Source organism: Cetorhinus maximus, chromosome 31, assembly GCF_964194155.1.
Source record: "Cetorhinus maximus chromosome 31, sCetMax3.hap1.1, whole genome shotgun sequence".
NCBI lineage: Eukaryota > Metazoa > Chordata > Chondrichthyes > Lamniformes > Cetorhinidae > Cetorhinus > Cetorhinus maximus.
Genome location: NC_135909.1, coordinates 19,221,686 through 19,510,043, shown reverse-complemented (window position 1 = coordinate 19,510,043; position 288,358 = coordinate 19,221,686). Strand labels below are relative to the sequence as shown.

Below are 288,358 nucleotides of genomic sequence, written 5' to 3'. Positions count from 1 at the left end.
GCCTCTGAACAAGGCCGACATGGATCAGCCACTCAGCACATCTGCATGAAGGTTGTTGCGAATGCTTCAGCCTTATCTGTGGCACTGATGTGCTGGGCTCCTCAAACTTTGACGTTGGGGCTATTTGTGAAACCTCCATTCATGACTGGATGTGGCAGGACTGCACAGTTAGATCTGACCCGTTGGTTGTGGAATTGCTCAACTCGGACTATCACTTGCTGCTTATGTTTTTTGGCACGAAACTAGTCTTGTTTTGTGACTTCAGCAGGTTGACACCTCCGTTTTAGTTATGCCTGGTGCTCTTCCTGGAATGCCCTCTTCATTAAACCAGGGTTGATCCCCTGACTTGATGGTAATGGTAGAGTGGAGAATATGCCGGGCCATGAGGTTACAGATTGCGGCTAAGTACAATTCTGCAGCTGATGACCCACAGCACCTCATGGATGACAAGACTAGAGGTGTTAGATCTGTTTGAAATATATGCCAATTAGCACGGTGGCAGTTCCACACAACACAATGGAGTGTATCCTCGATGTAAAGATGTGTCTTCATCTCCATAGGCACTGTTCGGTGTTCACTCCTCCCGCTCCTGCCATGGATAGATACATCTGCCACAGGCAGGTTGTCGAGGATGAGTTCAAAATTGATTTTCTCCTCACCATCTGCTGCAGACACGGTCTGCGGTGGTGCTACAAGGATATTTTTGGTGATGGACCCACCCAGCTTGCATTCTGTGCCCTTGCCATCCTCAGTGCGTCCTCCAAGTGGTGTTCAACTTGGAGGAGTACTGCTTCATGAGCTGAAGAGTGGATAGTGGACGTCAGCACGTATTACTCTGTAGAGGGTTCCCTTGAACAAGGTTGACCTGATGCCATGAGACTGGAATCGATTTTGAGGACTCCCAGGGCAACGGTTATACCTGCTGGTGATCTGTCCTTTCAGTGGTGGTGGTATCTGGGAGATTGTCAGGAATGTTCCCATGAGTATGACTATGTGAGGCAATTGCTTGACTAGTGCCAAAACGTTAGTAAGGATTGACAGGGATTCCAGTTGATACTAAGTGGCCTATTCGGTTTTATTCCTTTAATGGAACTGAGTGGATTGCTGCCATTTTAAAATCAAGCACATTGTTGTTGCTCTGTTTGAAATCTATCCCATTTAGCACAGTGTCAGTGCCACACAACACAATGGAGTTTAGGTACCAGAGCAGGTTTCACCATTTCTTGTGGTGGGATTCGAAACCCTGGAATATTACTCTGGATCAGCAGCACTACCACATCATCACTGCTGATCACACGCCAATTGTACCACTGATAGATTTAGAGAGAGTCCAAGACTCACATATGCTAACAGCTGCTGACAGATGCAAATGGAATACCACACACACAGACACACACACGTGACTGAAAAGCAATAAATGAATCCCACAATTTCATACAGTACTAGAGAATTATAGATACAGAATTAATCCCACTGACAGATAGAGAATTAATCCTATACTCACAAACAGCACGAGGAACTGAAAGACACATATGGTTCCCACACTGACATAGCATCACAGACATAGAATGCAATTGACTGAACTAGAGTGAATATCAATTCACTCACAGTACGAGAGATTTATATATAAATCCTAGTGACAGATCCGAAAGCCTGTCAAACTCATACACAGCTCCAGAGAATAACAGATGCAGACTGATTGCTGCACTCCCATGCAATACCAGAGATTTCAGATTCAGAATGATTTCCACATTCACATGCAATAGCACAGGCTGATAATGAGTCAAACACACATTCAATCTAACATGGGGTAGTTAAATATTTTTAAGGCAGGGGTAGATAGATGCTTGATAAGCAATGGGGTGAAAGGTTATCGACGGTAGACTGGAATTTGGAGTTGAGGCTAAAATCAGATCAGCCATTATCTTCTTGAATATCGAGCAGGTTTGAGGGACTGAGTGGTCTCTTCATGCTCCCAATTTGTATGTTCACAAACATCACTTTTAAGAGATTCAGAACGAGTCGCAAATTCACTTACAATCCCAGAAGATGACTGATAGAACAAATCCCTTGCAGGAGAGAGTTCATGGTCTGAAGTTGCTGAACTCAATGTTATATCTGGAAGGCTGTAAAGTGCCTAATTGGAAGTTGAGGTACTGTTCCTCCAGTTTGTTTTGGGTTTCACTGGAACATTGCAGCAGGCCAAGGATGGACATATAGGCATGATAGCAGGATGGGATGTTAAAATGGCAAGCAACAGGAAGGTCTGGGTCATGCGTGCGGACAGACTGAAGGTGCTCCACAAAGCTGTGACCCAGCCTACGTTTGGTCTCTCCAATGTAGAGGAGACTGTATTGGGAGCAGCGAACGCAGTTGCCCAAATTGAAGGAAGTGCAAGTGAAGCGCTCCTTCATCTGAAAGGATTGTTTGGGCCCGTGGATGGTGAGGAGGGAGGAGGAAAATGGGCAGGTGTTGCACCTTCTGCGCTTGCATGAGAAGGTGCAGTGGGAGGAGACTGAGGTTTTGGGGGTGATGGAGGAATGAACCAGGTTGTCCCGGAGGGAAAGGTCCCCACAGAATTCTGACAGTGGGGTGAGGGGAAGATGTGTTTGGTTGTGGCATCATGCTGGAGTCAGCAGAAATGGCAGAGAATGATCCTTACTAAGCAATCCTGATTGGGCTGAGAATTACACTTGCAGTGTGAACTAGAAGGGCAGAGTTTTAAAAATAAGGCATCTCCCATTCAAGATGGAGATGAGGAGGAATTTCTTCACTCAGATGATTGTTAGTTTTTGGAATTCCCTTTCCCTGAGAGCAGCAGAGGCTGGATCATTGAATATGTTCCAGACTGAAATAGACAGATTTTACAAGCAAATCAAGGAATGAGGGAGATAGGCTGGAAAGTGGACTTAAGGCCATAATCAGGTCAGCCATGGTCTTATTTAGTGGCAGAGTAGACTCGAGGGGCTAAAAGGCCTCCTCTTGCTCCTATCTCTAATGTTCTTATGCCTATAAGCTCTTCCCCATTCTGGTTCCTTTTTCTTTGCGCGTTTGGTATTAATCTAATTTTTCTCTTGTTTTTGCTTTTGGATGGCAGCTGTTCATCATTCCTCCATTCACACTCCTTTAGACTCATCTCTGGTTTTTGTTACTTGTTCCTTTACCATTCCCTGTAGCCTTGCAGCGCCAATTCTTTTGCCATTGAATCTCTCCTGCCCTCTACCCTGCAGACTGAACCACAAGACAAAAGGTTTTTACTAAATTCACTAAGGAGTAGCGAAGGAGAATTAATTAATAATCTGACAGTAAATGAGCATCTAAAAATCTCACAATATGTTAGAGGCAGGCATTCAGTTCGAGGAGAATGGTCACACACATGCCACAATTTTCACCGTAAGCAAGTCCGATAAGGAGGGAATGAGCAATAAACTGAACTCGTTAAAATTTGATCGGTGATTAACAGATAAAACAAGACAGGAAACAATCAGACACTCAAAGAATTATTTAGCACAATATGTAGAATGCAAGCCCGAGGGAATGAAACTTCACGTTCTTGGTTCATGATGATTTGGGGGACAGAATTCCGTGTTTTGAGTCAGCGATGAAGAAGGAACCTGTCCAAATATTGATTAACTGTGTCTTTGACGTGATGCTATCTCCGCTATGCTGATGCTCTCGACGGGACATATCGGAGGGAGGACACTGTTGTCCAAATTAGCATGGTGAATTACTACAGGGTGTCCGAGAGATCGGACATACTGCAGCTTATACGTATAAACTTCATTTTTTACATTTTTTTTCATTTAAGGTAATAGCTTTTGCTCTTCAGGCAATAATAGCGTGTTAGAGAACAAGAGAAGGCGAGTGGGACCATCATGCCTGTGTCAGCTCTTTGGGAGAAATGGGATGAGAGAAAATCTAGGCTTGTGTGTGTTTGCCGCATTTACAGCTTGTGTTGTTGTGTGAATAAAAAACATGACAGAAATTTGTTGCAGACCGAAGTGGTTACTGGAAGCGAGAAGCCGATTAAAATTCCTGTGTACGGTAAAGAAATATCAAATATATTTGTGGGAGAGGCTAAATGTTTCTTTCTGCTTTTAGTGAAAACATAAATAGCAGAGAATGGTTTCGATCGATCGACCTCTGGGTTATGGGCCCAGCACGCTTCCGCTGCGCCACTCTGTTACTCGTTGGTAGTTTCCTTCTACGTCTTGTTGCGTTTGAGCAACGTTCATTCTTGTTTTGTTGTTCAACAAGAGCACATGTATTCGGCGGTTCCCCCTGGCGACTCAATTCCACTTTGCAACACTCCCAAGAATGTAACAGACAGAGGACGACACAGAAGAGCAGTAAGAGACTGTCCGCACACACGACGATAGGAAGGCAAAGGAGCATGTAGTGAAGTGCTTTCCCGTTTTTAAAAAATATCTTCCCTGCTGTGCAACTTTGCTGTCTGCTTGGAACTGTGTTCACTGTGGAGTTCGAATCCCACCACGGCGGATGGTGGGACTTGAATTCAATAAAATATCTGGAATTAAAATTCTAATGATGACCATGAAACCATTGTCGATTGTCGTAAGTATCAATCTGGTTCATTAATGTCTTCTAGGGAAGGAAATCTGCCGCCCTTAACTTATCTGGCCTACATTTGACTCCAGACCCACAGCAATGTGTTTGACTCTTAAATGCCTTCAGAACAAGGGTAATTAAGGATGGGCAATAAATGCTGGCCGAGCCAGCGATGTCCACGTCCCATGGACAAATGGAAGAAAAGAACTCTGCTCTCTGCTATAGAACTGTACTCTCTGCTGCAGTTCTGTCCTGTCTGATTGGAACTGTGCTCTCTGCTGTGGAACTGTTGAGAGATATTCTCTGTTGTGTAAAATACTTTCCTGTCGTGCAAATCTGTTCCAGGCTGTATAAATACGATCCCTCTTGTACTTTTTTCTTCTCCATTCTGTAAAATGTGACCTGATCAGAAGGCGTCCCCTGTTGTCTGAATATATTACCTGTTGATCTTTGAAGACGTTTTCTTCCTGGTCTCATAATGTCCCCCAGTCGTGTTAAGATGCCTCGTGTTATGTTTAGAATTTCCCATTTCCTATGTGAAAATCGTGATATGCCACAACTGGACAGTTGTCAAATCTAAATTGCATCAATTAGCCTCTGGTCGTGAATGTGATTGTGGGATACATACCATATCCATCAAACTCTGTTACTGTATGTGAGCGAGATTTGTTCTGTATCTGTCAGTCACAGGTAGTGCCTCTGAGTGTAGGATTCATTCTGTATCTCAGTCTGTGGAACAGATTGTGGGGTAAAGGCAAAATACTGCAGATGCTCGAAATCTGAAACAAAAACAAAAAATGCTGGCCTGATAGCATTTGCGGAGAGAAAGACAGGATTAACGTTTCGAGTCTGTATGACTGTTCTTCAGAGCTGAAGCAGAGTCAGACTGACTCATAATGTTAACTCTGTCTTTCTCTCCACAGATGCTGTCTAGCCTAGTGACTCTTCCCAGTTGTTTTTTTGTTGTTGTTTTTGGACAGTTTGTGAGAGTGGGATTCCTTCTTTATGGATCAATGTCTGGTACTGTATGTGAGGGTGGGCTTAATTCTGTATCAGTCAGTGGTACAAAACGTCAATGGGGGAATCATTCTGTATTTATCAATTCTCATTACTGTTAGGGAAAATGGGATTAATTCTGTTTCTGAATGTTTCTGGTATTCTATGTGAGCTTTGGCAGCATTATTCAGCACTCAGTTTCCCATACTTTGTGGGAGTTTGGAATTAATTCCATTTTAGTGAGTGGTATTGTGTGGAAAGTATGATTCATTCTGTGTTGCTCAGTCGCCCATATCAATGGACTGGTCAGGTGCGCAGAAAAGTGGCAACGGGAATTCTACCTGGGGAAGTGTGAGGTGATGCACTTAGGGAGGTCAAACAACGCAAAGAGAAACAAACTACACTGTTAATGGGAGAATGTTCAGAGTTGTAGAGGAAGTGATGGAGTTAAACTAAATGTCCACAGACCCTTGAAGATACCAGTATAGGTCGATAAGTTTGTTCAGAGGGCATGTGGAATCATTTCCTTTATTAGCTGACTATAGAACATAAGAGTGGGGGGGAGGGCGGGTAATGCTGGAACTGTATAAATCATGAGGCCACAACTTGAGTACCATGTGCCTTCAGGTCATCTTAGTATAGAAAGGATGTAAATGCTCTGGAGAGAATACAGAGAAGATCTATTGTGATGTTGCCAGCACTGGAAAAATGCAGCAATGAGGATATGTCAGGTCGGCTGCAGTAGTTCTCCTTGGAACAGAGGAGGCTGAAAGGAGATTTGATTGAAATGTACATAATTGTGAGGGGCCTGAATAGAGCAAATGGGCAGGGCCTATTTACTTTCGCAAAGAGGTCAGTGACCATGGCGTATAGATTTAAAGTGATTTGAAGAAAGATTAGAGAGAAGCTGAGGATGTATTTTTCACTCAGAGGTTAGCCAGAGTCTGGAACTCACTGTCTGAACTGGTATCAGGGGCAGATTTTCTCAACTGATTGAAAAGGTGCCTGCATATGATCCTCAAGTGCCATAACCTGCAAGAGTATGGACCAAGTGCAGGAAAGTGGGAGAATCATAAGATAAAAAAGTAAAGATGCTGTGTGTGAACGTATTTTATTTCTCGCAGCAGCAAATCGCTGTGATCCGGAATGTGTTACCTGAAAGACTGGTTCAATCAGATTCAAAAGTAAATTTTAAAAGGGAATTGAACAAATACAGAAATGAAGATATTTTCAGTGCAAGCAGAGGAGTTGGACTGATTCGCTCCAAATGAAGTGGCACAGATGCTGAGTCGAAATGTCAACGACTGCACTAATTTTATTCCAGAAATGGTGAACAATATAACCCAGAATTCCACGCGTCATGGAATACGCCCTATCTCCATCAGAAGGGTCTCACTGCGCAGCTGCGGGAAGGCCCAGCCAGCGGAGAACGCCTGCTGCGCGGAGCATGCGCGGTGCGGCACCAGGAAGCTGAATGTGGGTGATCGTCGCCTCATTAACACCGACTCTCAGCGCCGCCGCCGCGGGGACGGGGAGCGGGTCGTCGCCGTGAAGCCGATGGTGCAGCGCCTCCCCCATCCTCACCGCCGCGTCCCGGATTCTCCCGTTTGTACCGAGTCTTTGATGCGGTAACAGAGAGGGTTGGGGAGGGTGATGCTGTTCATGTGCTTTACATGGATTTCCAAAAGGCATTTGATAAAGTCTCACACAACAGACTTGTCAACAAAGTTACAGCTCATGGAATAAAAGGGACAGAGCAACATGGATATGGGATTGGCTGAGTGACAGGAAACAGAGGGTAGTGGTGAATGGTTGTTTTTCAGGCTGGAGGAAGATTTAAAGCGGAATTCGCAGGGGTCGGTGTGAGGACCCCTGCTCTTCCTGATCCAAATTAATGGCCTAGACCTTGGTGTGCATTTCAAAATTTACAGACTTCATGAAAGTTGGAGGTATTGTGAACAGTGAGGAAGATAGTGTTAAACTTTAACTGGATATAAGTGTAAGAACAGAAAATGCTGGAAAAACTCAGTTCTGACATCATAATCTGTGGAGTGAGAAACAGAGTTAACTTTTCTATTCTGTATGACCCTTCTTCAGAGCTAAAGATATAGACAGGATATATGCAGGTTGGTGGAATGGATAGACAAGTGGCAGTGGTAAAAGTTTGGGATCAGAATGCCTTGGGGCCAGCCCTGGGGAGCATACCCACTCTGTGCCTGGTAAAATCAATGCATTGGATACAGCGGTTTCTCGGGCACCGAATTGTGGGAGTTGCAGCCACCATGAGTAGATGTCAGTAAGTGTTTTATTACAGGCTGATTGCCAGTGACCTGAAATGTTAACTCTGTTTCTCTCACCGCAGATGCTGCCTACCTGCTGCATATTTGCAGAATTTTCTGCCTTTATTTAAGACTCCCAGCAGCCACATGATTTTGACAGTGAATTATTGCAGGTGTTTCTCACAAAACCAAGGCCAGAAACAGAAACTGACAAATGAGGCGTCCTTTTGCATCAGGGTGGATGTTGGTCATGGAAGTCGGTCTCTCGCTTTCTGTGAAGGTATGTTCTTGTTGGCTGACTTTCAACTGGAGTGTAGATGGAGGAGTAGTTGATGTGTTTAACCTTGAGTACTTTTGAGACCAGTAGAGCCTATCTATTTCTGATAAAAGGACACAAGCAAAAATCATTAGCTGTTTCCTGTACTTTAAGAGACTGACAGAAAGTAAATTCCACACTCTGATTTGGTGACAGAGAGTGACAGACAGAGTTAATTCCACTCAGAATCACATACTGTAAGAGAGATTGAAAGGTAGTTCATTCATAGATTCATAGAACGGTCACAGTCCAGGAGGTGGCCATTCAGCCTGTCATGTCTGTGCTGGTTATATTCAGCTTCTGCCACTTCACCACCTTTTCCTGTAGCTCTGCACATTTTTCCTTTTCAGTTAATCCAAATCTCTTTTGAAGACATTGTTTGAACCTGCCTCCATCACACTACATAAGAACATAAGAAATAGGAGCAAGAGTTAGCCATTTGTCCACCCTAGCCTTCGATGCCATTCAATAAGATTATGGATGATCTGATTGTGGCCTTTGTTATTCACAATAAGAGGTTGTGGTGGAAGAATTAATTCAGGCTGGTCTTTTTGTTCAAGCTGGTTTATTTTCAAGACAGCTCCTCAGTGCTACAGACTTCCAAGTAGCTTCCCCACAAAGTGTTTCAGCTGTATCTTTTTATTCTGTTTAGGTGGGATAATCAATACCCATCACCTGTTTAACTAACAATAACAAGGCTTTTGTCATTCAAAAATCTATCTAATTCAGCTTTGAATATATTCAATGACCCTGCATCCACTGCTGTCTGTGGTAGAGAATTTCAAAGATTAAAGATCCTTTGAGAGAAGAAATTTCTCCTCATCTTTGTCTTAAGAAGGAGACCCATCATTTTGAAACAGTGCCCCCCCCTCCCCTTGTTCTAGATTCCCCCATAAGGGGAAACTTCCTCTCAGCATCCTTCCCCTCAGAACATTTTAAGATCTAATAAGATTACCTCTCATTCTTCTAAACTTAAATGACTATTGGCCCAAACTGCTCAATGTTTCCTCAAGGGATAACCCCTCATCCCAGGAATAAGCCCAGTGAACCTTCTCTGAGCTACTTTTGTTTTGGAAAATTATACTTTATTCATAAAATATCTGAAAGAACATTACAAAATATTTCCAAATGGCCATCACAAAAAGTGTAATCATATTGAACTTTTCCACATGGATCACGAGGAGCAATTAATACCAGCAATGAACATTACAGTATTTTCAATATGGTCATCACAGACTTTCAGACAGTACAATGGTATTGGAGTTATCGATATACAACATGTTGCACTTTGAAGTGCTTCAATATAATTGAGACACATGTAGCTTTCACTATATACATTCCTTGTGAGTCATACAGCCGAGGGGTCTATACAATTCCCAGCCCCTCGGTGCACTATGGCAGAAAGGTCATAGACAGCGACCATTCCCCATTGCGCCTTTGTGGCGGCTGCCCCATGCTTTAGTGCGTCCCTCAGCACGTAGTCCTGGACCTTGGAATGTGCCAGTCTGCAACACTCGGTCGGGGACAACTCTTTGCGCTGGAAGATCAACAAATTTCGGGCAGACCAAAGGGCATCTTTTACCAAGTTGATGATCCTCCAGCTGCAGTTGATGTTTGTCTTGGTGTGTGTCCCTGGGAACAGCCCATAGAGCAGAGTCCTGTGTCACAGAGCTGCTCGGGATGAACCTCGACAAAAACCGCTGCATCTCTCCCCAGACGTTCCACAAAGGCACATTTGACAAGGAGGTGAACAATGGCCTCTTCCCCACTACAGCCACCTCAAGGGCAGCGTGCGGAAGGGGTGAGACTCCTGGTGTGTAGGAAGAATCTGATAGGGAGGGCCTTTCTCACCACCAGTCAAACTACGTCTTGGTGCTTGTTGGAATGTTCTGGTGATGAGGCATTCTGCCAAATGACTTTGACAGCCTGATCGATGAACCACCCGACAGGATCCACCATCTCCTTTTCCCCGCAAGGCCTCTAGGACATTACGTGCTGACCACTGTCTGAAGGACTTGTGGTCAAAAGTATTTCTCTGCATAAATTCTTCCACAAGGGGCAGGTGGTACCGCACGGTCCAACTACTTGGAGCGTTCCGCAGCAGTGTGGCCAGACCCATCCTTCGCAACACCGGGGATAGGTAGAACCTCAGCACGTAGTGACACCTGGTGTTTGTGAATCGGGGGTCTACGCACAGTTTGATGCAGCCACACACAAAGGTGGCCATCAGAATGATGGTGATGTTGGGCATATGTCCCTCCTTCAACAAGATGACCAAAGCTGTACACAGTGTTCGAGCTGTACTCTCACCAATGCCCTGTACAGTTGCAGCAAGGCATCTCTGCTTTCATTCTCCATCGTCTTTGCAATAAAGACCAACATTCCATTTGCATTCCTAATTACTTGCTCGAGCTACATGTTAACTTTTTGTGATTCATGTCCAGGATCTGTCTGAACCACGGTATTTTGCAATCTCTTCACATTTATATAATGATCTGCTTTTCTATTTTTCCCACCAAAGTGGAAATCCTCACATTTTCTGCCAGTATAGTCCACATCCCACATTTTTCCCACTGACTTAACATATCTATATTGTTTTGTAGATTCTGTGTCCTCCTCACAACTTCCTTTCCCACCTATCTATGTACTGTCAGCAACTTTGTCTAGCCTGTCCTTTCATCCGAGTCATTAATATAAATTGTAAATAGCTGAGAACCCAGCACTGATCCCTGTGACACTCTGCTAGTTGCAGTTTGTTAACCTGAAAGTGACCCACTTCCATAGAGTAACAGAGACTGACAGACAGAGAGTTAATTACACACACATTATGATAGATTGACAGAGAGTGAATTTCCACACACTCAGAATAACTGTGATTGACAGAGTATTTATTCTGCACTCACACACAGTTACAGAGATTGACAGAATGTTCATGCCAAACTGACACATAGTAACGGAGACAAAAAGATCTCGAGTTAATTCCACACTCTCATACAGTAACAGAGACCAACAGATACAGAAATAATTCCACACACACATAAAGTAACGGAGACTGATGGAGAGTTAATTGTGCACTCACATACAGTAACAGAGATGGAGGGAGAGTTAATTCCACACTCGCATGCACTAATAGAGGCTGACACATACAGAATTAATTCCACACTCAGACAGACTAATGGTCAATGACAGGTCGAAAGTTACTGTATTTCCACCCTGAAACACAGTAACAGAGATTGACGGATAGAGAGTTAATCATGCACTCATGTACAGATGACACATACTGGGGATTAGTTATTTCCACATTCACATACAGTAGGAGAGATGAAGAGATATAAAGTTAATTCCACCCACTCGTACAATAACAGTTACCTGGTTCACACTTGAAGAATTCATCTGACGTGCGTCATACGGCCTCTTCATTGTTTCATGATATTTTCTATCTTCCTCATCATCCAAGGAGCCCTGGCTTTGGTTCCTCCCCATTTCCCCCTTATTGGAATGTACCGACTCTGTACCTGACACATCTCCTCCTGAAAGATCACCCATTGTTCTGTTACAGTTTTTCCTGTCAGTCTCTAGTTCCATTTTACCCTGGCTAAATCCCCTCTCCTCCCATTGAAGTTCGCTCCCTTCCAATCACTCTTACCCAAGGGTTCACCCACAGACACTTGGTTCACGTGGCCAACCTTGGCCCACCTCATTCCCCAGCACCAGATCCAGCAATGCCTCCTTCCTAACTGGACTGAGAACATTCTGGTCGAGGAAGTTCTCCTGAACACATTTCATCAATCTCCAGACATCACCACTCTATAGTTCTTATCACTTTTAAAAATAAGGGGTCGCCCATTTAAGACAGAGATGAGGAATTTTTTTTCCCAATCGGAAGCTTTTGTGTCTTTGAAACTCTCTTCCTCAAAGGATGCTCGAAGCAGAGACTGAATATTTTTCAGGCAGAGATAGATTCTTGATAATCAAGGGGGTCAAAGCTTATCAGGGATAGGCACGGATGTGGAGTTGAGGTTCCAATCAGATCAGCCATGACCTTATTGAATGGTGGAGCAGGCTCGAGGGGAGGAGTGGCCCTACTCCTCCTAATTTATATCTTCCTATGTTCTTATACATCTGTGATTTCCCTGCAGATGTGCTCCTCTATCTCCCCCTCTCTCACCTTTTTGGAGGCCAATTGAATATCCCCGTGAGTGTGATCATCCTCTTATTATTCCTCAGCTCCAAGAAATGAATTCTGCCCTTGTCCTTTTGAGGATATTGTCTCTTACCAAGATTACAGTGACTTCCTTAATTAGTACTGCCATCCCATCTCCCTTTTCCCTTCTCTATCTTTTCTGAACACTTTGCATCAGTGAAAATTAAGCACCCAGTCCTCACCATTTTTAAACCACGTTTTCGTCATTGCCACGACATCATATTCCCACACGGCTATTTGTGCTTCTAGATCGTCAACATTATTCACCACACTTTATGTGATAACACACATGTCCTTGTATCTCTCTTAGATTCCTTCTTCATCTACTCCTATCTTGTATGTTCCCACTTCTTCCACAGTTATTCCTCAGTTCTGCTTCTATATACTGATACCCACCCCGTGCCTATTTAGTTCAAACCCTCCCGAATCACACAAGTGACCCTCCCCATGAGGAAATTGGTCCCAGTCCTATTAAGGTGCAACCTGTTCCTTTTGAATAGTTGTTTCCTGCCCCTGAACTGGTCCCAATGTTCCAAGAATCTGAATCCCTCCCTCTTGCACCAGCCTCAAACCACATATCGATTCTCCCCATCTTCACATTTCTACTCTCACTAGCACGTGGCACTGGCAGTAATCCCGAGATTACTCCCTTTGAGGTCCTACTTTTTAACTACCTCCCCAGCTGCTGGAATTCTGACTGAGGGACCTCAATACCTGTCCTCCCTGTGTCATTGATACTGACGTGTACCACAACCTCTGGCTCACTCCCTTCCCCCTACAGAATATTCTGTACCCTCCCCGTGATGTCCTTTACCCTGGCACCAAGGAGACAACACACCATGTGGGACTCTCAATGACGGTGACAGAAATGCCTGTCTGTCCCCCTGACTATGAAATCTCCAATAATGGCTGCATTTCTACTCTTTGCTGTTCCCTCCTGTGCAGTTTCTTGCCCATTGATACCATGGTCTGGACTGCACTCCTTCAGGGTGTCACCATTCCCAGCAGTCTCCAGTGCTGAATACCGGTTTGACAGTGGCACATACCTGAAGACTCCTGCACTTTCTGCCTCTTCCTACTCTTCCGGATGGCCACCCATCTACTATCCTGAGCTCTCTCTCTCTCCCTTTGAGGTGTTCAGATCCTGGAATGTACGATCCAGCGATCTCTCATCCTCCCTGATGCTCCACAGTGACTCCATCTGCCCCTCAAGCTCGGAAATCCTGAGCTCGAGCTCAAGCAGCTGGAGACACTTCCTGCTCATCTGGCCCCCAAGACACATGAAGTGACCTGAGGTTCCCACATGGGGCAGGAACTGCAAACAACAGGTCTCAGCTGCCCATCCAATATCTAAAACAAACCTCTATTCCCTCCTTTAGAATCCAGTTTGTACCTTGTTTAAATTGTTATTTATATTAAATACCTCAAGACCTGTTCTGCACTAATACTCTTATAATTGCCCTGATCGAAATGTTTAATTTTCCAGCTCCTCGTTTAATCAATGCCTCATTTTGAGAAATCTGCACAAACCAACCAGCTCCCTTCTTTCCCCTGATATCATGCTTTGACTATTTATTATAAACATGGCTGGTTTGCTCCAACCCCTCCCTCACAGCTCTTTATCCCCCCCACCGCTCTCACTCTTCTCTCCTTCTCTCTCTCACTGCTGCTCTCGGGCTGCTCTACCGCTGCTCTTTATCCACCCTCCAGCCTCACTCAGCTCTCACCCTCAATCTCGGCTCCTCCACAGTCCCAAGTTTCTGACTGTTTAGGAAATTCTCTGATCTTTCTTTGCTCCAAGATGGGTGACCTCACACTTCCCCATGTTGACCACCATCGGCCACAGTTTTGTTCACTCACTGAATCTGTCAATGAGCCTTTGAAACTTGCTGCTCCCACCTACACTACTAACCATGTCACCTAACCTAGCGTCATCAGCAAACTTGGATATAGGCTGGAAGTATTTCAAATGTAAGAGCTCTGGGAATGCAAACACAACAGCCAGCTGACGTGACAGAGAATCAGTTCAGTATCAATCTCTCCACGCTGAAAAACAGCCATTCACCACTACTTTCTCCTTTCTATCCCTTATTCAATTTTGCATCCATGTTGCCCCTGCCCCTTTAGTCCCATCTGCTTGAATTTTACTAACAAGTCTTTTTCAAACCCCTTTGGAAATCCTGACAAACACCATCAACCTCACCACCCTGGGCAATGTTCTTTGAAACTTCATCAAAGAACTTCATTAAGTATTTGCCATGGTTTTCTGTTAACCAGTCTGTGCTGGTTGTCATTTATCAACCCATGTTCTACCAAGTGACAATCAATTTTGTCCTGGATTATTGTGTCTCAATGTTTCCCCACCACCAACATTAGACTAACTGGTCTGTTGTTCCTAGCTTTATCCCTCTCCATTATAAACATGGATGTAACATTAACAACCTGCAGTTCTCCGGCTTCACTCCCATATCCAAGGAGGTTTGAAAGATTGTGGCTCGAGCTTCCTCTATTTTCCCCCTTCCTTCCCTCAGGAATCCAGGATGTATCCCATCCAGGTTATGTGACGTTTCTACTGTGAATGCTGTCAACCTTGTGATGGCCTCCTCTTTATCTATTTTCATCCTATCCAGTTTCTCCACCAGCTCCTCCTTTACTGTGAGATTAGCAGCATCCGCTTGTTTCGTGATGACAGATGAACTGTTCTCATTTAGTACCTCAGCCCTCTGCCTCCACAGGATCTCCTAATCAGCTGACCTTTTCAGTAACTGTCTATACATTGGTAAAAGACTTCTGTTTTTGGTTAGGTTACCTTCTAATCTTTTCTCATACACTCTCTTGGCTGACCTAATTTCCTTTTTCAGCTCCCCTCTGTGCTTTCTATACTCTGCTTGGTTCTCTAATGTATTATGAATCTGACAATTATCATCATGCTTCTTTGCAGTTCCCACAGAGCACAGGATGTGTAGGCAACAGCTCTCAGCTGTCCCAACACTTCACTGAAATATGCCATTTAATTAAAGTTCTTGTTATTTCGAATGTTCCTCTCTTTCTCTCTTCTACTTTTGAAGTTGTCTCTCGGTTTCAATTACACATCAGCTCCTTCCCCGTCTGCACCTAATACCCACTCTCCACAAAATCCACATTTTAAACTCTTCACTCTGCAATTCACTCTCTCTGTGTTTGAGCTTGCAGGTCACTCTGGGACTTTTTGTAAAATAATTGTTCTACTTTATTTATTCGAAAACAGTTTGTTTTTGAATTATCAATTCATTTGCACTGTAATTCCAGTTCATCGGAATTCAATGTTACAATAAATTGGAACTCAAGAAAATCTAGAGATGACTTACTTGTTCCGCAATGACGTGTCTATTCCACTTAGTTCATTAAACCCTGTTCTAAACAGAAAGCTTAATCCAGATAATATCTCAACCTGAAGAACTGATGATGCACAGAACTCTCGGCTTTTGACAGGAGTTATTCCACTTTTGATTTTAACTTGTTCGCTGGTGTCGATTTACTTGGATTCTTCACCTGATTTCCCTGCTGTCCAATGAAGTTCTCCCAGCAGAGTTCTCAATAATAATTTGATTTTTCCTCACAGGATTTCAATCTTGATGGTTTTTGAACTGTTTTATTAAAGGATTTAGTTTTGTAACTAGCTCCCTAGCTCTCCTCATGATCAGACAGGAAGTTTAACTGCTGCATTTTCAAGCAGCTGACAGCTTAATTTGAAAAATCATTGTGACAGGATTTTGGGTTTGAATCCAGTCACAAATCTGGTTGTGATGCCTTGTGCCTCCAGCTGTCATGTGACCTGCCAGGGGATGACATCATGATTGCCCCAGTCATGTAGCTGTTGATTGGTCGATTTCTTAAACACTTTCACTGGGACTGACCTGGTCACAGTCGCCTTTGGAACACAAAGGTGTTTTTTTTCAAATCCCACACTGGAATTTGTGTGCAACAAAGAAGACTGATACTCTAGTACAGCTCTGAGGGAGGGCTCCACTATTCGAGGTGCTATCCTTCAGAAGACCCATTAAAACGAAGCTCCCTCCAGCCTCTCATTTTGTTGTAAGTGATTCCATGGTGCTCTGCCGAAGACACGAGCAGTGGCGTTATTCTCTGATAGAAAGTGTCTGTTCCTTTTCCCTGGATGAGTTTCGGTTTTGCACAAATAAAACATGAAATTTGACTGAAAACTCAACTCAGGTGGGACTCAAAATCACAACCAATGCATTAGTAATAAAGGATAGAGGGTTGAATTGATCAGAGTGTGTGATGGACTAATGCTTTCTGTATTAAGTACCGATTTCATTGAGATAATATTAGAGAGAGGGAAACAGCTGGATTTTAATTCCACTCCTATGGCTACTATTCCCAAAAACACCATGGAATTGGGTCAACAGGCAGATGTTCCTGCATTAAAATACCCAAATACTGATCAAAAGATTCACAACTGGTAAAATCTGGGAAATGCATCTTGGATAGGATACTGCAACATTTACTGGGAGCTGCGCTGTGTGTAGGATTCTAGTTCTGAACTGGAGATTTTCAATATTGAGAGAATAATGGCATCAACAAATTTGGACAGGGCTGCACCTCGTTTCAGTTCTCTCCAATAACTATTGAGCACAGATCCAGAGTTAACCCTAGAATCATAACCCACATCAAAGATTGAGAACGATAAAATAAACCCCACATTCACACAGAAAATCGGACAGGGTGAACTACTGAACAAATCCAACATGTTACCAGGCACTGACAAACTGCACAATACACACACAGCACCAGAGTCTGACAGATACAGAATGAAGCCCATTACTCACAGCACCAGCGACTGACCAGTACAGAATAAATCACCCACTCACTACAGTAACGGAGACAGACAAATGCAGAATGAATCCCACATCACACACAGTGCAGCTGACCAGTAGATACAGAATACATCTGAGACCGTTTGACATTCAGAAGTTGAGAATGAATCAGACTTTCACATAGTGCCAAACACTGAGACACAGAGGAATCATAAGCACATGTTCAGAATCAAAGTCTGATAGAGACAGAATGAATCCCACAGTCATTAATGAAAATGAAAATAGCAGAAGATGGTTTCAATCCATCGAGCTCTGGGTTATGGGCCCAGCACGCTTCCGCTGAGCCACTCTGCTAGATGGGGAGGTAGTGCCACAGTGTTATTGTCACTGGACGAGTATTCTAGAGACCCAGGAGACCCAGTTTCGAATTCCACCATGGCAGATTGTGAAATTTGAAATCAAAACTCTGATTGTCGATTGTCGTCAAACACCATGCAAAACCTGCCTCTTTTACATGATCCGACTGGTAACTCCAGGTCCCTGACCCACAGTAACATGGTTGTTTCTTAAATACCCCCTGAACAAGGGCAATTAGGGATGGACAAAGTTGTGCACAGCATCAGGGATTGAGTGTTACAAAATGTATCGAACACTCGCACAGATTACCAGACCCTGACAGACAAAATGAATCCCACTCTCACATACAGCATCACAGACTAACAGATGCAAAATATGTTTCAAAGATTCCCAGATATTGAGAATGACTCCCACATTCCTGTTCAACACTTGACACTGACAGATACAGACTGAATTCCACACTCACATTGAGCAGCAGATGTTGGAATGTCCAAAATTCATCCCACCTTCAAACACAGAACCAGGCTCTGACAGTGAATGAGAAGTGCACAATCAGATAGTACCACAGACTGAACGATCTAGAATCGATACCACATTAACTTACAGTGCCAGAGAGTGACAAACACAGGATGAATCTCATTTACAGACATTTACAGGGACTAACAGGTATAGAATCAATCCAACACTCTCATACTGTGGTCAAGAATGACAGATACAGCATTTGTCCCAAACTGGTATATCATAGAAACAAGGATCAAGAGTAGGCCATTCGGCCCTTTGAGCCTGCTCCACCATTCAATATGATCATGGCTGATCCTCTATCTCAACGCCATATTCCCTCTTTCTCTCCAGACCCCGTGATGCCCCAAATATCCAAAAATGTACCAATTTCTTTCTTGAAAGTGCTCTGTGACCCGGCCTCCCCAGCCTTCTGTGGTAGAGAATTCCACAGGCTCACCACTCTCTCAGTGAAGACGAGACCATGAAGAAGCACTGAAACATCTTTATGGGATATGTGGAACATTCCTTGTTCCAGTCCTACTCAGGCCCCCTCCCGCAACTCTTCCTTCGGTACACCGTTGACCATTTCGGTGCTGCTTCATGCTCTCACCTGGACCTGGAAAAAAATGATACAATTTTGCTTCCAATTTCCACCCCTCCATCACCTTCATGGTCCATCTCTGACACTTCCCTTCCTTGACCTCTCTGTCTCATTTTCTGGTGATAGACTGTACATCAATATTCAATACAATCCACTGGATCTCCCTTATCTTTTCTCCAAAAACTTCAGTAGATTAGTTAAGCATCATTTCCCTTCCATAAACCCATGCTGACTATTAATGCTTTCCAAGTGTTCAGTTACCATGTCTTTTATAATAGACTCTAGAATTTGCCCTACTACTGATGTTAGGCTAACTGGCCTGTAGTTTTGTTTTTTCTCTCCCTCCTTGTTTAAATAGCGGGGTTACAATTGCCACCCACAAATCTGTAGGAATTGCTCCCGAGTCGAGAGATTTTCGATGCTGACCACCAATGCATCCAGTATATCCAGGGCCACTTCCTTTAGTAGCCTGGGATGTAGATCATCAAATCCTGGGGATTTTTCAGCCTTTAACCCCGTTAATTTCTTGACCACAACTTTTTTAACTAATACTAGTTTTCTTCAATTCCTCCCTCTTGCTAGACCCTTGGTTCCCTAACATTTCTGGAAAATTATTTAGACCATAAGACCATAAGACATAGGAGCAGAAATTGGGCCATTCGTCCCATCGAGTCTGCTCTGCCATTCAATCATGGATGATAAGTTTCTCAACTCCATTCTCCCGCCTTCTCCCCGTAACCTTTGATCCCCTTACCAATCAAAAACCTATCTATCTCGGTCTTAAATACACTCAATGACCTGGCCTCCACAGCCTTCTGTGGCAATGAATTCCATAGATTCACCACTCTCTGGCTAAAGAAGTTTCTCCTCATCTCTGTTCTAAAAGGTCTTCCCTTGTCCTGTTTTGTGAAGACAGAACTAAATATGTGTTCAATTCTCCTGCCATTTCTTTGTTCCCCATTATAATTTCCCCCATTTCTGACTGTAAGGAACCTACATTTGTGTTTGCTAATCTTTTTCTCTTCACATATTTATAGAAGCCTTTACAGTCAGTTTTTATGTTCCTTGTAAGTTTAATCTCATACTCCATTTTCCCCTTCTTGACAAATCTTTTTGTCCACTTTTGCTGGATCCTAAACTGCTCCAAATCTTCAGGCTTGCTCTCTTTTCCTGCAGTTTAATATGTCTCCTCTTTGGATCTAATACTATCCCTAATTTCTTTTGTAAGCCATGGTTGGGCCACCTTTCCTATTTTATTTTTGTGCCAGACAGGAATGAATAATTGTTGTAATTCATGCATACATTCCTTAAATATTAGACATTGCCTATCCACTGGTCAACCTTTTAAGTACGGTTCCCCAGTCCATCATTGCCAACTCACGCCTCAGACCCTCTTAGCTCCTTTATTTTAGGTTCAGGACCTTCGTTTTCAATTCAACTTCTTCACTATCCATCCTAATGAACAATTCCATTATTTTATGGTCGCTCTTCCCCAAGGGAATTAATTCTTTCTCATTGTATGGCACCCAGTCTATGATAGCCTGCTCTCTAGTTGGTTCCTCAATGTCTTGGTCCATAAAACCATCAGGTACACACTCCAGGAAATCCTCCTCCACAGCATTATTGCTGTGTGGTTTGTCTAATCTGTATGTAGATTAAAGTCACCCACAATTACAGTTGTATCCTTATTGCATGCATCTCTAATTTCCTGCTTAATGCCTTCCCTTACATCTCCATTAATGTTTGGAGGCCTATAGACAACCCCCACCAACGTTTTCTGCCCCTTGTTGTTTCTTATCTCCAGCCAAACAGATTCCACACCATGATTTTCTGAGCCAATATCCTTCCTCACTATTGCATTGATTTCCTCCATTACTAACAATGCCACCCCACCTTCTTTCCCTATTGATCTGCCCTTCCTAAATATTCAATACCCCTGGATGTTCAGTTTGCATCCTTGATCACCCTGTAGACATGTCTTCATAATTGCAACTATATCATAACCGTTTATATCTATTTGCACCGTGAATTCATCTACCTTATTGCAAATGTTCCACACATTAAGATATGATGCCTTTCAACTTTTCTTTAACTTTGTAACCACCTTCGCTTTATTTTGCACTCTGACCCCATTTGTTTTTCACACTTTTTTTTCTGTCTTTCACTTTTGCTTCTTACTTTTCTGTCTTTTGTTTCTATCCTTGTTTCCCCCTCCTCTGTCTCCCTACTCAGGTTCCCACCCCCCTGCCATTCTAGTTCAAACCCTCCCCAACCGCACTAGCAAACACTTTCCTCCACCACCACCCCACCCCAACTCCTCCACTCCCATCACCCCCCCACCTCCAACACCTCCACGCCCACAACCCCAACCTCTCCACCGCTGAGGACATTGGTTTCGGTCCTCCCCAGATGCAACCTGTCCTGTTTGTACTGGTCCCATTTTCCCCAGAACCGGTCCCAATGTCCCAGGAATCTGAATCCCTCCCCCCAACACCATTTCTTCAGCCACGTATCTATCTGATATATCCTGTTATTTCTACTCTCGCTAGCACGTGACACTGGTAATGATCCTGAGATTACTACCTTTGATGTCCTACTTTTTAGTTCACATCCTAACTCCCTATATTCAGCTTGTAGGAACTCATTGTTTTATTTTTTACCAATGTTATTGGTACCAATATGCAACATGACCACTGGCTGTTCACACCGCCCTCCGCCCCCCCTTCAGAATTCCCTGCAGCTCTCTGGGACATCCTTGACCGTGGTACCAGGGAGGCAACATACCATCCTGGAGTCTATTTTGTGGGCCACAGAAACCCCTGTCTGTTCCCCTTACTATTGAATCCCCTATCACTATAGCCCGGCCACTCTTCTTCCTCCCCTCTTTTGCAGCAGAGCCACCAGTGATGCCATGGACTTCTGCTGCTTTCCCCTGAGACGTTGCCTCCCCCAGCAGTATCCAAAACGGTATATATGTTAGAGAGGGGGACGGCCACAGGGAACTCCTGTACTACTTGCCTCTCTCTACTCTGCCTGGTGGTCACCCATTCCCTTTCTGCCTGTTCAGTCTTTACCTGCAGTGTTACCGCCTCACTGAATGTGCTGTCCCCGATAATCTCAGCATCACAGATGCTCCAAGGTGAATCCACCCGCAGCTCCAGCTCCGAAATGCGGTTAGCCAGTAGCTGCAGCTGGACGCACTTCCTGCACACATGCTCACCAGGGTCACTGGAAGTGTCCATGAATTCCCACATAGCACAGGAGGAGCATATCGCGGGTGTGAGCTCTGCTGCCTTCTGTTCCCTTTAATTTAAGCTTGTTAGTTACTCCCTTTTAAAGAATACTAATTACACTAGGGTCCTTATTCCACGCCTACTACAGTCCAAAGTTCTCACAATATTTTGTTTAAACTGTGACTGCAGCAGTTTAATTAATAGAATAAGTAGAAGTACTTACCTGACCTACTTACTGCGTCATAGTTTGAATTGTGATGTTACTTTGAACTCCACCGCCTGGAGGCCCTGAGGGTCCGCCTCTCCTCTCCGGACTTGGCGTCTGTCAGAGGGAGAGAATGAAACAAAACCAAAAATACCTGGAAAAACTCAGCAAGTCTGGCAGCATCTGCGGAGAGGAACACAGTTAACGTTTCGAGTCTGAATGACCCTTCAACAGAACTATGTAAAAATAGAAGATAGGTGAAATATAAGCTGGTTTAAGGGGGTGGGGGGGCGGGGGGAGGGACACAAGTAGAGCCAGTGATAGGTGGAGATAACCAAAAGATGTCACAGACAAAAGGACAAAGAGGTGTTGAAGGTGGTGATATTATCTAAGGAATGTGCTAATTAAGGGGAGAAAGCAGGATGAGCAAGGTACAGATATCCCTAGTGGGGGTGGGGTGGGGTGAAGGAATCGAAAAAGGCTAAAAGGTAGAGATAAAACAATGGATGGAAATACATTTAAAAATAATGGAAATAGGTGGGAAATGAAAAATCTATATAAATTATTGGGAAAAAAGGGGGGGATCGGAAAGGGAGTGGGAATGGAGGAGAAAGTTCATGATCTAAAATAGTTGAACTCAATATTTAGTCCGGAAGGCTGTAAAGTGCATAGTCGGAAGATGAGGTGCTGTTCCTCCAGTTTGCATTGAGCTTCACTGGAACAATGCAGCAAGCCAAGGACGGACATGTGGGCGTGAAAGCCAGGTGGAGTGTTGAAATGGCAAGCGACAGGGAGGTCTGGATAATGCTTGCGGACAGACCAAAGGTGTTCTGCAATGCAGTCACCCAGTCTCCGTTTGGTCTCTCCAATGTTGAGGAAACCGCATTGGGAGCAACGAATGCAGTATACTAAATTGAGGGAAGTGCAAGTGAAATGCTGCTTCACTTGAAAGGAGTGTTTGGGTCCTTGGACGGTGAGGAGAGGGGAAGTGAAGGGGCAGGTGTTGCACCTTCTGCGGTTGCATGGGAAGGTGCCGTGGGAGGGGGTTGAAGCGTTGGGGGTGATGGAGGAGTGGACCAGGGTGTCCCGGAGCGAACGATCCCTGCGGAAAGCCGCCGGGGGGGCTGGTGAAGGGAAGATGTGTTTGGTGGTGGCATCATGCTGGAGTTGGCGGAAATGGCAGAGGATGATTCTTTGAATGCAGAGGCTGGTGGGGTGATAAGTGAGGACAAGGGGGTCCCTATCATAGTTCTGGGAGGGAGAGGAAGGTGTGAGGGCAGATGCGCGGGAGATGGGCCGGACACGGCTGAGGGCCCTGTCAACCACCGTGGGTGGAAAACCTCGATTAAGGAAGAAGGAAGACATGTCAGAGGAACTGTTTTTGAAAGTGGCATCATCAGAACAGATGCGACAGAAGCGAAGGAACTGAGAGAATAGGATGGAATCCTTACAGGAAGCGGGGTGTGAGGAGCTGTAGGTGAGGTAGCTGTGGGAGTCGGTAGGCTTCTAATGGATATTGATGGACAGTCTATCACCAGAAATTGAGACAGAGAGGTCAAGGAAGGGAAGGGAAGTGTCAGAGATGGACCATGTGAAAATGATGGAGGGGTGGGAATTGGAAGCAAAATTAATAAATTTTCCAGGTCCAGATGAGAGCATGAAGCAGCAACGAAGTGATCATTGATGTACCGGAGAAAGAGTTGTGGGAGGGGGCCGGAGTGGGACTGGAACAAAGAATGTTCCACATACCCCATAAAGAGACAGGCATAGCTGGGGTCCACGTGGGTACCCATAGCCACACCTTTTATTTGGAGGATGTGAGAGGAGCTTAAGGAGAAATTGTTCAGTGTGAGAACAAGTTCAGCCAGACAGAGGAGAGCAGTGGTGGATGGGGATTGTTCAGGCTTCTGTTCGAGGAAGAAGCAGAGAGCCATCAGACCATCCTGGTGTTGGATGGAGATGTAGAGGGATTGGACGTCCATGGTGAAGAGGAGGCGGTTGGGGCCAGGGAACTGGTAATTGTTGATATGATGTAGGGTGTCAGCGGAATCATGGATGTAGGTGGGAAGGGACTGGACAAGGGGAGAGAGAATGGAGTCAAGATAGCAAGAAATGAGTTCCGTGGGGCAGGAACAGGCTGACATGATAAGTCTGCCGGGACAGTCCTGTTTGTGGATTTTGGGTAGGAGGTAGAAGCGGGCCGTCTGAGTTTGGGATACTATCAGGTTGGAAGCTGTGGAAGGAAGATCTCCAGAGGAGTTGAGGTCAGTAACAGTCCTGGAAACACTGGCTTGATGTTCAGTGGTGGGGTCATAGTCCAAGGGTGGTAGGAGGAAGTGTCTTTGAGTTGATGCTCAGCCTCTGCGAGGTAGAGGTCAGTGCACCAGACAACAACAGCACCACCCTTGTCAGCGGGTTTAATGACAATGTCAGAGTTGGACCTGAGAGAACGAAGTGCAGAAAGTTCAGAGAGAGATAGGTTAGAGTGGGTGAGAGGAGCAGAGAAATTGAGACAACTAATGTCACGCCAACAGTTCTCAATCAAAAGATCAGGAGAAGCTAAGAATCCAGAGGGAGGGGTCCAGGTGGAGGGAGAATATTGGAGGCAGGTAAAAGGATCCATTGAATGGGGAGAGGACTCCTGCCCAAAGAAGTGAGCACGGAGACAGAGGTGGCGGTAGAAGAGTTCAGCATCGTGCCGAGCCTGAGATTCATTGAGATGTGGGCGTAAGGGTCTGAAACTAAGTCCTTTGCTGAGCACTGAACGTTCAGCGACGGAGAGGGGAAGGTCAGGGGTATGGTGAATACACGGCCGGGGCTGCCATTGGAAGACGGGATGGTGACAGAGGGACAGGCAAGGTTTGAGGGTCCTGGATGGGTGTTGGTGTCAATGAGTTGTTGGAGCTTGCGTTCCTTTGCACCTGAAAGAAAGAGACAAAGTTTCTTGTTGAGGCGTCGGATGAGATGAAGAATAAAATGAAACTGGGGATATGCGCAGCTTAGAAAAAGAGTGCGGTGGTGCTGCTGGAGGGAGAGGTCGAGTGTGTTCATACGGCGGCACATCGCACTGAGTGTAGATCTCAGAATGCGATGAGAACAGCAGTCCGACGAGCGTTGTATGTCCTGGAGATTCCTTTAATCCTGGGTGGGTTTGAAACATAAGGGATGGAACTTCAGTTGAAATCCACATGGGGTAAGTCGGAGACGGAGACAGTCACTGAGGAAGGAAATATGGCTGTGGAAGCGAGTTTTGGTAAACACCTTGTCAAACACCAGGAGAGAAATGGAAAACAATGAAGGTGAACAAGGCAAGAGAGAGATACGAAAATCCTGTCGGAGAGAAGAGCAAAACTTCTTCAAGGTAGGCATTCCTTGAAGAGAAGTGGCAGTCAATTAAACACTAAGATAAAAGCAAAAAACTGCGGATGCTGGAAATCCAAAACAAATATGTGGAAAATCTCAGCAAGTCTGGCAGCATCTGCGGAGAGGAGCACAGTTAACGTTTAGAGTCTGAATGACCCTTTAACAGAACTAAGTAAAAATAGAAGAGAGATGAAATATAAGCTGGTTTAAGGGGCGGGGTAGGACAAGTAGAGCCCGTGATAGGTGGAGATAACAAAAAGATATCACAGACAAAAGGGCAAGGAGTTGTTGAAGGTGGTGATATTATCTAAGGAATGTGCTAATTAAGGGTAGAAAGCAGGACAAGCAAGGTACAGATAGCCCTAGTGGGGCTGGGGTGAAGGAATCGATAAAGGCTAAAAGGTAGAGATAAAACAATGGATGGAAATATATTTAATAATAATGGAAATAGGTGGGAAAAGAAAAATCTATATAAATTATTGGGGAAAAAAGGGGGGGATCGGAAAGGGGGTGGGGATGGAGGAGAGAGTTCATGATCCAAAATTGTTGAACTCAATATTCAGTTCGGAAGGCTGTAAAGTGCCTAGTCGGAAGATGAGGTGCTGAATGAAAGCCCCACTTACTCACATGCACAGCTAACTGACAGATGCAGAATGAGTCTCAAACACTATCACAGTCAGACACAGAACGACATCAGCAATCACTTTCAGTCCCAGAGACTTGCCAGAATGCACAGAATGAATCCCACACTCTCTCACTGTAGCACGGCCTTACAAACAGTGAATGAATCCCAAACTCATTCACAGTATCAGAGTGAGTAAATCCCAGACTCGCACACATTATCAGGGGCTCTCTGTTACAGATGGCATCCCGCTTTCCCGTATAGTCTCTCTCTGTGGAGAACGGACCCTCGCAAAACAATCAGGCGACATTCCCCGATGTATAGTAAAACATTGAGGAACTGGGGCTGGAGAGAGTCTTTGTAAAATGGATTTCCTGATCAAAGTAAATGGGCTGATGACGGGGTGGGAGGAGGAGTGGGGGCGAGAAATCACAATCTGGTTGGCCTGTTTCCATATCCAATCCTGAAATTATATACTTAGAGGCTGGTTTAGCCTTTAAACTGTCCATTCAGAGTCATCTTTTCCCAATCCTTCATTAGCATAGATCTGGGAGACTGTCTATTTAATCGGCGCTCGGAAGGGGTTTGGTTTATTTGTGTCTGAAACTGAAGATGGTTGATGAGAAGAAACCAGCTCCCAAGAAGGGAGACAAGAATGCCTTAAAGAAACCGGTAGCAAAGGGCGGCAAGAAGCGGCGAAAGTCGAGGAAGTAGAGTTACTCCTGACCATTTTCTGAACAGATTCACCAGTCAGAGTTACAAGGACTATTAATACAATCTGCTCGACAATCCGCCCTTTTAGTCTCTGTGAGGAACCGCCCCGAACAGTAATTGGCTGCAGCCTTACGCCCAGGCAGTTGCGTCCACAATCGAACCAATGAATTAATCCCTGGCAACTCAGGTCGTCATTGGTCGAGTTTTTTTAAATTGTCTATTTAAAAATTCCGTCTTTTTCTGCAGCCGTTTCCCGTCTCGACAATAGACTTCGTTCTTCCCTTTTTTGAAAATTATAAACACCATTTTTCACTATCACTCACTATGTCCTAACCCCAATGAAATTCCAGTTCATGTAACCTGTCCCGGCAATTTGTAAACCCCGCATCATCCTGGTGAATCTGCTCATTTTTGGACAGAAACACCAGTCTGTTGTTTGAACTGTGTAAAATCAGTGCTGAATTTCCCAGGCAATAACTGAATTGTTAATATAATAATAATTGAGCATTGCTCCATACAGCACAACCAACCTTTAAAATCGCCGCTCGCTTAGAGGGCTGGAATGGGTAATAAAATAGAAACGGTGCTGGGGACATCAGACCCCTTCCCATTGCCCTCATTCTCGGCTGTTCATTCCGATAAAGAGCGGGAACGGGAGCGGCTCGAAGCTCCCTCTGTTCCCGGTCTGAGCCTTGACGGACATCCGTGCGAATATTGGGATTAGGAGCAGGAGGAGGCCGCTCAGCCCATCGAGCCTGTTCCGCCATTCAGTGAGATCATGGCTGATCTGATTGTAACCTCAACTTCACTGACGGATTGAACGGCTGATGTCAGAGGAACCGCCGGATCCTGTCATTACTATCCGACTCATTATTCATCCAGAACAAAACCTTTCGACAACATGAAGCAGTGGAGAGTCAGTGTCAGTGCAGAATGTGCTATCCGGGTAAATAAACAACGAGTAAACTGAGAATCTCATTACATTCCCCGTCAGAACAAATCAGGCACTAACATTCCCGATCACAGCCCATCCCAGCTCCCGCTCCCAGGTCTCTGCTCTCTCTGTGAGGTGGTGGGTGGCTCTTAAAAGAGCCTTTGTTGTGTGTTTGGTGGAAAGGGTCGAGTTGTTTAGCCGCCAAATCCATAGAGAGTTCGGCCCTGGCGTTTCAGAGCGTACACCACATCCATGGCAGTGACCGTCTTGCGCTTGGCGTGTTCAGTGTAGGTGACCGCATCCCTGATCACATTCTCCAGGAAAACCTTCAGCACCCCGCGAGTCTCCTCATAGATCAAACCCGAGATCCGCTTCACACCGCCACGGCGAGCCAGGCGGCGGATTGCTGGTTTGGTGATGCCCTGGATATTATCACGAAGCACTTTGCGGTGCCGCTTTGCTCCGCCTTTCCCCAGTCCTTTGCCTCCTTTCCCTCTGCCAGACATGATGATTCTTCACTCAGATCTCTGCTAAATATGAGAGACGAGCTGTTTCGGTTCCTCTTTTATAGAGCCCGCCCCGACCTGACTGAGAAACGGGCATAGAGTGAGAGGCGGGACGGGGAGGAGACTGAGTGACAGACAGAACAGAGGAATGTCTATAATAATCCAACTCCGCCTCCTCCCTGCCAGAAACGACTTTGTTTTTAAATTATCGACAATGGAAGTTAACACAGCGCTCGGCACAAAGTTTATAGATTGGAGCTTCAAATTAAACGGATCTAAAAACCCGCAGCTTTTAAATAAAGAGCTTTACAATTAAAATTCTGTAATATTCCCGCCCAAGTACATACACTATACCGTGTCAAATCCGCCTGTTTCCACTTCACTCCCAGCTTCTGTTCTATCCCCACACACCTCCCCTCCAGGCGGGTTGAGCAGTTTACCGACACCGCACTCCAGCTGAATTACACAAACTCATGTGTTGGGCTTTGAGTTGTAACGCGGGGTTTCTCCACCCGGGTAACTGTCTTACACACTCTCACCCTGAATCTGTGAAAAGGAAACGAGCAGAAACTGACAGAGCAGCTGCACAAATCCCCAGTTACAATGGGGCACGGACACCGCTCTGTTTTATTGCAGAGTGAGAGAGGGGCTGGGTATAGTGCATGTCAGTGACATACCGGGAATTTTCAATTTAATATAAATCATTTCAGTGTGAAACCTGCTCCCAGGGACGGGACAGGGACATTTGATTCGGGGATCAGCTCTTTCCTGAGAGACGTGGGCGGCTCTGAGAAGAGCCTTTGTGTTCAGAGGTTTACAATTTGCTCGGCTGGTTTCATTTCTTTCCTGGCGCTGCTTTCTTAGCCTTTGCTGCTTTCACTTTGGGCTTGGCCTTCGATTTATCCACTCTTTTTAAAGCCTTTCCGCCCGTGAGCTTCTTGACGGGAGATTTTTTCTTCAGCGCTGCTTTCTTCACCGCCTTTTTTGGAGTTGCCGCCTTCTTGCTGCTTGTTTTCTTGACTGTTGCTTTCTTCGCTGGGGATTTCTTGGCTGCTACTTTCCTGGCTGGAGATTTCTTAGCTGCTGGTTTCTTTGTTTTCACCTTCTTGGCCGCTGGTTTCTTCACTAAAGATTTCTTGGCTGTTGGTTTCTTCTCCTTCTTTCCCACTTTCCCCTGGGATTCCTTCTTAGGGATTTTGAAGGAGCCGGAGGCGCCCTGTCCCTTTACCTGCACCAGGGAGCCGCTCTCCACCTTCCTCCTGATACTTAGCCTGATCTGGGAGCCGAGCTTCCCCACATCGACACCGCTGCCAGACAAAGCTTTCTTTATCGCGGCCAGGGACATCCCCTTGCGATCGCTGCAACCCGCCACAATCTTGAGGATCTGTTCGCCTAACTTGGGACCGGCTGCCTTCGATCGGGAAGCCGCCTTCTTCTCCTTGGGAGGTTTGACTTGAGCGGCAGCGGCTGGAGCAGCCGTTTCGGCGGCTGCAGTATCAGTCATATCCGAGACTGTGTGGAAAATCTCTCTGACAGTCAGAACTGGATCAGAAATGAAACCAGTGGTGGCGGCTCAGAGTAACTTAAAGACAGAGAGCGGACGGGGCAGAGACAACCTGCTGTCAGCTCCCGGCTCCTCCAGCCTCTCTGTGTTTCTCTCTCCTCATAAACTCCCCAATTCCACTTCAAATTGGACATTTCAGGTTCCCACACTCGCTTCCTTCTGTTAACAAAATCCGAATGTTTGTTGTCGAGAAAGTTCCATCCGAATTAAAGGCAGCAATTTCGATTTAAACCCGTTTCTTTGCTGCTTTGAACGCGCCCTCTCAGCCGATCGCTGACTTCTTCTCTGTGTTTCCACTGAAATCTTGAAATTAACGAAATATTTCCCTTAAATTCTCTCTTCAGGGCTGAGCAGGGGAGCATCGCGATCCTATGACAGGGAAATCTTGTGATTTTACACAAGAGGGACTTGGAAATCTGGCGCTGAGGCCGGACACACAAACACAGTGACATTAGTCTAACCCGCCCGCCCCTTTAACACACTCTCGCTGATACAATGTTCACATCTACACATTGACAGGACAAACTGTGTCTCACATTTACAGCTCCCAGGACAGGCTTTCCTCTCCTCTCGGCCTGTGCTGTGGATTCTCGGGGATTAGTTGTAGTTTCCCAGCTCAGTAACTGTTAAACCCTCTGAGACCGGAGCTGCTCACAGTGTCTGTTCCCCAGATTCAGGAGACTGCAGCAAATCACAGGGTTGATCCGTAACTGGTTTAAATTATTGTCTTGTTCACAAGCAGACTTATTTTTGATCATTTGAAGATACAGATTGTGTGCACTCAGCCACTAAACAACATTGTCCCTCCTTCATATGGAATTCAATAGAGAGGGGCTGGAGGGATAGACAGAGACAGAGTGAGTGAGGGCGGTGAGACTCAGGCGACCAGACAATACATCCATCAGTTGCAGAAATCCCTGTAAATTATGGCTCCATCCATAAAATTTCCCCTGGAGAGGCAGAAGCTGCAACCTCAGTTCTCACTGATACTGTAGCAGAGACACATTATTAATCCCACACTCAGGAACAGTGCTGTGGTTTGACAGAAGAGATAGGGAGAGGAGGCATAAACTTAATGGTCCAGTTCTAAAAAGTGTGTAGGGTCAGAGGGCCCGAAAATCTTTAGATCTTTTAGGTGACAGTAGATTTTGAGAGAGTAGTTAGGAAAGCAGATGGGATCCTTGATTTCATCAACAGAGGTGCTGAGCATAAAAGCAGGAACGTTATGTTTAACCTTTATAAAGCTTTGTTTAGGCTGCAACTAGAATAATGCGCCTATTTCTGGTCACCACACTTTTGGAAGGATGTGAGGGTCTTTGAGACGGTGCAAAGGAGATTTACTAGAATAGTTACAGGCATGAGGGGTTATAGCTGCAAGGTTGGTTGGAGAATCTGAAGCTGCTCTACTTGAAGAAAACGAAATTGAGGGGAGGTCTGAGAGAGTTGTGCAAGATTATAATAGGTTTAGATCAGGTAAACAAAGGAAAGCTGTTGCCATGAACTTAGGGTAGAAGGATTAATGGACACAGATTTAAAATTTAAGACAAGATGTGCAGGGGGAATGTGTGCAAGAACTTTGTTACTCTCCGGGTAATGACTTGGATCTTGATCCCTATGGGCATTGTGGAAACGGAGATTTCAAACGGAAATTGCGTGGGCGCCTATGGGGAATAAAGTTGCAGGGATAGAGCAGGAGAGTAGGATAACTGGATTATTCTACAGACAGGTAGTATGGACTGGATGGGCCGAATGACCTCCTTCTGAACAGTAATGTCTCCATGACTCTGTGACTGTATGGCTCGATGACAGTGTCAGTGAGTGAGAAACAATGGCCCATGTTTAACCCTCTCTTCCCTGTTGTACTCCCTGCAGCTCAGGGCCGTTGGATATTACTCCCAGTGAGTGTTTCACTTGGATTAAATGAATCTGGAGAGTTACTGTCTGATATTAACTCATTCACGGTCCCAGCAAACACCCCGATTCCCGGCTTCCTCCAGTGATTCTGCAGGATTGCTTTGTGAAGACGGGCCCCTGAACACCAAACAGTCTGCAAAGAAAGATCCCAGAATGAGTTTCTTGCGGGGGCAAGTCCCAGTTCTCATCGTTTCCTCCTCATAAGCTCCAGATCTTTTGCTGAATCTCGGATAAAAGTGACTTGGAGAACATTTCCAAACAAAATAGTTTCATGCAATGTTGTAGATTTCTGTGCATGCGTCATTCCAATCCCCCACCAGAGTTGAACTGGGGTGGGGCGTGAGGACCGGGGGGAGGTGGGGATGCGGTGAGCAGAAGAGCGCATGCGCGCTGCTCTCCCCCTGTTCGACCTGGAAAGGAAGAGCCGCCATTGGAGGGACCACAGTCCCGGGGGAAGGGAACAAACAGCAGCCTCCTAGGAGGATGGAGACAGAATGGCAAGAAGTTCTTATTAGCGATTTTCCAGTCCTCTGGGAATCCTCCCCGACTCCAAAGATTCCTGAAAGATCACCACTAATGTCCCCACTATCTCTTCAGCTATCTCCTTCAGAACTCTGGGGTGTAATCCATCTGCTCCAGGTGATTTATCCACCTCCAGACCTTTCAGTTTTCCTAGCACCTTCTCCTTGATAATAGCCACCATACTCACCTCTGCCCCCGGACTCTCTTTAACTTTGGGGATGTTACTCGTGTGTTCCACCGTGAAGACTGACGCAAAGTACCCATTCAGTTCCTCTGCCATTTCTTTGTTCCCCACTACTACTTCTCCAGCGTCATTTTCCAGCGGCCCAATGTCCACTTTTGCCTCTCTCTTACCCTTTATATATCTAAAAAAGCTCTTGCAATCTTCTTTTATATTACTGTCTAGTTTACCCTCATATTTAATCTTCTCCCTCCTTATTTCTTTTTTACTTGTCCTCTTTTGGTCTTTGTATGCTTCCCAAACCCCTGGCTTCCCACTGCTCTTCGCCGCATTGTATGCTTTCTCTTTAGCTTTTATGGTGTACCTGACTTCCCTTGTCAGCCATGGTTGCCTTGTCCTCCCTTTAGTATGCTTCTTCTTCCTAGGGATGAATTTTTGCTGTGTCTCCCAAATTACTCCCAGAAACTCCTGCCATTGCTGTTCCACTGGCTTTCCTGCTAGGCTCATCTCCCAGTCAATTCTGGCCAGCTCCTCACTCATGCCTCTGTAGTTTCCTTTATTCAACTGTAATACCGTTATATCTGATTCCAGCTTTTTCCTCTCAAATTACAGGGTAAATTCTGTCATATGATGGTCACTTCCTCCTAAGGATTCCTTCACCTTAAGCTCCCTTATCAAATCTGCCTCATACATCACTAAATCTAGAATTGCCTGTTCCCTAGTGGGCTCCACCAAAAGCTGCTCCAAAAAGCCATCTCGTAGACATTCCACAAATTCCTTTTCTTGCTATCCACTACCAACCTGATTTTCCCAGTCTACCTGCATATTGAAACCCCCGATGATCACTGTAACCTTGCCTTTCTTACACGCCTTTTCTATCTCCTGGTGTATCTTGTGCCCCATATCCTGCCTAGTGTTCGGAGTCCTGTACATAACTCCCATTACGTTTTTTTTTAACCTTTGTGGTTCCTCAACTCTACCCACACAGATTCTACATCATCTGACCCTACGTCGTTTCTTGCTGTAGATTTAATTTAATTTCTTACTAACAAAGCAACCCCACCCCGTCTGCCAACCTGCCTATCTTTTCGATAAGATGTATGCCCTTGGATATTTAGCTCCCAGTCCTGATCCCCTTGAAGCTATGTCTCCGTGATGCCCACCACATCATACCTGTCAATTTCAAACTGTGCCACAAGCTCATTTACCTTATTTCGTATACTGCGTGCATTCAGATACAACACATTCAGTCCTGTATTTCCCATCCCCCTTCTCATTGTCGTCCCTTTATCTGATGTGCTTGAAGTTAGATTCCTAACCCTTTCCAAACAATCTGCCCTATTTTGTGTTCTGGAGACTTTAATTGCCTCTCCTGGGCTTTCCTTTCTTTTCAGTTTTTTCATAATTTTCCATGAAGTTGAAGGCACCCCCCACACGCTAACCTGTTGCTTTGTTTACCGTTAGTCAGACTTCTTGGAGCTTTACCCTTCCCTTCCCCCCCACTTTCTAGTATAAAGTCCTGTTGACCACCCTATTTACCCTTTTCGCTAGAACATTTGTCCCAGGTCGGTTCAGGTGGAGAGCGTCCCAAAGGTACAGATCCCTCCTGTTCCAATGCTGATGCCAGTGCCCCACAAAATGGAACCCCTCTTTCCCACACCACTCCTTTAGTCACGTGTTTACTTCCCTTATTCTCGCGCCCCTATGCCAATTTGCACGTGGCTTGGGTAGAAATCCAGAGATTATAACCCTTGAGGACCCGTTCTTTAATTTAGTTCCTAGTTCCTGATAATCCCCAAACAGGTCCTCTTTCCTAGTCTTACCTATACTATTTGTCCCGACGTGGACCACAACAACTGGATCCTCCTATTCCATCTCCAATATCCTTTCAAGCCGGTCAGAGATGTCCCTCACCCTGGCACTGGGCAGGCAACATACCATGCGCGACTCTCGATCCTGCATACAAAGGATGCTATCAATTCCCCTAATTATAGAATCCCCTACAACTACCACTTGTCTTTTTGCTCCCCCCATTTGAATGGCCTCCTGTGCCACGGTGCCGTGGTCAGCTGCCTCATCCTCCCTACAGCCCTGTTCCTCATCCACACAGGGAGCAAGTACCTCGTACCTAATGGACAAGGTCAAGAGCTGAGGCTCCTCTGTTCCTGAACGCAGGATCCCTCTACCTACCTCACTTGCAGTCACACCCTGCTGACTGTGACCACTGACCGAATTTGAGGTACTTAATCCCGCGGGTGTGACCACCTCCTGAAACAAAGCGTCCAGGTAACTCTCCACCTCCTGGATGTGCTGCAGCGTCCTGAGCTCGGACTCCAGCTCATCAATTCTGAGCCGGAGTTCCTCCAGCAACCAACTTGCTGCAGATGTGGTCACTGTGGCTCGCAATGGGATCTGCCAGCTCCCACATGATACAGCTACAGAACATCACCTTCCAGCAATCTCGAATTAGTTAATTAATTTATTAATTAACTTTGCAGTTTTTTTTTCAAATTTGGTGCAGATTTCCTACCAACCAATCAGGTTGCAGCTTTCCTGTGACATCACTTTTTCAGTTTTGGCTTCAGTTACTCTGTGCCCCGAGTTTACCGCTCCGGTGCTCCTCACTCCGAGTCTGCTCCCTAGAGCAGGGGGCAGGGGGCAGGGGGCACAGTTACATAACAGAAAGCACAGTTACTCAACAGAGAACACAGTAACATAACAGAGAACACAATTACACAACAGAGAGCATAGTTAAACAACAGGGGCCACAGTTACACAATAGGGGCACAGTTACACAACAGAGAGCGCAGTTACATGACAGAGGGCACAGTTACACAGCAGAGAGCACAGTTCCGCAACAGAGGGCATAGTTACACAACAGAGAGCACAGTTCCACAACAGAGAGCACGGATACACAACGGGGTGCATAGTTACACAACGGTGTACAAAGTTACACAAGGGGTGCATAGTTACACAACGCAAAGCACCGTTACACAACAGGAGTCATATTTACAAACAGGGGACATCTCTGTGCAGCAAGCAACAGCTTTACATAAGTGATCAGACTCTCCATCTCAGTGTCTTGCTAATTTGCTCGGCATCTTTCTCTGTCACCTTGTGTATCCTGACAGTCTCTTGCTGCCTTTCTGTCTGTGTTTCTCTGTCTGTTTCTGGTGTGACACAGTGGAAATATGTAGCTAAGTTAATCCTCCCAACAGATGTATTCTAGCCCAAAAAGCACAAAGCAAGTGATTACTTATTTCCCTAACACACAACACTGATATTCAGCACCCAATAATTTTATGAAGCAGAGTGGCCCAGCGGAAGCATGATCGGCCCATAACCCAGAGGTCGATGGATCGAAACCATCCTCTGCTATTTATGGTCTAACTTAAAGAGACATTGGGTGCTACGACAAGCTTCTCTTATTTATCTTTACGGTTTACAGCATTGGATTTCCGTTTCCCATAAACACTTAAAACTGCAAAAACCTCTCAAATTCCTTTTATTCACACCGGGACACTAGCGGCAAATGTTGCAAACACACACCAGCAGAGACTTTCTGTCAGCCCATTTCTCGCGAAGAGCTGGCACCGTCTGAATGTTTTTCTCTCGTTAAATATCACTCCAAAATTATCTGAATCGGAAATTTCTGAGATGGAAACAATATAGTGAAGTTATATTTATTAGTACGTCTGATCTATATGATACCCTGCAGTAATTCATCATTCTAATTTGGACAACAGCTTCCTCACGGTGACATGTAGCATCGAAAAGAAATGAAGTGCCATCATTGTGAAGACAGCATCATGTCAAAGACAGTTAATCATTATTAGGACAGATAACGACATTCCTGCTTAATTACAGGTTTTAAACGTGGAATTCAGTTCCATAATCACCGTGAACAGAGAAAGTGAAGTTTCCTTCCTTCGGCCTTGCATCAGATACATAATGCACTAAAAACTCCTTTGAGTGTCTCTGATTGTTTCCTTTTGCCTGTTAGTAGCTGTTTGGAAGTTAATGCATTCAGCTTCCTGCTCATTCTGCCCTTATTTTCCTTAACTAAGGTGAAAGTTGTCACATTTCTGTGACGTTTCTTTGCCTCTAACGCATTGTGGTCACTCATTGTTAGATGCTAATTTACTGTCAGAAGATTAATTAAGTCTCTCTAATTACTTATTATTGAATCTAGTATAATCCTTTCTCTTGTGATTTCCAAATCAGGGTGGAGGCAGAAGAGATTAAATGACCAAACAGTTGATGGTGCAAGGTTCAGATAAATGGGAAAGTAACAAAACCAAAGATGTGTTTAAAATAGGTGTGAATGATAATGAACAACTGCCATGCAAAATCAAGAGAAAGATCTGAACTAAAGCAAAACATTCAATATAAATGATATACAATGGGGATTGCGATTACCCCCTCAAATTGCTATACTCAGTATTGAGGTTGGAAGGGTTTAAAGTGCTCAATTGAAAGATGAGATAGCGTTCCTAGAGCTTACATTGAGATTAATAAGAACACTGCAGGATACCGAGGACAAGATGAAACTTAAAATGACAGGTGTTCGGAAACTCGGTGTCATGCTTGCAGAGTGAACAGATCTTCCACAAAGCAATCACTCAATCTTTCCAATGTAGAGCAGATCACATTGTGAGCAGTGAATACGGGGTAGTAAATTGAAGGAAGTGCACTTAAAACACTGTTTCACCTGGAATAATTGTTTTGGTGAGGAGAGCTAATATCCCATACCAACACTACTAATTTACCTTCCTTTTTTCCTCAACTGATTTTCTCTCCTCTCTGCGACTGACAGGGCCCCCAACCATTTTTGTTCCTTTTCGCGACCGCTGCTCCCACCAAATCCCTCTATCCCAGGATTCCGATAGTCTTCCCCTTGTCTTCACCCTCCTCCCCACCACCCTCCACATTGAACAGATCTTCCTTTGTCATTTATTTAGAAGGTAGCGAGTTGCTGTGACCTCGAATGCTCTGCCGCAAAGGATGGTGGAAGCAGATTCAATATAAACTTTCAAAAGTGAAACGAACAACTACAGAAGGGAAAAAAATTAGGGCTATTCAAAAGAATAAGGGGAGTGGGGCTCACTTGTTACAAAAGACGTTGCACAAAAAGGTTGAGCACAAATGCTTGCCACAGCGTTGAAGTTTATAGCGAAATGGCGGACATCGCTTCCCAGAATGCGCTGGGTGATATAAAACGGGCTATCTCTACCAGAGAGCCCGCACTGCGCAGGCGCAGAAACAGGCACGTCCTCCACCGGAAATCGATTCTGTGCCGAGCATGCGCGGTACAGCAACAGGGAGCTGCTCGTAATCGAGTTTAGCCTCAGAAACACCGAGTTTCAGCGGCTCTCAGAGCCCGAATCAGAGACACCGGTTCTGGCGGACGTGCGGAGATGGACTAGGTGGACGGCACCGTGAAGCCGATGGTGCAGCGCCTCCCCCATCCCAGCCGCCGCTTCCCGGTTTCTTCTCCCGTTTGCACCGAGTCTTTGATGCGGTAACAGAGAGGGTTGGGGAGGGTGATGCTGTTCATGTGGTTTACATGGATTTCCAAAAGGCATTTGATAAAGTCTCACACAACAGACTTGTCAACAAAGTTACAGCTCATGGAATAAAAGGGACAGAGCAACATGGATGTGGAATTGGCTGAGTGACAGGAAACAGAGGGTAGTGGTGAATGGTTGTTTTTCAGACTGGAGGAAGCTTTATAGTGGAGTTACCCAGGGGTTGGACCCTGCTCTTATATGTTATATGTTAATGACCTAGACCTGGGTGTACGGGACACCGTTTCAAAATTTGTGGATGAAACTTCGAGGTATTGTGAACTGTGAGGACGATAGTGTTAAACTTCTAAAGGACATAGGCAGGTTGGTGCAATAGGCAGGCAAGTAGCAATGGTATAAGTTCGACCTCAGAATGCCCGGGGAAGTCAGTGCATTTGATAGAGCGGTTTCTGGGATGCAGGGAATTGTGGGATCTACAGCCACCATGAGCAGATGTTAGTAAGTGTTTTATTGCAGGCTGAATGTCAGTGAACCGAAATGTGAACTATTTTTCTTTCTCCACAGATGCTGCCTATGGTGCTGTGTATTTTCAGCATTTTCTCTCTTTATTTCAGATTTCAGTATCCACATGATTTTGTCAGTGAATTATTGCTGGTGTCGCTCACAAAACCGAGGCCGGAAACACAAACTGAGAAATGAACAACTCTTGGAATCAGAATAGATGTTGGACGTGGAAGTCGTTCCTCGCTTACTTTGAAGGTATATTCCTGTTGGCTGACTTTGAAATGGAGAGTAGAGAGAGGAGAAGCTGATGTGTTTAACCACGAGCACTTTTGAGAACAGTAGGGCCCAACCATTTCTGATCAAATGTTATTTACTGTTTCCTGTACAGTAACAGAGACTGACGGGGAGTAAATTTCACATTCATGTACATTAGTAGAGAGTGACAGACAGAGTTAATTCCATCCACACTCATATACTGTAAGAATGATTGACAGAGAGTTAATTCATTGAATCATAGCATGATTACAGCACAGAAGGAGGCCTTTCTGCCCATTATGTCTATGCTGGCCTTCTGAAGGAGCAGTTCATCTCTTGCCACTTCACCACCTTTTCCACATAACCCTGCACATTTATCCTTTTTTGATAATAATCCAATTCCCTCTTCAATGTTTTGATTGACCCTGCCTCCCCAAATTCCCAGGCACTTTTCCTAGCCACTCGCTGCATGAACAAGGTTTTTCCTCATGCTGTCATTGGTTATTTTGCCAATTACCTTAAATCTGCGCCCGCTCTTTCTCCACCTTTCCACCAATGGGGGAAAAATGTCTTCCTGTCTACCCTGTCCACGCTCACAGCAACAGAGACTGACTGACAAAAATTTAATTCCACATACATGCAGTAATTCAGATTGTTAGACTCTTTATTCACACTCGCATACAGAAACAGACATTGACAGGAAGATAATTCCACAATCTCACACAGCAACCAAAACTAACAGAAATTTAATTTCACACTCACTCACAGTCACTGATTCTGACAGAGAGTGAATACCACACTCGGCATAACTGAGACTGACAGGTACAGAATTAATTCCACATTCATGTACAGTAACAGGTTGACATGTAAGATGTGAATTCCACACCCACAGAAAGCACCAGAGACTAAACGATTGAGATTTAATTGCTCACTCCATAACAGAGACTGAGAGTTAATGTCGCACTCATATACAGTAACACAGATTGACAGATGGTGAGTGTGAAATTAACTTTCTTGAAGTAACAGAGCCTGAAAGAGTTATTTCCATGGTCCGATACAGTAACTGTAACTGACATAGTTAATTCTATATTCACCTACAGTAACAGGTTATAATACAGAGTTAATTTCACACTCACCTACAGTAACTGTCACGATTGGATAGAAAGCTAAATCCGCACTTACACACGTGACAGAGATTGATAGATTGAAAGTTAATTCACAGTCACAATAACAGACTGACCAATGGAGGGTTAATTTCACACTCTCAGAAACAGAGGCTGAGAATTTATTTGTTTATCCCTCACTCACATACAGTAACATAGACAGACTAATATGAGAGTGTTGAATTAACTCTCTTAGTTTCTGTCAGTCTCTGTTATTGTAGGTTAATTCCTCACTGAAACATTAATGGAAATTGACAGGTCCTTAATTCCACTCACATATATCCTAACAAAGACTGGGAAAGAGAATTCCACACTCACAGTAACTGAGACTGACCAATAGAGAGTTAATTCCACACACTCATACAGTAACAGAGACTGACGTAAGGAGTTAATTCCACACTCAGATACAGTAACAGAGACTGACCGATAGAGTTAATTCCACACTGACAGCAACAGATGCTCACAAATTGTTTGTTTATTCCACACACATACATAACAGAGACTGACCGATAGAGAGTTAATTCCACACTCACATACAGTAACAGAAATTGACATAAGGAGTTAATTCCACATTCTCATACAGCAAGAGGCTGACAGAGTGAATTCCACAATCATTTACAGTAAAGGTTGTTCAAAAGTTAGTTCCACTCTCATAACCGGAACAGAGACTGACAGAGATTTAAATTACACACTCACGTATAATAACTGATGAATCAGTGCTCCTACATGTTGAACATCACTTGGAGGAAGGGATGAGGGTGGCAAGGGTGCAGAATGTTCTCTGGGTGGGGTACTTCAATGTCCATCACCAAGAATGGCTCGGTAGCACCACTACTGACCGAGCTGGCTGAGTCCTAACTGACATAGCTGCTAGACTGGGTCTGTGGCAGGTGGTGAGGGAACCAAGAAGTGGGAAAAACATACTTGACCTCATCCTTACCAACCTGCCTGCTGCAGATGCATCTGTCCATGACAGTATTGGTAGGAGTGACCAATGCACAGCCATTGAGGAGATGAAGTCCGGCCTTCACATTGAGGATACCCTCCATCGTGTTGTGTGGCACTACACCATGCTAAACGGGATAGATTTCAAACAGATCTATCAACTCAAGACTGAGGATGCTTCAGCAGCAGTAAAATTGTACTCAAACACAATCTGTAACCTCGTGGCCTGGCATATCCCCCACTCTACCATTACCATCAAGCCAGGGGATCAACCCTGGTTCAATGAAGAGTGCAGGAGGGCATGCCAGGAGCAGCACCAGACATACGTAAAAATGAGGTGTCAACCTGGTGAAGCTATAAAACAGGACTACTTGGATGCCAAACAGCATAATCGGCAAGTGGTAGAGAGCACTAAGCGATCCCACAACCAACGGATCAGATTTAAGCTCTGCAGTCCTGCCACATCCAATCGTGAATGATGGTGGACAATCAAACAGCTCAGTGGAGGAGGTGGCTCCACAAATATCCCCATCCTCAATAATGGAGGAGTCCAGCACAGCAGTGCAAAAGATAAGGCTGATGCATTCGCAACAATCTTCAGCCAGAAGTGCCAAGTGGATGATCTTTCTGGGCCACCTCCACAGATGACAGTCTTCAGCCAACTCGATTCACTCCATTGATATCAAGAAACAGCTGAAGGCACTGGATACTGCAGAGGCTATGGACTCTGACAACGTTCCAGCAATGGTACTGAAGACTTGTGCTCCAGAACTTGCTGCGCCCCTGGCCAAACTGTTCCAGCACAGCTACAACACTGGTATCTACCCAGGTATGTGGAAAATTGCCCAGGTATGTCCTGTACACAAAAAGCAGGACGAATCCAACCCAGCCAATTACCGCCCCATCAGTCTACTCTCCATCATCAGTAAAGTAATGGAAGGGGTCATCAACAGTGCTATCAAGCGGCACTTGTTTAGCAATAACCTGCTCGCTGGTGCCCAGTTTGGGTTCCGCCAGGGCCACTCAGGTCTTGACCTCATTACTGCCTTGGTTCAAACATGGACAAAAGAGCTGAACTCCTGAGGTGAAGTGAGAGTTACTGTCCTTGACATGAAGGCAGCATTTGACCGAGTGTGGCACCAAGGAGCCCGAGCAAAACTGGAGTCAGTGGGAATCGGGGGGGAAACTCTCCGCTGGCTGGAGTCATACCTAGCACAAAGGAAGATGGTTGTGGTTGTTGGAGGTCAGTCATCTCATCTCAAGGACATGACAGTAGGGGTTCCTCAGGGTAGTGTCCTAGGCCCAACCATCTTCAGCTGCTTCATCAATGACCTTCCTTTCATCATAAGGTCATAAGTGGGGATGTTCGCTGATAATTCCACAATGTTCAGCACCATTCGCGAGTCGCGACATTGAGGCAGTCCATGTCCAAATGCAGCAAGACCTGGACAGTACCCAGGCTTGGGCTGACATGTGGCGAGTAAAATGTGCGTCACACAAGTGTCAGGCAGTGACTATCTCCAATAAGAGAGAATCCTACCATTGGCCCTAGATTTTCAATGGCATTACCATCACTGAATCCCCTACTATCAACATCCTGGGAATTACCATTGACCAGAAACGGAACTGGACTGGCCATATAAATACTGTTGCTACAAGAGCAGGTCAGAGGCTAGGAATCATAGAACCATAGAAAAGTTACAGCACAGAAGGAGGCCAGTTATCCCATCTTGTCCATGCCAGCCCGAGGACACCCAGGTGCACTTTCTCACCCCACCTTCCTGCACCCGGCCCATAGCCCTGCAGCTTACAGCACTTAAGGTGCAGATCCAGGTACTTTTTAAAAGAGTTTAGAGTTTCTGCCTCTACCACCAACTTGGGCAGCGAATTTCAGACACCCACTACCCTCTGCGTAAAAAAGTTCTTCCTCATGTTCCCCCTACATCTTCTGTCACTTATCTTGAATCTATGTCCCGTGGTTCTCGATTTCTCCACCAAGGGAAACAATTTTATCCTGTCCACTCTATCTGTTCCCCTCATAATTTTGTACACCTCAATCAAGTCACCTCTCAGCCTTCTTTGTTCTAAGGAAAAAACCCCACCCTATCCTATCTCTCCTCGTAGCTACACTTTTCTAACCCTGGCAACATTCTTGTAAACCTCCTCTGGACTCTCTTCAGAGCTATTACGTCCTCCTTGTAATGTGGTGACCAGAACTGCACACAACACTCCAGTTGTGGCCTCACCAGTGTTTTATACAATTCCAAAATTATATCCTTACTTTTATATTCTATACCTCTGCCAATGAAGAAGAGCATTCCATATGCCTTTTTTACAACCTTGTCTACTTGAACTGCTGCCTTCAGGGACCTGTGTACTTGTACGCCAAGATTTCTCACTTCATCGACCCCTCTTAGTATATTCCCATTTATTGTGTAATCCCTGCAACTGTTTGACCTCCCTAAATGTATGACCTCACACTTCTCTATGTTAAAATCCATGTGCTACTTTAGCACCCACTCCACCAACCCATCTATATCATTTTGGAGATTATGGCTATCCTCTACACTATCCACTACTCAGCCAATCTTTGTGTCATCTGCAAATTTCCCAATCGTGCCCCCCACATTCACGTCCATATCGTTAATATATAATACAAACAGCAAGGGTCCCAACACCGAGCCCTGTGGAACACCACTTGAGACAACTTTCCATTCACAAGGGCATCCATCGACCATTACCCTTTGTTTCCTGTTACAAAGCCAACCTTTTATCCAGTTTGCCACATTACGCTGAATCCCATGGGCTTTTGCTTTCCTGACCAATCTGCCATGTGGGACCTTGTCAAATGCCTTGCTAAAATCCATGTACACAACATCCACTGCACCACCTTCATCAACCCTTCTTGTCACTTCCTCAAAGATTTCAATCAAATTTGTGAGGCAAAACCTTCCTTTAACAAATCCATGCTGACCATCCCTGACTAGTCCATGCCTTTCCACATGACAGTTAATCATATATTTCAGGATTGAATCCTATCTCTCAGGATGTGACGAGTAACTCGCCTCCTGACTCCCCAAAGCCTGTCCACCACCTACAAGGCACAAGTCAGGAGTGTGATGGAATACTCCCCACTTGTCTGGATGAGTGCAGCTCCTACAACAGTAAAGAAGCTGGACACCGTCCAGGACAAAGCAGTCCACTTGATTGGCACCACATCCACAAGTATTCACTCCCTTCACCACTGACGCACAGTAGCAGTAGTGTATACCATCTACAAGATACACTGGAGGAATTCACCAAGGGTCCTTAGACAACACCTTCCAAACCCATGACCACTACCACCTAGAAGGACAAGGGCAGCAGATAGGTGGGAACAGCACCACCTGGAAGTTCCCCTCCAAGTCACTCACCATACTGAAATATATTGTTCCTTCACTGTCGCTGGGTCAAAATCCTGAAACTCCCTTCCTAACAGCACTGTGGGTGTACTTACACCACATGGACTGCAGCATTTCAGGAAGGCAGCTCACCACCACCTTCTTAAGGGCAATTAGGGATGGGCAATAAATGCTGGCCGAGCCAGCGAAGCCCACATCCTATGAATGAATAAAAAAGAAATTGATCAACAGAGGATCCATTCCATACTCACATGCAGTATCAGACTGAGTTAATTCCTGAAATACAGCAACAGAGACTGACAGACAGAGGGTCAATTCCACACTGACAAATTAAAAATATAAGAAAGAGAAGCAGGAGGAGGCCATTCAGCCCATCGGGCCAGCTTTGCCATTCAATAAGACCATGGCTGATCTGATTGTGGCCTCAAACCCACTGTCCCACCTGCCCTATAACCCTTGACTCTCCTGTAGATGAAAAACCTGTCGAACTCAGCATGAATATATGCAATGAATCAGCCTCCACTACTCTCTGAGGTGGTGAATTACAAGGGTGAAGGACCCTCTGAGAGAAGAAATTCCTTCTCATCTCCATCATAAATGGGAGCTGTTTATTTTTAAACTGTGTCCACTTGCTCTAGTTTCCCCACAAATGGAAACATCCCTCTCAACATCTACCCTGTCAAACCCCCGTCAGAATCTTATATGTTTCAACAGGATCTCTCATTCTTTGAATCTTCAATGGGGATCGGGCTTTCCTGCTGAAACATTCCCCATAAGACAGCTCCTTCATCCCAGGAATCAGTCTGGTCAAACTTCCCTGAACTATCCCCAATGCAATTATATCCCTCTTTAAATACAGAGACTCCAACATAACACAGGACTCTCGGTGTAGTCTCACCAATGCTGTGTCGCTGTAGCAAGACTTTCCTACTTTTATACTCCCCCACCCCCCCTTGGAATAAAGGCCAACATTTCATTTGCCTTCCTAATTACTCGCTGCAGCTGCACATTAACTTCTTGTGATTCATGTACAAGGAGATCTTGATCCCTCTGTACTGCAACATTCTGCAGTCTCTCTCCACAGTATTGAAGGAGGCCATTCGGCCTATCAAGTCAGCACTGGCTGTCTGAAAGAGCATTCTGCCTCGTCCCATTCTCCTCCCTTTTCCCCGTAACCTTGCACGTTCTTTTCTTTCAGGTAACAATTCAATTTCCTTTTGAATATCTCGAACAAACCTGCCTCCACCACCCTTTCAGGAAGTTTGTTCCAGACTCCAACCACCCTCTGGGTGAAAAAACTTTTCCTCACATCACATCTACTCTTTTGGCCAATTATTTTGAATCTGTGCCCTCTAGTTCTTGATGTTCTCTTGAGTGGGAACAGGTTCTTATTTTTCACCCTCTCCATACCCCGCAGGATCTTGAACATCTCTATCAAGTCTCCTCTCAGCCTCTTTTCCAGGGAAAAGATCCCAATCTCTCCAACCTGTCCTCATAGCTACAGTTTTTTATGCCTGGAATCATTGTTGTGAATCTCCGCTGTACTCTCTCCAGTTCCTTCACATGCTTCACTAAGTATGGCACCCAGAACTGGACACAGTACTCCAGATGAAGCCAAAAGAGTGTCTTATACAAGTTCAGCATGACCTCCTTACTCTTACACTCAGCGCCCTTATTAATAAAGCTTAAGATACTATATGCTTTAATACCTGCTCTCTCAACATGCCCCACCATCTTCAATGACCTATGTACATATACACTGAGGTCCCTCTGTTCCTGCACATCCTTTAGAGGCTATCCCTTTATTTTGTACTGTCACACCATATATTTCCTGTCAAAATGAATCACCTCACACTTTTGTGCATTGAACTTCAGCTGCCACTTGCCTGCCCAATCCACCAACATGTCTATGTCCCTTTGAAGCTCAAGACTATCCCGATCGCAATTGACACCATTTCCAATCTTTGTATCACCTGCAAATTTTGAGATCATACCCTGCGCACCACAGTCTAGGTCATTCATATATATCATTTGAATAATGTTTTGTTTTTCTGTTCTTCCCATCAAATTTTCCCACATTGTATTCCATCTGCCAAATGTTTGTCCACTGATTTAACCTTTCTATATCCTCTTGCAGACTCTTTGTGTCCCCCTCACAACCTGCTTTCCCACCTATCTATATATTGTCTGAAAATTCGGTGAAGCTCCCTCCATTCATCTGAGTCATTAATTTAGATTGTAAATAGCTGAGAACCCAGCACTGATACCTGTGACACTCTACTAGCTGCAGTTTGATCACTCGAAAGTGACCCACTTCCATAGAGTAACAGAGACTGATGGACGGAGAGTTAATTACACTCACATTATTATTGACAGAGAGTGAATTCCACGCTCATACAGCAACGTATTGTTAATGCCACACTAAAATATGAAGCATAGAGAATGAATTCACTCTCAGACAAAGTAACAGAGATGGGCAGAGATAGAATTAATTCCACACTCTCGTCCAATAACAGTGACCTGGTTCACACTTGAAGAATTCATCTGACATGCATCATGCTTCATTATTTCATTATATGTTCTATTTTCCTCATCATTCATGGAGCCCTGGCTTTGGTTCCCCTCCCTTTCTGTATTCTGTATTCCTTTTCGATTCCTTCTTCATCTACTCCTATCTTATATGGTCCTACTTTCTTCTCTAGCCATTCCTCTTTTCCACTTACGTATACTGGCACCCAGTCTCCTGCCAGTTTAGTTCAAACCCTCCCCAACCACATGAGAGACCCTCCCCATGAGGACATTGGTCCCAGTCTTGTTAAGGTGCAACCTGTTCCATTTGAATAGGTGCCTTCTGTCCCAGAACTGGTCCCGATGTCCCAAGAATCTGAATCCTTCCCCCCTCCATCGAACTCAAGCCACATTTGATGCTCCCTATCTTCACATTTCTGTTCTCACTAGCACGTGGCACTGGCAGTAATTCAGAGATTACTCCCTTCGAGGTCCCACTTTTTAACTACCTCCCTCGCTGCTGCAATTCTGGTGAGGGACCTCAATACTTGTCCTCCCTGTGTCATTGATACTGATGTGTACCACAACCTCTGGCTCACTCCCTTACCCCTGCAGAATATTCTGTACCCTCCCCGTGATGTCCTTTACCCTGGCCCCAAGGAGACAGCACACCATGTGGGACTCACGGTGAAGGTTACAGAAATGCCTGTCTGTCCCCCTGACTGTGAAATCTCCTATAACATCTGCATTTCTACTCTTTGCTGTTCCCTCCTGTGCAGTTTCTTGCTCATTGATGCCATGGTCTGGACTGCACTCCTTCAGGGTGTCCCCATTCCCAGCAGTCTCCAATGTTGAATACCGGTTTGACAGTGGCACACACCCCGAAGACTCCTGCATTTCTTGCCTCTTCCTACTCTTCCGGATTATCACTCATCTATTATCTTGAACTCTCTCTTTCCTTCTCGTGTGTTCCCTTCCTGTAACGTACGATCCAGGAAGCTGTCATCCTCCCTGATTCTCCACAGTGACTCCAGTTGCCCCTCAAGCTCGGAAATCCTGAGCTCGAGCTCAAGCAGCTGGAGACACTTCCTGCACATGTGGCCCCCAAGACAAATGAAGTGTCCTGAAGTTCCCACATGGGTCAGGAACTGCAAACAACAGGTCTCAGCTGCCCATCCACGATCTAAAACAAACCTCTATTCCCTCTTTTAGAATCCAGTTTGTACCTGGTTTAAACTATTAATTTTATGTAATGCCTCTTGACCTGCTCTGCACTAATACTCTTATTACACTTATACTTACTGTTGTACTTACCCTGATTGAAATGTTTAATTTTCCAGCTCCTAGTTTAAATCAAAGCCCTAATTTAGAGAAATCTGCACAAACCAACCAGCTCCCTTCTTTCCCCTGATATCATGCTTTGACTATTTATTATAAACATGGCCGGTTTGCTCCAACCCCTCCCTCACAGCTCTTTATCCCCCCCGCACCGTCGTCGCTGTCACTCTTCTCTTCTCTCTTTCTCTCTCTCGCTACTGTTCTGCCGCTGCTTTTTAACCATCGTCCAGTCTCACTCAGGCTCGTCCACAGTCCCAAGTTTCTGACTGTTTAGGAAATTCTCTGATCTTTCTTTGCTCCAAGATGGGTGACCTCACACTTCCCCATGTTGACCACCATCGGCCACAGTTTTGTTCACTCACTAAATCTGTCAATGAGCCTTTGAAACTTGCTGCTCCCACCTACACTACTAACCATGTCACCCAACCTAGTGTCATCAGCAAACTTGTATATAGGCTGGAAGTTATTAGAATTTAAAATAAAACTTCAGGGAATGGGAACAGAACAGCCGGCTGACCTGACAGAGCATCAGATCTGTCTCAACCACTCTGAAAAACAACCGCTCGCCACCACTTTATCCTTTCTGTCCCTTATTCAATTTTGTATCCATGCTGCCACTGTCCTTTAATCCCATTTGCTTGAATTTCACTGACAAGTCTATTATGTGGGAGTTTTTCAAATGCCTTTGGAAGAGTGGAAACATATCATTAACCTTACTACCCTACTCTGAAACTTTGCCAAGAAATGTATTAAATATTTTTGGAGAGGATTTAAACTAGATTGGCAGAGGGATGGGAACCAGAGGGCGGATTCAGGTCGGACAAATTCAGAGCAGGGAGCGGGAGACAGAAAATTAGCGGGTGACCCTGAAAGACAGAAGAAGCAAAGGTTAAAATGTTTAAACACAGGAATTTGGCAAAGTTAAAAGGTATTTATTTCAATGCAAGGAGTAAAGCAAAGAAAGCCGATGAGCTGAGGGCACAGATGGACACGTGGTAGCATGATGATATTGCTATGACCGAAACTTGGGTTAAAGAGGTGCAAAAATGGCAGCTCAACATCCCTGGATAAAGGGATTTCAGGCAGGATATAGAGGGGGCTGAAAAAGTGGGGGAGCAGCATTATTTGTCGAAGAATCAATTACAGCTGTGAGGAGGGATGATATATCAAATGGTTCATCAAATGCGGCTAGATAGTTTGAGCTCAGAAATAAAAAGGCAGCAGCCGCACTACTCAGAGTGTACGAGAGAACCCCAAACAGTGAGAGGGAGATAGAAGAGTAAATGTGGATGCAAATTTCTGAGTACAAAAACGTTGGGGGAAAAATAGTTTGGTACTTCAATTACTCTAATATCAACTGGAGTACGAACAGTATAATAGGCACAGAATTCTTGAACTGCATTCAGGGGAACTTTTTTGGCCAGCACGTAAGCCCAATGAGAGGGAGTGAAATTCTAGATTTAGTCTCAGGAAATGAAGCTGGCCAAGTGGATGAAGGTGCAGTGGGTGATCATTTTGGAGATAGTGACCATAATACAGTGGGATTTAATATAATTATGGAAAGGACAATGATAGAACAGGAGTGAAAGTTCTAAATTGGGGAAGACAAATTTTATGAAGCTAAGAGTTGACCTGGCCAAAGTGGACTGGTTGCAGCTACTTGAAGGGAATCAGTGTGACAGACCAGTGGGAGGCATTCAAGAGCGGGATTCTACGGGAACGATGTATACATGTCCCCACAAAGAAAAAGGGCAGTACTGCCAAATCTAGAGCCCCCTGGTTATCTAGGAGTATACAAGGTCAGTTAAAGCAGAAGACATACCCTTGTGTTTCAAAACCAAGTACGACTAAGTCAGCCCCAGTGAACGTGTTTAAGAAATCGCCCAATCCACAGCTACATGACTGGGGCAATTATGAGGTCATCCCCTGGCATATCACGTGAGAGCTGGAGGTGCAGGGGAGACAGTGGTGTAGTGGTATTGTCACTGGACTGGTAATCCAGAGACTCAGGGTAATGTTCTCGGGAGTGGGGTTCGAATCCCACCATAGCAAATGGTAGAATTTAAATTCAGTAAATATCTGGAATTAAAGCCATTGAACCAATGAAACTATTGCCGATTGTCATAAAAACGAATGTTCTTTAGGGAAGGAAATCTGCTGTCCTCACCTGGTCTGGCCTACATGTGATTTCAGACCCACAGAAACGTGGTTTACTCTTTTAAAAAACAGTGCCCTCTGAACAAGGGGTTGGGCAAAAAATGCTGCCCTAGCCAGCGATGCCCACATTCCAGGAACGAATAAAAAAAACCCACAAGGTATCACCACCAGATTTGTGACTGGATTCAAACCCCAACATCCTGTCACAATGACTTTTCAAGTAAAGCTGTCGGCTGCTTGAAAACACATCAGTTAAACTTTCTGCTTAACCACGAGGAAAACTCGGGAGACGTCTATTCAGAAAATAATTCAAAAACCTTGGAGATTGAAATCCTGTGAGGAAAAGTCAAGTTATTATTGAAAGCTCTGCTCAGAGAGCTTCATTGGACAGCAGAGGAATCAGGTGAAGAATCCAGGTAAATCGACAACAGCGAACAAGTCAACATCGAAACTGGATCAACTCCTGTGAAGGTCAATGAGTAAAAGCTGAGAGCTCTGTGCATCATCAGTTCATCAAGTAGAGATACAGCATTCTGTTTCGAATGTATTGATTAGGATTTACTGAACTGAATGGAGTCGACCGTCATTGCAGAACAAGAAATCATTTCGAGATTTGTTTTTTAAACTTCCAGTTTGTTCAGATATTGACATCAAATCAATTAAAATAACAGGGCAAATTAATTGTTAATTTAAAAACAAACCTGAATTGTGAATAATGAAATTGGAACAATTAAATTACAAACAAGAACTCGAGTGGCCTGCGAGCTCAAATAGAGAAAGTGAATTGCAGAGTGAAGAGTTTAAAATGTGGATTTGTTGAGTGTGGGGATTAGGTGCAGACGGGGAAGGAGCTACTGTGTAATTTAAACTAAACGACAACAGCAGAAGTACAAAAGGGAAGGAGTGAAACACTCTAAATGACGAGAAGTTTAGTTAAACAGACAACTCATTTCAGTGAAATGTTGGGACAGCTGAGAGCTGTTGCCTACATATCCTGTGCTCAGTGGGAACTCCAAATCAGGCTGATGATAAATGTCAGATCCATAATACATTGGAAAACCAAGCAGAATACAGAAAGTACAGAGGAGAGCTGGAAAGGGAAATTAGATCAGCAGAGGAAGTCTATGAGAAAAGATCAGCAGTTAACGCAAGCAAAAACCCTGCAGACCTTTACCAACAAATGGAGAGTCACTGAAAGGGTGGCTGATTTGGAGATCCTATGGAGGCAGAGGGCATAGCTGAGGTACTAAATGAGAATGTTACATCTGCTATCACAAAACAAGCGAATGCTGCTAATGTCACAGTGATGGAGGAGCTGGTGGAGAATTTGGATAGGATGAAAATAGATAAAGAGGAAGCAATTACAAGGTTGGCAACCCTTACAGTAGAAAATTCACCCAATTCAGATGGGATACATCCTGGATTTCTGAGGGAAGGAAGGGTGAAAATAGCAGGGACTTGATCCACAATCTTTCAATTCTCCTTGGACATGGGAGTGAAGCCAGTGAACTGCAGGTTGCTAATGTTACATCTGTGTTTATAATGTATAGGAATAAACCCAGTAACTACAGACCAGTTAATCTAATGGTCGTGGTGGGGAAATGTTGAGAGGCAATAATCTGGGACAAGATCCATTGTCACTTGGTAGAACATGGGTTGATAAATTACAACCAGCACAGATTGGTTATCAAAATATCAGGACTGAAATAGAACCACAGGAAAGGTACAGCATAGAAAGAGGCCATTCAGCCCAATGTGTCTGTGCTGACCAAAAAAGAAAAAACAATTAAAAACCTGCTCATTAAAATCCCACCTTCCAGCACCCGGTCCATATCCTTGCAGGTTCCAGTGCTTTAGGTGCAGATCCAATTGCCTTTAAAATGAGTTGAGGGTTTCTGCCTCCACCACCAAACGCGGCATCAAATTCCAAGCACCCACCACCCTGTGGGTGAAGATGTTTTGCCTCACGTCCACTTCTGCCAATCACCTTAAACCTGTGCCCTCTGGTAATTAACCACTGTGCTCAGGGAAAAAGGACATCCCTGCCTACTCTATCTTGGCCCCTCATAGTCTTGTACACTTCAATCAGGTCACCATCAGCCTCCTCAGTTCTAAGAAAAACAACCCCATAGATGCAATTTTCAAGTCCTGGCAATATTCTTGTAAATCTCCTCTGCACTCTTTCCAGGGTAATAATGTCCTCCCTGTAATGTGGTGATGAGACCTGTACACAAAATTCCAGCTGTGGCTGAACCAGTGTTTTATACAGTTCCATCATGACGTCCCTGCTTTTGTGTTCTAAACCTTGTCCAATAAAGGAAAGCATTCCATATGCTTTCTTTACCACCTCATCCACCTGTCCTGCCACCTTCAGGAACCTGTGGATATGCACAAGGTATCTAACTTCCTCTACCCCTCCCAATAACCTATTTATTGTGTAGTTCCCTAGCTTTGTTTGCCTTCCCCAAATGCATTACTTCACACTTCTATGGATTGAATTCCTTCTGCCATTTTTGCGTCCACTCAACCAAACCATTGATATAATTCTGGAGACAAAAGCTATCCTTTTCACTATCAACTACAGGGCCAATTTTTGTGTCAAACTCCCCAAAGCCATCTACAAGGCACAAGTCAGGAGTGTGAAGGAATATTCTGCACTTGCCTGGATGAGTGCAGCTCCAACAACTCCCAAGAAACTTGGCACCATCCAGTATAAAGCAGCCCGCTTGATTGGCACTCATTCCACAAACATTCATTCCCTCCACCACTGATGAACAGTGGCAGCAGTACGTACCATCTACAAGGTGCACTACAGAAATTCACCAAGGCTCCTTAGGCAGCACCTTTCAACCCACAACCACTAACACCTAGAAGGACAAGGGCAGTAGGTGCATGGGACGCCATCAACTGGAAGTTCCCCTCCAGGCCTCTCACCATCCTGACTTGGAAATATATCGCTGTTCCTTCAATGTCGCCAGGTCAAAATCCTGCAACTCACTCCCGAACAGCACTTTGGGTGTACCTATACCAGAGGGACTGCAGTGGTTCAAGAAGGCAGATCACCACCACCTTCTCAAGGGCAATTAAGGATAGACAATAAATGCTGGCTTAGCTAGCGACACCCACATCCCAAGAATGAATAAAGAAAGGATAATATTCTAAGGTTGCATATCGCCATTGTCACATTGCAACACCGCCTTGTGCTATTCCCCAAATGTTCTGGAATGGCAGCCCAAATCCCCAGACCATTATCCTCCCTTCAGCCAACATTCTGTCCCTTGATTAAGTCCATCCTGAGAAGAGGTACTCGGCATTCCGAGTTCCTCTGCAGACATCCGGTTGCTGCTAATGGACCAAAAGGCATAAAACCTGAAAGAAACCCTCTGGCGCAGCCCTCTAGGCATATCTCCATTAGACCATGCAGACAGTACCTGCTTCATAGATAACAATGGCGGGAAGTATAAGCAATTTCAGTGTAGGCATTCTATGGAAATAGAGGATTCAAGATAAAACAGAATTAAAAATAATGAACAGACCCTCAGGGAGGAGGACTCAAGTCAAAGTGGAAAAATCCCATGGATTTTTAGACGAAAGCTTTAATCACTGGACAATGGAAGCTGAAATCACCCCCCTTTTATACAGAGCAAAAATGTTCCTACACTGTTTCACTTTTGTTCAAGTTGTTTATAGTCAAATGAAGAAAATAAACTGTTGGAGGGAATTTCCTTCATTGATGGAAACACCAACAACCGCCAGTTGTCAATCACTCAGCCCCATCAGACCCACACACACTGACGGGAGCTTCCTGCATCCAGCACTGACCCTGTCGCACTCACCAGCTGCTCACCCAGACCCCACTCTCACAAACACTGAACATGGCGACCCAACCCAGACTCGTCCCCTCCACACTGACAGATACAACACGGTCACACTCTGCTTCAGTGAGATGAATGTCGCCAGCGGTTTCTTTTGAAGAAATTGTGGCTGATTGAGGCACTTTGAAATTCCTGATTATTTGTAATGAATCAGTCACAAACCCCTTGGGATTTTCGTGGAGTGATACCTAATATCCCTCTTTGTGAAAGGCTATTGAAGATAAATGATAATCTCTTTCGGTGAAGCAGGTTGTGAGGAGAATTCCTTGAAATGTTTACGTGCTTTCACGTTAACAACATGTAAACAATTGACACTTTTATTCACAAATAAAGTTAAACCAAATGTCCGCCCCGATGTTAGCCCAGAATATTCAGCATTTTAAACGGAGTGGGAAACAGTTTAAACACACATCTTCAGTGAGTTCTCGGAAAACAGGATTTAGCAACTGATTGTTGCAGCGTTCATGCAGTCACCTGTTTTTATCTCTTCCTCTTATGAAGTTTGAATCCTCTCGCTGACCCAGTGATTTTTTTTCTTGTTCTGTTCTCTTGTTCTTCCAAAATCTCGATGTCAGTGTCCTGAGCCTCTACTATTAAATAGAAAAGCGCCCATCTCTTCCAATAGAAACGATCGAGGGAGTTTCTCAGTGTGAGTGGCCAATTTCCACAAATCTCTTCTTTAGTCAAAGAAACAAAACTCTCTTTGCATTGAAAGAGTAGAAGATAATCTATTGCACAAAGATGGACAATTTGAACCAGCAATTCGGAAGTCCTCACCCGAACCAAGCCATATTTTGCACAGGTCAGCTCAAAAGCTTGGGAATTAAATAAGGCTCCGCTGGGATTTGAACCCAGGATCTCCTGTTTACTGGACAGGCGCTTTAACCAACTAAGCCACAGAGCCAAGATTGAGTCATAAATACTTTAATCACGGATCCAAACTTCAGGAGTTCCTGGAAAACAGGATTTAGTCATTGTTTTTTCCAGTATTTATACAGTCACCTGCTTTAATCTCTCTTCCTCTTATTCCCCGGGATGATGTTTGAATTCTGTCACTGACCCAGTGATTTTTTCACTTGGTCTTCCAAAATCTCGATGTCAGTGTTCAGTTGTGAAATAGAATTGTACCCATCTCTTCCGGTATCAAGACTCTCTCAGTGTGAGTGGCCTCTTCCCCCAAATGTCTTCCTCAGTCGCAGAAACAAAACTCTGTTCTTGTGTTAAAATCTTTGCAGCTGTTCAACGATACAGGGAGAGACTATTTTAAACTACAATTCTAGAACAAAGACAGATTTCGCCCTGTTATGACGGAAGTGCGTAATCGCACAGATCAGTTTCAACGAAATAAGGCGCTGCTGGGATGATGAACCCAGGAGCTCCTCTCCACAAGGCAAGTGCTTTATCAGCTAAACCAGTGAGACTAATGATGCTCAGTTGAGCACATGGAAATACTGGAAATAATTCGCAGATCTGGCAGTATCTGTGAAACGAGGAATAGTTTACATTTTAGACAGCGACCCTTCACCAGAACGACCTGAAACGTGAATCTGTTTCTCTCTCCACAGATGCTGTCAGATCTGCTGAATATTTCCAGCGTTTTCTGTCTTTGTTTCAGATTTCCAGCATCCGCAGTATTTTGCTTTTGGACCAAAGGACAATGTGTTGCCTTTCCTGCACTGAGGGTTATTGCAGGTCTCTCTGGCTGTGATTATCATTGATTATCCATCTCTGGGCTCTTTATGATTCCGTGAGTTTGCCATAATTTGGGAGTGAGCGCCAGACAAAAAGACGTAATTAGCTGATTTCTCTGTAAACTTTTCGAATCTCTGCCTTTTCCGGACCTATAACAAATTCATAAATGAGGGAATCACACACATCACTCCCTGAAACTCCCCCGCCAAACATTGAGCGGTTTATCGTGAGGTGGTTCCATTTACTGTATTCAGACACACACCTGGTATCAAAGTAGCCGTGTTCGGGATGTGACTCACACACACAGTTTTATGCTTGGATGTCGGATATGCTGCGATATGAGGTGATGCTCTTTCCATAGAAACATAGAAAATAAGAGCAGGTGTCGGCCATTCGGCCCTTCTAAAAAGCAGGTCTACAGACCAATGAAGGCTGAGCTTTCATAAAAAACGCCATGAACTGAAGAACAGATGTTGGGTGGAAAGAGCTCAGGAAATACAACAACTCACCAGCAGTCAGGCATGTGAGGATTCTTCAGTGCAGTCAAGACCATTTACAGCTCAAGCACAAAAGTACCTACCCCACTGAGAACTCAGAATGTAGTGGTGCTTATTAAGCCCAGTGGAAGTAGCACTCGCTGGAAGGAACATGTCCAGGCTCCCCTCAACTGAGACTCAGTCCTCGACATGAGTGCCCACGACCACATTCCACAGCATGCTACCCACCACCAGCTCAGCACAATCCCAGCCCGACATATGGTTGGAAAGGCCATCCGACAGCTAAGAACCATCAAGGCCAGTGGCGCAGATGGAACCCCACCAAAACAGTGAAATACGGTGGAGAAATACTCTTAAAACAAATACATTACCACATCTCCCTCATCTGGAGGGAGGAGAGCATGTCAGGGGATCTCTGAGATGCCGCAATTGTGACCGCCTCCAAAAAAGGAGACCAGACTGACTGTGGTAACTATAGAGGGGTATCTCTGCCGTCTGCCACAGGGACGGTCGCTGCAAGAGTCCTCCTCAATTGCCCTCTCTCCATGCCTGAATAACTCCTACCAGAGTCACAATGCGGATCTTGTCCATCATGCGGCACTGTGGAAATGATCTTCACAGGAAGACAAGACCAAGGAAATGCAAAGAACAGCAGCAACCTCTATTCATGGCCTTTTTTGACCCCACAAAGGCCTTCAACTCTATCAACCGGGAGGGGCTGTGGAGCATCCTCCTCAAATTTGGCTGCCCACAGAAATTAGTCACCATCCTCCACCTGCTGCAGGATGACATGGAGGCCGTGATCCTTACCAAGGGATCTGCTGCAGACCCACACTAGGGAAAACTGGGGTCAAGCAAGTCTGTGTCATCGCACCAATGCTCTTTTCAACTTTCCTCGCTGCAACACCCCCAACCCATGTAAGATTTTGGGGGTTTGGGGGCCACAGATACCAGAATAGACAGTCAACTAGTCAGAAGTAATCTTAAGATAGTTTATTAAGAAGGAACTGTTTAGGTATGATATGTTAAGTAATTGGACAGAAAAAGCTCTATAATAGCCTGTGATAGCAGCATTCTGCCTTCTAGTCAAAGCGTTAGGGAACTCTTCCCTCAATATCTCCATCTTCCTCCTCCTCCTCTGGTCCATCTGAAGAAGGCAGCAACCCAATCAGCACCTCACCAGCACCGTTTATGGGGGGGCTAGTAGCTTACCACTTGTCCGTCGTCTATCTAACTATTTTGACCAATGGATACAGGACAGGTAATCAAAACGTTAGGATGGATAACACCCCACCCCATCCCCACCTCACCCCACCCCGTGCATCACCCTGCTCAAGGTCAGCTTTTTAGTTTACATCTTGCTGAGGGTCATATCCTGTCCCTTTCTAAGCGCTCACATAGATAAACGGATGTACCAGATGCCATTCTATCAGCCTAGGAATGTCAACATGGCAGCCTGAAGACTGTCTGGAGGTTAAATTGTTTAAAAATTCTCCTTCCAGTGCGAGAATCAAGGCTGTTTTGCGATTCCCATAAAATGCAGAAAATACCCGCTTATTAAAGACCCCAATGTCTTTCACCCACCTCCATGAAGCTGCGCACCAGAGTGGGGCTACCCTATAGGACGAGTGGGAAACTACTCAACCTGCGTCACCTCCATTTCGGAACCGAGATCACCCCAGCCTCTGTCAGCGAGCTGCAGTCCGCTGATGATGCTTGTGTATGCGCATACTCACAGGCTGATATCCAAACTATCACTAACACGTTCAAGGAGGCGTATGAAATAATAAGACATGGGCTATGGTCCCAAAAGTTAAAGGTCCTCTACTAGCCTGCTCCCGTTGCAAACGCTGCCTCCCGACTGTCGAGATCCATAGCGAACCATTGGACAATGTGGATCATTTCTCACACCTTGGGAGCCTCGTCTCAGTGAGGGAAGATATCTATAATGAAACGAAACATCGCCTCCAGTTTGCCAGTGCAGCCTTCGGCCGACTGTTTAAAGGAATGTTTGATGACAAGGACCTCAAACCCGGCCCCCAGCTCCTGGTCTACAGCGCTGCAGTGCTACCTGCCTCCTGTATGCATCACAGACATGGACAACGTACAGCAGACACCTTAAATCCCTGGAGAAATATCACCAGCGGCGCCTCCAAAAAATCCTGCTAATTCAATGGCAGGAGAGGTGCCCCAATATCAGTGTCTCCTCTCAGGCCAACATCCCCAGTATCGAGGCACTGGTTATGGTTAATCAGCCACGTTGGCCGGGACACATCATCCACATTCCTGACACAAAACTCCCAAAACAAGCTCTCTACTCCGAGCTTCGTCACGGCAAGCGGTTCCCAGGAGGGTAGAGGAAACGTTTCAGTGGCTCCCTCAAACCCTCCCTGATAAAATACAACATCCCCACTGATTTGTGGGAATCTTTTGCTCGAGACGCCCAAACTGGAGAAGAAGCATCCGCGAAGGTGCCAACCATTTGGAACGTCTCCGACAGGCCCAGGTGGAGGCCAAGCGCAAACAGCGGAAGGAGCGGAGCAAAATCCAAGCATCCAACCCACCCGCCTCCTCAAACACTACCTGCCCCAACCTGTGGCAGAGTGTGCGGAGCCAACATTGGGCTCTTTACTCACCTCAGAACCCACACCCCAGAGTGGAAGAGAGTCATCCTCAGTCAGGAGGCACTGCCTAAGACAGGAGAGTAAATTCTCCTGTGAGTGTCTCTGGGTGATGAGCTAATGGTGCTCGGAGCTCTCAGCTTTTACTCATTGACCTTTAGAAGGGTTGATCCAGCTTTCATGCTGACTTGTCTCTGGTGTCGTTTTACACAAATTCTTCACCCGATTTTCTGCTGCCTAATGAATCTCTCTCAACCGAGTTCTCAGTTATAGCTTGACTTTTTCTCACGGGATTTCAATCGCCATGTTTTTGAATAATTTTGTTAAAGGATTTGCCCACAGCCAACTTCCAGGAGCAGCAATGTGATAAATACGAAGTAATTTGTTTTGAAGTCATGTTAATTGAGGGACAAATGTTGGCTCTGGCTCCCTGGAATAACTCCCCCGCCCCTCTCCAAAATAGTGCATGGTATCTGTTACCTGAGGAGGCAGATGGCACCTTAGTTTGTCATATCATCTAAAAGCTGGCACCCCTAATAGTAAAGAATTCCCACAGTACTGCACTGGAGAGTCAGACTGACTTACTGCTCAGGTTTTGAACACACATCCTCCTGCTATGTAAAAGCAAGAGACCTTTTGACTGAGCCGTAGCTCACAGCAGAGAATAAAGCCGGCAGACAGTGTACTCTGTAAGGAGAGACAGAACTAGATTGCTCATTGGAGGAGTGTTCCTGGGTTTGAGAGCTAGACATTCGTCATTGAAAAAGATGGACTTTTTTTTATCATGGCAGGGAGAGAGAGTGTAGCAGGAATTTCGATTCCCAGTGTTACCTTTGGATTAAGGATTGGATATGATAAGCCGTCAGAGGCCAACAGGATTTAATGATGACAACTTTATCAGTCAGATTCACACATGAAGAAATCAGACATATTCTGTGGTGTGTGAGTATTATTGGTGCCTATATCACATTTCCACTGGCTGGAAGATATTATGTTTTATCATCACAGTCAGGTGATTTAGTAAAGATAGAACCTGGAGTTTTTCAGTGTTCCCAACTCCCTGAGCTTCTAGAAGAGGTAAAATATGTAACGCAATATCCTCTAATACCCCACAGACGGGGAGTAAGGATATATGACAATATCCAGCAATAAAGCACATTAGAAACCAAGACCCTATCTTCCCCTCTCAGAGGGATGTGAACAATCCAGCCAAACTATTGACAACAAGAGAAGAGGAGTTTTACCCAGAGTCCTGGGGTCAATATTAGTCCCTCAAACAGAATCTCTGAAACAGGTTATTCAGTCATTGATCAGGTTGCAGTCTGTGAGATCTTTCTGTGTGCATTCAAACAAAAACCTCACTTAAAAAGCCACGGCCCCTTCCCACCCCACCCCCTCCTGCCATTGGCCGTGAGGTTTTGTGTCTTCTTGAGGTTGCAAAATGTGCTGGAGAAATTCAAGTTCCTCCCCGCTCACGCAATCCCTCCAGTTTCCTCTGTTCCTTCAGCTCTCACCCCCCTCTCCCACGTCCTACTGTCTCCCTCCCATCCTCTACCCCTCTCTCCCTCCCTCCCTCTATTTCATGTTCTTTCCCTCCCTCTCCTCCTCCTTCTCAGCATCTCTCTCCTCCTTCTTTCCTCTCTCTCCACCTCCCTCGCTCTCTCTCTCTTGTTGTGAAAGTCAACTTACCTTGACGTTGAGAGCAGAGGTCTGGAACTTCAAATCCCGACAAGCCTCGCAATTGAGGCAATTGACGCTTTTTCAGTCCTTTAGGCTGAGGACTGGCCCAGCGCCCCTGTGCATAAAGAAAACAAAGGGGCAAAAACCCGGGTCATGTGGCCAGGAGCATCAAAAACATTGGAGATAAAGTGTTCCAGGCAAGTAACAGTGAGAGGGGAAAGGGAGATTACCCCAAAGGAAGAAATATCCCACAGGGAGAGGGACAGGGAGAGATATCATAGGGAGAGGGACAGGGAGAGATCCCAAAGGGAGAGGAGCAGGGAGAGATCCCAAAGGAAGAGGGACAGGGAGAGATTCCATAGGGAGAGGAGCAGGGACAGATCCCGTAAGGTGTGGGGCAGGGAGTGGTCCCAAAGAGAGAGGGGCAGGGAGAGGCCCCAAAGGGAGAGGCCCAAAGGGAGAGAGACAGGGAGAGGTATCAAAGGGAGAGGGACAAGGAGAGGCCCCAAAGGGAGAAGGACACAGAGAGATCCCATAGGAAAAGAGACAGGGAGAGATCCCACAGGGAGAGGCCCCAAATGGGGAGCGGCAGGGAGAGATCCCATAGGGAGAGGAGCAGGGAGAGATCCCAAAGAGAGAGGGTCAGGGAGAGGCCCCAAAGGGAGAGGGGCAGGGAGAGGTATCAAAGGGAGAGGGACAGGGAGAGGCCCCCAAGGGAGTGGGGCACGGAGAGGCCCAAAGGCAGAGGGACACAGAGAGATCGCATAGGAAAAGAGAGAGGGAGAGATCCCAAAGGGAGAGAGGCAGGGAGTGTTCCCATGGGGAGAGGGGCAGGATGAGACCCCAAAGGGAGAGGAGCAGGGAGAGATCCCGTAAGGCGTGAGTCAGGGAGAGGTACCAAAGAGAGAGAGGGGCATGGAGAGGTCCCAAATGGAGAGGGGCAGGGAGAGGTATCAAAGGGAGAGGGACAGAGAGCGGCCCCAAAGGGAGAGGGACACAGAGAGATCCCATAGGAAAAGAGACAGGGAGAGATCCCAAAGGGAGAGGGACAGGGAGAGGCCCCGAATGGGGAGGGGCAGGGAGAGGTTCCATAGGGAGAGGAGCAGGGAGAGATCCCGTTGGGAAAAGGGCAGGTAGTGGTCCCAAAGAGAGAGGGATAGGGAGAGACCCCAAAGGGAGAGGGGCAGGGAGAGGCCCCAAAGGGTGAGGGGCAGGGAGAGACTCCATAGGAGAGGAGCAGGGAGAGATCCCACAGGGAGAGGGGCAGGGAGAGATCCTATAGGAAGAGGAGCAGGGAGAGATCCCAAAGGAAGTGGGGCAGGGAGAGGCCCCAAAGGGAGAGGGACATTGAGAGATCCCAAAGGGAGAGAGGCAGGGAGAGACTCCACAGGGAGAGGAGCAGGGAGAGATCCCTTTGGGAGAGGGACAGGGCGTGGTCCCAAAGGGAGAGGGGCAGAGAGAGGCCCCAAAGGGAAGAGAAGCAGGGAGAGACTCCATAATGAGAGGAGCAGGGAGAGATCCCAGAGGGAGAGGGGCAGGGAGTGATCCCAAAGGGAGAGGGGCAGGGAGAGACTCCATAGGGACAGGGGCAGGGAGAGATCCCAAAGGGAGAGAGGCAGTGAGAGACTCCATAAGGAGAGGAGCAGGGAGAGATCCAGTAGTGAGAGGGGCAGGAAGTGGTCCCAAAGGGAGAGGTGCAGGGAGAGGCCCCAAAGGGAGAGGGGCAGGGAGAGGCCCCAAAGGGAGAGGGGCAGGGAGAGGCCCCAAAGGAAGAGGGGCAGGGAGAAGCCCCAAAGGGAGAGGGACATTGAGAGATCCCAAAGGGAGAGAGGCAGGGAGAGACTCCACAGGGAGAGGAGCAGGGAGAGATCCCTTTGGGAGAGGGACAGGGCGTGGTCCCAAAGGGAGAGGGGCAGAGAGAGGCCCCAAAGGGAAGAGAAGCAGGGAGAGACTCCATAAGGAGAGGAGCAGGGAGAGATCCCAGAGGGAGAGGGGCAGGGAGTGATCCCAAAGGGAGAGGGGCAGGGAGAGACTCCATAGGGACAGGGGCAGGGAGAGATCCCAAAGGGAGAGAGGCAGTGAGAGACTCCATAAGGAGAGGAGCAGGGAGAGATCCAGTAGTGAGAGGGGCAGGAAGTGGTCCCAAAGGGAGAGGTGCAGGGAGAGGCCCCAAAGGGAGAGGGGCAGGGAGAGGCCCCAAAGGGAGAGGGGCAGGGAGAGGCCCCAAAGGAAGAGGGGCAGGGAGAAGCCCCAAAGGGAGAGGGGCAGGGAGAGGCCCCAAAGGGTGAGGGGCAGGGAGAGACTCCATAGGAGAGGAGCAGGGAGAGATCCCATAGGGAGAGGGGCAGGGAGAGATCCTATAGGAAGAGGAGCAGGGAGAGATCCCAAAGGAAGTGGGGCAGGGAGAGGCCCCAAAGAGAGAGGGGCAGGGAGAAGCCCCAAAGGGAGAGGGGCAGGGAGAGGCCACAAAGGGAGAGGGGCACAGAGAGATCCAATAGGGAGAGGGTTAGGGAAATATCCCATAGGGATATCCCAAAAGGAAAGAGGCAGGAAGAGATCCCAAAGGGAGATGGGACAGGGTGAGCTATGAAATGGAGACTCCCAGACAGGGAGAGGAAGAGGCCGCAGTTAAATTGAAAAAGGTCTGCCATCAGTGAAGAGGGCTCAAGAGAAGGCCTGAATTTCCAAGAAGGCAGTGGAAGTTTGCTGACTCCAAGCTTCGGGCCTTTGGGGCGAAGGTTCCCCTTTGGAGCAGTGGAGTTCTGTTCACTGCGGCTGAAGCTGTGCTGGGGAGATGCTTCTTGAGAGCAGATTCGGTAGATCAGTAAACAGAATCTCGGGAGACCAAATTGAAAACCGGAAAGTTTCGCAATCATTTCATCCCTCCGAGTTGGTGTAAGATCTTCGAAGGTGAAGGCTGGAATCCCTCGTGAGAGAGGCAGAGTTTCAGTGAGATTGATTGACTCACAGTTTTTCCTCATGTCTGAGTGGGTTGTTGTGAAATCCATGGATTCTGTCTTGGTCGCCATTTATTTTGTATTGTGCATTCAACCTCAATTTGGCTGTTATTTCACGTGTACCTCACATTAATCCTGAATGGACGACAAATATCCCCGTGGAATCCTGTGGCTTTATTCACTGAGCAAGTGTCATGAATCACACACTTTATTCACATTAATAAAAAAACCTTATTGATCCCTAGCCTGATCTGACCAAAAACTTGTTGGGGGAGGGGTTGTCCGGACAAGGATCATGACTGTCTCTGATTCGTTTTCCTGGGATCTGTCTTCTCCCCAGGTTCCCACTGACCCCGGGCTCGGGGACTCTCAGGCCGGGCCGGGCTCTTTAACCGGCTCCATTCACTTTGGCAATCTCCACCTATCACTGGCCCTCTATCCAGCTCCACTTGCACCGCACCTCCCCCCCCCCCCCCCCCCCCGCCTTAAACCAGCTTATATTTCACCTCTCTTCTATTTTTCCTTAGTTCTGTTGAAGAGTCGTATGCATTCGAAACGTTAACTGTGTTCCTCTCCGCAGATGCTGTCAGACCTGCTGAGTTTTTCCAGGTATTTTTATTTTTGTTTTTGCACAGGAAAAGTGATTTCATTTCCACAAAAACATCCGCTCCCTCTAAAATCCCCAAACAGAAATTCAGACTCACCATTAATGTGAAGAGGGGGTGTCGGACTGCGGTTTCCGCTCCTGCTGTTTAATGCAGATTTCATAACTGTGCACAGTGAGCAGAAAGAAATTGCTGTTGTTTGTAAACATTTCTTACTGAACTCACTGTCATTCTGCTTTAACAGGACGAGTTTGAATCTCCTGATGTATTGGAAAAGTAAAGTTGGGTGATTATAGTTTACATAATAAAAGATGAATATAATGTTGTTAACACTGCGGTCTAACCAACTGAACTCAGCGGCTGTGTAGACGGAGGCGGCTGGGGTTAATGGACAGATTTTGTTTTACTTCTCATACTGGGTAACAGAGCAATTGCAAAAAGAATGGCCACACCACGTTGCTCCGACATAAAACTGTGCAGACTAAAAGCTAAGCGGGTGATTCGGAAGCCGGGGAAGAGGACTTTAATCCATCGAAATTGCAATTGAAATTAACCTGTTCGCCAACATCCCCACACAATGATTACAGATATAAAAGCCCGCCACTTGAGCAGTAAAGCTTTTTGAGCCTGATGTGATTTGAACACGCAACCTTCTGATCTGGAGTCAGACGCGTTACCGTTGCGCCACAAGCCCATCCGTTAAATAAGGTATTTTACTGCTCCTAGATTCGCTTCTTTACACCTTGATTATACACAGGGGATTGGAATTTTGCTTAATCCCCATTTTCCCTCCGTTCTGTCAGGTCAGTGATTAATTTAAACTGTTTTCTAGGCTGTCTGCTGTTTAAGTATTTCCCAGACATTACTTATACTTTTTGCTTCTAACTTCTGCTTGATACAAAGTGCCCCAGAATATATGAAGGACAAATGCAGAACTCCGCCAACTCCGAGTGACCTCGAAACAGCAACCTTGAATTTAATCGCTGAATCCACAAACCAATACCGACGCTCACACTGCTGCTGCATTGAGCTTGTGTCAGAAACCCTGAACTCGGGTGTCACTGAGTGACGGCGACGTTTGAGGCCAATGCCGCGCACGCGCATGGATGCGCGTCCGCCATCTTTATTGGGGGCAATGTGCAACAAGGCGCATGCGCAGTCATCGCTGACCCTGGATTACAAAATTCACGCTTTTCACAACCACTCCATCCGCAGCTCAGCACAAACCTCACAGACAGGGCTAGAAAGAGCAAATGGGACCCACTCTGTTCCCCCATTCTCACCCCACCACCCAATTAAAATGACATGGTGGCGCCTTTTTAAAAAATATATCAAAGGATGAAATGTCGAAAGTAATTTCTGGCAGGAGAGAGAAAGTGGGAGAGTCAGGGAAATAACCGCGGCCCCAGTGCCGGCCCGCCGCGAGGCTCAGGAAGCACGGAATTGTTTGAAGTTTCCGGCCAACAGTTTCATTAGTTCAGAAAGATGTGAAAGATATTTTCCGTGTGAAATATTTCCAGACCATGTCCCACATGATTCTCGTCAGCATGAAAATTCACCGCGGAAATAGCGAAAGATACACACATTTGATCAGGTCATGATTTACATCACTCACACCTTAAACATGAGGTCCCTGGTGAAATCACGATGACTTGGAATTTCTCCGAAAATGTCAGTTGACCTCAGGGACTGGCAGAATTGCATTACCCACGTGATTGGCGAAGCGCAACCACAGGCCCAGCTGGCGAGTGGCGCAAACTGATATCACTGCTTCTGATCTTCGCCAGAACAGAGTTAGATGTAACATTGTTTAGCAAACAAATCGAGAGATGTAACAAACTTATTTATTCCAAAATTCATTCCATTCCGCTTTAATACTGGGTGGCTTTAATTCTTATTCCACATTCCATTCTGGGAATTGCAACACTCTTTATTAAAATATGCTTTTTATGTCATTTCATGTGTTAATTCCTAAGAGCCCTTTAATGTTTGGAAGAACAATCAGAACCTTCAGCTGCCAAGTAAGAACGTGGTTTTCAGGGAGTTCCACCAGATTTCCGTTTAAAAGGATCATGACAGGACTCAAGCCTGCAATCTTCTGAGACCTTAATCAACACCGAAGTCAGATATAGTCATACTCATGGAATGATACCTGACAGATCATGTCGCGGAGGTGGCGGCACAGTGTCAACGTCCATCACCAAAAGTGGCTCGGAACGACCAGCACAGGGCGAGCTGGCCGAGTCCAAAAGGGCATCATGTTGACATTCACCATACAAGTATAGTCTATCTACAGGCCCCCATTTATCCATTCAACATGTTGCCCCTTAAAATAACTCTAGTAAATGGGTTAAACATAATTTCCCTTTCACAAAACCATGCTGACTCTTCCCGATTACCTTCAAAGAGCGTATTTAATAGTATTGGCAGGAGTGACTACCACACAGTCCTTGTGGAGACAAAGTCCCATCTTCACATTGAGGATGTGCTTCATTGTGCTAGGTGGCACTAACACCGTGCTAAATGGGATCAATTTTGAACAGATGTAGCAACTCAAAATTGGGCATCATCAAGGCGCTGTGGGCCAACAGCAGTGGCAGAATTGTACTAGAACACAATTTGAAATTTCATGGCTCAGCATACCCACCCCCCACCACTACCACCACTCCCCCCCACCCCACCCCACCGACTCTGCCATTGCCATCAAGCCAGGGGATCAAACTTAGTTCAATAAAGAGTGAGGAGGGCAAGCCAGGAGCAGTACCAAGCATACCTAAAAATGAGGTGTCAACCTGGTGAAGCTATAATACAGAGCTACCTGGTGCCAAACAGCAAAGGCAGCAAGTGATAGGCAGAACTAAGCGGTTCCACAACCAACAGATCAGATCCATGCCCTGCAGTCCTGCCATATGCAGTCATGAATAGTGGTGGACAATTAAACAACTCACTGGAGGAGGAGGCACCACAAATATCCCCATCCTCAATGCTAGAGGAGCCCAGCATATCATTGCAAACGACAATACAGACGCATTCACAAAAATCATCAACCAGACTGCCAAGAGGATGATCCATCTCGACCACCTTCTGAGGGCCCCAGCAACACAGATGCCAGTTCTTAGTCAATTTGATTCACTTCACATAATATCAGGAAATGGCTGAAAGCACTGGACACTGCAAATGCAATGGCCCCTAAAGACATTCTGGAAATAGTACTGAAAATTTGTGTTCCAGAACTTGATGTGCCCCTAGCCAAGCTGTTCATGTACAGCTACAACACTGGCATCTACCCAGATACATGGAACATTTCTAAGGTATGTACTGCACACATAAAGCAGGACAAATCCAACCCGGCCAATTAACACCCCATCAATCCATTCTCCATCACCAATAAAGTAATGGAAGAGGTCATCAACAGTGCGATCAAGCGGCACTTGCTTAGCAATAATCTACTCACTGATGGCATGCCTGGGTTCTGCCAGGGACACCGAGCTTCTGATATCATTATAGCTTTGGTTCAAAAATGGACAAAAGAGCTGAACTCCAGAGGTAAGGAGAGATTGACTGCCCTTTGCATCAAGGTCACATTTGAGTGAGTGTGACATCAAGGATCCCTAGCAAAGCTGGAGGCAATGGGAATCAGGGGGAAATCTCTCCACTGGTTGCAGTCTAATCTAGCACAAAGGAAGATGATTGTGGTTATTGGAGGCCAATCCTCTCAGTTCCAGGACATCACTGCAGGACTTCGTCAGGGCAGTGGCCTAGTCCAACCATCTTCAGCTGCTTCATCCATGATGTTTCTCCCACCATAAGGTCAGTAGTGGGCATGTTCGCTGATGATTGCACAATGTTCAGCACCATTTATGACACTTCACTTCACTTACTCCTTTTCCTGTTTAAATATCTGTAGAAACTCTTGCTATCCATTTATACATTTCTAGCTAGATTGCTCTCATTCCCTAATTTCTATCTTCTGATTAACCTATTAGTAATTCTCTGCCTTCACTATATTTCGGACCAAACTTCTGGCCTGCCATTCATTTAAAAAAAGAGCGTGAACAGCAGCGAGACTTCATTTTAAAAAGAGCGCGCAGAGTGGGGAGACTTCATTTTAAAAATAGCAGAGAGCGGGGAGACTTCATCGAAAAAAGAGCATGTAGAGTGGAGAGAGTTCGTTTAAAATAGAGCAAGGATACTTCATTTAAAAAAAAACAAGGAGAGTTCCTTTAAAAAGAGCACGGAGAGCAGGGAGACTTCATTTTGAAAAGAGCAGAGAACAGGGATACTTCATCGAAAAAAGAGCACCTAGAGTGGAGTGAGTTAATCTTAAATAGAGCAAGGCTACTTCATTTTTTTTTAAAAAAAGGAAGGAGACTTAATTTAAAAAGAGTGTGTACAGCAGGGAGATCCATTTTAATAAGAGAGCGAAGAGCAGGGAGAGTTCATGTAAAAAAGAGCAGGGAGACTCCATTTTAAAAAGAGCGGAGGGAGGGATTTCATTTTTCAAACAACGCGGAGGTTTCATTTTAAAAAGAGCGATTATACTTAATGAAAAGAGCAGGTAGGCTTAATTATAAAAGGAACAGGGAGACATAGTTATAAAAAGAGCAGGGAGACATCATTTAAAAAAGAGTTCTGAGAGTCAGGAGACTAAATGTTTTTAAAGCGCATTGAGGGGGAGACTTCATTTTAAAAAGCCCGGGGAAACTTTGTTTCAAAAAGAGGGCAGAGAGCAGCTGGTGTTCATTTTAAAAAGGGCGCTGAAAGCGCAATGACTAAATTTTTATAAGAACGCGAAGAGCGGAAAGACATAATTTTAAACAGAGCGCACAGAGTGGGAGACTTCATTTCAAAAAGAGCGCACAGAGCGGGGAGACTTCATTTCAAAAAGAGCGCACAGAGCGGGGAGACTTCATTTCAAAAAGAGCGCACAGAGCGGGGAGACTTCATTTCAAAAAGAGCGCACAGTGCGGGGAAACTTCATTTCAAAAGGAGCGCACAGAGCAGGGAGACTTCATTTCAAAAAGAGCGGTTGGAGATCATTTCAAAAAGAGTGTAAGGAGCGGGATACTTGATTAAAAAGAGCGCACAGAGCGGGGAGACTTCATTTCAAAAAGAACGCACAGAGCGGGGAGACTTCATTAAAAAGAGCGCACAGAGCGGGGAGACTTCATTTCAAAAAGATCGCACAGAGCGGGGAGAGGTCATTTCAAAAAGAGTGTAAGGAGTGAGTTACTTCATTAAAAAGAGCGCACAGAGCGGGGAGACTTCATTTCAAAAAGAGCGCACAGAGCGGGGAGAGGTCATTTCAAAAAGAGTGTAAGGAGTGGGTTACTTCATTAAAAAGAGCGCACAGAGCGGGGAGACTTCCTGTGAGACCAGCGGCTGTGTGACGTCATGAACCACAACCGAACGCGAGTGCAGGGAAAGCAGCTGATTGATGAGTAGGATTAGTGAGTTTCTAGTCTTTAAAATATAAGTAAGGTCTTTAGTTTGTGTTTAGGTCTCTCATCCTTTTTTCTCTTAAAAATACATTGTTCAGCATGAGATCTGTACTTGTGTAAAAAAATTACAATAAAGTGTAAAGAGCGGGGGATTCTTGAAGTGTAAAGGGCAGAGATACTAGAATAATTAATTAATAAATTGAATAGAATATAATAGTGATGACAGGGTGGTTGGTGTGTTGCTGCTGCAGCATATGGAACCTGCTGGACACCAAGGTGATCCAGAGCAAACACATCTGTAGTAAGTGCTTACAGATTGACGAACTTTGGATCTGAGCTGAGGAGCTGGTGTCCGAGCTGCAGACATTGTGCTACATCAGGGAGGGGGAAAGTTACCTGGACACTTTGCCCCAGGAGGTGGTCACACCCCTCAGATTAGGTAATTCAAATTTGGTCTGTGATCAGGGACAAGAGGGTGTGACTGTTGGTGAGGCAGGTATGGGGACCCAGGAGGTGGCATTCAAGGAGCCTCGGCCCCTGCAATTGTACAACAGTAATGAGGTTCTTGCAAACTGTGTGGATGAGAGCAGGGACTGCAGGGGGGTATGAGTGAACTGACCACGGCACTGTTGTACAGGGAGCCATTCAGGTGGGGGCAGGAAATAGGAACGTATTAGTGATAGGGGACAGTATAATCACAGGGATATATAGTGTTCTTTGCAGCCATGAGCATGAGTCACAAAGACCCGGTACCAGGGTTAAGGACATCTCCTCAGGGCTGAAGAGGGACTTGGAATGGGAGGGGAGGGATCGAGTTGTTGTTGTCCACGTTAGTACCAATGTCACTGAAAGGATTAGAAAGAAGTTTCTGCTGAAACAGTTTGAACAGTTAGGAGTGCAATTTTTTAAAAAAAAGGAACCTCCCAAGTAATAATTTTTTAATTACTACCTGAGCCTTGGGCAAACTGGCATAGGGTAATTATTGTCAATGAGTTAAATCTGTGGCTCAAAGGTTGGTGTGAAAGGAATGGGTTTCAGTTCATGGGACACTGGCACCAGTATTGCGTAGAAGGGCTGTGGGTCCGGTGGGAGGAGCTTCACTTGAATCATTCTGGGACCAATGTCCTGGCAGAACGAATAACTAGGGCTGCATAGAGGAGTTGAGGAGTTTATACTAAATAGAGGGGGGGCGTAGGGTGATGAGGGTTCGAGAATGTATAGGCTTACAAAGCAAAAGGATATGGCAAAATTGCAGGGCAGCTATTAAGGTAATAATTCCCAGAGTGTGACAGGAATAGACAGAGTCAACAAACATAAAAAAAACAGCAAGACATAGGGTCAAAGGGGGAAAAATGGTAAAAAGACAAATCAATGCCTCTTTACTTAAATGCATGTAGTATTCAGAACATGACATATGAATTAACGGCACAAATAGAGGTTAATAGGCATGATCTTATAGCCATTACGAAGACATGGTTACAAGGAGATCAACGCTGGGAACTAAATATCCAAGTGTATGTGACTTGTCGAAAGGACAGGCAGGAAGGAAAGGGTGGTGGGGTAGCTTTGTTAGTGCGAGATAGAATAAGTACAATGGCAAGAAAGGATCTTGGATCAGAAGTAGAATCCATTTGGTTGGATGTAAGATATAACAAGGGGAAGAAGACGCTGGTGGGAGTAGTCTATAGGCCCCGAACAGTAGCTATACCGTAGTACAGAGAATAAATCAGCAGACAATGAGGTCATGTAAAAAAAAGGCTGTACATTAATCTTGGGTGATTTTAATCTTCATGGAGATTGGGAAAATCAAATTGGCCAAGGTAGCCACGAGCATGAAGTCATAGACTATATTCGGGAAAGTTTCCTAGAACAATATTTTGATGATCCAACCAAAAATCCAGCTGTTTTAGACCTGGTAATGTGTAGTGAGGCAGATCTAATAAATGGTCTCAGAGTAAAAGATCCCCTAGGAAGCAGTGGCCATAACATGGTAGAATTTAGCAATCAGTTTGAGAGTGAGAAACTTGGGTCAGAAACAACTGCGCTTAACTTAAATAAGGCTAATTACAAAGGAATGAGGGCAGATTTAGCTGGATAGGACTGGGAAAGGAGTTTACCAGGAAAGACAGTTGAGGAACAATGGCAGACATTTAAGATAATAGTGTCTGGCTCACAACAAAGATATATCCCAGTGAGGAAAAAGGATTCTTGGAAGGGGATAAACCAACTATGGTTAATCAAGGAAGTTAACAATAGCATCAAATTGAAAGAAAAGAAATATAACGTGGCAAAGATTAGTGGTAAGCAAGAGGATTGGGAAAGCTTTAAAAATCAACAAATGATGATCAATAAAGAGGAGGAAATAAACTTTGAGGGTACACTAGCGAGTAATATCAAAACAGACAGTAAGAGCTTCATTTAATATACAAAAAGGAAGAGAGAGGTCAAAGTGAACAAAGGCCCCTGAGAGAATGAGGCTGGGGTAATAATAATGGGGAACCAGGAAATGGCAGACGAGTTGAATAAATACTTTGTATCAGTCTTCACAGTAGAAGACACTAATAGCATTCCAAAAATACTAAATAATCAAGGATCAAAAAAGGCGGGGGTGGGGGGTGGAATAAATACAATAACTATTAATAGAGGAAAAGTACTAGACATTAAAGGAAGTTGCTACAGAGACAGTGGATCCACTGGAAATAATCTTCCAAGAATCCTTAGACTCTGGAAATGTCCCAGAGTACTGGAAAAGTGCCAATGCAAGTCTCTGATTCAAAAAGGGAGGGAGACAAAAACAGGTAACTATAGGTCAGTTAGCTAAACAACTGTCACTGGGAAAATGTTAGAGTCTATTATAAAGGATGTAATAGCAGAGCATTTAGAAATGAACAATATAATCACACATGTCAGCATGGCTTCATGAATGGGAAATCATGCCTGACAGATTCATTAGATTTTTTTGATAACAAGCAGGATAGATGAAGGCGAACCAGTATATGTAATATATTTGAATTTCCAAATGACATTTGATAAGGTACCGCATGTGAGGCCAGATGTAGATAGGTTGATTCCCCTGGCTGGTGGGTCCAGAACCAAAGGGAACAGTGTCAGAATAAAGGCCAGGCTATTTAAGACTGAGGTGAGGCGGAATTTCTTCACTCAGAGGGAGGTGAATCTTTGAAATTCTCTACCCAGGAGGTCTGAAAGCCCGGATCTGTCACCTGGAGTTAATGCCTGTGCTCTGACAGATAAATTATACAATTTCGAGTTTCCTCGTATTTTCTGGCCACATTTTCTGCTGAAAGGTGACACTTCATTTGCTGGGCAGTTTAAGGACCCTCTATGAAACTCACTCACTAAACATTCAAATGTGACAGTGTTTATTACATGGGGCTTCCATTTATTCAGACACAGATCTGTTATAACAGTAGATTGGGTTGGGATGTGATTCAGACCCACAGCTTTCTGATCTGAAGTTCGATGTATTCCTGTGTGACATAAGAATTTGCTAACTTTTTCTGCGGAGTGTTGTTCAATGGCATCAAGGGCGGAGATGTGACACCGATCCCTCGGCCACAGTTTTGTTTTTTGCAGTTTCTAGTAAGGGAGAACCAGTTGCAGACATGGGCGACAAAATATGTGAATATCTTTACCTTGTTTTCAGAGAAGGGACTAAAACATTCACCACCATCAGCAGCGCAGGACTTTACCAAATTCTGGATAAAATTGACTGTCCATCAAAGTTCCTCCATCCTTTCATTACAACATGCACTGTACTGTACGGTTTGACAGCACCACTTCCAACAGCTTCAGGGTGAAGAATGGAGTGAAATGAAGAATAGGTTGTTTCCTTGCCCCACTTTGTTTAGTATTTAATTTTCTCATGATCCTGCCCTTTGCCTTCCCTTCAGATTTCCTGCATAACAGGTCAGACAGCAAACGGTTAAACTGTCCCAGTTGAAAGTGAAGGCAAAGATACAGCAGGTCTTGATCAGAGAACTCCTCTATCTGATGATACCACACTCATCGCCAACAGGGATTCTCAGCTACAAAGATTCATGGATTGTACTTCCCATGCCTGTAACTTGTTCTCCCCAGAAAACTTACGGTAGAATGTATAATATGAGGAATAAGTGTCCCATGGTGCAGCACAGGAGCTTCTCTGGGTTCGAGTCCCACTCTCGGACTTAACGGCCTAACAGGTTAATCATCAATCTGTAAATCATTCCAATATGCCTATGGTTGGCAGGAAGAGAAGGAGAGTCTCCTGGTTGGAAATGCTTGGTGCAGAGTTGTGCGCCTCAAGTTCTTGCCACGAGCGCCCTGTTTCAGGGGGAAAACAAGCTAGGCATAGAAACAGATGTAAGCACTTGTTTTGTCTTCCACAGACGCCACTGGGCATGGGAAGAGAAACGAAGGAAGAACAAGTATAAAATGGGGATATCAAGTCAGATAATAATGCAGCTTCAGGCCAATGGCTTCTGATGAAACAATTCATACATTACTTTCGGATGGCAGCTGTTCATCCGTCTGCCATTCACACCATCATCAGACAAATCTTTCATTTCTTTACTTGTCTCTTTACTACTCCCTTTGGCCTTGCACCAGCAACTCGCTTATAATTTAAACTTTCCTGCCCTCCACGCTACTTTAGAAATGATAAGACAACAGATTATACCGGATATTGTAATGAATGACGACCCATAATTAATTAATAATATGACAATGAATGAACAGCTAGCAATAAGTGACCACAAAATGTTAGTGGTAGACATTCAGTTCGAGGTGAAAGGTCACACACATGTCACAGTTTTCACCGTAAGTAAGGCCGATAAGGACGGAATGAGCGGTAAACTGAACACGTTAAATCACAATCAGCTTGCTAAACAAGACAGGGAACAATCGGAGGCTCTCAAAGAAGTATTTAATGCAATATGTAGCTAATACAAGCCCGAAACAAACGAATACAAACGAAACTTCACTTCAACAGTTCATGGTGATTTTTCGGGACGGGATTCCATGTTTTTAACCAGGGATTAAGAAATCATGGTGTTGTCTGTCCAAATAATTATTAACTGCGTCTTTGTGGAAATGTTGTCTCCGTTTTGCTGACGTTCTTGTATTTCTGAATGGTACTTGTCACAGGGAGGACGCTGCTGTTCAAATAAACATGGTGAATTACTGTCAGATCGTATAGATCTGACAATCTCTGACAAATATGTATAAACTGCGCTATACTGTTTCCATCTAAGGGAATAACTTTTGCTTTTCAGATAATCCTCGAGTGCAGGAGAACAAAAGAAGGGCAGCTGCCTACGTCAGGTCTTTTGGAGAAACCGGTTGAGAGAAAGTTGAAAGCCTGAGCTGGTGTGTGTTTGAAGCATTTACAGTTTGCGTCCTTGCGTAAATAAAAACAATTTGAGATGGCAGATTGAAGTGTTGACTGGGCGTAATAAACTGATACAAATATTCTGTCAATAAAAGTGATTGAGTGTTGCATAAAATGCTACCTTTTGGTGTTAATGGGAATACAAATAGTAGAGAATGGTTTTGATCCAGTGATCTACTGGGCTACAGGCCGATCACGACTCAGCTGCACCATTCTGATAGATAAGGGCTCCAGCGTACAGCCCATGAGTGTTTAGTGGTAGCTGGGCAATTTTTTTTGAAGACAGTGAGTTGTGGTGATTCGGAATGCGCTGCCTGAAAGCCTTGAACTGAATGTCGGCCACTAAAACTTTGTGGTCACTTCTTGCTAGATGTTTATTCATTGTCATATTATTCATAGATTGTGGGTCGTTATTCATTACAATATCTGGTATAACCCGCTGTCTTGTTGTTTCAAAAGTAGCGTAGAGGGCAGGAAAGTTTAAATGACAAGCGAGTTGGTGATTCAATTGTACATTTAAAAGGGAATTGGAATACAGAAATGACAATATTTTCAGGCGGATCGGAAACTATCAGTGGAAAGGGACAGGGCCCACACTCTGAGTCGAATGGCCTCTGTCTGAGTTGTTGTTGAATGAAATGGCGGACGGAAATAACCAGAATGCTCAGCGGCTCGGAAAGCGGCCACTCGTCATCGGAAAAGCCACACAGCGCAGGCGCAGAAAAGTCCCGCCCCCCCCCCACCCAGACCACGGAGGTGCCTGTTTGTGTGGAGCATGCGCAACGTGGCTCCTGGAGGCTGAGCCGGGGGTGACCGAGTCTCAGCGGCTCTCAGAGCCCGAATCGGAGCCGCCAGGATCGGCAGACGTGCGGCGAGGGACCTGGGCGGGCGGCACCATGAAGCCGATGGTTGTTGCAGACTGAAGGTCAGTGAGCTGAAACATTGAGCTCAACAATTTCAGACCGTAAACTCCGTTCTTCATTTTGTTTCCTTTGCTTGTTTCGTTTTATTTTTACAGTTCGCAGCTCAGCTGCTCGAGGCACAGGTTTTGTTTCTTTGCTTCTTTTCTTGCCCCATCTCCATTCCCTTTGGCCCTGGAGACTAACTTTTCTGTCACTCAACCTCTCCTGTCTTCCACCGGGTCACAAACCTTCCTTTTGTCCTTGTCCCACACACCCCTGGTTTCCAACCTATTCCATCTCTCACTTTTCCCAGTCCTGGTGAAAGGTCACAGCTGAAACACTAACTCTGTTTTTCTCAGGACACAGATGCTGCCTCATCTGCTGAGTTTTCTTTTCCAACATTTTCTGTTTTAATTTAAGATTTCCATCATCTCTTCCGTATTCTACTTTTTGATGAGCACAGAGCTGAACCCAGTCAGAGTCAACACCTTCAGAAGAGAGAGTGGAGAGATGGTGCCGGAGGGAGGGCTTTGGATTTCAGGGGCATTGGTACCGGTTCTGGGGAAGGTGGGATCTGTACAAACCAGACAGTCTACACCTGACTAGGACTAGGACGAGTGTCCTTTAAGGGAGATTTGCTAGTGTTGTTGGGGAGGTTTTAACTAGGTTGGCGGGGGGATGGGAACCTGAAGGCAGATTCAGGTCGGACAAATTAAGAGCAAAGAGCGGGAGACAGCAAATAAGCGAGCGAATCTGAAAGACAGAAGACGCAAAGGTTAAATGCACAAGGATCTGGCAAAGTTAAAAGGTATTTATTTAAATGCAAGGAAATTAGCAAAAAAGCCAATGAGCTGAGGGACAAGATAGTCACGTGGCAGCATGATATCATTGCTATAATGGAGACTTGACTTAAAGAGGGCAAAAAATGGCAGCGCAACATCCCTGGACATAGAGTTTTCAGGCAGGGTACAGAGGGGCCTAAAAAGCTGTGGTGGGATAGCATTACTGATTAAATAATCAATTACTGCTGTGTGGAGGGATGAAATATAAAATGATTCATCAAATCGTGCTTGCATATGAGGAGGGGAGAGACCTCATCCTGAGTGAGGCACAGACAGAGTGAATGTGGGTATTGGCAATTTGGTGCACAGTGGGAATTCGGTGCAAAGGGGAAGAGGTGTTCTTGCATTTTTTCTTTGCTTTCCAACTTCTTTAATCTTCAGAGAGTGGTCTTGCCCTGCTGCAGCAGTAGAGGCTACAAGGGAGAGGAGTGACTGGTAAGTAATGGGTAAGGTCGGGTAAGTATTTACTACTTTTATCACTTATAGTTTAAGGTCTTTTTGTGGTTTATAGTTTGTATATTCTGTAGTAACGAGGATCAAGAAAGAAGTGCCCTAGAGTAATTGATTTAAAAGGCTTACTTTAAAGGGATAAGTCATGGCAGGAGAGCTCAAAGTCGTGGTGTGCTCCTCGTGCTCCATGTGGGAAACCGGGAACATTTCTAGTGCCCGGGACCAGCATGTGTGCAGGAAGTGTGTCCAGCTGCAGCTCCTGGAAGCTCGGGATTCAGAGCTGGAATGGTGGCTGGGGACTCTGTGTACATCTGCGAGTCTGAGAGCATCGTGGATAGCACGTTTAGAGAGGGGGTCACACCGCAGCTGAAGGGACTTGAGGAAGGAAGGAAATGGGTGACCAACAGGCAGTCCAAGAGAAACAGGCAGGTAGTTCAGGAGTCCCCTGGGGTCTTGCTTGCAAATCGGTATTCCATTTTGGAGGCTGATGAGGGCGCTGGTTCCTCCAGGGAGTGCAGACAGAGCTATGTTTCTGGCACCACAAGCAGCCTGCCTGTACAGGAGGGGAGGAACAGCAAAAGTAACAGCAGATACTATTGTCAAGGGAACAGATAGGCGCTACTGTGGCCGTCAACGTGACTCCAGGATGGTGTGTTGCCTCCCTGGTGCCAGGGTCCGGGATGTCACTGAATGGCTGCAGAGCGTCCTGAAGGGGGAGGGTGATAAGGCAGAGGTCATGGTACATGTTGGTACCAGTGACATAGATAGAAAGAGGGATATGAGGTCTTGCATCAAGAATTCAGGGAGTTAGGCAGTAGACTGAAAAGCAGGACCTCTCGGGTTGTAATCTCTGGATTACTCCCAGTGCCATGTGCTAGCAAGCACAGAAATAGGAGAATAATGCAGATGAATGCGTGGCTTAAGAGTTGGTGCAGGAGGGAGGGTTTTAGATTCCTGGATCGTTGGGAATGTTTCTGGGGAAGGTGGGACCTGTAAAAGCGGGACAGTCTACATCTGAACCTGAGCAGGACTAACATCATTGTTCTGTTGAAGGGTCATGAGTACTTGAAACGTCAACTGTGCTCTTCTCCACCGATGCTACCAGACCTGCTGAGTTTTTCCAGGTATTTGTGTTTTTGTTTTTGTTTTGGATTTCCAGCATCTGCAGTTCTTTGCTTTTATCTAACATCCTTGTGGGCAGGTTTGCTAGTGCTGTTGGGATGAGTTTAAACTAATTTGGCAGGGGAGGGGACACAGAACACTAGCAGAATAGGGACACATCATATTACAGCAAAACAATCAAGTCAGAGGGAATACAGCTGCATTAAGTTTCAGTGGAGTAAGGCAAGTCAGGATGGCCTATACTTTAATGCCAGGAGTGTTATACGTAAAACGGATGAGTTAAGGGTGAGGATTGACACATGGAATTGTGATATAATAGTCATCACGGAGACGTGGTTGAGAGAGGGGCAGGATTTGCAGCTCAACATTTCAGGATATAGAATCTTCAGGTGAGACGGGGAGGGGGTAAAAGAGGCGGAGGCATTGCATTATTAGTTAAGGAGTCAGTTAATGCAGTAAGGAGAGATGATATCTTGGAGGGGACATCAAATGAAGCTTTATGGGCAGAGCTTAGGAATAAAAAAGGGGCAGCCACATTGTTAGGTGTTTATTATAAACCCCCAGATAGTCAGCGGGAAATTGAGGAGCAAATATGTGCACAATTTGCGGAGATGTGTAAAAACAATAACAATAGGATAATTACATTAGGTGATTTCAACTTTCCCAACATTAATTGGGATAGACATAGTGTTAAGTGGAGGGATTTCTTGAAATGTGTACAGGACAACTTTTTAGGTCAATTTGTAGAGGGTCCAACAAGGGACGGTGCATTGCTGGACCAAATTCTGGGGAATGAAGCTGGACAGGTGGCTGAGGTGGTAGCTGGGGAGCATTTTAGTGATAATGATCACAACATGGTACAATTTAAGCTTGTTATGGACAAAAAAATAGACAAGTTGCAGAAGAAAAATGTTTTGGATTGGGGTAGAATGGATTTTAGTAAAACAAGGTGGGTCTGGCCAAGGTAGACTGGGAACAGCTTGTGGGGAAATCTACAGAAGAGCAGTGGGGGGTGTTGAAAAAGGAAATTGGAAGGGTGCAGGCTCAACATGTTCCCTCTAGGGTGACAGGAAGGAGTAACAATCCCAGAGAACCATGGATGACCAGAGATATTCAGGATACGTTGAGAAGGAAAAGAGAGGCTTTTAGCAGGTACAAGGGGGGCAAATCAGCAGAGGATTAGTGAAATACATAAAGTGCAGGGTGGAGCTTAAAGCATTTAGCACGGCAAAGGGGGGATATGAGAGAGCTCTTGCTAGTTAAAGTAGGGAAAATCCCAAGATATTCTATAAGTATATCAATGGGAAGAGGATAACCAGGGAAAGAGTAGGGCCCATTAGGGACCAAGGGGGAAATCTATGGATGGAGCCAGAGGAGATCGGTAGAGTGTTGAACGAATTCTTCACATCCGTCTTCACCCAAGAGAATGAGGATGAAGGTATGGAACTCAGGGAGAGGGACTGCGAGGTTCTTGAGCAAATTGATATAGGGAGTGACAAGGTATTGGAGGTGTTGGCAGGCTTAAAAGTGGACAAATCTCCAGGTCTGGATGATTTGTGTCCCAGACTGCTGAGGGAGGCAAGGGAGGAGATCGCAGGGACTCTGACCCAAATTTTTAATTCCTCTCTGGCCACAGGGGAGGTGCCAGAGGACCGGAGAACAGCTAATATGGTTCCGCTATTTAAGAAGGGTTGTAGAGATAAGCCAGGGAACTGCAGGCCAGTGAGTCTCATGTCAGTAGTAGGGATCCTATTGGAGAAAATTCTGAAGGAGAGAATCTATCTCCACTTGGAGAGGCAAGGTTTGATCAGGGATAGTCAGCATGGCTTTGTCCGAAGGAGGTCATGCCTAACAAATTTGATTGAATTTTTTGAGGAGGTGACCAGGTGTGTAGATGAGGGTAGTGCAGCTGATGTAGTTTATATGGATTTCAGCAAAGCCTTTGACAAGCTCCCACATGGGAGACTTATAAAGAGAGCAAATGCACATGGGATACAGGGTAATTTGATGAGGTGGATTCACAATTGGGTTAGTTGTAGGAGACAGAGGGTGATGACAGAAGGCTGCTTTAGTGAGTGGAAGCCCGTGTCCAGTGACGTACCACAGGGATCTGTGCTGGGTCCCCTATTATTCATCATTTATATAAACGACATAGATGACTATGTGGGGGATAGGATTAGTAAGTTTGCGGATGACACAAAGATTGACCTGGTGGTTAACAGTGAGGTTCAGTGTCTTGGGCTACAGGAAGATATAGACGGGATGGTCAAATGGGCAGATAAGTGGCAGATGGAATTTAACCCGGAAAAGTGTGAGGAAGGAGTAATTTGACAAGGAAGTATTTAATGAATGGCATGACACGAGGACATTCTGAGGAACAAAGGGACCATGGCGTGTGTGTCCATAGATCTCTGAAGGTGGAGGGGCATGTTAATGGGGTGGTGAAAAAGGCATTTGGGACATCAATCGAGGCATAGATTACAAAAGTAGGGAGGTCATGTTGGAGTTGTATAGAACCTTGGTGAGGCCACAGCTGGAGTATTGTGTGCAGTTCTGGTCACCACATTATAGGAAGGATGTGATTGCACTGGAGAGGGTGCAGAGGAGATTCACCAGGATGTTGCCTGGGATGAAACATTTAAGTTATGAAGAGAGGTTAGATAGACTTGGGTTGTTTTCGTTGGAGCAGAGAAGACTGAGGGGTGACCTGATCGAGGTGTGCAAGTTTATGAGGGGCATGGACAGGGTGGATCGGGAGCAGCTGTTCCCCTTTGCTGAAGGATCGGTCACAAGGAGACACAAGTTCAAGGTGAGGGGCAGGAGGTTTAGGGGCGATGTGAGGATTAACTTTTTTACTCAGAGGCTGGTGACGGTCTGGAATGCACTGACTGGGAGGGTGGTGGAGGCGGGTTGCCTCACATCCTTTAAATAATACCTGGATGAGCACTTGGCACGTCATAACATTCAAGGCTATGGGGCAGGTGCTGGTAAATGGGATTAGGTAGGTAGGTCAGGTGTTTCTCACGTGTTGGTGCAGACTCGATTGGATGCAGGGCCTCTTCTGCACTGTGTGATTCTGTGAAATCATGCTATATGTGTTAAGCTCAGAAATAAAAAGGGGGCAGCCACACTACTGGGAATGTACTATAGATCCCCAAAATAGTGAGATGGAGCTAGAAGAGCAAATATGTAGGAACATTTCTGAGTGCAAAAACAGGAAGGTAATAATAGTTGGGGACTTCAACTCCCCGAATATCAGTTAGGATACAAACAGTGTAATACGCACAGAGGACATAAAATTCTTCAACTGCATTGAATAGAACATTTTTAGTTGGCATGTAACAAGACCAGTGAAAGGGAGTGAAATTCTTGATTTAGCCATAGGAAATGAAGCTGGGCGAGTGGATTAAGTCGCAGTGATTGACCATTTTGGCTATAGTGACCATATTACAGTTAGATTTAGCATAATTATGGAAAAGGATGAAGATAGAACAGGAGTAAAAGTTCTAAATTGGGGAAAGACAAATTTTATGAAGCTGAGAGGTGATCTGGAGAGTGTGAACTAGTTACAGATCTTAATGAGCAAGAGAATAACTAAGGAAAGGGTAGGGCCTATCAGAGATGTCTCTGGTAACTTGTGCATTGATGCTGAAGATGTAGGCAAGATTCTAAATGAGTATTTTGTTTCTGTCCTCATGAAGGAGAGGGATGTTCTGGAGGGTTTGACATCCTTGAAGTTGGATAAATCACCAGGGCCAGATGGGTTGTATCCCAGGCTGTTAAAGGAAGCCAGGACAGAAATAGCGAATGCTCTGAGGACAGTTTTCCATTTCTCCCTAGATACATTCGATGTACCAGAGGATTGGAGGTCTGTGAACATTGCACTATTATTTAAAAAGGGCACAAGGGATAGGCCAAATGATTATAGGCCAGTCAGCCTGACTTCAGTGGTTGGAAAATTATTAGAATCAATCCTGAGAGACAGGATAAACTCTCGCTTAGAAAGGATTGGATTAATCAGAGAGAGTCAGCATGCTTTTGTTAGGAGAAGGTCGTGTCATACTAATTTAATCAATGCTTTTGAGGAAGTAACAAGGATGACTGTGGGTAAAGGAAGCATATCGAATGCTTTCTTTTATTGGATGAGGCATTGGATACAAAAGCAGGCATGTAATGCTGGAATTGTATAAAATACTGGTTAGGCCTCAGCTGGCATTTTGTGTACAATTCTGGTCACCACATTACAGGAAGTATACAATTCCTCCAGAGAGCGCACAGAGGAGACTTACAAGAATATTGCCAGGGCTTGAAAATTGCAGCTATGAGGAAAGATTGGATAGACTGGGGTTGTTTTCCTGAGGAGGCTGAGGATGACCTGATTGAGGTGTACAAAATTGAGGAGTTTTTTGTATATTAATTCATGGGATGTGGGCTTTGCTGGCTGGGCCAGCATTTGTTGCCCATCCCCATTTGCCCTCGAGAAGGTGGTGGTGACCTGCCTTCTTGAAACACTGCCATCCATGTGGTGTATGTAGACCCACAGTGCTGTTAGGAAGGGAGTTCCAGGATTTTGACCCAGCGACAGTGAAGGAGTCTAGACAGAGTAGACAGGGATGCTCGGTTTCCCCAAGCAGAGAGGCTAATTACAAGGGGACAGAGTTTTAAGGTGATTGGTTGAAGGATTGGAGGGGACATGAGGAAAGATTTCTTCACCCAGAGGGTGGTGGATGTTTGGAATTTGCTGCCTGGTCTGGTGGTGGAGGCAGAAGCCCTCAGCTCATTTTAAAGGTACCTGGATCTGCACCTAAAGTGCTGTGACCTGCAAGGATCCAGGCAGGGTGCTGGAAGGTGGGATTAGAATGGGCAGCTCGTTTTTTTTCTTTTCGCCCAGCCCAGGCACTAAAGGCTGAGTGGCTTCTTTCTGTGGTGTAACTTTCCTATAGTTCTATTGTTCTATGGAGTCAACACCTTCAGCAGAGGATAGTGGAACCAGTGAGTGTAGAACTGAACCCAGCCAGAGTCAGCACCTTCAGGGGAGGAGAGAAAAGTCGATGAAAAGGAAAATAGCTGGAGTTGGTGCGATGGGTTTGGATTTCTGCACTGGGAGGAGGAAGTGTGTGAGGGACATGGTTTCACAGTTTTGGGGGAACAAGAGAGGAAAGAATGTTCCAGAGAAATTAAATTGTTCTGAATTTCTATCCTGTACTTAATGATTTTTAAACTCCTTTTACAGGGTAGAAGGGGAGCATCTGCAGACAGAACACTCATTCCTCGGAACCTGAATATGATAGGTCTTTGAATGTGGAATGAGAAATATTTGTCTGTTCTCTCTGTGGGAAAAGATTTCATACATCAGTGTGTCTGGAAAAGCACCGAGACACACACACCCCCGCCGAGTGAGAGTGTTCCAGTGCACTGACTGTGGAAGGAGCTTTAACCAGTTACACAGCTTGAAAAAGGATCTCACAATTCACAGTGGGGAGAAACCATACACACGTGTGCATGGACAAGGCTTCATTTGAATGTCCGACCTGGAGAGACACAAGGGCTCCTGCACTGCGGAGAAACCGTGGAAATGTGGGGACTGTGGGAAGGGATTCAGATCTCCATCCCTACTGGAAACTCATCGACGCATTCACACTGGGGAGAGACCGTTCATCTGCTCCGAGTGTGGGAAGGGATTCACTCACTCATCTGCCCTGCTGAAACACCAGCGAAGTCACACTCTGGACCGGCCTTACACCTGTTCCCTGTGTCAGAAAGGATTCACAACGACATCCAATCTATCTGCACACCAGCGAGTTCACACTGGGGAGAGGCCGTTCACCTGCTCCGTGTGTCAGAAAGGTTTCAAAACTACATCCAACCTATTGACACACCAGCGAGTTCACACTGGGGAGAGGCCGTTCATCTGCTCTGGGTGTGGGAAGGGATTCACTCAGTCATCCCAGCTCACTGAACATCAACTTGTCCACACTGACCAGAGACCGTTTCAGTGCCCTGTGTGTGAGAAGAGCTTTAAAAGCACAAAGCAGCTGCTGGAACACCAACACACTCACAGTGGGGAGAGGCCATTCCCCTGCTCCGTGTGTGGGAAAGCATTTCCTCGGTTATTCCATCTGCAGCAACACCAAGTAGTTCACACTGAGCAGAGGCCTTTTCAATGCCCTGACTGTGAGAAGAGCTTTAAAAGCAGCAATAAACTGCGGAAGCACCAACGCATTCACTCAGGAGAGAGGCCGTTCACCTGCTCTGTGTGTGAGAAGACATTTAATTGTTCGTCCAACCTATTGACACACCAGCGAATTCACACTGGGGAAAGGCCATTCATCTGCTCTGTGTGTGGGAAAGGATTCACTCGGCCATCGAACCTCACTGAACATCAACTAGTTCACACTGAGCAGAGACCTTTTCAATGTCCGAACTGTGAGAAGAGCTTTAAAAGCAGCAATGATCTGCGGAAGCACCAACGCACTCACTCTGGGCAGAGGCCGTTCCCCTGCTCTGTGTGTGGGAAGGGATTCACTCGGTCATCCAATCTGCTGCAACATCAGCGAGTTCACATGTGACTGCAGGGGTTGGATTCTGCTGTCAGTGCTGCTGTTAATCACATCCAGGACTGAACCATGTTCATTCTGACAGAGTTTAATTGTCCTGTTGTTAATAACCCCTATAACTGGCCTGGAGTTTAATATTTTGAGAGTGATTCAATAATTAATCCAGTTTTAAATACATCACATTGGGTCCTTAATTTCTCCAAGTTAAGTGGAGACTAATTGATGTCCCATTACTGACTGTTCTATATTTGGGTCTTTCCCCCTTTATAACTCGATTATTTCAGTTATCATCCCTTCAATTACTCTCAGGGAAAAGTCTCAGCTCCCCATACCTTCCAGAGTGCCTGTCCTAGCCTTGGTATTCAGGAAAGGTATCAGTAATATTCCCGGGAGCACTGAACACAAACTCCAGTCTGTGAATCACATTCAGCTACTGGACAGAGTGTGTGTCCTACAGCATCTCTCTCTCCTTCAATGTGTGAATAAAGCATCACACCTATAAACCTGGTTTCAATTTAAATTCACTCAGGGAATGTATTTAACAAGAACCTTTCAGTCGATGAGACTCTGAAGCTACTGCCATTATAAATCTGTAGCAATTTATTTCAATCATTTCATGTATAATATTGAATTGGGATTTATTTTGTGGCAATCTTTAGATGTCTGGATCAATCAGTGTTTCTGTTGCAAACGATTCAGCCTTTTCCGAGCACTCAGAATGAGGTGATGGTGATATCACAAAAAGAGATCAGTGGAGCTTGAAGTCAGCACCTGACTCTCACCAGGTTGAGTCTGATTTCCTTCCAATCTGATTAATGTTGTTCTTAATTGCCATCAGCTTCACGGACCCAGATTGGAAATGACTGGAGGCATTACAAACATAGCAGCTCATAAATTAGGAGCAGGAATCGGCCATTCGGCCCCTCCAGCCTGCTTCCCCCATTCAATAAGATTATGGCTGATGTTATTCTGGCCTCAACTCCCACTTTCCTCCCTGCCTCCTATACCCTTTAGCTCCTTTGTCAATGAAGAATCTATCTAACTTTGCCATAAAATGTTCAATGGCTCTGCCTCCAGCTTAACTCCAGGGAGAGCCAGAGAAAGGCATCTAAAAACAGGACACGTCTGCTGTATGGTCAAGAGAGCAGGGTGGTGTGTTAAAATGGCAAGCGACAGGGAGGTCTGGGTCATTCTTGCGGACAGACCAAAGATGTTCTGCAAAGCGGTCGCCCAGTCAGCGTTTGGTCTCTTCCCCCCGCTCCCCACTTCTCTTCACCCACCCCCCAACCTTAAACCAGCTTATATTTCACCCATCTCCTATTTTTAATAAATAACCAGGCATTTAAAAGTGCCGTGCCTTCAGAACAGAAGAACCTTATCTGCTCCCTGGAAACCTGATTCCAGCTACTAAGCTCACATGTTTACGTAACCTCCGGCAATTCCACTGTGGAAGCCATTGCAGCTGCCAAGACAATTCTATAACTTAAAAACCTTCATTTCAGACAGCACAACATCTCGACTTCAAAATATATCAGGCCTGCACTGAGTATGGACTAAAATGATCCAATTTTATAAGTACTGTTCTATCTTCATTTGTATCTAATCCACATGAGTATGTGTTAGCAACTTTATCTATTCTTCAGTAAATTCCAGAGCAATAGAGTAAAATAAACTAATCATTTATTTTTTCAAGGAAAAAGGCTTTTTCGCTGGCTTATTTACAATTGAATTTCTCACTCCATGGGTAAGGAAATATACACAACATACAAATATATTGTTCATGGGCGACTTCAGGGAAACACCTTTAAAGCATCCGTGACATTATTAATAAAATCTATAGACATTCCACTGTCAACTACCTCCCCTTTACTAATCCATGTTGGCTTTCTCTGAACAGCTGAAAAACTTCGAGGTGTTCAGACTCCCTATTCTTCATAGTGACTTCTCGGAATTTCCTGACAACAGGGCTTAGTCGAACTGGCCGACAATTCCCTGGTTTCCCTCTGACTCCTTTCTTAAATGTTGGAATGACAGGCAATATTTTTCAATCTGAGGGAATGGTCCCCAAGTGGAGAGAAGTTTGAACACTTCTGTTCTCAACTCCTTCCTTTAATTCCCTGCAATGAAACAATCTCCTCTTGGAGTTTTGTTACTCGTTAGTGCCATTAGTTTCTTCCTTACTATTATCTTGCTTATGTGAACTTTGTTGAGTCCTCCTTCCTGATTCAATAATAGATTACTTGGAATACATGAAATGCTGACTCTTCCTGTATTGCAAATACTGAAACAATGTCTGAAACTTCCTTATTTTCATTGACAACAGCACCGCTAACAGTTTTCAATTGGCCCACATGCTCTGATCATTCTCCTTCTCCTAATATAATTGTAAAAGTTTATGTGTCGATTTTGAAATCTATTACATTTTTATCGTACTGCGTTTTTGGAGTTTGTTATCTGCTTTGCCCCCATTTCCTGCTCTTTGTATCTTTCCTATTCACCAGGATCTCTCCTTTCTTTGCAGTTATGTATGCAGAGTTTCACATTGTTTCTTGCCTCCTTCCTTGTCCATGGCTGTCTTTTTAGGCAAATAGATCTCTCGAAGGTTAATGGTAGAAGCTGGCTCTGCACCATGTTAAACTATTTGTGAACAGTTCCTCCTCACCATTTGTCTTTTTCCTCATGAACAGATTTGCCCAGTTTACTGTGGACAATCTCTGTCTCATTCCCATTGAATTCAGCCTCACTGAAAATGAGAAACTTACTAGCTGTTTCATGCTTCTTCCTTTCAAGCATTGAGTTGAACTCGATCATATGATCACCACTGGCTTAGTGCTCATGCACTCTCATGGTGAGGTGGTGGAATAGTGGTAATGTCACTGGGCTAGTAATCCAGAGTCCAGTCTAATTCCCTGGGGCCATGGGTTCATATCCCCCATGGCAGCTGGTGGAATTTAAATTCATTTAATTAAATCAGGATTTTTAAAAAGTAGAGTGACCATGGATCGATTGTTGTAAAAACCCATCTGGTTCACTCATACCCATTAGGGAAGGAAATCTGCCGGGCCTGGCCTGGCCTACACCTGACTGTAGACCAACAGCGATGTTGTTGACTCCTAGCAAGCCACTCAGTTGATCAAACTGTTAAAAAGCAGAAAAAGGAATGAAACTGGATCGACCACCCGGCATCGAACCTAGGTACCGGAAATTATACCCAGCCTAAACCCTCAAAAGGCCTCCTTACTAACATCTGGGGGCTTGTGCCAAAGTTGGGAGAGATGTCCCACAGGCTAGTCAAGGCACAGCCTGACATTGTCATGCTCATGGAATTATACATTACAGACAGTGTCCCAGACACCGTCATCACCATCCCTGGGTATGTCCTGTCACCAGTGGTGGTGCCTCTGTGCTATGCAGGTGGGAGGGAGTCGCCCTGGGAGTCCTTAACTTCCACTCGGGAGCCCATGAAGTCTCTTGGCATTAGGCCAAACATGAGCAAGCAAACCACCTGATGGTTACCACTTGTGGCACCTGGCACCCCCACCACCAATCCACAACAACCCCATCCCCTCAGCTGATGACTCTGTACTCCTCCATGTTGAACACCATTTGGAGGAAGAATGCAACTGTGCTAAATGGGCTAGATTTTGAACAGATATAGCACCTCAAAACTGGGCTGAGGTGTAGTGGGCCATCAGCAGCAGCAGCATTGTACTCAACCACAAACCATCACCTCATGGCTTGGCACAGTCTCCACCGTACCATTATCATCAAGTTAGGGGATCAATGCTGGAACAATGAAGAGTGCAGGGGGGCCATGCCCAGAGCAGCGTCAGGCATACCTAAAAATGACGTGTTAACCTGGTGAAGCTATAATACAGGACTACTTGCATGCCCAGCAGCATTAGCAGCAAGTGAGAGAGCTAAGCGATCCCACAACCAATGGATCAGATGTAAGCTCTGCAGTCCTGACACGTCGATGCATGAATGCTGGCTGGCAAATAAAAAACTCTCAGGAGGAGCCGGTTCCACAAATATCCCCATCGCCAATGATGGGGGAACCCAGCACGAGTGCGAAAATAAAGCTGAAGCATTTGCAACAGCCAGAAGTTCCAGGTGGATGATTTATCTCAGCCTCCTCCTATGATCCTCAGCATCTCAGAAGCCAATCTTCAGCCAATCTGATTCACTCCAGGTGATATCAATAAACAGCTGAAGGCACTAGATACTGCAAAGTCTATTGGCCCTGACAACATACCGGCAATAGCACTGAAGGCTTGTGCTCCTGAATTGGCTGCACCCTTAGTCAAACTGTTCCAGTAATAACAAGGCTTTGTCTCCCAGTGTGATGTCCGGTAGAGGCAAAAGCGGTAAAGGTCTTGGCAAAGGTGGTGTTAAAAGGCACCGGAAAGTCCTCCGAGATAATATCCAGGGAATCACTAAACCCACCATTCATCACCTCTCTCAATGTGAAGGTGTTAAACACATCTCCAGCCTCATATATGAGGAAACTCAGAGTTCTCAAGGTTTCCTTGGAAAATATCATCTGGGACTCAGTCAACTACAAAGAACATGCTAAACAAAAGACATTTACAGCTACATCACTGGCATCGATCCAGCAATGTGGAAATTGCCCAGGTTATGTCCTGGTCCAGAAAAAGCAGGAAAAATCCAATCCGGCCAATTATCACCCCCTCAGTCTATTCTCGATCATCAGTAAAGTGATGGAAGGGGTCATGGACAGTGCTATCAAGTGGCACTTACACAGCATTAATCTGCTCAGTTTGGGTTCTGCGAGGGTGTCTCAGCTCCTGACCTCATTACAGCATTGGTCCAAACATGGACAAAAGAGCTGAACTCCAGGGGTGAGGTGACAGTGACTGCACTTGACACCAAGGCTACATTAGATCGAATGTGACATCAAGGAGCCCTATCACAACTGATGCCAATGGGAATCAAGGTAAAATAACTGTCCACTGTTTGGTGCCATACCCAGCATAAAAGAAGATGGTTGTGGTTGTTGGAGAACATCTCATCCCCAGGACATTGTTGCTGCAGTTCCACAGGATAGTGTTCTAGGCCCAACCATCTTCAGCTGCTTCATCAATGGCCAATGACCTTCCCTCTTTGATTAGGTCAGAAGTGGGATATTCGCTGCTGATTGCACAATGTTCAGCACCATTCGTGACTCCTCAGGCACCTAAACAGTCCATGTCCACATGCAGCAAGGCTTGGGCAAGATTCAGGCTTGGGCTGACAAGTGGCAAGTGACAGTCACACCACACAAGTGCCAGACAATGACTATCTCCAACAAGAGAGAATCTAACCATCTCCCCATGACAGTCAATGACATTACGCTTGCTGAATCCCTGACTATCAACATCTTGGGGGTGTTACCATTGACTAGAAACTGAACTGGATGAGCCATATAAATAATATGGTGACAAAAGCAAGTCAGAGACTTGGAATTCTGTGGCGGGTAACTCACCTCCTGACTCCCCAAAGCCTGTCTACCATTGACAAGGCACAAGTCAGGAGCATGATGAAATATTGTCCACTTGCCTGGATGAGTACAGCTTGACACGATCCAGAACAAAGCCCACTTGTTTGGCACTCCATCCACCACTTTCAACATTCACTTTCTCCACCACCATCCCCAGTGGCAGCAGTGTACCATCTACAAGATTCCCCGCAGCAACTCTCAAAAGGCTCTTTCACCAGCAACTTAAAAACCCGCCACCTCTACCACCTAGAAGGACAGGAGCAGCAAATGCATGGTAACACCACAACCTGCAAGTTCCCCTCCAAACCACACACCATCCTCACCTGGAATTATATCACCCTTCCTTCACTGTCGCTGGGTCAAAACCACAAACTCCCTTCCAAAGAGCACTGTGGGTGTACCTACACCACATGAGCTGCAGCAGTTCATGAAGGCAGCTCACCATCACCTTCTCAAGGGCAATTAGATAGGGACAACAAATGATGGTCTAGCCAGCGATACCCACATCCCATGAATGAATTCAAGAAGCCCTTTAGGCTGTTACCTAACTCTGGTCCATTCATCATTGTTAGGTCTAATATAATCACCCACTCTTGCTGTTTCTCTGACAGGAATCTATCCCAGACACACTGCAGAATCTCCCCACATTTCTGACAAGTGTTATTCTTATCCCAATATACATGGAAGTTAAAATCCCCCAATGAAACCAGTCTTCCTTTGCTACATGCTTGTCTAATCTCAGCATGTTTACAAACTGCCACTTCCAGGCTACTACCAGGAGACATATACACAACTTCAACTGAAGTGTTAAAAATGTTCCATTTCTTAATTCTATCCATAAAGCTTCCACTCCTTGCTGATCTCAGCACATATCCTCTCTTATGGTGGAACCAATTTCATCTGCAACAGTTAAGGTTACTCTTCTCCCTCTACCATTTTCCCTATCTCCCTGTAGACCTAATTATCTGGCATATTTATTTCCCAGTCCTGATGGTCATGGAACCTGGTCTCTATAGAGGCAACCACGTCATATCCTTCAAGTTGTATCTGTGTCTGCAATTCATTCAGTTTGTTCCTCAGACTCTGTGCGTTTGTATAAAGAATGTTTGTTTGAGCCATTACCCCTATCCTGTCCTTCTGCTCGAACGTTTTACCAACACATTTCCTATCCAACTTCGTGTGATATATCTGCCCGCTGAAGCTGGCTGGTGAGTCCAAAACTAGGACACACACTCACACAATAGGTTTCAGCTACTTTGGACATTTTTTTCACTCCGAGTATTTTGGATCTTTGGAATTGTCTCCCCCAGAGAGCTAGGGGTGCTCAGCTACTGTCTGTATTCAAACTGAAATCAATAAGATGTTTGGATAATAAGAGACCTGGAGATAGAGTGGGGAGGTGCACTTCATTGAGTTAAGGTAATGGATCCGCTGTACTGTATTCAATGGTGGAACAGCAGGGAAGGGCTGAGTGGCTGACCCCTGCTCCGAGTTCTAATGTTCTTATGCTCATCTCTCTGCAATGTGCTTTGTTCTGGGCATTTCTAAAACTTGTTTTCCTTTTCTTTGACAACCGTCTCTGTAACTGAATCTGTTTGGTCAACTTGCAAATTGATCTTAAATATTTGAATAATTTGCAAGCCATTGCTGCTGATGTGCTGGGTGTATTTCCATACAGCTCACAAACCACTCAGGGGAGGCTAATTTGCAGCCTTGTTAAAGAACATAAAAAAGGCCATTTAGCAAATTAATGGAAGGGCATTAGAGGAAAATAGCTAAACAAAGTTATGAAATGAATACAATTTATAGGTGATTAATCATGTGAGATTAAACTATAGCAAATGATCTAGGAGGAAAAGGTAGGAAAGGGGAAAAGGGAATGGAATATTTACAGTGTGTTCAGGACTTACCCAGTAGATAGGAAGTCCAGCAAGGCAGTGGTGATGGGTCTGGTCATTGAGGAATAAACCAGATCAATCATCGAACAGAACATCCAGTTTTGAGTAAACGATTGAGAAAAATGTAAAGAAGAAAAGCCAAAAATAGTAAATTACAATAAAATAGTTCCAGAGGGTTGGGAATATAACTTATGAAGATAAACCTGAACAGAATATTGATGAACAAAGAGATAGAACAGCAGTGATCAAACAACAACAGGAGAAATATCTTCTTCTAGAACAGGAACCAATTATCCAATAGTGAAATTCCTTGGATAAATAAAGGGATCAGGGCAAAACTGAAATTAAAGTAAAAGGCCTGTGCTGAAGGACGTTGACAATAAAGGAGAGGATGATAAATGGACAAATCAAGAGGTGAGGCAGCTGGTCAAAGAAAAGCTCCAGGATTAAGTTATGAAGGAATATAAAAGCAAATAGGAAAATATCCGATGGGCACAGAAACAACAAAGGGCAAAAGAGAATATGGAAAGAGTCTCAGAAGGATGCACAAGAAAAAAGCTCAGATAATGAGAGGGTTTAGGAAGAAATATTGGATTGTTACTTGGCCTCAGTTTTTAACCAGGTAAACTGACCACGTGGACTAATGTCATTCCAAGTAGATTTCAAGACATCTAGCAAAGAAAGGAGGGAAGAGCAGTGAAACATGGAAATGGTAAATCATTGGAACTAGATGAATTACATCCATGTATGCTAAAACAGAAAAGGAAGACTCCACTGAGACAGATGAATTCAGATCTAAACCTCACACCTCAAGGTGCTTAGGATGGGGTGCAGGGCACAGTTTCTCCAGACTAATACTGAAGTTTAAAGGACTAAATGATGAGAATTGATTGTGTGAATTAGTGTTGTACTCACTTTAACTAGAACAGATTAAGAGATAATATTTGGAAATGTTTGAGCTGATTATAGGATTAAATAGGATAGAGAGAAACTAATTCTTCAGGTGGGTGAATCCTGAAGACGGTATTCCCCAAACATTAGAGTGAGGCCCCTCATCTCTGCCACTGCTATATCTCCCTTTCTGATTGTTTCAGTCCCAATTCATTCTCCATCACTGTTTCTGCACCTCTCGCTCTGCCCTTTCTCTACAGCCATCTCACTTTCTCGGTCTCTCCCCCTTCTCTCTGCTTCAATTATCATTTTCTCCTCTCTTCCACATTCTTCATTTTTGCCTTCTCTGCCACTATCTCCTTTCTACCTCCTGTCTTTCCATACCTCGTTCACTGTGTCTCATTCTTTCTTCTCTTGCTAAGAATCTATCTTCCTCTCTCTCAGTTACATTTATTTTCTTCTTCACACTCTGTAATCCTCTGTCTTCACTTTGTCTTGTTTTATTTCACTCTGTTCCTTGCCCCCCCGACCTCTCTCTGTCACTCTCTCTCTCTTCCCATGTCAACCTTATAAATTGTCAAAATTGCTCATGCATCTGGTCAGTTTCCACATGAACCCACCCTGTGCTCCAAGCACATTATATGTGATGAGCTCAGCTTCTCCATTCCCTGTTTTTATTGAGCTGGACTGGATGTTCCAGGCTCCGTCAGTGGCTTCAAGAACTGCAACATTTTGCTAAAATCCAGAGGAACATTTGCATTTGATTCCAATGTTTGCTGCACCTTCTGCCTCCCCATCTCCTAGATTCAATTCATGACATCATCACTAGGCGATATAACCACCAGCTTATGTACATGTGCTGCCAGGGGATTGTAAAACAGCAGGACACAGTCTTATATTGTGGGTCAGCCATTATGGACTAAGATTAAGATCAATTTCTTCACTGAAAGGGTTGTGAATCTTTGGCATTTCTTATCCCAGGCATTGAATATATTCAAGAGATAATTTGACAGATGTTTGGATACCAAGGTGATAAAGGGATATGGGGGAAGGTCAGGAAGGTGGAGATAAGGTAAAATGTTGGCCATTATCATACTGAGTGGCAGCACAGGCTCTGGAGTAGTCTACTCCTGCTCTGATTTCTGATGTTATCTTCATGTCCACATGCCTGTGATGTGTTTTGCTTGGTATATCTGATTAACCTTGTTTTTTTTTTTCTTTATTTTTGTCTGGCTATCTCTATAACTGAAATAGTTCATTCAGTTTACAAACTCATCGGAAACATTTGAATAGCTGGCAGGGAGTTGATCCTGATCTGTGGAGCTTATCTCCATACAGTACACAGGGTGAAGCACAAGGAAGAGTGAAGACCATCCAGGTTCAATAACACAAAAAATACTATTCTACAGGATAGATAATATTGGAAAGGCATTGGAGGGAAATATTTAAACAAAGCTATGGAATGAGTAAAATTCAGAGCATAAAAATCATGGGAGATTTCAAAGCAAGTGTTTTGTCAGGAAGATGTCGGGAAAGTTGAAAACTGGAATTGGGTAGTTACCCTGCGTTCAGGCTGCATTTCTTCCCCAGAACCTCGGAAGCCCAACAAGAGATGAATCACTGCTGCATCTAGGAGTTTAACATGAAGCAGAACAGATAAGAACATTAAAGTTTCAGTGAAAATCGAGGCAATACTATCCACAACCGAATAAAATTTATCCAATAATTGAAGAACATTCTAGTAAGGAAAGGCAGAAATGTAATATATAGAAAAAGCTTAATATTAGGAGATGGGAATACAACTTGGAAAGATAAATTGGAAAGAATATTACTGGACAAAGAGATAGAACAGCAGTGGGAATTATTTCAAATGGAGAGCAGTGGACTTCAGGAGAAATAAATTGCATGAAAAAGATACAGCGCAGCCACTATTAAAACACATATTCTTCTTGAGCTTTCTGCTTGCAGGCAGACTGGCCCACAACATTACAATCTCCATTATGGGAAGGGTAAAGAGGCAGCTCCTGAATATACCCCAGCTGGAGCGGGGATTGAATCCTGTGTTGTTGACAACAACCTGTTTCACACCAGCTTTCCAGCCAACTGAGTCCCCATGGAACACTAGTTGCTGTGGCTGCCTGCATTTTTACATGTATTATGGCACAGTGATGGTAAATGCTGAGCTGCTCCAATCTCAGAAACTTGAAACCCTGCCACAGCTGTTCTTGCAATTTGTATTTTTTATTTCGAGATGCGTGCCTTGAATTCAGTAGTAATAAGACAACTGAGTCTTAGAGGGTTTTTACCAAACAAAATTAAACATTTATTAATAAAATAAACAATTGTAAGCACATACATAGGACTAAAAATTACGACTATAATAACTCCTCGAATCCCTAATTAATCTAGCTCACAGTTACACCTCCGGTAAGGCAACAGTAAAACAACATAGATTTCAACAGACCCAGGCAAAGCAGACAATACCCTGGACAGCAATATTTAAAATGGATTCTCTTAGCTTCAGTTCCTGGAGACAGCAGCTTGGTACACAGAGGCTGGAGGCTTTTCACACTTGTTAGACCTTAGAATCCTTCTTCTCACATATGACTTCATCTGTTTTATACAGGTTTCTCGCATTTTAACGTAAATCCCATTGTTCCAATATGTCATTGCAACTTTTTCCATAATATAAATTTTCCATAGTACTCCCATTATCAGTAATCTTTGGGAAATATGAACACACTGTTTGGCTTAACCTCTGTTGGCTCAGTGTAGCATCTTACAGTCTCTTTGAAATTCACGACTTTGGTTTCTCTAAAAATGCAAATGTTCTTCACACCTCACATTCTAAAACTTCAGCCATATTTATGTACTTAGCATTTCAAACCTAATTTCCCTTCGGGTACATCAGAGCACCCAGACCAGCTGTCTATAATTCAATTCAGCGGCATCTGTAACAGCTGCTTCCATGATACAGATCACTGCCTCCTCCAGAGGGCTCAGGTGATGCAGGCGTGCATGTCCTCCTCTGGTTCTGCTCTGCTCCCTGTGGTTATGGATCACATTGTCCTGTGAAAGACCAAATAGAGAATGTCAGTGAGTGTGCTGAGTGTTTGAGTGATGTGGGTATCACAGTTGGAGGAGGTGGAGTTGTGTGAAGTCTGTGTGAGCTGTGTGCGAGGTTGGCAGCATTTCTGAGTGTTTGAGGTGGAGCATCTGAATGTTAGACCCAAGTCCTGACTGCCCGGGATTGCAAATGGGTGAGTGATGGGAATGTGGTGTATGAAGCAGTGTGAGAGGTGGCTGCTGTGGTGTGTAGGGAATGTCACGTGAAGATGTGGCAAACAGTCAGGATGATACCAATCAACTACAACAGGACAGAGATAGACTAGTAGAATGGGCAGGCAAGTGGGAGATGGAATTTAATACAGAGAAGTTTGAGGTGATGCAGTTTGGAAGAAGGAATGGGGGAGGAAATCAGTTCAAAATAGTATGCAAGGTCATAGGGATGTGGGGGTTTATGTACATGGGTCTTTGAAGGTGGCAGGAGGTTTTGAGAATAATTAGCAAAACATTTGGAACTTTGGGCTTCATAGATAGAGGTATTGAGTACAAAAACAGGGAAGTTATGATGAACATTTATAAAGCCCTGGTTAGGCCACAATTAGACTATTGCTTCCAGTTTTGGTCACTATGCTTTAGGAATGAAGTGAGGGTCCCCGAGAGGGTTCAGAGGAGATTTCCCGGAATGGTTCCAGGGATAAGGGATTTCAGCTGGAAGGTTAGGTTGGAGAAGCTGGAGGTTGGAGCTGGGGTTGTTCTCCTTGCTGAGAGGGAGATTGAGAGTAGGTTTGATAGAAGTGGACAAGATTATGACAGTGTCAGATACGGTAGACAAGAAAACCTGTTCCCATCAGCAAATCGTACAAGAACTCAGGTACACAGATTTACAGATTATGGGGGCGGGGAGGGGGGGTTGTAGAGTTTGGAGGAGGGAGAAATGAAGCACATTTTATTTTTGACTCAGCAAGTGGTGATGACCTGGAAGTCACTGCCTTCGAGGTTAGTAAAAGCAGAGATAAACAATGGTTTCAAAAGGAACTTGTTTGAACACTTGGGGGAATTAAACATGCAGGGATATGGTCATCGAGCAGGTCAATGGGACTGGCTGGATTGCCCTACACAGAGCTGGCTTGGACTCTTCTGTGCTCTATGACATCATCATTCCTGACTAAAGGGAGGGAATTGAGCTTCAGGTGACCCTGCTGTCAGCTCATTGGGGTTAGACTCTGGGAACTGACCACCATAATTGCCGTCTGATGGTGTTGCTTTAGGGTCTCCGGCACAGAACACCCCCACCCCACACTTCCCCATACACTGCAGAGAAGTGGGCTCTCTCTTCCATCCAAGCCCTGGACTGTTGCCTTTAGAGCTGCATCCAAGAACCTGGGATCCCTTTCTCTTCCGTGTTGCTCTATTTCGAGTGCTTTGTTTTACAGGCAATTTTTGCAAATCGGCAGCAGCTTCCTTACAATGAGTGCAGTTCCCCTTTAAGAGGGGCAGGCTCGCTGGAACAGTAGCCATGCAAAACTGCTTTTCCCCCCTTTCAGGTATTCAGCAAGCTAACCTCACAGTGAGCTCTTGCCTGAAGGCTACACTCATGAAAATGAGTATAGAGGAAGAAGGGCAACACCTTTTACCCGTAATAAGTTCAGTGAGTGACTCACTCTGTGTGTGTGTGTGTGTGCGTGTGTGTGATTATAAAAACAGCAAACTCTTCGAGATTAGATACAGAACATTTCTACTCCAGCATCCTGATACTGTCTGTGAGGAACTCCATGGAAGATAATGAAAACTCTCTTCCTGCTGATTCAATTTCTGCTCCTGACTCAGCCAAGTCCGACTGCAGGGAATGGGTTTCTCCATCCTGATAGTAAACACCGGCACATTTCCCCAATCCCTTCACAGCCAGTGTTCAGACAGGATTCTTTTCAAACTACATTACTCTCTTGGAATTTCACAGTTTAATTGTTTGAACATCACAATATAATTGGTTGAATTGTTATTTATGAAAGACTGAAGAATTTAATGTAAACCAGTTGCACAGGTAAATTCCCTGAATGATTAGTCACTATCTGAGCGGCTGGAGGGGATGGTGGGTGTTGAGGGCTGATCCAAATAGACCAGCAAGAAAAGGGCAGTGCCGAGTTGGTGGATCACAGCCGGATGAGTTACTCAGTTGGGAGACTCTGTAATTGGCCTCAGTACCCAGGAAGCACAGAGGAGTAACTCCCAGTTGCTGCTCCCCATCGCTGCTACCTGCTGCAGTGTGAGAGTGCAGATTGTGTGTGAGGACAGAGTCGGCAGTTCCCTCAGTCCCTTTCCTCCACACGCACTGTCCAGTCTAACAGGTGAAGAATGAGGAATTCAGAATGATACTGGAGGTGTCTGTGGGATCAATCCCCAGGCATGAGTCAGCTTTTCATAATGAGGGCAAGGAGTGAGAGTAAGAGGGTTTAAGACAGGTTTATTTAAATTGATTAATACTGCAGCTTTCACACAGATTGGGTTGTGAGAACACAGATTGTGTTGATAAGAGAAGTGGTTTATTTATCCATTGTCACTCTGCCTCAGTTGGGAGTTGAGTGAACAAATTGTGGGTTGATGTCCTACTCCAGTAGATCCAGACCATCACTGGGGGAGTGCTGCACTGTTGGAGGTGTCATGTTTTGGATGAAAAGTTAAACTGAGACCCTGTCTACCTGTTAATGCCAAAGGTTATATCTGGTACATTATTTGAAGAGCTGGCAGTTCTCCCCGTGTCTTGGAACAACATCACTCTCTCAACCAACATGACCAGAAACTCCTCACCCCGTCAAATCTCATTCACTCTTTGTGCGACTTTGCTGAAAGCTGATTGGCTGCAATGTTTCCTATAAAACAGTATCAGTACTTCAGAAGCAATCGCCAGTCTGTGAAACTCTTTGGACTCTTCTCATGACAGGAAAGGTTTGATATAAATGTCCGATCTTTCATTTCATTCTCTCTGGTCTGAGATTGTGGGTCTGGTGGGGTCCAATCTGAGAAAAATCCCTTGGACTGCCCTTCAGGACAGAGAATGAGTCTGTACAGGTCGAGGGGAGGGAGGGATGTGTGGGTTTTAATTGAAAATAAAAGAGGTGAGGTTGATGTGTGATCCAGAGTCATTCCAGTAATACTGATAGAGTCAGCTTCATGTTTTCACATTGATCTCCCTCCCTCTGTGTACAGAACAATCACTCAATTCATTCTTCATTTTGGATTTTAGTGTACAGGCGGGCTTGCTTTGTGAATGGAGGAGAAACTGTTCAAAAGGCCTGTGAGGAAACTGGGGAATTTCTCTTTAGAGAACCTGACCAGTCAATATGTTGCGTTCGAATACAGTGAAAGATCTGGTGATGGATTCCCAGCAGCCCGAGCTCTCCAAGTTCTTACTGCATGAAATCTTCGTTTCTGGGAAACAGGCTGTTTGATTGTTTCAGTCCAGTGAGCACTGACCCTGTGTTACTGCTGTCTGAATAATGGGCTGTGCTCTGAAATAAAACTTACTGCTCTGATCACAGCTTCATATCCGTGTCTTGTTTCTCTTTAGGATCAGTGTGTCCCAGGACAAGGTGTTTAGGGATGAATGAGGCTGGGAGAAGATGTGGGAATTGCAAGGAATGGGAAGTGGGGAATCACTCCAGAGAATCTCTGAAAGTTCAGAATAACCCAATAAAGAAGGGACTGAGAGAAGACAGGGGTCTTAGGTTGTTAGCACTCTGACCATTCACGGAGCAAGCTACCTCACAAATATCAGAGGTGGGAGAAGGAGCGAAGGCTATGGAAGGCGTTTAAGGGGACGAGGAAAGTGGGTCGGGAATTGGTTCATGGGGTGGGGAAGGGTTTCAAAGGGAGGATTGGTGGCTAAGGGGGCAGAGAAGGGGTTTGGAAGAGGAATGTTTTCGAACGTACGAACATATGAAGATAGGAATTCGGAGCAGGAGTCGGTCAATCAGGCCCTCGAGCCTGCTCTGCCATTTGATAAGATCATGATCGATCTGATCACGGCCTCAACTCCACATTCCGCCTGTCCCCATAACCTTTCACTCCCTTGTTAGTCAGGGAAAAAAAATCACCCTGGCTGCTGCAATTTCAATAAGATGGACATTGTTGCAGATTGAAGGAGCATCTCCTTCACTCCCATTGAGGGAGCAGGAGAATTCAACGGGAATTGCTCACTTTTCATGGCTTCCTGGGAATTGACCAAGTTTCGCTGGAAGCAGCAGTGAGACAGGGACTGGAATCCTCGGCCCTCAGATTACAAAGCTGATCCTTTCCCAATGGGTCAGAGGCTGGGGAAAGGGCTTTACCAGGTGGGGAAGAGTTTCAGTGGGTGGGGAAGGAGATCAGGAGGAGGAGACGAGGGTGCAGTGTTGATGGGAGGGGGGCTGGGGCTCGTTCAGTGGTGCAGGGCTGTAGACGGGTTTCAGAGGGTGCGGCCATCATATACAAAATGGGCTGAGTGGCCTTTTCAGTGTTTTCTGTGACTCCTTTCTATGTTTCTATGAAAAAAGCAAAATATTGCATGTATATATTTTCCTTCACAAACTCAGAACATCTCAATGAGCTTTACAGACAATGAATTCCTTTTAAAGTGTAGTCACTGCTGTGGGAAATACAGAAACTACATTTCACTGATGCCAATTAAAACAGCAACTGGTCTGTGTAAAGCCAGAGGGCGAGAGAGGAGGAACTCGGGGGAGAGGAAGGGGGAAACAAATGGAGGGAATGGGATCCAGGTAGGGGAAGGAGGAAAGCAAGATACAGGCAGAGTGGTTTCGGGAGGGAATTCGAGAGCTTAGGGCCCAGGAGCTGAAGGCACAGCCACCAATGGTGGAGTGATTAAAATCAGGGATGTCCTGAAATTAGTGGAGCTCAGATTTCTCAGCGCATTGTCGGCCTGGAGGAGATTCCAGAGATAGGGAGAGGTGAGGTCATGAAGGGATTTGAAAACAAGGGTGAGAATTTTATCATTGAGACCAGGAGTCGGTGTAGGTTAACGTGCACAGGGGTGATGGGTGGCCGCCATTTGGAGTGAACTCAGATCCAGGAAGCAGAGTTTTGGATGAGCTTCACTCTCTGGAGGGTGAAAAATGGGAGGTTGGCCGGGAGTGTGTTTGAATGGTCAAATCTAGAGGGAACAAAAGCATGGACGAGGGTTTGCGCAGTGGATGAAGGCTTCAGGGCCGGTTAATTGAGGCATGGTGACATGGGAAGGTTGTGGCATAGTGGTGTTGGTAATTATTGGTAATTAACTAGATTGGTAATCCAGAGACCCAGGGTAATGCCCTGGGGATGCTGGGTTCAAATCCCACCACAGCAGATGGTGGAATCTGAATACAATATATTTTCAAAAATCTAATGATGACCATGAAACCATTGTCGATTGTTGTAAAAACCCATCTGGTTCACTAATTCCCTTTAGGGAAGGAAATCTGCCGTCCTTACCTGGTCTGGCCTACATGTGAGCCTCAAGGGCAATTAGGGTGGACAATAAATGCTGGCCTAGCCAGCGACACTCACATTAAAATAAAATGTGCAATGTTACAGACCTGGGAATAGATGATCTCGGTGAAGGAACTGGTATGTGGTCAGAAGCTCATTTCAGGGTGAAGTGAGGTGCCGAGGTTATGAGAGTTTGTTCAGTCTCAGACAGTGACCAGGGAGAGGGATAGAGTCAGTGACTGGGAATGGAATTTGTAGTGTGGTCTTTGGTCTTCTGAATATTTAGTTGGGGGAATTTTCTGCTTATCCAGTACTGCATGTTGGATAAGAAGTCTGATCATTTAATGACAGTGGAGGGGTTGTGAGAGGTGATGGTGAAGTGGAGCTGGGTGTTATCAGCATACATGTGGTAACTAACACTGTGTTTTCAGATAATGTCACCAAGGGGCAGCATATAGATGAGAAATAGGAGGAGCCAAGGATAGATCCCTGGGGGATTCCAGAGGTAACAAGAGCAGGAGTGGGAAGAGAAGCCATTGTAGGTGATACTCTGGAAAGATTAGAATGAGAGCAGGCGAGTGCAGCCTGACCCAGCTGATCAATCCCTCCTCATCCTTCTCAACCTTTGACACTGTTGACTTCACCATCCTCCTCCAATGCCTTTCCACTGTCAGGTCAGTGTTCACAGCAGATGAAGATGATAATGTACCTGATATTCCAGAAAAACCAATGATGATTCAAGGACTAGGGGTCAGTAAAGTTAACGAGTGTAGTGAAGACGTGAGTTCTTGATCACCTGTATCTTGGGAGGCAGCACATCCACCTCAATATGTGTGGTGAGTGTGACAGAATAGGGACATTCTGCTCAGTCAGGAACACCCAGACTAACTGTAAGAGAGAAGCTGTAACTCAAACCAAAGAATGAGGGATATCCACTCAGAGTAATCTGAGCCTGAGAGAGAGTACAGGGAAATCCAAGCCCTGTATGTGCTGAATGAGCTACTTTCACCAGCTGTGGTGCAGAGACACACAGGCACACAGTCTCTATTCCCAGCCTGCGCTCAGTGAGGTGCTCTCACCCAGGCACTGAAACCCACACATGGAGCACAGGAAGATCCCAGTCTCTGTACTGAGTGGTCTGACTCCAGGGGTTTGATGAATTACAGCAACATCTCCACTGGTGAGGCTGGTGAACTGCAGCATGACATGTTTACATAGGAAGCTACCATTGGAAACCCTGAGCAGAGAATTCCAAAGATTCACAGTGATGAAATTTCCCCTCATCTCAGTAGTAAATGATCATTATCTGAGACAGTGCTCGTGTTTTAGATTCCCCAATCAGCAGAAACAATCTCCCAGTTTTTACCGCATCAAGCCCCATTCAGAATCTTGTAAGTTTCAATGAGATCGCCTCTCATTCTTCCAAACACTATAGAGAGAATAAAAAGCCCAATTTGATCAGCGTCTCATCGTAGGCCAATCACCACATCCCAGGGACCACTTTAGTGAAACTTTGCTTCGGTTTTAAAATTCACTCCCAATTCAGTTTGATAGTTTCACATAGAAGGAACAGTCTGTAATGGGCAGGTAGGAAGACCCATTCACAACATTCTGTAATGGGACCCAGTCCAATTCAATCATTGTAAAGATAACACATCACAGATTAGAGATTGGTGCCTGGTGACAGGAGCAGCCGAGGGAGTGAATCCAGAGTCCAGGCTTCTGGTGTAAGAAGTTAGAAAGTGACATTAAAGTTTCTGCACTCCAGCGGTTTAAGGTTAATGAATTAACATTTCTCAATAAGTAAACACACTGGAAAAGGAGAAGGCTGACACATTCCCTTTAAATCCACTCTAACTGAGTGGGAGGAGGTGGAACATTAACAGGTGAGGCCAAGAAATTGGACAAAGGGTCAGGGACCAATGTTTAGTTTACATCACAAATACTGAATAAAGAAACAGACATTCCGCTGGGAGAGAAACTGCATTTTGGAGAAACATGTGATCGAATTGGAAAACATTGGAAAATTGACCTACAATCCTCCAGCAAGATATTTATCATTAACTCAATATGGGAAAAGATGGTGCAGCTTTTTCAGGGAGATTGTGGGTGGCTCTTAAAAGAGCCGTTGCGTTTTGAATGCTTTTCAGTCCATTGTGGGGCTTTACTTGGAGCTGGTGTACTTGGTGACCGCCTTTGTCCCTTCCGACACGGCGTGCTTGGCCAGTTCCCCGGGCAGCAGCAGGCGCACGGCGGTCTGGATCTCCCGGGAGCTGATGGTGCTGCGCTTGTTGTAATGGGCCAGGCGGGAAGCCTCACCCGCGATGCGCCCGAAAATATCGCTCACGAACGAGTTCATGATGCTCATGGTCTTGGAGGAGATGCCGGTGTCGGGGTGAACCTGCTTCATCACTTTGTAGATGTAGATGGAGTAACTCTCCTTCCCCAAATTTTCCTGAATATTCCTGCCCTTTACTCAGAGGTTTCTTTCACCCATTCTTGGCAACTGTTTCCTTCTTCTCTTCTTTTTTTGCCTCCAGAAATATACTTTCATAAAATTTGTAGGAGTACGTTGCAAACCATTTCAACTTGAAAATTACCGCAAGTGCAACAAAGTTCAACTTGTCCCCATCCCTAGGTGCCTGTCCGCAGTTGTAGTTCCCCTGATGTTTATAATATATGTTCCATGTCAGGAATACAGCCCAATGGCAATTGTTTTCAAACTGAAACATTACAGAAACTGCAACAGAATTCAACTTGCCTTCATGCAGCAAGTTCCTCTCTGAGGTGCTTCAATCCAATTTCTGTTACTCTTGATATTCAGAAAGTACAATCAATGTCAGGCATATAGCCCCAGAGGTGCTATAAAATTCTTCAGGCCCTCAGTGCACTATGGGTGAAAGGCATTCAGCAGTGACCTTTCCCCATTGAACCTCTGTGGTGGCTGTTCCAAGCTTTAATGTGTTCCTCAGCACATAGTCTTCGATCTTGGAATGTGCCAGTCTATATCACTCAAAAGGTAGGCAAGTTTCGGGCAGACCAAAGAGCTGATGAACCTCCAGCTGCAGTTGATATTTATCTTGGTGTGTGTCCCTGGGAACAGGCCATAGAGCACTGAGTCCTACATCACAGAGCTGCTCAGGATGAACCTCGACAAACACCACTGCATCTCTAGCCAGACCTTCTTGGAAAAGGTACATCCCAGAAGGTGCAGAACAATGGCCTCTTCTCCACTACAGCCACCGAGTGTGATGAGCAGAAGGAGAGAGTCTTTGGGCTTGGAGGAAGGACATGATGGGGAGGACCTTTCTCACCACCAGCCAAGCTACATCCTAGGGGTTGTTTGAAAGTTCTGGTGATGAGGCTTTCTGCCAAAAGACATTGATAGTTCACTGAGCAGGCTATCTGACAGAATCTACCATCGCCTTATCCTGCTGTACCTGTAGATCATTACGTGGGTACCACTGCTGGATGGAGTTGTCCTCAAAGATGTTTTTCTAAATAAAATTTTCCACAAGTTACCCATCCTCGTGTCACCGGGTCAGGTAGAACCTCAGCACATATTGACACTTGCTGTTTGCTTCCCGGGGGTCTATGCACAGCTTGATGCAGCCACACACAACAGGGCAATTAGGATGAGGGTGATGTTGGTCACATTTTGTCCCCATTTATCTAGAGGTTTCATTGCCATGTCCCTGTGAACATGGTCCATTCGCAACCTACAGATAAAGCAGAAGATAGTTCGGGTGATCACCACAGTGTAGGAGTGATGAAAGGGTCAAACCTGCACCATGTACAACACCAAGAGTGTTTCATACCTGATGACCAGTTTCTTAGCAGTGATGGAGAGGGAGCGTCGCTCCCGCATGCCCAGTTTTTCTTTGTCCATAGCTACTTGCTCCTTTCAGTCTCCAGTGCATGCCCAGGACCATATCCCCAACACCTTCAGGCAGCCTGACCTGACAGTGAAGGGGACAAAGAAATGGTCAGCCTAGGTCCCCAAAGAACATGACGTCACTCTTGCCACAATTTAGCTTGGCTCCCGAGGCCAGTTTGAACCAATCACAGGTCTGTACACTATCAGTGGATCCAAGCAGAAGATGATGACGTTGTCCATGTACAGGGAGGCTTTGACCTGAGTGCCTCCGCTGCCTGGGATTGTCACCCTTCTTATACCTGAATCTTTCCTGATGGACTCAGCGAGAGGTTCTATGCAAAATACGAACAGGAGAGGGGAGAGAGTGCTTCAGATTTATCGGAAAGATATCCAATTTCACCCATTGGCTGAAACTGCACTACTGAGGTTTATGTAGAGCAGCTGGACCCAACTGCAGATTCCCTCTCCAAACTCCATTTTGGAGGGCAGGTCCAACAAGTAGGCGTGTGATATTCTGCCATAGGCCTTCTCCTGGCCCAAGCTGATGAGGTAGGTCCAGCCGCCCCCATCCTGCAATTATTTCCCTGAGTAGCGAGAGGCTATAAGATATCTTCTTGCCATGTACAGCGCAGGTCTAGTCAGGGTGGATCACCAGCCCCAGAGCCCATTGGAAATGGCCTTGGACAGAATTTTGTAGTCCACGTTCAGCAGTGAAATGGATCACACATTTCTAATTTCTTCCCTTTCCCGCTATTCAGCGATTGGATTTCTATTCTGTCTCTTCAGATATTTGTCCTCTGTAGCTATGTGAATGTGGCCTATCAGTAACTGATATTTGGATAAAGCTTTTAATCTATGTCAGTTTTGTGGCAGTTGATTACAACAATTAATTCATAATATTTAATCTCCAATTTATGTTTTTTTAAATCTCCATACCATGCAGCTTCAAAGGAAGTGTTTTCCTGTGTTCCTGTCAGTCTCTCCTATGTCAGTCTGTATTTTAATCTGCACCTGTCAGTCTCTGCTACATGAGTGTGGGTTTGACTCTGTCTCTTTCAATCTCCCAAATGTGGATGTGGCTTTTCATCTGCTATTGTCAGTTCCTGATAGGTGACGATCTGTTTTTGTTTGTATTTGCCAATCTCTGTTCAGTGAATGCAGGTTTTGTTTCCATCAATCACTGACGTGTGTGTGTGTGTGGTTTTTACTCCTTGTCTGTCAGTAGGTAATTTTGTATTTTATTCTGTACTGTTGGTATTTGGTATGGAAAGTGTTTTTTTTTACTCCATATTTCTCAGTCTGTGGTATGGTGTGCAATTTGTCTGTACATGCTCATTTCTGATATGTGAAGGGTTTTTTTACCCTGTGCATATCAATATTTGGCATAATTGGGTGTTTTTTGTAGCTTCTAGTTTCTTATTTTGAGTGTGGCTTTACTGTGTTTCTGGCAGTGTCAGGTATGTGTGAATGAGTGATTTTTTAAACTCCCTGTGTCTATAAGTTTCTCATATGTGATTGTGACTTTGACAATCTACCTGTCAGGTTTGGTAGGTGTGAGTGTGTTGCACAATGCAGCTGTCAGTTCCTGTTGAGCCAGTGATGGTCTTACACATATACTAGAAATTAACAGGGATGATGTAAGTGTTTTATTTTGGACAAGTTGGTTGCTTGCCGGTGAGTTTAGTTTCACATTGTGTCTTTCTGTAGTTTGAGAGTGTGGGTTTTAGTCTGTATCTCTTGTTTTGTTTTGAGATGAGTGGGCATTTTATGCTATTATAATTTCCATTTCTGGAATGTCAATGTGCCTTTTACACTGAATTGGTCAGTATCTGATGTGTGAGCATGCCCTTTACCTGCCATTTTCTGTTATGAGTGTGGGTTTTAGTCTGCCTATCATTTTCTGTCATGTAATTGTGGGATATACACTATTCTTATTAACTTCCCTCATGCAATTGTCACATTTAATCTTATTTTTTAAGAACATAATAAATAGGACCAGGAGTAGGTCATTCGGCCTCTTGAATATGCTCCACTATTCAATAAGACCATGGCTGATATAATTGTGACCTTTGCTGCCTGGCCCCCAAAGCCTCGACTCCCTTGCCAATCAGAAATCAGTCCAACACAGCTTTGAATTTATTCAAAGACCCAACCTCCACTGCTCTCCGGGGACGAGAATTCCAAAGTCTAACCACCCTTTGGGAGAAAAAATCCTTCTCATTGCAATCTAAAATGGCAGACACTTTATTTTTAAGCTGTGGACCATAGTTCTAGACTCCTCATGAGGGGGAACGTCCTCCCAGAATCTTCCCCGTCAAGTCCCCTCGGAAACTTATATTTCTAAATAAGATCACCTCCCATTCTTCTCAATTCCACTGAGTATTGGCCTAAATCGAGCAACCTTTCCTCATACGACCAATTTGTCTCATCTATGTCAATGTTGGTTTTACTCTGATTCCCTCACTGTCCGATATGTGATTGTGGGCTTTGTCCTGTAACTTTTGGTTCCTGCTAAGTGCCTGGATTTTAATCTCTATCTGTTAGACTCTGCTATGGTCGTATGCATTTCCTGATTTATTATATCTAACTCTATAACTGTCAGTAAGTGGTATGACTGTGTGGATTTATATTGAATATGTGATTTCCTGCCATGTTAGTGTTGTTTTCACTCTGTACAAGTCAGTATTTTGGAAGACTGGGTTATATACTGCACCGGTCAAACTTTTAAGTGGGGCAATGTGCTTTAATCTGTTTCTGTCAATCTCTTTTATGCAAGTACCTTATTTTATATCCACCTGTCCGTTTCTGAAAAATGGGTGTAATCTGTATTCTGTCCTGCCCAGTTTCTGGTTCAGTGAGAATTAGTTTGCTCTCTCTCCAACTGTTTCTGCTATGAGAATCTGGGCTTTATTGTGCAAGTCACTTACTGATGTGTGATTGTGGATTTTAACTGTTTCAGTTTTGGATAGGTGGACTTAATTATTTTTGCCTATTTTTGTTACATGAGTGTGTATTTTATTTTGTTCCTGTCGTTTTTTGCTGTAGTGAATGCTGGTTTTGCTTTGGGTCTGTCAATTTCTTAAACATGTATCTGGGTTTTCCTTTGTACTTGGACATTTCCAGTGTGGAAGAAAAGGCCTTACTCTTTATATGTAAATTTCTGACAAGTGAATATGGGATTGCTGTGAACCTCAGTGTCTAATTTGTTATTTTTGGCTTTAATCTTTACCTGGCAGTTTCCAGTCTGTGAATCAGGATCTTCTTCTGCACCTGTCAGTTACAGCTTAGTGAGTGTCTATTTTTCTCTGTACTAGTTAGTCGCTGGTACGGAAGAAAGGTTTTTCTCCTGTACCTTTTAAATTCTGGCAAGTGAATGTGCGGTCACTCTGTGCCTATCAATTTGTTAGATGTTATTTTAGATTTAACTCTGCAATTGTGTGTATCTGATATGAGAATGTTGATCTAATTCTGTACCTGTCAGTTACTGTAACAGAATATGTTTTTATTCAGTACCTCTTCATTTTGTTTAATGAGATGTAGGTTTTACTGTGAATCTTTTAACCTGTAGAATGTAGATGTTGCTATGATTCGGTGTCTGTGTCTGATTGGTGAACATTTGTATTCATTTCCCTGTTGATTTTATTATGGATTTCTTTATAATTGAGATGCGACTGTGGGTTTTGTGCTTTGCCTGCACGTCTACGATAAGTGAGTGTGGCTTTTTCCCTGCAATGGGATATCTCGCTCGAGTGTGACCATCTTTTTTTTTGTGCTTGTTAGTTTATGGTAAATGATTGAAAGGTTTAATCTTACTCTGCCACACAACTACTACAGCTTCAGGAACAGGTCAAAGCAGGTCCACGGTGAGTAACTGACCTTTGCACTCCTTAAAGCCTATTCTGCAACTTACAACCTACTAGTCAGAAGTGTGATTAAATACTTTCCACTACTGAGTGCACTCCCAACAACACTCATGCGGATCAATAATATTCTGGATAAAGTATCTGAGTGACACACAATTCATGAGTCCATTCCCTCCCCCACTGTCACACAGTTTGTACCATCTACGAGATCTACTGCAGCAACTCAAAAAGACTACTTCAACAGCATCCTTCAAACCTGCAACCTGTTATACATAGAAGAACATGGACAGAAGGTGCCTGGAACAACATCACCTGCAAAGTCACCCCCAATTCAAACACCATCCTGACTTGATAATATATCACCATTCAGTCATCATCACTGAGTCAGAATTCTGGAACTTGCTACCTAACAACAAATTTGCCACACCTATGGATGACAGACAGCATCAGACAGAAGGCAGTCCACCACCGCCTTCAAAATGACAATTGGGGAGGAGCAAAACTCCTGGACATTCTAGTGACACAAACATCCAAAGAAGAAATCAAACAATATTAGTAACTGCTCTATGTGTGAAATACATTTGTTCAGTATCTGCTCATCACTGGTTCAGTCTGTGAGTATGTAAATCATTTTGTATCTGCCAGTCACTGCAAGTGAATGGTTGTGGGATTTATTATGTATTCATCATTCTCTGCTTCACTATGAGAGTTTTAGACTAATTCATTAGCTGATAATTGTCTGTCTTTATCATTTTCTGGTAATGAATGTGCTTGTTGGAATAATTCTATATCTGACTGTTTCTGGTACTAAATGCAATTCTGGGATTCATGCTGTAACTTCTAGTTCTGAGGAACTGTACACGAGTACAATATCTGTCACTGTTTTTTTGTGAGATGGTGGAATTCATTCTCTATCTGCAAATCTTGTACCATGTGAGAGCATAGGGTTCACTCTGCATCTGTCAATTTCTGGACTGAATGTGTGTGAGAGATTCATTGTGTATCTGTCAGTCTCTGCTTCTATATGCAAGTGCTGATGTCAATCTGTACCTCCCAGTCTCTGCTCTGCTCTGTGAGTGTGGTCACATTCACTGTCTGCCACTGTTCTGTGTGACTGTGGGATTCATCCTGTGATCATCAGCCCTTCGGACTCAGCAAGTGTGAGAGTCAATCTGCATCTCTCCATTTCTCATCCATTATTAGGTTAATTCTGTAACTGTCATTCATTGGGGCTGTGTTGTTATGGCCTTAATTCTCCATCTGTTAGTCTCTGATTTGGGATGAGAGTGTGGGATATATTCTGTATCTGACAGACTCTGGTCATGTGTGTCAGTGTGGGATATTTTCTCTTTCTGCCATTCTCTGGTACTGAATGGGACAGTTAATTTAGTTCTGCATCTGTCAGTCTTGTGTGCTTTTTGCGAAAGAGTTTTTAATAATGTATCTTTCTATGCTACTGTATGTGAGCATGGGATGAATTATATACCCATCAGTCAGTGGAACTGAATGTGATTTTGTGATCCATTCCATCTGTCAGTCCCCAGAATTACAACTGAATGTGGAGCTCATTCTGAAGCTGCCAGTATCTGGAAGTGAGTGAGAGTTTGATGTTAGTTCTGCTGCCATCAGTCTTTGAATAATTATATGTGTACCTGATTCATTGTGTATGTATCAGTCTCTGGTATTGTATCCAAATGCTGTTTTCTGCCTGTATCTGTCAGTTGTGGTACTTTGTACTAGAGCAGGATGAGCTACATAAATGCAATTCTTTGATCCTGTGATTGCTCTATTCAATTTGCTTCAAGTTTTCTGCTGTGAAATGAAAAGTGTGTTTTATTCTTTGCTTTCTTTCCGTTTCCGATGGAGTGTAATACTGTTGCATTCAACCTACTTCTGTCAGTCTTTTGTGTTGTATGTGAATGCCTTATTCCTTCTGTATCAGTCATCTCCTACAGAATTCCAGAAGCTTGACACAACCCAGGACAAAGCAGCCTGCTTGATTGGTGCCACATCCACAAACATTAACTCCCTCCAGCACCGACACACAGTAGCAGCAGTGTATACCATCTAGAAGATGAGCTGTAGGAACTCACCAAGACTCCTTAGACAGCACCTTCCAAACCTGTATTCTATATTTTTCAATCTTAACTGCTCAATGTGAATTAGTTATTGTTGGCTATCAGTCTCAAGTACAATAAGAGAGTGTGGACTTTGTGATACCTTTGTCAGTTCCTGGTGCTGTATATGACAGTGGACTATATTCTGTATCTTTCTGTCAATGACAGTGTATATGAAAGTAGCTTTAATTTTGTATTTTTCCATCTCTAGATCGAATGTGTGCTTGGAATTATTGTTTAAATGTCTGTTTCAAGGTGGGTGAGTGAGTTTTGGATATATTCTCTATCTATGCATCTCTGGTGTTGAATGTAACTGGGATTTCATAAATTATGGTATCAATATTTGTTTAACTTTTGGTTTCTTGTAAAATATTTATTCAATGTTTTCTTTCACGGCCATAGGTTACATTCAGTAGTTTTGTATGGGATATGTAGTGCTGTTCAGTTTGTATCTCTGTGAAAACAATTTGAAATGATAACATATACATCAATCTGATATATGGCCTGGTGTGTAATTCGTGCAGTTTTTAAAAGGAAATTGATACTTTAACTCGATGTTCTCGTCTAACACTTTGTGAGATTTTGGAATTGGTATTTAATCTATAGCCCGGTCTACACTCTGGGATACTTAACAGCAATCCATTCTGTATCTCACAAAAGGGTAAATGTTGTCTGATGGAGTTAATAATTGGTATTTAATTTGTGGACAAGGTGACACTGTGTACTTAAAAATAATATTGGGTTTGCTTTTGCCCTGGGATTGATGTATCTAGTTCTCAGTTGTACTAAGTTGGAGTGCAATGGAAACAACTTCTCCCACCAATGCTCTGTTTGAATATTTTATTGAAAGGGCGCCTCTCAACCTTTGGACCTATGTGGATCTCTATACTGTTTCATTTTGGCCTAAAGGCCTGGCAGTGTCTCTGTGCTTTGTGAGTGATATTGTACTTACTGTGAGTTGGAACCATCAGGCTGCACTTATCCTTGTTTCGAGGAATCATCTGGTTCCTTAAATTCTTTCCGTGCACACAGAAAACATAACTCCTTTACCTGAAGAATAGGTGAAGTAGAAGATACAAAAGTGATCAATGTATTTTTTCAAGTAATAATTATTATGAAGAATCAACAGAGCAAAACCAGCACCACAAGCAGTACTGGAACAATCAGTTTCTGCTCATCTGTTATTTTAAGTAGATTTGTAACAAGTTTGTGACCTGCAGAGACAACCTGTCCTGTGCACTGTTCCTTGAATTAGGCTATCCGATGGAGAAATGACCTTTGCAAGGGTCAAATTTCTCTTTACAGCTCCCTTTGAACTAACTGTACACCCGGAAACAAGCAGGTACTGTTTAAAATGTCTCTTTCACACTTCTCACCTGGTGCCTGAAATTGATCTTCTTGGTGTAACTGGAAACATTGTTACTGTGCGGCTATTTCCCCGCCATTCTCTGTCCAATAACAAGGGACAGTGGGAGCCGGAACTAAGCCAGGAAGCTTCACTCGGGTTTGGGGAGAGAAAGCAGCAATGATCTTCAATGGCGAGTTCTTCTCACTCTGTCCAGACACTGCTCGAGAATGGCCTCTCCCTTCCCCCCGCTCACTCCATGTTCCGGGAGCAGCTCGTGTTCCAGGGAGCCCATTAAAAACAGCCGCCGCCTCCGCCTCAGCTGCCCGGACACTCAATGCCAATCTCTGAGCATATCTGCGGACGCGGCTCCAAACCGATGCGCTGCTTTAAGCAGATGCTGTTTGTTCACTTCCCTCTGGGGCGGTGATGTCTCCGATCGCTGCTGAATTAAACCCTATTCCGCTCACTGAGTGAATGACGCTCTCGGCCATTGTTGGGGATAGAGTTGCGCATGCGCTGTTATCCTCGTGGTGACGACACTGGGGGGCGGGGTTATACTGCGCGTGCGCAGATCTTCGTAGCAATTCAGCCGGTAAAATCAATGGGAATTTTGCCCATTTCACTCTCATCACAGAGAGAACAAAATCCCCGAACCTGTGTCGGCGCGGGGGGCAAGGGGCGTTGGGCGCGAGTGGACGTGTAGCAGAAGCGGGGACCATTTGCGTTTGAAGCTCTGTTTGTCCCATTTCGATATTCAATTTGCGTCCATCCCCTGCAGATTGTGTGTTATGAAACTGTCTCTCATCCCGTTAAATTTAGACTTCCTACAATCTCGGATATTAGTATTTGTTTAGTTTTCACATTTTTGAAAGTTGTAATTGAATTGTATTCCATTATGCTCACTCGTAATAAAATCATTGATCATAGAGTCAATTACTCAATACTTACTGTACTATGGCCGTCTCCCCCTACCTCCCTCTGGACCATGACCCAACCACCGAACATTGTTTCCAGGACCGTCACTGACCTCACCTCCTCTGGAGATCTTCGCTCCAAAGTTTCTCACCTCAGTCTCCCAGCCTCGGACGGCCCCCTTCTAGCTCCTACCCAAAGTCCACAAATAGGACTGTCGCGGTTGACCGATCTTGTCAGCATGTTCTTGCCCCACGGTACTCATTTCTTCTTATCTTGACTCCGTTCTCTCTCCCCTTGTCCAGTCTCTGCCCACCTACATCCACGATTCATCTGGTGCCCTATATCAAATCAACAATTTCCAGTTCCCTGTCTCCAACTGCCTCCTCTTCACCATGGATGTCCAATCCCTATCAACCTCCATCCCCCACCAGGATGGTTTAAGGGCTCTCTGCTTCTTGAACAGAGGCTTGAACAATCCCCATCCACCACCACTCTCCCCCACTCGCTGAACTTGTTCTCTCAATGGACAATTCCTCCTTAAACTTGTCTCACTTCCTCTAAATAAAAGATATGTCTATGGGTACCTGCATGGACCCCAGTTTTGCCTGTCTCTGTATGAGGTGTATGAAACATTCCTTGTTCCAGTCCTACTCAGGCCCCCTCCCACAACTCTTTCTCTGTTACATCAATGACTGCTTCGGTGCCGCTTCATTTTCATGTCTGGACTTGGAAAAATGCATTAATTTTTCTTCCAATTTCCACCCTCCATCACTTTCACATGGTCCATCATTGACACTTCCCTTCCCATCCTTGACCTCTCTGTTTCAATTTTTGGTGATAGTCCATCAAAATTCAATATAAGCCCGCCGACTCCCACAGCTACCTCGACTACAACTTCTCACACCCTGCTTCATTTAAGGACTTCATCCCATTCCCTTAGTTCCTTCGCCTCCGCAGCATCTGTTCTGATGATGCCACTTTCCAAAACAGTGCTTTTAACATGTCTTCCTGCTTCCCTAAACGAGGTTTCCTGCCCACGGTGGTTGACAGAGCCCTCAGCCGTGTCCGACCCATTTCCCGTGCCTCTGCCCTCAAATTGCCCTCTCCCTCCCAGAACCATGATAGGGTCCCCCTTGTCCTCACTTTTCACCCCATCAGCATTCAACAGATTCGAAACGTTAACTGTGTTCCTCTCCACAGATGCTGTTAGACCTGCTGAGTTTTTCCAGCTACTTTTATTTTTGTTTTGCTGCACTATGGCAGAAAGGTCTTAGACAGCGACCTTTCCCCATTGTGCCTTTGCAGCAGCTGCCCCAAACTTTCGTGCTTCCCTCAGCACATAGTCCTGGACCTTGGAATGTACCCAGTTTGCAACAGTCAGCTGGGGAAGACCAACAAGTTTCAGGCAGACCAAAGGGCGTCTTTCACCGAGTTGATGATCCTCCAGCTGCAGTTGATGTTCGTCTCAGTGTGTGTCCCTGGTAACAGCCCGGAGAACAGAGTCCAGCTTCCAGAGATTTTCACAATCTCATACTTTCACAAAGAATGAGGAAATCCTCTCACCTTCACTTATTTTTATATCTCCGGGAGGAATGGTGCTGCAGGCGTTGCTGATTGGTCACTTTGTGCTGCGTCTCGTAATGTTGTTCATATCACAAATCAGATAACTACTGAACTCACCAATCCGGAGACTCCACGGATGAGGGCGGAAAATACCGGCGCCAAATTATCAGATTCCAACTGATTTTTTTCAAATTTTAAAAGCTCGCAAACTTCGCAAAAAACAGGATATAATATAGTACTAATTGGAAAGAGCTAATTCAGTATACGAATGTTAGATTTACTTAATCTCGCTCTCTCCTTCCCTCGTCTATAGTTTCTCTGTCCGTTTCTGATTTTCATTCTGGGTTTATCTGTATCTAAAAACAAGTCGAAAATATCGGCGCCAAGTTTAAGGAATCCAAACTTTCTTTTTATTCGACATCGAAGACGGCCGATATATTTATAAAACAAAAAATAGTGTTCAGATAGAAATTCCCATTAATAGTTAACACGATCTGACCACAAATTTTTAAAAATATCCATCCCTGATGGGATTATTTCGCATTTTATCCCCAGTTCCAGATTCGCTTATAGAATCCGGAATCCATTCGGAGTTAATTTCCATCCTTTATGAAACCCTTTAACCAGCCGGCAGAAAGTTTCATTTACATAGTTCTGCAAACGGACGGTATATTGTAGATATTCGACAGTCAAAAGTTAACATTTTTGGTGTAAATTTGCCAGCGTTGAGACTGAAGGTTGCTACACAAGCGGGGCTGATAGGAAATGAACTGATCGATTATTGAGACCAAACTTGACCAGAACTGGAAACTGACGCATTTGCGCTCTATTCTCTCTCCCCCCAAAAACAAGGAAAGGGGCCGAATATAAACGCGTCTGAGAACAAAGCGCAGAGGGTCAGCGGACAGCCATTAATTTATGGGCCATTATTAATAACAGCGAATGATTGAACAGAGTGATAAATCTACATTAGCCTGAAAGTAGGAAACAAAACTAACAGAAAACACCATTCGAAAATGTTCAAATTAGAAACGCGACAAATTAAACATTGAGATGAAATAGCTTTCTCGGAGAGATTGTGGGTGGCTCTTAAAAGAGCCGTTGTGTTTCGGGTGTGGTTCAGTCCATTGTGGGGTTTTACTTGGAGCTGGTGTACTTGGTGACCGCCTTTGTCCCTTCCGACACGGCGTGCTTGGCCAGTTCCCCGGGCAGCAGCAGGCGCACGGCGGTCTGGATCTCCCGGGAGCTGATGGTGCTGCGCTTGTTGTAATGGGCCAGGCGGGAAGCCTCACCCGCGATGCGCTCGAAAATATCGCTCACGAACGAGTTCATGATGCTCATGGCCTTGGAGGAGATGCCGGTGTCGGGGTGAACCTGCTTCATCACTTTGTAGATGTAGATGGAGTAACTCTCCTTCCTCGACTTTCGCCGCTTCTTGCCGCCCTTTCCTGCCGGTTTACTCACCGCTTTCTTGGCGCCCTTCTTAGCAACTGGTTTCTTCTTCTCATCAACCATCTTCAATCCCAATTTCAGACACTGAAATAAACCAAACCCCTTCCGTCCGCTCATTAAATAGACAGTCTGACAGATATATGCTAATGAGGAATGGGGGAAAGAATGATTCTGATTGGACATTTTTAAAACAAAATGGGACTTATATGGTGTTTTTTTTGATTGGATAGCTAACCCGACCAATCATATTCAGGTTTCTCCACCAATCATAAGCCTCCTTACTACAATCAGGAAATACATTTTACAAAGACCCTTTCCAGCCGGAGTTTCTCAGTGTGTAAAGATACACCGGGAAATGTCGCCTGGCTGTCGGTACGAGGGGCTGTCCGGGAATGTGGGTTCTTTCAGGAACTGTGAGTGTCTGGCCTTCTTATCGTGTCCACGGACAGTCTCATTTCCAGTTCCATAAACTGACCAGCACAGGATACAGCAGACACACACTGTACCACAGCTTCAAGAACAGAATGCACCCGCTATACTCTATCCCCCTACCTCACACATTAGCAGAGGGTCAGAGAACCAGAAGGAATCCTGCATCCCCGGACGGTCCCTCGCACCGACAGCCAGACAACATTTCCCAATATATCTTTACACACAGAGAAACTCAGGCTGGAGAGAAGCCTTGTAGAATGTGTGGCCTGGTTGCAGTAAATGGGCGAATAATTGGTGGAGAAGTCGAAATGTGATTGGATAATTAAAGACACCAATCAGAAAAATATGAGAGAAGGAGCAGTTATAGTTTTAAAAAAAAGGTCCAATCAGAATCACGGTTCTCCAATCCTCCATTTACATAGCTCGTCTGTCAGACTATCTATTTAATCGGCCCTCGGAAGGTATTTGTTTTATTCTTTGTCGGAAACTGACGATGGTTGATGAGAAGAAACCAGCTCCCAAAAAGGGAGCCAAGAAAGCCTTAAAGAAACCGGTAGCGAAGGGCGGCAAGAAGCGGCGAAAGTCGAGGAAGGAGAGTTACGCCATCTACATCTACAAAGTGATGAAGCAGGTTCACCCCGACACCGGCATCTCCTCCAAGGCCATGAGCATCATGAACTCGTTCGTGAGCGATATTTTCGAGCGCATCGCGGGTGAGGCTTCCCGCCTGGCCCATTACAACAAGCGCAGCACCATCAGCTCCCGGGAGATCCAGACCGCCGTGCGCCTGCTGCTGCCCGGGGAACTGGCCAAGCACGCCGTGTCGGAAGGGACAAAGGCGGTCACCAAGTACACCAGCTCCAAGTAAAACCCCACAATGGGCTGAAAAACATTCAAAACACAACGGCTCTTTTAAGAGCCACCCACAATCTCTCTGAAAAAGCTATTTCATCTCAATTTTTACTTTGTCATGTTTTAAATTTGAACATTTCGAACTATGTTATTTTCATGTTATTTCCCTCATATTCGGCCTAATGTAGATTTATCACTCGCTCAATTCTTAGGTTCTGATAATAATGCCCCATAAATGAATGTCTGCCCGCTCACCCTCTGCGCTTTGTTCTCAGACGCGTTTATATTCGGCCCCTTTCCCTGGCTTTGGAGAGAGAATAAAACGCAAATGCGTCAGTTTCCAGTTCTGGTCAAGTTTGGTCTCAATAATCGATCAGTTCATTTCCTATCAGCCCCGGTTGTGTCGGAACCTTCAGTCTCAACGCTGGCAAATTTACACCAGACATGTTCGCTTTTGTCTCTCACGAATATCTACAATATACCGTCCGTTTGTAGAACGATGTCAATGAGACTTTGCCGGCTGGCTAAAAGGTTTCATAAAAGATGGAAATAAACCCCGAATAGATCCCGTTTTACAAAAGCGAATCTGGAACTTGGGATAAAATGTGAAATAGTCCCATCAGGGACGGGGAATTTTAAAACTTTGTCGTCAGGTCGAGATCACTTTCTACAAAAGACTTTCTACATGAAACGTGTTTCTTGTTTTATAAATCTATCGGCCGCCTTTTCGATGTCGAAAACCGTAAATTTGGAGCTGTTATTTTCGGTTTGTTTTCAGGTTCAGATAAACCCAGACTGAAAATCAGAAACAGACAAATACAGATCAACCGTAGAATAGAGAAAGGGAGAGCGAGATTAAGTAAATCTAACATTCGTATATTAAATACTGAATTACCTATTTCCAATTAACACTATGTCCGTTTTTTACAAATTTGGCGGGATTTGAAAATTTGAAAAAAAAATCGGTTGAAATTTGGCGCCGGTATTTTCCGCCCTCACTCCGTGGAGTCTCCGGATTGGTGAGTTCAGTAGATATCTGGTTGGTGATATGAACAAAGACGCGGCACAAACTGACCAACCAGCAATGCCCGCAGCACCATTCCTCCCGAAGCTATTAGAGAAGCGAATGTGAGAGGATTTCCTCATTCTCTGTGAAAGTGTTTGTGAGATTGTGAAATGTCTGGAAGAGGAAAGACCGGCGGTAAAGCTCGATCCAAGGCCAGATCTCGCTCCTCCCGGGCTGGACTGCAATTCCCGGTGGGCCGTGTTCACAGGCTCCTGAGAAAGGGCAACTATGCTGAGCGTGTGGGTGCCGGAGCCCCGGTCTATCTGGCTGCCGTGCTCGAGTATCTGACGGCTGAAATCCTCGAGCTGGCTGGTAACGCGGCCCGGGACAACAAGAAGACCCGCATCATCCCCAGACACCTGCAGCTGGCCGTCCGCAACGACGAGGAGCTCAACAAGCTGCTGGGAGGGGTGACCATCGCTCAGGGCGGGGTGCTGCCTAATATCCAGGCCGTGCTGCTGCCCAAGAAAACCAGCGCCGCTGCGGCCTCGAAGACCAAGTGAAGCGGCCATTCTTTAATCTAATAACCCAAAGGCTCTTTTCAGAGCCACTCACAGAGTCTGTGAAAGGGCTGCCCACTGTCTGAACTCGTTTCATTCTGGTTCTGAAGAAGCGTCATGCCGATTCGAAACGGTAACTCTGTCCCCACACAGATGCTGCCAGACCTGCTGAGTTTTTCAGCATTTTCGTTAAAAATTCTAGCTTCGCTGCAAAAGACAGCCGCACATACCTTACAACCCGCTTTCAATTCCGATTCCTTACCTGATCTGTTTATAACAGGCGGGTAGAAAGCTATTGATGGGCGAAATCACCGTGAATACCGACAGTCCCGGGTCTCTCACATAAACATCATGAACTGTATGGGTTTTATTCAGGTCACGGATCAATAGATATTGTAGGGAAAATGGGGTGAGTCATTTTTCCACTAAATTGGGAGTGGGAGAGTGGGGTCTGGGTAGTTGTCAAGTGCCTGCTCTCTCACCCAGACAGGCAAAGGGGTCTGTAGGCCTGCCTGGAAATACACCGCTCCACTCCCCATTTCAAACATCAACAACCTTAACATATGAACTAATAACCGAAAGAGGACGAAATGATGCTAAAGCTGTGTTAGATTCATCTGTAGATTTCTCTGTCCCGTCCCCAGGTCAGTGCTCTTAATGTTACGTTTTGGGTGGCTCTGAAAAGAGCCTTTGTTGTGTGTTTGGTAGAAAGGGTCGAGTTGTTCAGCCGCCGAATCCATAGAGAGTGCGGCCCTGGCGTTTCAGAGCGTACACCACATCCATGGCAGTGACCGTCTTGCGCTTGGCGTGTTCAGTGTAGGTGACCGCATCCCTGATCACATTCTCCAGGAAAACCTTCAGCACCCCGCGAGTCTCCTCAGATCAAACCCGAGATCCGCTTGACACCGCCACGGCGAGCCAGGCGGCGGATTGCTGGTTTGGTGATGCCCTGGATATTATCACGAAGCACTTTGCGGTGCCGCTTTGCTCCGCCTTTCCCCAGTCCTTTGCCTCCTTTCCCTCTGCCAGACATGATGATAGTTCACTCAGATCACTGCAGACTATGAGAGACGAGCTGCTTCACGTTCCTCTTTTAAATAGCCCGCCCCGACCTGACTGAGAACGGGACAGAGTGAGAGGCGGGGCGGGGAGCTGTCAGCAATATCACCGCCTCATTCCAGTCGCTTCTACAAACAGACAAACAGTCTGCTTCCATTTCTAGGACAGGTTCTATTCCATTAACATACAACTCCCCTCCCAGAAGCATTGAGACTTTTACTAATCCCTCTTCCAGCCGAATTGGAGAATATGATGTGTTTGGGTTTGAGTTGTGACGCGGGGTTTGGCCAAGGTTGAGTTGGAGAGATTTGTTATCTACAAGGCAGTCAAGAGGTATGAGGATCAGGCAGAGAAGGAGAACTAAGGTCACAAACAGACCAGCCTCTAAACCAGTTAGTCTGCAGGTATAACAAATGAATGGGACTAAGAACAAGATAAAATCGCATCACGGGCCTGTAATTTAGTTTATTGAGAGGGAATTCGAAAAGTTTTGCAAAGATTGAACCGGTCAGTGAAAGTGTCTGTCTAAGAACTGGAAATGAATACCGGCTGAAATTTAAACGGTTGGTATTGAATTAGTGACAGCAAATCAATTATTTTAAGGGAAGTGTTGGTGTAGTTATTTCAGACAAAACTTCATCATCCCTTCCAGGATAAGTTGCATTTTTTTATTGTTCGGAACTTTGTGGATATCTACATGGAGCCGTTGTAGTTGGTCACTATCTTTGTCTGTTTCACGGCCCGTTCCCCGGGCAGCAACAGACCTTTTCCTGTCTCGATGTGTCCACAGAAACAGCAGGAGCCAATATATTGTGGACTGGTGCCCTCTGCTGGCTGCACGTGAGACGTACAAAGAGGTAACTTCTTTGGGGACCGATTGAAGGATACATTATCTTTCACAATTGTGTTCACAGTGACAGAGATTTAATACTCAGCCAAAGATGACACACATTGTTTGCTTTAAACCTACCATATCAGTGGCCTGATGTTCTGCTGGAAATGAATATGGAATGAATCCAAACTTATAATTAGTCCCAGAGACTGAAAGTTATATAATGAATCCCACACACACAGAATCAGAGAAAAATTCTCAAGTACATTTTCAGTGCCAGATGCTGAAAGATACAGGCTGGTCACTGCACTCACTCACAATAGTTGAATCTGAGTGATACTAAAGAAATATAACAAACCAATTGTACCACTGAGAGATTGAGAAAGAGTCCAAGCATCACATAGAGTAACAGATGCTGACGGATACAAATGGAATACCACACACTAACACACACACACACAATAAGCTCCACTTTCACATACAATACCAATGATTGGAAAACTCCAATTGAATCTCACATTGTTTTATAATACCAAAGATTGACAGATGTAAAATTAATCCCACTGTCAGATACAGAATGAATTTCATGCTCACAAACAGAAAGAAGTGATGAAAGAAACATATGATTCCCACACTTACTTTACAATATCACAGATACAGAGTGCCATTGACAGATCTGTATTGAATCTTATGCTCACACACGTTACGAGAGTCTGACATGTATGTACCGGATACAGAGTGGATACTACACTCAAAATCCTGACTTGGAAATATATCACTGTAACTTCACTGTCACTGGGTCAAAATCCTGGAACTCCCTTCCGAATAGTACTGGGGATGTGCCTACACCACATGCACTGCAGAGGTTGAAGAAGGTATCTCACCACCACCTTCTCAAGGGCAAAAAAGGATGGACAATAACTGCTGGCCTAGCCAGCGAAGCTAACGCCACATGAATGAATTTAAAAAGGGCACCAAAGACTTCAAATTCAGAATGATTTCCATGTTCACATACAGTAGTACTGACTGATAGGATTAAACACACACACACCATTAAGAAATTCAGAATGAGTCCCAAACTCATTTGCATTACCAGAAAGTTATTGAGAACAAAACACTTCCACACCTACAGTTCTACTTTAAAAAGTGTCCCGACGCTCATACAGTACCAGAAAATGCAATGTGCCTTCTGAATATGACACAGGTATATTGTACCAGAGAATGAGAGACACAGAATGACTGCAGCACTCACTTTCAGTAGCAGAAGCTGACTGATAGAGCAAAATCCTTCCACACATACAGTTCCACTGACAGTTTCAGAATGTAACCCACCTCTCTCAGTATCAGAAAATGAAAGATAGGAATGGAATATAACACAAATATAATGTACAAGAGAGTGACTGTTACAGAATAAATCCAAACATACTGGCAGTTCCACTGACAACGTCTCCACACTCACATACAGTAACCAAAACTGACAACTTCAGAATGTCTCTCAGTTTCACACAGTACCAGTGAGTGACATAGATATTGAATCCCACGTTCACAATACGGGCCAGAAAAGGGCAATGAAGAATGTATCTCACTCTCAAATACAAAACAACGGTCTGACGGTTTCAGCACAACATTATAACTTCTGCTTGGTACAATAAAATATTATGAAATGTCATCTCCACCGTTAGTAATTCCAAATACCTCCCTTCGCCGTCCAATAAAATGTGAACGGTTCTTGTCTGTTCTGTCGCTCTCTGAGTGTGCTGACATCTACTGGCCAGAGCTGAGAAGTGCAACAGAGCTGAACTTTTTTTTATTAATTCAATGGATATGAGATTCGCTGGCTCGGCCAGCATTTATTGTCCATTACTAAGTGAAGGTGGTGGTGAGCTGCCTTCCTGGTCCGCTGCAGTCCCTGTGGTGTGAGGGAGGGAGTTCCAGGATTTTGATACAATGACATTAACTGTGTGTGTTGCAGAAACAGCTCAATATGAGGAATTAGTGATGGGATGTGATAGGGTGGACATAGAGGTGTCAACAATCAATTCAAAGAGAATTCGATATTATCTTGTTATCCCACTGAGTTGGTAGAATTTGGAACTGGCTGTCATATTGAGCAGTCAAGACGATTAGCACAGCTGTATTTCAGGGAAAGTAAGATAAGCATAGGAAAGTGAATAGATTTCATGGAAAAACAGGTAATATTACATAAAGTAAACTGGGTTGAAGATCGTTAGAAATAATGTACCAATGTGTCCAAATGGCCCAATGAAGCATATTCTTGGTAGAATGAATACCGATTTTCAAAGTACCTCAGAGACTCACAGATATATAATGAATCCTGCACTCACATAGTGTACCAGAGACAGAGCAATGCAGAGTGAATCCTACACTCACACACATCCCCAGAGACTGACCAATACATAAGGAATCCCACACTCACATAGTGCACCAGAGACAGAGCAATGCAGAGTGAATCCTACACTCACACACATCCCCAGAGACTGACCAATACATAATGAATCCCACACTCACATAGTGCACCAGAGACAGAGCAATGCAGAGTGAATTCTACACTCACACACATCCCCAGAGGCTGACAAATACATCATGAATCAGACACTCAAATCCTTTACCAGGGATTGAGCGATACAGAATGTATCCAGCACTTATACACATCGAATCTTAGAACAATTACACCACAGAGAAAGCCCATTCTGCCCTTTGTGTCTCTGGTGGTTCTCTGCCAGGGAAACTCAACTGGTCCTGATCCCCAGCCCTATCACCACAACGTGGCAACTCTTTTCTCTTCAGGTTTGTATCCAATTCCCCTTTAACAACTCCGAGTTTACCATGTCTCTTCCACACTCTCAAGCAGTGAATTGCAGATCCTAATGACTCACTGTGTAAAAATAGTTTTCCTCATGTCACCATTGGTTGTTTTGCCAAACACTTTAAATCTGTGCCCTCTGCCAACAGGAACAGTTTCTCGCTATCTACTCTGCCTTGGACACCTTGTAACCACAACTCCCCCAATCTACCCATGTAACTAAAGCCCTTCATCCTCACAACCATTATCATAAAGCTTTTCTGCACAGTCTCTAAAACCTTCCCAAATTTCCAAAAGATTGGTGCCAGGAACTGAATTGATAAAAGTGTCTGTGTCGGATCCACAGCCTACACAGACAATTCGTTTCGAGAGAGATTCTAAATTTAATAATATTTAAATGTTTGTTAGATATTGCCATGTGCAGCGAAAATCCTGCACACATAAGTACAAGGGCCAGGCAGACATATAATTCACTCCACAGTAACATAATGGAAATACAAAAGCTACATTCTGTGAATGCTGGAAATCTGAAATAAGCACAGAAAATGCTGGGAATTCACAGCAGATCTGGCATCATCTGTGGAGAGAAACAAAGTTAATGTTTCAGGTCGTGGCATTTCACCAGAACTGGGAAAAGTTTGAATTGTAATTACATTGATATAGGTGTAATGGGGGAGGGTGGGAAACAAATAAAAGGGGAAGATAGGGTAGAAGATGGGAGGCATTCAATGGCAAAAATGTTGGTGGGGCAGAACCAAAGAGAGCAGCAATGGGACAAGTAAAGAAATAAAAGATGTGCCTAAAGGAGGTATGAATGGCAGAATAATGAACAGCTGACACCCGAGACTAAAACAAGAAAAACAAGGCACATGCAAACAAAACAAAGTCATTGGGGATAAGGGGGTGGACATCATGATCTAAAAGTTCTGAATTCAATGTTGAGTTCAGAGGCTCTAAAGTTCTAACTGAAAAGATGAGGTGTTGTTCCTGGAGCTTGTGTTGAGCTTCTTTGGAACATTTCAGCAGACCGAGGATAGAGATATCAGCAGGAGAGCAAGATGGAGACTGAAGATTGCAGGTCATTGAAAGTTTGGGATCATGCTTCCGAACTGAAGAGAGGGGCAGTTTCTGTCTTTCTTTTAGTAACATAATGCATCTCACACTCAAGCACCATATCACAGTTTAACATGTACAAAGACCACCTCATGCACTCATACAGTACGAAGGCCCAATTCAGGTTGAGTCTCAAACTCACAAAGTATCTCAGAGGTTGATAGATACAAAGTGAATACAACAGACACACTCAGGAGCACAGACTGACAGATATCGAATGTATCCCACACTCAAACACAGTAGCAGAGACTTCCAGAACCTGCACTATTTTGTTTTTGTACTGACAGATATAAAATATGTCACACAGTCAAACCAGAGACTGACATTTAAAGAATGAACCCAAAATTCACACACAGCATCAGACTGAGATTTACAGAAAGATACAACACAGTCACACACATACATGAGATGGAACCCACACTCACATGCAATAATATTGATAAAATGCACAGTGAATCTTGTATCCATGTATCGCACCAAGAGACAAAGATCCAGAATTACCACCAAACTCACAAATACTAACAGAAAACAACAGACACAAAATTATTCCCACTCTCAAATAGGTTATCATGAACTGATGAAGAATTAATCCCACACTCTCACACAATATCAGAGACTGACAGTTCTCGAATAAGTCCAACATTCATGTGTGACACCAGAGACTGATAGTTAAAGAATGATTCCACCCATCCCCCACGCACATACACTACCTCTGAGAGATACATTGAATCTCAGATGCACAAGTAGTACAGAGACCATCCGATGAAATAAGAGCTCCCCAATCAATTCCAATTCTGGGGATAGATAAGTGCAGAGTGAATTCTGCCCTCACATAGACCGCCAGAGACTGAAAGATGCTGAATGAATTTGACACTCTCAAAAGGTTCCAGAGACTGAAGGGAAGGAATTTAACCCCACACTCACATACGACACCAGAGACAGAGCAGCACAGGATGTTTTCAACGCTGATATAGAGTACCAGAGACTTAGAAATATCAAATGAATACTACTTTGTCGTACAGTGCCAGAGACTGTCCAATATTAAATTATACTATACTCACATAGATTGTGGGAGACAGAGCGACACAGTCTGAATCCTACTATCCTCACAATACCACTGAGTGAAACAGAGTGAATTCTAAATTCACACAAAGTATCAGAGTCTGAGAACTGAATTATTTTGCCAACACTCACAGGGAATACCAGAGACATTCAGATACAGAATTAATCCCACTTTCATTGACAGTAACGGGGACTGAGAGATACAGAATGATTCCCACATTAACATTCAGTAACAATGATTGATGCAGAATTAATCCCTTCACCTGATTGTCACACTAGAACAGGGAACTTCTTAACACAACATAAGACATCTTAACACGATAGACAACATCGTGAGACCAGGAATAAAGCATTTGCTCAACAAAAAACGTCATCACAGAACAGCAGAGAATATCTTCACACAATAGATGATACTTTTGCAGATCAGGGAACATTTTAATAGAACAGAGGATGCTTTTTCACAAGATGAATCATATTTACACAAACGGAAACACATTTGCACGACAGGGAAGCATTTTACACAACAACAAAGAACATTTCTCAACAGCACAGCAGGAAAAATATGTTTAAAAAGGGAAGCACTTCAAACCATCATACAACAGTAGATGTATATGGGCATGGAGCAGAGTGGTGCAGTGGAAGCATGCTGGGCCCATAACCCAGAGGTCAATGGATTGAAACCATCCTCTGCAATTTGCGTTGTCATCAATAGCAAAGAAGCATTTTCTGCTACCCACAATCATGCCTATTATTTACATCAGTGTCTTGCTTCCAGCACTAAAATTCAATCTTCAACAAATCTCTAGTATGGTGTTTATTCATAGACGGACACAAGCTGTAAATCCTGCAAACAAATCCCAGCCAATTGTTGCCGGAGTTCACCGGTAACGGTTATTGGCTTAGTACAAAGAGGAGAAGAGTCAATTCTCTCTTCACTCTAAATTCGCTTTATTCACGTTGTTAGATCTTATTCATATAGCTTATACGTCTGGTTAGATATACACATGCAGTTTGCACCAGGTGCTGCTGTCTTATACACAAACTAGGATCTAAACGCACACCCACTAGGTTTCTCTGACACTCCCTGAGTGGTTACAGAATATAAAAGCTAATACCCGAAAAGGAGAGCTGTCGCTGGCCAGGCGTTCCGTTCTCTCTCTCTTTCGACACCATCTCTACGTTGCTGACGTAGGTTCTTCCATTTCCGCGATGGTTGTTCTCCGGAGTCTTCGCTGGCACCACGCCCGAGATTCTCCACTCTTATACTGAATCTTATCTCTTCAAGCTGTGCTGTCTCTCTCCCGTTGGTTCAGGCTTGCTTGCCTAGTCTGTGGCATCTTCTCATTGGCTCTGTCCCAAGGACTTAGGTAGCATTACCTCATTACTCCTTTTCTAAACAAGGACTTGTGTCTTATCACGTTCTCTTTGTTTTTCAAGAAACTCAGCTAATTCAAACCCGCTCCAGCCAGCTCAGGCCAGTGACTGGACTCAGGTTACTTCAGGTCAAAAGTTGATTTGCCTGTGTCAGCAGTTCGGCTGCAGCCCCTGGACAATACATTGCTTTCCCCGTTCCCTCAGCCCATTGACCCCAAGTAACTAGCACAGGCGCAATGGCCTCAGTGGCCACTTCTTATTCACTATCACCATATGATTATCTGAATAGAAAAAGCTGGAAACAATACATTGAAGGTCATATTTTTTATGTTAAGTCACGGGATGTGGGCTTCGCTGGCTGGGCTGGCATTTATTACCCATCTCGAGTTGCCCTTGAGAAGGTGATGGTGGGCTGACATCTTGAACCGCTGAGGTCCATGTGGTGTAGGTACACCCACACTGCTGTTAGGAAGGAAGTTCCAGGGTTTTGACCCAGTGATAGTGAAGGAACGGCCGATATATTTCAGAGGGGAGCTTAGTTGCAGATTTTCCGATCATATGGACACCCTGCAGTAATCCACCATGTATATTTGAACAGCAGCGTTCTCCCTGTGACATGAACCACCGAGAAGAACAAAACTCTCAGCATAGCGGAGACAGCAAATAGACAGTTCATCATTATCTGGACAGGAATCGTCATCCACTCTTACTAACTGGCTTAAACAATGGAATTCCATCCTCATTATTAATAATATTAACAATAATAGTGAAGTTTCATTCCTTCGGGCTTGCATTAGGTACAGATTACACCAAATTATTATTTGAGTGTCTCTGATTGTTTCCTGTCTTGTTTTACCAGTTAATAGCTGATGGGAATTTAACATGCTCAGTTTACCACTCATTACGTCCTTATTGGCCTTACTTGAGGTGATAACCAGCATGTATGTGACCTTTCTGCTCGAACTGAATGTCTGTCTTGAACATATTGCGGTCGCTCATTGCCAGATGCTCATTCACTATCATATTGTTAAGTCATTCTAAATTCCAGTGAGTCTAGATCCAACCTGATCAACCCTTCCTCATTAGAAAACCCCCTCAGTTGAGGGAATATCCCAGTCACCTTGCTGGGGAACTATCTTCAATACAAGTATATCCATCCTCCAGTAAGCAGATCAAATCAGCACCCATTATTCTAGGTGTGGTCTCGCCAATGCCCTGTACAGTTGCAGCACAACCTCTCTACTTTTCAATTCCACTCCCCTTGTGAAATAGACCAATATTCCACATGCTTTCCTAGTTATTTCCTGCATCTGCATGCTAATTTTGCAGTCAGCATAAATGGTTTTGAATTCTATTTTCATCTTCATTGCATTTGAAACTCGCTTTGATTTTCCTTTTTTCAGCACCTGTCAGGTTCCTGTATCTGAGTCCCATCCTTCCCCAAGCCGCCGGGGGGTGAGGAGCTTCTCATTGCTGCATTGCTCTGTTTTCTCAAATCAACAAGGACCCAATTCCCACCCGACCTGTTCCTCACACGAAGGTGATGAGAGTGTAAGATCTGAGCGACGTGAAGTATCCAATTGGAGAGTTACATCCTGGCGACAGGAATCTCTCTCCACAGCTGCTTTCGGACCTGCTGAATATTCCCCGCATTTCCTGTTTCTGATTTGTGCTTCGTTACAGGAGTTATTTATTTATACTGACAAGTCGGCTTTTCTGTGATCTTCTCACAGGCGAGTTCGCAATTCACATGCTTTAAATCCGTCCATTTTCACACACATCATCCTCCGAAATGTCTTTCAAACCCTCCCTCCCCCGCATCACCAACCCACACACCACGACCCCCACCCCTGTCCCCCGCCGCCCACTAACACCTCAGGTAGTCTCAGCGTTTCTTAGGAGTTCGCAAAGACAAGGGGATCACAGAGTCTGACAGAGAATATAAGCGTTTAATCCACACCCACACACAGTAGCACTCAGTGATAATGAGTAGATTACACAGTCACAGACTCACACATACACTCGCATACACAGATATGTACAGAAACACAAACACAGAGCCATTGGGAGATTCAGAATGAGGAGATTCAGGAACTCGCTTACAATACCAAACGCAGAATAAATGCCGCATTCATTTACAGTACCGGGAGCTGACTGTCGGAACAGAATCAATTGTGCACGGACAGTTCCACTGATAGACTCAACAAGTGACCCAAACCTCATAGAGTATCAGAAAATGCGAGATACAAACGGAATATGACGATGATATATTGTATCAGAGAATGACCGATACAGAAATCTGGTCCTGTTACTGGACTAGTTATCCAGAGGCCCCGTTAATGCTCTAAGTCCATGGGTTCAAATCCCACCACAGCGACTGGGGGAATTTGAATGTAGTTAATAAATCTGGAATATAAAGAGTGTCTTATTGATAGTGGCCATGAAACTATCACTGATGGTCACAAAAAGACACCTGGTTCACTAATGCCCTTTAGGGGAGGAAAGCTGCCAACCTTACCCGGTCTGGCTACGCAGGAATCTAGGCCAACAGCAAAGTGGTTGACTCTTATCTGCCCTCTGACAGCACAGTGGGTGTACGTACATCACAAGGGCTGCAGCGGTTCAAGAATTCAGCTCAGCACTACATTCTGAATGGCATTGAGCGATGGGCAATAACTGCTGGCCTAGCCTGCGGTGACCACATCCCGTGAATGAATAAAAAAAACCCTACGAATCAGACATAGACCGTTTATGCAAACTCTCTGTTTTCTGACAGCCAGCCAATCTTCTATCCATGCTTATATGTTACCCCCAACACCGTGACCGCTTTTTTCCATCCGCAATAGCATTTGATGAGGCACCCTGTCAAATACCTTCTGGAAATACAGGTTCAGTATGCCGACAAGCTCCCATTCATCCACAGCACATGTTGTTCACTCAAAGGACTTTTCATTAATTGGTTAAACATGATTCCCTTTTTAAAAAACCATGCTGAAACTTCATGATTAACTAGACAATGCGTATTTGATGCCTGGGTCCATGACACTATGGGTAGGACTGAGCAACCCGCAGTACTTGTGGAGACAAGGTCACATCTTCACATCGTGTTATGTGGCACTAACACTGTGCTAAATGGGATCAATATTGAACGGATCTAGGAAATCAAAACTGGTCATCCATGAGGTGCTGAGGCCCATCATTGTATTCGACCCCAAAAAAAAAAAAAAAAAAAAAAAATAACTGGTAAACTCATGGTCTGGCATATCATCACTCCAACATTCCCATCAAGCAGGGGAATCATCCTCTATACCGAGGGTATGCCTAAGAATAAGAATTTACCACAGATATTCAGATACCGAATTAATCCCACTTTTCCCAATAGTAATGGGGCCTGATAGGCACAGAGTGATTCCCACATTGACGTTCAGTACCACTGACTGACACAGAATTAATCCCACCCTCACATACAGTACCAGACACTGACCCATAAAGAAGGAATCCTGCTCTCACAAACTGTTCCAGAGTCTGAAATGCAGAATGAATCCTACACTCACAAACACTACCTGTGACTGACAGATACAGAACAAATCTCATTCAGGTACAGTAGCAGAGTTTGATAGATACGTCATGTATCCCACAATCACATTTACTGCCAGAGATTAAGTGGTGATGATGACAGTAATCCCATTGTGGTTTAACCAGAGTTTTACACAAGAACCTGAACATCTGGGTTTTTTTTTTCTTTCACGAGACGTGGGCGTCTCTGGCGAGGCAGCAGGTGTGTCCTGTTCACAAAAACAAGAGGGCAAATCTAACCCGGCCAATTACCGCCACATTAGTCTACTCCCGATAAAAACAGTGATGAAAGGAGTCTTCGGCAGGGTCATCAAACAACTCTAACTCAACAATAACCTGTTCTTTGATGCTTAGTTTGGGATCCACCAGGGCCATTCAGCCCCTGACTGCACTGCGGCCTTGGCCCAAACATGGACAAAAGAGCTGAACTCAACGGGCGAGATGACAGCGACTGCCCTTGACATCAAAGCAGCATCTGACAGGGAACATCATGACTCCAGGAAGGAAATATTTTCCCACAGAAAACATCCTCACAGCACAACAGAGAACAGAAAACATCTTTACACAACAAGACAGACCTTTACAGAACAGAGAAAACTTTTGCACAAGACGGATCATATTTACACAGGCGGGGTCACATTTGCACAACAGGGATACATTTTACACAAACACAGTGAAGATGTGTCAGCGGCAGAGTCACAGTTCCACGACAGAAAGAACAGTTGTACAGCAGAGAGCACAGTTACACAACAGGAAATACAATGAAAAACAGGGCCTATCTTTATGCAGCACACAATACCTGCAAAGAAATTCTGACTTGCAGCTCCATGCTGGTTGTGAATTCCCCCTGAACAAAATTGTTGAACCACATAAAGGCCCATTTTCTCCTCAGTGAAACTCCTAGAATACAGTTTAAATGCAGTCAAATAAAAACCAAGCTGTGGGGTTACCAGCTCTGTCAGTTCTTTCAGACAATATTACAACAGAATTCACCAGCCAGCAACCTGAACCCACCAGCATGGGGTTACCTGAATTGCTGCTTTGGGATAATTTCAGAGTCAGATTACATAGGCAAACATGTGGAAGGTCTGTATTTATTTTCCCCATTTGTGCAGCGTGAATCAATTCTGAATAGTAACGACCCGGATTCTCAAACCTGCTCCCGATTTCAGTAAATCGCACCTTCCAGAGCACAGCTCTTCATTGTTTTCCTTATGCAGCCCACATATTGGACCAAAAGCCACAAACGATGATGTTTGGCTGGGGATTGAACCCCCCACTTGTCGCAAACCAATTCAACAAAAATCCCTAATTAAGGATCACACTCCTAGACCAAAGAGCGAGCGGAGATGACCCACTTAAATGAATATAGATGTTGATTGCCATCAAAGTGTTTCTGTCACCCTTTTACATTGCTATAGTGAAAAGAGAACAATGAACAATTCCAACTCAGCTCCGGCCGTAATACGGGGAGTGAAACAGATTTCATGTTTCAGGTCAATGGCCTTTCATCAACACTGGGGAAAGTGAGAATTGTAATACGTTTTAGGCCAGTGAAAGGAAGGAGAACAGCAAAACGGATAGCGGGTGATCTTTTGAAAGGCAGGAGAGTTAAAATGAGAATAGGGTTTGTGCTGCATGTCCAGAGAGAGATAAATATAAGCTTCTCGTGCAGTAACAGCGCAGGATGAGGTCATTCCGTCCGTCGCGCCCTTGAAAACTCTCTGGTCAATCTGGACCTCTGGAAAGTGCCCAATTGAAAGATGCGGTGCTGTTCCTCGAGAGTGTCCTGAGCTTCATTGGCACATTGCTGGAGGCCGAGGACTGAGTGATCTGCGTAAGAGCCAGGTCGCCAGTCATTTTATTTCACCACCTTGACTCTATGAATGTGTTGGTTAGAGTTCCTGCTAATTTTTGGACGACTTTGGTATCAATTCTGTCACCAGAAAATGCCGCTATGGAACATCTGTTCAAAGTTACTGCAACTCCTACACTTACTGCTCTAAGAAACTGCCACTGAGACACTTTGCTGCCTGGTTTGGTGATGGAGGCAGAAACACTCAGCTCATTTCAAAGTTACCTGGATCTGCACCTAAAGTGTTGCAACCTGCAAAGCTCCGTGTTGTAAGGTGGGATTGGAATGGGCGGCTAGATTTTGTGTGTTTTTTTCCAGCCGGGGCAGACACAATGGGCGGAATGGCCCCCGGTCTATGCCCTAAATTTCTTATTGTTCTATGAGACCAGGAAGAAAATATTTTCCACAGAACTCATCTTCACAGGCCAGCAGAGATCATCTTCACACAAGAGTAAACACTTTTACAAAACATGTGGCGCTTTTACACAGCCGGGAACATATTTGCAAAACAGGGAAGCATTTTACACAGCCACAGTGAAGGTCTGTCACAGTTCCACGACAGAGAGAACAGTTGTACAGCAGAAAGCACAGTTACACAACAGGAAATCTATTTTAAAAAGGGCCGATCTTCATGCGACTGCAAACACCTTTTCTCATAAATGATCAGTTTCTCCATTTCAGTTTCTTCCTGGTTTGACAGGCACTTTTTTGTGCCTGTCTTTGTGTGCCCTGGTCGTGTCTTACTGCTTCTCTGTGTGTCTTCCGCTCTGTGCTCTGTTCCCGGTGGTGTGAAGTGGGGTTGTGCAGCCAGGCTGAGCTCACCAACAGATGTCCTTTAAAAATAAATGAACAAGTGAATGGTTGCTTGGCTCCCAGGCAGCATTAATATTAATTTGAAGCTCCTGCTTCAAAGCAGAGTGGCGCAGCGGAAGCGTGCTAGGCTCATAACCCACAAGTCGATGGATCGAAACCCTCCTCTGCTGTTCAGGTTGCCATACGGACGGAAAAGAAGGATTTGAACTTCGATACAAAAACCCGGAGCCTTCATTACAGGAAATTTATATCAGCTTTATACTTCCAGTAAGCATTTCAATCTGCAACCAAACACTCAAGTTGCTTCCATTCGCACATGGACACAAGCAATAATTGTTGCAAAAATACACCAGCCCTGGGGGATCTCTCCTTTCTCTCAGCCCATTGTCCGAATGGACTTCCCCCGTTCTCTGTCGCTACATGATTATCTGAAAGAGGAAAAAAAGCCCGTGAATTAAAGAACTGATGGTTGGTGCAAGGATCGCAGTAAATACAGCAACTCGCGGGCAGCCTCGGAATGTGTGGGTTCTTCAGTGCAGTCAGGACCATTTACAGCCCAAGCACCCAAGGACATACCCCACTGAGAGCTAAGAATGGAGTGGCGCTTATCAAGGACAGAGATGCAATCCGGCTCATTGGAAAGGGGACCTTCTCCGATTTCCTCAACCGAGACTCAGTCCTCGACATGAGTGCCCTCGACCACATTCCACAGCATGTTACCCGCCACCAGCTCAGCACAATCCCAGCCCGACATGAGGTTGGAAAGGCCATCCGACAGCTAAGAACCACCAAGGCCGCCGGCAAAGGTGGAATCCCTGCCGAAACACTAAAATAGGGTGGAGAACTATTCTTAAAGAAAATACAGGACCTCATCTCCATCATCTGGAAGGAGAGCATACCAGGGTATCTCTGAGATGCCTAATTATGACTATCTTCAGAAAAGGAGACCAGACTGACTGCGGTAACTATAGAGGGGAATCTCTGCTGTCCACCACAGGGAAAGTCGTTACAAGAGTCCTCCTCAATTACCTTCTCTCCATGGCTGAAGAACTCCTGCCAGAGTCACAATGCGGATTCTGTCCATCAAACAGAACATTGAAAATGATCTTCACAGGAAGACAAGCCTAAGAAAATGCAGCGAGCAGCAGCAACCTCTTTTCATGGTCTTCTTTGACCCCACAAAGGCCTTCAACTCTATCAACTGGGAGGGACTGTGGAGCATCCTCCTGGAATTTTTCTGCCCCCAGAAAAAAGTCACCCCCCCTCCGCCTGCTGCAGGATGACATGCAAACCGTGATCCTTACCAAGGGATCTGCTGCAGACCCACACTAGTGCAAACTGGGGTCAAGCAAGTCTGTGTCATCACACCAAATCTCTTATCCACCTCCATCACTGCAACACCCCACCCCATCTCCATGAAGCTCCTCGTCGGGGTGGAGCTACTCTACAGGACGAGCAGGAAACACCTCAACCTACGTCACCTCCATTCCAGAACCGAGATCACCCCAGCCTGTCATCGAACTGCAGCGCGCTGACGACACTTGTGTCTGCGCAAACTCAGAGACAGAGCTCCAAACTATCATTGACACATTCACAGAGCCGTGTGATAGGAAGGGCTTTAGGCTACAAATGTGTTATTTGGAGAGGTGTTACAGAGAATGAGATATAAACACACACAGTTGAAAGTGATGGACTTTTTAGCAGGGCAGGAAGAGAGTGTTGCAGGAATTTCGATACGAGCTTCGAAATCAGAAAACATTCCCTTTGTTTTAAAGAGCCGAGAGACTGAGGGTTCCAAATGCAGAAATCTCCAAATTGAGTGAACAGGCTACTTTTTTTCAAGGTGAAATCAATCTGAATAAGTCATTTATACTTTACATCGACAGCAATCTGCCTGTTAAATCATGTGTAATTGAAGTTGATTTTGGTTTGTTTGTTAAAACAAAGTAAGAAGTAAAAACATAAGAAGCGAAATCTTGTCTTTTGGTTTTCTCATTGAGGTCATTGGGTAAATTTGATTCTATAGGTTCCCACGGAGACCTGAACAAAAGGCACGCTGGTTCCTGGGCTTTATAAATAGAAGTATCGAGCAGAAAAACAAAACAGCAATGGAGAATCGTTATAAACACTGAAATCAAAAGAGGAAATGTTAGAAAAACTCAGCAGGTCAGGCAGCATCTGTGGAGAGAGAAACAGAGTTATCATTTCGAGTCTAATATGACTCTTTTCCGGATACTCTCTTTCCCTCTCCACAGATGCTGCCAGACTGGCTGAGTGTTTCCATTCCCTGTTTTCATTTCAGGTTTCTAGCATCCGAGCTACGTCCTTTTAATCCATTCATGGATGTGGGCGTCGCTGGCTAGGCCTGCATTTATCGCCCATCCCTAATTGCCCTTGAGATGGAGATTGTGAGTTGTCTTCTTGAACCGCTGCAGCTTTATAAAATAATGGTTGGGCCAGGAGCAGGGCATTGTGTCCAACAATGATCATCACACTTTAGAAAGATGTGGCGACATTAGAGAGTGCGCAGGAAACATTGGGAAGAAATTATTTCTCTGAGAAACTTCAGTTGCCCATGATCACTGCCGTATGCTCGAAACATTTATCTCTAAATCCCTGTTTAATGCCATCCCCTACTTTATCAATACTGCTTGGAGTCATATATACATCTCCCACTAATGTTTTCCGCCCTTCGTTGCTTCTTAGCTCTACACAGATTGATTCTACATCTAGATTTTATGAACCAATATCCTCTCTCAATATTGCACTGATTTCATCGTTAAAGAAAAATGCCATGCCACCTCCTTTTCCATTTTGCCTGGCTTCCCTAAATATTGAAAACCATTGGATATTCAGTACCCAGAATTGGTCACCCTACATCCACGTCTCTATTCTCGTAATCATGTTGTGCCCGTTTACATCTATTTGCAGTGTCAATTCATCCACCTTATTCCCAATGCTCCGTGCATTCAGATACAGTGCATTTAGACTTCTCTTTTTACAAATATTTCTTTGTATTATGGCCTTATTTTGATGGACAGCACCTCCAATACAGCAGCGCTCCCTCAGTAATGTACTGGAGTGTCAGTCTTACTTGTTACACACAAATTCTGGTGTGGGATTTGAAGACATATCCTTGTGTTTCAAAGCCGAGTGTGACCAAGTCAGCCCCAGTCAAAGTGTTTAAGAAATCGTCCAATCCACAGCTACATGACTAGGACAACTATGATGTCATCCTCTGGCAGGTCACATGACAGCTGGAGCCACAAGGCATCAGATTTGTGACTGGATTCAAACCCAAAATCCTGTCTCAATGATTTTTCAAATAAAGCTGTCAGCTGCTTGAAAATGCAGCAGTGAAACTTCCTTCTTGACCATGAGGAGAGCTAGGGAGACAGGAGAAAAACTAAATCCTTTAATACAACAGTTCAAAAACCATCAAGATTGAAATCCTGAGAGGAAAAGTCAAGTTATTATTGAGAACTCTGCTGAGAGAACTTCTCTGGACAGCAGAGGAATCAGGTGAAGAACAGAGTAAATCGACACCAGTGAACAAGTCAACATCAAAATGGATCAACTCTTGTCAAGATCAATGAGTAAAAGCTGAGAGCTCCGTGCATCATCAGTTCATCAAGTGGAGATATTGTCTGGATAAAGCATTCTCTTTAGAACAAGATTTATTGAACTTAGTGGAATAGATGCATCATTGCAGAACATGCAAGTTACACTGTGATAAAGAAAGTGGGACAATTAAATTGCAAACGAGAAATTGAGTGACCTCTGAGCTCAAACACAGAGAGAGTGAATTGTAGAGTGAAGACTTTAAAACATGGATTTGTTGACAGCGGGGATTAGGTGCATCGTATGCTCTGTTGGACCTCCAAAGCAGGCTGATGGTAAATGTCAGATTCATAAAACATTAGAGAAACAAGCGCGATAAATAAAGTACAGCAGAGAACCGATAAAAAAGGAAATTAGAGCAGCAGACAGTGAGTGCATGAGGAAGGATTAGAAGGTAACACAAGAGAAAACAACGCAGACCTTTAACAAAAAATGGAGAGTCACTGAAAGGGTCGGCTGGTTAGGAGATCATGTGGAGGCAGAGGGCTGAGGTGCTCAATGAGAACATTACATCTGTCAGCACGAAACAGAGGATGCTGCTAATGCCACAGTAAAGGAGGAGCTGGTGGAGAAACTGGATAGGATGAAAATAGATAAAGAAGAGGCAGTTAAAAGGTTGGCAGCTCTCACAGCAGAAAAGTCACCTGATCCGGATGCCATACATCCTGGATTACTGAGGGAAGGGTGGAAATAGTGGAGACTTAAGCCACAATCTTTTCATCTTTCCTTGGATATGGGAGTGATGCCAGAGAACTGAAGGTTGTTAATGTTACATCTGTGTTTAAAATAGAGAGAGATAAACCCAGTACCAGTTAGTCAAATGGTAGTGATGGGGACACGTTTAGAGACAATAATCCAGTATAAAATTCATTGTCACTTCGTAGAACATGGGTTGATAAATGACAGCCAGTACAGATTGATGAACTGAAAATCATGACTGAAATACTTAATGGTGTTTGATGAAGTTTCAGAGAACATTGACCAGGGGAGTGAGTTTGATGATGTGAGCCTGGACTTCCAAAGTGGGATTAAATGGGCAGTGGCAGCATGGATATAAAATTGAATAAGGGGCAGAAAGGATAATGTAGAGGTGAGCGGTTGTTTTCAGAGTGGAGGGATTTAGGCAGAACCAATGCTCTGTCACGTCAGGCGGCTGTTCTATTCCCATTCTCAGAGCTCTTTTAAAATTTAATAAATTCCAGACAATATCTAAGTTTGCTGATGGCACTAGGTTAGGTGACATGGTTAGTAGTGTAGGTGGGAGCAGCAAGTTTCAAAGGATCATTGACAGATTCAGTGAGTGAACAAAAACTGTGGCCGATGGTGTTCAATATGGGGATGTGTGAGGTCACCCATCTTGGAGCAAAGAAAGATCAGAGAATTTCCTAAACAGTCAGAAACTTGGGACTGTGGAGGAGTTGAGAGTGAGAGTGAGAGCTGAATGAGGCTGGAGGGTGGATAAAGAGCAGCGGCAGAGCAGCCCGAGAGCAGCAGTGAGAGAGAGAAGGAGAGAAGAGTGAGAGCGGTGGGGGGGATAAAGAGCTGTGAGGGAGGGGTTGGAGCAAACCGGCCATGTTTATAATAAATAGTCAAAGCATGATATCAGGGGAAAGAAGGGAGCTGGTTGGTTTCTGCAGATTTCTCTAAATTAGGCTTTGATTTAAACTAGGAGCTGGAAAATTAAACATTTCAATCAGGGTAAGTGTGACAGTCAGTGTAAGTGTAATAAGAGTATTAGTGCAGAGCAGGTCAAGAGATATTAAATACAATTTAGAGTTTAAACAAGGTACTCATTCGATTCTATAAGAAGGAATAGAGGTTTGTTTTCGATCACGGATGGGCAGCTGAGACCTGTTGCTTGCAGTTCCTGACCCATTTGGGAACCTCAGGCCTTGGGGGCTACATGTGTAGGAAGTCCCTGCAGCTGCTCGAGTTCGAGCTCAGGATTTCCGAAGTTGAGGGGCAGCTGGAGTCACTGCGGAGCATCGGGGAGGATGAGAGTTTCCTGGATCGTACGTTCCAGGTGGTGAACACCCCAAAGGGAGTGTGTTCAGGGTAGTAGATGGGCGGCCATCACAAGAGTAGGAAGAGGCAGGAAATGCAGGAGACCTTGGGGTCTGTGCCACCCATTGACTCAGAGACGTTTACAGCACAGAAGGACGCCAGTCGGCCCATCGTGTAAGCGCGGGTCAACAAAGATCTGACGACACTAATTTCATTTTCTAGCGCTTGGCCCATAGCCCTGGAGGCTATGGCAACGCAAGTGAATATCCAAATACTTCTTAAATTTATGAGAGTTTCTGACTGAACCACCTTTCAGGCAGTGAGTTCCGGACTCCCACCACCCACTGAGTGAAAAATATTCTCCTCAACTCCCCTCTTAACCTTCTACCTCTTCCATTAAATCTATGTCACCTGGTTATTGACCCCTCTACTAATGGAAAAAGTGCCTTCCTATCCACCCAGTCTGTGCCCCTCACAATCTTATTTACCTCTATCAGGTCCCCTCTCAATCTTTGCTGCTCCAAAGAAAACAGCCTCAGCCTATCCAATCTTTACTCATAGCTCAGAACATCCAGCCCAGGCAGCATCCTGGTAAATCTCCTCTGACCCTCTCCAGTACAATCACATCCTTCCTATAATGTGGTGACCCGAACTGCACTCAGTACTCCAGTTGTGGCTGAGACAGTGTTTTATACAGTTCCAGCATAACCTCCCCGCTCTTGTATTCTATGCCTCAGCTAATAAAGGCAAGTCAGCAGTGGCGCAGCGGTAATGCTTTGGGGACCCGGGTTCGAATCCCATCAGGGCAAGTCTAATGATGACCATGAAACCATTGTCGATCGTCGTAAAAACCCATCTGGTTCACTAATGCCCTTTAGGGAAGGAAACCTGCCATCCTTACCTGGTCCAGACCCACAGCAATGTGGGTGACTCTGAAATGCCTCCTGAACAAGGGAAATTAGGAATGGGCAACAAATGCCCTGCCCTGCGGCCTTCAGGGATCTGTGGACATGCACACTAAGGTCCCTCTGATCTTCAGTACTTTCCAAGGTCCTACAATTCAGTGTCATCCCTTACCTTGTTAGCCTTCCCCAAGTGCATTACCTCACACTTATCCAGGTTGAATTCCATTTGCCACTGCTCTGTCCACCTGACCAGTCCATTGATATCCTCCTGCAGATTACGGCTATCCTCCTCACTATTTACCACCAGGCCAATTCTCGTGTCATCCGCACACTTCTTGATCATACCCCCTACATTTAAGTCCAAATCATTAAGTACACCACAAACAGCAAGGGCCCCAGCACTGAGCCCTGTGGAACCCCACTGGAAACAAACTTCCTGCCACAGAAACATCCCTCTACCATCACCCTCTGCTTCCTGCCTCTCAGCCAATTTTGGATCCAATGTGCCACTCTGCCGTGGATCACTTGTGCACTCACTTTCTTGACCAGTCTGCCATGGGGGACCTTAAAAAAAAGCCTAACTAAAGCCCATGTAGACCACATCAAATGTATAATCATCATCAACACTCCTGGTTAACTCCTCAAAAAATTTGATCAAATTTGTCAAACACGATCTTCCCTTAACAAATCCATGCTGACTATCCCTGATTAATCCGAGTCTCTCTAAGTGCAGATATATTCTGTCCCTCAGAGTTCTTTCTCAGGACTTCCCCACCACTGAGGTTAGACTGACAGGCCTGTAATTTCCTGATCTATCCCTTCCTCCCTTTTTTAATAATGGGACATTAGCTGTCTCCCAGTCCTCTGGTACCTCCCCTGTGGCCAGAGCAGATTTGAAAATTCCTGCCAAATCCCCTGATATCGCTTCCCTCGCCTCCCTCAACAGGCTGGTATACATCTCATCCAGGCCTGCTGATTATCTACTTTTAGGGCCACTAAACTCTCTAGTACCTCCTCTCTCTCTATGTTAATTTCATCTAATATTTCACAGTCCTTCACCCTGATGTCTTTATCTGCGTTGTCCTTTTCCATTCTGAAGGCCAATGCAATGTATTCTTTGAGAACTTTACCCACGTCTTATGGGTCCACATACAGGTCACCTCTATGGTCCCTAATTGGGCCTACTCTTTCCCTAGTTGTTCTCTTGCTGTTTATATATTTTCAAAAAACCCTTTAGGTTTTCCTTCATTCTACCCACCAATTTTGCTCATGCATTTTCTTAGCTTCCCTAATTTCCTTATTAAGTTCCCCTTGCACTTTTTATACTCCTCTAGCACTCAGCCTTATTGAGCCCTCGGTATCTGTCATAACCTCTTTTTTCCTTAATCCTAACCTTCATGTCCCTTGACATCCAGGGTTCTCTGGACTTGGTCCTCCTCTTTGTCTTTACAGGAACATACTTGCCCTGTACTCTCGCTATTTCCTCCTTGAATGCCTCCCACTGCTCTGACACAGTTTTATCTGCAAGGAGCTGCTCCCAGTCCACTTGGGCCAAATCGTACCTCATCTTCGTAAAATTAGCCCTTCCCCAGTTTAGAACTTTTATTCTTGGCCCAACCTTATCCTTTTCTATAACTCTACTGAATCAAACTGAGTTATGGTCACAATCTCCAAAATGCTCCCCTACTGATGTGCCTTCCACCAGCCTGGGCTCATTTCCCAATATTAGGTCCAGAACTGCCTGCTCCCTTGTTGGGCTTTCTACGCACTGGCTAAAAACGTTCTCCTGGTTGCAACTTAAGAATTTTGCTCCCTCCCTACCTTGCACACTGAAACTATCCCAGTTATGTTTGGGTAGTTAAAATCCCCGACTATTACTGCCTTATTATTCTTCCACATCTCTGAAATTTAATTACATATTTCATCCTCTATCTCCCTCTCTCTCACCCAACAGCATGTTTGCCCCTTCTGTGTTTTTTAATTCTACTCATATGGCCTCATTTGATGACCCTTCCATGATATCATCCCTCCTCACTGCTATAATTGATTCCTTGATCAATACCCCCTTCCTCTTCTATCCACCTACACCCCCGTCTCCCCCTATCATGTCTGAATACATTATAACCAGGAATGTTGAGCTGCCCTTCTTTCAGCCAGGTCTCGGTCATAGCTATGATATCATTCTCCCACATGCCAATTTGTGCCCTCAGATCATCTGTCTTATTCCTCAGGCTCCTTGCATGAAAATACATTCCACTTAGCCTTGCTAAACTCACTTCTTTCAGAAGTGGCCTATGTTTCCTCTGCCTTTCAGACTCACTTACTAGTGTTTTAACTTCTCATTCCATCTCAGCTTCTCTCCCTTCTGAACAACTTTTCAGGATCCCATCCCCCTAACAATTTAGTTTAAATCCACCCCAACAGCATTAGCAAACCTCCCCGTGAGGATGCTGCTCCCGCTCCTGTTCAGATGGAACCTGTCCAACTTGTACAGGTCCCAACTACCCCAGAAACGGTCCCAATGTCCCAGGAATCTAAAGCCCTCCCACCTGCACCATCTCTCCAGCCACGCATTCATCTGCTCTATCCTTATGCTCCTATACTCACTCCTGTGTGGCACCCGGGGTAATCCGGAGATTACCACCTTTGAAGTTTTGCTTTTCAATTTCCCACCTAATTCCCTAAAGTCTGCTTGCAGGCCCTCATTTCTCTTTCTTCCTATGTTATTGGTCCCAACATGAGCCATGGCCTCTGACCGATCACCCTCCCCCCTTCAGAATGTCCTGCAGCTGTTCCGTGACATCCTTAACCCTGTACCTGGGATGCAACATACCAACCAGGAGTTACGCCTATTGCCACAGAAGCGCCTGTTTACTCCCCTCACTAATGACTCCCTTCCCACTATTGCCACTGTCCTCCCCCACTGAGCAGCTGGACCACCCACAGTGCCATGGCCTTGGCTCTGGTTGGCCTCCTCAGAGGAACCGTCACTCTCCATGACCGAAAAACAGTTTGCAAGTGTGGTGCACTCGGGGATTCCCTCACTACCTGCCTGGTCCCCTTCTTCTGTCTGGTGGTCACCCATTCCCTCTCTGCCTGCACCTCCTTCAGCTGCAGGGTGACCACGTCCTGAAACGTGCTATTCATGAGCCTCTGAGCCTCATGGATGCACCGTAGTGCCCCCATCTGCCGCTCAAGCTGCTAAACCAGGAGCTCGAGTTCCTCCAGTCGGAGGCACCTCCTGCACACATGGTCATCCAGAGCGCCGGGAGAGTCTAGGATTTCCCACATAGCGCAGGATGTGCAAATCACAGCACTGAGCTCCCCAGGCATAACTTAACTAAATCGAATATGGACACTTGCTTTTATTTTACCCTTACTCCTACTTGAGTCTCGCTGCTTTAACCTCTCTCTCCCGAAGTCTTGCTTGTTTAACCTCTCCCTCCGGAAGGGTCTGTGTTTTAACCTCTCTGTCCCAAAGTCTCTGTTTTAACCTCTCTCCCGAAGTCTCTGTTTTAACCTCTCTCTCCCGAAGTCTCTGTTTTAACCTCTCTCCCGAAGTCTCTGTTTTAACCTCTCTCCCGAAGTCTCTGTTTTAACATCTCTCCCGAAGTCTCTGTTTTAACCTCTCTCTCCCGAAGTCTCTGTTTTAACCTCTCTCCCGAAGTCTCTGTTTTAACATCTCTCCCGAAGTCTCTGTTTTAACCTCTGTCTCCCGAAGTCTCTGTTTTAACCTCTGTCTCCCGAAGTCTCTGTTTTAACCTGTCTCCCGAAGTCTCTGTTTTAACCTCTCTCTCGAAGTCTCTGTTTAACCTCTCTCTCCCGAAGTCTTTGTTTTAACCTCTCTCCCGAAGTCTCTGTTTTAACCTCTCTCTCCCGAAGTCTCTGTTTTAACCTCTCTCCCGAAGTCTCTGTTTTAACCTCTCTCCCGAAGTCTCTGTTTTAACCTCTCTCCCGAAGTCTCTGTTTTAACCTCTCTCTCCCGAAGTCTGTTTTAACCTCTCTCCCGAAGTCTCTGTTTTAACCTGTCTCTCCCGAAGTCTCTGTTTTAACCTGTCTCTCCCGAAGTCTCTGTTTTAACCTCTCTCCCGAAGTCTCTGTTTTAACCTCTCTCTCCCGAAGTCTCGCTGTTTTAACCTCTCTCCCGAAGTCTCCCTGTTTTAACCTCCCACCCGAAGTCTGTTTTAACCTTTCTCTCTCCCGAAGTCTGTCTGTGTTAAGCTCTCTCTCCCGAAGTTTCGCTGTTTTAACCTTTCTCTCCCGAAGTCTCTGTTTTAAATTTTCTCTCTCCCGAACTCTCTGTTTTAACCTTTCTCTCTCCCGAAATCTGTTTTAACCTCTCTCTCCATCCTGAAGTCTCTATTTTAGCCTCACTCTCCCAAAGTCTCACTGTTTTAACCTCTCTGCTCCCGAACTCTTGCTGTTTTAGCCTCTTCCTCCCGAAGTCCCTCTATTTTAACCTCTATCTCCCACAGTCACTGTTCTCACTGTCAAACTGGTACTCAGAATTGCAGACTGCTGGGAATGGTGACACCCTGAAGGAGTGCAGTCCAGACCATGGCATCAATGGGCAAGAAACTGCACAGGTTGGAACAGCAAAGAGTAGAAACGCAGTCATTATTGGAGATTTCATAGTCAGGCGGACAGACAGGCTTTTCTGTTCCACATGGTGTGTTGTCTCCTTGGGGCCAGGGTAAAGGACATCATGGGGAGGGTGCAGATTATTCCGCAGGGGGAAGGGAGTGAGCCAGAGGTTGTGGTACACATCAGTATCAATGACACAGGGGGGACAGGTATTGAGGTCACTCGGTCAGAATTTCAGCAGCTCAGGAGGTCGTTAAAATGTAGGATGTCGAAGGGAGTAATCTCTGGATTACTGCCAGTGCCACGTGATAGTGAGAGTAGAAATGTAGGAAGAAATAGGGAGCATCAATACATGGCTTGAGGCCAGTGCAGGAGGTGGGAGAGCCTTTAGATTCTTGGGACATTGGGGCCAGTTCTGTGACAGGAAACACCTATTCGAAAGGAACAGGTTGTACCTTAACAAGACTGGGACCAATGCCCTCATGGGGAGGGTCATTCATATGGTTGGGGGGGATTTGTACTGAACTGGCAGGGGGTGAGCCCCAGTATATAGAAGTAGAAAAGAGGAATAACTAGAAAAGGAAGTAGAACCATATAAGATAGGAGTAGATGAAGAAGGAATCTAAGAGGAATACAAGGACAGGTTTACAATGTATGTGCGTAATCGCACAAAGAGCGGTGAATAAAGCTGGTGAGCTAGAAGCACAAAGAGCCATGTGGGAAAATGATGTGGGGGCAATGATGGAAACGTGGTTTAAAAATGGTGAGGATCGGGTTCATATTCAAGGCTACAAAGTGTTCAGAAAAGAGAGAGAGGGAAAAAAATGGAGTTGTGATGAGAGAGAGATAGAGAAACAAATACGCAGGGAAATCACAGAGATGTATAAGAACTATAGAGCGGTGATATCTGGGGATTTTGGAAATGTGTTCAGGAGAACTTCTTCGACCAGAATGTTCTCAGTCCAGTTAGGAAGGAGGCATTGCTGGATCTGGTGCTGGGGAAGGAGGTGGGCCAAGGTTGGCCACGTGAACCAAGTGTCTGTGGGTGGACCCTTGGGTAAGAGTGATTGGAAGGGAGCGAACTTCAATGGGGGGAGAGGGGATTTAGCCAGGGTGAAATGGAACTAGAGACTGACAGGAAAAACTGGAACAGAACAATGGGTGATCTTTCAGGAGGAGAAGTGTCAGGTACAGACTAGGTACTTTCCAATAAGGGGGAAAGGGAGGGGAACCAAAGCCTGGGCTCCTTGGATGATGAGGAAGATAGAAAATATGATGAAACAATGAAGCATATGATGTATGTCAGATGAATTCTTCAAGTGAGAACCAGGTCACTGCTATTGTATGAGAGTGTGGAATTAACTCTCTCTCTGCCCATCTCTGTTACTGTATGTGAATGTGGAATTAATTAATCCCCAATATCAGTCAATCTGCACAATTAACTCCCTATCCGTCATCTCTGTTGCTATGTTTCAGGGCAGAATTATGATAACTTTCTACCTATCATTAAACATTAGTCTGTCTGAGTGTGAAATTAATTCAGTATCTGTCAGCCTCTATTGCTGTATGTCAATGTGGAATTAAATCTCCCTCATCTCCATTACTGTGTGTGAGTGCACAATGAACTCTCATCTGTCAGTATTTGCTTCTGAGTTTCAGTGTGGAATTATCTCTCTGTCCATCTTTGTTAGTGTGAGAGGGCAGAATTAATTCTGTATCTGGTATTCTATATTACTGTATGTAAGTGGGGCATTAATTCTCTGTTCATCTCTGTTATTGCATGTGAGAGTGGAATTAACTGTCAGCCTTTGGTACTGTATATGAGTGCAGCATTTCTTTCTCTCGATGAGTGTAATTGAATATGGAATTAACTCTCTCTTTGACAGTCTCTGTTACTTTATGTGAGTGTGAATGAATTCTCTATCCTTTAGTCTCCAATAGTTTACTTTAGTGTGGCATTAACACACTGTGAATCTCTGTTACTGTCTGAGTGTGGAATTCACTCTCTGTCCATCTATAATAATGTGATTGTCATTAATTCTCCATCCGTCAGTCTCTGTTACTCTATGGAAGTGGGTCACTTTCAAGTTAGCAAACTGCAACCAGTAGAGAGTCACAGGGATCAGTGCCGGGTTCTCAGCTATTTACATTCTATATTAATGACTCAGATGAATGGAGAGAGCATCACCAAATTTTCAGACAATACATAGATAGGTGGGAAAGCAGGCTGTGAGGGGACACAAAGAGTCTGCAAGAGGATATAGAAAGGTTAAGTCAGTGGGCAAACATTTGTCAGATGGAATACAATGTGGGGAACATTGATGGGAAGAATAGAAAAACAAAACATTATTCAAATGATATATATACTAATGGACTAGACTGTGGTGTGCAGCGAGATGAGAAATCTCAAAATTTGCAGATGATCCGAAGATTGGAAACATTGTCAACTGTGATTGGGATAGTCTTGAACTCCAAAAGGACAAAGACATGTTGGTGGATTGGGCAGGCAAGTAGCAGCTGAAGTTCAATGCATAGAAGTGTCAGGTGATTCATTTTGGTAGGAAAAATATAGTGAGACAGTATTAAATAAAGGGACAGCCTTTAAAGGAGGTGCAGGAACAGAGGCACTTCATTGTATATGTACATCAATCACTGAAGATTGTGGGGCATGTTGAGGGAGAAGTTAATAAAGCATATAGAATCTCAGGCTTTATTAATAGGGGCACTGAGTACAAGATTCTGTGATTCTGTGAAGAGTAAGGAGGTCATGTTGAACTTGTATAAGTCACTTTTTAGGCTTCATCTGGAGTACTGTGTCCAGTTCTGGGTGTCATTCTTAAGGAAGGATGTGAAGGCATTGGAAACAGTACAGAGGAGATTCACAAGAATGATTCCAAGATAAATGACTTGGATATAAATGTAGGGGGAATGATCAAGAAGTTTGCAGACAATACAAAAATTGGCCGAGCAGTTGATAGCGAGGAGGATTTCTGTAGACTGCAGGAAGATATCAATGAACTGATCAGGTGGGCAGAAAAGTGGCAAATGGAATTCAACCCAGAGAAGTGTGAGGTGATGTATATTTTTTATTCATTCATGGGATGTGGGTGTCACTGGCTAGGCTAGCATTTATAAACCATCCCTAAGAGGGCATTTAAGTATCAACCACATTGCTGTGGGTCTGGAGTCTCATGCAAGGCCACAATACATGGGAGGATACTGAGAGGTGTTGAGGAAGTGAGGGACCTTGAAGTGAGTTTCCACAGATCCCTGAAGGTAGCAGGACAGGTTCATAAGGTGGTTAAGATGGCATATGGAATCCTTTCACTTATTAGCTGAGGCATAGAATATGAAAGCAGGGAGGTTATGCTGAAACTACGTCAAACATTAGTTAGGCCACAACTTGAGTAGTGTGCAGTTCCGGTCAACTCATTGCGGAAAGGATCCAATTGTAGTAGAGAGAGTCCAGAGATTTATGAGGGTGTTGCCAGGACTGGAAAATCGCAGCTATGAGGAAAGATTGGATGGATTGGGGTTGTTCTCCTTGGAACACAGGAAGCAAAGGGGAGATTTGATTGAGATGCACAAAATTGTGAGGGGCCTGGATAGAGTGGATGGGAAGGGCCTATTTACTTTAGCAGAGATGTCAGTGACTAGGCGGCATAAGCTTAAAGTGATTGGAAAGAATCGAGGGGAGATGAAGAAAATGTTTTTCGCCCAGGGGGCTGTGGGGCTCTGGAACTCACTGCCTGAAAGGGTAGAAGAGGCAGAAACCCTCAGCTCATTTAAAAGGTGTCTGGATCTGCACCTGAAGTGCTGTAACCTGCAAGCCTTCGGACTAAATGCTGGAAAGTGGGATTAGGCTGCGTAGCTTATTTTTTGGCTGGTGTAGATACGATGGGCCAAAAGGCCTCTTTCTGTGCCATAATGTTTCTATAATTCTATAAAGAATTGTAGCTATGGGGATACATGGGAGAGGTTGGGATTGTTTTCCCTGCAGAAAAGGCGGCTGAAAGGAGACTTGATAGATGTATTCAAGATCCAGAGGGGTATGGACAGGGTAAATAATGAGAAATTGTTCCCACTCAATAGAACACTAAGAACTAGAAGGCACAGACTCAAAATAATTGGCAAAAGGATTAAATGTGATATGAGAGAGACTCAAAACGTTTAATTTAAAATTTAATTTTTTTTTCACCCAGAGGGTGGTTGGAGTCTGGAACGAATGTCCTCAAAGGGTGGTGGAGGCAGATTTGCTTGAGATATTCAAAAGGGAATTCAATTGCTACCTGAAAGGAAAGAACGTGCAAGGTTACGGGGACAAGGGAGGAGAGTGGGACTGGGTAGAAAGCTCTTTCAGAGAGCCAGTGCAGACTTGATAGGCTGAATGGCCTCCTTCGATACTGTGGAGAGAGACTGCAGAATGTTGCAGTACAGAGGGATCAAGATCTCCTTGTACATGAATCACAAGAAGTTAATGTGAAGCTGCAGCAAGTAAATAGGAAGGTAAATGGAATGTTGGCCTTTATTCCGGGGTGGGGGGGGGTCTGAAAGTAGGGAAGTCTTGCTACAGCTACACAGCATTGGTGAGACTACACCGGGAGTACTGTGTTTTGTTGGAGTCTCCTTATTTAAAGAGGGATATAACTGCATAGGGGCACTTCAGAGAAGTTTGATTAGACTGACTCCTGAGATGAAGGAGTTGTCTCATGAGGAATGTTTAAGCAGGTTGGGCTGATTTGCATAGGAGATTCGAAGAATGAGAGGTGATCTCATTGAAACAACTAAGATTCTGAGGGGGTTTGATAGGGTAGATGTTGAGAGGGATGTTTCCATTTGTGGGGAAAATAGAACCAAAGGGCACAGTTTAAAAATAAACATCTCCCATTTAAGACAAAAATGGGAAGGAATTTTTTCTCTCAGAGCGTCCTTAATCTTTGTAATTCTCCACCTCAGAGAGCAGTGGAGGCTGGGTCATTGCATATATTCATGCTGAGTTAGACAGATTTTTCATCGGCAGGAGAGTCAAGGGTTATAGGGCAGGTGGGAGAGTGGGTTTGAGGCCACAATCAGATCAGCCATGGTCTTATTGAATGGTGAAGCTGGCCCGATGGGCTGAATGGCCTCCTCCTGCTTCTCTTTCTTATATTTTTAATTTGTCAGTGTGGGATTGACCCTCTGTCTGTTAGTCTCTTTTGCTGTATTTCAGCGTGAAATTAACTCAGCCTTATCTGCATGTGAGTGTGGAATTGATTCTCTGTCCATCACTTACTGAATGTGAGTGTGTAATTTACATCTCTGTCAGTCTCTGTTACGGTTGAGAGTGGAACTATCTCTCGAGCAGCCTATGATACTGTATATGAGTGTGGAATTCACTCTTTGTCAGCCTCTAGGTGTATTAGAATATGGAATTAACTCATGTCAGTCTCTGTTACGGTATGTGAGTGTGGAATTATCTCTATCGCTCAGTCTTGGTTGCTGTGAGTGTGGAATTCTCTTTTCCAGTCTTTGTTCTGACATCTGAGAGTGGAGTTAAGACCTCTCAATTTCCATTAATATTTCAGTGAGGAATTAACTTACAACAACAGAGGCTGAGAGAAATTAAGAGAGTTAGTTCCACATTCTCATATTTGTCTGTCTGTGTTACTGTGTGTGAGTGAGGAATAAACAAACAATTTGTCAGGCTCTGTTACTGAGTGTGTGGAATTAACTCTCTATCAGTCAGTCTCTGTTATTGTGCCTGAGAATGTAGTAGAGGCAGGTTCAATTAAGGAATTCAAGAGAAAATTGGATTATTATCCAAAAAGGAAAAATGTGCAGGGCTATGTGGAAAAGGCGGTGAAGTGGAAAGAGGTGATTTGCTCCTTCAGAAGGCCAGCATAGAATATAATGGGCAGAATGGCCTCTGTCTGTGCTGTAATCATTCTATGATTCGATGAATTAACTTTCCGTCAATCTCTCTTACAATATATGAGTGTGGGTGGAATTAACACCATCTGTCAATCTCTGCTGTTACATGTGAATGTGAAATTTACTTCCTGTCAGTCTCTGTTACTATACAAGAAACAGTAAATGACCTTATATCAGAAATGCTTGGGCCCTACTGTTCTCAAAAGTGCTCGCAGTTAAACCCACCACCTTCTCCTCTCTCTACTCTCCAGTTCTAAAACAGCCAACAAGAACATACCTTCAAAGTAAGCGAGGATCGACTTCCATGTCCAACATCCATTCTGATTCAAAAGTGTTCAATTGTCAGTTTGAGTTTCTGACCTTGGTTTTGTGAGCAACACCTGCAACAATTCACTGACAACATCATGTGGATAGTGGCAATCTGAAATAAAGAGAGAAAATGCTGGAAATACACAGCACATCAGACAGCAAATGTGCAGAAAGAAACGTTCACATTTCAAGTTACTGACAATCAACCTGCAATAAAACACTTACTAACATCTGCCCATGGTGACTGCAGTTCCCACAATTCCCTGCATCCCAGAAACGGCTCTATCAAATGCACTGACTTCCCCGGCATTGAGAGTGCGCATGCTCCCCAGGGCCGGCCCCGGGTCATTCTGAGGTCGAACTTATCGGCCCATTTCACCAATATGCTTATGTCCTTTTGAAGTTTAACACTCTCCTCCTCACAGTTCACAATACCTCCAAGTTTCATGTCATCCGCAAATTTTGAAATGGTGTCCCATACACCAAGCAGTCGGTCAACAATATATATCAGAAAGACCAGGGGATCTAATGCCGTCCCCCGGGTCCCCCGCCGCACGTCCGACGGGCCCGGCGGCTTTCATTCGGGCTCTGAGAACCGCTGAGACTCGGTGTTACTGAGGCTGCGCTCGATCAAGCTCCTTGCGCATGCGCGGCTAGACAGGATTTCCTTTACGATTTGGTGCGCTTGCGCAGTGCGGCCATTCTGATCGAGAATGGCCGTTTGAAATCACCCAGAGCATTCTGGGAATTCTGTCTGCCATTTTAGCATAAACTGTAACGCGGGAGGAAGCGCCTAATAAATATCAACTTCACTCTATTGTCCATCCCAGAATTTCATATTCAGGTAATGATGGAGTGATAGTGAACGAGAGAAGAACATTCAGACTGTGCCCGCTCTTTGTGAGAAATGGGTTGGTCTCCACTGGTGTGTGTTTGCAGCAATTGCAGCTCGTGTTCTTGTGTGAACAAATGCAATTTGAGATGTTTGTTGCCGATTGAAGTGTTTACAGGAAGCGAGATTCCAATGTTAATGCCTGCAAACTGAAATGATAAATCAGATAAGTTTGTGAGTGGCAGCAAATATTTCTCTTAGTTGGGAAAGTAATTAACAGAGGATGGTTACTAATCCTACCGCCCACATAGTCATCTATGTTGTTTACATAAATGATGAATAATAGGGGACCCAGCACAGATCCCTGTGGTATGCTACTGGACACTGACTTGCAATCACTAATGCAGCCTTCTGTCATCACCCTGTCTCCTACAACGAAGCCAATTTTGAATCCACCTTATCAAATAACCCTGTGTCCCATGTGTATTTGCCTTCTTTATAAGTCTCCCATGTGGTACCTTGTCAAAGGCTTTGCTGAAATCCATAAAAACTATATCAACTGCACTTCCCTCATCTACACACCTGGTCACCTCCTCAAAAATTCAAACAAATTTGTTAGGCATGACCTCCCTCTGACAAAGCCATGCTGAATATCCCTGATCAAAACTTTCCTCTCCAAGTGGAGATAGATTTTCTCCTTCAGAATTTTCTCCAATAGTTTCCCTAACCATGACGTGAGACATACTGGCCTGCAGTTCCCTGGCTTATTTCTACAACCCTTCTTAAATAGAGGAACCACATTAGCTGTTCTCCAGTCATCTGGCACCTCCCCCGTGGCCAGGGAAGAATGGGAACAGGTTTCCTTTGTCTACCTGATCTAAACCTGTAATAATCTTGTACACCTCACTCAGACCAACCCTCAATCTCGGTTGCTTCAAGGAGAGCTGCTCCAGATTCCACAAACAAACCTTGCAACTGTAATCCCTCATGCCTGGAACTATTCTAGTAAACCTTCTTTGCACCCTCTCAAAGACTCTCACATCCTTCCAAAAGTGTGGTGACCAGAAATGGATGCAATATTGTAGTTGCAGTCCAACCAGAGCTTTAGAAAGGTTAAACATAATGTTCCTGTTTTTATGCTCAGTACCTCTGTTGATTAAAGCAAAGATCCCATCTGCTTTCCAAACTACACCCTCAAAATCTCCTGTCTCCTTCAATGATCTAAAGACCCTCAGTCCCTCTGACCTTGCACAATTTTTAGAACTGGACTATCATGTTTATACTGCCTCTTTTCTGTCAAAATGCAGAACTGTTCCTGCGTGTGGGATTAATAATATGTCTCTGTTACAATATCATTAAGATCTGAGAATGCAGCTTCTGCCTCTTCATGAGAATCTTTCTGGGTAAAACCAGAGTTTACTCGGATTTTTGCAACTGTTGCATTACCTGAGTCTCACCGCCCTCACTCACTCTGTCTCTGTCAATCCCTCCACCCCCTCTCTCTTGAACTCCACATGAAGGCGGGATACTGTTGTTTCGTGGCTGAGTGCACACAATCTGTATCTTTAAATGATCAAAAATAATTCTGCTTGTGAACAAGATAATAATTTAAACCAGTTACAGTTTAACCCAGGCATAGCTGTGATTGGCTGCAGTCCCCTGAACCTGGGGAACAGACACTGTGAGCAGCTCCGGTCTCAGAGGGTTTAACAGTTACTGAGCTGGGAACCTACAATGAATTCCCGAGAATCCACAGCTCAGGCCGAGAGAAGAGGAAATCCTGTCCTGGGAGCTGTAATTCTGAGACACAGTTTGTCTTGTCAGTGTGTAGATGTGAACATTGTATCAGCGAGAGTGTGTTAAAGGGGCGGGCGGGTTAGACTAATGTCACTGTGTTTGTGTGTCCGGCCTCAGCGCCAGATTTCCGAGTCATTCTTGTGTAAAATCACAAGATTTCCCTGTCATAGGATCGCGCTGCTCCCCTGCTTAGCCCTGAAGAGAGAATTTAAGGCAATTTTTTCGCTTATTTCATGATTTTACTGGAAACACAGAGAAGAAGTCAGCGCTCGACTGAGAGGGCGCGATCAAAGCAGCAAAGAAACGAGTTTACATCGAAATTGCAGGGATGCGGTCACCTACACTGAACACGCCAAGCGCCAAACGGTCACTGCCATGGATGTGGTGTACGCTCTGAAACGCCAGGGCCGCACTCTCTATGGATTCGGCGGCTGAACAACTTTACCCTTTCTACCAAACACACAACAAAGGCTCTTTTAAGAGCCACCCACCGTCTCACAGAGAGAGCAGAGACCTCGGAACGCGAGGTGAGATGTGCGTGTGTTTGATTGGAACTCTCAATTTGGGCTCCAGCCAATTACTGTTCGGGGCGGTTCCTCACACAGTTTAAAAATGCGGATTGTAGGCCAGACTGTAATCGGTTCAGAAAATGGTCAGGACCAAGCAAACACCGCGCAAATCGACTGGAGGGAAAGCTCCCCGCAAACAGCTGGCTACCAAAGCGGCCCGGAAGAGCGCTCGAGCCACGGGCGGAGTGAAGAAGCCTCATCGCTACGAACCCGGCACTGTGGCTCTGAGGGAGATCCGCCGCTACCAGAGGTCCGAGCTGCTAATTCGCAAATTGGCTTTCCAGCGCCTGGTGCGAGAGATCGCTCAGGACTTTAGCGTCTTGCTCGCCCAGGGCTCGGCCGTCATGGCCCTGCAGGAGGCCAGCGAGGCTTACCTGGTGGGGCTCTTTGAGGAAGCCAAACTGTGCGCCATCCACGCCAAGCGAGTTACCATCATGCCCGAAGACATCCAGCTGGCCCGCCGCATCCGCGGGGAACGCGCCTCAAACCCGGCTTAAGCACCAAACACAACAACGGCTCTTTTAAGAGCCACTAAATCAAATAATGAAAGAGCTGTGACCGGCGTTTAGAACAGAAATTAATTCGGCCGCTCAGACTCGAATCCCGTAAGTAATCGGCATAGAATTTAAACCGTCCCACCCCCATGGGAAGTAAAGAAAATGCTGCCTATATGAGCAATTGAGATCGGAGACAGCCCTTTTCACAGACTGCGTGCGGGCAGATGCAATTGAATCAGATCCTGTCCGGGCGCAACACTCGCTGTGAAACCCGCTTGTGAATTTCCTCATGTCGCTCTCGTAATTGCATCGAATAGATTCGGTATTTTTGACATTGATGGATTTACAGAATGATTGTTTCTGATATCCTGTCCATAAATAGTTCACTAACAAAAGCGGGAGATGTGTGAGCAGAGAAACAGCGCTATCCAGAGCGGGAACTGAAAACACAAGATAACAAATCAGAAACAGATAAATCCACCGTTACAATAACTCCATCTCTGACCCTCCTGACAGTGAGCAGCCCTTTCCCGTGAGTGGCTCTGGAAAGAGCCTTTGGGTTATTAGATCACATTGTGGCCGCTTCACTTCCTCTGGGAGCGCTCAGCGCTGGTTTTCATGGGCAGCAGCACGGCCTGGATATTAGGCAGCACCCCGCCCTGAGCGATGGTCACCCCTCCCAGCAGCTTGTTGAGCTCCTCGTCGTTGCGGACGGCCAGCTGCAGGTGTCTGGGGATGATGAGTGTCTTCTTGTTGTCCCGGGCCGCGTTACCGGCCAGCTCGAGGATTTCAGCCGTCAGATACTCGAGCACAGCAGCCAGATAGACCGGGGCTCCGGCACCCACACGCTCAGCATAGTTGCCCTTTCTCAGGTGCCTGTGAACACGGCCCACCGGGAACCGCAGTCCAGCCCGGGAGGAGCGAGACTTGGCCTTGGACTGAGCTTTACCGCCGGTCTTTCCTCTTCCAGACATTTCCACAATCTCACAAACACTTTCACAGAGAATGAGGAAATCCTCTAACATTCGCTTCTCTTATATCTTCGGGATGAATGGTGCTGCGGGCATTGCTGATTGGTCACTTTGTGCTGCGTCTCATAATGTTGTTCATATCACCAACCTGATATCTACTGAACTCACCAATCCGGAGACTCCACGGAGTGAGGGCGGAAAATAACGGCGCCAAATTATCAGATTCCAACCTTTTTTATTTCAAATGCTGAAAGCCCGCCAAAATGTTATGCAACGAATAAAGGACACAATACCGTACTAATTGGAAATAGGCATTTAGTATGGGAATGTTGGATGCACTTAATCTCGCTCTCTCTTTCCCTTGTCTACAGTTTGTCTGTATCTGTCCGTTTCTGATTTTCGTCCTGGCTTTATCTGTATCTAAAACAAGCCGAAAATAACGGCGCCAAATTTACAGAATCCAAACTTTTCTTTTTATTCGATATGGAAAAAACCGCCGATATATTTATAAAACAATAAATAGATTTCATATAGAAAATCCCATTAATATTTAACTCTATCTGACGAAAAAATTTTGCCAATATCGGTCCGAGATGGGACTATTTCACATTTTATACCAAGTTCCAGATTCGCTTTTAGAATCCGGGATCCATTTCGGTTAATTTCAGTCCTTTTTGAAACCCTCTAACCAGCCGGCAGAAAGTCTCATTTTCACCTCTCTAAAAACGGACGGTATATTGTAGATATTCGTGGGAATCAAAAGTGAACATTTTTGGTGTAAATTTGCCAGCGTTGTGACTGAAGGTTCCTGCACAACCGGGGCTGATAGGAAATGAACTGATCGATTATTGAGGCCAAACTTGACCAGAACTGGAAACTGACGCATTTGCGCTCTATTATCTCTCCCTCCAAAGCCAGGGAAAGGGGCCGAATATAAACGCGTCTGAGAACAAAGCGCAGTCATTAATTTATGGGGTATTATTAATGAGACCAACAATTGAACGAGGGTTAAATCTACATTACCGAGAATCGCTGTGATTGAGACGTGATCAAAATAACAATTAGACCATTCGGAAAGCTTCATAGTAAAATCATAAATATCATTAACACAATTACCGGCAGCGACACCGAACACAGCCAAGCATCAATGGAAACATCGATAAGGACAGGATTCGAACGAGAGCGTGTAAAACACAGTTCACCAACAGTCCATCGCCTTACCCTCTCGGCAACACCACAGAAGCCATGACACTATGGAAACATTACGATGCAGAAAGAGGCCATTCAGCCTGTCATGTCTGTGCCACCAAAAAAAAGAGCGAGCCGCTGATTTTAATCGGACTTTCCTGTACCTGGTCCGTAGCTTTGCAGGTGACAGCGCTTCAGGCGCAGATTCAAGTGCTTTTCCAATGAGTTGGTCGTTTCAGCCTCAACCACCGATTTAGGCAGTGAATTCCAGACACCCGCCACCCTGTGCGTGAAAAAGATATTCCTCGTGTCCCCTCTAATCCTTCTGCCAATCACCTCAAATCTATGCCCCCCAGGTAATTGACCCCTGAGCTAGGGAAGACAAGTCTTTATTGTTTACCATATCTAGGTCCCTCATAATCTTTTTGCACCTCAATTAGGTCACCCCCTCAACCTGCACTGTTCTAAGAAAACAACCCTAGAATATCCAATCTTTCCTCACAGCTGCAATTTTCAAGCCCTCGTAGCATTCTTTTAAATATTCTCTGCACTCCCTCCAGAGCATTTGTGTCCTTCCTGTAATGTGATGACCAGAACTGTGCACAAAATTCCAGCTGTGGCCTAACCAGCGTTTTAGAGTTTTCCAGCATTATATCCCTGTTTTTGTATTCAATATTTCGTTCAATAAAGGAAAATGTTCCGTTACCACCTTGTCCCCCTGTCTTGCCACCTTCAGGGAAATGTGAACATGCACTCCAAAGTGTCTCCCTTCCGCAACCTGTCTCAATATTCTCCCGTTTATTGAGTGTACCCTTTCTTTGTCTGCCCTCCCCAAATGCATTACCCCAAACTTTCTGGGATTGAATTCCATTTGCCAATTTTCTGACCACTCAACCAAACCATGTATGGCATCTTTCAAATCACATTCTGACCTCTTTGCAGCCTTGGTCCAAACATGGAGAAACAGCTGAACACAAGCCGTGAGGTTCAAGTGTTGACTTATGTTCAGGGAAGCATTTGACCTAGTGCGGGCATCAAGGAACCCCAGCAAAACTGAAAGTTCATGGAAATAAGGCGGGAAACTCTGCACTGTTTGGAGTCGTCCCCGGGGTTTCTAATACATTCCAAAAGAATTCCAGCAGTAACAGTAATTCGCTTTTGTTTCATACACTATGGGTGACAATGAAACGATCCCTTGACTGCACTTTGTAGCACAGGTGGCTTGTTGATCTCCGGCCATGATTCACGCCTTGGGATTTTCATTTTATTAATGTGCGAGAGGTCCCGGGTTCAATTCCCGGACGAGCCCATCGGGCACCTTAATGCAGTAATTTTTTTCGCGCTCGAGGTGGTGGCAGTTCCGGAAATCAGGACCAGGTTTGAACACCCGGGAAGTCATTGCAGGGAATGCATCACTTCAACACGCGTGATGAAAATGAATGTCAAGTTTAAAGAACGTTTCTCCGTGCCATGAGACTCTGAATTTATCCCTATGCGTCAAATAAGGCAACTCCCTCCATGTGGATTCAGGTAGGAGGCTGATTGCACTCAGTTACAATCTTGACTGAAAGGGCAAGCAGAGCTGGGAACCCCAAAGTTTCATTTCAATTTACCACATTTTAACTGTGTTCTGATGCTTGCAGTGAGCTGGGAGGGGTTTCTTTTGCAACCAAATGCTTGTAAGTTCCGGTCTTTCAGCGCTGGATTTTCACACTGTGTAGATGTTTGATATCAGGTTGAAGTGATTCACATCAGTCGGTTTACAACAGTCCCTGATCTGATGTGATTGGCATTTATGTTAATGGCAGAAACTACATTTCCACCTTTACACATCTGGCCGAATATTCAGGGCCTGTACCAAAGAGGATCATTTATTTCAACAGTTCATGAATGCAAAAAGTATAGAAGGTGGTTTAATTTGTGCCGAGCTGGCCGAGAGGTTAAGGTGATGGAATAAAAATCCATTGTTTTTTGCACGTTAAGGTTCGAATCCCACCTGGGTCGTTGTTTCATCAACTGTTTCTTCCTTGGAGGGGTGATTTTGCAGAAGGTCTGCCTGGAATCACTGATCTGATCCTCCAACCCAAGTTCTGAGGCCAGATTGCATAGAGTTTTCTTCTAAGATCTCCGTTGCGATTTTATTGTTAACAATAACTTGGGGATTCGATTTAGAGTCCATTCGACTTAATATTTCGATCTCTCTCTAAGGGGAGTTAGTGGAGCAGAAATATTCCGTGGATTTGGGTTCATTTCCCATCATGGCTCCTGGTGGAAATTAAACTCAATTATTAAAACCTGCAATTAAACGCTAATCTCAGTGATGGTTCATTGATGTCTTCCCTGGCCGGACCTACATATGAGTTTGATTCCTAACTGCCCGCTGAGAAATCCACGGAGTTCAAGTACAATTTGGGATGTGTAACAAAGACTGGCCTTGCGAGCGACGCTCACATCCCATGAAATATTGTTTTCACTTTTTGAAATACAAGCGTTAGGCCACCCCTCAGCCTTGTTATTACAAGAGAATAAAGATCCAAACTGTCAATCCTTTCGTCCTTGTATACCACGCATTGCATTTTTTTGTTATTTATTCTTCCTCTGTGGGCTGCGGGCGTCAATTGCACGGCCAGAACTTCCTGCCCTTCCCTAATCTCCCTCGAACTGGATAGCTTGCTCAGTAATTTCCGAGGGCAGATAAGAGTCAACCATATCCCCATGTGCATGGAGTCACATGTAAGCCAGACCAGGTCAGGACGGCAGACTGTTTCCTCTTAAGTGCATTGGTGAACCAGATGGTTTTTTACAACAATCGACGATAGTTTCATGGCCGTCATTACAGAGACCAGCTTTCAATTCAAGAATCATGAAATAATTGAATTTCAATTCCACGAGCTGCCACGGTGGGATTTGAACACTTGCCCCCAGAGATGAGCCTGGGCCTCTGGATTACGAGACCAGTGACATCATCTTTCATCCCTGGAAACAACAACTGAACATTCAGCGAATCATTCAGCCGCTTGATGAGGAAATTGGAATTCCCTCCGCAGCATTTTATTAAACTGATTAATGCAAAACCTTTTGTTCAATTGGAAATATCATTATTTTCTCGACACTAGTCAGATATTGTGGATTTCTTAGTAACGGAACAAAATCCAAAGATGTGTGAGGGATGAATGCACCAGGTAACAAGGAAATACATTCTGAGAAAGAGCTCCGCATTGTTTGGAAGAAAAAGCAGAACTTGCAGCTGACGAGTGGGAACCCGGTTTACTGGACGTTCCACCAGATTTCTGTATGAAGCAACGGGACAGGACACGAAACTGCTATCTTCTGATTACATCATAATGTACATTGAAGTCAGACGCCTGATCCATTCGGACCAGGCTACCATTCCTTCCAGCCGGATAATGCCTTGTCCATAAAAACGGTGCTGCATTTATGTCTCTTGGATTTTTGAATGATCCACTGATTCCCAGAACCTTGGCCTCGGGATCTCAGATTGATTTTGGATCATGAAGTCAGTTCCTATTGTCCGCACCTCTCCTCAAAATGTCGCTGCATTTTTTTTGTCCTCTCTACATCTTTGCTCCTTGACCTTCGCTCAATCGCTGGTAAATTCCTGAAATAAAAACACAGAACATCCCCTTCATCCAAACCACTTCGAAAGGAATTCCTTCTTCCCTGTTTAACAAGAAATTCCACCGAAGGTTCGGAGATGTTGAGGCGATCGTGTCAGAGTGAGGAACTGTTTCCAATGATTGGCAATCCAGGTACTGGAGCGGGAGGTGAGGCGGGGTGGAGGTGGAGATTGGTGTGTGCGAGAGGTGGGGGGTAGGAGTTAGAGGATGGGAGAGGTTGGGTGGGGGGTAGGAGCTGGCGGCACTGGGGGCAGAAAAACATTCAGAGCTTTCCGGAGGTGAAATTCGAAACCATCTCTATCGACAAACGGGGATGAGAATTTCAGAGCTCCCTTCCGGAAACAGCACTTCAATTTTAAATCTCACTTTGATAGATTTCTATTCACCAAATATATTAGACAAAAGGGAGAAAGGTGGGTATTTCTATACATCGGGAACTTGCTGTTTGAAATATTACTGAAGACGCTGAGTTATGCATTCACTGTAATCGAACTCAGTTTTCTTTGATGACAAATAAGAACCGAATCAGCAATCCTCCCATCATGCTGAAATCAATTTATTTCTGCAACTACAAGATGACTGCAAACTGAAAATAATGTCACTCCGACACTTTCTGTTCATAGTAACAGGCGCTGCAACAATTCCCGTCCCAATGATACAGACACTTAGACACTTGCTGCCCAACAATTGATTTCAGTCCTGTGAAAGCGTTTGTGAAATTGTGAAATGTCTGGAAGAGGAAAGACCGGCGGTAAAGCTCGATCCAAGGACAAGTCTCGCTCCTCCCGGGCTGGACTGCAGTTCCCGGTGGGCCGTGTTCACAGGCTCCTGAGAAAGGGCGACTATGCTGTGCGTGTGGGTGCCGGAGCCCCCGTCTATCTGGCTGCTTTGCTCGAGTATCTGACGGCTGAAATCCTCGAGCTGGCCGGTAACGCGGCCCGGGACAACAAGAAGACTCGCATCGTCCCCAGACACCTGCAGCTGGCCGTCCGCAACGATGAGGAGCTCAACAAGCTGCTGGGAGGGGTGACCATCGCTCAGGGCGGGGTGCTGCCTAATAACCAGGCCGTGCTGCTGCCCAAGAAACCCAGCGCCGCTGCGGGCTCGAAGACCAAGTGAAGAGGCCATTCTTTAATCTAATAACCCAAAGGCTCTTTTCAGAGCCTCTCACAGAGTCTGTGAAAGGACTGCTCACTGTGTGAACTCATTTCATTCTGGCTCTGAAGAAGCGTCATGCCCATTAGAAGAGATAATTCCCTCTCTCCACACAGATGCTGCCAGAACTGATGAAATTTTCCAGCATTTTCATTAAAAACACTAGCTTCGCTGCAAACGACACCAGTATAAAACCTGAGAAAAGTCTCATTTAGGCTCTACATGCCTTTCAACCCGGTTTCAATTCGGAATCTTTACCTGATCTGTTTATAACAGGCGGGTAGAAAGCTCCTACTGATGGGCGAAATCACCATGACTACCGACAGTTCCGGGTCTCCCACATAAACACCATGAACTGTATGGGTTTTATTCATGTCACGGTTTAATAGATATTGAAGCGAAAATGGGGTGAGTCGTTCTTCCACTATATTGGAGTGGGAGAGTGGGGTCTGGGGAGATAATACACCTCTGCACTCCCCACTTAAAACATCAACATCCTTAATTAATGAACTAGTGACAGAAAGAGAATGAAATGATGCTAAAGCTGCTTTTCATTCAGTTACAGTTTGAGATTTCTCGCTCCCGTTCCCAGGTCAGTGCTCTTAATGTGACGTTTTGGGTGGCTCTTAAAAGAGCCTTTGTTGTGTGTTTGGTAGAAAGGTTCGAGTTGTTCAGCCGCCGAAACCATAGAGAATGCGGCCCTGGCGTTTCAGAGCGTACACCACGTCCATGGTAGTGACCGTCTTGCGCTTGGCGTGTTCAGTGTAGGTGACCGCATCCCTGATCACATTCTCCAGGAAAACCTTCAGCGCCCCGCGAGTCTCCTCATAGATCAAACCCGAGAGCCGCTTGACACCGCCTCGGCGAGCCAGGCGGCGGATTGCTGGTTTGGTGATGCCCTGGATATTATCACGAAGCACTTTGCGGTGCCGCTTTGCTCCGCCTTTCCCCAGTCCTTTGCCTCCTTTCCCTCTGCCAGACATGATGAACCTTCACTCAGATCACTGCAGAATATGAGAGACGAGCTGCTTCAAGTTCCTCTTTTAAATAGCCCGCCCGGACCTGACTGAGAACGAGACAGAGAGTGAGAGGCGGGGCGGGGAGGAGACTGAGTGACAGACAGAACAGAGTCTGTGATCATGTAGCTCCGCCTCCTGCCTGTTCGAACTGATTTGTTTTCGAATTCTGGGCACCATTAATGGAACATCTTGTTTATCTATCGTTTGAAACCCGGATCTTTTAAATCCAGACCAGTCAGCAATGGTATTGAATTAGTGACAGCAAATCAATTATTTTAAGGGAGGTGTTGGTGTAGTTATTTCAGAGAGAACTTCATCATCCCTTCCAGGATAAGTTGCATTTTTTTATTGTTCGGAACTTTGTGGATATCTACATGGAGCCGTTGTAGTTGGTCACTATCTTTGTCTGTTTCACGGCCCGTTCCCCGGGCAGCAACAGACCTTTTCCTGTCTCGATGTGTCCACAGAAACAGCAGGAGAGAATTTATTGTGGACTGGTGCCATCTGCTGGCTGCACGTGAGACGTGCAAAGAGGCAACTTCTTTGGGGACATTTTAAATGTGTGTAAAACAACATAAACATGGTGAGAATTATTGCAAAACAGTTTATCAATCAGACACAAGATGCCAAAGATATAGTGTGTTTTGCGGTACTATAAATGGTGACTGTAATTTGAAGAAGTGTGCGATGGTGGTATAGTGGTGAGCATAGCTGCCTTCCAAGCAGTTGACCCGGGTCGATTCCTGGCCATCGCAGGAGTGATTTATTTTCAGCCTTATCCGTGGTCAGACCACAATTCTCTACACTGGTTAAAATACGCGTTGGGGTTCTTACAGTCCCACGCTCTGTAAGATTAGTCTTATCGGCAACTTTGTGAATCGGGTCCGAGCCATTTGTTCACCGTGCAAGCTTGATGCTGAAATCGGGCTCATCAAAGGCATCCTACAGGGTAATGGCTACCCTGATCAGATCATTTCGCGCTGTGTATCACACAAGCTCATGACCGGGCCTAAGACCGTCACTTTCCACCCTGAAGTATATTCTCTATCAGTATAAATTGTTGTCTTCCCCTTACATTGGTTTTCTTGCGAGTGTCCTGTTTGATTGCAGAAGGAAAAGCTTTGACATGTCTCTTTTTTCAGCCACACTCAAATACATTGGCGCTAATGTTCAATTTGTAAACCCGTTTCAGCTCTGCCAGGTTGGCTCAATCTACGGTCCATTTTCTTTTTGTTCTTGGAAAAACTCAGCAGGTCTGACAGCATCTGCGGAGGGGAATACAGTTGACGCTTCGAGTCCGTATGACTCTTCATCAGATCGCTCTGTATTCCCCTCCGCAGATGCTGTCAGAGCTGCTGAGTTTATCCAGGTATTTTTTAATTTGGCTAGATTTCCAGCATCCGCGGTATTTTGTTTTTTTTCTTTTTGATGTTTTTTGGTTGGTGAAATAAGCTGCTCTCTGATTTGTTACAAAAGCCACCCAATGAGATTCCGAACACCTTGACCATTCAGAAGTCGGCCGACTGCATTCCCCAGAAGTTTGGGGAAGGGTGAGTGCGGGAGGAATTCTTCATTCGTGGTGTAAGTGTGTGTAAGATTGTAGAAAGACCGGCGGTAGAGCCCAGGACAAAGCCAAAGCCAAGTATCGCTCCTTTCGCGCTGGACTGCAGTTCCCGGTGGGCCGTGTTCACAGGCTCCTGAGAAAGGGCGACTATGCTGTGCGTCTGGGTGCCGCAGCCCCGGTCTATCTGGCTGCTGTACTCGAGTATCTGACGGCTGAAATCCTCGAGCTGGCCGGTAACGCGGCCCGGGACAACAAGAAGACTCGCATCATCCCCAGACACCTGCAGCTGGCCGTCCGCAACGACGAGGAGCTCAACAAGCTGCTGGAAGGGGTGACCATCGCTCAGGGCGGGGTGCTGCCTAATATCCAGGCCGTGCTGCTGCCCAAGAAAACCAGCGCCGCTGCGGGCTCGAAGACCAAGTGAAGCGGCCATTCTTTAATCTAATAACCCAAAGGCTCTTTTCAGAGCCACGCACAGATTCTGTGAAAGGGCTGCTCACTGTCTGAACTCATTTCATTCTGGCTCTGAAGAAGCGTCATGCCCATTCGAAGAGATAATTCCCTCTCTCCACACAGGTGCTGCCAGACCTGATGAAATTTTCCACCATTTTCATTAAAAATTCTAGTTTCGCTGCAAAAGACATTAGTATAAAACCTGAGAAAAGTCTCATTTAGGCTCTACATGCCTTTCAACCCGGTTTCAATTCGGAATCTTTACCTGATCTGTTTATAACAGGCGGGTAGAAAGCTCCTATTGATGGGCGAAATCCCCGTGACTACCGACAGTTCCGGGTCTCCCACATAAACATCATGAACTGTACGGGTTTTATTCATGTCACGGTTTAATAGATATTGAAGAGAAAATGGAGTGAGTCGTTCTTCCAATATATTGGAGTGGGAGAGTGGGGTCTGGGGAGGTAATACACCGCTCCAATCCCCACTTAAAACATCAACAACATTAATAAATGAACTAGTGACAGAAAGAGAACGAAATGATGCTAAAGTTGCTTTTCATTCAGTTACAGTTTGAGATTTCTCGCTCCCGTTCCCAGGTCAGTGCTCTTAATGTGACGTTTTGGGTGGCTCTGAAAAGAGCCTTTGTTGTGTGTTTGGTAGAAAGGGTCGAGTTGTTCAGCCGCCGAAACCATAGAGAATGCGACCCTGGCGTTTCAGAGCGTACAGCACATCCATGGTAGTGACCGTCTTGCGCTTGGCGTGTTCAGTGTAGGTGACCGCATCCCTGATCACATTCTCCAGGAAAACCTTCAGCGCCCCGCGAGTCTCCTCATAGATCAAACTCGAGAGCCGCTTGACACCGCCACGGCGAGCCAGGCGGCGGATTGCTGGTTTGGTGATGCCCTGGATATTATCACGAAGCACTTTGCGGTACCGCTTTGCTCCGCCTTTCCCCAGTCCTTTGCCTCCTTTCCCTCTGCCAGACATGATGATTCTTCACTCCGATCGCTGCAGACTATGAGAGACGAGCTGCTTCACGTTCCTCTTTTAAATAGCCCGCCCCGACCTGACTGAGAACGGGAGGGGAGGAGACTGAGTGACAGAAAGAACAGAGTCTGTGATCATCTAGCTCCGCCTCCTGCCTGTTCGAACTGATTTGTTTTCGAATTCTGGGCACCATTAGTGAACAGGGCGCTCGAAACAAATCTTACTCAATGGAACATCTTGATTAACTATAGTTAGAAACCGGGATCTTTTAAATCCAGACCTGTCAGCAATATCCCCGCCTCATTCCAGTCGCTTCTACAAACAGACAAACAGTCTGCTTCCATTTCTAGGACATCTTCTATTCCATTAACACACAACTCCCCTCCCAGAAGCATTGAGACTTTTGCTAACACCTCTTCCAGCTGAATTGGAGAATATAACGTGTTTGGGTTTGAGTTGTGACGCGGGGTTTGGCCAAGGTTGAGTTGGAGAGATTTGTAATCTACAAGGCAGTCAGGAGGTATGAGGATCAGGCAGAGAAGGAGAACGAAGGTCACAAACACATCAGCCTCTAAACCAGTTAGTCTGCAGGTATCACAAATTAATGGGACTAAGAACAAGATAAAATCGGATCACGGGCCTGTAATTTAGTTTATTGAGAGGGAATTCGAAATGTTTTGCAAAGATTGAACCGGTCAGTGAAAGTGTCTGTCTAAGAACTGGAAATGAATACCGGCTGAAATTTAAACGGTTGGTATTGAATTAGTGACAGCAAATCAATTATTTTAAGGGAGGTGTTGGTGTAGTTATTTCAGAGAGAACTTCATCATCCCTTCCAGGATAAGTTGCATTTTTTTTATTGTTCGGAACTTTGTGGATATCTACATGGAGCCGTTGTAGTTGGTCACTATCTTTGTCTGTTTCACGGCCCGTTCCCCGGGCAGCAACAGACCTTTTCCTGTCTCGATGTGTCCACAGAAACAGCCGGAGAGAATTTATTGTGGACTGGTGCCCTCTGCTGGCTGCACGTGAGACGTGCAAAGAGGTAACTTCTTTGGGGACATTTTAAATGTGTGTGAAACAACATAAACATGGTGAGAATTATTGCAAAACAGTTTATCAATCAGACACAAGATGCCAAGTATATAGTGTGTTTCGCGGTACTATAAATGGTGACTGTAATTTGAAGAAGTGTGCGATGGTGGTATAGTGGTGAGCATAGCTGCCTTCCAAGCAGTTGACCGGGTCGATTACCGGCCATCGCAGTAGTGATTTATTTTCAGCCTTATCCGTGGTCAGACCACAATTCTCTACATTAGTTAAAATACGCGTTGGGATTCTTACAGTTCCACGCTCTGTAAGATTGGTCTTATCAGCAACTTTGTGAATCGGGCCGGAGCCATTTGCTCACCGTGCAAGCTTGATGCTGAAATCGGGCTCATCAAAGGCATCCTGCAGGGTAATGGCTACCCTGATCAGATCATTTCGCGCTGTGTATCACACAAGCTCATGACCGGGCTTTCAGAAGTGGCCGACTACATTCCCCAGAAGATAGGGAAAGCGTGAGTGCGAGGGGAATTCTTCATTCGTGGTGTAAGTGTGTGTAAGATTGTAGAAAGATCGGCGGTAGAGCCCAGGACAAAGCAAAAGCCAAGTCTCGCTCCTCCCGGGCTGGACTGCAGCTCCCGGTGGGCCGTGTTCACAGGCTCCTGAGAAACAGCAACTATGCTGTGCGTGTGGGTGCCGGAGCCCCCGTCTATGTGGCTGCTGTGCTCGAGTATCTGACGGCTGAAATCCTCGAGCTGGTCGCTAACGCGGCCCGGGACAACAAGAAGACCCGCATCATCCCCAGACACCTGCAGCTGGCCGTCCGCAACGACGAGGAGCTCAACAGGCTGTTGGGAGGGGTGACCATCGCTCAGGGCGGGGTGCTGCCTAATATCCAGGCCGTGCTGCTGCCCAAGATAACCAGCGCCGCTGCGGCCTCGAAGACCAAGTGAATCGGCCATTCTTTAATCTAATAACCCAAAGGCTCTTTTCAGAGCCTCTCACAGAGTCTGAGAAAGGGCTGCTCACTGTCTGAACTCATTTCATTCTGGCACTGAAGAAGCGTCATGCCCACTCGAAGAGATAATTCCCTCTCTCCGCAAAGGTGCTGCCAGACCTGGTGAAATTTTCCAGCATTTTCATTAAAAAATAACAGCTTCGCTGCAAAAGACACCAGTATAAAACCTGAGAAAAGTCTCATTTTGGCTCTACATGCCTTTCAACCCGGTTTCAATTCGGAATCTTTACCTGATCTGTTTATAACAGGCGGGTAGAAAGCTCCTACTGATGGGCGAAATCACCATGACTACCGACAGTTCCGGGTCTCCCACATAAACATCATGAACTGTATGGGTTTTATTCATTTGACGGTTTAATAGATATTGAAGAGAAAATGGAGTGAGTCGTTCTTCCACTATATTGGAGTGGGAGAGTGGGGTCTGGGGAGGTAATACACCGCTCCACTCCCACTTAAAACATCAACATCCTTAATAAATGAACTAGTGACAGAAAGAGAATGAAATGATGCTAAAGTTGCTTTTCATTCAGTTACAGTTTGAGATTTCTCGCTCCCGTTCCCAGGTCAGTGCTCTTAATGTGACGTTTTGGGTGGCTCTGAAAAGAGCCTTTGTTGTTTGTTCGGTAGAAAGGGTCGAGTTGTTCAGCCGCCGAAACCATAGAGAGTGCGGCCCTGGCGTTTCAGAGCGTACACCATATCCATGGTAGTGACCGTCTTGCGCTTGGCGTGTTCAGTGTAGGTGACCGCATCCCTGATCACATTCTCCAGGAAAACCTTCAGCGCCCCGTGAGTCTCCTCATAGATCAAACTCGAGAGCCGCTTGACACCGCCACGGCGAGCCAGGCGGCGGATTGCTGGTTTGGTGATGCCCTGGATATTATCACGAAGCACTTTGCGGTACCGCTTTGCTCCGCCTTTCCCCAGTCCTTTGCCTCCTTTCCCTCTGCCAGACATGACGATTCTTCACTCCGATCGCTGCAGACTATGAGAGACGAGCTGCTTCACGTTCCTCTTTTAAATAGCCCGCCCCGACCTGACTGAGAACGGGAGGGGAGGAGACTGAGTGACAGAAAGAACAGAGTCTGTGATCATCTAGCTCCGCCTCCTGCCTGTTCGAACTGATTTGTTTTCGAATTCTGGGCACCATTAGTGAACAGGGCGCTCGAAACAAATCTTACTCAATGGAACATCTTGTTTATCTATAGTTAGAAACCGGGATCTTTTAAATCCAGACCTGTCAGCAATATCCCCGCCTCATTCCAGTCGCTTCTACAAACAGACAAACAGTCTGCTTCCATTTCTAGGACATCTTCTATTCCATTAACACACAACTCCCCTCCCAGAAGCATTGAGACTTTTACTAACCCCTCTTCCAGCTGAATTGGAGAATATAATATGTTTGGGTTTGAGTTGTGACGCGGGGTTTGGCCAAGGTTGAGTTGGAGAGATTTGTAATCTACAAGGCAGTCAAGAGGTGTGAGGATCAGGCAGAGAAGGAGAACGAAGGTCACAAACACATCAGCCTCTAAACCAGTTAGTCTGCAGGTATAACAAATTAATGGGACTAAGAACAAGATAAAATCGGATCACGGGCAGAGAATTGTAATTTAGTTTATTGAGAGGGAATTCGAAATGTTTTGCAAAGATTGAACCGGTCAGTGAAAGTGTCTGTCTAAGAACTGGAAATGAATACCGGCTGAAATTTAAACGGTTGGTATTGAATTAGTGACAGCAAATCAATTATTTTAAGGGCAGTGTTGGTGTAGTTATTTCAGAGAGAACTTCATCATCCCTTCCAGGATAAGTTGCATTTTTTTATTGTTCGGAACTTTGTGGATATCTACATGGAGCCGTTGTAGTTGGTCACTATCTTTGTCTGTTTCACGGCCCGTTCCCCGGGCAGCAACAGACATTTTCCTGTCTCGATGTGTCCACAGTAACAGCCGGAGAGAATTTATTGTGGACTGGTGCCCTCTGCTGGCTGCACGTGAGACGTGCAAAGAGGTAACTTCTTTGGGGTCATTTTAAATGCGTGTGAAACAACATAAACATGGTGAGAATTATTTCAAATCAGTTTATCAATCAGACACAAGATGCCAAAGATATAGTGTGTTTCGCGGTACTATAAATGCTGATTGTAATTTGAAAAAACGGGCGATGGTGGTATAGTGGTGAGCATAGCTGCCTTCCAAGCAGTTTTACCCGGGTTCGATTCCCGGCCATCGCATTCGTGATTTATTTTCAGCCTTATCCGTGGTCAGACCAAAATTCTCTAAATTAGTTAAAATACGCGTTGGGATTCTTACAGTTCCACGCTTTGTAAGATTGGTCTTATCAGCAACTTTGTGATTCGGGCCCGAGCCATTTGTTCACCGTTCAAGCTTGATGCTGTAACCGGGTTCATCAAAGGCATCCTGCAGGTTAATGGCTACCCTGATCAGATCATTTCGCGCTGTGTATCACACAAGCTAATGACCGGGCTTTCAGAAGTGGCCGTCTACATTCCCCAGAAGATAGGGAAAGGGTGTGTGCGAGAGGAATTCTTCATTCGTGGTGTCAGTGTGTGTAAGATTGTAGAAAGACCGGCGGTGGAGCCCAGGACAAAGCAAAAGCCAAGTCTCGCTCCTCCCGGGCTGGACTGCAGCTCCCTGCGGGCCGTGTTCACAGGCTCATGAGAAAGAGCAGCTATGCTTAGCGTGTGGCTGCTGGAGCGCTCCGCTCTTCCGATTGTAACATTGCCGGCCGCTTTCCGGGGACAGGATCAGAAATCAGCCGTTTCTCTCTGTTCCGATGAAACCTGTATGAAGGAGTCGGTTGGTAACCTATGTTATTGCGTTTCCAGTGAGCTGAGATTGGCTCTGTTTTAAATCGCTGCTTTGTTACCGCCGGTTACAGATAAGAGATTGACACATTTAATCTGCTCCTAAAATAGCGCCAGGATTCTGTGACGCAGAATGCAATATTACAGCTCCTAAAGCGTGAGATTAAAATTGTTGCCTTGAAATTAAGCCGTTCGGCTATTATCTTTTTTCCCCCCTCAAATTGGCGGGCTTTTCGAATTTGAAAATATAAGCCAATCGGCACTTCCAATTCCTGTTACTTGGCTTTCCGATTGGTTGAAGATTAGGATTGAGAATGGACTGACCAATCAGAGCTAGAGCCTGTCTAAAGTCTCTCAAACTATTCACAATTATTATTTATAGCGGTTAAATTGATGGAATCTGTATCTTCCACTCCACCTGTACTTGAGTCCTAAAATATACTTTTTTCCAACAGGCAAATAATTGACGAAATCAGAATAAACGTAGTGTTTCCTCCAGAGATTTAATACTCAGCCAAAGCTTACACACATTGTTTGCTTTAAACCTACCATATCAGTGGCTTGTTGTTCTGCTGGAAATGTATGTGGAATGAATCCAAACTTATAATTAGTCCCAGAGACTGAAGGTTATATAATGAATCCCACGCTCACATAGAAGCAGAGAATAATTCTCAAGCACATTTTCAGTGCCAGATGCTGAAAGATACAGGCTGGTCACTGCACTCACTCACAATAGCTGAATCTGAGTGATACTAAAGAAATATAACACACCAATTGTACCACTGAGAGATTTAGAAAGATTCCAAGCATCACATAGAGTAACAGATGCTGATGGATACAAATGGAAGACCACACACTAACACACACACTGTAAATTCTACTTTCACATACAATACCGATGATTGGGAAAACTGCAATTGAATCTCACAATGATTTATAATAACAAAGATTGACAGATGTAAAATTAATCCCACTGACAGATACAGAATGAATCTCATGCACACAAACAGAACCAAGTGATGAAAGAAACATATGATTCCCATACTTACTTTACAATATCACAGGTACAGAGTGCCATTGACAGATCTGCATTGAACCAAATAACCCTTCGCCGTCCAATAAAATGTGAACGCTTCTTGTCTGTTCTGTCGCTCCCTGAGTGTGCTGACATCTACTGGCCACAGCTGAGAAGTGCAACAGAGCGGAACTTTTTTTTATTAATTCAATGGATATGAGATTCGCTGGCTCGGCCAGCATTTATTGTCCATTCCTAAGTGACCTTGAGAAGGTGGTGGTGAGCTGCCTTCCTGGACCGCTGCAGTCCCTGTGGTGTAGGTAGACCCACAGTGCTGTGAGGGAGGGAGTTCCAGGATTTTGATACAATGACATTAACTGTGTGTGTTGCAGAAACAGCTCAATATGAGGAATTAGTGATGGGATGTGATAGGGTGGACATAGAGGTGTCAACAATCAATTCAAAGAGAATTCGATACTACCTTGTTTTCCCACTGAGTCGGTAGAATTTGGAACTGGCTGTCATATTGAGCAGTCAAGACGATTAGCACAGCTGTATTTCAGGGAAAGCAAGATAAGCATAGGAGAGGGAATAGGTTTCATGGAAAAAAAAAGGTAATATTACTTAAAGTAAACTGGGTTGAAGATGGTTAGCAATAATGTACCAATGTGTCCAAATGGCCCAATGAAGTATATTCTTGGTAGAATGAATACTGATTTTCAAAGTACCTCAGAGACTCACAGATACATAATGAATCCCACACTCACATAGTGCACCAGAGACAGAGCGATGCAGAGTGAATCATACACGCACACACATCCCCAGAGACTGACCAATACATAATGAATCCCACACTCACATAGTGTACCAGAGGCAGAGCAATGCAGAGTGAATCCCACACGCACAAACATCCCCAGAGACTGACAAACACATAATGAATCCCACACTCACATAGTGTACCAGAGGCAGAGCAATGCAGAGTGAATCCTACACTCACACACATCCCCAGAGACTGACGAACACATAATGAATCCCACACTCACATAGTGCACCAGAGACAGAGCAATGCAGAGTGAATCATACACTCACACACATCCCCAGAGACTGACCAATACATAATGAATCCCGCACTCACATAGTTTTCCAGAGAGAGCAATGCAGAATGAATGACAGATCCCCAGAGGCTGACAAATACATCAGGAGTCAGACACTCAAATCCTTTACCAGGGACAGAGCGATACAGAATGAATCCGGCACTTATACACATGAAATCTTAGAATAGTTACACCACAGAGAAAGCCCATTCGGCCCTTTGTGTCTCTGGTGTTTCTCTGCCAGAGAAACCCAACTGGTTCTGAATCCCAGCCCTAGGTCGCTCATAATCTTTTTGCACCTCAATTAGGTCACCCCTCAATCTCCTCTGTCCTAAGGAAAACAACCCTAGAATATCCAACCTTCCTCACAGCTGCAATTTTCAAGCCCTTGTAGCATTCTTTTAAATATTCTCTGTACACCCTCCAGAGCATTTGTGTCCTTCCTGTAACGTGATGACCTGAACAGTGCACAAAATTCCAACAATGGCCTAACCAGCGTTTTATAGATTTCCAGCATTATATCCCTGTTTTTGTATTCAATATTTCGTTCAATAAAGGAAAACATTCCGTTACCACCTTGTCCCCCTGTCTTGCCACCTTCAGGGAAATGTGAACATGCACTCCAAAGTGTCTCCCTTCCGCAACCTGTCTCAATATCTTCCCATTTATTGAGTGTTCCCTTTCTTTGTCTGCCCTCCCCAAATGCATTACCCCAAACTTTCTGGGATTGAATTCCATCTGCCAATTTTCTGACCACACAACCAACCCATGTATGGCATCTTTTAAATCACATTCTGACCTCTTTGCAGCCTTGGTCCAAACATGGAGAAACAGCTGAACTCAAGCCATGAGGTTCAAGTGTTGACTTATGTTCAGGGAAGCATTTGACCTATTGCGGGCATCAAGGAATCCCAGCAAAACTGAAAGTTCATGGAAATGAGGAGGGAAACTCTCCACTGGTTGGAGTCGTCCCCGGGGTTTCTAAAACATTCCAAAAGATTTCCAGCAGGAACAGTAATTCGCTTTTGTTTGATACACTATGGGTGACAAGGAAAGGATCCTTTGACTGCACTTTGTAGTACTGGTGGCTCGTTGGTCTAGTGGCATGATTCTTGCCTTGCGAATTTTATTTTATTAATGTGCGAGAGTTCCCGGGTTCAATTCCCGGACGAGCCCATCTTAATGCAGTAATTTTGTTTGCCCTCGAGGTGGTGGCAGTTCCGGAAATGAGGACCAGGTTTGAACACCCGGGAACACATTGCAGAAAATGCATCACTAAAAACACGCGTGATGAAAATGAATGTCAAGATTAAAGAACGTTTCTCCGTGCCATGAGACTCTGAATTTATCCCTATGTGCCAAATAAGGCAACTCACTCCGTGTGGATTCAGGTAGGCACTCGGCTACAATCTTGACTGAAAGGACAAGCAGAGCTGGGAACCCCAGTGTTTCATTACAATTTACCACATTTTAATGCGTTCCGGTGCTTGCAGTGAGCTGGGAGGGGTTTCCTTTTGCAACCAAATGCTTGTAAGTTCCGGTCTTTCAGCGCTGGATTTTCACACTGTGTAGAAACATGTTTGATATCAGGTTGAAGTGTTGAAGTGATTCACATCAGTCGGTTTACAACAGTCCCTGATCTGATGTGATGGGCATTTATGTTAATGGCAGAAACTACATTTCCACCTTTACACATCAGGCCGAATATTCAGGGCCTGTACCAAAGAGGATCATTTATTTCAACAGTTCATGAATGCAAAAAGTATATAAGGGGTTTTAATTTGTGCCGAGCTGGCCGAGAGGTTAAGGTGATGGAATATAAATCAATTGATTTTTGCACGTTAAGGTTCGAATCCCACCTTGGTCGTTGTTTCATCAACTGTTTCTTCCTTGGTGCGGGGATTTTGCAGAAGGTCTGCCTGGAATCACTGATGTGATCCTCCAACCCAAGTTCTGAGGGCAGATTGCATAGAGTTTTCTTCTAAGATCTCCGTTGCGATTTAATTGTTAACAATAACTTGGGGATCCGATTTAGAGTCCATTCGACTTAATATTTCGATCTCTCTCTAAGGGGAGTTAGTGGAGCAGTGGAAATATCCGGGGGACTGGGGTTCATTTCCCACCATGGCTGCTGCTGGAAATTAAACTCAATTATTAAAACCTTTAATTAAACGCTAATCTCAGTGGTGGTTCACTGATGTCTTCCCTGGCCGGACCTACATATGAGTTTGATTCCTAACTGCCCGCTGAGAAATCCACGGAGTTCAAGTACAATTTGGGATGTGTAACAAAGACTGGCCTTGCGAGCGACGCTCACATCCCATGAAATATTGTTTTCACTATTTGAAATACAAGCGTTAGGCCACCCCTCAGCCTTGTTATTACAAGAGAATAAAGATCCAAACTGTCAATCCTTTCGTCTTTGTATACCACGCATTGCATTTTTTTGTTATTTATTCTTCTTCTGTGGGCTGTGGGCGTCAACTGCACGGCCAGAACATCCTGCCCTTCCCTAATCTCCCTCGAATTGGATGGCTTGCTCAGTATTTTCCGAGGGCAGATAAGAGTCAACCATATCCCCATGTGCATGGAGTCACATGTAAACCAGACCAGGTCAGGACGGCAGACTGTTTCCTCTTAAGTGCATTGGTGAACCAGATTTTTTTTTTAGTACAATCGACGATAGTTTCATGGCCGTCATTACAGAGACCAGTTTTCAATTCAAGAATCATGAAATGATTGAATTTAAATTCCACGAGCTGCCACGGTGGGATTTGAACACTTGCCCCCAGAGATGAGCCTGGGCCTCTGGATTCCGAGACCAGTGACATCATCTTTCATCCCTGGAAACAACAACTGAACATTCAGCGAATCATTCAGCCGCTTGATGAGGAAATTGGAATTCCCTCCGCAGCATTTTATTAAACTGATTGATTCAAAGCCTTTTGTTCCATTGGAAATATCAATATTCTCTCGACATTAGTCAGACATTGTGGATTTCTTAGTAACGAAACACAATCCAAAGATGAGTGAGGGATTAATGCACAAAGTAACAAGGAAATACATTCTGAGAAAGAGCTCCGCATTGTTTGGAAGAAAAAGCAGAACTTGCAGCTGACGAGTGGGAACCTGGTTTACTGGACGTTCCACCAGATTTCTGTATGAAGCAACGGGACAGGACACGAAACTGCTATCTTCTGATTACATCATAATGTACATTGAAGTCAGACGCCTGATCCATTTGGACCAGGCTACCAGTCCTTCCAGCCAAATAATGCCTTGTCCACAAAAACTGTGCTGCATTTATGTCTCTTGAATTTTTGAATGATCCACTGATTCCCAGACCCTTGGCCTCGGGATCTCAGATTGATTTTGGATCATGAAGTCAGTTACTATTGTCCGCACCTCTCCTCAAAATGTCCCTACAATTTTTTTGTCCTCTCTAAATCTTGGCCCGTTGACCTTCACTCAATCGCTGCTAAATTCCTGAAATAAAAAAATCCCACCTTCTCCAGAACAAAAACATATTCATTCTCTTAAATAAGTCCCATCAGTGACTTAGGGCGATAGTTGATAACACTTGGGGTCTCGTCCGAGATTTGAATACGACACCTCTCGCAGAATATTTCAATAAGAATCGCTAAGCGAGAATCATACCCATCCCACAGCCTCTTCATCTTCTTCTTCTTAGGCAGTAACTCGTCACTGAGAATGGCTTTTTTTCCACGTTGCGGGTTCTGAGGAGCCTAAAAAGTCCAATGCTGGCTCCGCACACTCTGCCACAGGTTGGGGCAGGTAGTGTTTGAGGAGGCGGGTGGGTGGGATGCTCGGATTTTGCTCCGCTCCTTCCGCTGTTTGCGCTTGGCCTCCACCTGGGCCTGTCGGAGACGTTCCAAATGGTTGGCACCTTCGCGGATGTTTCTTCTCCAGTTTGGGCGTTTCGAGCAAGAGATTCCCACAAATCGGTGGGAATGTTGCATTTTATTAGGGATGCTTTGAGGGAGTCCCTGAAACGTTTCCTCTGCCCTCCTGGTAGCCGCTTGCCGTGACGAAGCGGGCATCTAGTTCCATTAACATCCAAAGCCAGTCAACTATCCTTTCACACCGCGAGAGTAACACAGGAAATGTAAGAATTACACATGGGCGGTGAAACAGAGTTCGTGTTGTAGGTAAGTGACTTTTCACCTGAACAGGAGAGGAAAATATTTTGTGATAGGGGTTAAGCCAGTGAAAGGGAAGCGGGAAAAATGCAAAAACGACGCCCTGGAAAATCTTGGAAATCGGGAGAGATAAAATGACAACAGAGTTTGTGCTGCATCGCCAGAGAGAGGGAAACATCAGCTCCGAGAGTTAAACAGCACAGAAGTAGGGCACTCGGCTCCGTATGCGGAGCAATAAAGAGAAAAAAATATGTAACTGGTGGAGGTTTTAAATCGCGGATTGATGAACAACTGCCGAGTCTCAAACCCACATCTGCGAACAGAAGGGAATCAGAATGTTGGCAGTTTTTACAGAGCGATATTGTTGAGCTGAATGTTCACACTGGAAGGCTGTAAAGTTCCTCATTGAAGGTTGAGCCGCTGCTCCTCGAGAGAACCTTGAGCTTCATCGGAACATTGCAGAAGTCCGAGAACCGAGTGATCAGGGTGAGAGCCAGGTCGCCAGTCATTTCGTTTCACCAGCTTGACTGTGTGGATGAGTTGGTTGGACTTTCTGTTAATTTACCGCACATTCTTGGCTATCAGTTCTGTAGCCGGAAAAAGCCACTTCAACACTTTCTGTCAAAAGTAACGCCATCCCAACCCTGACTGCCCTGAGAAACTGCCACTTAGACATGTGATGACCAGTAATTGAAGCGAGCGCTGCCTAACTTCCCTGACCGTTAATTCCCCCTGAGCTGCTTTACTAAATATACTAAAATTACGAATTTAAAGTGACTTTCTGCAACTCCTATAATACAGCAAAAATATGGTCAATAATGTCAAGATGTAACCCTCCCGCCGCACCGACCAACATCCGCCCCCACAACACGCCTCTCCCCTCACAGCATCCCTCCAACCACCACCAGCCCCGCCCCACTCCCCCCGCAACCCCCTCCCCACCCCGCCCCAACGCCATCCCCAGTTCTTTCAGACTGAATATGTTTTCAAACAAGATTACAACTCCATGTGGAAATCAGGTTGTGAGCATTTTGACCCGATTGGGCTCTGTACAAAGTGGGTCACATGGTTTTTATGGCTCTGACAAAAAACATGCCTGGAAGACTGAGGTTTAAAAAGTGGGCTTGATTTTACTTTGCGAAGAGAAGGACCAACTGCTTGGGCAGGAAGACAGTAGCCTTTTGCACTCCAGAGCCAGTCCACAGCCGGAAGTTAATATTAACTGCTCCTGAGATGATCTACACGCTGGAATACAGTACGCTCGATTATTCCATGATACCGCCTGAAAAGGGTGCCAGAATCATTGATGTTGTCACCGATCAGTGCTGGGGAAGCGACTGTAGATCACTGACCCCATCTCAGGGACTGCTCACTCTGCCCTTTGCCTTGATCTATTGACGTTTAACGTTTGGCAAAATTCCCCCTTATCTGAAAAAGAGTCATAAGGACTCGAAACGTTGACTCTGTTTTTTTTCACCCCACAGATGCTGTTAGACCTGCTGAATCATTCCAGCATTTTCTGTTTTTGTTTCAGATTTCCAGCATCAGCAGTATTTTGCTTTAATTTCCCCCTTTTCTATTTTTATGTCATGGTTTTCCATTATGTCTATATGTGTGTGTATGTGTTTGTGAGAGAGAGTGTGTGTGTGTGTGTGTTTGTGAGAGAGAGCGTGTGTGTGTGTTTGTGAGAGAGAGAGCGTGTGTGTGTGTTTGGGAGAGAGAGAGAGCGTGTGTGTGTGTGTGTGTGTGTGTGTGATTTAAGGTATCTCGAAAGATTAATTCGTATAATTTCATATTCCATACTGCTTTACTTTTCTATTCGGGAAGAGCTTTTTTTTAACAATAAACTGATCAATTTGTTGCTTTTCTAAAGAATCCACGATAAAGTCTCTTTTATTGCAGGTAACAGTGGTGAAGGTAAATAATTGGCCATTTTAGTAAGTGAATTGAACATTTAAACTAATGTTGTGTCCTGTGGAGTAGTGGGACTAGACCAACGGCGCACTCCTCCCATCCCGCTCGGAACTCAGAAACTTAGCTCCAGGTCACTGTCGATTCCTTCTGCAAAGCAGATGACATATTGGGCTTCCCACTAAACATGCAGAAAACTGAGATCCGGTTCCAATATTCCTGATTTAGGAACACCACCAGAAACTGCTGCACACAAAGAGCTTACTGAAGGGTCAAATTATTTCATTTCAGTGAGTCATGAAAGTATCTTTGGAGCAGGTTAAGCAACATTTCCTGTGTTTCAATGAGAAATTCTGATATGAATTTAAAAGGAAAGGGTAAATATTTGTAATACTCATTGGGTCCGTCCGCCACATGACTGAGGCGAGCTCACTTCCCAATTTCATCACTGAGAGATACAGACACGAAGAAAGAATAATAAACGGGATGGAAACAATGGATGAATTGGATTCCAATTCCTCTCCCCTGGTTAATGTTGACAAAAGCACCATTGAAATTGATCAACAGACGGGTTTTTCAGGATTTGCATTCCCAATGACTGATCGAAGAATCAGAAGCTCGGAACAGATGAGAGTTGCATAGTTGTTAGCATAGTTGCTGGAGCTGAGTTGACCAGCGCTTGTTCACATGTTTTTAAAGAAAAGTTAAACAGATCTTTATTCCAATAACATGGACCGCGTGCACAGAGCTGCACAGGTGCAAGGGAGGAGGGCAAGTGTCCCCACCCCTCAGAAATGGGACTGAGTCTCCCAAAAACAATTGGCACCATCACTCGCAGGAGACGCTCAGGCGAGTATACTAGCCGCTCGTTGCCGAAACCCGGGATTGAACCAGGGACCTTTAGATCTTCAGTCTAACGCTCTCCCAAACTGAGCTATTTCGGCTGACGCAAGTTCTGTTTTTCGAGCCAGAATTGAAGCAGGGATGTAAGGATAAGAGTTTTACAGTCACCGACAGCCATCCGCTTATATTAGAGAACATGATCGCATAATGACAAAGGACAGCCATCACCTCTTTTCAGCTCCCTCCAAATTTCGATTTTTACTTTGCAAAGCCGAACGAAACATCAGTTCATTGCCAATCTTCGGCCAATCGCTACACAGGGATGTCTGACAAACAGCCTTCTTCATCCTTTGAATGAATAGTTTCCTGACGTCACTGTTAAATGGCTGCTTAAACCTAATTTTAAGGTTACATCCTTTGTTCTGTATTCCCCCAGCAGAGGAAATGGTTTCTCCGCATTAAAACCTATTAATCATTTCAATTACCTCAACCAGATAGCGCCTATACCTTCTCAACTCACGGGAATGTAAGCGTCACAGCGGGAGCACATCCAGCTGCAGATCAGAAAACTGTGTATCGCACATGGTTATGGCTACTTTTGCCCCAAATCTGTGTCTGAATGAATGGAACCCGCTTGTGATAAACACTGTCACCTTTCACTGTTTAGCTGATGAGTTTCATAGAGCCACGTATGTGATTCCCTCAGTTCTGCTTTTCGACTAAAAGCTGGGGAAATGCATCACAGATGTCAGTCTTCAGCCAGCTCCACTCACTCCAAGTGAAATCCAGAAATGGCTGAAGGTAACTGCAAAGGCTTTGGGCCCTGACACCATTCCTGCAGCAGTACTGAAAACCTGTGCTCCAGAAATAGCCTCGCCCCTAGCTAAGTTGTTCCAGTGCAGGTACAGGACTGGCATCTACCCGGCAATGTGGGAAATTGCTCAGGACTGTCTTGTGCTCAATAAAAAGGAAGATCCAACCGGAAAAAACCGCCCCATCCGACTTCTCTCGTTTATTAAGGTGAGGAAAAATGTCGTCGAGATTGCGATCAAGTGACCCTTACTCAGCAATAAACCGCTCACTGAAGCTCAGTTTGTTTTCTGCCAGGGTCACTCAGCTCCTGACCTCATTGCAGCCTTTGTCCAAACATGAAGAAAACAGCCGAACTCAAGACGTGTGAGGTGCAAATGACTGCACTTGAGTTCAAAGAAGTATTTGACCTAATGTGGCATCAAGAAACTCCAGCAAAACTGAAGTCAAAGGAAATAAGGCGAGAAACTCTCCACTGGTTGGAGTCGTCCCCGTGGTTTCTAAAACATTGGAAAAGATTTCCAGTATGAACTGTAATTCGCTTTTGTTTGATGCACTTTGTGTGAAAATGAAAGGATTCCTTGACTGTATTTTGTTATGCAGGTGGCTTGTTGGTCGCTTTGGGGCTTCAATTGATTTAATATGCGACAGGTCCCGGGTTCAATTCCCGGACGAGCCCATCTTAATGCAGCATTTTCTTTCGCGCGCTCGAGGTGGTGGCAGTTCCGGAAATCAGGAGCAGGTTTGAACACCCGGGAAGTCATTGCAGGGAACGCATCACCTCAACACACGTGATATAAATGAATGTCAAGTTTAAAGAGCGTTTCTCCGTGCCATGACACTCTTAATTTATTCTAATGCATCAAATGAGTGAACTGTCTACTTGTGGATTCACGTGGGAGGCTGATTGCACTCAGTTTCAATCTTGACTGAAAGGACAAGCAGAGCTGGAAACTCCAGTGTTTCATTTTAATTTACCACATTTTAGCTGTGTTCAGGTGCTTGCAGTGAGCTGGGAGGGGTTTCTTTTTGCTACCAAATGCTTGTATGTTGTGGTATTTCCGCGGTGGGTTTTCACGCTGTGTAGAAACATGTTGGATATTAGGGTGAAGTCTTGAAGTGATTCACATCAGTCGATTTACAACAGTCCCGGATCTGATGTGATGGGCATTTATTTCACTGACATAAAATACATTTCCATTTATACACATGTGGCCGAATATTCAGGGCCTGTACCAAAGAGGATCGTTTATTTCAACAGTTCATGGATGCAAAAAGTATAGAAGGGGGTTTAAGAATAGGCATTTTGCGACGAGGTGGCCGAGTGGTTAAGGCGATGGACTGCTAATCCATTGTGCTTTGCACGCGTGGGTTCGAATCCCACCTTCGTCGTTACTTTATCAACTGTTTCCGCCTTATTGCTGTGATTTTGCAGAAGCTCTGCCTGGAATCACTGATGTGGTTCTCCAACCCAAGTTATGAGGCCAGCTTGCTTCGACTTTTGTTGTTAGATCTTGGATTCGATACTTTTGTTCACAATAACATGGGGATCTGACTTAGAGTCCATTCGGCATGATATTTCCATCTCTCTCTAAGGAGAAACATTGGAGCAGTGGAAATATTCCGGGGACTTGGGTTCATTTCCCACCATAGTTGCTGATGGAAATTAAACTCAATAATTAAAACCTGCAATTAAACGCTAGTCTCAGTGATAGTTCTCGGATGTCTTCCCTGGTCTGGCCTGTTCGATTGCTAACTGCCCGCTGAGAAAGCCACTGAGTTCAAGGACAGTTTGGGATGTGTAACAAAGACTGGCCTTGCGAGCGACGCTCACATCCCCTGAAATAATGTTTTAAAAGGGTGAATGCGCATCTCGCTGCTTGAATCTTCCATCAGCCCCTGTAATGGACAGACGTGTTGAATAATAAAACGCTTTGTGACGTCAAGAAAAAGATCAATTCAGAACATCTCAGTGAAACCGAGGCTCAAACCCACATCTGCGAACAGAAGGGAATCAGAATGTTGGCAGTTTTTACAGAGCGATATTGTTGAGCTGAATGTTCACACTGGAAGGCTGTAAAGTTCCTCATTGAAGGATGAGCCGCTGTTCCAATCTTGAGCTTCATCGGAACATTGCAGGAGTCCGAGAACCGAGTGATCAGGGTGAGAGCCAGGTCGCCAGTCTTTTCGTTTCACCAGCTTGACTGTGTGGATGATATGTTTGGACTTTCTGTTAATTTACCGCACATTGTTGGCTATCAGTTTTGTCGCGGGAAAATGCCACGTCAACACTTTCTGTCAAAAGTAACCCCATCCCAACACTTAATGCCCTGAGAAACTGTCACTTAGACATGTGATGACCAGCAATTGAAGTGAGCGCTGACTAACTTCCCTGACCGTTAATTCCCCCTGAGCTTCCTTGCTAAGTCGAATTAAAGCTGACTTTCTGCAACTCCTATAACACAGCTAAAATATGGTCAAGTAATATGAAGCTGTAACCCTCCCACCTCCCCCCCATCCCCGGCCGCACAGCCACCCTCAGCTCTGCTAGTCTGAATGTTCTTTCAGACAAAACTTCAACTCCATGTGAAAATCAGGCTGTGAACATTTTGACCCAATTGGGCTGTGTACAAAGGGAGGTCACATGGTTTTCATGGTTCTGAATGAAAACATACCTGGAAAACTGCGTTTTCAAAAGTGGGCTTTTTTTTCCTTCGAGAAGAGAAGGTCCAACTGCTTGATGTTGTCTCGGATCAGTGCTGGGGAGCGACTGTGGAACCCTGACCCCATCTCAAGGCCTGCGCACCCTGACCTTTGCCTTGATCCATTGGATTTTAACGTTTGGCAAAATTCCCCCCTTTCTAAAGAAGGGTCATAAGGACTCGAAACATTGACTCTGTATTTATTTCTCCCCACAGATGCTGTTAGTCCAGCTGATAATTTCCAGCATTTTCTGTTTCTGTTTTTGATTTTCAAGATCCTCATCATTTTGCTTTAATTTCCCCTATTTCTCTTTTTAATATCATGGTTTTCTATTATGAGCGCGTGTAAGTAAGCGTGTGTGTGTTTGTGAGAGAGGGAGAGCATGTGTGTGTGTATGTGTGTGTGTGTATGTGTGTGTGTATGTGTGTATGTGTGTGTGTGTATGTGTATGTGTGTGTGTGTATATATATGACTTTTTATCTCGAAAGATTAATTCGCATAATTTCAGATCCATACTCTATGTTCATAAGCTTTACTTTTCTATTCGAAAATACCTTTTCTTATAATAAACAAACAAATTTATTGTTCATCGAAATAATCCACTTTAAAATCTCTTTTATTTTCGGGAACAGAGGTGAAGGTTTATAATTGGCCATTTTGGAAAGTCAATTGAACATTTCAACCAATGTTGCGACCTGTGGAGTAGTGGGACTAGACCAAGGGCACACTCCTCCCACCCCGCTCGTAACAGGGTGTTCACTCCGAAACTTAACTCCAGCTTGCTTCGACTTTTCTTTTAAGATCTTGGATTCGATACTTTTGTTCACAATAATATGGGGATCCGACTTAGAGTTCATTCGACATGATATTTCGATCTCCCTCTAAGGTCAAACATTGGAGCAGTGGAAATATTCCGGGGACGTGGGTTCATTTCCCACCATAGGTTGCTGGTGGAAATTAAACTCAATAATTAAAGCCTGCAATTAAACGCTAAGCTCAGTGGTGGTTCACTGATGTCTTCCCACTGATGTCTGGCCTACATATGAGTTTGATTCCTAACTGCCCGCTGAGAAAGCCATTGATTTCAAGGACAGTATGAGATGTATTACAGAGACTGGCCTTGCGAACGACGTTCACAACCCCTGAAATAATGTTTTAAAAGGTTGAATGTGCACCTCACTGATTGGATCTTCCATCAGCCCCTGTAATGGTCAGACGTGTTGGATAATAAAGCGCTTTGTGACGTCAGGAGAAAGATCAATTCAGAACATCTCAGTGAAACCGAGGCTCAAACCCACATCTGCGAACAGAAGGGAATCAGAATGTTGGCAGTTTTTACAGAGTGATATTCTTGAGCTGAATGTTCACACTGGAAGGCTGTAAAGTTCCTCGTTGAAGGATGAGCCGCTGCTCCTCGAGCGAACCTTGAGCTTCATCGGAACATTACAGGAGTCCGAGAACCGAGTGATCAGGGTGAAAGCCAGGTCGCCAGTCATTTCGTTTCCCCAGCTTGACTGTGTGGATGAGTTGTTGGACTTTCTGTTAATTTACCGCACATTCTTGGCTATCAGTTCTGTCGCAGGAAAATGCCACTTCAACACTTCCTGTCAAAAGTAACCCCATCCCAACTCTTACTGCCCTGAGAAACTGCCACTTAGACATGTGATGACCAGTAATTGAAGTGAGCGCTGCCTAACGTCCCTGACCGTTAATTCCCCCTGAGCTTCTTTACTAAGTCGAATTAAAGCTGACTTTCTGCAACTCCTATAACGCAGCTAAAATATGGTCAAATAATATGAAGCTGTAACCTTCCCGCCTCACCCACCATCATCTGCCCCCACAACACGTCCCTCCCCTCAGTGCACCACCCCAACTACAACCACCCTCGCCACTCCCCTCCCCTCCACACCAATCCCACTCCCCCTTCCCCCCCGGCCCCACAGCCACCCCCAGCTCTGCCAGACTGAATGTTCTTTCAGACAAGCCTACAACACCATGTTCAAATCAGGCTGTGAACAATTTGATCCAATTGGGCTGTGTACAAAGGGGGTCACATGGATTTCATGGTTCTGAAGGAAAACATGCCCGGGAGACTGTCTTTTAAAAAATGGGCTTTTTTTTCCTTTGAGAAGAGAAGGACCAACTGCTTGATGTTGTCACTGATCAGTGCGGGGGGAGCGACTGTAGAACAATGACCCCATCTCAAGACTGCGCACCCTGACCTTTGCCTTGATCCATTGACGTTTAATGTTTGGCAAAATTACCCCCTTTCTAGAGAAGCGTCATAAGGACTCAAAACGTTGACTCTGTGTTTATTTCTCCCCACAGATGCTGTTAGACCAGCTGATTTTTTTCCAGCATTTTCTGTTTTTGTTTCTGATTTCCAACATCCCCATCATTATGCTTTAATTTCCCCTAGTTCTCTTTTTACTATCATGGTTTCCTATTATGCGTGCGTGTGTGTATGTGTGTGTGTGTGTGTGTTTGTGAGAGAGGGAGAGCGTATTTCTGTGTGTATGTGTGTGTTGGTTCCTATGATGGGTGCGTGTGTGTATGTGTGTGTGTGTGTGTTTGTGAGAGAGGGAGAACGTGTGTCTGTGTGTATGTGTGTGTGTGTGTTTGTGAGAGAGGGAGAACGTGTGTCTGTGTGACTTCAGATCCATACTGTATGTTCATAAGCTTTACATGTCTATTCGAAAATACCTTTTTTTATAATAAACAAATGAATTTATTGTTCATCGAAATAATCCACTTTGAAACCTCTTTTATTCTCGGGAACACTGGTGAAAGTAAATAATTGGCAATTTTGGTGAGTGAAATTAACATTTGAGCCAATGTTGCGACCTGTGGAGTAGTGGGACTAGACCAACCGCGCACTCCTCCCATCCCACTCGTAACAGTGTGCTCACTCAGAAACTTAGCTCCAGGTCACTGTCGACTCCTTCTGTAAAGCCGATGACATATTGGGCTTCCCACTAAACATGCAGAAAACTAAGGTCCGATTCAAATATTCGTGACTGAGGAAGACCCCCAGAAACGGCTGCACACAAAGAGCTTACTGAAAGGTCAAATTATGTTGTTTCAGTGAGTCATAGAAGTGACCTTGGAGCAGGTTAAGCAGCATTTCCCGTGTTTCAATGAGAAATGCTGATCTGAATTTAAAAGGAAAGAGCAAATATTTGTAATACTCATGAGATCCGTCTGCCGCATGACTGAGGCGAGCTCATTTCTCGACCTAATCACTGAGGGACACAGACACAAAGAAATATTAATAAACGGGAGGGAAACAATGGATTAATTGAATTCCAATTACGGTCCCCTGGTTAATGTTAAAAAAAAGCAGAATTGCAATGCATCAACAGACGGATTTTCAGGAATTTAAAATTCCAATGACTGATCGAGGAACCAGAAGCTGCGAACATATGAGCGTTGCACGGTTGTTAGCATAGTTTATATGGGTGCTGAGTTGACCAGTGCTTTTTCAAGAATGGTCAAACCGAGCTTTATTCCAGTAAGGTGGACCAGCGGGCACAGAGCTGTCCGTGTGCGTTGGAGGAGACCCCTACCTTCAGAAGCGGGACTGGGTCTTCCCAAAAACCGCTGGCGAAATCAGCTAGCGACGCTCAGGCGAAAGGGCTTGCAACATGCTGCCGAAACCCGGGATGGGACCAGGGACCTTTAGATCTTCAGTCTAACGCTCTCCCAACTGAGCTATTTCGGCTGACAGAAGGGCGTTCTTCGAGCCAGAATTAAACCAGAGACCTAAGGATGTTAGTTTTACAGGCACCTGCAGTCCTGCGCTTATATTAAAGAACATGATCATATAATGACAAAGGACAGCCATCACCTCGTTTCAGTTCCCTCCAGTTTTCCAGTTTTTCTTGATGAAGAGGGGGTGCAAAGCCCAACGAAGCATCAGTTCATTGCCATAATCTCTCGGCCAATCGCTACACAGGGACTGTCCTACAAACAACTTTCTTCATCCTTTGAGTGAATTGCTCCCTGACGTCACTATTAAATGGCTTCGCTCTAAGTTTAAGGTTATATACATTTGTTCTGCACTCCCTCGCCAGAGGAAATCGTTTCTCCGCATTAAAACCTACTAATCATCTCAATTACCTCAACCAGATAGCGCCTACACTTTCCCAACTCACGAGTATGTTAGCGTCACAGCGGGAGCACATCTAACTGCAGATCAGAAAAATGTGTGTGTCGCACTTGTCATGGCTAGTTTTGCACCAAATCTGTATCTGAATTAATGGAACCCGCTTGTGATAAACACTGTCGCCTTTCACTGGGGCTGATCAGTTTCATAGAGCCACGTATGCGATTTCCTCAGTTCTGCTTTTGTACAAAGCCGGGGAAATGCAACAGAGATGTCAGTCTTCAGCCAGCTCCATTCACTCCAAGTGAAATCGAGAAATGGCTGAAGGCACGGGTAACTGCAAAGGCTTTGGGCCCCGACACCAATCCGGCAGCAGTATTGAAAACCTGTGCTCCAGAAATAGCCTCGCCCCTCGCCAAGTTGTTCCAGTGCAGGAACAGGACTGGCATCTAGCCGGAAATGTGTGAAATTGCTCAGGTCTGTCTTGTCCACAAAAAAACAGGAAAATCCAACCGGAAAAAGCCGCCCCATCAGCCTACTCTAGTTGAATAAGAAGGTGAGGGAAAATGTCTTCGTCAGTGCGATCAAGTGACCCTTACTCCGCACTAATCCGCTCACTGAAGCTCAGTTTGTCTCCAGCCAGGGTCACTCAGCTCCTGACCTCATTGCAGCCTTGGTCCAAACATGAAGAAAACAACTGAACTCAAGACGTGAGGTGCAAGTGACTGCACTTGAGTTCAAAGAAGCATTTGACCTAATGTGGCATCAAGGAACCCCAGCAATACTGAAGTCAAAAGAAGTAAGGCGGGAAACTCACCACTGGTTGGAGTCGTCCCCGGGGTTTCTAAAACATCCGAAAAGATTTCCAGCAGGAACAGTAATTCGCTTATGATTGATGCACTTTGTGTGACAATGAAAGGATTCCTTGATTGGTTTGTGTTATGTCGTTAGCTTGTTTGTCGCTTTGGGCTTTCCTGTGGATTCATATGCGTCAGGTCCCGGGTTCCATTCCCGGACGAGCCCATCTTAATGCACCATTTCTTTTCGCGCTCGAGGTGGTGGCGGTTCCCGAAATCAGGACCAGGTTTGAACACCCGGGAAGTCATTGCAGGGGATGCATCACTTTAACACACGTGATAAAAATGAATGTCAAGTTTAAAGAACGTTTCTCCGTGCCATGAGACTCTAAATTTATCCTAATACATCAAATAAGGGAGCTGTCCACTTGTGGATTCACGTGGGAGGCTGATTGCACTCAGTTTCAATCTTGACTGAAAGGACAAGCAGAGCTGGGAATCCCAGTGTTCCATTTTAATTTACCACATTTTAGCTGTGTTCCGGTGCCCGCAGTGAGCTGGGAGGGGTTTCCTTTTGCTATCAAATGCTTTTATGTTGAAGTCTTTCCGCGGTGGGTTTTCACACTGTACAGAAACATGTTAGGTTAAAGTCTTGAAGCGATTCATATCAGTCGGTTTACAACAGTCCTTGATCTGATGTGATGCACATTTATTTTAATAAGATAAACTATGTTTCCACTTTTACACATCTGGCCGAATATTCAGGGCCTGTACCAAAGAGGATCATTTATTTCAACGGTTCATGGATGCAAAAAGTATAGAAGGGGGTTTAAGAAAGGGCATTTTGCGATGAGGTGGCCGAGAGGTTAAGGCGATGGACTGCTAATCCATTGTGCTTTGCACGCGTGGGTTAGAATCCCACCCTCGTCGTTACTTTATCAACTGTTTCCGTCTTATTCCGGTGATTTTGCAGAAGCTCTGCCTGGAATCACTGATGTGATACTCCAACCCAAGTTATGAGGCCAGCTTGCGTCGACTTTTCTTGTAAGATCTTGGATTCGATACTTTTGTTCACAATAACATGGGGATCCGACTTAGTGTCCTTTCGACATGTTATTTCCATCTCTCTCAGGGGAAACATTGGAGCAGTGGAAATATTCCGGGGACTTGGGTTCATTTCCCAAAATAGTTGCTGATGGAAATTAAACTCAATAATTAAAACCTGCAATTAGACACTAATCTCAGTGGTGGTTCACCGATGTCTTCCCTGGTCTGGCCTAGGGATCAGTTTGATTCCAAACTGCCCGCTGAGAAATCTACTGATTCAAGGACAGTTTGGGATTTGTAACAAAGACTGACCTTGCGAACGACGGTCACATCCCCTGAAATAATGTTTTAAAAGGGTGAATGCGCACCTCACTGATTGGATCTTCCATCAGCCCCTGTAATGGACAGACGTGTTGAATATTAAAGCGCTTTGTGACGTCAAGAAAAATATAAATTTCAGTGAAACCGAGGCTCAAACCCACATCTGCGAACAGAAGGGAATCAGAATGTTGGCAGTTTTTACAGAGCGATATTGTTGAGCTGAATGTTCACACTGGAAGGCTGTGAAGTTCCTCATTGAAGGATGAGCCGCTGCTCCTCCAGCGAACCCTGAGCTTCATCGGAACATGGCAGGAGTCCGAGAACCGAGTGATCAGGGTGAGAGCCAGGTCGCCAGTCATTTCGTTTCACCAGCTTGACGGTGTGGATGAGTTGTTGGACTTTCTGTTAATTTACCACACATTCTTGGCTATCAGTTCTGTCGCAGGAAAATCCCACTTCAACACTTTCTGTCAAAGGTAACCCCATCCCAACTCTTACTGCCCTGAGAAACTGCCACTTAGACATGTGATGACCAGTAATTGAAGTGAGCGCTGCCTAACTTCCCTGACCGTTAATTCCTTCTGAGCTTCTTTGCTAAGTCCAATTAAAGCTGACTTTCTGCAACTCCTATAACACAGCTAAAATATGGTCAAGTAACATGAAGCTGTAACCCTTCCGTCCAACCCACCATCATCTGCCCCCACCACACGCCCCTCCTCTCACTGCTTCACCCAATTGCCACCACCCTCGCCCCCCTGCACCCCCAGCACCACCCCCCACCCCTCCCCCGCCCCCCCTCCCCCGGACCCGCAGCCACCCCCCAACTCTGCCAAGCTGAATGTTCTTTCAGACAAGCCTACATGTTGAAATCAGGCTGTGAACATTTTGACCCGATAGGGCTCTGTACACTGGGGGTCACATGGATTTCATGGTTCTGAAAGAAATCATACCTGGAAAACTGTGTTTTAAAAAGTGGGCTTTTTTTCCTTTGAGAAGAGAAGGACCAACTGCTTGATGTTGTCACGGATCAGTGCTGGGGGAGTTACTGTCGAACACTGACCCCATCTCAAGGACTGCACACCCTGTCCTTTGCCTTGATCGATTGACTTTTAATTTTTGGCAAAATTGCTCCCTTTCTAAAGAAGGTTCATAAGGGCTCGAAACGTTGACTCTGTATTTACTTCTCCCCACAGATGCTGTTAGAGCAGCTGATTTTTTGCAGCATTTTCTGTTATTGTTTCTGATTTCCAGCATCCCCATCATTTTGCTTTAATTTCCCCTATTTCTCTTTTTACTATCATGGTTTCCTAATATGAATGCGTGTGTGTATGTGTGTTTGTGAGAGAGGGAGAGCGTGTGTGTGTACATGTGTGTGTATATGTGTGTGTGTGTGTGTGTGTGTGTGTGACTTATGGTATCTCAAAAGATTAATTCGCATAATGTCAGATCCATACTGTACTTTTCTATTCGAAAATACCTTTTTCTATAATAAACAAACATATTTATTGTTCATCGAAATAATCCACTTTAAAACCTCTTTTATTCTCGGGAACAGTGGTGAAGGTAAATAATTGGCAATTTTGGTGAGTAAATTGAACATTTGAGCCAATGTTGTGACCTGTAGAGTACTGGGAATAGACCAAGGGCGCACTCCTCCCATCCCGCTCGTAAAAGGGTGCTCACTCAGAAACTTAGCTCCAGGTCACTGTCGACTCCTTCTATAAAGCCGATGACATATTGGGCTTCCCACTAAACATGCAGAAAACTAAGATCCGATTCCAATATGCGTGACTGGGGAAGACCCCCAGAAACGGCTGCACCCAAAGAGCTTACTGAAAGGTCAAATTATGTTGTTTCAGTGAGTCATAGAAGTGACCTTGGAGCAGGTGAAGCAGCATTTCCTGTGTTTCAATGAGAAATCCTGATCTGAATTTAAAAGGAAAGGGTAAATATTTGTAATACTCATGAGATCCATCCGCCGCATGACTGAGGCGAGCTCATTTCATAGTGACCTAATCACTGAGAGACACAGACACAAAGAAATATTAATAAACGAGAGGGAAACAATGGACTACTTGGATTCCAATTACGGTCCCCTGGTTAAAGTGAAAAAAAGCACCAATGCAATGCATCAACAGACGGATTTTCAGGAAATTAAAATCAGTCAATGACTGATCGAGGAACCAGAAGCTGGGAACATATGACCAGCGCTTTTTCATATGTTTTTTTCAAGAAAGGTTAAACCGAGCTTTATTCAAGTAAGGTGGACCAGCGGTCACAGAGCTCTCCGTGTGCGGTGGAAGAGACCCCTACCCTCAGAAGCGGGACTAGGCCTTCCCAAAAACGGTCGGCGCCATCGGCTAGCGACGCTCAGGCGAAAGGATTTGCTATTTGCTGCCGAAACCCGGGATCGAACCAGGGACCTTTAGGTCTTCAGTCTAACGCTCTCCCAACTGAGCTATTTCGGCTGACAGAAATGCGTTCTTCGAGCCAGAATTGAACCAGAGAACTAAGGATGTTAGTTTTACAGGCACCTGCAGTCCTCCGCTTACATTAGAGAACATGATCGCATAATGACGAAGGACAGCCATCGCCTCATTTCAGTTCCCTCCAGTTTTCCAGTTTTTCGTGATAAAGAGGGGGTGCAAAGCCCAACGAAGCATCAGTTCATTGCCATAATCTCTCGGCCAATCGCTACACAGGGATTGTCCGACAAACAGCTTTCTTCATCCTTTGAGTGAATTGCTCCCTGACGTCACTATTAAATGGCTTCGCTCTAAGTTTAAGGTTATATACATTTGTTCTGCACTCCCCCGCCAGAGAAAATCGTTTCTCCGCATTAAAACCTATTAATCATCTCAATTACCTCAACCAGATAACGCCTACAGCTTCTCAACTCACGAGTTGGTGTCAGCTGTGGCTCAGTTCATAGCACCCTCGCCTTTGAATCAGAGGGTTGTGGGCTGTTGTCCCACTCCCGGAAAACCAAGAACTGTGATTGTACTCGAAAGAGTTTCCCAACTCACGAGTATGTAAACGTCACAGCGGGAGCACATTTAACTGCATGCAGATCAGAAAAATGTGTGTTTCGCACTTGGTCATGGCTAGTTTTACACCAAATCTGTATCTGAATTAATGGAACCTGCTTGTGATAAACCCTGTCACCTTTCACTGTTTAGCTGATCAGTTTCATAGAGCCACGTATGTGATTTCCTCAGTTCCGCTTTTGTTCAAAACCGGGGAAATGCATCAGAGATGTCAATTTTAAGCCAGCTCTATTCACGCCAAGTGAAATCAAGAAATGGCTGAAGGCACGGGTAACTGCAAAGGCTTTGGGCCCTGACACCATTCCTGCAGCAGCCCTGAAAACCTGTGCTCCAGAAATAGCCTCGCCCCTCACCAAGTTGTCCCAGTGCAGCTATAGGACTGGCGTCTACCCGGCAATGTGGGAAATTGCTCAGATCTGTCTGATCCACAAAAAAACTGGAAAATTCAACCGGAAAAAAACCGCCCCATCAGTCTTCACTCGTTTATCAAGAAAGTGAGGGAAAATGTCTTCTACAGTGCGATCAAGCGGCAATAACCCGCTCACTGAAGCTCAGTTTGTTTTCTGCCAGGGTCACTCAGCTCCTGACCTCATTGGAGCCTTGGTCCAAACATGGAGAAAACAGCTGAACTCAAGACGCGAGGTGCAAGTGGCTGCACTTGAGTTCAAACAAGTATTTGACGTAATGTGGCATCAAGGAACCCCAGCAAAACTGAAGTCAATGGAAATAAGGCGGGAAACTCTCCACTATAGAGTCGTCCCCGGGGTTTCTAAAACATTCGAAAATATTTCCAGCCTGAACTGTAATTCGCTTATGATTGAAGCACTTTGTGTGACAATGAAATGATTCCTTGAGTGCGTCTTGTTAAGAAGGTGGCTTGTTGGTCGGTTTGGGTTTTTCCTTTGAATTAATATGCCTGAGGTCCCGGGTTCAATTCCCGGACGAGCCCATCTTAATGCAGCATTTTCTTTCGCGCTCGAGGTGGTGGCAGTTCCGGAAATCAGGAGCAAGTTTGAACACCCAGGAAGTCATTGCAGGGAATGCATCACCTCAACACACGTGATATAAATGAATGCCAAGTTTAAAGAACGTTTCTCCGTGCCATGACACTCTTAATTTATTCTAATGCATCAAATGAGGGAACTGTCTACTTGTGGATTCACGTGGGAGGCTGATTGCACTCAGTTTCAATCTTGACTGAAAGGACAAGCAGAGCTGGGTACCCCAGTGTTTCATTTTAATTTACCACATTTTAGCTGTGTTCCGGTGCTTGCAGTGAGCTGGGAGGGGTTTCCTTTTGCTACCAAATGCTTGTATGTTCCGGTCTTTCCGCGGTGGATTTTCACACTGTGTAGAAACATGTTGGATGTTAGTTTGAAGTGTTGAAGTGATTCAAATCAGTCGGTTTACAACAGTCCCTGATCTGATGTGATGGGCACTCATTTTAATGACATAAACTACATTTCCATCTTTACACATCTGGCTGAATATTCAGGGCCTGTACCAAAGAGGATCATTTATTTCAACGGTTCATGGATGCAAAAAGTGTAGAAGGGGGTTTAATCGACTGTGTTTTGCAACGAGGTGGCCGAGAGGTTAAAGCGATGGACTGCTAATCCATTGAGTTTTGCACGCGTGGGTTCGAATCCCAGCTTCGTCGTTACTTTATCAACTGTTTTCGCCTTATTGCGGTGATTTTGCAGAAGCTCTGCCTGGAATCACTGATGTGATTCTCCAACCGAAGTTATGAGGCCAGCTTGCTTCGACTTTTCTTGTAAGATCTTGGATTCGATACTTTTGTTCACAATAACATGGGGATACGACTTAGTGTCCATTTGACTTGATATTTCCGTCTCTCTCTAAGGGGAAACATTGGAGCAGTGGAAATATTCCGGGGACTTGGGTTCATTTCCCACCATAGTTGCTGATGGAAATTAAACTCAATAATTAAAACCTGCAATTAAACGCTAGTCTCAGTGGTGGTTCACTGATGTCTTCCCTGGTCTGGCCTACATATGAGTTTGATTCCTAACTGCCGTTGAGAAAGCCACTGAGTTCAAGGACAGTTTGGGATGTGTAACAAAGACTGGCCTTGCGAGCGCCGCTCACACCCCCTGAAATAATGTTTTAAAAGGGTGAATGCGCACCTCACTGATTGGATCTTCCATCAGCCCCTGTAATGGACAGACGTGTTGAATAATAAAGCGCTTTGTGACGTCAAGAAAAAGATCAATTCAGAACATCTCAGTGAAACCGAGGCTCAAACCCACAACAAAAACAGAATTACCTGGAAAAACTCAGCAGGTCTGGCAGCATCGGCGAAGAGTTGACGTTTCGAGTCCTCATGACCCTTCAGCAGAAGGGTCTGTTAGTTCTGCTGAAGGGTCATGAGGACTCGAAACGTCAAATCTTTTCTTCTCCGCCGATGCTGCCAGACCTGCTGAGTTTTTCCAGGTAATTCTGTTTTTGTTTTGGATTTCCAGCATCGGCAGTAGTTTTTTGTTTTTAGCTCAAACCCACATCTGCAAACAGAAGGGAATCAGAATGTTGGCAGTTTTTACAGAGCGATATTGTTGAGCTGAATGTTCACACTGGAAGGCTGTAAAGTTCCTCATTGAAGGATGAGCCGCTGCTCCTCGAGCGAACCTTGAGCTTCATCGGAACATTTTGTGACTGGAGTCAAACTCAAAATGCTGTCTCAATGACATCTCAAATAAAGCTGTCGGCTGCTTGAAAACACAGCAGTTAAACTTTCTGCCTGATCATGAGAGCGACTGTGACATTTACAAAACAAAATCATTTGATAAAATAGTTCAAAAACCATCAAGATTGAAATCCTATGAGGAAAAGTCAAGTTATTATGAGAACTCTGCTGAGAAAGCTTCATTGGACAGCACAGAAATCAGGTGAAGAGTCTGAGTAAATTGACACCAGCGAACAAGTCAACATCAAAACTGAATCAACTCTTGTGAAGATCAGTGAGTAAAAGCTGAGTGCTCCGTGCACCATCAGCTCATCAAGTAGATGTATTGTCTGGATAAAGCGTTCTGTTCAGAACAGGATTTATTGACCTGAGTTGAGCAGGCACGTTATTGCAGAACAAATAAGTCACCTCTAGATTTTCCTTTGAAAACATAGAAACTAGGAGGAAACTTCTAGTTTGTTGATATATTGAATTGAAATAAACTGGAATTACAGTGCAAATGAATTGATATTCAAAATCAAACCTTACTTTCAGGTAAATTACGTGGAGCAATTAAATTACAAACAAGAACTCAAGTGACCTGTGAGCTCAAACACAGAGAGAGTAAATTTCAGAGTGAAGACTTAAAAAATTCAATTTTTTGCAAGTGAGGCTTAAGTTCAGAGGGGAAGGAGCTGCTGTGTAATTTTAACCGAGATACTGCAGCAAAAGTACAAGAGGGAAGGAGTGGAACTCTCTAAACAACGAGAAATTTAATTAAATAGACAATTCATTTCAGTGAAATGTTGGGACAGCTGAGAGCTGTTGCCTACACATCCTGTGCTCTGTGGGAATTCCAAATAAGTCTGATGATAACAGTCAGATTCATAATACATTACAGAACCAAGCAGAATACAGAAAGTGCAGAGGAGAGATGGGAAAAGGAAATTAGATCAGAAGAGAGAGCGTTTGAGAAAAGATTTGCAGGTAACAACCGAAAACACAGAAGATTTTTTACCAGCCTAAGGGCAGTCACTGAAAGGGGGGCTGATTTGTGCGGGGAGAGGGCGTGGCTGACGTACTAAATGAGAACATACAAACAAACTAATTAGCAGCAGGAGTAGGTCACTCAGCCCCTCGAGCCTGCTCCGCCATTCAGTAAGACCCTGCCTGATCTGATTGTAACCTCAACCTCACATTCCTTCCTACCCCCAATAACCTTTCACCGCCCCCCCCCCACCTTGTTAATCAGGAATCTATCTAACTCTGCCTTTAAAATATTCAAAGACTCTGCTTCCACCAGCTTTTGAGGAAGAGAGCTCCAAAGACGCTCGACCCTCGGATAGAAAAGAAACTCTGTCTGAAATGAGCGACCCCTTATTTGTAAACAGTGACCCCTAGTTCCAGATTCTGCTACAAGAGGAAACGTGCTCTCCATCTCCACCCTGTCAAATCCCTCAGGATCTTAAAGGTTTGAATCTAGTTGCCTCTTACTTTCCTGAACTCCAGGCGATACAAGCCTAACCTGTTCAACCTCACCACATAAGACAACCGGCCCATCCCTGGTATTTGCCTCATAAACTTTGCAATAAACCTGTCATCACAAAACAAGCGGATGCTGCTAATGTCATTGGTGGGGAAATTGGATAGGATGAAAATAGATAAAGTGGAAGCTATCACAAGGCTGGCACTGCTCACAGCAGAAAAGCTGCTCGATCCACATCGGATACACCTTGGATTACTGAGGGAATGAAGGGTGGAAATAGCGGAGACTCGAGCCACAATATTTCAATCCTTCTTGGATATGGGAGTGAAGCCAAACAACTGCAGATTGTTCATGTTACATCCGTGTTTAAAATGGAGAGGGATAAACCCAGTAACTACAGAGCAGTTAGTCTCATGCTGGTGGTGGGGAAACATTTAAAGACAATAATCCAGAACAAAATTCATTGTCACTCGGTAGAACATGAGTTGATAAATGATAACCAGCACAGATTGGTTAACAGAAAATCAGCACTGAAATACTTAATAAAGCTCTTTGATGACGTGTCAGAGAACATTGACCAGGGAAGTGAGGATGATGATGTATGTCTGGACTTCCAAAGGGATTTGAAAAAGTCCCACATAATGAACTTGGTAAAATTCCAGCAGCTGGGATTAAAGGGGCAGCGACAGCATGGATACAAAATAAAATAAGGGACAAAAAGTGTAAAGTAGTGGCGAGCTCTGAAGAAGAGTCATACGGACTCAAACATTAACTCTGTTCCTCTCTGCACAGATGCTGCCAGGGCTGCTGAGTTTTTATAGCATTTTCTGTTTTATTATAAATTTTAATAACTTCCAGCCTATATCTAGTTTGCTGATAACACTAGGTTAGGCGACATGGTTATTAGTGTATGTGGGAGCAGCAAGTTTCAAAGGGCCATTGACAGATTCAGTGAGTGAATAAAACTGTGGCCGGTGGTGGTCAACACTGGGAAGAATGAAGTCATCCACCTTGAACAAAAGAAAGATCCGAGAACTTCTTAAACAGTCAGAAACTTGGGACTATGCCAGAGGAGCTGAGAGTTAGAGCTGAGTGAGACCGGAGGGTGGAGAAAGAGTCTGCATAGATATGTAGATGTTCAAGTAAGTGGGGATAAAATGGAAGTACAATGTAGTAAAATGTCAGGTTGCCCACTTCTGCAAGAAGCATAGGAGAGAGGAATATTACTGAGATGCAGAGAGACTGCAGAATCCTGTGGTACAGAGGGATCCTTGTACAAGAATTACAAAAAATGTTTAGATGACATTGCAGAATGCTGCAGTACAGATGGATATGGGTGCCGCTGTATAAGAATCATTGAAAAAAAGTTATCATTTAGGTGCATCAAATACTTAGGAGGGCAGGTGGAATGTTGGTCTTAATTGCAAGGGGACTGGAATAGAAAAGCGGAGAAGCCTTGCTGCAGCTGTACAGGACATTGGCGAGACCACACCTAGAATAATGGGTGCTGATTTGGCCTGATTACTGAAGGATGGATATACTTGCATTGAAGACAGTTCCCGAGAAAGGTGACTGGGATATTCCCTTGGCTGAGGGGGTTTTCTAACGAGGAAGGGTTGATAAGGTTGGATCTAGACTCACCGGAATTTCGAATGACTTAACAATATGATAGTGAATGAGCATCTGGCAATGAGTGATTGCAATATGTTAGAGACAGACATTCAGTTCGAGCAGAAAGGTCGCATACATGCTGGTTATCATCTCAAGTAAGGCCAATAAGGATGGAATGCGCGGTAAACTGAGCACGTTAAATTCCCATCAGCTATTAACAGGTACAACAAGACAGGAAACAATCAGAGGCACTCAAATAATAATTTAGTGTAATCTGTACTGAAGGAATGAAACTTTTATGATAATTATGGTTAATTATTATGATTAATATTATTAATAACGGGGACGGAATTCCATAAATTAAACCAGTGATTAAGAAGGAATGACAATTTCTGTCCAGATAATGATGAACTGTGTATTTGGTGCGATGCTGTCTCCGCTATGCTGATGGTTTTGTCCTTCTCGGTGGTTCATGTCTCAGGGAGGACGCTGCTGTTCAAATAAAGATGGCGAATTACTGCAGGGTGTCCTATAGATCGGAAAACCTGCGGCTAAGTTCCCCTCCGAGTCACTCATCATCCTGACTTGTAAATATATCGCCGTTCCTTCACTGTCGCTGGGTCAAAATCCTGGAATTTCCTTCCTAACAGCACTGTGGGTGTACCTACACCACACGGAATGCAGCGGTTCAAGAAATCAGCCACCACCACCTTCTCAAGGGCAACTCGGGATGGGCAAAAAATTCCGGCCCAGTCAGCGAAGCCGACATCCCGTGAATTACCTTTAAAAATTATGACCTTCACGATGTTGTTTCCATCTAAGAGGATAGTTTTTTGTATTCGGATAATCATACAGTGATAGTGAAGAGGAGGTGGCCACTCCGGCCATTTGCGTCTGTGCCAGTTCTTTGGGGTCAATGGGCTGAGGGAATCGGCTCGGATGAGTTCACAGTATTTGCAGCTTGTGTCCCTCTGTGAATAAACACCATATCAGAGATTTGTTGAAGATTGCATTTTTGCAGGAAGCTGATGTAAATAACGGACATGCTTGTGGGTAACAGGAAATACTCCCTTTTGACATTAATGAGAATGTAAATAGCAGAGGATGGTTTCGATCCATCGACCTCTGGGTTATGGGCCCAGCACGCTTCCGCTGCGCCACTCTGCTGCTTAGTCTTTTAATGTCTACTGTTCCATTATGGTGTTAAAGTGTTTCACATGTTTAGAATATATTTCCTGCTGTGGAATTATGCTCTCTGGTGTTGAGAAATGTTCTTTGTTGTTGTGTAAAATGCTTCCCTGCAGTACAAACGTGTTCCCGGTTGTATAAATATGATGGCCCAGCCAGCGAATCTCATATCCATTGAATTTAAAAAAAGTTCCGCTCTGTTGCACTTCTCAGCTCTGGCCAGTAGATGTCAGCACACTCAGAGAGCGACAGGACAGACAAGAACCGTTCACATTTTATTGGACGGCGAAGGGAGGTATTTGGAATTACTAACGGTGAAGATGACATTTCATAATATTTTGTCATACCAAGCAGAGGTTATAATGTTGTGCTGAAACCAACAGACCGTTGTTTTGTATTTGAGAGTGAGATACATTCTTCACTGCCCTTTTCTGGCCCATTTTGTGAATATGGGATTCAATATCTATGTCACTCACTGGTACTGTGTGAAACTGAGAGACATTCTGAAGCTGTCAGTCTTGGTTACTGTATGTGAGTGTGGAGACATTATCAGTGGAACTGCCAATATGTTTGGATTTATTCTGACAGTCACTCTCTTGGACAGTATATTTGTGTTATATTCCATTCCTATCTGTATCAGTATTTTCTGATACTGAGAGAGGTGGGTTACATTCTGAAACTGTCAGTGGAACTGTATGTGGAAGGATTTTGCTCTATCAGTCAGCTTCTGGAGCTGAAAGTGAGTGTTGGAGTCATTCTATGTCTCTCATTCTCTGGTACAATATATGTGTGTCATATTCAGACTGCATATTGTATTTTCTGGTATTGTATGAGTGTCTGGACACTTTTTGAGCCTGCCAGTAGAACTGTAGGTGTGCAAGTGTTTTGTTCTCAGTGTGAGATGTGGGATTCATTCTGCATTTGTCTGTCTCTGGTGCTGTCTGTCTATTGGGCAGTTTATCCGTGCCTGGTAACGTATAGGGTTTGTCCAGTAGTTCACCATGTCCAGTTTTCTGTGTGAATGTGGGGTGTATTTTATTGTTCTCAATCTTTGATGTTGCTTATGACTCTGGGATTAATTCTGGATTTGTACTCAATAGTTATCTCAGGCATGGTGTTGTAAATGATTCCCATCTTAATACCTGTCAGGAAGGAAACCTCTCATCCCAATCCTTACCCAATTTGGCTTATGTGTGATCTTAGAACCAATCACAATAATCAGGTTAACCCTGAGCTGCAGTCTACAATGTGAAATAAATGGCTTTGCCGACCACTCTTGAGATACCTATTAAATACAGATATGGAAGTAAAGTACCCTCACATACAGCTCCCAAGTCACATAGATAGAGTACGAATCCCACTTTCACACACAGTTCCAGTAACCGAGTGATATACAATTAATCCCACAGTAACTCTCTGCCCCAGATGTAGACACATATTAAAATACATTATTCCAAATTCCCATTCAGTACCAGATGCTGACAAATACAGAATGAACCCTGCACACACATACAGACACACACAAAGATAGTGACTGATACAGGATGTGACACAAATTCACATGCAGTACCAGGGAATAACAGTTAAATATTAAATCCCGCCATCAATTCCAGTACCGGAAAATAATGCACACAAAATGAATGTTACTGACATTCATTAACAGAGATTGTAAGATACGGAATGAATCCCATAGCCCTGTTCAGTTCCAGATACTGACAGATGCAGAATTAATTGCAACTACTCGCACTGAAAAACACAGTTAGATCCACATTCACATGGAATATAAAACACTGGCAGATGTTGAATGAATCTCAAGCTGACAGTCAGTACCAGATACTGATGGGAAAAAAAAATCACTCACTCTTATTCAGAGTGGGAGACTAATAGAAAAATAAAAGGATATTCATACTCAGATAGAGTACCAGAGACTGACTTGCAGAACCCGAACCACTCATACATCATACCAAAGAATGAAATACACCAAATAATTCACTCACTAAGGGGCAATATCATAGCAAACAAAATAAGGTCAGAGGCCTGACCTTCTGCCTAACTAGATTTTCCTGCCTACACCCCATATCCATTGATTCACTGAATAATCTGTCTGCATCATCCTTAAATATATTCATGGATGAAGCATCCATATTTCACTAGGACAGAGAAGTATTAATATTCACACGCTGAGAGTGCAGAATTTCTCCAAATTTCAGTCCAAAATGATTAACCCCTTATGCTGACATTGTGCCCACATGTTCTAGATTCAGGGGAATCGATAATGGAAAGTAGGGAAATGGTGGGTGAATTAAACAGGTATTTTGCTTCGTTCTTCACTGTAGAGGACACAAGTAACATCCCAGAAATAGCTGTAAATCAGGAAATGGAAGGGAGGGAGGAACTTGGGGAAAATTACAATCACCAGGGAAGTGGTATTGAGCAAATAGTTGGGGCTGCGGGCTGACAAATCCCCAGGTCCAGATGTGCTTCACCCGAAGGTCTAGAAAGAAGTGGTTAGTGAGATTGTTTATGCACTGGTTTTAATTTCCCAAACTTCCTTAGATTCAGGGAAGGTTCCATTAGATTTGAAAATAGCAAACATAACTCCTTCATTCAAAAAGGGAGGGACACAGAAAGCTGAAAACTATAGGCCAGTTAGCCTAACATCTGTCACAGGGAACATTTTAGAAGCTATTAAGGAAGTTATAGCAGGGCACTTAGAAAAATTCAAGGGTCAACATGGCTTTGTGAAAGGGACATCATGTCTAACCATTTTAATTGGGTTCTTTGAAGGAGTCACATGTGCTGTGGATGAAGGGGAACCAGTCCATGAACTGAACCTAGATTTCAAGAAGGTATTTGATGAAGTGCCACATCAAAGGTTATTGCATTAAATAAAAGCTCATGGTGAAGGGGGTAACATATTGGCATGGATAGAAGATTGGCTAGCTAACGGTGCAGAGAGTTGGCATAAATGGGTCTTTTTATGGTTGGCAGGATATGATGAGTGGTGTGCCACAGGGATCAGTGCTGGGACCCCAGCTTTTTACAATTTATATAAATGACCTGGATGAAGGGACCGGAGGAATGTTTGCTAAATTTGCTGATGAGACAAAGTTGGTAGAAAAGTAAATTGTGAAGAGGACATAAGGAGGCTACAAAGTGACATAGATAGATTTCGTGAGTGGGCAAAGATCTGGCAAATGGAGTATAAGGTCAGCAAATGTGAAATCTTTCCTTTTGGCCAGGAAGAATAAAAAATAAGCTTATTATCTAAATGGTGCGAGATTGCAGAGCTCTGAGATTCAGAGGGGTCTGGGTGTCCTGGTGCATGAATCACAAAAGGTGAGTATGCAGGTAGAGCAGGTAATTAGGAAAGCTAATACAATGTTATCATTTATTGTGAGGGAAATTGATTACAAAAGTAGGGAGGCTGTGCTTGAGTTGTACACGGCATTGCTGAGACCTCTTCAGAAGTATTGTATACAGTACTGGTCTCCTTATTTAAAGGGAAATGTACATATGTTAGAAGTAGTTCAGAGAGGGTTTACTAGACTAATACCAGGAAAGGGAGGGGTTGTCCTATGAGGAAAGGCAGGACAGGTTAGGCTTGTATCCACTGGAATTTAGAATAGTAAGAATTGAAACCTTTAAGGTCCTGAGGGGTATTGACAGGGTGGATGTGGAGAGGATGTTTCCTCTTGTGGGAAAATCTAGAACTACGGGTCACTGTTTAAAAATAAGGGGTCACTCATTTAAGACAGATATGAGGAGAATGTTTTCTCTCAGAGGGTTGAGAAGCTTTGGAACTGTCTTCCTCAAACGGCAGTGAAAGCAGGGTCTTTGAATATTTTTAAGACAGAGCTGGATAGTTTCTTGATTAACAAGGGGGTGAATGGTTATTGGGGAAGGCAGGAATGTGGGGTTGAGGTTACATTCAGATCAGCCATGAGCTTACTGAATGGCGGAGCAGGCTCGAGGGGCCGGGTGGCCGACTCCTGCTCCGAATTCATATGTATGTCCGTATTCCATAGCCAAGACAAACAACCTCTCAGTGTCTAACCTGTCAAGCTCCATTGTAATCCTGCACGTGTGGATGAGATCACTTCTACTTCCAATAACCAGAGAATATGAAAACAATTTACACTGCTTCTCATCATTGGACAAACGTCTCATCACAGCGACCAATTATGTTATGGCCTCCAATGTAAATATATCCTTCCTTAGATATGGAAACAAAAAACAGTGCCAAATGCTGCATGTGTGGTCTCAGCAAAGCCGTATGGAAGTGTAGTAAGTCTTCCTTACTGTTGTACTCCAATCCCCTTGTCATAAAGTCTAACATGCTAGTGCCTTCCACATTGATTTCTGGATGCTATCTTCCCATGATCCATATACAAGTTCACTCAAATCTCTCTGAACATCAGGATTTACAATTTCACCTGGAGAACAACAGACTGTCAGACACAGAAATAATACAATGCTCACAGGCAGTAATGGAGACTGACAGTTTGAGAATGTTTCTCATAATGACAGTGTCACAGATTGGCAGATACAAAATGTATGCAATATTACCAAAGAGTGCCAAGGACTAACAGTCTGAAAATGACTGCCAGACTCTCACAGATCACGTTTCAGAGTGAAACAAATTCAATGTCATGCTGACATAGGCCAGGAGAGACGAGAAACTGATGTACAGAATTAATGTAATCCTGACACAGGACTGGCGAGTGATAATTAAATAACCAATCACACACTCAGGTAAAGCACCAGAGATGGACAAACCCAGTAAAGCCAGAGGGATAAACCCAGTAACTACAGACCAGTTAGTCTCATGCTGGTGGTGGGGAAAGGTTTAGAGACAATAATCCAGAACAAAATTCATTGTCACTTGGTAGAACATGGGTTGATAAATGACAGCCAGCACAGATTGGTTAACAGAAAATCATGACTGAAATACATAATGAAGTTATTTGATGAAGTTTCAGACAACATTGACCGGGGGAGCGAGGTTGATGAATTGTGTCCAGACTTGCAAAAGGCTTTGCAAAAATCCCACATCATAGATTTGTTAGTAAAATTCAAGAAGATGGGAATACAGGGGCAATGGCAGCATGGTTACAAAACTGAATAAGGGGAAGAAAGGATAAAGTGGTGGCGAGCGGTGTGTTTTTCAGGGTGGAGGGATACATACACAACTGATTCTCTGTCACGTCAGGCGGCTGTTCTATTCCCATTCCCTGAGCTCATTTACATTTTAATAACTTCCAGACTATATCCAAGTTTGCTGATGACACTAGGTTAGGTGACATGGTTAGAAGTGTAGGTGGGAGCAGCAAGTTTCAAAGCATCACTGACAGATTCAGTGAGTGAAAAAAACCGTGGCCGATGGTGGTCAAAATGAGATCATCCATCTTGGAGCAAAGATCAGAGAATTTCCTAAACAGTCAGAAACGTGGGACTGTGGAGGAGCCGAGAGTGAGAGTGAGAGCTGAGTGAGGCTGGAGGGTGGATAAAGAGCAGCGGCAGAGCAGCCCGAGAGCAGCAGTGAGAGAGAGAAGGAGAGAAGAGTGAGAGCGGTGGGGGGGGGATAAAGAGCTGTGAGGGAGGGGTTGGAGCAAACCGGCCATGGTTAAAATAAATAGTCAGAGCATGATAAATAGGAGCTGGAAAATTAAACATTACAATCAGGGTAAGTATAACAGTAAGTGTAAGTATAATAAGAGTATTAGTGCAGAGCAGGTCAAGAGGCATTTAATAAAATTAATAATTTAAACAAGGTAGTAATTAGATTCCAAAAGAGGGAATAGAGGTTTGTTTTCGATCATGGATGGGCAGCTGAGACCTGTTGTTTGCAGTTCCTGCCCCATGCAGGAGCCTCAGGACACTTCATGTGTCTTGGGGGCCACATGAGCAGGAAGTGTCTCTAGCTGCTTGAGCTCGAGCTCAGGATTTCCGAGCTTGAGGGGCAGCTGGAGTCATTGTGGAGAATCAGGGAGGATGACGTTTCCTGGATCGTACGTTCCAGGAGGTGAACACTCCAAACGGAAAGAGATGATTCAGGATAGTAGATGGGTGGACATCAAAAGAGGAGGAAGAGGCAGAATGTGCAGGAGTCTTCAGGTATGTGCCACTGTCAAACCGGTGCTCAGCATTGGAGGCTGCTGGGAATGGTGACACCCTGAAGGAATGCAGTCCAGACATTGGCATCAATGGGCAAGAAACTGCACAGGAGGGAACTGCAAAGAGTAGAAATGTGGTCATTATTGGAGATTTCATAGTCAGGGGGACAGACAGCCATTTCTGTCACTGTCATTGAGAGTCCCACATGGTGTGTTATCTCCTTGGTGCCAGGGTAAAGGACATCACGGAGAAGGTGCAGAACATTCTGCAGGCGGAAGGGAGTGAGCCAGAGGTTGTGGTACACGTCAGTATCAATGGCACAGGGAGGACAGGTATTGAGGTCCCTCCGTCAGAATTCCAGCAGCGAGGGAGGCAGTTAAAAAGTAGGACCTCAAAGGGAGTAATCTCGGGATTACAGCCAGTGCCACGTGCTAGTGAGAGTAGAAATGTGAAGATAGGGAACATCAATATGTGGCTTGAGGCTGGTGCAGGAGGGAGGGATTCAGATTCTTGGGATATTGGGACAAGTTCTGGGGCAGGAAGCACCTAATCAAAAGGAACAAGTTGCACCTTAACAAGACTGGGACCAATGCCTTCATGGATAGGCTCACTCGAGTGGTTGGGGAGGGTTTGCATTAAATTGGCAGAGGGGGTGGGCATCAGTATATCGAAGTAGAAAGGAGAAATAACTAGAGAAGGAAATAGGACCATATAAAATAGGAGTAAATGAAGAAGGATTCTAAGAGGAATACAGGGACAGGTTCAGAATGCATGTGTGTAATCGCACAAAGTGTGGTGAATAATGTCGCTGAGCTAGAAGCACAAAGAGCCATGTGGGAAAATGATGTAGAGACAATGACGAAAATGGGGTTTAAAAATGCTGAGGACTGGTGCTGAATATTCACTGATACAAACTGTTCAGAAAATATAGAGAAGGGAAAAAAGGAAGTGGGTTAGCGGGACTGATTAAGGGAATCACTGTAATATTGGGAAGAGACAATGTCCTTGACCGGAAATGAGCAGAATTCATTTGTTAGAGCTGAGAAATAGTCAGGGGATGATCAGACTCATGGGGATATTAAATCGGCCTCCAAATAGTGAGAGAGAGATAGAGGAGCAAATCTGCAGGGAAATCACAGAGGTGTCTAAGAACATAGGAAGATATGAATTAGGAGCAGGAGGAGGCCACTCGGCCCCACGAGCCTGCTCCACTATTCAATGAGATTATGGCTGATCTGATTGTAACCTCAACTCCACATTCGTGCCTACCCGTGATAAGATTTCACCTCCCCACCACACCCTTGCCTATCGAGAACCTATCAACCTCTGCCTTAAAAATATTCGAAGACTCTGCTTCCAGCACCATTGAGGACGAGAGTCCAAAAGACTCAAGACCCTGTCAGAGAAAAAAAATTCTCATCTGTCTTAAATGGGCAACCCCTTATTTTTAACCAGCGACAAGAGCTGTAGAGTGGTGATATCCAGGGGCTTCTGAAATGTGTTCAGGAGACCTTCCTCGACCAGAATGTTCTCAGTCCAGTTAGGAAGGAGGCATTGCTGGATCTGGTGCTGGGGAATGAGGTGGGCCAAGGTTGGCCACGTGAACCAAGTGTCTGTGGGTGGACCCTTGGGTAAGAGTGATCATCGTATCACAAGCTTGAGATGAGCAAGGAGCAATCAAAAGTAGAACTTCTAAATTGGAAGAGGACTAACTTCAATGTGAGGAGAGGGGGTTTAGCCAGAGTAAAATGGAACCAAAGACTGACAGGGACATCTGTAACAGAGCAATGAGTGATCTTTCAGGAGGAGATGTTTCAGGTACAGACTAGGTACATTCCAATGAGGGGGGAAAGGGAGGGTAACCAAAGCCAGAGCTCCTTCGATGAAGAAGAAGATAGAAAATATGATGAAACAATGAAAAGACTATATGATGCATGTCAGGTGAATTCTTCAACGAGATCTTGGTGACTTTTATTGTACAAGAGTGTGGAATTAACTCTCTATCTGTCTATCTTTGATATTGTATGTGAATCTAGAATTAACTAATTCCAAGTATCTGTCAATCTGTACATGAGTGCACAATTACCTCTCTATCGTCAGTCTCTGTTACTGTGTTTCTGGGTGGAATTACCTCTCTGTCCATCTTGTTAGTGTATGTGAGGGTGGAATTAATTCTGTCTCTGTTACTCTCTATGACTGTTTGTGAGTGGGGCAGTAATTCTCTGTTTATCTCTATTATTGCATGTGAGAGTGGAATTAGCTGTCAGTCTTTGTTACTGTATATGAGGGCAGCATTATCTCTTCCTCAGTCTCTATTGCCGTAATTGAATATGGAATTAACTCTCTCTCAGTTTCTGTGACTGTACATGAGTGCACAATTAACGCTACATTAGTCTCCATTACTTTATATGTGTGTGGAATTATTTCTCTATCTGTTGGTCTCTGTTACTGTATGACAGCCTGGAATTAACACTCAATCGTTTTGTCTCCATTACTGTGTGTCAGTGTGGCACAAACATTGTCAATCTGTTACTGTGTGTGAGTGCAGGATTAATACTCTATCAATCAATGTTACACTACGTGTGTGTGGAAATCACTCTCTGTCAATCTATAATAATGTGTGTGTAATTAACTCTCTGTCTGTCAGTCTCTGTTACTCTATGGCAGTGAGTCAATTTCAGGTTAGCAAACTGTAACCAGTAGAGTGTCACAGGGATCAGTGCTGGGTTCTCAGCTATTTACAATCTATATTAATGACTCAGATGAGTGGGGAGAGCATCACCAAATTTTCAGACAATACATAAATAGGTGGAAAAGCAGATTGTGAGGGGGACACAACGAGTCTGCAAGAGGATATAGAAAGGTTAAATCAGTGGGCAAACATTTGGCAGATGAAATACAATGTGGGAAAATTTGATGGGAATAATAGAAAAACAACACATTATTCAAATGATATATATATTAATGGCCTAGACTGTGGTGTGCAAGGCATGATTTCAAAATTTGCAGATGATACGAAGATTGGAAATATTGTCAACTGTGATTGGGATAGTCTTGAACTTCAAAAGGACATAGACATGTTGTCGGATTGGGCAGGCAAGTGGCAGCTGAAGTTCAATGCAGAGAAATGTCAGGTGATTCATTTTGGTAGGAAAAATATAATAAGACAGTATTAAATAAAGGGAGACCATCTAAAGGAGGTGCAGGAACAGAGGGACCGCATTGTATATGTACATATGTCATTGAAGATGGTGGGGCATGTTGAGGGAGCAGGTAATAAAGCATATAGTAAGTTAGGCTTTATTAATAGGGGCACTGAGTACAAGATTCCGTGATTCTGTGAAGAGTAAGGAGGTCATGTTGAACTTTTATAAGTCTCTTTTTAGGCTTCATCTGGAGTACTGTGTCCAGTTCTGGGTGTCAAACTTAAGGAAGGATGTTAAGGCATTGGAGGGAGTACACAGAGGATTCACAAGAATGATTCCAAGATAAAGAACTGTAGCTATGGGGATCGATTGGAGAGGTTGGGGCTGTTTTCCCTGGAGAAAAGGAGGCTAAAAGGAGACTTGAGGGATGTAATCAAGATCCTGAGGAGTAGGGACAGAGTAAATAAATGACAAATTGTTCCCACTCAATAGAACATCAAGAACCAGAAGGCACAGACTCAAATTAATTGGCAAAAGGAGTAAATGGGATGTGAGATTGACTCAAAGTTTCATTTAAAATTTAATTTTTTTTTCACCCAGATGGTGGCTGGAGTCTGGAACAAACTTCCTCAAAGGGTGGTGGAGGCAGGTTGGCTTGAGATATTCAAAAGGGAATTGAATTGCTACCTGAAAGGAAAGAACGTGCAAGGTTACGGGGACAAGGGAGGAGAATGGCGCTAGGTAGAATGCTCTTTCAGAGAGCCAATGCAGAGTTGATAGGCTGAATGGCCTCCTTCAATACTGTGGAGAGAGACTGCAGAATGTTGCAGTACAGAGGGATCAAGATCTCCTTGTACATGAATCACAAGAAGTTAATGTGCAGCTGCAGCGAGTAATTAGGAAGGGAAATGGAATGTTGGCCTTCATTCCGGGGGGGGGGTGGAGTCTGAAAGTAGGGAAGTCTTGCTACAACTACACAGCATTGGTGAGACTACACCGAGAGTCCTGTGTTATGTTGGAGTCTCCTTATTTAAAGGGGGATATAATTGCATAGGGGGCAATTCACAGAGGTGCTAGACTGATTCCTGAGATGAAGGAGTTGTCTTATGAGGAATGTTTAAGCAGGTTGGGCTGATCCACATAGGAGATTCGAAGAATGAGAGGTGATCTCATTGAAACATATGAGATTCTGAGGGGGTTTGACAGGGTAGATGTTGAGAGGAGTGTTTCCATTTGTGGGGAAAATAGAACCAGGGGATACAGTTTAAAAATAAACATCTCCCATTTAAGAAGAAGGTGAGAAGGAATTTCTTCTCTCAGAACGTCCTTAATCTTTGTAATTCTCCACCTCAGAGAGCAGTGGAGGCTGGCTCATTGCATATATTCATGCCGAGTTAGACAGATTTTTCATCGGCAGAAGAGTCAAGGGTTATAGGGCAAGTGGGAGAGTGGGTTTGAGGCCACAATCAGATCAGCCATGGTCTCAATGAATGGCAAAGCTGGCCCGATGGGCTGAATGGCCTCCTCCTGCTTCTCTTTCTTATATTTTTAATTTGTCAGTGTGGAATTAACCCTCTGTCTGTCAGTCTCTTTTACTGTATTTCAGTGTGGAATTAATTCAGTCTGAGCTGCATGTGAGTGTGGAATTGATTCTCTGTCCATCACTCACTGAATGTGAGTGTGTACTTTAAATCTCTGTCAGTCTCTTTTACGGTTATGAGAGTGGAACTAACTCTCGAACAGCCTGTGATACTGTATGTGAGTGTGGAATTCACTCTTTGTTAGCCTCTTGCTGTATGAGAATATGGAATTAACTCCTTATGTCAGTCTCTGTTACTGTACGTGAGTGTGGAATTAACTCTGTATCCGTCAGTCTCGGTTACTGTGAATATGGAATTCTCTTTCCCAGTCTCTGTTGTGACATCTGAGAGTGGAATTAAGGACCTGTCAATTTCCATTACTATTTCAGTGATGAATTAACTTACAACAACAGAGACTGAGTGAAAGTAAGAGAGTTAGTTCCACACTCTCATATTAGTCTGCCTGTGTTACTGTGTGTGATTGAGGAATAAACAAACAATCTGTCAGCCTCTGTTGCTGAGTGTGTGGAATTAACTCTCTATCAGTCAGTCTCTGTTATTGTGAGTGTGAATTCACAGAATCACAGAATTGTTATGCTATAGAAGGAGGCCATTTGGCCCATCGTGCCTGCACCGGCTCTCTGAGCATTTTAACTTAGTGCCAATCTCCTGCCTTTTCCCCATAACCCTGCACATTGTTTCTATTCAAATAATCATCCAATGCTCTCTTGAATGACTTAGTCAAACCTGCCCCCACTACACTTCCAGGCAGTGCATTCCAAAACCGAACTACTCGTTGTGTGAAAAAGTTTTTTCTCACTTCGCATTTGCTTCTTTTGCAAAACACTGTAAAACCATGCCCTCTGGTTCTCGATCCGTTTACAAGCAGTAAGTTTCTCTCTATCTACTCTATCCGCACACCTCATGATTTTGAAAACTTCTATCAAATCTCCTCTTAGCTTTCACCTCTCCAAGGAAAACAGTCCCAATCTTTCCTCATAACTGAAGTGCCTCATCCCTGGACTCATTCTCATAAATCTCTTCTGCACTCTCCCCAATGCATTCAGATCCTTCCTATTGTGTTAAGTTTAACTTTCAATCTCTGTTACGTATGCAAGCGCGGATTTCGCTTTCTATCCAATCATGTCGGTTACTGTACGTGAGTGTGAAATTAACTCTGTATGATAATCTGTTTCTGTAGGTGAATATAGAATTAACTCTGTCAGTGTCTGTCACTGTATCAGAACGTGGAATTAATTCTGTATCTATCAGTCTCGGTTACTGTATCGGGCCATGGAAAGAACTCCTTTTCAGGCTCTGCTACTTCAAGAAAGTTAATTCCACACTCATCATCTGCCAGTCTGTGTTACTGTATATGAGTGAGATATTAACTTTCAGTCTCTGTTATGTGAGTGAAGAATTAAATTGCTATCATTAAGTCTCTGGTATTGACTGTGGGTGTGGAATTCATACCTTACATGTCAAACTCTGTTGCTGTACAAGAATGCAGAATTAATTCTGTACCTGTCAGTATCAATTATGCTATGAGTGTGGTATTCACTCTCTGCCAGTCTCAGTTACTGTGAGTAAGTGTGAAATTAAATTTCTGACAGTCTTGGTTGCTGTGCGTGAATGTGGAATAGTCTTCCTGTCAATGTCTGTTACTGAATCTGAGTGTGAAATTAACTCTCTGTTAGAGTCAGTTACTGTAAGTGTGTTTGAATAAAAAGTCTAATAATTTGCATTACTGAATGTGTGTGAAATTAATTTTCTGTCCGTCTCTGTTACTGCGAGTGTGGCAGAGTAGACAGGAAGACTTTTTATCCCATTGCTGTAAAGGTGGAGGGACAATGGGCACAGATTTAAGGTAACTGGCAAAATAAGCAATGGCAACATGAGGAAAAACCTTCTCATGCAGTGACCGGATAGGAGAAGTGCCTGAAAATGTAGTAGAGGCAGGTTCAATCAAGGAATTCATGAGAGAATTGGTTTATTATCCAAAAAGGAAAAATATGCAGGGCTATGTGGAAAAGGCGGTGAAGTGGCAAGAGATGATTTGCTCCTTCAGAAGGCCAGCATAGACATAATGGGCAGAATGGCCTCCGTCTGTGTTGTAATCATTCTATGATTCGATTAATTAACTCTCCGTCAATCTCTCTTACAGTATATGAGTGTGGGTGGAATTAACACCATCTGTCACTCTCTGCTGTTACATGTGAATGTGAAATATACTTCCTGTCAGTCTCTGTTACTGTCCAAGAAACAGTAAATGACCTTTTATCAGAAATGCATGGGCCCTACTGTTCTCAAAAGTGCTCGCGGTTAAACCCACCGCCTTATCCTCTCTCTACTCTCCAGTTCTAAATCAGCCAACAAGAACATACCTTCAAAGTAAGCGAGGAACGGCTTCCACATCCAACATCCACTCTGATTCAAAAGTGTTCTTCATTTGTCAATTTGTGTTTCTGACCTTGGTTTTGTGAGCAACACCTGCAGCAATTCACTGACAACATCATGTGGATGGTGGCAATCTGAAATAAAGAGAGAAAATGCTGGAAATACACAGCACATCAGACAGCAAATGTGGAGAAAGAAAAGGAGTTCACGTTTTGGGTTACTGACAATCAACCTGCAATAAAACACTTACTAACATCTGCCCATGGTGACTGCACTTGCCACAATTCCCTACATCCCAGAAATGGCTCTATCAAACGCACTGACTTCCCCGGCATTGAGAGTGTGCATGCTCCCCAAGGCCGGCCCCGGGTCATTCTGAGGTCGAACCTATCGGCCCATTTCACCAATATGCTTATGTCCTTTTGAAGTTTAACACTATCCTCCTCATAGTTCACAATACCTCCAAGTTCCATGTCATCCACACATTTTGAAATGGTGTCCCATACACCAAGAAGTAGGTCAATAATATATATCAGGAAGAGCAGGGTCCTCACACCGACCCCTGCGGAACTCCGCTATAAACTTTCCTCCGGTCTGAAAAACAACCATTCACCACTACCCTCTGTTTCCTGTCACTCAGCCAATCCCATATCCATGTTGCTCTGTCCCTTTTATTCCATGAGCTGTAACTTTGTTGACAAGTCTGTTGTGTGAGACTTTATCAAATGCCTTTTGGAAATCCATGTAAACCACATGAACAGCATCACCCTCCCCAACCCTCTCTGTTACCGCATCAAAGACTCGGTGCAAACGGGAGAAGAAACCGAGAAGCCGCGCCTGGGAAGGTGCACATCGGCTTCATGGTGAAGTCCCCGGGGTCCCTCGCTGCACGTCCGCCGGACACAGCGGCTCTGATTCGGGCTCTGAGAGCCGCTGAGAGTCGGTGTTACGAAAACTGAGCTCGACCACGCTCAGCTTCCAGGAACTGTTACCGCGCATGCTCGGGGTAGACAGGATTTCCGGTGGACATGGGTGAGCCTGCGCAGTGCGGCCCTTTTGGGAGAGATAGGCCGTTTTATGTCACCCAGAGCATTCTGGGAATCCTTTACCGCCATTTCATTTTAAACAGCGACACGGGAGGAAACGTTTGTGTTAATCGTTTCTGTTGAAGCTGTATAGAAGCAAATCAGTTCCACTCCCCTTCTCCTTTACATTAGCCTTAAAATATTTTCCCTTCGGTATTTACTCGTTTCACTTTTGAAAGTTTATTTCGATTAGGCCCGCACCACCATTTCGGGCAGAGGATTTAAAACTGCAACAACTCTCTGCCTTACAAAGAAATGACAAGAGATGATCCATTCAATGTGGGAGATGGCAGGGAGGATAGTCAGGACAAGGGAAGCCTATCTGGGAGAGAGGGAAGTGGTTAGAGCAGAGCTCATGAAATGAAACAGAAATGCTTGAGTGTCCTGTCAATCACAGAGAGGAGAGATAACCAGTTAGAAATAAGGAAGGTAAATTAGCAGTGTTGGTATGGAATATTAACTGTCCTCACCAAAACACTCATTCCATCTGAAACAGTGATTTATGTGTACTTTCTTCAATTTAGCACCCCGCATTCACTGCTCACAATGGTGGTCTGATCTATGTTAGGCAGTTTCAGTGATTGCTTTGATGAACATCTGCTCGGTCAGCAACTATGACTCTGAGTTTCCGATCGCCTGTGATTTTAAGTTTCCATCTTGTCCTCACACTGACCTTTCTGTCCTCGGCACACTGCAGTGTTCTAATGAATCTCAATGTAAGCTCGAGGAACCCTGTCTCATCTTTAAATTGAGCACTTTAAAACCTTCCAGACTCAACACTGAGTACAAAAATTTGTGAATGTAATCTCAATCCCTATTGTGTATCTTTTCCATTGGATATTTTGGTTGAATTCACATTTTTCTCTTGTTTTTGCATTTGTATGGCAGCTGTTCATCATGCCATCATTCACACCTCCTTTAGACACATCTTTGGTTTTGCTACTTGCCCATTTACCTGAACCTTGCACCATCAACTCTTTTGTCATTTAACCTCTCCTGCCGTCCACCCTGATTTGGAAACCACAAGAGAAAAATGTTATATTAGATTTCGTAATAAATAAAGAGAGATAATTAATTCATATTCTGAAGTAAATGAGCATCTGGCAATGAGTGACCACAATATGTTAGAGGCAGAGAACAGTCACAGAAATGTTACAATTTTAACCTTAAGTAAGGTCGGTAAGGGCGGGATGTGCAGGATGCTGAATACATTAAATCCTGAACAGCTACTAACAGGATAAAGGAAACAATCAGAGGCTCTCAAAGGTGTTTTCAGTACAAAAGGTATCTGATGCAAGGCCCACGGAAGGAAACTTCACTATCCCAGTTTTAAATCAGTAATTAAGATTGAATGCTTATATCTACCCAAATATTGATTAACTGCCTTTAACATGATACTGTCTTCACTATGATGATTCTGTCGTCCTTGATGGTACATGTCGCAGTGAATGAAGCTGTTGTCCAAATTAGAATGATGAATGACTGCACGTTGTCATATAGGACGGACAGACTGCATGTAATAAATATCAATTTCACTATATTTTTCCATCTCAGAAGTTTCCTATTCAGGTAAAGATGGAGTGATAGTGAACGGGAGAAGAACATTCAGAATGTGCCAGTTTTTCGCGAGATATGAGCTGGTCTGGGCTGGTGTGTGTTTGCAGCAATTGCAGCTTGTGTGAATAAAAGCAATTTGAGATATTTGTTGCGGACTGAAGCGTTTACAGGAAGCGAGATGCCAAACTACAAATCAGATAAGTTTGTGGGTCGCAGCAAACGTTTATTTTAGTGGGTATATAAGTAGCAGAGGATGGTTTCGATCCATCGACCTCTGGGTTATGGGCCCAGCACGCTTCCGCTGCGCCACTCTGCTGCATATTATTACTAGTTAATGAATATCAGTTTTGTGTATTAGGAAGCTATATAGTAACTTGCTTTGCGCTTTTGAACGAGAGAACATGTGTTGGGAGGATCACGTTGGCTGCACAATTCCACTGCGTACCACCAGAAACAGACAGAGAAACACACACAGAAAGGCAGCTAGAGACTGTCAGGATACACAAGACGACAGAGAAAGATGCCGAGCAAATTAGCAAGACACTGAGGTGGAGAAACTAATCATTTCTGTAAACTGTTCCCAGCTGCACAGGGATGTCCCCTGTTTGTAATAATGACTCCTGTTGTGTAACTGTGCACCCTGTTGTGTAACTGTGCACCCTGTTGTGTAACTGCGCTCCCTGTTGTGTAACTGTGCACCCTGTTGTGTAACGGTGATCTCTGTTGTGGACCTGTGCCCTCTTTTTTGTAACTGTCCACTCTGTTTTGTGCATGCGCACCCTGTTGTATAACAGTGCTCTCTCTGCTGTGTAACTGTGTTATTTGTTGCGGGACTCTGTTCTCTGTTGTTCAACTGTGCTCTCTGTTGTTCCACTGTTCCCTCTGTTGTGTAACTGTGCTCGCTGTTTATCTGTGACCTCTGTTGTCTAACTTTGCCTTCTGTTGTTTATCTGTGACCTCTGTTTTCTAACTTTGCCTTCTGTTGTATAACTGTGCCCTCTGTTGTATAACTGTGCCCTCTGTTGTTTAACTGTGCCCTCTTTTGTATAACTTTGCCTTCTGTTGTATAACTGTGCCCTCTGTTGTATAACTGTGCCCTCTGTTGTATAACTGTGCTCTCGTGTAACTGTGCTCTCTATTGTGTTACTCCGCCCTCTATTGCGTAACTGCTTCCTATGTTGTTTCACTGCGCTCTCTGTTGTGTAATTGTGTTATCTGTCGTGTAACTATGCTCTCTGCTGTGATGCTGTGCTTTCTGTTGTGTAGCTGTGCCATCTGTTTAATTGTGCCCTCTGTCGTCAAACTGCGCCCTTTGTTGTTTAACTGTGCTCTCTGTTGTGGAACTGTATTCACGATTATGTAATTGTGTACTCTGTTGTATAACTGTGCCCTTTGTTGTCTAACTCTGCACCCTGTTGTGTAACTGTGTTCTCCGTTGTGTGACTGTGCCCTCTGTTGTGTAACTGTGCTCTCGCTGTGTGACTGTGCCCTCTGTTGTTTAACTGTGCTCTCTATTGTGTAACTGTGCTTTCTGCTGTTGAGAGATCTTCACCGTTGTGTAACGCGCTTCCCTGTCATGCAAACGTGTTCCCAGCTGCGTAAACATATTTTCTGTTGTTTCAAAATGCTCCCTGTTCTGTAAAGATGTTCTCTGTTGCTCAATTATGGTGTTTTCTATTGGACAATTATTTACTTTCAGGGGCCTTAATTTTCCCTGCCATGTTAATGTGTTCCATGTTGTGTTCAGATGTTCCCTCTTCTTGTGTGAAAATCTGGTGAATTCACAACTGGACTACAGTCGTCAATTCTCCACTGTAACTGTTACCTTCTAGTGATGAATGTGATTGTGTGATACATCCTGAGAAATCTGTTATTGGACTTGAGCGAGATTTGTTCTGTATGTGTCAATCACAGATAGTGTTTGTGAGTGTAGGATTCATTGTGCATCTCAGTCTCTGGAACAATTTGTGAGAGCAGGGTTCCTTCTTTATGGGTCAATGCCTGGTACTATATGTGAGGGTGAGATTAATTCTGTATCCGGCAGTGGTACTGAATGTGAATGTGGGAATCATTCTGTGTCTATCAGACCCCATTAGTGCCAGGGGAAGTGGGGGGTTAATTCTGTATCTGAATGTCTCCGTTATTCTTACTATTTTTCAGACCTTCGGGATAGAGGATGATTTGCATCCACTCTCTCTCTCTCTCTCTCTCTCTCTCTCTGAACAGAGTCAGTGTCTGATTGCACGACAGTGCTGCAGCACCCAGCTACTGCAGAGCAAGGACTTGGAACATTTTACAACAATTTCCTGCCATCCAGAAACAATCCACTGCTCCATGGATGGGACTGAGTGACAGAGCAGTGAGTTCTGTACAGTTAAAATTACTACTTCCCACTCGCGGGATCCACTTATGTTTTTATTTGTTCACGGGCTGTAGGAGTTGCTGACAAGGCCAGAATCTGTTGCCTCGCTCTAATTACCCTTCAGATCAGGCTCTGCTTGAGTTGCTGCTTTTAATTTTCTGTTTTTTCGTATCGACTATTAATGGAAACAAATGCGTTGGTCGATTTTGTATTTGCTACATCACCTCTCTTTGAATTATTATAAATACCTTTTTCTTTCTACAGGCAAAAGTTTGATAGCAGCAGAATCGAAATAGTGATTCGGTGACAAAAGGAGAAGTGCAGCCAGCTCCTTCTCACACAGTAAGTACAGTATCACTCACAGAGAGCAGAGACATCAGTTCCACAAGCACCAACAGCACAGTAAGATAAGAGCAAAATAGTGCAGATGCTGGAAATCTGAAAGAAAAATAGAAAATGCTGGAAAAACTCAGCAGGTCTAACCGCATCTATGGAGAGAAAGACTTTAAGAGTCATACAGACATGAAAGGTAAACTCTGTCTTTCTCTCCACAGATGCTGTTAGACCTCCTGAGTTTTCCAGAATTTTCTGTTTTTGTTAGAACTAAGTTAGTCCGGCAGTGAGCCCAGGTCTCCGGAATGTATATTCGTTCAAAAGGAGCAGGAGATTGCGTGAACCAGATGGGTTTTTATCAACGTGACTTTCAAGATTTTTTATAATAATTATATGTCACCCGCAGTTGTGGTGGGATTTGATCCCTCGCCTCCATAACATTATCCTGAGGGGGTCCTGCTGTTTCTTGACACGGTAGGTGTGGAGAGGATGCTTCCTCTTGGAGGAGAATCTAGAACTCGTAGTCACTGTTTAAAAATAAGGGGTCGTCCATTTAAGACAGAGATGAGGAGATTTTTTTTCTGACTGAGGGTCTTGAGTCTTTGGAACTCTCTTCCTCAAAAGAGGGTGGAAGCGGATTCTCTGAATACTTTTAAAGCAGGGGTAGACTCTTGAAAGCACGTGGGTGAGAGGTTATCGAGGGTAGACAGGAATGTGGAGTTGAGGTTACAATCAGATCAACCATGACCTTACTGAATGGCAGAGAAAACTCGAGGGGCCGAGTGGCCTATTCCTGCTCTTTATTCCTTCTGTTCTTATGTTCATTAACCTGGAACTCTAGATTCCTGCTACGCCACCATCTCCAAGAATTAAACTGCCACCGAAACCAAACAGCCGCCGTTTAAAAAGTCCCCGTCCTATTTCTCAACTTGTGCCTGCAATAGCTGTTCTTTGTCTAACTCCCCACATCCTGACTGTCCGGCTCTGTTCCCACTCCTCACTGTCCAATATCAACAAACCTGGGGAGCGGGAACTCAACCAGGAATATTCACTGCTGCTTTGTGGAGAGAAAGCAGCAATGATGTTCAATAACAGCTTCTTGCCATTTTGTCTCCCTCCTCCCAGGAGGCTGCTGTTTGTTCCATTCCCCCAGGACAGGGGTCTCTCCATTGGCGGCTCTTCCTGTCCCAGGTGGAGCTGGGGGAGAGCAGCGCGCATGCGCTCTTCCGCTCCCACCCATTGAACTCTGGTTGGTCGGAATGACGCATGCGCAGAATTTTACAACATTCCGTGAACAATTCTGCTTTGAAACTGTTTGGGGGAAGGAAGTAATTGAGAATTTATGGTAAGGGAGAATTCATTATAAGGGAATGAATAACTTAAATTAGAATCTATAGGCAGGCCAGCGCAAATCAGTAAATCAATAATTAAACAGTTAAACCAGGTGAACCTTATACACTCTCAAACTTTGTACACCCTCAGGGTTTGCAATCACCAGCAAGGTCCTGGGAGTTAAACTGGAGTCAGAGGATGGCAATCACATAGATTAAGTATGTTCTTCAACCGATAGGGGAAGGACAGGTGGTCCCAGTTTATATAGGAAGGCAGGTCTCTGCCTGGGTGAAAGTAGGGTCACCTTTGTACCAGAGACCTGTCTGTTTAATGTAAACCTACATGTTGACAAGATCGTAATCTGGAGGATGTTCTTGTACGTGGCCAATACTGTTTAAATATGGTGAACACTTGTAGTTTAGCAGAGTAAAGTCTCAAGCTGCATTGAGGTGGTGCCCTCAATCTCGGTTGCTTCAAGGAGAGCAGCTTCGGATTCCACAAACAAATTTTGCAGCTGTCATCCCTCATGCCTGGAACTATTCTAGTAAACTTCCTTTGCACCCTCTCAAAGACTCTCACATCCTTCCAAAAATGTGGTGACGAGAAATGGACGCAATAGTCTAGTTGCAGCCTAACCAGAGCTTTATAAATGTTAAACATAACGTTCCTGCTTGTATGCTCAGTAACTCTGTTGATGAAACCATAGATCCCATCTGCTTTCCTAACTACTCCCTCAAAATCTCCTGTCACCTTCAAAGATATAAAGACTCTTGGTCCCACTGACCTTGCACAATTTTTAGAACTGGACCATTATCTTTATACTGCTTCATTTCTGTTAAAACACAGCATTATTCCTGTGTGTGGGATTAATAATGTGTCTCAGTTACAATATCATTAAGATCTGAGATTGCAGCTTCTGCCTCTCCATGAGAATCTTTCTGGACAAGGATTTCTGCAACTGTCTGTGTCTCACCGCCCTCACTCAGTCTGTCTCTGTCTATCCCTCCACCCCCTCTCTCTTGAACTCCACATGAAGATGCGATACTGTTGTTTAGTGTCTGAGTGCGCACAGTCTATCTTCAAATCACAGAATCACAGTCGGCCCACAGAGTCTGCACCGACACATCAGAAACACCTGACCTACCCACCTAATCCCATTTACCAGCACTTGGCCAATAGCCTTGAATGTTATGTCGTGCCAAGTGCTCATCCAGGTACTTTTAAAGGATGTGAGGTAACCCGCCTCCACCACCATCCCAGGCAGTGCATTCCAGACCGTCACCGCCCTTTGGGTAAAAAAGTTTTTCCTCTCATCCCCCCTAAACCTCCTGCCCCTCACCTTGAACTTATGCCCCCTGTCCATGCCCCTGATAATCTTGTACACCTCGATCAGTTCGCCACTCAGTCTTCTCTGCTCCAACGAAAGCAACCAAGTCCATCCAACCTCTCTTCATAACTTAAATGTTTCAACCAGGCAACATCCTGGTGAATCTCCTCTGCACCTCCTCCAGTGCACTCACATCCTTCTTATAATGTGGCCACCAGAACTGCACACAGTACTCCAGCTGTGGCCTCACCAAGGTTCTATACAACTCCAACATGGCCTCCCTACTTTTGTAATCTATGCCTCGATTGATAAAGGCAAGTGTTCCATATGCCTCTTTCACCACCCCACTAATATGCCCCTCCACCTTCAGAGATCTATGGACACACAGACCAAGGTCCCTTTGTTCCTCAGAACTTCCTAGTGCCATGTCGCTCATTGAACACATCCTTGTCAAATTACAACTTCACTTTGTATCACCTCACAATTTTCAGGAATTAAAAATTTGGGTCAGAGCCCCTGCTATCTCTTCCCTTGCCTCCCTTAGCAGTCAGGGAAACAAATCATCCGGACCTGGAGATTTGTCCAATTTTAAGCCTGCCAACAGCTCCAATACCTTGTCAATCCCTATATCAATTTGCTTAAGAGCCTCACAGTCTCTCTCCCCGAGTTTGGTACCTTCATCCTCAATCTCTTGGGTGAAGACGGATGTGAAGTATTCATTCAACACTCGAGCGATGTCCTCTGGCTCCACCCATAGATTGGTCGCTTATGGGTCCTACTCTTTTCCTGGTTATCCTCATCCCATTGATATTCTTATTGAATGTCTTGGGATTTTCCCTACTTTTACTAGCCAGAGCTTTCTCATATCCCCTCTTTGCTCTCCTAATTGCTTTCTTAAGCTCCACCCTGCACTTTCTGTACTCCACTAATGCCTCTGCTGATTTGCTTCCCTTGCACCTGCTAAAAGCCTCTATTTTCCTTCTCATCGGAACCTGAATATCTCTGGTCATCCATGGTTCTCTGGGCTTGTAACTCCTTCCTATTACCCTAGAGGGAACATTTCCTTTATGAACATCCCCCACTGTTCCTCTGTAGATTTTCCCACAAGTAACTGTTCCCAGTCTACCTTGGCCAGATCATGCCTTATTTTACTAAAATCGACTCTCCCCCAATCCAAAACATTTTTTTGCAACATGTCGACTTCTTTGTCCATAACAAACTTAAACTGTACCATGTTGTGGTCGCTATCACTAAAATGTTCGCCCACCACCACCTCAGCCACCTGTCCAGCTTCATTCACCAGAATTTGGTCCCGCAATGCACCGTCCCTTATTGGACCCTCTACATATTGACCTAAAAAGTTCTCCTGTACACATTTCAAGAAATCCACTGCATCCAAACCCTTAACAATATGTCTACCCCAATTAGTTTTGGCAAAGTTGAAACCACCTTATATAATCCCCCTATTTTTATTGTTTTTACCCACCTCCACAAATTGTGCACATATCGGCTCCTCAATTTCCCGCTGACTATCTGGGGGTCTATAATAAACACCTAACAATGTGGCTGCCCCTTTTTTATTCCTAAACTCTAACCACAAAGCTTCATTCGATGCCCCCTCCAATGATCAAAAGTAAATTTGCCTGTGAACAAGATAATAATTTAAACCAGTTACGGGTTAACTCAGGCACAGCTGTGATTGGCTGCAGCCTCCTGAATCTGGGGAACAGACACTGTGAGCAGCTCCGGTCTCAGAGGGTTTAACAGTTACTGAGCTGGGAAACTACAACTAATCCCCGAGAATCCACAGCACAGGCCGAGAGGAGAGGAAAGCCTGTCCTGGGAGCTGTAAATCTGAGACACAGTTTGTCCTGTCAATGTGTAGATGTGAACATTGTATCAGCGAGAGTGTGTTAAAGGGGCGGGCGGGTTAGACTAATATCACCGTGTTTGTGTGTTCGGCCTCAGCGCCAGATTTCCGAGTCATTCTTGTATAAAATCACAAGATTTCCCTGTCATAGGATCGCGCTGCTCCCCTGCACAACCCTGAAGAGAGAATTTAAGGCAAAGTTTTCGTTAATTTCAAGATTTCAGTGGAAACACAGAGAAGAAGTCAGCGCTCGGCTGAGAGGGCGCGATCAAAGCAGCAAAGAAACGGGTTTAAATCGAAATTGCTGCATTTAATTCAGATGGACCTTTCTCGACAACAAAGATTCGGATTTTGTTAACAGAAGGAAGCGAGTGTGGGAATCTGAAATGTCCAATTTGAAGTGGAATTGGGGAGTTTATGAGGAGAGAGAAACACAGAGAGGCTGGAGGAGCCGGGAGCTGACAGCAGGTTGTCTCTGCCCCGTCCGCTCTCTGTCTTTAAGTTGCTCTGAGCCGCCACCACTGGTTTCATTTCTGATCCGGTTCTGACTGTCAGAGAGATTTTCCACACAGTCTCGGATATGACTGATACTGCAGCCGCCGAAACGGCTCCTCCAGCCGCTGCCGCTCAAGTCAAACCTCCCAAGAAGAAGAAGGCGGCTTCCCGATCGAAGGCAGCCGGTCCCAAGTTTGGCGAACAGATCCTCAAGATTGTGGCGGGTTGCAGCGATCGCAAGGGGATGTCCCTGGCCGCGATAAAGAAAGCTTTGTCTGGCAGCGGTGTCGATGTGGGGAAGCTCGGCTCCCAGATCAGGCTAAGTATCAGGAGGAAGGTGGAGAGCGGCTCCCTGGTGCAGGTAAAGGGACAGGGCGCCTCCGGCTCCTTCAAAATCCCTAAGAAGGAATCCCAGGGGAAAGTGGGAAAGAAGGAGAAGAAACCAACAGCCAAGAAATCTTTAGTCAAGAAACCAGCGGCCAAGAAGGTGAAAACAAAGAAACCAGCAGCTAAGAAATCTCCAGCCAAGAAAGTAACAGCCAAGAAATCCCCAACGAAGAAAGCAACAGTCAAGAAAACAAGCAGCAAGAAGGCGGCAACTCCAAAAAAGGCGGTGAAGAAAGCAGCGCTGAAGAAAAAATCTACCGCCAAGAAGCTCACGGGTGGAAAGGCTTTAAAAAAAGTGGATAAATCGAAGGCCAAGCCCAAAGTGAAAGCAGCAAAGGCTAAGAAAGCAGCGCCAGGAAAGAAATGAAACCAGCCGAGCAAATTGTAAACCTCTGAACACAAAGGCTCTTCTCAGAGCCGCCCACGTCTCTCAGGAAAGAGCTGATCCCCGAATTAAATGTCCCTGTCCCGGCGCTGGGAGCAGGTTTCACACTGAAATGATTTATATTAAATTGAAAATTCCCGGTATGTCACTGACATGCACTATACCCAGCCCCTCCCCCAATCTGCAATAAAACAGAGCGGTGTCCGTGTCCCATTGTAACTGGGGATTTGTTCAGCTGCTCTGTCAGTTTCTGCTCGTTCCCTTTTCACAGATTCAGGGTGAGAGTGTGTAAGACAGTTACGCGGGCGAAGTAACCCCGCGCTACAACTCAAAGCCCAACACATGAGTTTGTCTAATTCAGCTGGAGTGCGGTGTCGGTAAACTGCTCAACCCGTCTGGAGGGGAGGTGTGTGGGGATAGAACAGAAGCTGGGAGTGAAGTGGAAACAGGCGGATTTGATGGTGTATAGTGTATGTACTTGGGCTGAAATATTACAGAATTTTATTTGTAAAGCTCTGCAATTAAAAGCTGCGGGTTTCTAGAACCGTTGAACATGAAGCCCCAATCGATAAGTTTTGTGCCGAGCGCTGTGTTAACTTCCAATGTCGACAATTAAATAAAATGTCGGTTCGACAGGCATGGGGCGGAGCTAGATGTTCAAAGACATTCCTCTGTTCTGTCTGTCACTTAGTCACTTCCCCGCCCCGCCCCTCATTCTCAGTCCCTTTCTCAGTCAGGTCGGGGCGGGCTGTATAAAAGAGGAAGCTGAAACAGCTCGTCTCTCATATTCAGTAGAGATCTAAGTGAAGAATCATCATGTCTGGCAGAGGGAAAGGAGGTAAAGGACTTGGTAAAGGCGGAGCAAAGCGCCACCGCAAAGTGCTTCGTGATAATATCCAGGGCATTACCAAACCAGCAATCCGCCGCCTGGCTCGCCGTGGCGGTGTCAAGCGGATCTCGGGTTTGATCTATGAAGAGACTCGCGGGGTGCTGAAGGTTTTCCTGGAGAATGTAATCAGGGATGCGGTCACCTACACTGAACACGCCAAGCGCAAGACGGTCACTGCCATGGATGTGGTGTACGCTCTGAAACGCCAGGGCCGCACTCTCTATGGATTCGGCGGCTGAATAACTCGACCCTTTCTACCGAACACACAACGAAGGCTCTTTTAAGAGCCACCCACCGCCTCACAGAGAGAGCAGAGACCTGAGAACGGGAGCTGGGATGGGCTGTGATCGGGAATGTTAGTGCCTGATTTGTTCTGGCGGGGATTGTACTGAGAATCTGTTTAATCGTTTATTTACCCGGATGGCCCATTCTGCACTGATACTGATACTGAAAATAATCCACTGCCTCATATTTTCGATAGGTTTTGTTTTAAATGAATAATTAGTCAGGTAGCAATGACAGGATCCGGCGGTTCCTCTGACACCAGCCGTTCAATCCGTCAGTGGAGTTGAGGTCACAATCATATCAGGATCAGGCGGAGCCGGCTCGATGGGCTGAGTGGCCTCCTTCTGCTCCTAATCCCAATATTCGCACGTATGTTCGTGTAGACTCAGACTGGGAACAGCGGGAGATTCGAGCCGCTCTTTATCGGCATGAACAGCCTAGAATGAGGGCAATGCGAAGGGGTCTGATGCCCCCAGCACCGTTTCTATATTATTACCCATTCCAGCCATATAAGCGAGCTGAGGTTTTTAGGGTTGGTTGTGCTGTAGGGAGCAATGGACAGTCCTTCAATTTTTGCCTCGGAAATTCAGCACTGACTTTACATTTTTCAAACAACAGACTGGTGTTTCAGTCCAAAAATGAGCAGATTCACCAGGATGATCCCTGGTTTAAAAATTGCAGGGACAAGTTACATGAACTGGAATTTCATTGGGGTTAGGAAATAGTGAGTGAGAGTGAAAAATGGTATTTTTAATTTTCAAAAAAGGGAAGAACGAAGTCTATTGTCGAGACGGGAAACGGCTGCAAAAAATTGGCGGAATTTTTGAAATGGCAATTTAAAACAACTTGACCAATGAGGACCTGAGTTGCCAGGGATTAATTCATTGGTTAGATTTTGGATAAAACTCCCTGGGCGTCAGGCTGCAGCCAATTACTGTTCGGGGCGGTTCCTCTCAGAGTTTAAAAAGGCGGATTGTCGAGCAGATTGTATTAATAGTTCTTGCATCTCAGACTGTGGTGAATCTATTCAGAAAATGGCCAGCCGTTGCAATGGGAACGTGTGGTGATGGTGCATGTGTACAACCCCTTCGTCCCTGTCGCCGACGTGGTCACCTTCCTCACCAGGTACTTCGATAAGGTGGGGAGCGGCACCGAGATTTGAGACGACTTGGGGATCTGGACAGGCAAACGCCTGTTTAAGGTCACGCTAAAGACCGATGGTAAGGGAGCCATTTTCCACCCTCCTTCCAGTTTCGCTATCGGGGGAAACCGTGGCTACCTGGTCTACGCTGGGCAACCCAAGCATTGTCGCTCATACGGCAAGGCTGGTCATGTGGCGGCCAACTGCAGCGCCTCCCTCTGCAAGATCTGCAAACAGGAAGGGCACCAGACAAAAGACTGCAAACAGGCCAAGTGCTGCAACCTGTGTGGCGAGGCAGGTCACCTCTACAGGACCTGCACCAAACGCTGCCGTACTTACGCACAGGCAGCCAAAGCCGACCAGGGGGAAGCAGAAGAAATGTTTCGTGTCACTCCAACCACCAAGGCCCCCAGGGAGCTCAACGGGACAAAGGAGGACACAGAGAGAGACAAGGTGGAGAAAGAGATTGAGGCAACAGAGAGCCAATCAGCAGCACTACCCCCTGTACCTCCCAGTCCTCAGGACAGCGAATCAATGGAGGAGGAGGCAGCAGTGGAAAAGCAGCAGGGGGAGTGGCGGACGGTGAAGAACAAGAAAAGTAAGAGGGAGCGAAGAAGAAGCAAAGGCGTTTCCCAGAGAAGCGGCAAGAGGCGTCTCCCATCCGACACGGATGACAAGGGCAGCAGCTCTTCGGATGATGAAGTGCCAGGGCGGCACCGACAGAAGAGGCGGCAAAGCTCCAGGGCGTTGGAGGACGAGACACCCGAGCTCCAGAAAATTGGAGACAACAAGGAGACCAGCGCACCCCAACTTTGCCTGCAACCTGAGGAGGCCAGTGCACCACAGCCCCTGGAATCTGGGAGCAGTGAGGCAATCATCGCACCCCAGCTCCAGGAAGCCGGGAACAGCAACACCCCAGAGGGGGTGAGTTTTGGAGAAGCTTCTCCAGCAAAGGTCATCTCAAAACCCACTCTCTACGTGAACCTCCAGATGCCACCGGAGCAGAACACGGCCAAGGAGATCTACCTCAGCCCATCCAAAGTGAAGGAATTTGAGCTCACTACGGGTATGAAGGAGCAGACTAAAGGTCTGGGACTCTCAGAGACAGTGGGTTTGGTAGGAGAATAAATGCTTTAAAATGGGTTTAAAGATTGTATCCATAAATGTGCGTAGCATTAAATCTACTACGCGATGTGTTGCGACCTTGGACTACCTAGCCAAGGTCAAAGCTGACCTGTTGTTTCTGCAGGAGTGTGCGATACCGCACCTCAGCTCCTACAGGCAATGGTCACGATGGTGGTCCCACGGGCCATCGATCTGGTCGGGCGGAAACGACTCTCGTTCCTCCGGCCTGGGTATTCTGCTGCGGGGAGGCAACTTCACCGTCTCCGAGGTCAAGGAGGTGGTGGGCGGGCGACTCTTCGTAGCAGACGTAATGTACAAGAACGCTCCACTCCGGTTAATTAACGTGTATGGCCCGGCACAAGGGGCTGAGCGGCTGGAGGTTTTTCAGCAGCTCCCACTGCTGCTGGCGACCTCCAGGCCGGTCATTCTGGGCGGGGAATTCAAATGCATCATCGATGCGGCTGGACGATCCGGCAGGGCCGGCAGCAGATTGGACGCTACGTCCAGATCCCTGATGGAAACAGTTAAGGATGCCAAGCTGCACGACGTCTTCAGCAACCCTGCAGACGGAGCGCAGCGTAGATACACCTGGTCGCGGCCAGACGGGTCCATTCGTTCCAGGATAGACTTCCTGTTTGTGTCCCGTGCATTCACAGTCAGATCCACCGAGGTCAAGCCGGTGATCTTCTCAGACCACTGCCTCCTACTGGCGGACTGCCACTTGGAGAAGGACCTGAGGGTGGGCAGGGGGGCATGGAAGCTAAATGTGCAACTGCTGACCCCAGAGAACATTGAGGAGCTCAAGAGGGATTACAAAGGTTGGAGAACGGTGAAACCCCTCTTTGAGTCCCTGACACACTGGTGGGAAGCGATCAAGGGAAGCATCAAGAGGTTTTTCATCCTCAAAGGCACCCAGAAAGCTAGAAAGGAACAGAGGGAAATGTCCCGACTCCAGAAAAAGATGCAGAATCTGCTCCAGCTGCAGTCGATGGGGGTCGATGTCAAGGAGGAGCTCCAAGAGGTGAAGGGCCAGCAAGCCTCGCACTTTGCCTCGGAGGCCTCCAAGATCATCTTCCGTTCCAGAGTCCGCTCCGTGGAGCAGGATGAGACATGCTCACGTTTCTTCTTCCAAAAGGTACACAGAGAGAGCTCTGTGATCAGCAGCCTGAAGGAAGAAGACGGCTCAGTAAAGTCATCACGGTCCGACATTCTGAGGATCAGCAAATCCTTTTATGCCGGATTGTATGACGTGAAGCCCACGGACAGCACGGCCTCCCAGTCCTTCCTGTCCTCTATCACAGAGGTCTTAGACCACAGTACGCAGGAGAGCCTGGACAAACCGCTAACTCCTGATGAACTGACTAAGGCCCTCGAGTCCTTCGAGAAGAGTAAAACCCCCGGAAGCGACGGCTTGCCGGCGGAGTTGTATTGGGCTCTGTGGGACTTGATCGGCCCAGACCTGCTAGGAGTGTACGAGAGTATGCTCCTGGCCGGTAGTATGTCAGAATCCATGAGGAAAGGCATCATCACCCTCATCTACAAGCACAAGGGGGAAAGGGAGGAAATTAGAAATTGGCAACCCATTTCACTGTTGAATGTGGACTATAAGATTCTGTCCAAGGTCATCGCCAACCGGGTCAAATCCGCTCTGGAATTGGTGATTCACCCTGACCAGACCTGCTCTGTGCCAGGCAGGAAGATCTCTGACAGCCTGGCGCTGCTCAGGGATACGATTGCCTATGTACAGGACAGGGGTGTGGATACCTGCCTCATCAGCTTGGATCAGGAGAAGGCCTTTGACAGAATATCGCACACCTACATGGGGGATGTGCTCTCCAAAAGGTGGTTTGGGGAGGGAATTCGAAATTGGATCCAACTGCTCTACACTAACATCAGTAGCGCAGTCTCAATCAATGGGTGGGAAACAGATAGCTTTCCGATGAAATCTGGAGTCAGGCAGGGCTGTCCTCTCTCGCCTGTCCTTTTTGTGTGTTGCATAGAACCCTTTGCCGAGTCCATCAGGAAGGATCCGGGCATAAGAGGAGTGACGATCCCAGGCAGTGGAGGCACTCAGGTAAAAGCCTCCCTGTACATGGACGACGTCGCCGTCTTCTGCTCGGATCCGCTGTCGGTGCGCAGACTGATGCACATCTGCGACCAGTTCGAACTGGCCTCGGGAGCCAAGGTAAATCGTGGGAAGAGCGAGGCCATGTTCTTTGGGAACTGGGCTGACCGATCCTTTGTCCCCTTCACTGTCAGGGCTGACGGCCTGAAGGTGCTGGGGATATGTTTCGGAGGGACCGGGGCATGCGTTAGAAACTGGAAGGAGCGAGTGGCTATGGTGAAAAGGAAACTGGGCATGTGGGAGCGACGCTCCCTCTCCATTGCGGGTAAGAACCTGGTCATGAGGTGTGAGGCACTCTCCCTGTTGCTGTACGTGGCGCAGGTCTGGCCCATTCCAGACTCCTGCGCGATGGCGATCACTCGAGCCATCTTCCGCTTTATCTGGAGGTCGAAAATGGATCGTGTCCGCAGGGACGCGATGTACAAGCCTCTAGATAAAGGGGGAAAAAACGTGCCCAACATCGCCCTCATACTGATGGCCACCTTTGTGTGCGGCTGCATCAAGCGGTGCGTAGACCCTCAGTACGCAAACACCAAGTGTCACTACGTGCTGAGGTTCTACCTGTCCCCGGTGTTGCGAAGGATGGGTCTGGCCACGCTGCCGCGGAACGCTCCAAGTAGTTGGACCGTGCCGTACCACCTGTCCCTGGTGGAAAAATTTATGCAGAAAAACACCTTTGACCACAAGTCCATCAGGCAGTGGTCAGCACGTAACGTCCTAGAGGCCCTGAGGGAAAAGGAGAGGGTGGACCCTGTGGGATGGTTCCCCGAGCAGACTGTCAAAGTCATTTGGCAGAATGCCTCATCGCCAGAACTTTCCAACAAGCACCAAGACGTAGCTTGGCTGGTGGTGAGAAAGGCCCTCCCCGTCAGATCCTTCCTACACGCCAGGAGTCTCACCCCCTCTGCACGTTGCCCTCGAGGTGGCTGTGGTGGGGAAGAGACCGTTGTTCACCTCCTTGTGGATTGTGCCTTTGCAAAGAAAGTCTGGAGAGAGATGCAGTGGTTGCTGTCGAGGTTCATCCCGAGCAGTTCTGTGACACAGGACTCTGTGCTCTACGGGCTGTTCCCAGGGACACACACCGAGACAAACATCGACTGCAGCTGGAGGATCATCAACTCGGTGAAAGAGGCGCTTTGGTCTGCCCGAAACTTGTTGGTCTTCTAGCACAAAGAGTTGTCCCCGACCGATTGTTGCGGACTGGCACAATCCAAAGTCCAGGACTACGTGCTGAGGGACGCACTAAAGCTTGGGGCAGCTGCCGCAAAGGCGCAATGGGGAAGGGTCGCTGTCTAAGACCTTTCTGCCACAGCGCACCGAGAGACTGGGAACTGTTTAGAGCCCCTCGGGCTGTACAGCTCAAAATGAAAGGCTGTAAATGATTGTAATATTGTTTGTACTGATGCACCTGGTGATACATTTTGTAAAAGCTTAACCTGGATTGTACCCTTGTAATGGTGTTTTTGAAATGGTTTGGAATGTGATTGAAGATATTTTATGAATAAAGTATATTTTTGCAAAAAAAAAAAAATTCAGAAAATGGCCAGGACCAAGCAGACAGCGCGCAAATCGACCGGAGGGAAAGCTCCCCGCAAACAGCTGGCTACCAAAGCGGCCCGGAAGAGCGCTCCAGCCACGGGCGGAGTGAAGAAGCCTCATCGCTACAGACCCGGCACTGTGGCTCTGAGGGAGATCCGCCGCTACCAGAAATCCACCGAGCTGCTCATCCGCAAACTGCCCTTCCAGCGCCTGGTGCGAGAGATCGCTCAGGACTTCAAGACAGACCTGCGCTTCCAGAGCTCGGCCGTCATGGCCCTGCAGGAGGCCAGCGAGGCTTACCTGGTGGGGCTCTTTGAGGACACCAACCTGTGCGCCATCCACGCCAAGCGAGTCACCATCATGCCCAAAGACATCCAGCTGGCCCGCCGCATCCGCGGGGAACGTGCCTAAAACCCGGCTTCAGCACCGAGTACAACAAAGGCTCTTTTAAGAGCCACTAAATTGACAAATGAAAGAGCTGCGATCCCCTGTTAACCATTCCAGCACTTAAACATCTCGAAGATACAATTTATTCTCCCTTGCACCGGTTTATTTGTCTTGTCTACATAGCGTTTGTAGAATTGAGAGAATACAGATGATGCAGTTATCAATTGCAGCTCAGGTTATGTCTGCGAATATTTTAGGCCACGGATTTTTTTCCAACGAATTGCGGCACAGGGTGAGGTACGGTTTGTAAGTCAATACTCAATTGTTATTATAAGGTAACACTATGAACATGAAGCGAATGCCCAGGAGTAACCCTCCAGTGCGCAGATATTTTTGATGGTTTATATTAGTCAGTTATACAGCAAAGAAACAGGCCGCTCGTGTCCGTGCCGGACTGACTATCCTTGATTAATCCTTGCCTCTCCAAGTTGAAATTAATTGTGTCCCTCAGAATCTTTTTCATAAGTTTCCCTACCACTGATGTTAAGACTGACTGGCCTATACTTCTCTGGTTTATCCCTAGCCCCCTTTTTGAATAATGGAAACCATTAGCTGTCCTCCAGTCCTTTCACCTCTCCTGTGGTCAGAGAAGATTTGAAAATTAATAACAGGGTCCCTGCAATCTCCTCCCTTGCCTTCCACAGCAGCCTGGGAAAATCTCATCTGCCCGTATAGGAAGGATGTTGTTGCACTAGAGAGGTCATAGCGTTATACAGCACAGAAACAGGCCCATCGTAACCGTGCCGAACATCAAGTACCTATCTATTCTAATTCTATTCTCCAGCACTTAGCCCGTAGTACTTTTAGTTATGTTGTTTCGAGGGCTCAACTAAATACTTCTCAAAAGTTGTGCGAGTTCTTCCTTCGCCATTATTGGTCCAGAATCACTTACAAATTTGGTCCGGCCGCGGACAGACAATAGGTCACTCTTTCACAGACTCTGTGAGTGGCTCTGAAAAGAGCCTTTGGGTTATTAGATTAAAGAATGGCCGCTTCACTTGGTCTTCGAGCCCGCAGCGGCGCTGGTTTTCTTGGGCAGAAGCACGGCCTGGATATTAGGCAGCACCCCGCCCTGAGCGATGGTCACCCCTCCCAGCAGCTTGTTGAGCTCCTCGTCGTTGCGGACGGCCAGCTGCAGTTGTCTGGGGATGATGCGGGTCTTCTTGTTGTCCCGGGCCGCGTTACCGGCCAGCTCGAGGATTTCAGCCGTCAGATACTCGAGCACAGCAGCCAGATAGACCGGAGCTCCGGCACCCACACGCTCAGCATAGTTGCCCTTTCTCAGGAGCCTGTGAACACGGCCCACCGGGAACTGCAGTCCAGCCCGGGAGGAGCGAGACTTGGCCTTGGAGCGAACTTTACCGCCGGTCTTTCCTCTTCCAGACATTTCCACAACCTCACAAACAATTCGGCAAAAAATGTACAATTTCTCCAGCGTTTACTGTTCTTATAAACTGAAAACTCGTCTGATTGGTCTCTGTTCAATCCACTTATTTGCCTATATTCTTCACCAATCAGATAAATGGAAGCAGAAGGGGGCGGGATTTGCAAATAACCGTCAGAACCAGAAAAATGTCCATTTTTAAAAAGCCCGCCAATTTCACTGCGGGAAAGAAGCGGATTAAAGTAAATGTCGTCCTTGGTCTGAGATTTCAAATCCCTTCTCTTTATTTGGTTTTATTCAGCTTGTGTCATCACCAATCGCAGGCGCGGGTTTGAACATTTTGTTTAAATGTGGTTCATTCTCTTGTCGCTTTCTAACTGTCCCGGGCGGGAATCAATCCCTGTTTCCCGCTTTCCCAGGAGTGAAACATATAAGGGTGTGGCTCAGTTCATAGCACCCTCGCCTTTGAATCAGAGGGTTGTGGGTTCATGTCCCACTCCCAGAAACCAAGAACTGTGATTGTACTCAAAAGAGTTGCAATCTGTGACTGTTGATAACTCCGTTCAGACTTCACTCTGAACCGAACACCCTTCGCTGTTAACAGGGAGCGGATCGAGTCCTCAGACTGTCCTTATTCCGCTCTGTAATAATCCCACTCCGGCTGTTACCCTGCGGAAAATTAATAAAATGACTCAGTAACTGTTTCAGGAATTGGGGGAAGGGACAATTAAAGCTGAAAACAGCAGCTAATGAGGTCACTTAAAGGCTGTGATAACAGAATAACCGCTTTCAGCACAAAGCGAAGGCCGATGAGCTAATTAAAGGGTTAGTGTCTGGGTTACAGGACAGGAGACACTAACAGCAGTGGAAGTTATTTTATATTATAATAATCCAGTAGGAAGATGTCGGGTGCAGCTCCTTAGTAGAGATTGTGGGTGGCTCTTAAAAGAGCCTTTGTGTTGTGAATGTGTTTTTCAGTCCGTTCGGGGGTTTTACTTGGAGCTGGTGTACTTGGTCACCGCCTTTGTCCCTTCCGACACGGCGTGCTTGGCCAGTTCCCCGGGCAGCAGCAGGCGCACGGCGGTCTGGATCTCCCGGGAGCTGATGGTGCTGCGCTTGTTGTAATGGGCCAGGCGGGAAGCCTCACCCGCGATGCGCTCGAAAATATCGCTCACGAACGAGTTCATGATGCTCATGGCCTTAGAGGAGATGCCGGTGTCGGGATGAACCTGCTTCATCACTTTGTAGATGTAGATGGAGTAACTCTCCTTCCTCGACTTTCGCCGCTTCTTGCCGCCCTTTCCTGCCGGTTTACTCACCGCTTTCTTGGCGCCCTTCTTAGCAACTGGTTTCTTCTTCTCTTCAACCATCTTCAATCTCAATTTCAGACACAGAAATAAACCGAACCTCTTCCGTCCGCTCGTTAACTAGACAGTCTGACAGATATATGCTAATGAGGAATGAGAAAACAATAATTCTTATTAGGCATTTTTAAAAGTAAACTGTTCTTAATTTGTGATTTTTTGATTGGATAGAGAAATCGACCAATCATATTTAGCTTTCTCCACCAATCATTAGCCCCTTTACTGCAATCAGGGAAATACATTTTACAAAGACCCTCTCCAGCCAGAATTTCTCAGTGTGTAAAAATACACCAGGAAATGTCGCCTGGCAGTCGGTGCGAGGGACTGTATAGGAATGTGGGGTTCCTTCAGGAATTATGAGGCTTTTGTAAAGTCTGTGATTGTGGGATTTATTCACTCCCTGATTCTGTGTGTGAGTGTGGGGTTCTTTCACTGTTTGGAAGGCCATGGTACAGTGTGCGAGGGCTGGATTTCTTCTGTGTCTTTGACTTGATGGGACCATGTCTCAGTGTTGGATTCTCTTGATATCCTGAGGCTCATTGTGCATCTGTCCGTTATTGGTGCATGTAAGTAAAATTATTCGCTCCTTGGGACTACACGCCAGTGCGAAATTAAATCAGTATGTGTTTCTCTCGGCCACGAAATGTTTATTATTCTGTACCTGTCCATCTCTATAACTGTATGTGAATGAGATTCTATATTTGTCAGTCTCTGGTATTGTAGGTCAGAGTTGTATGGATTCTATGTCTTTCAGCCTGTGGTACTATCTCTGAGTCTGAACTTCTCATTCACTGTCAATATCTGATAATGTGTGTGAATGTGAGATTAACTCTGTGGCTGTCAACATCCGTTGCTGAATGGGAGTGTGAAATTCAGTCTGTATCGGTCAGTCTCTGGTACTGATTCAGAATGTATAATTCATTCTCAATAGGTCCATCTCTTGCAATTTTTGACAGAAGTAACCCCACTGTCACATACGGCACCAAAGACTGACAATGTAGAATTTGCCTCAATGGAGAGTATTGGTATGAGTGGGATCAATTCTCTCTCAATCAGTGGTACTTTATGGAAGCTTGCAAATCATTTTGTTTCTGTTGGACACTGGTACCCTGTGTAAGCGTTGAAGCCATTTTCTAACTCAGTGCCTGATGCTTTGCAGAAATGAAAGATTCATTTTGTCCCTATCAGTTTTTGGCTCTAAGATTTTTCTGTGTTTCTTGGTCTGTGGTACTGTGTGAATGTCAGATTCATTCAGTATCTCTACATCTCTGGGACCAGTGATTACTAACTCTCTAGATGTTTGCAGAATTGGGTCTACCTGAAAATTTCTCCACTTCAGCGTTAAGTTCACATTTTCATATCAGATTGACAATTTTTTTTTTAAATTTAGCAATCTTTATACACATAAATGTTTAAAAAGTCAGACTTGTCAACTGCTCTTTAGACCTGTAATTATCTCAAATTGTGTTGTGAGTGAGGAGATTCCCCACTGGGTCGTGCAAAACAGGAATCTGGATGGAAATTAATTTCAATGCCTGGAAATCAGGTAGAATACAAGTCTGAATTTCTGATTTACATCCTCAGTAGATCAGGCTTCTCGCTGGGAGAATGAATTTGAAAAGTGGTGTTTAAAACCAAACAAACCAAGGTAGATTCCTCCTCATTTGTGAGGCAAATCCAATGAAAGCAGTTATAATTCAGTAGGAGAATTTTGGGATGGGTACCAGGCACAGCTCAGGGCAACTAAACCTGCTATCAGAAAGTGTAAAGGGTAATGGAGAAGAGGATGGCAGATACGTGAATCCCAATATGGAGTTATCCATGTTGCAGTTGAAACCTCATCAGTAATCAGCACTGGCTTAGAATAGCTGGGCCTATTAACCTCGGGAAAGGATGGATGTCGAATGGATATGACCGCTGTCCATAAAGAGAATCAATTGTGTCCATGTGAATAGTTAAGTTGAGCTCATTGAACAAAAATGAATAGAAAAAGAACAAAAGGAAAATTAAACAGGCCTGTGGGGAAGAATATATGAGCAGCTGAGCTGCTCTTGCAGAGAGCTAGCACAGATACTATGGGCCGAATGGCCCCCCTCTGCTGTAACAATTGCGAGATTATATTCTATGTATCATGAGTGTAAGCCTGACTTTATGTTTAACATAAAATATGTTTCAACTGGAGTTAATAGCTGTGGGTATTAATCAGTTATTATTTCAGAGTTTTGGATTAAAATTCCATCTCTGTCAACACAATCCTGAATGTCTGTATATCACACCATCTGATACATTACCCGATGTGTATGATCAGCTTCATCTAGCTTGTAGATACTCTGAGGTTTGGGGAGTGGTATGTATTGCATAGTTCAGTCTGTAGTATGGGTTCAATATTGGGATTCATGCAATATCTTATATTTGGGTACTGTTTACCTGTTCTCTTTGTCATTTAATCTGTATTTAAGGTTCTCCTTTTGTTTTGGTAACACAGGGCCTTGCAATCTGAGGGGGGTGTAATTTTGCTCAGCGATTTGCAAAGGTCCCACACAGGAGTTTATTACACAAAATTAGAACATGTGATCGGGGATCAAATATTAGCATGGATCAAGGATTAGTAAATGGACAGAAAACAGTGTCGGAATAAACAGGACATTTTCGGATTGGCAGGCTCTAACTTACTCTTGATAAAACACGGTCATCAGTTACTTACAATATATATTGATGATTTAGTTGGGTACTGAATGGAACATATTCAAGTTTGTTGATGATACAAAATTAGGTGGAAAATTAATCTGTGAGCACACAAAAATCCTGCTAAGGCATTTAGACAGGTTGTCTGAGTTGGCAAGAACATGGCAGATAGAATACAATCTGGTGATGTGAGTGTGCCCAGTATTGTAGGGGGAAAAAATAACATGTTTGAATGTAAGAGACTGGAACACGTTTGTACTCAGAGGGAGCTGGCTGTCCTTGTACATGAATTACAGAAAGTAAAACTGCAGGTTCAGCAAGCAGATAGGAAGGGAAGTGTTATGTTTACATTTGTTCCAAAGGTTTGGATTATAGGAGTGAAAAATCTTCCAATTATCCAGGGCACTATTAAGGCTACACCTGGAGTACTGTGTGCAGTTTGGTCTCCTTACATAAGGAAGGGCATAGTTGCTTTAGAGGGAGGGCAATAATTGTTCACGAGATTGGTTTCTGTGACAAGTGGATTCCTTATGAGGAGAGATTAAGGAGACTAGGTCTATATTTCCTGGATTTTAGAAGAATATAGGTGATCTAAAGGAAACAAATAAAACTCTTAAGCGGCTTGTCAGGGTAGATGCTAAGAAAATGGTTCTCCTGGCTCCGGAATCTACAACATGTGGTCACCATCTCAGCATTGGCCATTTTGGAATGATATGAGGAGAAATGTCTTCAGTGAATTCTTTGGAATTCTCCACCCCAGAGAGATTTGGTAGCTCAGCCATTGAGTATGTTCCAGACAGAGGTCAATTGATTTTGGATACTAGGGATATAAGGAGAGTGTGGCAAAGTGGAGTTGAGGTAGAACTTCTGTCTGAATGAATGATAGAGTAGGTCGAATGGCCAAATAGCCAAGTCCAGCTCCTATTTCTGAAGGTTTAATGCATCAGTCCATCTATTCTGCTCGATGTGAGATTCAGGTGTATTCTGCACCAGTCAGTCTCTGGTACTATATATAAAGCTGGGATTACCAATGGAACCGAGACACAAACCCTGACAGACCCGGGCTTCACAGTCAGGAGTTTCCGCAAACCCAGGCTTTGAAATATACTCTCGTTATAATTAACAGTCAGTAATATTCCGACCTAAACACAGTCTATTCTAAAACAGGAATCATCCTCAGTAACATCACCATCCTCATACACACACGGTTCCAGCATTTTACAAGCTGTTTGGGGGAATCTCCTGTGTTAAAAGTGATGCTGTAAAGCGGACTTTTCCCACCAGTGTACCACCGCCACACGTCCACTCGCACCCAACGCCCCTTGCCCCCCGCGCCGACACAGGTTCAGAGATTTTGTTCTCTCTGTGATGAGAGTGAAATGGGGAAAATTCCCTTTGATTTTAGTGGTTGAATTGCTGCGGAGCTATGCGCATGCGCTGTTTAAACCCGTCCCCGGTGTCGTCACAATGATGATACAGCGCATGCGCAACCCCTCCCGCAACAATGGCCGAGAGCGTCATTCACTCAGTGAGCGGAATAGGGTTTAATTCAGCAGCGATCGGAGACATCACCGCCCCAGAGGGAAGTGAACAAACAGCATCTGCTTAAAGCAGCGCATCGGTTTGGAGCCGCGTCCGCAGATATGCTCAGAGATTGGCATTGAGTGTCCGGGCAGCTGAGGCGGAGGCGGCGGCTGTTTTTAATGGGCTCCCTGGAACACGAGCTGCTCCCGGAACATGGAGTGAGCGGGGGGAAGGGAGAGGCCATTCTCGAGCAGTGTCTGGACAGAGTGAGAAGAACTCGCCATTGAAGATCATTGCTGCTTTCTCTCCCCAAACCCGAGTGAAGCTTCCTGGCTTAGTTCCGGCTCCCACTGTCCCTTGTTATTGGACAGAGAATGGCGGGGGAAATAGCCGCACAGTAACAATGTTTCCAGTTACACAAAGAAGATCAATTTCAGGCACCAGGTGAGAAGTGTGAAAGAAACATTTTAAACTGTGCCTGCTTGTTTCCGGGTGTACTGTTAGTTGAAAGGGAGCTGCAAATAGAAATTTGACCCTTGCGAAAGTCACTCCTCCATCGGATAGTCTAATTCAAGGAGCAGTGCACAGGACAGGTTGTTTCTGAATGTTGTAAAATTGTTGTAAAACCGCTCAAAATAGCAGATGAGCAGAAACAAATTGCTCCAGTACTGTGGTGGGGTCAGACACTGATATGCTGCTAGTTTTGCTTTGTTGATTGTTCATTATAATAAGTTATTTATAAAATACATTGACCACTTTTGTATCTTCTACTTAATCTATTCTTCGGGTGATGGAGTTATGTTTTCTGTGTGTACGGAAAGAATTGAAGGAACCGGATGATTCCTCGAAACAAGGAAAAGTGCAGCGTGATGATTCCAACTCACAGTAAGTACAATATCACTCACAAAGCACAGAGATACTGCCAGGTCTTTAGGCCAACATATATCATATAGAGACCGACATAGACCCCAAGGTTGAGAGGCGCCCTTTCAATATAAGAGTCAAACAGATAATTGGTTGGATAAGTTGTTTCCATTTCCCTCCAAACCAGTACACCTGAGGACTAGGTACATCAATCCTAGGACAAAAGCACAGCCACTATTTGATTTAAATACACGGTGTCACCTTGGCCACAAATTAAATACCAGTTATTAACCACATCAGACAACATTTACCTTATTGTAAGATGCAGGATGCATAGCTACTAAGCATCACAGAATGTAGAGTGAGTTACACATTAAATACCAGTTCCAAAATCTGATGAAGTGTTAGACTAGAATGTACAATTAAAGTATGAATTCCATTTTTTCAAACTGCAGGAATTACATAACGGACCATGCGTCAGATTGATACATATATTATCACTTCAATTTGTTCTCACAGATACAAATTTAATACCAGTACACAACTCACACAGAACTACTGAATGTAGCCTGTAGATCATGCCTGAGATGCAGGTTAGGTACCAATACAGAAAACTCCCACACTTGCATTCAATGGCAAAGACACATAGATTGAGAATGAACCCCACACGCACATGAAAGTCTAGAAACAGACATAAGAACAACAAATTCCAAATACACTTTCAATCCAAGGACTGACAAGTACAGAATTAAAGCTACATTCATTTGCATTGCCATTGAGTGAAAGATGTAGAATGTAGCCCAGTGTCACATACCCTACCAGAGACTGGCAAAGGTATAATAAATTCTAGAGTCTCTTATTGTACCTGAGACTGACGGCCAAAAATAAACACATTCACATCGAGCAGTAGAGATTGAAAAATACAGAATGAAGCTCATAATCCCATTCGGTATTGCACAGTGACAGGTACAAATAAACGCCCCACTCACACCCTTTACAAGGGAATGACACAGAATGAGCAGCACATTCACATAAAATAACAGAAACTGACAGATATTGAATGATTCCCAACCTCAGTGTCTGCCAGATGCTGATGAAAACTGAATTAATGCACACTCACATTCAGTTTGAGAGATTGACTAATACAGAGGTATGTCCACACTCACCAGAAACTGACATACACTGCATTAATCCCACTTTATACAGAGGACCAAACCCTGAAATGCAGAAAATAAAATCCACAGGACTACACATGGAAAAAGACAATAAGGCATAGATCAAAAGCAGTCATTAAAAGTGCCACTGACTGACAGGCATAAGACAAATCTCATTCACAGACAGTAATAGATGAAGAAAAAGTAAAATCAAATTCAGTGACACAATTATTTCCAGATATAGACAGTAAAAGACTGAATGCCGCACTCACAGATGTTACGGTTAGAATTAATCTCACTCTCATGTAAATTACCCTGGACCTACTCATCCAGAAATAATAATACATCCACATGCAGGACAAGAGATGGACACATTCAGATTGAATGCAACAATATTGCACTTTACAGGTAACTGAAAGGAAGCACGGAATAGAACACTTTTTTTATTTCACAAGTGATATATTGAAGCAAATCGAATCCCACATTCACATAGTATCAGAGAATGACATTCATATAATTCATCCTGCACTCATACACAGTCCCACAACTGACAGATACAGAGAGAAATCAACATTTGGATACAGGCCCAGAGACTGTTACATACAGAATGAATGGAGCACACATGTAGTCAAAGACAGATGACTGCAGAACTGACCTCAAGCTCACACTTACTTCCAGATATTGGCAGCTTCCGAATGAACTCCACATTCACTTGTAATTCTGGGGACTGACAGATGGAATGGATCACAAAGTCACATTCAGTTCCATGACTGACAGGTACATAATTCATCCCATGCTCACATACAGTACCATAGACAGACAGATACACAATTACAAGCTCTTTTGCATAAAGACTGACAGATAGAAAGTTAAATTAATTGTCACATTCAGCACCAGAGTCTGTCAGACATGGAATATGTCCCAAATCCACATCCCAAACCAGAGGCTAACAGATGCAGAATTAAGGCCATAACAACACAGCTCCAATGAATGTCAGTTACAGAATTAACCTGACAATGGATGAGCGATGGAGAGATGCAGACTGACTCTCACACTGGCTGAGTCCCAAGGGCTGATGATCACAGAATGAATCCTACAGTCACATAAAACAATGACAGACAGTGAATGTGAGCACAGAGCAGAGACTGGGCAGTACAGATTGATATCAGCACTTGCATACAGAAGCAGAGACTGACAGACACATAATAAATCTCTCACACACATGCAGTTCAGCAAGTGACAGATGCAGAGAGAATCCTACACTCTCACATGGTACAAGATTAGCAGGTAGAGAATGATTTCAACCATCACAAAAAGAAAAATGGAGATTGACAGATACAGAACAAACCTCTCTCATGTACAAGTCACAGAATTAGAAGCTACAGCATGAACCCCAAAGTTACATTCAGCACAGAAATTGCTGGAAATAGAATTATCCCCACATGATCTGAAATTGGCAGGCTTGTCAAATAGGAAAATATAAGCCGGTCAGAACTTACAGTTTCTTCTACCTGGCTCTCTGATTAGTTGAGAATTGGATCGAGAAGGGTCTGTCCAATCAGAGCTAGAATCTGGCTACAGCTTCTCAAACAATTCATAAGAACATAAGAACGAGAAGCAGGAGTAAGGAATTCAGCCCCTCGAGCGTGCCCCGCCATTCAATACGATCATGGCTGATCTCATTTCGGCCTCAACTCCAATTTCCCACCCTCTCCCCATAACCTTTCAACTCGTTACTTATTTAAAATCTGTTTATCTCCTCCTTAAATTTATTCAGCTGTTTCACAACCCTTTAAGGAAAGTAATTCCTCCTCATCCATGATTTAAATTTATCACGCCTCAGCCTAAAACTATGGCCTCTCATTCTAGAATGCCCCATAAGGGGAAACGTGCTCCACGTCTACTTTGTCTATCCCCTTTAGCATCTTATATACCTCAATTAGGTCTCCTCTCACACTTCTAAACTCCAGCGAGTATAGGCCTAAACTGCTCAATCTCTCCTCTTAAGACAAGACCCGAATCTCTGGAATCAATCTAGTAAACCACCTCTGAACTGCTTCCAATGCAAATACATCCTTCCTCAAGTAAGGGGACCAAGACAGTGCACAGTACTCCAGGTGCAGTCTCACCAATGCCTTGTAAAGTTGCCACAGCTCTTCCCTATTCTTATACCCTATTCCTTTAGCAATAAATGTCAAAAATCCATTTGCCTTTCTTATTACCTGCTGTGCCTGTATACTAGCTTTCAGCGATTCATGCACTTGGACACCCAGATCCCTCTGCACTGAAGCATTCTGAAGTTTCTCTCCCTTTAAATAATAAGTCACCATTTTTTATTCCTCTGACCAAAATGGATAACCTCATGCTGATCCACTTTAAACTCCATCTGCCAAATTTTGGCCCATTCACCTAACCTGTCCATATCTATTTGTAAATTTCTTACTTCTTCATTGCAACTTACTTTCCCACCTATTTTGGTGTCATCTGCAAATTTAGCTATAGTACCTTCTATCCATGAATCCAAGTCATTCATGTAGATTGTAAATAGTTGGGGCCCAAGGACTGAACCCTGTGGCACCCCACTAGTTACAGCTTGCCATCCAGAAAAAGACCCATTTACCCGACTCCTTGCTTTCTGTTGGTTAGCCAATCCTATATCCAGGCTAATATTACCCCTAACTCTCTGTGACCTTATCTTGTGTATTAATCTTTTGTGCGGCACCTTATCAAAGGCCTTCTTGAAGTTCAGATATACTACATCTACAGGATCCCCATTATCCACTTTGCTTGTCACACCTTCAAAGAACTCTAGCAAATTAGTCAAACACAATTTACTCTGAATAAAACCATGCTGAGTCTGATGGATTGCATTTTGACTTTCCAAATGCCCCATTACTACTTCTTTAATGATGGATTCCAACAATTTCCCAGTGACAGACATTAAACTAACTGGTTTATAGTTTCCTACTTTCTGCCCCCTCCTCCCCAACAGCCTTTTTGAATAAGCATTTTTCCAGTCCACTGGAACCTTTCCAGAATCCAGGGAATTTTGGAATATTATAGCCAATGCATCCACTATCTCCACTGCCACTTCCTTTAAGGCCCTGGGATGTAGGCCATCAGGTCCTGGGGACTTGTCACCCTTTGATCCAATGTTTGCCCAGTACGTTTTCTCTAGTGATGGTGATGGTTCTAAGCCCCTCCTTCTCTATACCCTCTGCTCTACCTGTTACTATTGGGGTGGTACTAGTTTCCTCCCCAATACAAACTGAGGCAAAACATGGTTTAAGTGTCTCTGCCATTTCTGTGTTTACCACCATTAACTCCCAGCCTCATCCCCCAAGGGACCAACATTCACTTTAGTTACTCTCTTTCTTTTTATATACTTGAAGAAGCTTTTGCTAACAGCTTTTACTTTTTGCCCTAGTTTTCTTTCATAATTTACCTTTGCTCACTTTAGTATTTGTTTAGTAACCCTTTGTTGATCTTTAAAAGCTTCCTATTCCACAACGTATTGCTCAAAGAAACAATCTCTAATACACTCTATGAACTCTCCCTCGAGGCTACCCTTACCAATTTGATTAGCCCAGTCTATATACATATTAAAATCACCCATGATTATTGCCATGCCTTTCTTACATGCTCCTAGTATTTCCTGGTTTATAGTGTGCACTACTGCTGAACCATTGTTTGGGGACCTAAGGTTACTCCAACCAGGGATTTCTTTTCCTTGCTATTTCTTATTTCTACCCAGACTGACTCTATGTCTTGCTCTCCAGTGCCTATTTGATTCCTCACTATAGCACTGATCTCTTCCTTTACTAAAAAAGCTACATCACCTCCTTTTCCTTCCTGCCTATCCTTCTGAAACACTGAGTACCCTTGGATATTCAGCTCCCACACCAGTTCTTCCTGTAACCACGTCTCAGTAATCGTCACCAAGTGAAATCTATTTATCTCTATTTGTGCTTTTAACTCATTAGATTTATTCTGAATGCTACACACATTCAGATACAAAGCCTTTAAGCTTGCCCTGTTGTCAATTTTCCCTACTCTTTTATGATTCTTTGGTGCAAAACGGCGTTCGCACACTCTGTCCGTTCCTTTCACTTTTTGGGAACAATCAGCCTCGTCACTAACCTGCACTCTTACCCTCTCCTTAAACTTTGATTTTTTAATATTTCCATGCAACTGAACCCGCCCCACCACTATTTAGTTTAAAGCCCTATCTACAACCCTAGTTATACAATTTGCCAGGACACTGGTCCCAGCCTGATTAAAGTGGAGCTGATCCGAATGGAATAGCTCCCTCTTTCCCCAATACTAATGACAATGTCCCATGAATTTGAATCCATTTCTCCCACATCAATCTTTGAGCCACACATTCACCTCTTTAATCTTGTTGACCCAATACCAGTTAGCTCGTGGCTCAGGTAGGAATCTGGAGATTATTACCTTTTTGGTTCTGCTTTTTAATTTAGCCCCTAGCTGCTTGTATTCCCTCAGCAGAGCCTCCTTCCTTGTTCCACCTCTATTGTTGGTGCCTCCGTGGACCACAACAACTGGATCTTTCCCCACCCACTCCAAGTATCTCTGCAGCCCAGATGAGATATCCCTAACCCTGGCACCAGGTTGGCAACACAGCCTTCGGGACTCTCGATCCTGGCTACAGAGAACAGTATCATTCCCCTAACTATATTATACCCGAGTACAGCTACATTTCTCTTTTCTCCCCCCACTTGAATGGCTCCCTGTGCCATGGTGCTATGGTCAGTTTGCTAATCCTCCCTACAGTCCTCGCTCTCATCCACACAGGGAGCAAGAATCTCGAACCTGTTGGTTAAGGACAAGGACTGAGGCTCCTTCAGTGCTACTTCATGGATTCCTCCACCTGCCTCACTCATAGTCACACGCTCCTGTCCCTGACCCCTGGCCGAATTTAAGGACACTCTTCCCAGACTGCTTCATGGTGACGGTAACTGCAAAGGGCACTCTTCTCAGACTTCCCAGACCATTCATAATGATTATTGATAGAGAGATTAAATTCATAGAATCAGTATCTTATACCTCACCTGTCATGAATTCTAAAATATCCTTTTTTCCAGCCGGCAAATAATTGAAAGAACCAGAATAAATGTGATGTTTCCTCCAGCCAAATTGGAATGAAGATTCCCGCCAGCTCCTTCTCACACACAGTATGTACATTATCACTGACAGAGCACAGAGACACAGACAGGTCATCAGTTTCACAGTCTCAGGCAGCATAAATACTTCCAGAGTCGTTGTCCATCCACGAATCAAACAGAGTAGGAGAGATAGACGTTGTATCCATGTCACCCGCAGATGGGAGTGTCCATAAATCCCAGTCCAAATTCTCACCCGCTATCAAATTATCACTGGGTCAATCCCACAATAGTGCTGCCTTCGCTACAAGTTAAATATCAGGTGAAACTGACATGTTTCCAGTTGCAAGCTTACAGGCTTAACATTAATGATGCACGCTGAGATTCATGTTAATTACCAGTCCAGTATTCGCACATGTCATGAGTTTGTAAATTGCACTATTAATTCCCATAATGTGTCCTGACATATATCTGAGATACAAGTTCAAATCTCAAGTACATTATCAGTTTAAGATATCCTGAAAGCTAGTATAACGTGAGACAGAAATTAAGATTCTAGTTTAAAACTCACCCTGATTATGAAACTAAAAGAGACAATATCAAATTGATGAATATGAACTGAGCTATAGATTACATACTAATCCTCCATCCTCACACAGTGCCAAATGGAAATACGGTAACAATTCCAGACTGATCTCCATTTTACACCCATGTCAAAGTTCGTACTCAGAATCAGACTGAATGTCACAGATCAAATCGATTAGTACAACTTGAGTTACACTGTTACACTTGCACACCAATCCAGTATCAGACTGAAGGATGCATTATCTTTCCCAATTGTGTTCAAAGTGACAGAGATTTAATATTGGGCCAAAACTCCCACATATGGTTTGCTTAAGCCGACCATTAGTGGCCTGTGGCTGTGCTGGAAATTTATATACAATTAACCCAATCTTACAAACTGTCCCAGACACTGAAGGTTACATGATAAATCCCATTCCCACCCAGAGTACCAGAGACTAATTCTCAAACACATGTTCAGTGCCGGATGCTGAGAGACACAAGCTGTTCACTGCACTCACTCACAATATTTGAGTGTGCGTGATGCCAAATATTTCTGACACACCAATTATACCACTGAGAGACTGTAGAAAGGGTCCAAGTGTCATATAGAGTAACAAGTGCTGACAGAAACAAATGGAAGTCCACACGCACACACACACACACATGCACAGACACACAATAAATCCACTTCCACATACAATACCAGTGAATGAAATGTACCAATTGAAATGCGCAATATCATACAGTAGCAGATACTGACATATGTAGAATTAATCCCACTGACAGATACAGAATAATCTCATGCTCACAAACAGCACGAGGGAATAAAAGATACACATGATTCCCAACCTACATAACAATAATACAGTCATAGAATGCCATTGACAGATCCAGAATTAAGCCCACACTCACACATTAGAAGAGCCTGACAGATATATATGATTGTCATGCTCAAAAACAACACCAGAGACATTCAGGTACAAAATCAGCCCCAATTCCTATAGAGTGCCAGACAATGAAATTTGTAATATGAACCCGACACTCACCTACTCCCCTAGTGACAGATCAGAATGCCTGCCAAACACATACACAGTTCCAGGGAATAACAAATGCAATCTGAAACTTCACTCCAAGGAATGCCAGAGACAATCAGATTCCCAATGGTTTCCACATTCACATACAGTAGCAGTGACTGGCAAAGAGTGAAACACATGCACACTCACAAACCACCATCACCATTAAGAAATTCAGAGTGAGTATCGATCTCACTTGCAATACCAGAAAGTGAGTGATAGAACACATCCATTGCACACGCACCATTCCACTGCCAGGCTCAAAACGTGACCCAACACTCATGCAGCACCTGGAAATGTAAGATACAGACTGACTGTGACTCAGATATATTGTACCAGATATCAACAGAAGCAGAATGAATTCAACATTCACCTACAGTTCCACAGAGAATGTATCCACACTCACATACGGTAAACAAGACTGACAGGTTCAGAGTGTCTTTGACAAAGCACCAGTGAGTGACAGATACAGAATAAATCCCTTCCCCTCCCAATATAATGTGAACAATTCTTGCCTTTTGTGTCCATCTCTGATCTGTAAACTTCGACCTAGCAGAGTGTGCTGACCTCTACTGGCCAGAACCGAAAACTGCAACATAGCGGAGGGAACTCACATGAACTGTTGGTGTTGCAGAAACAGGACAATATGAGTAATAAGTGATGGGATGCAATACGGCCGACACAGAGATATGAATATTAAATCCGATAAAAAATTCAATATAACTTATGGAATCTGTAGAATTTGGAAGTTGTTGTCCTCTTGAGCAGTTGAGTCGATTAGCGCAGCAACGGAAAGCTAGGTAAGTATAGGAGGGAGAATGAATTTCATGGACCAACAAATAATGGTACATGAAGTATTCTGGGTGGAACATCTTGTGGAATGATGTACCAATTCGACCAGATGGCCCAGTGAAGTATATTCTTGGTAGAATGAATACCGACTTCCAAAGTGTTTCAGAGTTTGAGAGATACATAATGAATCTCACACAGTGTACCAGAGACAGCAACACAGAGTGAATCATACATTCACACACATCCCTAGAGACTGACAGATACATGATGAATCAGACACTCAAATCCTTTACCAGAGAGATAGTGAGACAGAATGAATCCTACACTTAAATACATACAAGCTTAGAATAGTTACAGCACAGCAAGAGGCCATTCGGCCCTTCATGTCTGTTGTCGTTCTCCACCAGAGCCACTCAGCTACTTCTGATCCCCAGCCCTCTCACCACAGCCTGGCAAACCTTTTCCCTTCAGGTGCTTATCCAATTCCCTTTTGAGAACCCCACTTTCTCCTGTCTCTAGCACATTCTCAGGCAGTGAATTGCAGATCCTAATGGCTTCCTGCATAAAAAGATTTTTCCTGAAGTCTCCATTAGTACTTTTTCCAACCACCATAAATCGATGCCTACTGCCCACAGGACCATTTTGTCATTATCTACTCTGTCTAGAACAGTCATTATTTTGAACATTTCTACCAAATCTCCTCACAGCTTTCTCTTTTTGAAGGAGAGTAACCACATCTTCTTCAATCTCTCCATGTAACTAAAGCCCCTCACCCTTACAACCATTCTTCTAAAGCTTTTCTGCACTCTTTCTAAAACCCTCACGTATTTCCAAAGGTTTGGTTCACAAAATTAGACTAATACTAGTGTCTGTGTGGCATTTTTCTGTATCTGTGCAAGGGGGCCTGTATCTGTCTGATCTCACTTGGTGTGGGAGGAGTTGCAAGGATCAGGGTAGGGACTGTCTGCACAGGCAGTCATTTTCCATAGGCACACATGTATGTTAGAGACCGACATGTACACCTCATATCCGACACAGGCACAGTGCAAGGGCCAGGCAGATATAAAATTTATCCCACAGTAACAACCAATAAAAAATGGAATTATAAAAGCAAAATATTCTGGATGCTGGGAATCTGAAATAAACACCGGAAATGCTGGAAATGCACAGCAGATCTGGAAGCACCTGTGGCTTCAGGTCATGACATTTTATTGGAACTGGGAATGGTTAGTAATGTAACAGATTTATGTAGAAATTGTCACTTAGGAATACAGAACGTGAGTGTTCCTGAATAAAAGGGACATGATGTCGAAAATTTTTGTCTTGCCCTCTTCGGTGTTAATGGGATCTAAACCAGATAATGAAGCTGAGCCAAGACACAGAGTTTGTATTTATCGAGAGATTTTATTTACTTGTTTAGTCTCACAGCTCTGCTGCTTCACAACCCTATTTCCCAGCTAACCTCTCTGTATATGCGCTCAATGACAAACAATACCGCCTTTACCTAAGCTAAGCAATGTAATTCATATTATGTTAACAAACCTTAAATGACACATTGAAAAGACATTAACTTTCAGAGCAGTTACAATTATACCAAATCTCAAAGAGAACAAAAACTTATACTGCATGAGAAGGGGTGCTGATTGGTTGACAAGTATTTGCTGATTGGTAGAGGGGTTGCCACGGGAATGCAACAGGGAAGAGTTAACTGCCAAGCTTTTGCCTTATTTCAAACAACCAAGTCAACTCTGATTGCTCCAGGCATTTCCCTGATTTTGGGGAAAAAGAAACACACAATAGAAAAAAAAACTGGGCTGCTGCCAACTGACAGTGTTCAAGTGACACAGAAACAGAGAAAGAAATGGACGAGTTTAATGTGCGTCAAAGAGTTAAGCAGGGATTTTTTAGGCTGTTGAGAAGAGAAAAATATTAGGCTACTGGGACAATAGTTAACTGCAGAGTCAGTTATAGGACTCATTGTCGTGATCAGTTCCGTTGTGTTGCAACTGAAACAGTGAATATAAAGTGCAGTTATTTTGGGTGAGATAAGTCTTGGTTGAGAAGGATCAAGTGAATGCTCAAGAATTCACCACAAGAAAACAGTTTGCACGTGTGCCAGCCCCAAGAAAGAAGCCTTTGTGACAAGCCCGTGGTAACTCTTCACTGGTTTATCCATCTGTAAAGATATTGCTGGGCAAAGGAATGTTGGGAAATTGAATCACCTTCTTTTGTTGGTATTGAGATCTTTCTGACTGTTTTGTCCGGTTAATGTAGTTTGTTTTTCTTGTTTTAATAAATATTTTGTTCTTTGTGTTCAAAATTCATGAGCAGAAACATGTGAATTTCTTCAGCAACTTTTCTCACATCCGACACATGTTGGATTCTATCAAGGCAGGTTTCACTCTGAGAACTGACTTATCCAGTTTTACCATCAGCCGGGATCGTAACAGATGTTACTGTAATTCTTAGCACAATCAGGATTGGTCAGTAAGTATTGTCCTGCTTTGAAATCACATCCAATGTTGGACACTATGTTCTGAGCTTTTCAGGCAGGATCTTGGTGAGTATGCTCAGTACTTTGCCTGTTGAGAAGAGCTGAAGGCCTAAGCTGTTTGGTACGATCCAACAGCCATTGGGGCAAATGTCCACAGACCTCACATCACACTGGCACTGAAATTCATATAAAACATTAGTTATTTGTCTTGTTGGCAGAACATATTTTTAGTCTTGACAGCAGCATCCTGTTAGTGGAGAATGCCACTCGTGTTGCTACTGCATAGCAGCATTGTGAAACGGGCAGCTTTATTAGTTGTTCACGTTTCTGAGATACCTTAACCATTCTAGTGTTATCTGAGGTCGACTGGACACTTTTCAGAAAATAAAGTGGCGGGCTTAGGCCCATTGTTGAGTTTGTGTGATATACAGTGAGCAATTACTTGATCGAGGGAGCCATTATTCCGCAGGATGGGTTTGAAGTGCCTGTTTTTGTCATCATGTTGCATGAGTAACAAATGGTCTGGTCCCTACCTATCAGTTTGCCGACATTATACCGTATGGAACTGTAGGAATCCCAACAGTGGAGGTGGGCTAGTTGTAGACAGTGTTAGAGAACGCACTGGCAGATTTCTCAAGTAGTACATTGAGGAAAGAGGGCTCCTTTGGCGGGTCAATTTCAATGAGAATAGAGCAGGTTAGAGCCCATTAAGGTGTCACAGGATTTTTTTTTACATGTAGCTGCAGATGCAGAAAAAGAAAATGTGTAACTAATGTATCAGAGACATGAAAGGGATAGGATGTTAGGGGTCATTTCATTGAAGACACGTTTCTCGTGGAAATGGGCAAAGATGTTTACAAGAGCTGGGCCTAGAGGGTGTCCCATGGCAACACCATCTCTTTGGGCATACACGGTGTCATTAAAACTGAAATCAGCTGCATGAGTTGCTGAGTTCATATGATCAATGAACACAGATTCAAACAATGGCAGTGAGACCAGATCATCATGAAATAATGACGTGGTTCAAATGTGAATGGCTTCCTTGAGTGGTACATTAATCAAGAGGCTAGCAATGTCAAACAAGCAACAAGCACATGCACACACCATTGCTATCAATATGCAAGTCCTGTATGGGCTTCAGAAAGGAGAAGAATCCCTTCACCATGTATGTGGAAAACTCGCTCAGAAACGTTTGCAGCAACTCACTCAGCCATTTGGCCAATTCATGTTGTGAAGAATCAGTCAGAGATGAGATAGGATGTAAAGGGAAATCGCTTTTTCTGAGTCTTTGGTAGCCCATGCATACGTGGACACAGTGAATCATGAGGGAAAATCCTCCCATATACTCCACCAGGCAGTTCATTTCTCCACACTCTCATTCTGCAATTGGACAACGCTTAATAAACAATCCCAATTGTGCTAAGAATTACAATTGCAGTGTGAACTAGGGCGCACAGTTTATAAAATAATGGGTCCCCTATTTACGATGGAGATAATGAGTAATTTATTTTCAGAGAATGGTTAGTATTTGAATTATATTCCCAAGAGAGCGTTGGAGGCTGGATCATTAAATATATTCAAGGCTGAGTTAGATTCTATGAGGAAGTCAAGGGTTGTGGGAGACAGGCAGGAAAGTGGAGTTGAGGCCACAATCAGATCAGCCATGATCGTGTTCAATGGCAGAATAGGCTCGAAGGGCTGAATGGCCTACTGCTGCTCCAATCTCTAAAGTTCTTTGTACTGTAACCTCTGTCCCTATTTTGATTATTTTTTCACATTTGGTTTAAACCTCAATTTTCTGTCATTTTTTTTTGCTTTCGGTTGGCAGCTGCTCCTCATTTTTCCATTCACACCTCTTTTCGACACATCTCTGTTTTTTGTTACATGTTCCTTTAACTCTCCCTTTTGCGTTGCAGCACCAATTCTTTCGTCATTTAATATCTCCTGCCACGTAGAACTTCAGCCATCTCCTCTGCCTCCACAGCCTCCCTTTCATTGACTGCCCATTTCTTGGTAATAGTCTTCAGTGTCACCCGCTAATCTTTTGTCATACACTCCCTCTGTTGTTCGAGTTTCCTTTTTGAGCTCTCCTCTGTAATTTCTGTATTCTGCTTGGTTCTCTAATTTATTATGAATCTGACATTTATCATTAGCCTGTTTTCGGATTTCCCACAAAGCACAGGATGTGTAGGCAACAGCTCTCAGCTTTCCCAAAATTACACTGAAATGAGCTGCCTGTTTAATTAAAGTTTTCGTTATTTAGAATGTTTCGCTCCTTCCGGCTTGTATCTTTGCTGTTGTCTCTCGGTTTAATTTACACAGCAGCTCATTCCCCCTCTACACCTAATTCCCACTTTCAACAAATCCACATTATAAACTCTTCACTCTGCAATTTACTTTTTCTGTGTTTGAGCTCGCAGGTCAATCGAGTTCTTGGATGTAATTTAATTGTCCCACTTAATTTACCTGAAAGTAATGTTTTTGTTTGAATTATCAACTCATTTGTACTGTAATTATAATTTATATGGATTCCATCTTTCAACAAACTAAGTTTTCAAATAAAAACCTAGAGATAATTGAGTTGTTCTGCAAAGATCTGTCTATTCCACTCAGTTCAATAAACCCTGTCAGAATACTTTATCCAGACAACATCTCTCCTTGGTCAACTGATGCTGCACTGAAGTCTCAGCTTTTACACATTAACCTTCACGTGAGTTGATCCAGTTTTGATGTCAACTTGTTCGCTGGTGTCGATTTACTCGGATTCTTCGCCTGATTTCTCTCCTGTCCAAGGAAGCTCTCTGAGCGGAGTTCTCAATAATAACTTGACTTTTCCTCACAGGATTTCAGTCTAAATGATTTTTGAACTATTTTATTAAAGGATTTAGTTTTGTTCCTGTCTCCCTAGCTCTCCTCATGGTTAGGCAGGAAGTGTTACTGCTGTGTTGTCAAGCAGATGACAGATTTATTTGAAAAGTAATTGTGACCGGATTTTGGGTTTGAGTCAAGTCACAAATCTGGTTGTGATGCATTGTGGCCTCATCTGTCACGTGACCTGCCAGGGGATGACCTCATAATTGCCCCAGTCCTGTAGCTGTGGATTGGGCGATTTGTTAAAAATTTTCACTGGTGCTGATTTGGCCGCATTTGGCTTTGAAACATAAGTGTATGTCCCCAAAACCCGTGCCAGAATTTGTGTGTAACAAGGAAGTTTGACACTCCAGTACAGTACTGAGGGAGGGCTGCACTATTGTAGGTGCTGTCCTTAAATAATGATGATAAACCAAGGCCCAGCCCACCCTCTTATTTTATCCTAAGTGACCCCATGGCGCTGTGCCGTAGACACACGAGCAGTGGAGTTATGCCCCGAGCACTCAATTATCATCCCAAAGCCTGTTCACATTGTTGTTTGTGGGTGTTTCCTGTGCAGAAATTAGCTGCCCCTTTCTGACAGAAAGTGTCTGTTCCTTTTCCCGGAATCAGTTTCATTTCCCAGAAAACACGAAACTTGGTTTAAAACTCAACTCAGGTGGAATTCAAAATGACAAGAATTCCATCAGCAATAAAGGGTACAGGCGTTAATTGATCAGAATGTGTGAGGGACTGTTATGACGTGGCAGATGATGTGTACCAGGTGGTCCAAATCCACGACTGATACTTGGTTGTGTTATCTCAAGGGTTTTGCAATTTGTATTCATTACGAGATGTGTGCACTGAATTCAGGAGCAATCTGGCAGGACATTTAGAAATTTTAAAAATTAAATTTAATGTTTATTAAAAGTAAAAGATGTCAAGTACATACATAAGACTACAAATATTACCATAATAACTCCTTAAGTTACTAATTAACCTACCCCCTAGTTACACTCCTTTTAAGGTCTGAAATAGTTTTTAGAATTAAAGCAGGCTCAGCAAGTTAACACAATACCCTGGACAGTGGAATGCCTTATGGCTTTTCTCCAACTCCCGTTTAGTTAGACAGCAGACTTACGCAAAAATGCTGGAGGCTTCATTAAGGCCATTTCACACACTCCTGTTAGGTTTTAAATGTCCTTATCCAACATAACCTTTCATTCTCCTTTATATATGTTTCTCTCTTTTTAATATGAAAATTCTAACGTCCCATATGTCGTTGAAATTGTCTCTTCTTCACAATATAAAAAAAACTTCCAATTCGCCACTATTTCCAGTAACCTTTGGGAAAAATAAACATATTCCTTAGCCTTGCTTATCTGGCTAGTTGTAAACTGACTGAGATCCTTTGAAATCCAAATATCCCTTCATTTATCCAAAAATGCAAATTCCCTTCACACCTTACATGCTAACCCAGCTTCCATGTTTACTCATTCGCATGTCAAGCACCTAACTTCTTCTGATGAGTTTAATCTATCAGTCTACTTGACTCCAAATGTAATTACATTGCACACAGACAGACCCAACTATACTTACCCCATAAAATTACTTCACAATAAAGCAGAAAAATATTATGAAAACTATTATACTTTCACGACAAGAAGTAATTCTTTCTGTGTAAAGTATCGATTTCAGTAAATAAATATCCTCGGTGTACCACTTCTGTATAATCCTGAGCAATAACTGGTGGCAGGTTTTTAAGATGACGAAAAATTGCCTAGCGCTATTGAAGAAGCGCAGTGAATTCTCCTGCTGCCCTTCACAACATTCCTGACTCAGTAACACCACCAGAAACAGCTGCACACAAAGAACTTACTGAAGGGCCAAAGTTTAATATAGAAAACCAAACTCCTCCCGGGCTTCAAAAAGGAACACATTGATCTTCAGAAAACCTTCTTCATCAACTCCAATATCTGATCATTGAGAAACAGGTATCTCCTCCCGCTTGGCTTCATTATGTGCGGAAATTGGAATTTTCTTGTTTCACAGCTCATGAAAGTACCTGGGAGCAGTTTGAACAGCATTTCCTGTGTTTCAATGAGGAATTGTCACCTGATAAATTTTTTAAAAATCACAGAAAATGCTTGTAACACGGAGCAGGTTTGTTCATCACAGTATTAATACAAGCTCACTTCTCCATCCAATCAGTGAGTTATGTAGACACTGAGGGAATATTAACAGAGAGGGAAACAATTGGTTTCTAATTCCGCTCCCCTGCTGACTATTCCGAAAATCACGACGGAAGTGGGTCAATAGACGGATTTTTAAGGATTTAAACTCCCAAATGCTGATCAAAGGATGGAAGCTGGTAAAATGTGGGAAATGCAGTTAGGAGAGGAAAATTTCCTTCTTTGTAGAATTTTCTGGGAGACGAGTTGTGTGTGGAATTGTAGCTCAGCAGTAGAGATTGTCAATTTTGAGAGAATAATGGGACCAACAAGCGATGACACCTCATTTTATTTCCTTCCGGATTTAGTTTTTCTTTATGAAGAGGGGGTGGAGGAACGGATGTAAACTATTCTTCCCCCAAGTCTGTTTTGCCATTTAATGAACTCATGACTGGTCTGTATTTTTGCTCCATTTACCCCTCTTCGTTTCGTAACCCTTAAAACACTGAACAAACAAGAGCTATCGATTTCAGTTTGGAACTTATGGGTTGACCCCCAGCGTTTACAGTTGTTTGGGGGAGGGCATTTCCACCATCCTTTGTGTGAAGACGTGCTTCCTAAAATTACCTCTGAAGGGCTTCATTCTAATTTAAAGGTTAAGTCCCCTTGGTGAGGACAACTCCACCCCTCCACCAACCCATCCCCCAACACCCAGCCCCCTCCCCGTCGTACCAGAGGTGATAGTTTCCCTCTATCTACCCTGTCAAAACACTCAAGCACTGTAAACATCTCATGTGGATCACCCCTTAGTCTCTGATATTCAAGGTATTACAATACTAGTATTTACAATCTGTCCTTGTCGTTTGAATCTGGTATCACTCTGATGAAATTCTACCACTCCCACTCCAAGGACAATCTAACGTCCTGCCGTCTGTTGTCAGGAACAGAACGCATTGTTCTAAACAGAGTTTTATTCACCTGTAATATGATTCCCAGTACCTCGTATTCTATTAGCCTTAGATGTTATTTTTACCTTCCTGTCCACTAGCTTTTAATGATGTTTGTACATCTCTCTCTTGGCTCCTCCACAGTTTCAAATATCTCACCACAAAAATAAACAACCTTTTCTGTATATTATAGGTTTAATTAGATGACCCTTCACTTTAAAGCTCATTTGCTGAAACTTGCTCACTCACTGAACTTATCAAGAAAATGTCAGACTAAATGTGTTCCGCCAGGATAATGTGATTTCTTTTCTGCTCCATCACCATTAACTTTTCCAGTTGCTCTTTCAGCTACTGTAAATCCGGAGAATGAAAGGGAAGGAAAAGTCCTGCTCCCTTTCCTGAATCCTATTTGTTCATCAATCCAATAAAACCTGGGGAAAGGACTGTAATAGCTCAGTATCAATTTTGATTAAGTCTGAAAATTTCCAATTAAAATAAATTCATTCCAGGGATGTGAGCTTCGCTGGTTTGGACAGCATTTATTGCCCATCTCTAATTGGCCTTGAGAATGTGGTACTGACCTTACTTCTTGAACCGCTGCAGTCCATGTGGTGTAGGTACGCCCACAGTGCTGTCAGGAAGAGAATTCCAGGATGTTTACAACCGACAATGAAGGAACAGCGGTATATTTCCAAGTCAAGGTGGTGTGTGGCTTGGAGGTTAATTTCCAGGTGAGGGTGTTCCCATCTATTTGCTGACCTTGCCCTTCTACATGGTAGTGGTCGAGGGTGTGGAAGTTGCTGCCGAAGGAGCCTTGGTGAGTTTCTGCAGTGCACCTTGGAGATGGTACATGCTGCTGCTACTGTGCATCGGCAGTGGAGGGAGTGGATGTTTGTGGAATTGGTCTCTATCATGCGAGCTGCTTTGTCTTGGACGGTGTCAAGCGTCTTGAGTGTTGTGGGAGCTGCACTTATCCAGGCAAGTGGTAAGTTTTCCATCATACTCCAGACTTGTGTCTTGTAAATGGTGGACAGGGTTTGGGGAGTTAGGAGGTGAGTTATTCGCCTCACGATTCTTAGCATCTGACCTTGTATTATAGCCATTATGGCTATTGCAGTTCAGTTTATGGTCACTGGTAACCCCCCAGGATGTTGATAGTGGGGGATTCAGTTATGGTAATGCCATTGAACATCAAGACAATGTTTGGATTCTCACTTCTTGGAGATGATTATTGCCTGATACTTGTGTGATGCGAATTTTGCTTGTCACTTGTCAGCTCCAGTGAGACACTGACAAGCATCCGATTCCAGGCCATTTTTACGCAAAACGTACCCAAACAGGAAGAAGCAATTAACTAAAAATATCCAATAACTTGATTCGAACCCACGTGTGAAAAGCACAACTGTTTCACTTTCCCTCCCCTCAGCACCGATCTCAGCTTTAAGTCATGGTCTGATATCTTTTTTTTTCCAGCCATGAAGAGTTGGCAAGAAGGTTCTGGAATTGCAGCCAGGTGTGCAATGTTGGAAATGCGGTTACTGTAAACAAAGCAAAAAATCTATCACTTCCAGTCAGGAACTGTTTGGAATGGAGCAGTGTGAAACATTTCCTGAAGATTTTTTTTTTTATTCATTGGCTTTCAATCTTTTCATCAATGGGAAAAAATATTGTTTAATGAGTATAACAAACAAAGACTTGAGCTGATCTTAAATACCTGTGCTTAAACTCCCCTTCACATTCCTTTGATAAGAGCATCTCCAGTTTTTATTTCTAAGTCCACCCACATACCGAATCCCTCACCACTGATCCCATTGCAGTAAATTTCCACTGAACGCTCTCCAGGGTCTTCGTGTTCTTGCTAAATGTTTTCCCGAGCCCTCACCAAGATCTTATATTCCACATTACAACGTGATACCCCTCCAATTCTTTCAATCTCATTTATCCGCGTCATTTTTATAAACTAAGCCAATAATTCCTTAGAGATGAGAGCTTCCTTCAACATTAGTCTCCTTAAAGATGTGGAAAAATGACCTTACAATATCCAATGAATAAGCTCTAATGAAATTTTCCAATCAGCCCATGTACAGCCCGCCCTCTTCATTCCACTTATTGTTATTTTTATTTTCACAATCCTACTGCTTCAGCACAAATGCTTCGCTCCTATCCTTTAAACCCTCTGCAATAAAAGTGCTCACTTCCTCCATCGACAATTTGCAAATTACTTATTTTACATGTAACCCGTGTTAAAGAAGAGGTACTAGAAGGTGTGGCTGTGCTTAATGTTGATAAGTCAGTGGGACCAAATGGAATGCATCTGATCATGTTGAGGGTTGTATTAGTGGAAATTGTGAAGGTACTGGACTGAACCTTCTGAATTTGATTTTTTTTTACAGTTACAAACCACTTTGTTACTCCAGGATGCAGAAATGAATAAAAGTGAATCAGTGTTGAACAGATTCTGACATCCCTCAACTCCATTTTATTTTAAAAGGTAAACTTCTCCTCGATGTAACTGTGTTCCTCTAAGAATGAGATCACCACGTCCTGGGAATACAGCAGCAATCCCGCCAAGGTCTGATCTTCAACCTTGAACCTCAGTGAAATGTAGTCACCCTCCCCTCCGAATCTGATCGCCACCTCAAGCGCAACGTTCAGCTTGGGTGGGCAAACAAAACAACCTGATTCCCCTCGTCCTCCAGCGCAAACTGAACTCCAGAGGTGAGGTGAGAGTGACTGCCCTTGACATCAAGGCAGCATTTGACTGTGTGGCATTATGGAGCCCCAGCAAAACTGGAGACAATGGGAATCGTGGGCCGGGGGCTGGGAGGGGCGGGGCTGGTGATGGGCCGGGAGGTGGGGAGCTCTCTGCTGGTTGTAGTCAATCCCAGCACAAAGAAAGATGATTGTGGTTGTGGAGATCAATTATCTCAGTTCCAGGACATCACTGCAGGAGTTCCTCAGTGTGGTGTCCTAGGCCCAACCATCTTCAGCTGCTTCACCAATGACCTTACTTCCAGCAGAATTGGGAATGTTCGCTGATGATTTCTCAATGATCGGCACCATTTTCAACACCTCCGATACTGAAGCAGCCCATGTCCAAATCATCACCCACCCTCTGTCCAGAAGACACGGGACTGCAAAGAACTCTAAGAAATCTCCTCTCAGATTCCTCGTCTCCAAGGTAAATATCCCCTACCGCTACAATGTACCGAGGTAATTTAAGCTCCTCGCCATAAAGCCGAGGATATTGTATGCTTCATGAACGATTCTTTCAACCTGCACTGCCTCCTTCAATGATTTATGCAGTTGTACATCATTCCCCGCTGTTTCGGCACCGTCTTTGGAACTGTAAACTTTATTTTGTCTTTTCTCCCCCTGTTCTTCCGACCAAAATGAATCACTTCACCCTTCTCTGCAAAAAAAATCAGTCACCACTTGTCCGCCCTGCTTTCCAACCTATGTCTCTTTGAAGGAAATTGCTATTTCTCTCGAACTTCTATAGCTCTGTTAACAGGCACAGGACGTCCAAAACACTTCACAGGCAATGAGTGCTTTTGAAATGTCGTCATTTTTCAAATGTGGGAAATTGCTGACCGTTTGAACCTTGTGTTCTGCAGTGTCAGAAATTCCCTTGTGTCGAATGGCAAATAGGACCTGCGTGTCTCTGACTCTGTGGCGCAACGGATAGCGTGTTGGACTTCTAGCTGCTGTCATATAAGAGATTCAAAGGTTGTGGGTTCGAGTCCCACCAGAGTCATTTTTCAGATAAAGGTTTGAAGCAAATCAGCAACTGGATCATCCATGTTCTCAGTTGCCGTCACCAACCTCCTTCTGTACAGGTAAATCCAGTCACTCTCCGCTTTCCAACCTGAACCACTAAATACAAGAAAATTTGCCACCTAACAGTGAAACAGGTGGCAAAAGGAGTAGAGCCGCTACAAGGATACAGAATTGGCTGAGTGGCAAGAAACAGAGGTTGGTGGTAAATGGATGTTTTTCGGCCTGGCGGCAGGGTTGGGACCTTTGCTGTTCCTGATAAATATCAACGACCGAGACCTTTCTGCCCAGGACAAAATTTCAACGTTTGCGGAGGATACAAAGCTTGGAAGCATTGTGGAGAGTGTGGAGGATAGTGTAGAACTTCAAATGGACTTTGTAGCTGTTGGTGCAAATGGAGAGACAGGTGGCAGATGAAGTTCAATGGAGAGAGGTTTGGTTGGTAGAACATGGAGAGACAACATAAAATGAAGGGTACAACTCTAAGGGAGGTGGAGAAGCAATGGGACTTGGGTGTTTATGTACATAAATTATTGAAGGTGGCAGGACAGGTTGAGAGAGTTTTTCCATCAAGCATACTGTATCCTGGGCTTTATTGATAAAAGGATAGAGTGCAAGAGTAAGAGGCTATGTTGAATTTGTATAATTCATGAGTTCGGCCTCAACAAGAGTATTGCGTCCGGTTCTGGGCCCACTCTTTAGGGAGGATGTGGAGGTGCTGGAGAGATTTCAGAAAAGATTCACGTGAATGGTTCCAGGGACGAGGTTATGAGGATATGTTGGAGAAGATAGGGCTGTTTTCCTCAGAGAAAAAAGGTTAAGACGAGATTAGATAGAGGTGTTCAAAATTATTAGAAGTCTGGAGAGAGTAGATAGGGAGAAATTCGTTTCACTCGTGAGAGGATCGAAAATGATATTTGATTAGTAAAAAAAAGCGAACTGCTTTCAGAAGTTTTTTTTTTAATTATTATTTTGATGCGAGTGATTAGGGTCTGGAATGCACTGTCTAAGAGTATGATGGAGTCAGGGTCAACTGAATCATTCAAAAGGGAATTATAATGTTATCTGAAAATGAAGAATGTGTAGGGTTACGGGGAGAAGGTGGGGGAATGGTTCAAGAGTTGGTCATTCGGAGAGCCTGTGAAGACATGATGGGCCAAATGTCCTCTTTCTGTGCAGTAACAATGCAGTTTTTCGGTGATATGTAGCCAACGAACATCAGTGACATGCAGCATAACACGACTTCCCATAACTGCTCCATCATCTTTCCAAACTGTTTCTGACAGACAGCTCGAAACAAGAATGTTGTGAGTCTACACCCCTGAACATCAAGGCCAACACGATTATCACAGCTGGAATGAACAGTTCATGTTGCAGCTTCAGATCAGACACTGGATTATCACATGCGCTCTGTCAGACTGCATGTTCCTTCAGTCACGTTTCCAATTGGACACTTGGAATGAGCAGCTGTGTGAATATTAATGGTCCAGGGGTAGATTTCATTTTTGCCAGACTGGATTCTCAGTTCCATTCCCAGACATTTCCCTTTCTCTTTCTGAATCCAAACTTGGTCCCTTATTCATTTCCGCTTTTCAGTGTTTCATCGGCGGCCATGTTTCTATCTGTCTGAGCCTTTCGCTCTGCAATTCCTTCTAGAAACGGCCCCAATTGCCAACCACCGCCCCCCACCCCGACCCCCATCTCCACCCCGCTTAAGACCCTCGTAAAAGCCATCCCTTTGACCAAGGTTTTGTTCAGCTTCCCAAATTTATGTTTCAGTGTCGAATGTTGCTTGACTGAGCTCCTTTGAAGAGCTTTGGGAAGTTTTATTCAATTGCGGTGCTGTTGTTGAAATTGTTCAAATTTGGATAAATTAATTTTCAGAATCAATTTTGTTAAAATTTTCCTCGAATTTTCTCCAATTGTTTCGCGTTGCAAAACTCCTGCCATGAGGTGTTCACATGATGACCAGTTTGATAGAGTAAATCAGGAGAAACTGTTCCCACTGACGGAAGGGTCGCTAACCAGAGGGCACAGTTTGACGCTGATTGGAAAAATAGTCAGGAGAGAGATGAGGAGAATATATTTTACACAGAATGTTGTTGGGAAATGGAAGCTTTCTGGACGGGTGGTGGAAGCAGATTCAATAATAACTTTCTAAAGACATTTGGAGAAATATCTGAAAAGAAATACAATACAGGAATTTGGGGAGAGAGCTCGGATGTGGGGGAAATCATATCGCTCAACCAAAGACCCAGCACAGGCGGAATGAGCTCTGCCTGTCCTGTATCATTCTATGATTCATGGATAGAAATCAGTCCTACATCCTGTGGGACACACGGTAAAATATTTCTTCTTTCAGGAAATAGTAACTGATTTGCAGGTATGACTATGTCTGTTTAAATGTGGTTTGTTACCAGTTCCAGATTATTGAATTTAACGGGTTGCGTTATCAGGCAAGGAGCTTACTGTGATATAAAAACAGGAAATGCTGGAAACACTCAGTAGCAAATGTAATTGGAAAACGGATTAATGTTTCAAGTTAATGATACTCCAGCAGAACTGAGGAAAGAGAGAAATGTAATAGGTTTTGAACAAGTGAAAGAGTCGGGGGCTGGGAAGAGGTTGAGGAAAAGCGCAGGTCTGTAATGGTGTGGGTGCCCGGAGAGATGAAATTACAAAAAAAAAGGTATCACGGGGCAAATCCAAAGGGAACAGACAAAGAAACAAACGATTGGCCCAGATGAGGTGTGAATGGCTGGATAGCAGCCGTTCAATTGCAATGAGAAAGAATAGAGAATGAGGGAAAAGACGAAATAGCAAAAAACACATGAAACAAGATGGAGATAGAGTTTATAATCTAAAAGTATTGAACTCAGTGTGAGTCCTGAAATCTGTAGGTTGCCGAGTTGAAAGATGACCGTGTTCTTCCTCGGGTTTACGTTAATCTTCATTGGAACGGTGCAGCAGACCAAGGGCAGAAAGGTCAGAGTGGGAGCAAGGTGGCGAATTGAAATTACAAGTGGCAGGAAAGTCGGAGTCAGGCTTGCGGACTGAAAGGAGGTGTTGGCAAAGCGGTCACTCAGTCTGTGGGGCCTCATCAAGTAGCGGAGGCCATATGGTGAACACCAAATACATTATCTTAAATTGAAAGCAGGACAAGTGTATCACTGTTACACTTGGAATGAGTGTTTGGGGCCTTGAATGTTGAGAATGGAAGAGGTAAAATAAGAGATTCAATTCATGCAGTTGCATGGGATTGTGCCCTAGGATGAGTGCCGAGTGAATGGCCCGTTTCGAATGGTGATTGTGGAGGAGAAGGGAGGGTGTTTTTCGTGGTCATATCATGCTGGCTGTGGTGGAAATGTCGGAGGATAATGTGTCGAATATGGAAACAGGCGGGCTGGACGGTGAAAACAAGCGCCACTGAATCAACTCCGCTCAGTTTACACAGGATGCAATAATCCGCATTTTCCGGTCAGCAGCAATTACCACCTCACACAAAGATTTTGCCTCCCCGATGTTCCTGCACATTTCTCCAAGGATCTTGCCGTCCTGATGTCAGAGAAATGTACAGTCCCGCTCCCATCTAACTCCCCCATCTAAACCCAACGGCAGAGTCATGGAACGAAAGGACGTGGCCCCTTTTTACAGCATTAGCTGCCTTATTCTGGTAGTTTAAATATCGAGTCATTGTCTGTGGGTGAGCGAATACATGACTGACTGGGTGAGTTCGTGAGGCAGCATCTGGTGGACTGTGTACAGTTTTAGTCTTCTTAGTTAAGAAAGGATATAATTGCATCACAGCAGGTCAGAGAAGATTCAGTCGACTGGTTCCTGGAATGGAAGGGTTTCCTTATGAGGAAAGGTTGAGGAGGTTGGACCTATAACCATTGGAGTTTAGAGGAATGGGAGGTGATCTTATTGAAAGATATAAAATCCTGAGGGGACTTGACAGGGTGGCTGCTGAGACTATGTTTTCTTTTGTGGGGGACTCTACAATCAGGTGACTCAGTTTAAAAATATCGGGCTCTCCCATTTCAGACTGACAGAAGGTAATTTGTTTTCTCTCTGTCTCAGTGGGACATAAATCTGCGGATTTCTCTTCACCAGAGAGCAGTGGAGGCTGGGTCATTGAAAATTTTCAAGGCTGAGTTGGAGAGATTTTTGACAAAGATGTGTGTCAAGACTTATGGGGGGCAGACAGGAAAGTGGAGTTGCGGCCACATTCAGATCAGCCATCCTGGAGCAGCTTCGAGGGGCTGAATGGCCTGTTACTGCTCCTGATTTTCGTGTTCTTGTTCCTGTGTGCCTCTCTCGGCACTTCTGTCCCTGTCCTGCTCACCGTCTCGCTTGCCGGACTGCTCGGCGCCTCAGTAACCTCCCGCTCTCCGGCCTGCTCCCTACCCCTCACCGCCTCACTTGCTGTTCCGCTTGTCACCATCTCCTCAGTTCTTGTGGTGAGATGGGCGGCGACAGGAGTCAGGAGGGAGGTGCCGAGTGGGAGGTGAGCGTCTTCGTAGTGGGGTAGCGAGCGGTGCGGCAAGAGGGTCGGCGTGTAGCGCAGCGAGCGAGGCGGGGAGGGTCTGGGGTCTGGGCACCTGGCATTCGGGAGCATGGGAGTGAGTGGGAGGCAGCAAGTGGGCGACGGCCAATGGCTGAACAACGAGGACGTCAGCGGTGGGAGGAACGGCGCACGCACCGGCAGACTGAGTGGGTGCCGAGTTCCTGTTCCAGCTCGGTGTCAGGAGTTACAGTGTAAAACTGATCACAATTCTAGCATTGCTGAGTTCTGATGAAATGTCATCGACCTGAAACGTGAACACCCTTTCACTGTCCACGCTGCTGCCTGCCATGAGGTGTAATTCTTAATTGTTTTCTGGTGTTACGACAGAAACCCAAAAGGAGTGTTGACGCACTCTGGAGGACAATGAATGCACATAGCGGATATCTCGCTTACCTGTGGAAGGCTCGTTGGTCTAGAGGTATGATTCTCGCTTTGGGATTTTCGTTAAACGATCGTGCGAGAGGTCCCGGGTTCAAATCCCGAACGACCCCACTTGTGACGCATATTTTTTACGAGCTAAAAGGCGGGTTTTACTTAAACCGGGCGAGTTTTTACAACCTGAGAAGTCATTATAACCAAATTATCACTGCAAAGCACGTGGAGTAAATGAAGAAACTTGCTCATGTAATTGGTCAGTTAATTTATCCTAATAAAAGAAGTTTAAGAGTTAATTTATCCCAAGAAGAGAATGAGAGTAACTGAAACTTGAGATTTCTTGCCGTCTCCATGGATACTGCCTGGCTTAGACACTGCCTGGTGTATTTCTTCAATGTTCTCTTTTACCTAGAGCGCTCTGAAAGAATGGCTGATATCTTTTGGGTGCCAATGAATGTCTATATTGGCTGAGTTATATACATACAGTTACATTATTGGTCTCGCCGTGTGATTCTCGCATGGGACGTTTCATAAGTGAGAATGTGAGCGGTCTCTGTTTCAAATCTCAGACGTGTTGTTATTTGTCGTGTAAGTCGCCCAGTGCATTGTCTAAAACACATTGCGGTCTAGGTGGAGCGGTTTGCTTATATCAGTGGTAAGTTTGGGAACTGGACCCAGCATTGCAGAGAACTCATCAATGAAACACACATGAAGGAAATGAAGGCAATTTGAAAAAAAAACACAATTGCCAACTTAATCGCACTGTAATGTTACCCGAACACACTAATTAGGCAACCCGTTTTTCTGGATGAATGCATTCGGTTGTTGTATTCTCTGAGAGAATTGTAAACTTCTCTGAGACGGCCAGGTCTGGTAGCCCCATAGTGAGAATTTGTTTTGATCATATTTTGTTTATGTTCTAGGAGTTGTACTGAGCAGAAAGTGAGCCGTTTCACCTCGATCGATATTTTAGTGTAAAGGTAATAAACAATTTCAGGAGAAGGTATTTGATAGGCGGTGTGTGCTTAAAGTTGTTTAGGACCAGACGCAGACGAGGTGCATCCAGAATACTGAGGGAGGAGAGCAGGAATTGCAGGGACGCTGGCCAATATTTTCTAATATTCCTGAGACCCGCGGTGGTGACAGCGGAGTGGAGAATTGCTATTGTAACATCCTTGTTCAAACAAATGTGTAAGGATAAGCCCAGAAACTACAGGGCAGCCAGTTTAACCTGGGTGGTGAGCTACCTTTCAGAAAGGAAATTTTCCGAAAACATGAAAATTACCTCGGGAAAATGCACATTAATAAGTAAAACCAGCATGGATTATGTTATGGTCCCAGCTGTGATTACCCCGGGACAATCCTAAACCCAGTTTGGATCCCAGCTTGATAGATTCTAACTTTTATTTGTTTGTTTTAATACGTGGAAAGTAACTACTGAAGAGAGTCACAGGAGTTAGCTGATCAACTTTTAGCAAAAAATAAATAAAACATTTATTCTACGAGAAAAGATGAACCATGTTTCTTTCATCCACAACTATAACTTTACAGGTGGAGACAAATTTGTAAGGATAACGCAAGTTGCAAAATCTATTTTATTCTTTAATTTCCACAGTAATTGCACAATCCATGTATCAATAGGCACCCTGTGGTAAGGCACACCAGACCCTGAAACCAAGTGACAGATACCACCAAAACCAGATGCTGTGGATCTCTCCTCAACTCCCCACAGAAGCTTGTCAAGCCGTGAGTCAACCAGTTTCACTGCACTCCGCCTTTCACACGAGGATTGAAGCCATTCCCTCTGCCCATCCTCTTAAATTCATTAACAGGACCTGTTCCAGGTTCCCATCCTTCCTTTGACCAGAACGTCTGTTTTGGACTTTCCCCTCTTCCACTCCCCTGGATTTTGGGATTTTTCTTTCGCTTGGGACTAAGTATCTGCACCCTTTTCCAGTCTCTCTCGGCAGCAACTTTCAAAAACCAAACGAGGTCCGCAGCTTCCAAATCAAAACTGCAGTTTCCCTCCTTCTGTGTGTGTGTCTGTGGGAGGGACCTGCCTCTCTGCCTCCCTGTTGCTAGGCAACAGCCCAATTCTTCTACTGATGTGTTTGCTTAACTTCTTAAGTCGTAAACCTGATTAGAGATGCAAGCAACTTTTTAAAACGAAACTAAAACTCCATTTGACCTTTCTTAACACACATACAGAAATACAAATCACACTTAAACTTTAAAGCTAAAACTCATTCCTAACAATAGCAAATACCAGTGTAATTTACTTAATCCTCTCTACTTTCTATCAATTTGGTAAGAACATATCGTGTTATTTAACTTCAGTTAGTTTTTTTTTTAATGCGACAGCAAAGAATTTTGATGAGGGTGAAGTCCTTGATGTGATTTACATGGACTTGAAAAAGGCATTTGATAAAGTGCTGGACAAAAGACTTCTGAGGAAAGTTAGAGCTCATTGAATAGAAGGGACAATAGCAGCACAGATAAGAAAGGAGCTGAGTGACGGGAACCAAAGATTTGTGGTGAACTGTTGCATTGTGGACTGGAGCAAGTTATCTTGTGGAGCTCCCCAGGTCTCTCGGGGACTTGCGGGATATCGGGAACTGGTGGAAAAATAGAGTTCAGGCCCAAGGTAAACCATGATATCATCGAATGGCAGGGTAGGTGCGATAGGCTGTGTGGTCTACTGCTGTTCCTATTTCTTGTGTCCAGTGTCAGGACCCCTGCCCTTCCTGTAATTCATCAACCTGATCTTGTTGCAAGCTCACAATTCCAACATTTGCCGATGATACAAAAGTTAGAAGCACTGTGAACTGTGAGGAGGATAGTGCAGAACTCCAAAGGGATCTAGAAATGTTGATGGATTGGGCGGATAATTAGCAGGTGCAATTTATTGCAGAGTAACCTGATGTCATTCGTTTTTGTAGTTGGAACAGGGAGAGGCAGCACGAAATAAAGGTTACAATTCTAAAGGGATTGCGGGAAAAGAGGGATGTGGGTTTATATGTGCATAAATCATTTATCATCACAGGACAGGTTGAAAGAATGACGAGTAAAACAGACAACGTCATGGGCTTCATCAATATAGCATGTAGTACAAAAACAATAAAGTTATGTGAAGCCTGTAGAAAACACTCCTTCGGCCTCTACTGGAGTATCGTATCTAATCCTGTGCACCACAATTTAGCCAGGATGTGAAACCATTAGTGAGATTGCAGAAAGATTTCACAAGACAGATTCCAGCCATGAGGAACTTAATTCACATTGAATGATGGGAGAAGTTGGGAGTGTGTTTCTTGAAGAGAGTGAGTTTGAGAGGAGATTTGATAGAGGTATTCAAAATCACGAGGTGTGTGGACAGAGTAAATTCGGTTTAACTGTTCCATTGATGGAATGATCCAGATCAAGAGGACATAGATTTAAATTAATTTACAAAAAAAGCCATTACCACATGAGGAAATTTTTTTTTTTCATGCAGCATGTGTTTAAGATGTTGAATGCAGTGTCTGAGAGTGTGCTGGAGGCAGGGACAATTGAGGTTTTCAAAAGGGAATTTGATCTTGATATGAAAAGAAAATTGAGCAGTGTTACAGTGAAAAGGGTGTGGAGTGGCAGCAGGTGAGCTGCTCGTTCAGAGGGCCAGCCGAGTCCAGACGGGCCGAATGTTCTCATTATGTTCTGTGATTCAAAGATCCCATAAAGAATCAGGGAAGTTAGTGAAGACTATGATCAATTGGTGAGCAGCAAGTGTCTAAGTGAGTTTCTCAGGGCAGTAAGTGTTGGAATTTCCTTGGACAGGATGTGACTAAGTGCCAGTTTCCTGGAACAAAATATTCATCGAAATAGAACCATAGAAAAGTTACAGCACAGAAGGAGGCCATTCAGCCCATCTTGTCCATGTCAGCCCGAGGACACCCAGGTGCCCTTTCGAATCCCACCTTCCTATGGCAATTGGCCGTCATTTAACGGAATTATTTAACAGCGCATAATGCAACATCCATCTGAACCTAACCGATGTAATTACTTAGTTTAACTGACAAGTGCATGCAACAACCTTCAATCTTCTGTCAATAGTATAACACAGGCACGACAATCACATGACAGAGAACTTGGGAGACATAGATTCGATGGTTGATCCATGCAAGTTGCTGATGTTGAAATTGATTCATGGTCATTTTACATAGAAATCAGTTTCAACTCAATGAAATCAAACCACTTTCCCACTCATTCGGTGAAAGTGTTGTTTTCTTTGCAAACATTGCAGAGTTATTTATTGAATTGCTTTTTCTTGCTGTTTTGAACCTTTTTTCTCAGTCATCTTTGTATTTTTATTTCCTAACAAATCAACAACAGCTATTCATCCAGATAAATTACTTCTGCACAGAGTGTCTCGGTTGGTGACATTCACACCTCTGAGCCGCAAATAGACAGAGTCAAATGGAACAAGAAGTCCAGTCTGGCCAGTGAGGAGTCTACCCCTGAACCACTGACCTTCACAAATCTGCTCACTCCATGTGTCCAGATGGAAACCTGTCTGAAGGAACATGCAGCCTGACAATGTGAAACAAACGGTTGGAAATTTCAGCAATTTCCTACATTAAAATACTGAACACATTTGAGAAGTTCTCCACTGGTTGTCACGCGTCGTTGTGAAATCTTGTGGTTGTCAAAGCAGCTGAAGAAAAGCAAACCTTTTCTTATTATTATTTTATTTTCTTCAGGTTACTTTCAGAGAAAATCTATCCAACGCAGGATGTTCCCTCCTTCTCGCTCTTCCACATTCCCTGCACACATTGGAGTCTGATCTCGCAGGCTTAATAGTCGCAATGTCAGCTGTCTGTCAAAGGGCTGATCAGAACCTGTTTCCTTATCCAGGTAAACACCTCCACAGAAATAACAACAACAACAAAAATATTTTGGGTGCTGATTTATTTATTTAACGGATGTGGGCGTCGCTGGCTAGGCCAGCGTTTATTGCCCATCCACAATTGCCCTTCAGAAACTGGCGGTGAACTGCCATCTTGAACCGCTGCAGCCCCTGTGGTGTAGGTACACCCACTGTGCTGTTAGAGAGGACGTTCCAGGATTACGAACCAGTGACAGTGAAGGAAGGCGATCTACTTCCAAGTCAGGATGATGTGCGGCTTGGAGGGGAACTTCCACCTGTTGGTGTTCCCATGTGTCTGCTGCCTTTGCACTTCCAGATGATAACAGTCATGGGTTTGCCTGCCGATTATGCAGGTCATCCAAATGCTCACAATTTATGATGAGAATATCTTTTCCACACGTTATCTTTGGTTCCTTTTCGAATGAATTAAAATCTGCCCTGGTTGGTCACTGACCCATGAGCCAATGGGAACAGTTCATCTTTATTTACTTTCTCTAAACCCTCTTGACATTTCTGTCTGTGGAGTGATTAAAAATACCGAAAGCCAGACGTGGGATTTGAACAATGAGGGACTGTAGATCAATGATAAGGGAAGTGATACTTTGATAATCAGATTAGGAAATAGTTTGAAAGTTATGAAATCTGTCCAAACCTGTGCATTGCTGGTTCAGGAGCACAATGCGTCTCTAGGGCGTGGGAACTCGGATTAGATTCCCGAAGTTGCCGATTCTGTAACAGCGTCACAGTCCCTAAATTATTTTATTTTCTTCAGGTTACTTTCAGGTTGCTTTCTGTTTTAGTGCAGTGATCTTGTAGTTAGGGAAATAAACTGATTTCAGCATGATGGGCGGATTGGTGATTCAGGGGTAGAATTCTTATTTTTCATCAAAGAAACCTGGGTTCGATTACAGTGAATGCATAACTCAATGTCTTCAATAATGTTTCAAGGATCAAAGTTCCGGGACAGATAAATACCCAGTTTCTCGCTTATCCATCATATATTTGATGAATACAAGTCTATAAAACTGAGATTTAAAATTAAAGTGCTGTTTCCCGATGGGATCTCTGAAATTCCAGGACCCTTTGCTGAGAGAGATGTTTCCTAATTTCACTCCGGAAACGTCTTGTTTTTTGACTGAGCCCCAAAACCCCCAGACCCCTCCCCCTCCCCCAATTCCAAAATTCCCGCCATCGCAGAAGTTTCTATCTCTGACACTATCGCCTTAACATGTCGGAAACTGCGATCAAATTGCTCATTAATTCGGGAAGAACGGCTCCCTTTGTTCGTGGTTTATATGAAGGGGCTGTTCTGTGGTTTATTTTCTGGTATTTAGCAGCGGTTGAGGGGAGGCCAGGCGGCAGAGAATGAGAGAGATTCAAAACACTGCCGCAGAATGATGAGGAGAGGGTGCGGACAATAGGACCTGAGTTCCCGATCTCCCAATCCTTATTTTCCAACGAAAGACACGGAGTCGAACTCAGACCCTGAGGCCATGGATCTGGGATTCAGCGGATCATCCAAAAATCGAACCGAAAAATATACAACCACGATATTTATTTACATGGCACTAGCATCAGTTCCAGTATCGTGTCACCTGACCGCGTGGCCTAATGGATAAGGCGTCTGACTTCGGTGGTATTTAAAGAGGTTATCAGAAGATTGCAGGTTCGAGTCCTGCCGTGGTCGTTTTATATAAAAATCTGTTTAACATCCTGAAAACCGCGGTCTCACTCGTCAGCTGAAGGTTCTGCGTTTCCTTCCGAACATGACAGGGCTCTTTCTCAAAATGTCTGCTCTTGTTAATTTGTGCATTAATTTCTAACTCATTTTGTTTTGCTGATCACGTTCGTTAAATTATTGATGTGTCCAACTGGAACAAAAGCTGTGCATCAGTCGGTTTAATAAAATGCTTTGGGAGAATTCCAATCTTCTCATGAAGCGGCTCGATCATTAGCTGAATCTGCTGTCACTGGACTAACAATACAGAGGTGCCAGGCTAATCTCTGCGGGCACGGGTTTAAATCTCAACAGAGCAGATTTAAATTAAAATATTTCCTAAATTTGGAATTAAAATCTCGGCTCAGTAATGGCGGCTATGAAACTATCATCGATTGTAGTAAAAACCCACCTGGTTCACGAATGCCCTTTACGGAAAGAAATCATCCGCCCTTCCCTTGTCTGTCCTACATGTGACTCCAGAGCCACAGTAATTTGCTTCACTCATAACTTCAAGGATAATATGAGATGATCAACAAATGCTGGGCTTGCAAAAGACGCCCATACACTATTTAAAAATAAACAAGTGGTAAACAGACACGACATGATTTTCAGGATGTCTACCTTTTCCCTTGAAGAATGAAGGCTGGGGGGTGGTCTCATACAGGTCTTAAAAATTATGAAAGATTCTGGGAGGCTGAATTCAGGGAAAATGGAGCAGAGAAGGGTAGCTAAGTATGTGTCTCGCTCTCACAAACAGGACAACGGCTGACGGGTCGCATGCAACGTTATAACTACTTAACTGTGCATCGGCGACTCATAAGAGCGGTAGCTAAATTCCATCTGCAATGTCTCCGCGGCACCCTCCAGATTCCGTGGGAGCACTGCCGAACAAACTGTAGTGTCGTTCTTGAAGACAGATCGACCAGCATTCAGGCCAAACTCCTGAAAAATTAAGATAAAAGCAAAATACTGCGGATGCTGGAAATCTAGAACAAAAACAAAAATACCTGGAATAACTCAGCAGGTCTGACAGCATCTGCGGAGAGGAATACAGTTAACGTTTCGAGTCCGTATGACTGTTCAACTGATGAAAAGTCATTCGGACTGGAAACGTTAACTGTATTCAGACCTGCTGAGCTTTTTCAGGTACTTTTGTTTTTGTTCCTGAAAAATTAACTTGGATGGACTGCACACTGAATCCGGATAATCTAAAAGCGCCGCATCCGCCAAGTCCTGTTTCATCAACTCTCAAATGGTCAACATTCCAGGGGATGACAAAGAAAATGCTCCAAAGACACTCTGAAACGTTAATTCAAACGCTGCAACATTCATATTAATGACTGCGAGGAACTTGCTTCTCACCATTCAAAATGACCAAAACCTGCCCCCCAAGCTGCAGCGCGCTGTGAGTCCCCAGGTCTTAATGATGAGGCAGAACGGCGGCTAAGAAGAAGTAACAGGAAGCAAATCCTGCACTCTGGATCTCACTACCTCGTAGGACATCCTGTCCCCATGTGTCCTAAGGTCTGTGGGCCGAAAATCGGCCTGTTCACTCTCATGAAGACCCATGGCAGAAACTCACGGCCCTGAGTGGATGTCATCCTCGTATCGAGGGACAGACGATAACCACTGCTTGTTACAAAATACATATAAGAAGAGATCATCTCCATCCATAGTATTTCTACAACTGTCTCTTCCCGAATAATATGAACAAGTCTCCTCTGTTGTCTCTGATCTGTCAACTTCACTATATCAGAATGTGCTGCCATCTACTGGCCGCAACAGAGCGGTAGAAATTCACATTGTCGGTGTCGCAGAAACAGGTCAATGTGAGGAATTTGTGATGTGATGTGATGGAGCAGACATAGAAATGCAAATATGAAATATAATTTAGGAAACACAATTAATTAATTTATTCCCATTGAATCGGCAGCAGTTACAGGCCAACTATCGCCTGGAGCAACTGAGACGATTAGATAAACTGCATTTAAGGGAAGTCTAGATAAGTATAGGTGGGAGAATGAATTTCAGGGATAAACAGAAAATGTGGCATTAAATATTCTAGGTGGAAGATCTTGTCGGGCAGTTTACCTGTTAGAACAAATGGCCCACTTTCAGTGAGGTGTATTCTGGTTTTAATGAATCCAGATTTGCAAAGTGTCTCCGGGACTGACAGACACGTAATGAATCCCACACTCAAACTGTGAGCAAAAGACAGAGAGACCCAGAATGAATCATTAACTCAGGCCTAGCATCAGTCACTGACTGATACATATTGAATCGCACACTCTCACAGTACTCAATGGACGGAATGATACAGAATGAAACATACACACAGGCACATCATCAGAAACTGACAGATCCACGATTAATCCCGAAAACAAATCCTGTTCCAGTGACAAAGCGATAAAGAATTAATCCACAGAGACCGACAGATGAACAATGAATTCCACACTCAAATCCTGTTCCAGAGACAAAGTGGTAATGAATGAACCACACACACATACACATAGAATAGCTACAACAGAGAAGGGGAATATTCGGCCCTCTGTCTCTCCTGAGATGCTTCAGCAGAAACTCAGCTATCCCAGTCCCAAGCCCTGTCTCCATAGCCATGTAAACTTTTATCTTCAGGTGGCTGTCCAGTTCCACTATGAAAGCCCCGAGTGACTGCATATCTTACTGATTGGACACAGGAGTTGATCTTTCATCAGTCCTGTGACGGACAGACCAACTGAATATTAGAGCAATTTCTGATATGGATAAATTTCAAATGCAGTTCATTTATCAGTTTGCCAATATATCAAGAAATTCAAACTAGTCCTGTTAAAGCAGAATGACAGTGAGTTCAGTAAGAAATGTTTACAAAGTACAGCAATTTCTTTCTGCTCACTGTACACACATATAGCGAATTGTTTCAAACAGCAGGAGCGGAAACCGCAGCCCGCAGTCTTCATGTTAGCATTGACCTGAATTTCAGTTTTGTGGGTAGTGGGGTACAGAGAGCACGGATGTAATTGTGGGAACTGAAGTCACTTTTCCAGTGAATGGAGCCGGTTAAGGAGCTCGGGCCGGTCTGAGAGTCCCAGAGGCCGGAGTCAGTGGGTAGCCTGGGGATAAAACAGGCCCCAGAGACAGGAAATAAGATTTGAAAGAGAAATGGGGTGCGGGCGGGGCGGGACGAGGTGATGCGAGGAGTGGGAGGGAGAGCCGGGGAGGGAGATAGGGAGGGAGACAGCGAGGGAGAGAGGGAGGGAGTTAGAGAAGGGCGGAGCTGGAGGAAGAGAGGCAGCGGGCTGGAGGGAGAGAGGAACTTGAATTTATCCATCACATTTTACAACCTCAGGAAGACCTAAAGCCTCACAGCCAATGGTGCGGGAGCGGGTGTGTCTTGGTAAGTGAGATTGCTGCTTGAATGTGCACAGCAACATCCCACCGCAGTAACCTGATCAATGACTATATAATCTGGTTCAGAGACCCTGTTTGAGGGATTAATATTGATCCTAGGACTCCGGGTAAGACTCCGCTTCTCTTGTTGTAAATAGTCTGGTCGGATTGTTCACATCCGTCCGATAGGGGAAATGGGGTTTCGGTTTAAATTGTGGTTTATGAGTGAAATAGTCATGTATCTTTATTGCCCCTCTGTGGGGCATTACATAATTTGTGAAACATATTTGCCTCTTCTAGAATTTCAAGCAGTTGGAAGCACTGAAGAAATCCTGGTTCTATCTTTACTAATTCACCTGAACTGTGATAATGAAATATAACATCTTCCAGGCAGTGGAGATATAATATAGGCACCAAAAATACTCACACACCACCGCGGATGTTGCTTTTTTCCCCCAGGGAGACTCGGTTGAAGAGTTTCCCTTTTTTGTTACTCTGAGCTTCTCAATGTTGTAATGCTGTCTGCTTCATTCCTGGGAGACAAGTGGGAATCAGAAATGATCACTCCCTCCCTGTGTGACTCCGACTGACACAGTTGTTATCATTAATGTCAGTCAGCCTCTGACCCCTTATCAGGTCCAATATTTGACCCAAAGTTAACATTTTCTGTTATCTACACTGGGAATCGAATTTCCTGCTGCACTCTCTATCCCTGCCGTGATAAAAAAAATCCGGCTCTTTCAACTGTGGGTACCTATCTCTTATTGTCAGTGATATCTCTTCAATTAACAATCTACTTCTGCTTCTCCTTACAGAGTGCAATCTCTTCTGTCTTTTATCCCTATCCAGTGAACTATGATTCAGCCAGCTGCCCCCTTGCTTTTTACAATGTGGAGGTTTTGAGTTCAAAACTCATTCCCGAATCCTGACCACAAATTCAGGCTCACGCTCTAGAGAATTCTTTGCTGTTACTGGTGCCAGCTTTTAGACGATATGTTGAACTGAGCTGCCATCTGCCTTCTCACGTAAAATATACCAAGGCACAATTTCGGAGAGGGGTGGGGGAGTTATTCCATGATGTCGGAGACATTCAAAACAGATCATATTGCCTTCATCACATTGCTGTTCTTGGAAGCTGACTGTGTGCAAATCCTTTGAAAAATTGTTCAAAAACATGATGACTGAATTCCTGTTAGGAAAAGTCAAGTTATTATTGAAAATTCTGCTGAGTGAGCTTCATTGGACAGCAGAGAAATCAGGTGAGGAATTCGAGTAAATCGACACCAGAGAACAAGTCACCGTCAAAACTGGAAAAACTCTTGCGAAGATCAATGAGTAAAAGCTGAGAGTTCCGCGCATCATCAGTTCATTAACCAGAGACACTCACAGAGTGTTTTGTACAATGTGTCTCTAATGCAAACATGAAGGAACGAAGCCTTACCAGTTCATGGTGATATTGGGGATGGAGCTCCATATATTTAATAAGTGAGTAAGAATGAATAAACATAGGTGTGGAAATAATGATTAACGGTGTCTTTGACGTGATGCTCTTCCCGTTATGCTGATAATCTTGTCCTTCTCGATGGTACATGTATCAGGGAGGACGCTGCTGTCCAAATACGCATAGGAATTAATGCAGGGTGTCCTGTAGATCGGACATACTGCAGCTAATATGTATAATCTCCGCAACAACGTTTCCGCCTCAGAGATTTGTTTTGTTATTTTTTTCTATTCTGATCATCTTGGGGTGATTGAGAACAAGGAAAGGCCATTCGGACCATGGCCTGAAATGGGCTGAGAGAAAGAGGAAATACTGAGCTGGTGTATTTTTGTAACATTTACTACTTCTGTTCGTGTGTGAATAAAAACGATTTGAGAAGGTGGTTGGAGATTGAAGTGTTTACTGGAAGTAAGAAGCTGATACAAATTCACTGTACAGAAAAAGCCAGGTATGTTTTTCGGTCTCAGACCGCTGGTTATTTTTGGTGTGAATAAGAACAAAAATAGCAGAAGATGGTTTGGATCCATCGGCCTCTGTGCTGTGGGCTTCGCTGCACCGCCCTGTGACGGAGCCGTAATTCCTTCCTGCCGCTGAATACTTTACGGTAGCCAAACAAATATTCACTTCTTCCTTATTTTTAATCAAGAGCACACGTGTTGGGAAGCTCACCCTGGCTGCGCAATTGTACTTCACACCACTCCGAATGCAACAGACAGAGAAAGACACACAGAAAAGCAGTAGAGACGATCAGGGGACACACAGTGACAGACAGGAAAAGGTGCGCAAACCAGCAAGATCCCGCCCCCACCCCACAAACTCAACCCCCCGCCCCCTCACAGCGGGATGAGGGAAAACAAGCCCAAGAGAGACATGGGGACCACCCGCTTTCTAGTCCACTCACTTTAGCCATCACCATCCCAGCGGGACCAACGGGGAGGCGCCACTCCCTGTGGGATAGAAATGGCAGAAATTCCCACAGCTCCAGTAACTAGACCTCCTAATGGATCTGGAAGGGACACCAACTTCCGTCCACCTTAAGAGAGTCGCAGTTCCCTGTATGTGAATGTGGATTAACCCCTTATATTCCCTCACAGGCCCTGTGATCCTCGGGCCCTTGTGATTCCCGAAAAAAAAAAGACGTTTCGACGAACTGAGACCTGAGCAGAAGGGGGTAGGGATGAGGGTGCAGGGTGGGACTGAGGGTGAAGGTGAGGGTGGAAGTAGGGATGAGGGTGAGGGGCGGGAGTAGGGATGAGGGTGGGGGACGGGAGTGAGGGTGAAGGTGAGGGCGGCAGTAGGGATGAGGGTGAGGGGAGGCAGTAGGGATGAGGGTGGGGGACGGGAGTGAGGCTGAAGGTGAGGGCGGCCGTAGGGATGAGGGTGAGGGGCGGGAATGGGGATGAGGGTGGGGGACGGGAGTAGGGATGAGGATGATGTGCGGGTGTGAGGGTGAGGGGCGGGAGTGGGGATGAGGGTTAGGGGCGGGAGTGGGGATGAGGGTGATGTGCGGGTGTGAGGTTGAGGGGCGAGAGTGGGGATCGAGGTGGGGGGCGGGAGTGAAGGTGAGGGGCGGGAGTGGGGATCGAGGTGGGGGGCGGGAGTGAAGGTGAGGGGCGTGATTGGGGATGGGGGTGGAGGGCGGGAGTGAGGGTCGGGATGGGGTATGGTGGTGGGAGTAGAAGGCCATGGCTCAGAGTGATGAGTGTGAAAACAGCCGAATTTAAAGGTCACGGGAAAGCGGTGCCTGGAGCTGCCCCGAGAGACAAGCTTTGGGTTGTCAGTAAAAAGATCTCCTGTAATGAAGGCACAAAATCAGAAGCAGGAAATGCTGGAAATATTCAGCAGCTCCGAAAGCAGCTGTGGAGAGAGATTCCTGTCTCCAGGATGTCACTCTCCAATTGGATACTTCACGTCGCTCAGATCTTACACTCTCAACACCTTCGTGTGAGGAACAGGTCGGGCGGGAATTGGATCTTTATTGATTTGAGCAAACAGAGCAATGCAGCAATGAGAAGCTCCTCACCCCCCGGCGGCTTGGGGAAGGATGGGAATCAGATACAGGAACCTGACAGGTGCTGAAAAAAGGAAAATCACATCGAGCTTCTGAAAGCAGTGACGATGAATGTGGAATTCAAAAATATTTATGCAGACAGCAGTAAATGAGTCAGGATGGCCGAGCGGTCTAAGGCGCTGCGTTCAGGTCGCAGTCTCCTCTGGAGGCGTGGGTTCGAATCCCACTCCTGACATTGTTTTTTCCTTCAGCAACTTCCAAACCCGAGATCTCCACCACCTGGAAGGAAAAAGGCAGCAGATGCATGAGAACAGCAGCAAGCTCCCCTCCGAGCTACACACCATCCTGACTTGGAACTGTATCGCCCTCTCAAATCCTGGAACTCCCTTCCTAACAGCGCTGTGGACCTACTTACACCATATGGGCTGCAGCAGTTCAAGAAGGCAGCTCACTGCCAGCTTCTCAAGGGGAATTTCGGTCGACCGAGCCAGACTCGAGGCAACCGGATCCCCTGAAAACAGCTCATAAAGGAAACTGGATACAAAAGCAACACACTGCGAATGCTGAAAATCAGAAATAGTAACAATCAGAAAGTGCTGGAAATACACAACAATTATACAGCATCTGTGGAGAGAAATATAGAACTAGCATTTCAGGCCGGTGAGATCATAATTTCCTTCTCTCTCAGTGTGAAATCCTTGACTCAGTCAATATCCTCTCCCCTTTTAATGACACCTTCCTATCCAAGGCCTCAAATACTCCTTCCAAGTGAAACAGTGATGCACTTGTTCTTCTTTCAGTTTAATGTGCAGCATTTGCTGCCGCAATATGTTCTCATCTGCTTCAGGTGGGTGAGCGCTTTGAGGAATCTCCGTTCAATCCGCAAGCCTGACTCTGAGCTTCCTGTCACTTGTCATTTCAATTCTCCACCTTGCTCCCACTCTGACCTTTCTGTCCTTGGTCTGCTGCAGTGTTCCAGTGAAGAATAACATAAGCTCGAGGAAGAACACCTCACCCTGCACATTTCTGGCCTCAAAGTCGAGTTCAATGTTTTTAAATTATAAACTCAGCCTCCCTCTTGTTTCATGTGTTTCTTTCAGGGTTATCATTTTATTTTCTGTTTCTTATTTAATTCCTTCACTTTGCAATTGGGCGGCTGATCTTTACCCATTCTCACCTCATCTGGACCCACATTTTGTTTTTTGCCTGTTCCAGTCCTTTGGCTTTGGCGCCGTGAAACCTTTTGTAATTTAATCTCTCCGGGCCCCCAAACCATTTGAAACCTGCGCTTTTGTTCAACCTCTTCCCAAAGCCCGGACCGGTCCCTTGCTCCAAGCCTATTACATTCCTATATTCCCTCAGTTCAGATGAAGGGCCACCAACCTGAAACATTAATTCCTTTTCTCTCCACAGTTGCTGCTGAGTATTATCAGCATTTTCCGTTTTTATATTATAGCCTGTTCATTGACTGATAACACATCCCTTTTAAGCAAAGCGTCAATTATCTGCAATTGATAACAAGCCACTTTTAAACAGACAGAGTCATATGTACACAGTTTCGATTCCCTGACAAAATACAGAATTTTACCGATTCCATTCTGTGCCCACGGGATCAATTCCCATGCCGGCTTCTCACACCCTTCCTGCTGTACAGAATGTAGGACTGATTTTTATCCATAAATCATAGAATGATAAAGGACAGAAGGAGCTCATTCCGCCTGCGTTGGTTCTTTGGTTGAGCGATATAATTACTCCGAGATCCGGGATCTGTTCCCATTGTCCTGTATTCCCTTCCTTCAAGTTTGTTTTCTCTCCAACTCTCTTTTGAAAGTTAATAATTAATCTGCTTCCATCACCCTCCCATGTAGCTTCCATTTCACAATGAGCTCACTGTGTAAAATACATTCTACTCATCCCGTTCCTGGTTCTTTCCCCAATCAGCTTCAAACTGTGTCCTCTGGTTAGCGACCCTCCTGTCAGTGGAAACAATTTCTCCTTATTTACTCTAGTAAACTGGTCATCATTTTGAACACCTCACAGGAGATGTTTTTTCGATGCAAAGCAAGTGGAGGGAATAAAGGTGAATCTTTAAGAAGTTTGAAGCTGTATGGGAATTTCTCCAAATTCGAGCCATTCCAGCAGCAGCGCCGTGATTTAACAAAACTCCCCAAAGCGCTTCAAAGGAGCTTGATCAAGCAACATTCGACATCCAGTCAGATATTTGGCCAGATGAACAAAACCTTAGTAAAACTGATAGATTTTAGGAGGGTATTACGGGGGAGAGTGAAGTGGCGATGTTTCTAGAAAGAATTGCAGCGCTAAAGGCTCAGACAGCTGAAAATGTGGCCGCCAATGATGAAACAATGCAAAGTGTAAATGAGCAAGAGAACAGAGACGAATTCAGAAAGAGAAATGTCTTGGAATGGAACTGGAACTCCAGTCCGGCCAGTGAGAAATCCCCCCTGAACCACTAATGTTCACACAGCCGCTCTTCCCATGTATCCAGTTGGAAACCTGTCTGAAGGAACATGCAGTCTGACAGAGCACGTGTGATAATCCTCCACTGTCTGATCTAAAGCTGCAACAGGAGCTGTTCATTACAGCTGTGATAACCGTGTTGGTCTTGATATTCAGTGGTGCGGATTCACATCATCCTTGTTTCGAGCTGTCTGTCAGGAACAGTCTGGAAAGATGACTGAGCAGTAATGGGAAGCAGTTTCCGCGGTGGCTGTAAATGTCCAATTTTAAATCATTCTGAGGACTGAGCAGACTGACTCTGGTCAGCATCTTTCAAATGTTTTTGTTTTGTCCTGAGACGGTGATGAGATTTCGGCTCAAAAACAGAATTACCTGGAAAAACTCAGCAGGTCTGGCAGCATCGGTGGAGAAGAAATCAGTTAACGTTTCGAGTCTTCATGACCCTTCGGCAGAACTGAGTATAGTTAGGAGAAAGGTGAAATATAGGTGAAATATGAGATTTCGGCTGTTCAGTGGTTCAGATGGGAAAGTGGGGAGTGACCTGTATAGAAGGAAGTTCGGGACGGCAGTTTCCCTTTTCTGAGTATATTGATAAACCTCTTGCTGACTTTCTTCAATGCTTCTCTAAAGCATTCCAACCCACAACCTTTAAATGTCTCTGTTTATACCGACTGCAAGTCCAAAGCGCTATCGGTTGCGCCACAGATCTACACCAATGATACTTGTTTCCCATCCCAATATGGGAATTTCTGAAATTGACGGACAGACAGTTCAAAATTTCAGTAATTTGAACAGTGACTACATTTCAAAAGTGTTCTTCGTCCGTAAAATGTTCTTGGACGTCCTGTGGATACGTAAAGAGCTATAAAAATTCAGTAGAACTTGAAAACGACATGGGCAGGTTGGTGGAATGGGCGCTTAAGCGGCAGAGAGAACCACATAACCCTACAAAAGTGACGGCGCAGAAAGAGGTGATTCAGACCATCATGTCTGTGCTGGATAGAAAAAAGATGAAGAAGAAACTAGCCGCTCATTTTAAACCCTCTTCACAGCACCTGATCCGGAGCCTTGCAGGTTACAGCGCTCCAGAAGCAGATCTAAGTACATTGTAAATGAGTTGAGCGTTTCAGCCTCAACCACTGGTTCAGGCAGTGAAATCCAAATGCTCGCCACCCGTGGCATGAAAAAGCTTTTCCTCGTCTCCCCTCTAATCCTTCCAAAAATGTCCTTAAATCTCCGCTCCCTGACAATTAACCCCTCAGTGAGGGGAAAGAAGAATTTACTGTCCACCCTATCTAGGCCGCTCATCATTTTGTACACCTCAATTAGGTCACCCCTCAGCCTCCTCTGTTCTCAGGAAAACAACCTTAACCTATCCAATCTTCCCTCGTAGCTGCATTTTCAAGCTTTGGCAGTATTCTTGTAAATCCTCTCTGTGCTCTCTACAGTGCAATTATGTCCTTCCTGTAACGTGGCGACTAGAACTGTACATAAAATTCCAGCTGTGGACTAACCAGCGCTTTTGCAGTTGATTTCCTTTTCCAGGGAAATGTGAAAAGATTAATTGTGGTCGGATGAAAGCAAAGAGGTAACATAAAATAAAGCGTGTGCACCCAAAGGGCGTGCAAGAGCAGGGGGAAATTGTGGGCATGTTCATAAATGATTGAAGGTGTCAGGAAAACTTTTATTCATTCACGGGATGTGCACTTCACTGGCTGGGCCAGCATTTATTGCCCAACCCTAGTTGCCTTTGAGAAGGTGGTGATCAGCTGGTGAGTTGCTGCAGTCCATGTGGTGTAGGTACACCCACAGTGCTGCTGGGAAGGGAGTGCCAGGATTTTGACCGAGTGACAGTGAAGGAAATGCGATATATTTCGAAGTCAAGATGGCGTGTGACTTGGAGGGCAACTGTCAGGTGGTAATGTTCCCAGGTAGCTGCTTGCCTTGCTGTTCTCGACCGTAGGGGTCGCGGGTTTGGAAAGTGTTGTTTAAGGAGATTTGTTGAACTCCTGTATGCATTTTGTAGATGCTTCACACTCCTCGACTGTGCGTTGGTGGTGGAGGGAGTGAATGTTTATGGTTGTGGTGCAGTTCAAGCTTTTTCCTGGATGATGCCAAGTTTCCAGAGTGTAGTGGGTGTTGCACTCCACCAGGCAATTGGCGACCATTCCATCACACTCCTGACTTGTGCCTTATAGATTCTGGACAAGCTTTGGAGAATCAGGAGGTGAGTTACTCGTCGCACAATCCCTCGCCTCTGACCTGCCCTTGTAACCACAGTATTTATATGGCTAGTCCAGTTCAGCTTTAGGTCATCAGTGACCCTCAGGATGTTGAGAGTGAGCGATTCTGTGGTGGTAACGCCATTAAACGTCAAGGGCCAGTGGTTAGATTCTTTCTTCTTGGAAATGGCCATTGCCTGGCACTCATGTGGCGCAAATGTCATTTTTCATCCCAAGTTTGGATATTGTCCAGGTCTTGCTGCATTTGGATATGGACTGCTTCAGTATCTGAGGAGCCACGAATGGTGCTGAACATTGTGAAATTATAAGCGAACATCGCCACCTCTGACCTTATGATGGAAGAAAGGTCGTTGATGAAGCAGTGGAAGATGGCTGGGCCGAGCACATCACCCTGAGAAGCTCCTGCAGAGATATCCTCGAGCTGAGATGACTGAACGCCTTAAGCATTACTACAATCTAATGGAGTTTTCCACCTGATTCCCATTGACTCCAGTTTTCCTAGCGCTCCTTGATGCCACACTCAGGCAAATCCGGCTTTGATGTTAAGGGCAGGCACTCTCACCTCTCCTCAGGAGTTCAGCTCTGTTGCCTATATTTGAATCAAGGCTGTAAGGAGGTCAGGAGCTGAGTGGCCCTAGCGGAGCCCAAACTGTGAGTCAGTGAGCAGGTTATTGTTAAGCAAGTGCCGCTTGATAGCACTATTGATGACCCCTTCAATTACATTACTGCTGATCGAGAGTAGACTGATTGGGAAGTAATTGGCCGGGTTGGATTTAGCCTGCTTTCTGTGTACAGGAAATACCTGGGCAATTTTCCACATAGCTGGGTAGATGCCAGTGTTGTAGCTGTACTGGAAAAGCTTGGCTCGGGGCGTGACATGTTCTGGGGCACAAGTCTTCAGTACTATTCCCAGAATATTGTCAGGGCCCATAGCCTTTGCACTACCCAGTGCCTTCAGCTGTTTCTTGATATCACGTGGAGTGAATTGAATTGGCTGAAGACTGGCATCTGTGATGCTGGGGACCTCTGGAGGAGGCTGAGATGGATCATCCACTCGGCACTTCTTGTAGCAAATGCTTATCATTTGTGCTGATGTGCTGAGGTCCTCCATTATTGTGGATGGGGATATTTGTGGCGTCTCTACCTCCAGTGAATTATTTAATTGTCCATCACCATTCCCGACTGGATGTAGCAGGACTGCAGATTTTAGGTCTGTCTGTTAGTTCTGCGATCGCTTAGCTCTGTCGATCACTTGCTGCAGATGTTGGTTGGAATGCAAGTAGTCCTGTGTCATAGCTTCACCAGGTTGACAACTTATTATCAGGTAAGGGTGGTGCAGCTCCTGGAATGCCCTCTTCACTCTTCATTGAACCAGGGTTGATCACCTGGCTTGATGGTAATGATATAGTGGGGAATATGCCAGCCCATGAGTTTATAGATTGTGTTTGAGTACAGTTCTGCTCCTGCTGATCGCCCACAGGGCTTCATGGATGTCCGGTCTTGTCTTGCTAAATGTGTTCGAAATCTATCTCATGTAGCATGGTGGTAGTGCCACACAACACGATGGCGACTATCCTCAGTGTGAAGGCGGGACTTCGTCTCCAAAACTTCTGTGCGATAGTCATTTCTACCGATAGTGTCGTGGACAGATGCATCTGCGGCAAGCAGATTGGTGAGGACGAGCTCAAGTATGATTTTCCCTCTTGTTGGTTCACTCAGCACCTGCCACAGACCCAGTCTCGCAGCGATGTCATTTAGGACTCGTCCAGCTGGGTCAGTGGTGGTGCTACCGAGCCACTTTTGGTGATGCACATTGAATCCCTCCACCCAGAGGACATTTTGTACCCTTGCCACCCTCAGTGCTTCCTCTAAGTGGTGTTCAACATGTAGGAGCACTGTTTCATCAGCTGAGGGAGGGCGGTACGTGTTAATCAGCAGGTTTCCTTGCCCATGTTTGACCTGATGCCATGAAACTTTATCGGGTCCAGAGGCGATGTTGAGGACTCCCAGGGCTACTGCCACCCGACTGTATACCACTGTGCCGCCACCTCTGCTGGGCCTGTCCTACCGGTGGGACAGGGCATATCCAGGGATAGTGATGGTGGAGTCTGGGACATTATCTGTGAGGATGACTATGTCAGGCTGCTGCTTGCCTAGTTTGTGAGGCAGCCCTCCCAATTTCGGCACCAGCCCCCTGATGTTTGTAAGGGGGACTTTGCAGGGTGGACAGGGCTGAGATTGATGGTGCCGAGATCGATGTCGCGTGGTCCGTCCAGTTTCATTCCCATTTTTGTGGCTTTGTCGTGGTTTGTTACAACTGAGAGGCTTGGTAGGCCATTTCAAAGGGCAGTTAAGAGTCAACCACATTGCTGTCTTCGACAGTGCGATCAAGTGGCTCTAACTCACCAATCACCTGCTCACTGAAGCTCAGTTTGGTTTCCGCCAGGGCCACTCAGCTCCCGACTTCATTGCAGCCTTGATTCAAATATAGACAAAAGAACTGAACTCAAGGTGGTGAGTTGCAAATTACTACAGTTGACTATACAGAAGCATTTTGCGGAGTGTGGCATTGAGAAACCCAACAAAACTGAAGTCAAGTTATACAAGGAGGGAAACTCTCCACTGGTTGGAGTCGGCCCCCGGGATTTCTAATACATTCCAAAAAAATTCCAGCATCCACAGTATTTCGCATTTAGTTAATTTCCTGTGAGTGGCAAGGAAAGGATATGTTGAATGCTTCTTCTGTGGCAGCTGGCTCGTTGGTCTAGGGGTATGATTCTTGCTTTGGGATTTACAGTGAATTAATAAGCGAGAGGTCCCAGGTTCAATTCCCGGACGACCCCCGCCCCCCAGCATTTTAATACATTAATTCGTGTGCTCGAGGCGATGCCAGTTGGGGAAATCAGGACCAGGTTTGAACATCGGGGAAATCATTGCGAAGAATGAATCAAAACACAGAAAACCAACGCAAAATTTCTCCTAATGCATCGAATACGTCAACTCTCTCCTTGTGGGTTCAGTCGGATGCAGATTACAGTCAGTTACAGCCTTGAGTGACAAATCACAATTCAGTTGTGTTCCAGTACTTGCCGGAAGGAGTTTCTTTATTCTTCCAGATGAATGTATGTTTCGTGTCTTTCCGCGGTGGGTTTTCACACTGTCTAGAAACATGTTGGATATCATGCTGAAGTGTTGAAGTGATTCACATCCGTCGATTTACAACAGATTTGATCTGATGTGATGGAAATGTACTTTATTGACAAACTACATGAGACATCTGGATGGTTATTTAGCAGCTGAAACAGGCAGGATCATTTAGTTCAACAGTTCATGGATGTAAAACTGTACAGGAGGAGGTTTAATAAGGCGACGGCATGTGACGAGGTGGCCGAGAGGTTAAGGCGATGGACTGCTAATCCATTGACCTTTGCACACGTGGGTTCAAATCCCACCTTCGTCGTCAGTTTATTAACTGGTTCTTCGTGAATGCAGTGCTTTTTTCAGAAGGCATGTCTGAAATCACTGATGTAATCGTTCCGAGACCAGGTTTCCAGAGGAGATGGCGTTGGGATAATGTCGCTAATCACTCCATGATTATCTGAATTTAAGGCTGCTCATCCACTGTGCTTCCCACGCGTGAGTTTAAATCCTGTTTTTGTATGGGACGGCGTTATGCAGAAAGGAAATCGGAAATTACCATCAGACCCAAGTTATGACGTTTCCTGTAATACCGTGAATATCAATGTTTCAGGGTCGAACTGGTTGAAAATTTTACGATGATTAAATAACATTCTAGCTTCGTTTTTTAGTCTAGCGGGCAGTGTGCCAACCATTTAGCTTGTACTGGGGTGTTAACAAGAAGCATTGGGAATCGAAATTCCTGCTACAATCTCTCTCCCTGCCGTGAGAAAAAGTCGGTCTCTTTCAACTGTGGGTGTTTATCTCTCATTGTCTGTGACATTTCTTCAATTAACAATCTACTTCTGCCTCTCCTTGGAGTGAAATGTCTTCTGTCGTCTTTCCTTTGCTGTGAATGATGATTCAGTCAGTTGTTCTCTTGCTCTTTACAGTCAGGAGTTTGTGAGTTCTATACTCACTCCAGAGTCCCGAGCACAAATCCAGGCTGACGCTTTAGTGCAGTAATCAGTGAATGCTTCACTGTTAGTGGTGCCATCTTTTAGATGATGTGGTAAATTGAGGTTCCCTCTGCCTTCTCAGCTGCAGTATACCAAGCAGCATTTCGGAGAGGGGCATGGGAGTTATCCCATGGTGTCGAAGCCCACATTCATTCCTCAATTAAAATCACTTATTAACAGATTTATTGTCTTTAGCACGTTGCTGCTCCTGGAAGCTGGCTGTGAGCATATTTTTAAACAAATTGTTCCAAAACATGGTGATTGAAATCCTGTCAGGAAAAATCAAATTCCTATTGAAAACTCTGCTGAGTGAGCTTCATTGGACAGCAGAGAAATCAGGTGAGGAATTCGAGTAAATCGACACCAGAGGAAAAGTCAACGTCAAAACTGGATCACCTCTTGCGAAGATCAATGAGTAAAAGCTGAGAACTCCGCGCATCATGATTTCATTGACCAGAGACACTCACGGAAGTGTTTTGTAAATGTGTCTCTAATGCAAACC

At 44.7% G+C, this 288,358-nt stretch overlaps 2 protein-coding genes, 2 long non-coding RNA genes and 15 other non-coding genes across 20 annotated transcripts; 10 read left to right on the top strand and 9 right to left on the bottom strand.

Annotated features, from left to right (window-relative positions):
* Positions 1 to 54,902: 54,902 nt before the first annotated feature.
* Positions 54,903 to 54,976, bottom strand: trnat-agu (transfer RNA threonine (anticodon AGU)). The gene has a single exon. It is a non-coding gene; the product is annotated as a tRNA-Thr (tRNA).
* A 9,770-nt stretch (positions 54,977 to 64,746) lies between these two features.
* Positions 64,747 to 64,818, bottom strand: trnaw-cca (transfer RNA tryptophan (anticodon CCA)). Its single transcript has one exon. It is a non-coding gene; the product is annotated as a tRNA-Trp (tRNA).
* An 18,830-nt stretch (positions 64,819 to 83,648) lies between these two features.
* On the top strand, positions 83,649 to 95,223 carry LOC144670241 (uncharacterized). Its single transcript, XM_078532727.1, has 2 exons — positions 83,649 to 84,670; positions 95,085 to 95,223. The coding sequence occupies exons 1-2, from the start codon at positions 83,793 to 83,795 to the stop codon at positions 95,221 to 95,223; spliced, it is 1,017 nt and encodes a 338-aa protein (XP_078388853.1). The 5' UTR covers positions 83,649 to 83,792.
* A 189-nt stretch (positions 95,224 to 95,412) lies between these two features.
* LOC144670318 (uncharacterized) lies at positions 95,413 to 113,348 on the bottom strand. The gene is made up of 3 exons (XR_013573854.1): positions 112,876 to 113,348; positions 112,452 to 112,549; positions 95,413 to 96,185 (listed from the first exon to the last, which is right to left on the bottom strand). It is a non-coding gene; the product is annotated as an uncharacterized LOC144670318 (long non-coding RNA).
* A 19,963-nt stretch (positions 113,349 to 133,311) lies between these two features.
* On the bottom strand, positions 133,312 to 213,171 carry LOC144670316 (uncharacterized). 2 transcript variants are annotated; one of them, XR_013573852.1, is made up of 2 exons: positions 213,076 to 213,171; positions 133,312 to 134,563 (listed from the first exon to the last, which is right to left on the bottom strand). It is a non-coding gene; the product is annotated as an uncharacterized LOC144670316 (long non-coding RNA). The 2 variants fall into 2 exon arrangements; XR_013573851.1 differs by having other exon boundaries at positions 133,312 to 134,155; positions 213,076 to 213,157.
* Positions 154,747 to 155,163, top strand: LOC144670240 (histone H3, embryonic-like). The gene has a single exon (XM_078532725.1). It carries the CDS (start codon positions 154,747 to 154,749, stop codon positions 155,161 to 155,163), a length of 417 nt encoding a protein of 138 aa, XP_078388851.1.
* On the top strand, positions 170,361 to 170,433 carry trnag-ucc (transfer RNA glycine (anticodon UCC)). The gene has a single exon. It is a non-coding gene; the product is annotated as a tRNA-Gly (tRNA).
* Positions 180,078 to 180,151, bottom strand: trnaf-gaa (transfer RNA phenylalanine (anticodon GAA)). The gene has a single exon. It is a non-coding gene; the product is annotated as a tRNA-Phe (tRNA).
* Positions 182,171 to 182,252, top strand: trnas-gcu (transfer RNA serine (anticodon GCU)). The gene has a single exon. It is a non-coding gene; the product is annotated as a tRNA-Ser (tRNA).
* Positions 187,212 to 187,284, bottom strand: trnaf-gaa (transfer RNA phenylalanine (anticodon GAA)). The gene has a single exon. It is a non-coding gene; the product is annotated as a tRNA-Phe (tRNA).
* On the top strand, positions 189,314 to 189,395 carry trnas-gcu (transfer RNA serine (anticodon GCU)). The gene has a single exon. It is a non-coding gene; the product is annotated as a tRNA-Ser (tRNA).
* On the bottom strand, positions 192,229 to 192,301 carry trnaf-gaa (transfer RNA phenylalanine (anticodon GAA)). Its single transcript has one exon. It is a non-coding gene; the product is annotated as a tRNA-Phe (tRNA).
* trnas-gcu (transfer RNA serine (anticodon GCU)) lies at positions 194,459 to 194,540 on the top strand. The gene has a single exon. It is a non-coding gene; the product is annotated as a tRNA-Ser (tRNA).
* trnam-cau (transfer RNA methionine (anticodon CAU)) lies at positions 199,756 to 199,827 on the bottom strand. Its single transcript has one exon. It is a non-coding gene; the product is annotated as a tRNA-Met (tRNA).
* Positions 213,172 to 215,974: 2,803 nt separating the features above from the next.
* trnam-cau (transfer RNA methionine (anticodon CAU)) lies at positions 215,975 to 216,046 on the bottom strand. Its single transcript has one exon. It is a non-coding gene; the product is annotated as a tRNA-Met (tRNA).
* A 44,381-nt stretch (positions 216,047 to 260,427) lies between these two features.
* trnar-ucu (transfer RNA arginine (anticodon UCU)) lies at positions 260,428 to 260,518 on the top strand. Its single transcript is given in 2 exon segments — positions 260,428 to 260,464; positions 260,483 to 260,518. It is a non-coding gene; the product is annotated as a tRNA-Arg (tRNA).
* Positions 260,519 to 271,977: 11,459 nt separating this feature from the next.
* trnar-ucg (transfer RNA arginine (anticodon UCG)) lies at positions 271,978 to 272,067 on the top strand. Its single transcript is given in 2 exon segments — positions 271,978 to 272,014; positions 272,032 to 272,067. It is a non-coding gene; the product is annotated as a tRNA-Arg (tRNA).
* Positions 272,068 to 279,151: 7,084 nt separating this feature from the next.
* On the top strand, positions 279,152 to 279,234 carry trnal-cag (transfer RNA leucine (anticodon CAG)). Its single transcript has one exon. It is a non-coding gene; the product is annotated as a tRNA-Leu (tRNA).
* Positions 279,235 to 287,098: 7,864 nt separating this feature from the next.
* On the top strand, positions 287,099 to 287,180 carry trnas-gcu (transfer RNA serine (anticodon GCU)). The gene has a single exon. It is a non-coding gene; the product is annotated as a tRNA-Ser (tRNA).
* The last annotated feature ends 1,178 nt before the right edge of the window (positions 287,181 to 288,358 follow it).

What these genes read in the sequence shown, in the direction of transcription:
- LOC144670241 (XM_078532727.1), top strand. Translation starts at nt 83,793, where the DNA reads ATGTCCGACCTGGAGAGACACAAGGGCTCCTGCACTGCGGAGAAACCG. An exon ending in CATCAACTAGTTCACACTGA is followed by an intron (nt 84,671 to 95,084) that starts GCAGAGACCTTT and finishes TTCTGCTTGCAG; the next exon opens with GCAGACTGGCCCACAACATT.
- LOC144670240 (XM_078532725.1), top strand. Translation starts at nt 154,747, where the DNA reads ATGGTCAGGACCAAGCAAACACCGCGCAAATCGACTGGAGGGAAAGCT.